This window comes from Pimephales promelas, chromosome 24 (assembly GCF_988280905.1).
Source record: "Pimephales promelas chromosome 24, fPimPro1.hap1.1, whole genome shotgun sequence".
Taxonomy (NCBI): domain Eukaryota; kingdom Metazoa; phylum Chordata; class Actinopteri; order Cypriniformes; family Leuciscidae; genus Pimephales; species Pimephales promelas.
Window position 1 is genome coordinate 6,665,723 of NC_142792.1, and position 288,358 is coordinate 6,954,080.

Consider the following 288,358-nt stretch of genomic DNA (forward strand, 5'->3'; position numbering starts at 1 on the left):
CTCAGCTCAGGTGGATTCTGATCAGTTCTCAATGTTTTTATCATTCGTCAAGTGGAACATAAAAAAAAACTGAACAAAAAATCATTCTGAAACTGATTCCAAATATATTGTTCATCTGTGCTGTCATTGTTATGGTTGTGTGGACTTCCCTAATCACATACAATTGGAACATTTTTGTTTAGTTATTTTTCTTAAGACAAATGAACAATGTTGGACAAGTTATACTTCTGAAAAATTAGCTAAGCAAAACTAAAGAGAACAAACTGTAGCTAGTCAAGTTACAAGCTACAAAAGTATATTAAAGTAAGTACATTGAATGTATAATATGAATATATGAAATATTAAGCTGTAATTGATCTAATGGCCTAAAAAAATCCCTTTTACAGGAACTGGTTGGTCAAAAATCATGTTTACCAGTCACATTTGAGATTCCCAGGGTCTTATTCTCAGAAGAACAATCTAAAAAGCAAGAGATTTCAGCCAGTGTTTATTGAGTTTTCATAATCTCACTGCTATCTAAACAACTGAAACATTAAAGAAATTTGGCCGAAATACCACACTTTTTGGATTCTGCAAAAACCATGAGGGTTATGCACATTAGTAATATAAGGCCACATTACGGGAACCATCGGAAACTTTTATTGGACTCTGAATGGTCGCCTCAGTGTCCTACATAAAGCTCCATCTGGCTGTGCAACAGAAGTGTGGAGAAGAAATCTGTTGGGTGACACACTCCTACACACAATTCTAATTGATTTAAAGCATTGAGTTGTAAGTGTTCTGAATATAGAATAGATTAAACAATTTACAAGTGTTATAAATTGAATGCTGTGCATTTTGCCATAATGATTATTTTTGAGATATTGGACACTAGCAGAGAGAATGAAATCTAGGAAAATGTCCTACATTAGCAAAATTGTTGTTTTTTTATCATGCAAAAATATACTGTCTAGACAAACTAAACACACATCCACAAAACCAATAAAAGTGAGGACAAATGCAGGCATGCACAGGATGTTTTTTAGCATGTATGTAACAAAATGAAGAGCAAAGCATGTGCATTGGATGCAGAGGTAATGCTCCATCTGTGTTTTACCCAGAGTTCCGCAGTATCAGAGAATAGGAACTGTTGTTTGTCTCACAAGCCTCATAAAACTTGCAAACTGAGAAGCATTTTTTTGCAAGAGTGAGTTTCCTTGTGGTACCTTTTGGTTTCATATGTGTCCACTCATCGTATAAATAGTCATTCCAATGTTGCTTGAAGGGCTGATCATGTGATCTCAATATGGCCGCCACCATGAGAAGTAGCCAAACTCAACAACTTTTCCTAGGCCTCTGATATACTGGAGTCTTCTTCTCATGTGAGTGTACATTATTTGTCTTGTTTTCACTGTTTCTTAACCCTTTGAAGTCCGCACCAAGAAAAAAGAAATGGAAAAAAAAAATCTTCTTATGTCGCTAGTAACCACACTCAATGTATTTTTTTTTCAACACATCCCATAATGTTTAAAATATCGGCCTCTAACAAATGATTGAGATGACCGGAATTCATACACATACTTTGCCATACTTTTTCATTGCCCATCATAATTTATGACCAAAACCCTTTCTAGTCTTGACAAAACACATTGTCACAAAGGTCTGAGTCTCAAGGGTCCATATTTTGTGACAAAAGTGATATTTGGACAGAAATGTATTAATTTGCTACAGCAGAATGCATACAATTAAATTCAATGAATGTTAAGTCATTTTTGGTATTACGCCTAAACAAAATCTCATGAGAACTTCAATTTTTGTGATATCAACTTCAAGTTTTTAACACAACTTGGTTAGATATATGGCTTTGATTTTCTAGAAGAAATTTTTTTTGTAATATATATATTTTATATAAAATATTTAGTTTATTTCATACTTTTATTGTTTGAAGTGCCTTGAAGGTCTTTATTCCAAAGCATACTTGAATTACAACCAAGTTTTAATAGTCCATTGTAATGTACAAATTTAAAAAAAAAAAAAAAAAAAAAAAACAAATGAACCGTTTGGTTGAGCATGTTTTTAAAAAATAATTATTAAAAATATACTTAAGTTTTTTCATAGCACCAAGTAACATCATTTTGTAAAGTTAAGGCTCTTACAGTGTAATATGTAAAAAAAAAAAAAAAAAAATTATGCTTAGCTTGCAAAATTTCACCAAAAACAGTTCACATGGCTGGGGTGATTTATTTGTTTCTGACATCCATGTTAGAAGAAGTGTTGTGACAAGTGCTGTTGATTGACACTATGACATCTAGTGGATTTTTCTTGACATAATAAACCTCAACCAGATGATAGAGATGGCTCAATCAGTTTGAGTTAAGTTAGGTACTCCTCTCAATAAAATATTGTGACTCAAAATGTGTTCAACCGTTTGCTTGAGAAGTCAGTTCAGTTGTACAGTTATTTTAAATGAAAAAAAAAATGCAACCTTATATTGCACAAATTATTATGACCACATTTTTTAGGTTTCTAATGCTTTTTATCTTACCCGTACGTCATGGTTTTTGAGAACATTTAGCACTCACATGTATAGCTAAAGAAGCTAACACGCACACACACACCTGTCTTTACGGTAGCCTGGTCTAATTCTCCACTCCCTGTGCCCGGGTGCCAGCTATGACATAGATGCAGGATTTCCTACCAGCACCAGGGACATGCCATATGCCACAGGACAGCAGCATATGTGAACCTCAGAGTTATTGGAACAGTCCCACACATGTTGCTTGCAAACCATACCTGTCAGTTCAGTCTGCATTGCTTCTGCTGAGCACTTCATTTCAACCGGATGCAAAATTTTGTTGAAATGTGTAATTTCTGAAAGTAAAATTATGCAAATGATATTTTAAAAAAGGGTGGAGTTTGTGGTGCATTTGGATGCAGTTTTCATTGTGGCTATAATGTGGCTTGGTTTTTTGGCATTTTCGAACTGTAATCGTGTATTTATTTGATGACAATTTCGACTGTCTATTGAAAATGATCCTAAATTATAATGAAGAATGAATATGGCTACATTTGCTGTGCGTTTTGCAGACCTCTGGTGCTTTGAGTGGTATTGTACAGGAGTGTGTGCGTGTTTGAGTGCTTTAGTGAGTATATAAACAGATGGTGTTGGTGACCGTAGAGGCCGGAAGTATCAACGGGTGGGCTGATCTGTTCCCTCGTGTCCCGCCTCTGCCCACCTCACCTTGGGCCAATTGTGTTTGTCTGCCCGGTCATGACAGGTGATGTCACCACAATACGATATCAAGCAGAGTGTGAGGTATCTTTTCCTCTGTCTATTCCTATTCATTTTTCTTTCTGTCTATTCCTTATTTGTTTTTTTCCTTTTCCTTCCCCACTGCGATCCATCAGTTGTACAAAAACACAAGATGATTCATTCTGGAAATTCATTGCACAGAAATGTTGTTGTTTTGGGAGAAATTAGCATAAACGGCAGTGACAAGTGCTTACACAGTTGAAGAAAAAGTCTGTTTATTGTCTGATGTTGTAATCTGAAATAAACTGTTTTAGATGTGTATTTTCTGTATCTGAGAATAGCCAAGAATATTTTCTATTTTTTTGCAAGAATGCATCACAAACAGATTAAACTTAAAAACATTGTTTTCATGATACATTTATACATTCCTTAACCAATTAAGAAATCCTGTATTATTGAACATTGAAATGTTCCTGAATGTTTAAAATTGCATCAAACATAAGTATGCGATCTGAAATCATCAGAACAAATATGGTAATGTTAACATAAATGCTTTTGATGTAGCAAGGAAAGAACACATTATGCAACCTTGTGATCCTTTTAACATGATTTTCATCATGAGTGAACGTTTAGGGTGGAAATAGACAGAAAATGGATGGGAAAAGGTGTGGGGGGGGGGGGGGGACAACATGAAGTTAAACTTCAAAGATGCTAGAGGAGAGGAGGAGGACACATGTCAAACATTGACAAAGAGAAGCTTTGGCACATTAGGGCACTCATAGCAGAATCTCTGGAGCCCAAAGCCTTAGTGTGCGCGTGTGTACGAGCTCTCTGTAGTTGATTGGCATGGCCGAGGTTATTTTGGGCGGCTCTAGGATGCAGCTGTCTTTAGCTGAGGAAAGTTGAAAGGTTTTAGATGGAGATATAACTCTGTACTCTGCTATACACACACACACACACACCCATCATGCAACGGTCAATAAATTGAATCATACCTCACGTCTATTCCTGTCTCACATCAAGGTGAAATTTATCAGATTAAAGGAAGGGGACACAAACAGAGCTTTATGTAGGACGGGCAACGCTGAATGACAATCAAATCCAGTTTGAGATGTGTGCGTGTGTGTGTGTGTGTTGTCGATAGCCAATGTAAGCGTTCAGGGTGGAGGGAGAGTCGTGCAGATGGCCATAAGGTTTGCTGGGAGTACTGATCCTCCTCTCTTATGCGGGCTGTAATTGCATGTTGTGCGCTGCATCTGTCCTATCGCTGATGAATGGAAGGAAGAGGAGATGCGGTTGGGAATATGAATGTCTTTTCTCTGGCTCACATACGCACTCAACCCACCCTCCTCTGTTTGCCGCACACACACTTACTTCGGAAGTCTAGACACTTCAAAAGAGCACAGCAAATGATAGTGGGGGGGAGGTTTTCAGTGCTTTAAACCCAACAATAATATATTTGTAGATATATATTGAGATTCGTATGTCTCAAATTGGGAAATGACAAAATTCGTATATCGCAAAACTGTATTTCTCCCAATTCTAACTTCTCACAATGTGGCTTTAAGGGGATAGTTCACTTTGAAATTAATTTTTGATATGTTTTTGCTTACCTCAAGGGCATCCAAGATGTAGGTGTCTTTGTTTCCACAGTATTTTTAATTTTGATATTTTTAGGTCAAATCGTTCTTGTCTGTCAATCATATAATTGAGGTATATGGGGTCCACCTCAAAGAGCATGCACAGAGAAGTCCAAATTAAACACGATTTAATGACTTAAGTACACATTGATGGCCTAAGACACGAAACGAGCGGTTTGTGTGAGAAAAATAACAGTATTTATATCATTTTTACCTCTTGTAATCACAGTCACGTCCAAGTACTCTGAGGGCGAGTGTGCTTCTGTCTGCGCAAGCGCCGGAAAGCCCCGGAAGTGATCTTGATAATGATATTGATATTTTAATCTGTGCCTAAAAATACTTTTTGTGGCCATTGTAGATCATTTTCTCAATAATTATGTTTTATTAATAAAGTTCGGGAGGAGCACGTTCAAATAATTGATCCAATTATCACATCATTCCAACCAGCTGTCGACAATCAGTAATCAACATGTCTATTTAATCAGCTTGAGGGGGTTGCTCAGGGTTCGACCTCGGTGCCCTCTCCCCGAACAGCACGCCAAAAATGCACACCATTTATTCGAACTTATTTGTAAGTGTGAACTAGTGAAACTAGAGAGTAAAAGGTTATTTTTGGAAGTGAAAAAAGCTTTCTGATGGCCTCAGGCTGTGAAATCCCTATTTGGTTTAATGGGAACCCTTAGTTAGAAAGAAATCACATGGATCGGTCTGAGTGGGTGAAATCTTCTGCCTATTCAAAGTTGTGATAGAAAACAGGTCTTAATGATTTGTTGTGTGTTTCTATCAAGCTAGCACAGGTCCAGACTATAATTTGCGTTTTGATTACTCTTGAAGAGAAGTATCACGATTTATTTGGTTTTTAATGTGCTTTCTCTCCCTCATTCCTCCCTTTCTTTGTTCCTACTTTCCCCCTCACTTTACTGTGTTTCAATGACTTTTAAGAAGGCGCATGCATTAAATTGGATGGAACGGTAATTACGGAGTTCTCCGACTTACATTTGCTCAAGCTGTTTTGACATAAGTTATGATGTGCCGCCAACACGTTTTAACACGAACAAAGCACCATTTACTCAATCTGTCAGTTGTTTGCAATTTTTCATAATGTGTTGTGATGAGAAATTAATTGTTAATCAGCTTCACAAAATGCAATGTACCTTAGCAGTCTCTTCTCCGCCTGAGAAACTGAAGGATGAGGGTCTGGAAGAGTCGCATGCTGAACTTCTCGTGTTTTGCATTGGCTGGCCAACCATTCGAGCCCATTTGAAGTACGATTCTAGGGTTTTCTTCGTCAACCTCCATCCTAATGCCAATTTGGGCAAACCTTGAGGTATGGGCCCTGTCCATGGGTTCCATGTTGAACATTGTGGAACACTGAACCCATGGATAAACCAATGTAGGGTCCATACATCCTCAATGGTTTTGTTGGGGGTCTGAGAGACCCTAACCCAGCTGACATTGCCAATGTAGGATATGGGCTTGATGTATGGGCCCTCTCAATGGGTTCCATGTTGAAAATTGTGGAACACTGAACCCATGGATAAACCAATGTAGGGTCCATACACCAATGTGGGGTCCATACATCCTCAATGGTTTTGTTGGGGGTCTGGGAGACCCTAACCCAGCTGACATTGCCAATGTAGGATATGGGCTTGATGTATGGGCCCTGTCCATGGGTTCCATGTTGAACATTGTGGAACACTGAACCAATGGATAAACCAATGTAGGGTCCATACACCAATGTAGGGTCCATACATCCTCAGTGGTTTTGTTGGGGGTCTGGGAGACCATAACCCAGCTGACATTGCCAATGTAGGATATGGGCTTGATGTATGGGCCCTGTCCATGGGTTCCATGTTGAACATTGTGGAACACTGAACCCATGGATACACCAATGTGGGGTCCATACATCCTCAATGGTTTTGTTGGGGGTCTGGGAGACCCTAACCCAGCTGACATTGCCAATGTAGGATATGGGCTTGATGTATGGGCCCTGTCCATGGGTTCCATGTTGAACATTGTGGAACACTGAACCAATGGATAAACCAATGTAGGGTCCATACACCAATGTAGGGTCCATACATCCTCAGTGGTTTTGTTGGGGGTCTGGGAGACCCTAACCCAGCTGACATTGCCAATGTAGGATATGGGCTTGATGTATGGGCCCTCTCAATGGGTTCCATGTTGAACATTGTGGAACACTGAACCCATGGATAAACCAATGTAGGGTCCATACACCAATGTGGGGTCCATACATCCTCAGTGGTTTTGTTGGAGGTCTGAGAGACCATAACCCAGTTGACATTGCCAGTGTAGGATATGGGCTTGATGTATGGGCCCTGTCAATTGGTTCCATGTTGAACATTGTGGAACACTGAACCCATGGATAAACCAATGCATCAAGCCCATATCTTACAATGGCAATGTCAGCTGGGTTAGGGTTTCTCAGGCCCCCAAAACCTTTAGGGATTCTTAAATTGTCTTAAAAGTTCATTCAGTTCAGCTTTGTTCCCTGTTGTTTTAAGAAAATAAATGATTCATTCCCTACACCGTCAACACGAATGCCAAACCTGAGTCAGCCCTTACTCTTACCTCTTCATTTCCCACAAATCGTTCCCTGCCAAGTGCTGTGTTCTTTATGACCTCCTTCAACACGACTAATGTGGGTCCCATTAAATTATCATCCACCTTTTAATAAACCTCCCAATGAACTTTCATGTGCTCTGATTCTCTATAGATGCTGTGTAAGGCCTTCAAATCGGTGCCGACTCCATTCTCTTGAAACCTTGCTGCATGAATTATTCACAGTATTTCCTCCGTTTCTATGATGGGTCATCTCCATATGGGTTTTTTTTTTCCAGCTCCAGTGTTTGCCACATTTCGACACCTTTAAATATGCGCAGACAAAATATTTATTCATTTTAGAGACCGAGCAGAAAAACGGAAAGATGTTATTATCCAGATCAGCGAAGGCTACGAACAGGCACTCGTGAGAGAGATGTTCAACTGGGCTTTTCTTTCTTTCTCTCTGGGTTTGACTTTAATGAATGCCTCAAGGACCTGTCTGAAGACTGTTTTGGCCCCTTTGCTTGCCCAGGACAAGCCTTCTAAATTGGGCTGTAGCTCATCAGTCCGACTCCTGGCTCCCAGGTAAAAGCACAGAGAAAAGGATAATAAAGCAACACAAGCTCCATTGAGAGTGTCTATAACTCACTTTTATCATTCCGAGGGATAACAACATTTAATAAACACTGATTTCGAAGTCATTCTTTAACCTGGCAGCTGAAATCGTTCTTTTGCATAATAAAACAATGGCGCAAAGAGTAAAAACCGAGCTTCACTTCTGTCTCTGAAGACTCTTTGACTCGGGCTCCCATTCAGTTCACGGATCAGATCCTAATCCTGTTAGGCAAGTCCCCAAACACAGCGGATTTGATATTGCAGCTGAACTCAGTTCAGTTGTACAGGAAGATGTCAGTCTTCATATCTTCCTGAAGACAAACAAAAATCATGTTCTGCTTTTGTAGAACGTTTTCAACGGCAAATCTGTTTATTCGGAAATTGATGAAGCGGCTTATTAGCGAGAAAACACGAACCACCATGTCTGACAGATACCGATATTATGAATATTTCATACTGATTCTGCATTAAAATTTACCAGCACTGTTTTAATCATGCAGGGAGCCTCTGAAATGAGCATCATGAGCTGTTTGTCTACATCTCAAACCTTGTGGCTTCAGCAGAAAGCCCTCGGTCCAGTCTAGACGGGGTGATGAACGACCGGTGTGGCGTGCTCACTCTGAGCGGCATTGTCAAGTATGAAAAATTAAATTATTACAGTTGCACTGTTACCATGGATCCTGTCAAAGGGGTTGAAAAACACCACCGGCGTTCATGATATTGTGTCACTCACAGCTTGGCTTGTATATGCGTGAAGCTTGATGGAAAAACCAGACAGAATCTAGAGTTTTCTCTCTCTCCTTCTGGATTAAGATTTATGGATGTTATTTTTGCGTAATTTTATGCGTGTTCAAAACGGTTATGCAGGATTGCATTCGCCCTGATGCTGAATGACTGATTCATGGGAGTTTTAGTACATATTTAATCTAGTTTTGCAAGTGAGAGTTGTATTATACTCCTCTACATTTTATATGTATGATTAATGGTCAAGGCAATGAAGCAGGTGTTATTTTGTTCAACACTGTCTGGAGTACTGCAGAGATAATGAGTGCTTCAGATCGCTCACCTTCACCACACAAAGGCGCACATAATACACCAATGAAAGAAAGATACAGTCCGCTTTCTCATTCTTTTAAGTATGAAAATAGGAGGCTTTTGTTACAATCGCAATCACAGATACCATCTATTCGCCATTACAGTTGTCTTTTCTAATACTTGGATTTAAACTTATGTTATAATGATACTTGTTTACTAGGCTTTTTCTTCATTTTACGCTCTAATTCATACCAAACAAAGTAATTTCAAGCATTTAAGTGGATAGCTTAAACTTTAGAGGTACACTTCAGTTCACTAAAACTTGTAATTTACAAGTAGGACTTTGTAGGACTTTGGTGAATGTGATTTCAACATGTGGAACTGGAACAATATTCTAATCAACCAATCATATTTGAGGGACAAGTTTAGAGATGATGTCATATTTAGGCTTACAACCAGGGTTAGGTGCTTCTACACCCGTGTTATTCACCTCTCATTTCCCTCTGACTTTAAGGATACATTTTCATTTTATTCCTGGATCAACAAAATATGCTTTACTTGGCAAAATCACGGTGACAGAAGGAGTTTTTTGGAGAATGTTCTTGTCCATATAATGAAAGTTAATGGGGTCTAGAATGACATGAGGGAGAGTAAATGATGACAGCATCTTCATTAATGATTCATATGAAGAAACATATATTTAGTCAGGTGTGTCCTGCCCACAGACCCAAATCAAGACCTTTCAATCATTCATTTTGATTCAATACAACATTCCTGAAGGCATAACATGAGCAGTGAAATAATGTTTGGCCTGAGAGAGAAGTTGAACATAATAAATGTTGAAAAGCTCCACATCGACGTGCAGAATATCAAATACACTGACATTATCAGGCAGTCATTTAAAGTCATATCCAACTCCCGTGCATGCTGAAACAGCCCTTCTGATGTCCTCGTAGTTCAGTCTCCAATGATAAGGATCATTTCTAATAAGCATGTCTCTGTGGTTTGACCTACCGCGTAAAGAGTTTGAATAAAGATGTTCCTTTTCTGTACAGATTTATAAATATATCTTCAGCAGTGGCCTGACACTTATACCGGCCGCACATCTAACCCGAGCTCAAAGGTCCGTCGCTGATTCAGAGTGCTATCCCAGTGGTAAAGTTAGATGTTCTATAGATTTCAACCGAGGCGTGAGTTTTGTCACGCTAGCGCGATGAACTGCAGGGGTGAAGATTCTCCAGGGTGGCGTGCAAACGCATGCATCAACACTGTCAGTTTTGGCTCACGGGACTGAAATAGATGTGACTGGTAACCATGGTTACATCAGCGCCTGTCATATTTTGGCGCCATTTCTCTAACAACCCGAGGCAGGGAGATGCTCTGAACAAAAGTCACTTAATTGACTACGATGGGGCAGAACACTACTATTCTGGTTCATTCAGTTTAAAACATAGTGCGTGGTCATGGTACAGAATGCTCCAATGAGAGAATCCTGTTAGCTTTGGAAATTAATTAAGTTTGCCATGGTGTGGTTTTGTGCAAAGGCGAGTGTGGGTTGCCCGTGAAATTCATAAAGTAGATTTGCTTTTCTTGAAGGAAATAAATGTGTTCGCAAGGAAGAAAGAGAAAAGTTCTGTTTAATTAAAATACTGAATCAAAGGCATTTTGATGATCTGAAGGTCAATGTTATTTTTTTTTCTGTTCATTCTGTTCATGGGATTCACGTATCAGGTTTTTAAACACTGTTTGTGGACAGGATTTAAATGTGGCGTACACTCTTAGAAGAAAAGGTTCTATATAGGTTCTATCAGCGATTTGGAACCCCTAAAAGGTTAAGGGTTCAATAATAAGAACACTTTAGGGTTCTTTGTAACCAGGAAAAAGGTTCTTTATGGAATCTTTTGGGTCTGTTCATTATCATTTGTTTTGTCCTTTCCGGATTAAATATTTCATATTATTGACAAACATCAAGACCCTAAAATGTATTTATGAATGCATGTGAATGATCACAAAATTCAAGATATGGGGGTTAGAAAATGTATATATTTATATCATTTTAATATGTAGTTAATCGATATCACACGAAGAGTGCCATTTCAGTTTTTCTCTTCCAAAAATCAGCATGATTAATATTAAGTTACTACAACAGTTTAATAAACAATAATTTAATTACAACTACAAAATGTTGCAGATTAATGTAATATATGAATGAATAATAGCCTATAAAGAACCTCTGTGCCAAAAGGGTTCTTTCTTGTCATTACAGAACCTTTTTAGCATAAAAGGTTCTTTGGAGTTGAGTAAAGAACCCTATGCTCCATATATAGAACCCCAATGAACCCTTTTTCTAAGAGTGTAAAGTAATTTTCACTTGTTTGTGACCAAATGTTAGTGATAATCTGTAATTTGTGTGTGTGTGTGTGTGTGTGTGTGTGTGTGTGTGTGTGTGTGTGTATATATATATATATATATATATATTATTATTATTATTTTTTTTTTTATTATTATTTTTTTTTTTACTTTTAATCACCAAGTATAAAGGTTGAGAAATGTGGGACAGTTTAAGGAAAATAAATGAATATTCAAAGAAATAAAAAAACAGGCACAAATTAATTTGCAAATATTACAATTATTCTGATTGGGGAGATTTTCTTCTTAATTTATTTTACATTGAAAATGCTATAACTTGGTGAACAGAATGTGCATTATGTTGTTTGTGCTGAATTGCACAAAAAGTGTGTAGAGAATATTTAAGTGTTGTCGACGCAGATCTGCATTTATAAAGGGGAAAGAGAGAAAGGATAAAACCCTAAAGATAATCGGAAATTGGCTACAAGCACTCCAATCGCGTTAGCAATAATCAATAAGGCGGCAGTGCAACTGGTCGCTGTCCACGGTGCTGAAGGAAACCCAGTCGCTGTCCATGGTTCTGAACGAAGCCCATTCCCAGCAAGCCTTTGAGATCAAAAACCTCTCCGTTTCTCTCGCATCATTTAATGTGTGATGCGTCTACGTGACTAATTTGGAAGGCAATGGAGAGGAGGCGAGGCCCTGTGCCAGGAAATTCATCACGGGGGCGCGCAGACAAACACGCATGGCTCTGAGCTGCCGCAGCTGTTTTGGTTTACTATCTAAAATCAGTTTTTGGCAAAGTCGATTTTGTCAGAAGCTGCGCTGAATGAGATATTATTACCTCAGAAATCACAGCCCTGTGGGATACATATTTAAAATGTTTGTCTAAATCTATTGTGTTTCTTATTTCAGTGTAAGATAACTGAAAAACGTTTCTCCAGTGTGAATTAATATTTCCCAAATATATTTTCTTATATTTGATTGAATTTGTTTTGGTAATGCCCCAGTCGACGCAGTTCCACGCAAAATCTCACGGCTACAATATAATAAACTTGCCACAGCATTTTCTCCCTTTATCGTCTCAAGCATCCTTATTTGTCGCTGACTGTATTGAGAGCTGAAACGTAGATCATTTTGAGATTGTGTTTGTCACAGCAAGAGACCTTCGCATAACTCGAATCAATTCGCTCTCACAGGTCTCTCACCTCTGAAAACTGTCTCCATCTAGCGGCTTCCCCCTCTGCACATCTAGCAGCGCTGGATGTGTGAATCAATAACCTGAGACGTGAAAAAAAAAAAAAATATCCGCAGCGCTTTGCCCCAGTCTCTGAGCTCGTCATTCAACACTTCACTGTATTCCAGCGAAACTCTGTTTAATAATAATTCAAAGAAAGCCATTGGATAACTTTACACAATGCGCAATATAGGGTTCATAAGAGAATCAAATGCTATAAATAAGCATTTAAACGTAACACTACTCATGGCACATTATGCACCATTCACACAGGCTGTGCTACATTCATTTGTGTTAACCGATGCCCGTAGCACGTGACACGCCTCCAATGCGCCGTGAGCAGAAGCAACTTGGGCTCCACCGCAGACTCACAGATCTTCCTCGGTAGCGGATGAAGCAACTTCCAGCGAATCATTTGTTGCGGGTTCACTTTTTGTTCGGGTTACAGGCAGACCCTGCGAAACAGTTCTCGGCTCATTGGATTACATTTAAGAGAATCGGATAGGAAAGTGACATTCTCTTCTTTTGAAACACCGAACGCGCACTCGCCAGGGTGGTCTTCTCTTCCCATGAAAGGACCACTGTGGCAGGTTTCTTCAAAAGCGTCAGTGTGAAACACAGAGGCTTTGACCGGTAAAAAGGATGTCCTTGGACAACGTGAATCATCTACCTGACTTCTAAACTTGTTGCATTTTCTCTAGAACAGATCCGATAGCGCGTTTCGGATACTTTGTGCGTAACGGCAGAACAGCGATTCAAAGTGGACTATAACTGATGATCTGTGTGTAAAAACCTGCACTTTTGCAACAAAATATATTTATGAGGAGGTAAGTTGTTTCTCTTGCTTGTGCGCAATAGGTTACACAGTAAAAAAAAGGTCAATTCAAAAAGTATTTGTCCGAAAAGGCGGTCTTTTCATGCACACACACCATCATTCCATTGTGCGCTCACAGTAATTCCATTCCACCTTGCCATTCGAATGGTTTGATCTTCATAAATATTATGGCTCACTGTGCAGTGTTCTGAAATAGTCTTCCTTGAACTTTGCATCAAGTAACAGCGCATTGTGACTTTCCAGATGTCCTTTCTGTTTGTGGCGGATCTGTGAGCGCGAAACCTGCTTCAGTCTCACCGGGTCGCGCACATTGGGTCAGCATGGCAGCCGGAGTCGCCGCGTGGCTACCGTTTGCGCGCGCCGCGGCCATAGGATGGATGCCCGTGGCGAGCACCCCGATGCCGCCGCCTCCACGGGAAAAGAGGCGAGGTCAGGACGGCCTGATTATCTTAAACGTCAGCGGCACTAGGTTTCAAACTTGGCGGAATACTTTGGAGAGGTACCCTGACACCTTACTAGGGAGCACGGAGCGCGACTTCTTCTTCCACGAGGAGTCCAACGAGTACTTTTTCGACCGCGACCCGGACATCTTCAGGCACATCCTCAACTTCTACCGAACCGGGAAGCTGCACTACCCTCGCCACGAGTGCATCTCCGCCTATGACGAGGAGCTGGCCTTCTTCGGCATCATTCCTGAGATAATAGGGGACTGCTGTTATGAGGAGTACAAAGATCGCAGGAGGGAGAACACGGAGAGGATCCAAGACGATGAGGAGAACGAAAACAGCAAGGACATGGTGCCGCCGGATATGTCGTTCCGCGAGACCATGTGGCGCGCGTTCGAGAACCCGCACACGAGCACCATGGCGCTGGTGTTCTATTACGTCACGGGATTTTTCATCGCCGTCTCCGTGATGGCCAACGTGGTGGAGACGGTCCCGTGCCGCAGCGAGCAAAACCGGGCGAAGGAGGTGTCTTGCGGGGAGCGCTACGCCGTCGCGTTCTTCTGTCTGGATACGGCCTGCGTCATGATCTTCACTGTTGAGTACCTGCTGCGTCTGATCGCCGCGCCCAGCAGGTACAAGTTCGTCAAGAGTGTCATGAGCATCATTGACGTGGTGGCCATCATGCCTTACTATATAGGCCTGGTCATGGCAGACAACGAGGACGTAAGCGGGGCCTTCGTCACCCTCAGGGTCTTCAGGGTCTTTCGGATTTTCAAATTTTCGCGGCACTCCGCGGGACTGCGCATCCTGGGGTACACGCTCAAGAGCTGCGCGTCCGAGCTGGGCTTCCTGCTCTTCTCGCTCACCATGGCCATCATCATCTTTGCCACCGTCATGTTCTACGCAGAGAAGGGCTCCACCTCCAGCAAGTTCACCAGCATACCGGCGGCTTTCTGGTACACCATCGTCACCATGACAACGCTCGGGTGAGTCGATGTTGTTGTGATGCGCAAACTTGCTATAGGGAATGAGCTTCTTCTGTCATGACTGCTTCAAAGCAGCCCTTTTACACCAACGCGTCAGAGAGGTTGAGCTGGAGATAGAATACATCAAGGGCAGGGGGAGATCAATAAAAGTGAAATAAATCAAAGAAATAGACTCCCTCTCTAGACTGTCTCTCTCCTTTCTCAATCTGGCCAGTGAGACAGAGGCCATCCTTTACTGCCTCATTGCTGGAAAAGACAAGACCTATAAAGCTATTTGATTTTTTCTGCAATATTTTGTGCCATATGCACACACATCACAGGCAATTTAAAGACTTTTATGTAGTTTGTATACTTTTCTATTGCTGCTTTAATAATTAATATAAATAAAATAAAATTATATGTTAAACTAAATATTTTATAATGTATTTTACAAAAAAAAAAATATATATTGTATTAATATAAAATATGAAATATATCAAAACTTTCAGCAAGATTTTAATGAACATTAAACATGCAAGGAAAACCGCAATGCTGTGCAGACAATGAATACACATGGTGATAAGAACTTAAATTGGCATCAGTTTGCCTGTGACAACTGTGTCATGTAAAACCAGTAACAGTTTCTGACAGTCTAGGGAATTACATTTTAGAGTTTTTAATAGTATTTATCTCCGAAGGCGTCATATTTGTCGCCAGTGTCAGACTGAGCACAGGCTTTTCCTTCCTTAATTGTTTATAACCAACCATCTCTATGTGCCTTTGGCAGAATGTTGTAATTTCCACACAGTCAATGAACACATAGAGAGACATGGCTGATTCATGTGACTTTAAGCACTAAAGGCGATAACAATAATGCATTCCCTATTGATGTGTTATTTATTCATTAATCTCATCACTCGACACCTCAGCGTGGCTTCTCTGAGCCTCCCTCCTGTGCTGAGCGGGTGCTATCCATGGTGCTGAATATGCCCTTCCCATGGCTGCACTCTGCTGCTCGGGAGACGACCAATTCTTTGCTGGCGGGCCGACACGGTCCCGAGTCACACTCGAGGGGATTAATCAAACCACATGCCCCAGTACACATCCCGTGCTTTGATCGGCACGCCTTTGAAGAGCATTAATGTGTGTTTCATAACGTGTATTGCGAGCGTCAATCTGACGCCTGCATCTGGCTGATATGATGCAGCCTTCAAACGTAAATATGATCGGAATCTTTTGGTTTTGAGGTTTTAGTTTTGAAATAGGTGCTTGGGACTTGTTTTATACTGTCTGCTTCTCTTTACATATGACTAATGTTGTCTTTGAAGTCAGAAGTTCCTCCTTTAGAAACCACAAACCTTCAGTAATAAGAAAATAAGGTTGTTAGAGGATGTGCATGTCCTTGTAATACATAAAGAGTTATGGATCACAGACTCCCCCTCTGCTTTACTGTCAGGTCTACATTGCCCTAAGAAAATGGTTTGGAGATGAGTGAAGGGGGGAAAAGAGATCCAGTATGAGTGAGAGAAAGAGAAAATCACATTGTGTGCAATTTGTGTCCTGCAGTTTTTTGCCTGTCAAATCGGATGACATCAATGATAAAATGAAATTACGCGCTGACTCTCAGCACTGTCTTAATGTTAGGAACGCAGTGTGTGTGTGTGTGTGTGTGTGTTTGGGAGAGATGATGATGACTTGTTGGAGCCAGCTGGTTATGAACTGTCTTCCAAACAGACCCACAGCTGCAGGGCTTCAGTGATGCGGCCCATACACTCATCTCCTCTCTCTGCAGGCAGGCATGCTGTTCCTCATTTCAGATTTTATTGCATTGCCTCAGTGAGCCTATCAAGAGGAGCACGCAGGGGGGCTGTCGCTACAGCAGAGATCTGACCTGGCAAAGTCAACTTCATCCTGTGATGAGCAATAGCCAAATCTTGGGATGTCAAACCGGGCTATGTCTTGAGACTATTTCATGTTTGAGTGGCTACAGCTTTATCTGGAAAAAAAACAAAACAAGTTTCACGTTATAGATTGTTGCCTCTTAGGTTCGAGATCTCATCCTCTCTTTGTCTTGCTTGTTGAGTTCATCCAGTACCCCTTTGTCATGTCTGAAATCTCATTCCCTTCCCATTTCTCTTTAAACACACACTTGAGTGAGAGCCCAGTCCAGGCATTGCTAAACGACTTTACCTGCACTGATTGAACAAGAGCCTGGCTCTCTAAATGTATGCATCACTTTTTAATGCCTCATTTCCCAGACTGGAAGACAGGGATGGATCTGTGGCTCAGAGAGCAAGGGAAGTGATTTACAAGAGACGGCTGATTTAAATTGCGTGAACCTGGTTTTGGGTTTGGATTACTAGTAATGAAGCCATGTGATGGTCCTTTACCCAAGTGCAATTGGAGTCTGAGACCATTTCGACTTTCACCGAGGTTTTCACACTTGCTGGCTCAGGCTTCTTCAATCTGTCTGCATGAGAATGATTGAGAATTTTAATTATCCATTAAGATAGCCTCTATCGTGCAGGACTGATACCTGAATGCCTCAACCAGATTTAGCCCAAGTTTTGGGTATATGCACCAGGGACTGCAGCTCATTTCGGTCTCATTTTGATATAGATAAAGTTACTTCTTTTATCTCTGGCTTTGCTTAAACTTAAAGTATGCATAGAGCTTTACCGCCTGGTAATGTAAGACATGCCGGTTATCTCTCAATTGGCGTAATATTATGATGGTGAGAACAGAACCCGCATTGATATAATATCTCTGAAGTGCCAGAGATATTTATTCAACAATGTCATAATATTCACCTACAGTAAGTGCAGTCCTGACCGTGACATACCTTTAGTCCAGGGTTGTCCAATTCTGCATCTGAAGGGACACTTTCCATTTCCATTTATTCATTTAGCTGACGCTTTTATCCAAAGCGACTTACAATGGGCTTTATGCCCAGCTGCACTACTTCCTGAACTTCAGCCAGCTTCTTGTTTCCTGTCTGCCATTATTGGCCAAATTGATTAATTCAGGTGTGTCTGATTATTGTTGCCATGACAACTGAGGTCAGGCACACCTGGATTAATCAATTTGGCCAATAACTGCAGACAGGAAACAAGGAGCTGGCTGAAGTTCAGGAAGTAGTGCAGCTGGGCATAAAGCCCATTGCAGGTCACACCCCTCTGGAGCAACTTGGGGTTAGGTGTCTTGCTCATTGGTGCACATTGGGTCTCTCACACCAAAGGCATGTGTCTTGTCCACTGCACCATCACCACCCCCTTAACTTTCCCCGCAACTTAAGCTCCAACACACCTGCCTGTACGTTTTTAGAGGTCCTAGATACCTCGATTATCTGGTTCAGGTGTGAGCTAAACTCCGCTGGACTATGGCGCTCCCGGAGTAGGAATGGATACCCCTGATTCGGACTCATTTGGTGAAGAGACCGAACAAATCCATTAATTATCTCTAATTTGCCTGTGATCTGGCATCAACGTTCAGTCCTCGCAGAGTTCTGCTCTTCCTGGAGCCGAGAGGGAGGAGACGAGGGACGGGATGCGACTTTGGTTCACAGTACGGATGGCCTCCGCTTCACTGGCCCCTATCGCCTCTTTAATGGACTCATTTTCTGGCATAGGCTGATTTTGCCCAGCTCAATTAAATCAGCAGCATTTTAATTGGCTTATGCACCGTCAAACGGGATCTATTAAGTGAGCAGCTGTCAGAGCTGAAGACATGCAGATATGAGTGCGAGGGAGAGTGAGAACGCTGAACGGGGGTAAATACATCAGCTTTAAAGCACTCGGGTACAATGATAATGTCTTGTAAATGAAATGCCCCCATGATCCTCCGCACAACCCATCATTCTTTTCAGTGAAATGCACTTCACTTGGTTCATTCTCCCATCTTCCAATCCTCTCACCCCCCTCTTCCTTCGGGGTTATGAAGGCACATAAAGAGTCCTACGGAGAGGTTGTAAAGTGATTGATGGAGTAGCATGGAGAGTCTATTAAACTCTCTGAAGTCACCCTGCATCAGGTCAATTAGGGCCAGAGGCTTCAACGCCCACCGGCTATGGATCCCCTCCCCAGGATATGTCACACAGAACAGGGTGGATTAATCTCCCATGTTCATCGTGGTCACCGTGGGTTAAGCAATAGGCTTAATTTCTTCTACGGGAAAAGATCGTAAGTTCATAGTGCATGAAAGAAGAGGCTTTCGACACTCTGTTCAAAGCGAAAGATTGAATCTTTGAGCAGGGTTGTGGTAAGGTCAGGCCATGATACAACATGTGAAAGGGACTCATTATTGTGTCTGAAAGAGCATGCCGGTGTGGGGTTACCCTGATTAGCACACCTTGAGCAGGCATCACGCAGAGAGAGGACTGCCCCAGAGAAATGCAATGGCGCAGGTGTATTATTGATGATCCCGGGCCACTCAAGTGCGTCCACCTAATACACAACTGGATGCCTGCAAAGGTGTAACCTACAGTATAGTGCATTGGAAATTATCAACATGACACAGATTACCATTTACTATTGTATTTTGTTTAAAGAAAAGCATGAACCAAAACAGAATATATTGGCCCCCGGGACTCTTTGCACGAATGCTGGGCTTTGGGGAACCCTAAACATGGGTCTAGAAGAAATATACACCCTAACCTCATTGAACCTCATTAGTTTATCCTAAAATTCTGTCATCATTTACCCACACATGTTTTTCCAAACCTGACAATGAACAAAAGGAAAGGAAGTTATACTGGTTTTGAATTACATGAGGATGGTGAGAAAATGTTTTCTTTTCGGGTGTACTATCCCTTTAAACACTTTGAGAAACACTCTTTGAGGTTGTGCAATTGGCCACAACGAACTTCCTCTGGCCTGTTCAGCAGACGTCCAGTTCATGATCGCTGCTTTCCCCCAATGTAATAAGTATTTCATATAATGGTTGCCGAGAAGAAGAAAAATGAGTGTTTTGACCAGCATTTTTTGTTTCACAGATGTGCATGACATGTTTCATGGCTCAAATATGGTGCACAAGAGAAACGCTGTATTTGAAAGATTTACACAGTGGCACAGCCACGGGGAAATAAAGAGCCCAGAATGAGGTAATTAAAGGCTCTTTGTCATGTGGAATAACCCCTGTGGTGTTGCTGTAGAGGCGCTAACTCTATTCATCCATCCATTTCATACTCGCACTATTACTCCACACCGAGAGGCTAATTGGAGGACTACCGTCTCTCTCCTTAACTCTCGTTCTGTCTCCCTCTTTCTCTACTATATTTTTCCTTCCTCATTCCACATTTTTATTTGCTTTATCTCTCTGTTTTGTTCTGGATATATCCGCCTTCTCTGAGATAGTTCAAAAAACACCATAAAAACGTTTTGAAAGTGGGACATGCTCTCCTCAGATGGCTGCCTTTAATCACTTAAATGTAACGGACAGAGTGATTTCTTCCTCCTCCTCTTTCAATTAAGTATAGTTTTTTTCATTTGGGTTTTTTTAATTACTTGGCCTGTCTAGAAGGGAAAAAAAAAAACAGTGGTAGCAGTAATGGTACTGGCATTAGACGTTTTAAGCGCTTTAAATCACTCACACACATCTTGGCACACATCAAAAGATTGGAAATCAAAATACAGTACGCCCTTGTTCAGTGTTTGCTTGAGACAGATATTGTGAGAGTAAGTGGAATGTAAAACTTCAAAATTATAGACTTTATTCCCCCATGATGATTAATGTTCGCTTGAATGAGATCCAGGATTGAAATCCTGGAATCAGATCAGCTCTATGTTTAGACAAATTCACATCCAGGTACAGAGGATTTAGTGACACTACGTTTTGAAGTTTCATTTTTTGTTCCCAATCCCTTCTATTTTTTTTTTTATTTTTTTTTTGAGGTACAATGTTAGAAAACCAAATTGAACCCTTCACTAATGTCATATATATATATATATATATATATATATATATATATATATATATATATATATATATATATATATATATATATATATATATATATATATATATATAATTCTTAATAATACCCTGTTCCATATTTTAGACTTTTCATACTGATGAATAGACACCGTATATCATTGGCACCACAAGGTTTTACTTTTGTCAGCAAAAAAGGGGGGAAATGTAACCACACACATACAGATCATTCTTCCACTCAAGTCCATACAGGCACAGCCTTGATCCTCCATTATTTGCTAGATCCAACCTCCTTTTATTAATCTGTCTATCAGAAGCACAATCATAAGCATGTTCCACTGCTCTTCTCCTCTCTTTCTACTGTACGTGTCTGTTATCTTCTCCAGCTCATGACTGATTCGATTTGTATGCAATTAAGATTGTGGACTCTTGCTATTTCCTATTATGTTGCTATGTGTGTGTGTGTGTGTGTGTTTCCTGTGCAGTGCTCTGGCCTGCACTGGACTAATTGAATGAACGAATTCTGTGTATAATCTGTAATATAATCTAGTCCGTGTATCGCTTTCTTTTCCCTGTCTCGTTCTTGTGCGCGTTCATTCTCTTTTATTTTTTTCACCCTAAAGCATGAGTAATTCTTTTTAATAAAATAGTTAAAAAAATTCATGACACCTTGAGAAGTCATGCATGAATATGCTGGAAACGAGTGAGCGAGAGAGAGTGTGTATTTTGGGTGAAAATAATAATGAATTGGCTGATATTCAATAGGGAGCTGGAGTGTTTTGCTAAAGCCTGCTAATACCGTACAAGAGGCTCATAAATAGCAGAAACCGAGTGAAGTGGGATAGTGAATACAAATTTGGCCTTTCATATGGAGATCTCCTGTGATAGATGGACGTGTCTACATTACAGCCCTACTGAATAGTGTTTAAAGACAGCAGGAAAGACGGCATCAGTCTAGAGTTGGCTTTTTGTCAGTGTGCATTGATTATGCCTCACTAGGTACAGACGAGATGACCTGCTGAAACTGATCTAAAAGCAGTTTTTAACAGCTTGCAAACATGCTCGCAGCATGCAGCAAGACAAGAGAAAGACAAACTGAGAATCAATGAGCCTGCGGTATCCTGCAAATGTGTGTGTGTGTGTTTCTGAACTCCCTTTAGACCTTTTACCTTGACCCATTTTCGCAAATTCTTTTCATGCAATGCCACAGACGTTAACTTTGCTGGATGATATATTGTAAATAACTAGATTTTCAAAGTTCAAGGCTGTTGTAGGAGGTAGCCAGGTATTTAAAAATATATCAAGACTACAAGTAATTAATGTCAACCTCATCTGTGTTCGCCAGCTAGAATGCCTCTAGTACGAACAGTGCAGGATGAGCTATTAATATTACACTTGAGATAAAGTAATAGAGACGGTTGCCTTAAACAATTTTCAGTTTTACCCGTTGATCTTAAATTCGTATGTGTCATTTAAAAACATATTTCTTTCTTAACTGACCTTTGGATGGTGACTTGACCTTTTTCTTGAACTCATGTGAATATAGGCTAGAACAGTTGCTTGTCTGTTTGGAGTTTGTGTTTCGTTCATTGTGTTACGGGCAGTTAAGATCTTCCGGTAGAGAGATGCTGTACAGTCCACTCTAAACAGATCCCTTGCATTACATTTTCCCCTTTCAGTGTGAATCTGAAGAAAGCCGGCAGGAAGGCCATTTGTTGGTCTTGTGGTTTGGACTCAAATGGAGTGAATCGGTGGGAAGACGCCATGTAACTGCTGCAAGTCAGGCAGAAAACTAGGGAGACACTGGTTTTATGGTTTGTGATACAAACACTTGAATAGACCATTACACACCTTATAACACACCTGTCTCTCTTTTCCTTATTTTCGCCTTATATCCCCCCATTTTTCTTCTGTTGTTGGTTTCTTTGCTTTAAGGCATTATACATTTCTTCAAATTGGAGCACCCACAGACTGAAAAGTCATAAATCTCGAACATTTCCCAATTTAGATTTACTCGCCGGCTTTAAAGCAATGTTCAATGCTACAATTGGACACTGAATCTGTGAAAACTGTGTTGACAGTAATGCAATGGACCATTCCTGGAGTTTAGATTGTTTACATTTTTTTTTCCAATTAAAAATGTGTGACTTGAGCTTTAAAGTTTCTAAAGCTGTGCCATTGTAGTTCTTGCGTTAACAATGTAATTCCTGTGGGTGTTTTTACAATGATAACTGTCCAGTGAAGACTTCATATGCCAAGATGTCATAACAAAGACATCTTAAGCAATGTCATATTTGCATTCAAACTTAATGACAGTTGTCATAAACATGCATAAACCTTAATTCATATTCAAGGCATATGTCATGTCATGGTTATGAAGGTGTCACGTCAGTCTTACCTCAAGATAACTTTAGTACTGGGGATGCGCACACAGGAATACTTCTCAGGTGACTGGGTTCAGAGAAACACAAGCTCTATTGGATAAATTAACAGGTCTCATTACATTATGGCTCGGTGTCCTGAACTTTAAACACACGCTTCTCATCTTCTTTGACATTCAAACGTGACGCACATATCTAATATGTCCTCTGAATCTGAACAAATACATTTTCTTTTTACATGCTTTTTATTATCGAATTAGAATCGTATGATTTTAAGTGGATTTCTTTGATATAAAACCATAAAGATGTAGTCTTTACATTTCATATGCTCTATTTTGACAGATTGACAGAAGACTGCTGGTGTGAAATTGACATTTCTGACAAATCACAGGCAGCCTTAGAATGATGCATCAGAACAGCCAATTGGATCAAGTGTGTTTCTAGAAATGCTGTTAGCAAAGCATTTGATACGTCAGGTATTATTATTTTGAAAGTGCGACGTCGTCAGATTGCTTCTGGAATTGCTTATTTAGGTCCAGTCGAGCGGTGAATGTAATTTATTTAGCGCTGATACAATCTGCTGTACACTGTCACCTGAAAATCAAGCCAAAATTTAATCCGGTGTTTTAGTGTATATTGAGAAATTACCGAGTAGAAGGATATCTAGGTCGGTGAATTTGACGCTCTTGTTAACTGTTTCGGGTGTCCTGTACTGTAGATATAGTGTCGTCGCTCCAGTGAAGTTAAACCAGTGAAGATGGACAGCTGAGGTCAATGTGGACAGAACGACGGTAATAGGAGAGCGACAGAGAGGGAGGGAGGAGGGTGGCGTTTAGAGTGTTACATGTCACCGTGACACATCATTGGAAAACACAGAAACTATTTACCATTGACTGTCCTCACTCTGCTTCTGTTGTTTCCCCCGACAAGCCGTAATCACTGCACGTAATCATCTGATGCTGTGTTCAAACACACTTGCGTTTGCAAGAAATGCGCAGTAATGAACTGCCAGTCAGGAAGATAGAGTGTGCGGTTGTCTTGAAGGCAGTGGTGGTCAAACCCTAAATTACGGGATGTGTACTGTATGTGCTGAATGCTCGCGGCTCCCTGCGGACAAGCGCTTTCTAAATATGTGAGGACAGGTTGTGCTCTTTAATCCAAAATTGGTGAGATGGAAGATGGCGAGAGTGAACAGCGAGTGCGGACTGCTGTGGTTGCCTCATGTTTTAAACATCGCACCCTATTCACCGCCTGACATTCAGCAAACACTCCGTCTGTCCGGCCTTGATAGTGTCTCCCGCCAGGACGATCACTCCTGTAAACTAATTATCATCCGCACACATGCATGAATCACCTTCAGAGGATTTCTTTTTTTGCAAACTTTCACACACACACAGTGCTCCATTTTATTCGTTCTGGCTCGTGAGGCGAAGGGGCCAAAGAAATGTTTTTCTCAAGAAATACTGGTATTCACGAGAGTGCAGTAATTAAACTGCACGTGTGCGAGGATGTAGACAAGTAAACACTGCGTCATTAGAAAGTTTGATGTTTTCAAAGAGAAAATCTTTGTTTTGGTTTGCATCAGTCTTGATAATAAATGACATGCTGCACAGGGAAGCGATGTCTGTACGTGCTTCACTTGAAATGAAATATGCATTACGCTTGGTTGCTGCCCTCAGCACTCATTTTTTATAAGTAATATGATTTCATATTGATGTAAATAGCAAGTGTTGTTTCAAATAGTCTGATTGTGAGTATGATAATGCTTTTATATAAAGATTCAGTAAGTTAATAGTGGGTAACTTACAGTACATTTTAGACATAATATTGCCTGTTACTTTGCCTGTTTTTGATCCACCAAGCCACATTAGAACCGTTGAACATCTCGAGCATCAAACATTAGTGGTGTTGCTGAATAAAAAACAAGGTTATTGAACAAATTATTTGAATTAATGATTCAATAGGTGCGTTCCATTCGACAGGGTCCCTATGCAGTGTTCACTGCTCCCTACTCCCTGAACATGGTATATCAGTTGAAGTGGACTTCACTGACTTCCTGTGAAGTGATGTATCGATGTTCCCTTATTCCCTATGCCGTTCGCAGTGCCCTTCGAACTGAACATGTTCGTTCCCTTCGAATTGGAATCTCACTTAAGATGGTGAAATACCCTGTGAAGTCCACTTCGCAGTCCACTTACGGTCGAATGGAACGCACCTAAAAACTCACTCATTAAGGCACTAATTTGTGAATGAATCAGCATTTTCAAACGAATCGATGGCAGTGAATGATTCAATGACTCTCAAAAAAGTTTACTTGTTTCGTTCTTGAATGAATCATAGTTTTCTAACGTATAATTCTGACCTATCGATGTGACCACAGAAAGAGTTACGTAGAGACTGATTCATCAATATTAAAACATTTTAAAGTGTCATTGTTACATCCTGTTATACTTACTAACTATAAATTGTGCATTTAACTAACCCTAAACCAAACGAAATCATAACACTAACTCTATTGTAGGTACATGTAGTTACTTAAGATTACTCAGTACTTAAATTTATAATGTGTATGTACAGTGACAAAGACACCTTATAAAATGTAACCCATTTTTGACCGAAATAAAAACAGTTAATTAAATGAATGTTACCAAATAAAGCACATATTTTTATAGACAAGATTTTTAGATGATTGTTTACGCCCTGATGTGCCCTTCATTGCCTGTTTTGGAGCTCAAATTGACTCTCTTATATGTTTAATTGTAGCAAGAACTGTGATTAATGCGTATTGAAGGTTCTGACTGGTTTCCACACTCTTACACTTGATTCCGATTGGCTGGTTGTGGATGGTTGTAGCTTTGTATTGGCTCTCTCTTTGTGCCATTGTGTGAATATGTGTGTGTGTGAGTAAGTATCTGTACTTCAGTGCTTTAGCCCACACAGCGCCTTTGTGACGACTCAGCCAAAACGGGCTCAACACAATTTAGCTGAATCCTCGATACGCCTTTTAGATACAAGAAATGAAATAATAGCAAGACTGCCAGGGATCATTGATCCACAGCTGGCTGTGAATATCAATGAAGTACCATTACACAAAGATAAATACGCTTTCAGAGTGTTGTGGCGCACCCCTCGCACACATAAACGCACTCCAGCTTTTTTAAAAAACAGCAGACTGAATCGTGGGGTGACATGAAAGCATTCACGGGAGACGGGTGGGAATCTACGAGCTGCTAGAAATCAGCAGAAAGTGACATGGAGAATCGAGTTTCTTACAGGTGAAACCTACAGATGAAAACCATGATGGCTGCAATTTTTAATTAGAAGAAATGTCTTTACCCAGAATTGCTGCCTATTTGTTTAAATGCCCTGGATCTGATTTTATTAGAGCTTAACTGTTGGCTTCCAGAAATAAAAATCCCCTTTATTTTGCCCATAGAAATCACTTTTTTAATGGTACTTTGAAACCTTTCATGAAATAGCTATTACGTGCTAAGAGTTTGTTAATCGGTGTTAAATGCTTCTGTTGAAGACATCTGTCAGCATTAATTCCCAAAAATAGCCCAATTCGAATGATGAGATAATAAATCTGGGGCAGAAAACTCAGCAGTTGCCATTGTGTCCCATGAAGCCTTGCAGACAACGTGTACAATCGCAAGACAAATGTAATACTAACGCAATATAAAATATGTATATACACTGTAAAAAATGATATGATCAATAAGTTGACAACGTATGTTTTTACATTGCTTTAACTCATCAAAATAAGTGAAGTTAAGCAATTTTCAAAATTTTTTAAGTTATACAAGATTTAATTATATTTTTTTTTAAGTCAGTTTAATGTAATTTACATTGAAATTACTTAAACATCCAAGTTTATTGTACTCAATAAAAAAGTAAGCTGCCTTAAAATTTTAAGTGTGTATATATATATATATGCAAATAATAATAATCTCATGCAAATAATAAAATGCTATAAACAATTCAATCATGCATAGTTAGGTTAGCAAGTATATAAATAAATGAGCTTATCATAAAAGGTTCTCTCTGAAAAACATTTAAGGAATTATTCATACCCAGTCCCTCTTGTATGATTCTCAGTATTCCCTAATTGGTCATGTTCGTGATTATCTAATTTACTAATTAGCTGTTTTACATGTGCACTCTGAGGGAGTTGATAGGAAGGATATAAAAGTTGTATCTCTCTTTATGTGCAGTCACTGCAGGATCCGTTTCTGAACAAACTTCTGAGGCCTGAAATGAAATGAAAAGTTTAAATTTGCATGAATCTAACTAGATAACAGTATGGTGATTTTCAGTGTGAATGTCTGTGTGCTGCATGGCAGAGGTGTCAAAAGAAGTGAGGAAACATTCATAGACGCGCGCGTGTGTGTGTGTGTGTCGTCCGGAGAGGTTGATGTAATGGTTTTATAATGGATTTAGAGCGGTCACGGTGATCAGCACAGGATGACTTATTTAAATGTCGTGCACTCTTCTCATCCTTTGCTGGAGATGAGGCATAGAAACGGATGAGGGGAGAGAGCTAACGGATATTTCACCACTGTCACTCGCCGTTTCTCCTGCAAAGCTTAGACTGGATTTACGGTTCTCTGAGAGAGCTAGATCTTCATTCAAGTCTAATTTCAAGTCGTTACTGTTACATGACAGAGAGGGCCAAGGCAAATATCACCTGAAACGAATGGAAGGGAAAAAGAGCAGAAGGGAGTGATAGAGAGGCTGGCAGAAGGTATCATTTGGGGCTGGCTGTGAGTTTATACACTCTGAAATATGAAATGCTTTTCAACTTCAACTTAAAAACTTCAGTTCTGTTGCTTTTAAGGAAAAGAGTGGCCACTAAGAGGCCTCCGCAAAGTTGTGTGGATGAATTAATAAGATTAAAAGTCAATTAAAATGATTAAAAATAAAACAAAACAAGCATTAAAGTGTGTGTTTAATATATATATATATATATATATATATATATGAAAAGTATAAAACATGTATTAAAAAAGTTAAATATATATTTAATATTTTTATGTATTTAATATATTTTTTATATCCTCTTTCATTTACAAATTTATTTTTACTTTTTTATACATTTGCCATAACAATGAAAAAGTCAACCTTTTTGCCATTTTCCTCTTTTATAACTAGTTTATGCCTCTGGCAAAAATAAATTGAAGTGTACTATTTTTGAACATTAAATATTTACTTTTACATTATGCATTTGATCAAATTTACAGTAAAAATACATTTGATATTTGTACATTTAGCATACTTTTATTTAATTCTGGACAATGGAGGGCTGTGAAGTCAAAAGTTGAAAACTATTGTCTTAAAAACTTTTTTAGTTTCCATGATGTCATAAAAAAAACAGTCTAATCTAGACTCTAAAAAATGCTGGGTTGTTTCAACCCAAATTTGGGTGAAATGTGGACAAACTACACATTTCTAATGTTGGGTTAAAAATGCAACTAAAAAATGTACAGTTTTGGTTGGGTTACAATTTGAAATTACATTTTTAACCCAACATTTGAGTTTGTCCATAATTTACCCAAATCTGGGTTCAAACAACCCACCATTGTTTAGAGTGTAAGGAACTTATATCGCATCCAATTCAATTATTATTTTTTTAATTCCCCTAGGAACCATCTAACCAACTGAAGAATGGTTCTTGATTTGAAGAGGGTCCTACCACTTCCAATTACATATTAATAATGCTAACACATGCTGTGCATGTTTGTGAACGCGTGCGTCCCTGCTGTTCCACTGGTTGGCGTCCTATGAGCTGAAAATAAGAGAAGTGAAAATATGAAATACAGCCAGCCATCTCTGTAAATCATATGACTAAGATGGAAATGAGGAGATAAGAGAGAAAGAGGGAGAGAGCGGGTCCTTAGAGACAGGTAGATGATGACGCTATACTCTTGATCAGTATTTATGATCACGGTCACAGCATAGCGATCTCAAATATAACCCATTCAACACACACAGGCACACCGCGCTGAAGTGCTGACGACAAGTAAACAGCCCGTTGCTGTATGCAAAGATGTGAGTAATGAGTTCTAAAGGACAGGAGGAGCGGAAATGGGCCAGCCCGCCGTTTGATGACTGGGGTAATGTGGCACAGGAAGTGATGAATATATCGGTGGGCACCATTTGGCACGACTCAGCGCTTTTCTCCTGACGCTGGTCTTTAAGACAGCCAGATTAATGAATCTCTCTGAAATTAGATTAAAGAATTATAGCCCTCGTTTCTCTCCGGAAGCAGACACGACGTCTTCTGAAATGTACACATGCAGATAAACGACAGATGCGTCATGGGTATTACTCATGTTTTTGCTCTTTATCTGATATGTCACTCCAGATGCATCAATGATTTGTCTTGAATTTAAAAATTTTTTTTCATACAGGACAAAATTATTTGTGGGAAAACTCCATTTACAGGCTCTATTAGTCACTAACAGGAGGGAAATTGGCTTCTGCTGTTCTCAAAAGTGCGGTGTGTTAAATTTGAAGTTCATGTATTCATGGTGCATGCCACAGTATGCAAATGAAATCATACGTGAATAGGACACAGCCGATTGGGATTGAATTTCGGCCCTTCTTTTGTACTTAATTTCTTATTTCATTTACATATCTACTTTTTTAACTTTGATTCAACAAGGTGCTGAAAGCATTCTTTAGAAATGTTATCCCATATTGATAGGATAGCATCTTGCAATTGATGGAGATTTGTAGGATTCACATCCAGTTCCACCACATCCCAAAGATACTTTATTGGTAAAATTTACATTTGATAAATTTATTCATTCAGCATAAAAATATTCTTTATTACTTTTTTCATTTAAATTTAGCATTTTTTATGCTTTTTACAAATCTCTTACATTTTTTTTAATTTATTCAAAAAAAAAAAAATTAATTATGTATCAGTCTTGTTTTTCTTCCATCTGTATGCTGTATCAGATGCATGAATGTTTTGTTCTGAATGTTACAGTACATTTCTGAACAGTCAAAACAATATGAGTGTGTAAAACTCCATTTAAAAAGACTCTATTAGTCAGTAACAGGAGGTGAAATTGGCTTGGGTTGTTCTCGAAAGTGTGGCGTGTGTCAAATTTGAGCATGATGAATCCGATGTACAGGTCCATTTATTCGTGGCACACGTTGCAGGTAAGCACCTGAAGGCTTGTACGAGGTCATACGTGAATTAAATACAGCACAGCGGGATTGAATCTCGCCCCAAAACGCTTCTCATTTGAATGCAGCAAACTGCCACATCTGCACACACACACACACTCGAGATGAGCTTTCACAAGTGAGCAGACAGTTGAGGTGTTTAGTGAGCAACTCTGAAGGAGTGTGTGACCTTTAGCTTGCGTCACGTTTTTTTGTGTGCGTCTGAAGAGCGAGGTGGAGAGGAGCTTGGATGGGAGGACCACTGGGATATGACATTTCTCATTCTTTCAGTTTGGACACAGCAAGATTCTGGCAGAAAGCGTGTGAAGAGGGGGGTGGGATTCTGGAAAGATGCCCGCAGATGTTAACCCTCGCCCTGGGACTGGAAAAACACCCCTGGGGGGCTTTCTGGACGAGGTCCGATTGCTTTTCAGACCTCAGTCACTACTAAACCACTTACGTTCTGTATTACATACACTCCAGCCCACTCTCTCTGTCTCCACACCCTGAGACCAAACAACACTAGAATGTGTAGCATCCTCTGAACTTAAAGGGATAGATCCCCATAAAACTTTTTATGCTAGTCATTGTTCACAATAGTTTCAGTTTTATATTATATTTTCCCATTAGAGAAGTTGGATTCATATGTTTTTTTTTTATGCATTTGTCATTAAAAGGAGTTCAATTTGCACATTACATTTATATGGTAAGAGTCTTTTTGTGAAATTTTGCATTTGGCATAAAAATGAAAACAGCATGTTTTGCATTAAAGCGAAAAGGTTTTTTTGTGCATTTGGCATAATGAAAAACTACAATTTACACAAGTACGTTTTTATGCATTTTTATTTGAACTAAAGTGCAACATTTGTTTTCTCCCTGTCCAGACATTTTGAGGTTGTGGTTCCCTCTGTGCCAGCGACGGCTCACTCTCTCACTTTCTATTTGCACTTCCTGTCCGATATTTTACAGCACTCCTCTTTTTACAAGTGCCTCTGGAAATAGTGATTTTCCAGCTCTGGGCTGGACCTGGCCTGTTCAAATCAATGCTGCACAGAGCTTTTCCAACAAAATCACATTACTTATGTTGATCCTTGAGCTCCATCTTTTCAATGTGCCCCGTTCCGCCAGTGAACGGCACCTCGTGGTGCCATCCCAAAGAGGCACAAAATCACTTTCATGGACCTTTACCTTAACTGTTCCAAGCTGGTGGAATGACCGGCCTAACTCAACTCAAGCTGCTGAGTCTTTAGCCATTTTCAAGAACATATTTTTCTTCAACACTTGACCCGTTAATAGCACTTACTAATCTATATATCTATATATTTTTTAAATCTATGCTACTGTACGTGTACTGTGCTAGACTAACTGGGACTAGTCACAGCACTTGCATATTGTTGCCCTATTGTTGGTTTGATTGCTTCTATTGCTCGCCTTATTTGTAATTCGCTTTGGATAAAAGCGTCTGCTGAATTATTAAATGTAAATACAATGTGTTTTTAAAGGCGAGCAAGACGCGGCAGGTAGAATCTACTGCAGTTGTTTCGATATGAGCTTTCCAACAGCGCTGACTCATCACTTGGCGTGACAATCTTTTTTAATGAAGATTTTGAAAAGGCATTCATGGTGAGTATTGTGTTGTTGTTGACATTTTGTCTCCATTTAACAACCAGAATTACCACCAGAACAGCTCCAAAACCCCATCGTTGCGTAGGATATTGAGCTGACACACTCGTCAGCAGTTGTGAGTGTGTTATGCGTGTGTGTGCATGTACACTAAAGCATTACAAGCACGGTTTATTTAGCAGACGTGCTCCTCTCTGCATGATCTATCATCATCATCATAATAACCACATTGTTTATGGTGATGCTCTCAGCGTTCATATATTCAGGCCAAGCGCTGGATGATGCATCTCCCAAACTTCACTCTTCACTGGGCAATTACAGTCCGATCTGCTAAGCATAACTCACCGCAAAAGGAGCCACTGAAAGGCTCTTCATTTGCACTTGATTTGGAGAGAGAGTGAGATTAGAATAGGGAATCTGGGGTTGGTTGGCACAATTTTCATTTTTTGTTGAATATCTGTGGTAGAGCAAACATTAAAAAAAGCTAAAAATGGCTGTAGGTTGAAGGGAGAAAGCAATCCAAAGTGTTATTTTACTATTATTTCTATACTGTTTAGTATGAATTAATGTTTTAATGAGCTTTTAATCTTTTTAGTTTTATTTAAATTTTAGTTAGTAATGTGGTATCTGCTTTATGAACTGGTTATCTGCCATTTTTATTAGTTTTTTAGATTTCTATTTTTATTTATTTTTTAGTTTTATTTGTATTCATTTTAAAACTTAATTTGTTTTATTTCAGTTACTTGCCAAGACTGAACATTTCGTAAAACATTTTCATATTTTTTTATTTCAGTTTTTATTTCAATGAAAATGATTTAGTTGTTTTATTTAGTTAACTATATATATATATATATATATATATATATATATATATATATGTATATATATATATATATATATATATATATATATATATATATATATATATATTAATGATTGAAATAGGGCTGAAACGATTAATTGCGATTAATCATATCCAAAATAAAAGTTTTTGTTTACATAATATATGTGTGTGTGGTGTGTATAATTATTTTGTATATATAAATAAATACACACATATGCATGTATATATTTAAGAAAAAATGTGTTACTAATATATCAAATATTTTTATTTATGTATAATATTAATTTTGTATAAATATGTATAAAGTATATACATGCAAATATTCTTAAATATTAAATATATACTTTATATATATTTATTAAAAAAAGCTTAAATATATACATGCATGTGTGTGTATTTATATATACAAAATAATTATACACACTACACACACATATATTATGTAAACACAAACTTTTATTTTGGATGTGATTAATCGCGATTAATCATTTCACAGCCCTAGATTGAAAATCAATGAAGAAACTTAAGATATTAATATTTTTACATTTTGATTTATATTTTGATATGTTTATATATCACACACAAATCTTTTACGACACACCCTACACTATACACATTATACCATTTTTAATCTTAAGGTATGTTGGCAATTTATTTTTTTTTTTATTTGGCAAGTTGCCCTCGTGTTGACGTGTTTTGACTATTTATTATCTCTATGGATGCAATGTGCGTCAAGAGGGCAAACAATCAACTGTTACATGTTTGGTGAAGCTTCCAATTATAAATCGCAAATGAGAAATGAACCATGTAGTCAACCGACCCCAGCCTCCTCTAACCAGTCAAAGAGAGTCTTTAATCAGAGCTCTCCGCCCGGCTGCAGCGTGGCAGGCGCATCTCTAAGGAAAGCAATAAGACACAAACACAAACTCTCTCTCATCGGCCTTTATCTTACCCAAGACAGCAGGGGGATTTAAAAGAGCCGCAGTCATTTAAATTCGTTCAGCTGTGCGCTCACACACATGCAGGTATGCTCTGGTTTTTCTTGGTACTGAACTTTCAACCAGGTCCACTTTAACATGTGGAGACCGTTTATCTCTGGTGCCTTCAGTTACCCTGGCAACAGCATTTCCCTAATAATCCCCACCTTCCATCACGAGAGAAAGAGAGAGAGAGGGAGAGTGGGAGAAGCTCTGTGATAAAGGGGGAACAATGCACATTCTTTCATTCAGACAGCAGACACCCATTTGTATTTTTCTAGTGAAAGCGAATGCCTACGCAATCTCTCTAATAAGGGTTTATGAGACCGAGAGAAAGAAAGAAAGCAAGAAAGATGACTCCTGTAGAGGTTCAGGGTGGAGATGGTCTCCTACGACCCATAGATTCTACTGTATCTGTAATAAAATCACATAAATTGCATTGTATAATGGAGCTAGTGAACATTGTAAATAATCTAGCACCAGCCTAGCATTAGCATAGCAATGCACTAAAAAACACCCAACACTTTGCTAACTGCATAGCAACACTGTCAACACTTGCTGTGTAACCTGCTTCTTTAGCAATGTACTAGAAATACTGCATAGTAACACCCTAGCAACCTCACACAACACCCAAGAATCATGGTTGTGACTTTAGTACACTTTTGTGAAAATGTATACATTTAGTTTCTCCTGTACAGGTATGTGTAGATACTGTCCTTTTGCTGTAACCAGCTTCTTTAGCAATGCACTAGAAATACTGCATAGCAACACCCTAGCAACCTCCCACAACACCCAAGAATCATGGTTGTGACTATAGCACACTTTTGTGAAAATGTATAAATTTAGTTTCTCATGTACAGGTATGTGTAGATACTGTCTTTTTGCTGTAACCAGCTTCTTTGGTAATGCACTAGAAATACTGCATAGCAACACCCTAGCAACCTCCCACAACACCCAAGAATAATGGTTGTAACTTTAGTACACTTTTGTGAAAATGTATAAATGTAGTTCTTGCTGTAACCAGCTTCTTTAGCAATGCACTGAAAAACACTGCATAGCAACACCCTAGCAACCAGCCACTACAACCTAGAATCATGCAGGTGTAAATGTCTAAATTCAGTTTCTCTTGTATAGCAAGTGTAGATATCAGTCCCTCCAGAAAAACGCGATTATGCGATCGCTGAATTCAATGCAAAATCAGCCAAAGTCCGCATATTTATGCGGGGGCCGCATTTTTTCAAATACGCCGCACTTTCGCCGCATAAATTGCCGATTTCCGTGCAAAATATGCGGGGTTTGCATAATTTCATAATCCTCGCATTTTCGTTGCAAAAAAAGTCATGTATCTTAGCAGAAAGTTGAAAAATGTTGTGTTTGCTTCACACAAGAGCAGCCATTTCCCCCTGTTTCCATGGGAACGTTAGGAAGTGACGCAATTACGCGACGCCGGACAGACTCACGGAGGCGATTGACATCTCACAAATCAAACTCGTATAACTGTCTGTCGCACGTTCTACCGTCACATCGTTACTTAATAAACAACATAAGATAAAAGAAGTAGCATCAAACAGAAATTACCCGCACACATGGGGTGTTTGAGGCGCACGTATCACTGCAGGGAGCGCGCAGCTCTTAAAGGGGCCACACCTTATTTACACTCATTACAGTCTGAAATTAAACAAGATGAGAAATTAAATATTCCCAGCACTTTCTATGATGTAGTATGCTTGCTTATCAAAGGAAGTAATAAGAAATGACTCTTACAATAGCCTAGTGAGAACAGGGGGGGAATCACTTTTTTTCTCTTTTTCATCAAACCGCAATTTTTGCAAGTTCCCTCAATTTGTGCAAATTCCTGCAATTTCATCGCATAAAATTGCATAAATATCCCACATATTCCATCGCATTTTTAAAGAAAACGGGCCACGTAATCAATTTTTGCCCGCAAAAAAAAAAAAAAAAAAAAAAAAAAAAAAAAAACTCTGCGGTTTTCTGGAAGGACTGAATACTATTATGGTAAATGTTATATATAAATCGCAAATTTTTTCACAAATTTTTGGAAATTACCACCACAAAATCAGTCATTTTGATCGCAAAAATCACAAAAAAAAATCGTGAAATCCTGGAGGGACTGAGATATCGTCTTTTTGCAGTAACCAGCTTCTTCAACCCAAGCTCAGACAGCAAACATATCGGATTTAACCACACATGCCCCGTGATCATCTAACAAACGCTACTATGTTACTGAGAAGTATCGGGTGTTGAACAATAACCTACAGCAAGCATTACTGCAACGCTTCTCAAACATTCCCACATACGTAATCCACAGATAACTGTTACGTGATACTGGCCTTCGCCAACGTGCTCGAAGTGATGGGATTTGATGCAGGAAGAGCGCACCCGAAAACATTCGTATGCATGATTAAACACACATACGTGATCACACTCACGAGCGGAAACGGCCTGATGCTTACACGTGGGCACAGTTCCCATTTGATGTTTTATTTGATGTTTTACGGCATACTGTCACATCAAAACAAAAACATGACATGTAAACAAATAAATGTGCTATAAAACGTGCATATACATGAGCTTGTATAAAGCGTAATGCATTTTTATAGTTCCACTAACACAGTCTTTATGAACATTTGCCATGGTTTTATAAGGTGTTATTTATTTGTTTATTTATTCACTTATTAATAAAAGACAGGCTGAATGCTGACTGATTTCCCAGCTAAAATCACTCGGCCATTGGTGGATGCGGCATTGGCTGTGCTCAGCTCCACTTCAACAGCTGTCAGAGTATTTTTAGCAGGCATTGTGTATCTGGCCTGTGTTAAGCCAGTGATAAACATCTATAGAGAGAGAATTACTGTATGTGTGGCACCGAGCCAAACCGGCTCATGTTAGTCAGAAACATGTAGTGTGTGATTATATGTGTCGTTGTTGATACTTCCCAAATTTAATGAGGAGCATCCAACCATATAACACCAGATCACTTCCTTAAGGGTGTCAGGTGAACCCTGGGTAAAATGATCACTCCCAAGACAGATGATTTAATGAGGATCACAGCTCTCTCGTCATGTGTGTGTGTGTGTGGGTGCATGAATGTTTAATGTTGTACAGATGCTCCAGATAATGCCGCCAGTGTTATACACTTAAATAAGTTGATCTAATTGTGCCACATGCCATAAAAAGGCATTCAAGTACTCTGTGGATGGCTCATCCAGAAAAGTAAATTGGATTTTTGATTGCGGAAAGTTAATAGTTTGCTCAGTAAGCTCTCTTTCTCTTTAGCACACAAACACACACTCTAACGCACCTGTGAGTGAACAAGAGGGAAAAGTAGGACAGATAAAGACTTGAGAGCCCAAGGCACAGGACTGACTCTAACACACACACACACACACAAACCCACACTCGCAATCACAAAAATACCGTTCGGCCACCAGCAACACTTTCTCACAGACTATTTAACACAGATTGCACAAACTGCCAAAGAGTAACATATCTCGCGTCAGGCATGTGCCATGGCTGCAAGTCAAGAGCTGTGAAACTCGGTTTCACTTAAAGCCTGCCTGTAACCGCTCATCCGAAGACTCCAAACTGTTGTAGATTGGGAGGGTCGAACTGTAACCATAGTAACATTACCTTAAGGGTGAATTTGTAATTGCTGGGCCCTGAGGGTGTGCATAATAATGAACATGTTTGGATAAAAAAAACATCAGGATTTCATTGTGATATCATTCTGAAAGAGAAACCCTTATTTTGTTACGAACCCATATGACTTTATTCAGCTCACTGAAAGTCAAAAACAATGAGGTTAATGGGGTCAAAAACAACCCCTTTGGACCCCATTGACTTTCATTATATGAACAAAATAACAATTTTCAAAGTATCTTCTTTAGTGTTCTGCTGTCATGCAGGTTTGGAATGACATTGGAGTAGATATTGCCCTGTCCCTAGACGTTTATTCAGCAAGGATTCATTTTCAGGGATTCATCAAAGAATCCTGACAACAAAATCAACATTGATAATAAGAAAGGCACCAAAATCTGCATTTTGGAATACTTTCTGAAGTATCATGTGACACTGAAACTAGAGAAATGATGCAGGAAATTCAGCTTCTGGTGTGTTTGACAAAAAAAAAAGAAAAAAAAAGAAAAGAAAGATTTGGCTAAACTGTAGCAATAAATTACATTTTAAAATATACTGAAAGCAGTCATTTTAAATTATAATAACATTCATTATTATATTATAATATAATAATATATTACTGAGTAAATGAGTAAATATTACTGTATTTTAGATCAATTCTTTTTAGAAATCATACAGACCACAAACTTTTCAACATGTATTCACCATAGTGTAGAACATGGCCTGGCCATGTTGCTCCTGCTAATGTGATCAGATATAATTAATTATTGATGGTGTTCAATGTGTAATTAGCTGCAGTTGTGATCCGGGGTGTACTTTACGCAAACAATGAGTGCAGAGAGACACTTACAGAGAGTCATTGGCATATTCAACCTAAGGGATACATTTACCTGAGCAGGTGTGAAACACAGCGCTGTCCACACAGAGCAGGAAGCGCATATCCGCGGGCAAGGACAAAGCACACGCTGCTTTGATTGTGAACAGGCATTAACAATTAAAATGAAACTGGGATTAAAGACTGGATCTTTGAAGTGGCTGTACGAAAGTGTTTCTAAATGCAGACTTAGTTGGGAAAGATTGCTGCCGTTTCCCAATAGCCCGTGCAGGTTGAGCTACTGAGCCCTCGATCGCTCGGAGAGAGAAAACAGCACTGAGAGAGAGAGACGTACTGGGGAAAGAGATGAACGAAAAGGTCAGACGGGTGTCTGCCAAAGAGTACAGAAAGGCACAGCCTCTTGGGAATTATTCAAAAGACCTTGGTGTGCACAGTTTCACACATACACACTCTCCTCTCTCTTTCTTTCTCAAGGCTGTCTAGTGATGAATGGGCCTTGACTTAATGGTAAATGAAAAAAATGTAGCCGATCCAAGTACAAGGATACCTCCATTACATCCCACTATACAATCACAAAATCAGCATAAAATCTAGTAAACCCTGCTAGCAGTGAAAAGCAAAACTCGTCAACGCAACTCGATCATTTTTACAATCAAACAACCCCTGTACCAATTTGGCTTTAGTTGTTCTTTAAATCATTATTTTACCATTAAAATCAAAGCAAATGCTAATGCTAACATTAGCTTTAACACAACAGTGTAACTTGTAAACAAACGTACTAGAACTTTGTCCTAACAACACGCAACACAATGTTTTGACATTTTTGTCCACAATTTAAATGCGGTTACCACAATGCAACAATTTACATTCTAATCAGAAAATGTAATGTTTAATCAACAGTAATTTGGAGTGAATTCTAAAAAAATGTGATGTCACTCTTGGCGGGGCAAGATAGCAAAACACAACAGAAAAAAAATTGTCTACCCGCTCTTGTTAGTAATCAGTCATCTTTTATTGTTTTTTTCTTGGTTATTAGCATTAGCATTAAAAGCTAACTAACAAAAGAGATAATTTAGCATTTATGCCATGTCATAATTATGAGATGACAGCACATGACATTCAAAGTCAGAGCTCTCAGAAAATTCAGAGTTTACAAGTTGTAATTACGAGTTCTCTGAGGGCATGAACCCTTTTTACAAGTTGGAATCTCATAATTATGGTGTTGGGAAAGTTCACTTTCTACATGCACACACATTTTAAAATGAAATAGTTCAGTTCATAGTTCATACTTCAAAAAAATGAACTAGTTCATAGTTCTTTTTTTCCATATGTTGCAAGCTTCTTTTTTATTTAATTATTATTATTATTATTGCCACAGCCCATACAACCACAGACAACAATTATTTTATCGACGGGCAAAGTTTGCACAGAAATGTAAGATTTTTCCCATCAAAAAACCCGTTTAAATGATCATACGACGCCTTCTCGCTCGCTGCTTTGTCGACGGCGGCCGCGGTGCGACTCTGGTGGCTGATGTTGCCAGATTTGGTGTTTTTTCGCTACATATTAAGGCCTGTTTACGGTATGTTTATCCAGCGCAGTCTCATCCCAAGACGTCATACAACTGATGCTTTTGACCATACGTCAACATCCGCCTTTTTAGGGTACCCTTAAACGTCGGTTAGATGACGTTATCTAATCCTAACCTAAACCTACCCCGTCACCTAACTGACGTTAAAGGTAAAGCGTCAATTGGATGATGGTTTTTCACATGGTTTTCACATGGAAGGCTCTTCCAAAATCTGGCACCGTATTGTACAAAGTTAAACTGAGAGAGCGTGCGTTCACGGTAATGTTCATCAGGCAGCAATACAGTGTGTTCAGTTCACGTTCGCTCAAAATATGAACGCGTTTTGGCACACTGGTAATTCCGATATGGTGTGAACCTTAACTTTATGAATAACATTGCTCTGTGCACATGTAAAGTTATTGTTCGTACACTGAAGCTAACCACTGTGAAATAGCAACCTGTATCGTATTATAAAACACAGCTTTTTAGTCTCCAAACACACTCAGATAACCTCTATAAAAAAAATAAAGCAAACACAATATTATCTCATTAACACAGGGCTTCACTTGTTCAGCGTGATCTAAACCCCATGCGCTCAAGTTCGCTCTCCCAGCAGGGCCATGTACGTGATTTCAATAAGCACTAGTGATATTTTGGCACGCAAAGCCAGCGGGAATCACCTGCTATTTTTATCCACTGCAATAATGCCATCCAATAACACGACTCTCTACCATCATCATGCCAACCGCAACAAATGCAGCGATGCCGGGAGAACAAAAGAGGCCTGGTGTGCATTCTTGCCACATGCCATGAGACACTGAGTCTGAAAACGAACATCGATGTATGTCATCAGACGTATTGGTCGTGATTAAAGGGCTTTACAGACATCTGTTGAGAAGTCAGTATTAATTTGCATATCTGAAACGATTTTGATAGCGTTTCTAAGTGTTGATGTTTTGATAATGATGATAATGATTTTGTCTGCCCTTGTTATGTGAACAATTTGTCATATTTCTCCGTCGAGTTCTGCATTGCCTGTGTGTGTTATGAAGATATGAAGATATCCATGCAGACCAAGAGCAAATGGAGGGAATTTCATACGTGTTTTGTCTGTCATTAGAACGGTCATCTGAGGCAATAAGTGCATTGCATTAAGTTGTTATCAACTAAGTTTATTGTGGCGTTTTTGCTCAGTTTTTTGATACCAAAATTCCATGTTATTAAAGATGAAGTGTTATAACAGTATTGCCTATGAGTCAGCGACGAATGCTAGACTAGGAAAACGCTGTACTGATTTCAACATGTAGTTCTTTATTATTAACCATTGCATTTCAAACAAGCAGAGACAGCTCAAACTGCGTGCGACATTTCATTCACGATAGAGGTGGGTGGAGCTATGAGCTTTGACAGTTTGAGGATCCAACTGTGGTGGTGTGTGTGTGTTTTTGACATTCTTGCCCAGAGCATGATAATTACTCAATAGAGCCATATTGTCCAGACCTCTCACATTGCCCTCTGCTCATATGGTCAAGTGCAGGGTGTTTTATGCAAAGCGACTCAGCATTTGTCCACACAGCCGAGACCTTCCAGTCAGCCTTTATCCTGAACAGGACAACATTTCCTCACTTTATTCCAATCGGAAGAGAAGCGTATTCACCCAGAGGCATGAATAATGGTGATTCAGACTCCAGACTAATGCCTCATTTATTTCAATTTGAGAAGAAACTGCATTTCTCGAAATCTTCAAGTCATTTCTTATTCGTTTATTTTTTAATGTCATGGTCAAAACAGGCTGTAAAAGAGCCTATGTGGCTTAAATTCGTCTTTAATTTATGAAGTCGTAATTTGGAAGTGTCGGATCATGAATACCAAGAGTGTGTGAAGTTCAGCAGAGCCATTCCAGACACAGTTTTTAGTGGAACTAATGATGATTTACAGTAGGAAACAAATTCATATGGAAAATTGATTCATTCGGATTCAGACCGAGCAACTGAACCTGGTGTTAAAACAACCTAGTTTTATATTCATCTCATCCTTCTGTGTTTATCCAACACATCTTTCTGTTTTTAAAGGCAGATGACCTGTGTTTGTCTGGACATAGTGTGTGTGTAATGTTATTCCAGCGACACTGTGCCGTTTTGACAGATTACCACACAGCAAGTGACTCATCGTTTTCACCTCGAGTGTGTTTTGTGCAAATGTTTGTTTGGGTGTCCGTGACTGATTTGTTCATCAAAACCCCATGATAATTTGTTGGAATTGTCAAGGATGAAGGGAAATTTGCAAGTATAGCGCTGTCAGCTTTTTCACTGTATGTGTATATGTACTGTAAGATGTTTATGAGAATTTAAAGGGCTGTCAGAAGAATCACAAAGACCTTTGTCACTGGAGATTAAAATGTCAAAGGAAGAATGGCAAGAAACTTTCTCACATCGCTCTTCTCCCTTTTTATCTTCTTTTCTTTTCTCTGCTCTTCTCGTCTTATCTCTTACAGTAAACTTTACCGCACGTTAGGTTGATTCAATCTAAATTCAATCTTTTTAGTCATATTTTCAATTAACCACTTCATAAAAACAGTCTGAGTGTTTCATTCATGAATCGACTTGACTTTCATTATACTTTACTGCATTTACCAATTTCATTAGGTATGTCCTGTTCTTTTGAGTCAGACATTGTCAATTAATTGCTTTAACCCGGCTAATAAAATCAGTCTGAACCCGTCTATTGTTCTTATTCTAATTTGCGAATGATTTGTTCTTTCGGGTCAGAACTTGTTAATAAATTGGTTGAAACGAACGTTCTTTCGATTTTAATCTTTTTGGGGATCCTTTAAACCAGTTTACAAACTAGTCTGAATGTTTCATTGATGAATAGAATCAACCCCTTCCACATTATGTTGAACTTATGAATGATTCATTCTTGTCTGTAAATCATTTATCTATTTTTCATTGCCATGTCTTGTAGATTTCTTTGCAGATACAAATTGCATTTTAATTGTTCGATTTATGAATGATTCAAGAGTTGAATCTTTTCAGGGAATCATCTGAACCAGATCATAGAACTAGTCTGAATGTTTTATTCACGAATTGGATCGGCCCCTTTCCAGGACTACATAGTTACGCTCAATTTGTGAATCATTCATTTTTGTCTGAAACATTCAGAGCAGTTTTGTGAACCGCTTCAAATGATTCATTCATAAATTGGATCAACCACATTTTCAGTCATGTTTGATTTGGGAATGATTGGTTCTTTTGAATCAGATTCTTTTCAATTAATACTTTGAATTAATTTATATATTATGAATGTTATTCATATATCTTCCCTCCAGCTGAATAACACATTTACCATTATGTTTAGTAAATCAACTGAACTAGTTCACAAAACTGATCTTTATGTTTCATTTATAAATTGAATCCCTTCAACTAGTTCACTGCAGATACACTACGTTTCAGTCACGTTTGATTTGTGAATGATTGGTTCTTTTGAGTTGAGTTTGAACTAGATTCATTTATATATGTTCATATATTATGAATGTTATTCATATATCTTCCCCCTCCAGCTGAATAACACATTTGCCATCTCATACACAGGACAGCTGTAATGGACCAAATGGACTGGCACTTGTATTGGCTTGAAATATTTCACCGTGACACTGGCAAGCTCGCTTAAGGCAGTTTGGATGATTTGTAGTAATTTCTTTGGTGCTTTGTACTTCCAGTGCTTTGTATTTTCAGAAGAATAAATATTTCATCATCCAACATCTTGCTGGTTAAACAAATACAGCATAAATAGTTTTTTGTAGTGCAATTATCTGAATTATGTAAAGCTTCTATTGTTTTGTACAGGCGGGGTTGGGATTGCAGATGTAGTTGTATGTGCCAGTGGGAGAAGCAACATTTCTTTTAACATTCTCCCTCTGTATTACATTGCACATTGAAGGCGTTACTATGAAAGGGCTGACTGAGCGGCCTGTAGACAAATCCTGTTTATCATTAATCAAACAGGACATAGCCTGTCAGATAAAAGATGTAATTCAATTTGCGGATTGACTTTCTCTTTTAACGCCATCAATATCACCTCCTCTTAACGTGCCAATCATTCCCTCATCGTCTCTTTCATTTTCTTTCGCAGTCCAATTTACACCCTGTCATCTAGTGGGGAGTGTGATGTCATAAATAATAAGAGCTTCCTCATACTGATCAGCCAATCACAGAACAGGTGTCACAGATTATTCATGCAGTTCTGTTCATGTTCCTCTGCATTGCAACATTCAGGAACAGATATATGGATTATCAATGTGATCGTGGACTTTTGGTCGCCACTATATTACAGTATATTGCATATGTAAGCAATGCATAAATGCAACATTCAGACATCTTCCAATGCCACTAAATCTACATGCAGCTGACATGTCTGCACAAATGTATGCTCTTTATTATGGGCCATTAGTGAGGCGAAGAGCACGAGAGAGCTGTCATTATTCATAATACATATGTTCGGCATCATGAATGGGCTATATATAGTGGTTGTATCCATGGTGAGTGCATCTGCCCATGTTCTGATATTTCATTCATGATTCAAATCTCTACCAAATCCTGCTAGTCTTTTTTTATTTAGATGTAAATGCACCATCTGTCAAAAGTTTGGTCAAACGTATGTTTGGTCAGAAGAAGTTAGAATGTTATTTTATCACTGTAAAAAAATTAATAAATTACATATATTACATTTATTGTAAAACAAAACTGGCAGCCATGCTTTCACTGTAAAAAATATTGTGACAATATTTCCAGTTTTACAGGATGCCTGTATATTGTAACCAGTGTTGTGGAAGTTACTTTTAAAAAGTAGTGTATCTCGTTACTTACTTCTTAAAAAAAGTAATCCGTTACTTCACTTAGTTACCCCATATGGAAAGTAACTTTTTACATTAATCATTACTTTTATGTTGCTTGACTTTGGGCAGATCCCAATATCTGTTCCTAAATGAGTAGGCCTACGTAAAGTTCTACTATGCATAATACCATATACAATGACATAAATGCATAATGCATTTATCAAAATCTGTCAAATCTGTCAAATGGCGGAGATAGCTGTCAAATCTTTCCCTGGAAAAAGAAACATTGCGCCGAATTGATAAAGGAACTATGTTTCATTACCAAATTTTCAGAAGTAACGCGTTACACTACTTTTACACACATTTATTTCACACGTCTATTTCATTAAGTGATGTTAATGTACTTACGTTAACTACGAAAATCTGCATACGTATTGGGGGTAATTTTTTTTCTCCCATGAGGACAACAGCAGATAAAAAAAAAAAAAAATTTCTCAGAAAATGTAAAAATGTAGAACATTTTGTGTGATGGATAGGTTTAGGGGCAGTTTAGTGTAAGGGGAGAGAATATACAGTTTGTACAGTGTAAAAATCATTATGTCTATAATGCGTGTGAGTGTGTGTGTGTAGTGGTTAAAGTAGGATTTGGCAGGTGGGGGAACCCTCAAATTTTGTGTAGTTGCAACAGAGAAAAACTTGGCACTGTGGCAACAAGTGTCACTTATTTACTTATTCACTTATTTAGTATTTTAATGTTTTTATTTTGGTCCATCTAATGGGCCCATCTGATATGATAACATTTCTATGTTTAAATTGCTTTACACTGGGACAAAAATTGAGCTTGGCACTGTAGCCTGGCCAGTCCACATGCTCCCCCGAGAAAAATTTGATTTATCTGACCTACATGTGCAATTTCAGGCTTTTGAAGGCCTAAAAAAGATAATAATAATAGCTTTAAAACCATGTCAGTGGGCATTAGATCATTTTGTACAATAAAATGGTTACAATGTTATTACAATACAACGTGGTTACAATTATACAATGGTTACATAATGTTAAAACCAATCCTGCTATTGATCTCTTTGTAAGACCCTATAGAACAGTGGCTAGGGAAAACAAATGTCAGGCGAAATATATCAAACCTAAAACTAAGTTTACCGTGCTCAACCACCATGATGCATTTCACGCATTTGTAATCGCTCGCTTTCAGCGGGGAAGAAGGATAGGTTGGTCCGTTGGTAGCGAGATTCGTTGAGATTAGTGAATCTATTTATTTATTAATTTATCTGAGGTGCCAACACAGTTCCGGACCGTTCCGGCCCACTTTAACCCCTCTCTCTCTGTGTGTGTGTGTGTGTGTGTGTGTGTGTTTCCCATGAACTAGTGAAAACAATACTTCAGGTATTTAAAAGGCAAAAAAATAGGTTGTGTAAAATAAAATAATAAAAAAGTGAAAGACTAGGTGAGATGTCACTCTTAAAGGTAAAATGTATAGACTTGAGGATGCAGTATAAAAAGTTAGACCAGTTTCTGACGATATTAAATATAACAGTTTGTGTCTGTATTAATAATAATAATAATTTTGTCAAGAAATAAATAACCACAAGGTATGTAAGGAGCATGAATGCAGCTTTCATAATTGTAAAATAACACATTATTCCATTCTGCTTGTTTTTTGTTTGTGAATTTGATATTTTTCTTGCTTGGTTGGTGGTATTTTGGTAATTTCATAGGCTGATGGTTTCTTTTATTAGTTATATTGCCTAGTTTTCTTGGGTATTTGTGTGTGTGTCTACACATATGGCTGCCTCCATTAGGGAGTAATAGTTGCATAATCCTGATGTGGATGCCTCCAGGAAAGTGGCTAGATTCCCGGTGACACAAAATTATAACAAATGAGAATGTTCTTTTCTCTCCCACATCTCCTCCCCCTACACTCATTTTTCTTTTCTGTTTCTGCTTCCTTCCTTCCAGGAGGTCTGTCACATTTCCATCCCTTTTGTGTTTTTAAATGTGTAATGATTGTGTTCAAACTGGCACCTCTGACTGTTTTAATGCGTTTTCCCATCTCATTCAAATTATTCTGGTTTATATGACATGTCAGATTTTTCTCTGTGTTGGAGTCAACGAAGATTTTGAACAATTGTGTGTATGTGTGTGTTTATTATATCTTTTAGTATTTTTTAAATACATATATTTAGAAATGGTATAACGTAACCTTCACAAATGAAAGGTACTTTATCTTGTGTGATTATTTTGTTCTTGGAAGCAGACCAAAAAATAAGATTATTCATGACATTTGGCAGCAGTACAAAAACATATTTTAAATTATGTAACACCTGATTAGACAACAAAAGATTCAAAATAGTTACACGGTTTCCATTTTGATTGGATAAGCCACATTTGACATTTTTGTAAGACATAGCCGATGCACATGTTGTGATATAAAGTTGTACCTCATCTCATCTGATGATTGACAGGATATTTCTACCTGCTGAGTGTTGAGTAGCGATGCTGTAGCATGTGTTATCTGGTTACCTGTGGATGTACTGTTCGTGTAATCTCTTTACATAACTGAGTGTGTCTTCTTTGTCTTGTCTTGTGATTACTATAGTCTCCATTATTGTGTGTGTGCCAGAAATACCTAGTAATCTCTTAAATGTTGTCAAATATTCAGCTTTCATATCATCTATTTCAGCAGAGTGAATGGAAAAATATTGATGTATGTACTAGGATGTATGGATGCATTTTTGGAGGAAATTTAGAGTTGAAATATTTCATATTTATTTACAGACTAAAAACTGTAAATAAAATTCAATAACATGAATGTTATTCACAAGGAGAAATCGGAGCTGTATTATTAAAACTATTTTAAAAGCTGCTGCAGAAAATCCTGCTGTATAAAGCGACATCTGTTCGGATGTTTTGCTACAGTGATCATTCGAAGGCAAGTCGCACAATAGCTATTTAGGGGATGATTTATAGAGATCACACCTGCATCGTATGCTCACTAAATACACCAGTGTGTTGAGAACGACTCACATTCAGAGTAAAATATCTGGCATGTTTTTCAGAGAAACAAGTATTTGAATTTACTAGCATGTTTCATAAATCTTTATGCTTTAGTATAAAGAAACAATTTACATACTGCACTTTTAAGCAGTGATCTTTAGTAATAGTAACAGTTCTTATACAGATGTTATGCACTATTAAAAAATTTCCATGGCTCACGAGCAGTCTCATAGTGTTTTGTATTGAAATAATCTTATTTCTGGCTACAATCGAATCAAATCATTATTGCAACATGACCGTGGGCTGGTGGAATTTGTTTCCATGTCTTTCATTTGATTTTGCCATTAACCAGCAGCATGAACTCTGGGCCTGGAGCAGCACTGGTGTTCAGTGGCTTGCTAATGGTCTCAGTGTTGATGGCTCATGGCTCGCTTCTTGTGAGTAATGAACCAGCAACTTTCCAGTTACCAGCCCTGAGCCTTAAACACCACACCAAAAAGTTGCATCATACGTCTTGCACTGAAACCGCAAGATGTTACTCAAGGCCAAGAGACAATAAATGGAAGAAAGAATTCTGTACCTAGCAAATCCTATAGTGAACATTACCACTATTGGGGTAAGATGACCACCACCGGGCATTGCCATCTAATTTTATCATTCAATGTAAAATAGCAATGCTGAGTGCACCTTTAAAGTTGTTTTGAGTGACATCTTACACACGGTAGCGTCTGACCTCACCTTTTAATTTTGTTTCCAGTTCCCTCCCCTCCATTTAGCTCTTGTATGCATACAGCATCACTGAAGTTGGCTGAAGAGAGAAGTTAATGAGGAGAAGAGGTGATCGACTCTTAGATAATCTCAGTGAAGCCCAGAGAGAGGGAGAGGGAGAGGTGGAACACTTATGGCTCTTAATTCTCCACTTGGGTTTGAAAGAAGAGCTCCCAAAGACTTTCTTATCGCTTTGACAGCCCTTTGTTCTGGAGCGAGGGAGGTGACAGAGGAGAGGAGAGATCAAAACGAGAGAGAGAGAGAGAGAGAGGAGATGAGATAGACGTACTCGGAGAAAACCGAACTATACTGAACTGCAGTATACTGAAAGAACAAGGGTTTATGTCACCCAAACGCTTATCTTCTCCTCTCACTTATCCAATTGGTTAAAACGGCTAAAGATATGGGCTATGAAATATAATCCTTATCCTTACTCCTTTTCCAAACTCTCATCTTCTCATTCACAGTTTGCTTTGGCACTGCAAGCACAGAATATTTAGTGTCTGCTGTCTCCGTTTAATAATCATTTTCTCTCACTGTCTAACATGTGGTGAAACTGTATTTCCCTTGCGTGCCTACTGAACCAGAAAACCCATCTTATTTAGTTTCGGTAGCCTGTTTATGTCGTGATTATGTCATCCTCCTGCCCTCTGCCTCTTCACGTAACTCAATGTCATTTTCTACTTCCCTCTTGTTCTTTTCTGAACACAATTTAACTGCCACTCGGGGTGAAACGGATTTGCCTGACCTGTGGCTGTATGGATTAGTGATAATACAGTGAGTGTGAATGAGGATGTATATTGAAGTGTTGATATATATATATGAAGAGTTCAGATGCAAAAGCCTCTAAATGCCATTTGAAATTTTCTTCTAGAACTTCTAGAAAGTTCAGTAATTTCACTTAAATGGCAATTAATAGGTAATCTCCATTGCCATTTAAGTGAAATTACTGAACTTAAATATACAAGCTTGATAAAAATGATCATTTTAGAAGAAAATTTCAAATGGCACTTAGAGGCTTTTGCATCTGAACTCTTTATATATATATATATATACTGTATATATATATATATATATATATATATATATATATATATATGATTCATTTATACTATGTTATTCTTCAAGAAGAAAAAATATGTTTTAGTATTGCAAGATATTCAATATTATTTTCAAATAAAGAGGAATTCATGTTGGGAAAACGCATTTGCTCGCACATCTTTACTGATTAGCTTGCAGTAAGTGATGGCGATGATATTAGTATCGGTTATCTATAAGAGCCTTCCCACTATAGATTATCAATAGAGCAGCGTGTTATATTAATTAAGCGACCTGAAGGCTGAGCACTCATTGGGGAGTTAGCCGTTAAACTGCATCATAACCAGTGTCGCATCGACCAATCAAGCGGCCACAGCGCACTTAACGTGCGTGTCAGCAAACTGAGCCGTGATCGATCGAGCGCTAATCGATATCTTTAGGGTTTTCTCTCTCTCTCTCTTTTCCATCATCTCAACATCACCATCTATCTGTGTCTTCCTCGGAACGTCTGGCTGGATTTCTCCATTGCTTAATCTCGTCTGCTTTCAAAGGAACGGTCGCCTACCATAAACTGCCTGAATCGTCACTATGGCCTTGGCAATGACATCTTTTGGAAACCTTAAGCGCAGGGGTTGGGTGATTTTCACCTAGATAGGGCTTCACCGGTGGTGTGAGTTATGATGCTGTTGCTCGAGTGTGTAAATCTGAGCTCTGAGCTTTGCCGTAGAGCTGCTTTCTCTGCAAGTCCAATAGCCTCTGAGAAAAGAAAGATGTAAATAAGCTCTGTTAATTAGCCCTCGCTATCAGCTCCCTCTGGGCTCCGGAACACAACTCGTGCTCAAATAAGGTCTTTATCAGTCCGACGGCTCCTCAACACTGCAACACTTAACAATTGTGCTACCTTATGCAGATATGCAAAGTAAAGCTGGTGTGTTTCAGGATGGTTTGAGTTGGTTTTAGATGTATAACTTTAGGATATATATACGATTGTGTGTTTATGTATATTTATATATATATATATGTATATATGTATGCATGGATGTATGCATCTATTTATCCATCCAACGCGTTCTCATCCTGGTGCATCATATAGTAACGCTTTTGAAATTTCGTCTAAATCCAACGCACATGGCGCCCTTTAGCGTCAATATAACACGCACAGAGCTGCATTCGATTATGGGTAGGTTTAGGTCTGGGGTAGTGTTAGGGTTAGACCACTAGCAGGCGCCTTCTGGCCCATGTCTGCGTCTCATATTGACGTTAAAGGGTGCCTTGGGATGAGAACGGGCTGATCCATCCATCTGCTATAGAGTGCACAGAGCCTAGAGGAAATAAAAAAGGGAACTTTACGAGTTTGAGTCAAGTATCGGCTGGGTCATCACAGTGTTAACAGATTTTAGTTCGATTTCCTATTTACAATGTTTTCCAAGTTTTTAGCGGACAAACAAAATGAGGCTGTGAGGAATAGAAATGTAGTTTGTTTATCAATGATACACTCAATGAGACATCAATGTGTCAGACAATACAGTGGGTGGAAAATGAGACGTCATCTTGGATCGAAAAAGACACTATGCGTCATAGTATAGTTTTCGCTTGCGTCAAACGGAATGTGGTCTTCTCTGACTCTGTGTTATAGAAGGCGAGGGTGTGTTTCCGAGTTTGTACGTTCACATGCGTCAACTAAAGAGCTTCTTTTCCAAACACCGTAACAGAGTCTCTGTCCCAGGTGATCTTCTGTCTGCAGTGATATCAGGTTTTGATTTTCTTTGTCTCTCTCTCTCTCTCTCACTGTTTGGTAACACGTGTTAAATATTCATGCGCTGTTTTGTGTTGTAAGTAGAACTTTTATCGGCGTCGCTCTCTCTCCTGTTTGTGCACCTGTCTCTGAGGGAGACGCTCTGTGAAGACAGATGATGAAAAGAGACTTTGTGGTTTTTTGTCTGAGTGCTTTTTACAGAGTTCACATTTAGCTGTTAAACACTTTGAGCTGATGCCTCAAGGTTGGTTCTTGGGGTCATGGGAGCAGAGATTTTATGCCTTAGGCACATTAGATGTCTCAAAAAGCATGACCAATCTTGTCTGTGGAAAAAGGGGGATCTATCTATCTATCTATCTATCTATCTATCTATCTATCTATCTATCTATCTATCTATCTATCTATCTATCTATCTATCTATCTATCGATCTATCTATCGATCTATCTATAGATAGATTCTCATCCTAGGGCGCCATATAGTGACACTTTTGAAATTTCGTCTAAATCCAACGCACAAATCCAATATACACACACAGAACTTCGTTTGGTTATGGGTAGGTTTAGTTCTGGGGTAGTTTTAGGGTTAGACCACTAGGAGGCGCCTTCTGCCCCATATAAATCTACGTCTCATATTGACGCTAAAGGGTGCCATGTGCATTGGATGTAGACTAATGTCAAAAGTGTCGGTATATGACGCCTTGGGATGAGAACAGGCTGGTCTATCTATTCTACTCATCTATTTGTTCATCCATCCAACCATCCATCCATGATTTCATTTTAAATTGGCCACTGTAAGTTTTGTCATTCATCCACGTTTCTCTCACTGTATTACTTTAGTCGTACTGTACACATTTGTGAGAGCTTTTAACATCCACATGCTTTGTTTTTAGGTATGTGGTCACGTCTGTCAGATGTGTAAATGTTAAAGACAGCAGGAGATGGATGGGAGAGAGAAGAGTTGGATGTTTTCCCAGACATTGGGTTTGTTGTGCGGTCCGAAGATAGATGCGTTTGGCACGGTGACGACTCAGTGAGGAATTGTCTGTTGCGGGGCGGTAGGGACACATTCAACAGTCGTAATCACCACAGAGATCACTCCTGATCCATCAGCAAAACAAAACAAACTGCCCAGCTTCTTAGGATCAGCATTCTCTTTGACGTGTTTTCTGACATGTCACTCGAGGAGATTGCTGCTGGACATGTTCCAGCGGGATATACCTCACACATATGCCACTAACCCTGGGATTTGGAAAGATAGGAGTGCTTTCACTCTGTCCTCTCTTGCTTTCTCTATTACTATGACATTCAAAGTCAAACTGCCATAAAAGTTGACTCTACTTTGTGTACTTTAATACATGTCTTAGTCTTATTGTGAACAGTTCACATTATTACAGAGAGGTTTGTCTTCATCAAAATGTAATAACCTACTCTGACTCTAAAACGACTTTGCCTTTTCACTTTTTCTCGTTGAATATTCCGTCTAACTCATAAGTCTTATTATGAATCTAAAATGGAGTGAGAATGTCATTTCATGTTGATATTTCTTTAATACCTGTACCATAAAGATATTTATCATTTAATGTTCAGACCCTTCCGAGTTCAGGAAACAGGAAATTGCTGCACTTGTACTTCAAGTGCACCTAATTTAATGATTGCCTCTCATTTTCGTCACAATTTTTTTCCTTGAAATCTGTTTTCATTACCGTTTAACTACTTTCAAAGAAACCTTGATTCATGAACCCAATTCATTTTAAAAAGTTCTCTGCTTAGTTGTCCGGTTAGGGAGGATCTTTACCCAGAATGCATCCGGTGCATCAGTTCTCGAGATGCAATGCAGTGATCTGCAGTGATCTGCAGTCTAGCAAATTACAACTAGCCGGTGGGGTTTAGAGCGAAAGTGTGTGCGGAGGAGGGAAGGGCGCAGTGTGTTGGATCGGTACAGTGGTGTTTCCACAGGCCCTCGGCAGCCCATGAGCCCACTGTGGTTATTACCAGACCAATACAATCAGCCTTCACTCAGTCTGCTCAAATGAGGCTGCAAATGCAATTACAACGCAACTAGCGAGGGAGAGGGTGTCGGGGAGGGTAGCCCTGGCCTTGGCAGACAAGGAATTTAATTAAAATGGGACAGATTTGACTCTCTCTCTCACTCCGTCTAATTTTATTTCTCAAGGACTTTTCAGCTCAGATCCAACGAAGAGATGAAGTCAGGCAAGCAGAACTCAGAAACCTTGGGTCATTCCTTTCTCTTTCTCTTTCCCTCCTTCATTCAGTCACATGATTTCTTTGGTTTGTAAATTACCAGGGTCATTTCACAAATTTTATTACAAAGCCCTTTTTTTTTAAGTTTTATTATAAAAAGGCCCAGATCTGCTCTCTGATCATTTGGAAGAACACCATATGTCAAACCGATGACCTTTACAGCACATGATGCATCGTCCTGGTGTCAGCACTGATGTCTTACAAACACACCTTGACATTCAACTGATTTCTGGACTGCACAGCTACACCTCATGGGTACAGATTCATTCTCTCAGACTGATAGTTCGACTACTCTTTACGGCCTCAGAACAGTGTTGTTCTTGTGTTTGCTGTGCACAATCCCACTGTGATGTTGTCTATATGTATCGTTCTGTCTATCTGTCTAACATTCTCTCTGTCTGTCTATCTGTCTAACGCTTACTGTCTGTCTTTCTATTTATCTAACGTTTACTGCCTGTCTTTCTATCTAATGTTTCTATCTGTCGGTCAGTCTATCTGTCTAACATTATGTCTGTTGTTCTGTCTAATGTTTTCTGTCTGTCTTTCTATTTATCTAACATTTACTGCCTGTCTTTCTATCTAATGTTTCTATCTGTCATTCTGTCTGTCGGTCAGTCTATCTGTCTAACATTATGTCTGTTGTTCTAATGTTTACTGTCTATCTTTCTATTTATCTAATTTTCTGTCTGTCTGTCTGTATGTATGTCTATTGTTCTGTCTGTCTTTCTATCTATCTTTCTATGTGTCTGTCTTTCTGTCTAACGTTTTCTGTCTTTCTAACCATCTGTCACTTTATCCGTCTGTCTTATCTGTCCAACATGCTGTCTATCTCTCTTTCTGTCTGTATGTCTGTCATTGTGTCTGTCTAGCATTCTGCATATCTCTCTGTCTGTCTGTCATTGTGTCTGTCTAGTTTTCTGCCTATCTCTCTGTCTGTCTGTCTGTCTGTCTGTCTGTCTGTCGTTGTATCTGTCTAATGTTCTGTCTGTCTGTCATTGTGTCTGTCTAGTATTCTACCTATCTCTCTGTCTGTCGTTGTATCTGTCTAACATTATGTCTGTCTGTCATTGTGTCTGTCTAGTGTTCTACCTATCTCTCTGTCTGTCTGTCTGTCCGTCTATCTGTCGTTGTGTCTGTCTAGCGTTCTGCCTATCTCTCTGGCTGTCTCTCTCTCTGTCTGTCATTGTGTCTGTCTAGCGTTCTGCCTATCTCTCTGTCTGTCTGTCTGTCTGTCTGTCTGTCTGTCGTTGTGTCTGTTTGTCGTTGTGCCTATCTCTCTGTCTGTCTCTCTCTCTGTCTGTCGTTGTGTCTGTCTAGCGTTCTGCCTATCTCTCTGTCTGTCTGTCTGTCGTTGTATCTGTCTAACGTTCTGTCTGTCTGTCATTGTGTCTGTCTAGTGTTCTACCTATCGCTCTGTCTGTCCGTCTATCTATCGTTGTGTCTGTCTAGCGTTCTGCCTATTTCTCTGTCTGTCTGTCTGTCATTGTATCTGTCTAATGTTCTGTCTGTCTGTCTGTCTGTCTGTCTGTCTGTCGTTGTATCTGTCTGACGTTCTGTCTGTCGTTGTATCTGTCTAGCGTTCTGCCTGTTTACTGTCTGTCTACTGTTCTTGCCATTGCATAGGCAAGTACTACTGCTGTTTTTCATTCTCAGACACATGCACACATGAAGACTGACAGTAAGATTTGCATCAAATCCTTTATTGCAGGTGTGCTGCTGGTGTGCCTTTGTATTTGTATTCTCTGTGGAGATTTACATGAGCAAACTATCTTTCACACAGTCACAGAGGAGCCGTTGAGAGGATGATACAGCACAACGGTGTGGGTTTGTGTATCTTTGCGTGTGATAAAGACAGCTTGTAATTCATTTTGTTTATTGGCTCACCTTGCCCACGTCTAGATGTAGAGCAAACTAATCTGTTTTTATAGCACCAGGCAGTGAAAACGCACTCAAACAGAAACATAAGCACACACACAGTCTCTCTCACACACACATTTTCAGAGATTATCCTTTCAAAAGTTTATAGGCACAGCACAGTAAGGTCTGGGACAGCAGCAAACCGCAAGACTCAGTTAAAATCAAACAGGAACACAATGCATTTATACGTTAACACAATATCTGGCAAGTGGAGCAAAGCTAGTGAGTAAAGAATAGAAAAGTTAAAAACCAAACTATAGTTGAAAAAAAAGAGGATAGCAGTATTTCTGTGTAGGTGACCCTTTTCACACCTTGTCACAGCCACACATCTCAAGCATCCTCTAAAAATTTCATCCACTCTAACCTATTGCACCACATGCAGTCTCTTTTGGCTTGTCGCATTCTGTTCTTCACTTTTTGTCACTACTTGCTATTTTTTTAGTAGGCAGACGTGGTATAAATTTTGTAATAGTGTAGCTATAAAAATGTATATTGGAAAACAAAGACTATAGGGTGAAATTGGGATAAAGATACAGATTTGTATTAAGCAATATGTATAAAGTTTAGTGATGTGCGTTTACTTTTGTTGTCTTTATTGTTTGTTTACTTGTTAATTGTTAATATTGGGCCCAACAGTCCCTATGGAAACAGATTAATAAGCATTCTAAATATGATAAATTAAATGCTAATGAAAATGTAAAAGTGAATGTCCATTCATTGAGGATTATGGGATATAAATGCATCATTAGCTTAGTAGAAAAAAAACCTAAATAATAGAAGTCTCCCACCATGATAGAAAAACAATTTTTTATGTGTGTGATCTGCTTAGATCCTCCAAGTTTTATTATTCTGTGAAAGTGGTTTATGAGCCGTCAGTCTTCTGTAAGCAATTATTCATGGACTGTGATTCCCTTTAAGCCAAGTGCAACAGCCCATATACTGCAGATGTAGCTTGTACAGTGTCGTTTATAGGGTGAAGGACCTTTTTTCTCTGAATGCTGCTAATGGATTTTTAACACACAAGCTTCTGTCCACACATAAACTTACATACACACACACACACACACAGCTGCTGTTGCTCAGAAACCATCTGCAATGTCTACTGTACGCTGAGCAGCAGGTGAATTAGGTTCCTCCGCCCCAACTGTACCCTAAGTCTTTCATCATAGACAGAGAAAGAGACAGAAACAGGTCTTAATATCACTATAAAGCTGACCCTCCTTTACTGTGGCTTTATTTGTAACGAATGTATCCATCTGCTCTCTCTCTCTCTGTATCTGCCTCTGTGTTGTGAGAGCTAATTTGTCCTTCATCTTCATCTCTAATAGGAAATCATTTGGGCCACATAAGGATTCATTATCCTAACAAGTCTTAGAACAGATGGGCTCACATTACCAGGCTAGAGCATTCACCTTGTGAAAGAAAATACATTTTGCAAAGTGGGATACCAAATAACAGACACAACTGTTAGAATATTATGCTGAAAGGAAGGGAGACAACAAGAATTTGGCTAGAAATGTGTTGAACATAATGTGTGATCTTGCAATGTTGTGGTCGTGTGGCTCTTTTTTGATTGACTTCTCTAAGGGTGCTTGGGGGCGTATTTTAAATAAGGAGGAAGTCTACCACTGTAGCGCCTCTTGTGGTAACATGTACTGGTATTGCTTAACGGCACACAAAATCAAGTATGGTTCATGGGCTAAAGAAGTCTTATGAAAGTGAAAGTGGGAGGAGAAAGGGTCGAAAGAGAAAACCAGACCCTGAGAGGAAAGGTGAGATGCAGCAGGGAGGTAAAACATGAAAGAAAGAAGTGTAGATCTTTTTCAGGCCTGTATTGACTCTCCACTCGCATAGCGGATCGATTGCTCTGGCTCTAAGAGGTGCTTTGTGATTGAGGCTTATGGTTTGAATGAGGCTTAGCACGGGCTAGAAGCTACACTACAGTGAGAGAGCACTATTAAGAGAATCCCAAATCCCTGCTGTCCAATAACTCTTCAGGGTCACAGGTCAAAATTAGATTTTATTAGCATTAGCATTAGCATTGTGCTGACACTGCCTTTGGTGCACTCGACAATAAAAGGGATTGGTTATTTTATTGGTTTCCACTCGAAAGAATAAGGGTTTTTAATTCAACAATGTTTGGTTCCTTCAAGTCACCCTTTAGGAGAAAAAAATAAATATATTAAACTATATATAAAACATTTGTTGCTACAAAAGGTGTTAAACATTTTTTATAGTCTATATTTATACTGTTCATTTTTTTTTTTTTTTTAATATTTAAAAATGTATTATACATTATTGGAAATGCCCCTTTGAATTACATTTTGTAATACATTTTGCCATTTGAGATATTACCAGTTTTTCCCCCCTAGTGTGAAATGTTAAAATGACTGGATTTACCAAATAAACACTCAAAGTATCAACGGACAATTCTGGATTTTGCAGGAGTGCTGACTTTCTCAGTTGAGGGAGTTCATTAAAGAATTGTGGGTTAAACAAATTGGTATTGATCAAAAGCTTTTAAAGCACCTCATGAATGTTGGATATAACAATTTAGACTGCATGTGCTGTGTGCACCAGTGTTGTAGTACTCGAGACTCGGACTCGTCTCGGACTCGGTCTCGAGACCATATTTTAATGGTCTTGGTCTTGTCATGGACCCGTGTCCATTTGGACTCGGAATTGACTCGTACTCGAACATTTTTTTTTTTTTAGGACTCGGAATTATTCCCGAGTCCACTCGAGTTCAATTAAAAATATTTTTCATGATTATTAATGTATGTTAATAAAATATTTCTTTAAATTGATTGACACGCCCAGTGATTGGTGATTTTCTAGCGCGCAACTGCGCATGACAAATTGTAATAAAATTACTTTTAACACCACCTACTATGTGGCCTTTTTACCCTAAACTGATCATATTTTTTAAACTCTAAGTAAATTCAGTAAAAAAAAAAAAAAAAAGGATTTCTCTAAGTAAATAAAAGTAAATTGAGTAATCAACCCTCACTGGTCTCGGTCTCGACTCGGACTCGACCGTCTCTGGTCTCGGACTCGACTCGGACTCGACTCTCTATGGACTCGGTCTTGACTCGGACTCGACTCTCTCTGGTCTCGATGTCGACTCGGACTCGAGTGAGGTGGTCTCGACTACAACACTGGTGTGCACTGTTGATGAAAAATAGCAATAAAGTTTTGAAAGGAGGCGACAGGCTTGCGTGAAGAAACATTCTCTGTGGCTGCGTGTGAACTATAAAACACATCAAGTCAACTTCAATTACACATTGCATGCTTTGCAGTGTTTTTTTCTTGTATTACATTCTGCTTTTGTTAGAAAGTTAAAGAGAGAAACAATCTGATAGCCCAATGAGTCAATTTAATTCCAAACGCATTATGATTTCCAAAGTCTGAAGGTAACGCTAGTACTGTATAGCAATTTACCACTTTAGCATCAAGGTTCTGACTGGAGATTTACATGTTCGCCCGATAAATGTGTGATGTGCCCATAAACATGAGTAGTGTAAGCCTGACGCATAGCATGATGAATAGCTGGCAGTCAGCACGACTCTTTTGTCATTTGGGTTTGTGTCAATAAAATGGCCTCTGCGTCAATTCACCAGCTAATCAATCAACGTCTATAAACCATATTGTCACTTTACTAGTTTACTCTCTTGCCCTGTTTCTCTCTCTCTCTTTTATGTCTTCTCTCTGCATAAATCAAACTTAACGGCCTATAATAATCACAACAAAATGCTTACATGCGCCGTTCTCTTCCTCTACATTTGTAAACATGGCAAAGCTAGCGTAAATGCTAATGCTTGTGCGATAAGATTCCTCCCTTGTTTTGAGGAAAACAAATAACAACGGCAGAGTATATGTAGTCATCATCGGGCTGATTTATTCTTATACCGAAACATGAAATGGGAGATAAAAACGGAATGGGATAAGGGTGTCAAGGACAGTTGGGAAATCTGAGTCAGCCTCTGTGGCTATGATAGCAAGTCTTATTTTCCACCACTCAAGGGTTATTTAGCTATAGTCAAGTTTTGGATTTATTCCATGAGCTCATCTTTCTTTCCCATCCTAGGAGGATCTGAAGTGTTTTGCCGAGAGCGGCACCTGGTTTGCGTAACCATAGCAGCGGTGGCTGAGGGGATATTCCTCAAAGGGTTTGAGAAATGAGGTCTGAGTCATTTATGTGTAATCTTTTGTTAACGTGCATGCTTAATGGCCGATGGAAGGCCTGCCATCTCTTTTTAAAGGGGAACATAGAGAATTGTATGAGCGGCAAACGGCCCACGGCCCACTTCGCTCTTTGCTGGTTCTGTATTGTATGATCTTTTGCTACTGAGAGCACACACTGATGGGCCCACAGAAAAGGGAGCTCTTCAACCCTTGTGTTATCTATCAGGATTTGTGTATAAACCAGTATTGGGGAACAACTAAAAGTCGCAACACAACGTTTTTGGCATTTAGAACAATTTTAAGTGGCATATAGAGTGTATTTTTATAATTTTATAATCATTTATTGTTATTAATTTAGTCAGAGAACCATTTGTCTGATAATTACATCATCAGATGTAAACATACACGCAAATATATATATGAATGAAAGTGTGTATGAGACTTAAGAGATCAGCGTAGAATTTGGCTTGAGAAGAGGTTTGTGGTTCATAAATGCACACATAAATTTAAGACCACCATGCTGAAAGCGTCTGTCTGTGCATGTGTGTGTGTGTGTGTGTGTGTGTGTGTGTGTGTGTTTGAAACTAGCTGCTGGGCAATTTGTCTAGCCGTGTGTGTCCCCTGGAGTGGAGGGAGAAGTGAGTGCAGAGAGAAGAGAGATCTGTTCAGATCTCCCGCCGAGTCAAGCGACCTCCAGTGCACATTCACACTCTTATACCTCAACACAAACACAATTCAATCTATGGAAATAAATAGAGAGGGATCAAGAAGGCAGAGAATAAAAGAACAGTGAGGAATTCAGTCTAAAAGAGATGAGGAACAGCGTCTTCACTACTTTGATGTCTCGCACCACTGTGGTTCCTCACCTCGTGAATATTGATTAAAAAAGGGTTGCTTCTTCTTCGCCATAGGTGCATTTCTCTTCTTTTCTCCGGGCTCCACCCCATCAGATCTCTTTATGTAGAACTGATAAAAGGCAGAAAGGATTGTCTTTTGGGAAAGATTTGCCATCGTGTTCCCTTCACAGCAAAGAGAAAAAGTGAAGTCCCTTTCACATGACCTTTTCAAGTTTAGTCATTTTTATTGAATGATGGTTAAAGTTGAATTAGTTTGAACTTTGATTGTTTGACGCTTCAGTTGTTAGAAATATTGAAAGGGCTTTAAAGTCGTGATAAAAAAAAGTAGTGTCAGATATTTTCTTCAAGTATGATCTACATCCAAGTGTAATGGGAAAAAAAGGACAGGGACAGGGACATGGCTCTATGCATTGATTGTTCACTGGATTTTTGAGATTTGTTGTTTGAACCAGAAGTTTCACAAGGTCAAAATGAAAATAAAATTAACCATATGCATGGATAAACAGTTCATAATAAGATATGTAACATATGGAGCCCCTCATAGAACATGGAGATGGTAAAAAAAAAAAATAAAAAAAAAAATGTGATGGGCGTTCCCCTGAGAAACTTTGGTCGCTCACAAAACCTTTGTGATGGAAATAATGAAATGGAAATAAAGGGGTGTGAGAAAAATATATGTTTGTAGTGTTTTTGCAACGGACCCAAAGGTTCCCAGAGGAACGCAAAGGTTCACAATGTCCCCTTAATAACATGCATTCAGAATACAGGTAAAATTTCATTTCATTCAGATGAAAAACTGAAAAGAATTTACTTTAAACAGCAAAGGGACGAAACGGGACGTTTTTTTTATTTTGTTCTGCAAGAACTTCCTGCCTCTTCTTTTCCTCCGACGGGCGTTGGTGTTATTGCGGGACCCCGTGACGCTGCAGGCTTTGGAACAGCTGTGTTGTTGGCAGGCTTTTTAGGTTTAGTCCTGCTACTGTTTCGAGAAAACTGCATCAGACAGTGTGTAGGCGTTCCAGTCTACTCTCCTCGTCTCTTCTCTAACTCTTCTTAGCTATTCTCTTTCTATTCCTAAAGAGGACCAGATGCAAAGAAACAAGCCAGCTTTCATCTTAGGCTCTCAAAAAAAGCCTTTCATCCTGGTAGGACTGTGTGCGCGTGTTTCAGAGAGAGAAACATACTAGATGTTTCTGAGCCATTTCCATCAAGATTTCAATTGTTATCATCAACGCTGCTACATACGGAACATTCTGGATGAGAGAAACACCAGACGAGCACCTACAATCATCTCTTACATTTCAGAAGGGCAATTTTCATTATCCTGAGAGTACATACTGTCTTCGCACACACACACCTATACACACATCTGCAATCTAGAACTACTCAGAACCCTTCATGTTGCCACAAAAGACCTGCTTTGCCTAAAAGCATTGCGGGTAATTTCTGTTATTGTCTCTCACTTGCTATTTCTCGCTTTCTGTCTCTTTCCTTGTTTATCTCTCTGTTCTTGTTTTTTCGTGAGCGCAGACAGCTTGTTGAGATTGCGGGAGTATATGTCTGCTGAAGCAGAGATGAAGGGTGATCAGTGCACTGGAGCGTCACCGGTAAAATAACGGCAGATAAAAGGGTTCTGATGAAAGTTTCTGGACCGGGTCCCCACTGTCTTTGGTGTAGAGTGCCGTCAGGGTCTCTGAGGGTCTACACTTTGGGTTTTATCGCCATGCTGGAGAGTGGAAAATGCAGGAAGAAGTATCTCGCTCCAGAAGGAATGCATGTGCAAATGAAACAAATTCATCTAGAATGAGTTGACGTTGATTTACATAAATGAGGAGAAAGTAGGCTCTGGGATATCGTGCCGTTTGTAATTGGGCTTTTTGTATATTTTTGTCTCGGAATATTGGGAGGGTTTTTTTTCCTGATGTTAATTGTATTTCTGTAATTGCAGAATATATTTTGGCTTTGCAGCACTGTGCCAAATGTTTCCAAATGGACCTGAAATCACCTCCTTGGGGCTTATAACCTCTGCCCAGAGCACCCTAAGCCACGTTGCAAAACTACTTCTCTTGTTGTTTTGTATAATATCTATAGTTTTGGTTAGAGAGCCCTGTGTTATTGATTTCTTTACCCGTTTTCCGTCTTGGCATTGGGGACCTATGTAATAATTTTATGATTTTATGTCTATTCTGATAATCCGAAGAGAATAGTAAAACCTGAAAATCACACTTGGGCTTATGTCTTGGGCTTGGAAAGTCCCACTCTGGAATAATTGAAAACTGCATAGCAATAGAATGTCTAAAAGAAAAAAAAAAATCAGGATGCATTTGACCAACACCAAGATTTTTCTATTAATTTTATTGAGAAAAAGTCAAATCTAGTTCTCTCCTGTTGCAATAGCTATAGGTTCAGTTAGAGAGCCTCTGTCATCGCTTCTTTTGCCTGTTCACCATTGGGACCTTGGGAGCCCATGTAAGACAAAAGGGAATGAATTATATCCTGACGTCTCTGTCTTTCTCCTCTCTCTTGATGCTAGAAGAAAGCATAAAGTTTGAGTTGTGGAGGATTCTATGATGGTGCTCTGGAGAGCTGAGCTGGCCTGATTCAGACACGCCACCCAGGGATCATAAATCTGCTCCTCGCGTCAGTGCAGCGATCGGCTCTTAGGCTCCTTCAGTCTCTCTCACTGTGTCGATGTGCTGGAAGTAGAGATGGAGAGCAGGTTTATTGCCTGCCTTATGGAGATTAGCTCCATCCCAAATGAGTCACTTATCCTATGCCTGACACTTTACTGAAGATAAGCAGTCTGTCTAGGGGACAGCGGCATTTGCACACTTTGATTTCATGGTAGCATTGCAGAGAAAAACAATCACAAATTCTTAAAAGTGTTTACAGACTCCTCAGTGAAAGCCGCCATTGTTGTGGAATGTTCATTAATTGTCACACTTTTTGACTAATTGATTGATCAGTGCAAGTTATTCTTGTATTTTTTGTAGTTTTGTATTTTATATATATATATATATATATATATATATATATATATATATATATATATATATATATATTATATATATTTATACTGTATATAGATATTATGGTGGCTGAGAGAGCTCAACACTCTGCAACTAAAGAAAACATGCAAATAGAAAAAAACAGCATATTAAGAAAACATCTTTATCAGTTTGACAATACATGTGCTGCAAATGCTCACAATGCAACTAATAAAGAAAACACGCTGCAAAAACTCGCAAGGCAACCAAATTCAGAAATAAGCTGCAAATACTCACAGCGCAAAACAAATACAGGAACATGCCGCAAATACTCACAACTCAACCAAATACAAAAACTCACGGCAAATACTCACAACTCAACCAAATACAAAACACACTGCAAATACTCACAACACAACTAAATACACACTGCAAATACTCACAACTCAACCAAATACAAAAACTCACGGCAAATACTCACAACTCAACCAAATACAAAACACACTGCAAATACTCACAACACAACTAAATACACACTGCAAATACTCACAACTCAACCAAATACAAAAACTCACAGCAAATAATCATAACTCATCCAAATTCAAAAACGCACTGCAAATACTCACAATGCAACCAAATACAGAAATACGCTGCAAATTCACAATGCAACCAAATATAGAAATGGCTGCAAATAATGACAGTGCAGCCAAATACAAACATGCTGAAAATACTCAGACCGCAGCCAAATACAGACATGCTGCAAATACTCACAACACAACCAAATATAAACATTCTGCAAATACTCACAACACAACTAAATGTAAACATGCTGCAAATACTCACAACTCAACCAAATACAGAGACGTGCTGCAAATACTCGCATTGCTACTAAATACAGAACTGTGCTGCAAATAATCACTACTGTTTCAATTTTAATTATGTATGTAAAGCAGGTTCCACACATTTTATGTTGACTGTAAATGCATACTCATGTAGTGCCGTTTCCAGTTACCGCTCAGTCTGTTTAGGAAAAGGTGTAAACAAACAGACTCTGTAAACAGCTGGGTAAATAGTAACACTGCAGTTATCTCTTGTATTGCCAATTGAAAAAGTTACCCACTCTTGGGAAATGAAACGCATTGGCACACTTGGGTGGAAAATCCAAACCCTTCGCTTCCCCCAAGAACCCAACCCTACCCCAGTTTTCTCCGAGCCTCTCTGTAAATGAAAAGACCCTTTCTCTCTGCTCAGCACTGATGGAGAGATACACTTGTCGCTTCAGACCAGGATATAAACTGGCAAACCTTCCTCGTGCTCATCACTTTAAAACCTATGAAAATGGAGGATCAGAGCTAATCTCCTCCACCCACTAATAGCGCCGCGTTTGATTGGATAATCTGTCAAGCGGCAGATAAGCTCAGCTCTTTCTCTGACTGAGGGAAGAGGATGTGAGACAGCTCATAATTCTGACCCGGAGCAAAAAAAGTCACTCTCTCCTCAACTCTTCCAATCTATGCTGGCTTATTTCCCTTGGTGTGATGGGTTATGGCTTACAGATCCATAAAATTAGCATATTTGACTTTGTTTTTGTCTCTTAGGCTTTTTAAAGGGTTTGTGTAAACCTATGAATTGCAGAAACCAAATGGCATTTTTAAAGCCCAACATTTCACAAAAATAAGTTTTGATGCTCTTTGAAAGTTATTTACTCACCCAATTTTGAAAAATAAGATATTTTGAAGAATATTTCAGCTGTTTTGCCTGTACAACCCATTTGATTTATGTACGTATGTGGCGCATGTGCATTCTTTTTTATATATTTAAAAAAAAATTTTTTATCTTAGCCGCTTTTCCAATCTTGTCAGGTTGGCCTCGTTAGTCTCTCTGAGCAATCAGAGCTTATTGTTGGAACTGACTGAATGTGAGCACCTGCTTTTAACCTGGCTGGAATATAAATGAGGGATTAACATAGCTGCTCAAGTGGCTTCTGTTCTCCTGATATCCCCAGTTGTGTGTTTCGAGAAAGGCCCAGCCCGCTCTCGCGTGAGGAGTGAAACCCACCTGCTCGCTGTCTGCTCTGGTGTTTGGCTCCTGGCCAGTCAGTCATGTTGGGAGAACTGGAGATGTTCTAACGTTTCGCTGACAGATCCTTCCACAGAAGCTCATTTGGGGTTTGCTCACGCAGAAGGAGGACAGTCAGGAAGTGTTGGAGAAAAGAAAGATGGAAGAGACGGAGAAAGAATGTTGCGGAAAAAAGGGACATGAATGAACAAACAAATAAAAAAATGAACAAACAAATGACAATGAACGATTCAGTGGAAGAGAACAAATGTGAAATATATATTATCTATTTGAAATATTTTATAATAATAGTATAACAATAAAGGAACATAATTATATATATTTTGTATTTTATTATATGTATTTGTCATTATATTTATTATATTATATTACATAATTGAAAACTTTAATATTATTATTGGTGTTTTTTTTTAACCCCTTAACTGTCACCGCCCCGGTACCGGGGCGCCTAACTTTATTTCACTATATTTCTATTGAATCCTAATCTAATTATGACTAATTATATGTCGTTGGAAAGGTCTAAGACTTCTAAATAGATATTCTACCCCTGTTTTGTGTTACAAATTATGTAGGAAGAGTAATTGATGAATTTATGACAAGAGTGCACCTCAAAAAAATCTGCATCTTAACAGGAGGTCTGACCTTTGTCACAAAAAGTCGATGCACCCACTTTTAATCATTCAAACTTATGTTTTTATGCTAAAAGTTCATAATAAAACATATAATCTAAAAAAAATAAAATGATAGTATAATATTATCCTCTAAAAATTATAATATATATTTATATATATGTATATATACAGTATATATCCTCTAAAATACAATATTATTTTTTATCGCCTTTTTATTATATCACATATTTTAGTAGTTATCATAAATTAGGTATCATTTGAAAGCTTATAAACTCAGAATTAATCCTGTGGAAACCGTTTTATAATTGAATGTTGTGTTACCATAGAAACGGTACTTATTTTAGTTTGAATAGTGTGTTTTAACCCCCATTCTCTGCAAAGGATCTTTCTTTGCATCTCTCTGTGTGTTTTTTTTTTTTTTTTTTGGCGTTAAATTAATGTTTGACTTTTTATTAAAGTAATGTTCCTGCAGACTTTTATTGGAGCCACTGAACAAGCGATGTCATTGAACGCAGAAGAGGAGGGATAAATGTAGCATGTTAATCCAAATGATAAAATGACATCCCCCAACTCTAACTGACCCTCGGATCATATCTGTCATCGTGCTGATCAAAGTCATAACGGCACAGTGTTCATAGTTAGATCGCTAATTGGGCTGGATAAATTATCTGTCATAATTCCATCCCTTTAAATTTGTATTAACATGAAGAGCACATTTGTTCGGTGACCCTGCACTTGTCCTATCGTTCTCCTCACTGCCCTGCTCTTGTTCTAATTTTTGTTCCAGTAGACCTTAGTCAGAGTTGACGCCATATAATTTGACATGAATGAAAATGAGGCAATGAGAGATAGAAGTGCAGACTGATTTCACTGTGTTTTATTCTCTTGGGTAACGTTTCATTTTCATAACTTTTTTTTTTTTTGCCACCTGAAAAATGTACATAAAATAAAAAATCCTGTTTACTCTGAGATCATATTTGAAAATATTTAGTGTTATAATTCTGTACTCAGACTTAACACCCCTGCTTTGATTATAAACAGACAAATTCTTACGCAAATGCTGACTTGCATTTCTGTCTGTGCCGTATCTTCTGTTGTGTACTTGTGTGGGAGTTTAAAGGTGTCAACAAGCTATCATGCGCTCTGCTTTAGCAACCTCAATCAGATGCTTCACCAGTCATATCTTTGAAGTCTCCATCTCTCAGTGTGTTTAGCTGTCCAGCACGCTAAATTTCACATTTGATCCAAGTTGATGCAACAATTATCTGTAATCTCTCTTTCGCTCAGGCCAGAAAGCACTTATCTCAGTTGAAGTCTGTTTCGGTTCAATTGTCTGCATTAGAGTGCAGAAAACAGTATTGAACTCTTGACTGCATTACGCTTGATCTAGATAAGTGCCAAGCATGAAACAAAATGACACCCACAGTCTTTATCAGCCTGGGATGAGGCAGGTGGTAAAGGGACCAGTGGAGACCAATGGAAAAACACATTAGCTTAGTATCTGATTGTTTACAATGAGTGTAAAAGAAGCATGAGATAAACATTGACTGTATTCCTTTATGTAATAAATGTCTGTGGTCTTGTTGTGCATGGTTCATCAGTGTACGTTTTTACAAAGAAAATCACAAACAAATAGAAGTATAATTGACTGCTGTCCTTCGAACCAGTTTCGTTTGTTACACTTTCATTCATTGAAATAAAATGGAATAAAATATATCATTAATTCAGCTTAAAGGAGTAGTTCACTTTTAAAAAAAACGTTTGCTGATAATTTACTCTCCCCCATGTCATCCGAGATATCCACGTCTTTCTTTCTTCAGTCGAAAAGAAATTAAGGATTTTTCTCCATATTATGGACTTCATTGGAAACCAAACGATAAATCAAATAAAATGATAAAGTAAAATAAATTAAAAACAATCAATTGAAATTAAATCAAAATCCTGAGATAAAATACTTTCTGTGCTTCGATAATCAAGAAAAGCTACAATATATGGCCAGTATGTGCTGTATAAACATTAATTTTAATTTAATTCGTTTAATTCTCTAGAATGTCATATAATGTATGCCGAAGCATTAAGATTTAGTCTTCCCTGGATTTAAGGATCCTACTCAAACACTTTAATTAGAAGGAAGTGTCCATATACTTTTGGGACTGCAGAGTATCTCATAGTCATAATAAATCATATCCTGACCGACGGTGTCCTTCACTCACAATTATCATGTGATCTCTGGCGGACTTGTAAATTATTCAACGCTTCATGTACTTAGGCGCACTTGTTTACTTTTGATAATAGCATGCAGTGAAAACAGTTTTCTCAGCTTTCTGTGTGTGTGTGTGTATGCATGCTTTATATTTTATGCATAGTCCTTTCGCTACTCAGCCGTAATGAACATTTAGGTCTTTATAAATGTTAAACAAGCCCTTTCCCCTGCGTCTTTTAATATGTCGTTTACAGAGCAAAAATATCAGTGTATGTGCACAATGTGTATGTTAGTGCGCATTTGCCTTTGTGTTATTATTCACATTCATCTTCTGCACTAATCTGTTTCGCTGAAAACCCTCTATATTAAGTTTTCCGTGCCCAGCGGGCTGTTTAAAACGGGGAAAGGGAAAATAAAGAGGTAGTGTTTAATATTAGTCTGCTTGAACAGTATATGCTTGACATGTTTACTTGAAGAACAACAAAAAATAAAAATAAAAATCAGAGGAAACGCTATTCCAGTGCAACCCAGTCAGCCAATTACAAGCGAAATTCCCTAGAGAAAGAGCAGTTAGCTTGAATTTACCTTCTTTCCGCTTGATTGCGCCATCTAGATATGTGAAATTATGTCTCTCCAGAGCTGCTCGGGGATAAAGATAAATTGTATATTCTCAGTTAGAGGAACAGAGGGAGAGAGTGAGAATAAGATTTATATATTCCTGCAAATGGGAGAAGGGTTTTTTCATGCATTGATCCTCAGCACTGAGAGATTCAAAACAACAGTTGGCACTGAATTCATATCATCCCTCTTCAGTTTGAGATGTAATGACCAAATTAGAATTATAGTGAACTAAGACGCCAACATAATATCAATTCATGTACATTGTGTAATGTGTTCCCTTTGATGGTGTGTGAACGGATTAGCATTGAGAGGACAGAGTCATCACTCAAAAGTGTTCACAAAACACGCTCTCTCTGAAGGCCTCAGAAGACGACCATTTTACCATTACATATTTAGTTAAATACTGTTGTTTATCATGTAGCTGTCAAATGAGATTTCATGTCATTTCAAACCAGTATGCTGTTATTTTTTTTCTATGGAATTTTCCGATGAATTATTTTCTAGGCAAGGCAAGGCAAGGCAAGTTTATTTATATAGCACATTTCATACACAATGGCAATTCAAAGTGCTTTACTTAGAAGAAATTAAAATAATCAAAAGAAATCAGAATAATTAAAACAGTTTAGAATAAAAAATAAGAAATAATGAAAAATAAAAATTATGATAAAAATAATATCATGAATTCTATGAATTCTATGAAAAATTCTATGAATTTTCTTCACAAAATTCTATTTTTTTATTTTTTATTAACATTTGTTTTTATTAACATTTACTTACAAGATGTTAATAGAGTGTACAAAGGATCTACAGTTTGATACATTACTTACATCTTAAGTACAATGAATTTGCATTTTCAAATTTTGAACATCAGACAGAAAATAAATAAAAAGTAACAAAATTCAAGATTTTATAAGTATTGTTGTGCCACATAATAAGATTGTATTCAGCCTGTTCTCATCCCAAGGCGTCATCTAACTAACGCTTTTGACCATGCGTCAACATCCGAAGCTTTAGGCACCCTTTAGCGTCAGTTAGAAGACGCTATCCTAGTGGTCTGTATACCATAGTGTTGTATAAACCAATTATAATGCTTTGGTGTTTTTGACAAATAAATGGCAGAATTTGTATTGTGGTTGAAGAGCTAACTAGTCTTGTGTCGAGTTGAGTTATTTGCAAACACTTTGTGAATCAATGAAAGAACTTGCCAAATCTAGCATCACTAGAATTGATGAGAATTTAGCCGTAATCACTGTGGTGTGTGTGTACGTGTGTTTGCATTCCCCCTGATGTCTTTAGATTCCAGTTCATTCCATCAGCGAGTCCTTAGTGTTTAATTAGCCAGCTTATGGAAGGCCCTCCGGATTTCCACAAACTGGCCCTTCATCTCCCAAACACACCATCTACACACACACACACACACCCTGGAGACATTCACTAACCCCCATATACACCAGCCGATATTAGTATGCAACAGTGTTTGTGGAAGAGAATGTTCCCATGGCTAGGAGGAAACTTTAGAAACATAAGCTCAGTTTAACCAGCCATGAAACCTGGGTGAGGGCAAAAATGGTTGCCTTCAGCTATACACAGCCTGGGGAAAAAAATGGCACGGGAAGCATGGGTGTGAAAAATGGAGGACGAGGAAGATTACGTGGTGTTAAGAAGAGTGAGATTTTAATATTAGCGTATTTTTCAGATTTAAATTTGACTTCGGCTGTCCAGACTTCCAGTCCAGCGGCGTGATAGAAAACATGAATGAAAGAAAAGCAAAGAAAAAGGCATCAGTCGGCCGTGTATGGGCGCAGAAAGGCGGATCGAATGAGCTGGGGATCTTTCTTTTGAATGAACTGAAAGAGGGATGTCATAGAGGAAGAAAAGGCATAAAAGGAGTTAGAAAGCTCACCGCTGAGAGAAATAAAACATACACAAATAGAGTCCCGCTCTGTTCGTCCCACCCTTGGCATCAGTGTGTTTGTGAGAACATACTGTGTCAATGTGCTTGTTTCATCAAAAGGGATTGGTGCTGCTTATGTGGGCATAGGAGATTAGTTTTGGACATTTTGCTTTGTGTTTCCAAGTATTACAAGAAACACATGTTGGAAGCCCATGTAATCTGTCTTTATTTTTTGAGCTTAAAAAACACAGTTCAAAAATCATAATGAAACAGTTCTATAGTCGGTCAAGTATTTTATAATGTTGTCTTGTCTATATTGAGTGAGATATATTTAGAAGCGGTCTCGTGTAACCAGACGTTTGACTCTTTATTATTTTTCCGCCAACTAAAACAGGAAGAGATGTTCAAAGCGTCAAATAAAACGACTTCTTACAGTTTCTACTTCAGTTGCCATTGGTAATACCAGACTCTGCTACTTCACTTTGCTTCGTAGACAGAGTCTGGAATGGCATAATAGAGAAGTGTTTTCTCTCTCACTAGGGGGCGCTTGTCTGAAGTTTAAAATCATTGGTTACCCATAAGCCAGTCAGATAAGTTTATTAATGACGTATGTTATGCGCCGACACAGCCGCATCGAACCACAGACATCATGCGTCGAACTCAAATCTTTGATCGAACTTCCACTGTAAACACTTGATCATGTGAGCGAAATCCCGGAGTGAACATGGCTGTAAACGACTTTTGCCGATTATGCGAAGTTAATCTACGCATCCACGGTACAATCACGCTTAATAGTGAAACAAGAAAATATTTGTAGCTAACTCTCAAACCTAGGATTAGATCTTTTAAACACAGCTCTTTGTTCCTCTACCCTGGTAATACCAGACTCTACTTCACTTTGCTTCGTAGACAGATGTAACTAACTGTAACAATTGATTAATTCAACTTTTCCCAAAACTAGTCGGGAGTAGGGCCACAACATCACCTCCATTTAAACCCCCAAAATGTTCTCCATAACAGAGCGAATTGCATCCAGTGTCTCGTTTCCCATTCGATTTCTCTAACCTACAATATAAAACTCAGCGCTTAGTGTCTACGTCACGGCTCTCAGCTCGCCCTCTGTTCGTTGATTGGCCGGCCGTCCGAAGGCCACTGGAAAACTGAAAGATAGGCTGTTATCTCAGACTGACTGCAAGAGTGAAATGAAATTAGCGGAAGTAGGAAGTCTGACGTAGTGAAGCTAATTTTAACCCTTCCACCAATTTTTTTTTAAATCGGCACAGTCAAAGTGACCAATTGAAGCCATTTGAAAGTAAGCAGAAAGGATTGAAATATAGGAGATAGATACACACATAGATAGATACATGTATGGTTTATATATTTTGTCATATTTAGTCATTTTTCGGGAATTAATTAGTTTTCAGGTTTCAGACACAGCCAAAGTCTCCCTAAATCCCACCAGCCATCACTTTCTCCTGTAGGAATACCCAATGTGTGTTTGGGATTATATGGGATTCAGGTACTTATGGCCCTCTGATGAGGATCTTCTTTTATGCGGGACAGATTGATGTGTGGCTCTTGGTCCCCAGTGTTTAGCATCCGTCTGCATCAGAGTATTAGCCTGGTTCAACCAGACTCTAGTACATTTCATTTGTACATAGAGTCTGGCCTCTCTCCATTGAGATACGTTTACTTCCTTGTAGGCGGGTTCACTATTAAAGTTCAAAACCATTGGATCTGCCGTGTAAGTAAATTTCAATCAGTGAATCAGTAAATTTACTGTTGGGAATATGAGCTACTGACATGACTCCTGAGCGGATCTTCAACAATAGTTTAGCAGCCAGGACTCGGGGCTTCCGAACACCAGGCTAAACCGTCCGTCCAAAATGTCACGGTCATCGTGCACGCCGAGCAAACTTCCAACCTTTCTGACTCCTTCACTTGGTCCTCCGTTGTGCAACAAGAGGTGAGACGACAACAATCCGGCTCTAAATTCTGTATATTCGGCAGTTTCTTTTCCAACAACGTACCGAATAGCTTTTCTCACGTCTTTCTCCGCTGTCGTTACTGAACTCAAACTGACGCGCTACATCAACGTCATCGTTCTCAGCCACTCCCTCTATTCGCTGATTGGTCCTACACAAAATTGATTTCTGGGAACCTAATGATACACAGCAGTCCCAGACGTAGTACTGAAGGAAAATGAAATTGAGCGGAAGTGCGTAGGAGGGCGCAGCCAGGCTATCAGAGTATAGGTCTGCTCCATAAACTGCTGTTTGATAGAAGCAAGGGTATAAAACGAAAATGCTTTCTCTCTCGCTTGTTCTCCGTCTCAGTTATATTCCTCTATAAACTACACGGCTTGTAGAAAGAGGTCCTTATTACTCCGATGATGAACTAAAAACCATGATTAGGGTTCATTTTCACGGCCCCAAAGGAGCCACTGCTTGTAAAGACGTCTGAGTTCCATTTTGTTTTATGGCATGTCGTCTGCTAGGTTTACAGTTTGAAGCCCCAAGAGCATAATAATCCTTTCTTCAAAGGTATGATGCCAACAGGAAGTGAAGAAAAGGTGGTTATTCCTGTCCTGCATTCCTCTTGTTTATGTGGTTTAGTTTGACTTGAAAATGCAGGTGTGCTTCAACTCCTTTGAGTTATGTTTTGTCTTGGTACATCTGTTGGATATTTCTGTCTGGATTCATTCTTTATTACCTAAGTGTGGTAAACCGCCACTTTTTTATAAGGTGTTATAAAGTTTTAAGCATGATCCCAAACTATGATATTTTTTTTAAGCCGCAAATGATACTTTCTAATGTTCATAAAGTCGAGAATCAGATTTGGTTTTCAGATTTGGATGTGCCTAAATCAAAATTGAATCATTAAGTGCTTAAAGATTCTCATGTTTCTTTGACTAAATGAATCCTCTCCCATCTCTTAAGTGCATTGATATTTGAATCTTTAAACATCTTTATTTAGAGTTGAGGTCTGCAAGCTCCTTATTACAAATCTCAGTCACTCTTGGACTAAAAAAAGAGAGAATACGAGAGAGACTGAAGCTAAACGCCCACAAGGCCTTGTTGGACAAGAAATATACGAGTGAATGTGTCAGACAACTAAACGACAGATCCTGATATCTCTCTTTTCTCTTTCTCCCTTAGTAAATGACACCATATTCCCCTGATTCAAGTTAGAGACACAGGTTCAAGCTTTTAAGGAAGTTCTTCGCCTTAATCTTGTCACACATCACCTTCTATTATAAATGAATGAAAGACACTCAAACCTAATAAAGGCACCTTGTAATTCAATTTGACTCACAAATATATTTTTAAAGTATGCTTTAAGTTAAGTGTAAATTAATATTATATATAACATTATACTAATATTTATGTTAATTTATTATAATCAAATTGACTTATTCAGTGAAAACAGACAGTTAATACCATCAAATTATGCCATATGATTCTTCCCTTTCACCATTGCTCTTAAATCTCATTTTCTATATATTCAAGCATGATCAGCCTACGATATACATGTGAATAAATGGCATTTGGTTTTGTCAAACATGACATAATGAGTCCTTACAGTCGAGTTAGATACGGTATGCTCATATTCGGTTGATTCTGGAACAACATTCCTGTCCGAAAATGTATCCTAACCATTCTAAACCTGACCCTACCCATAACTTATCTCTAAAATCAGAGGGAAATGATATGTGAATAATTTTGAAGCATCTAACCCTGGTTGTATCTCCTAAACTTGACATAAACTGTAAACGTGTCTCTCAAATCTGATTGATTGATTGATTGATTGATATGTTGTTCCTGGGTCAAAAAGATGTTGATCCAGGAATTGCATTTCTTGAAATCTGGTACTTGCCAAGTTAGAAAATGCAAAGGAAATTCGAAAGCAGCTTTGGTTTTATAGACTTTATAAAATGCAGTGCAGAAGTGAAATGGCTTTTATGGTTCCCTGTCTTTTTTGAAGCTCGACAGCCCCTGGTCACTGAATGCTTTCATTGTATGGAAAAGAGCAGCTCTAGATGTTCATTAACAATTTCTCGAAATCCAGGGTTTTCAACAAGATATATAAGACAGTGAAAGTTTTTACAATTTATAACTTTGAATTAATTCCTGCTTTCAAGCTAATTGTTATGCTTACTGCTTGAAAATTATTGTAAAATGTTAATATATTAGCACTCACTCCCTATTTAAAACCCCTTTAAAAGTGCAGAAAACAGTAAGAAAAGTTCAGAGGGCAAGATGGCAGAATTACACCAATACCGCACTTTGGTACAGAACACATGCAGATTTCAGTTCAGTTTATTTGAAAACCACCTTTTACACAAGTTATTCCAAAGCAGCTTCATAGACAAAATAAAAATAACGAAGATAAAAGGAAAATAATAAAAAAAATATGTCTCATTTCATTTCATCCTGATTATGCCAACAGATTGCAGAGTGTCTGAAAGATGAAAGTTGGACTGTCACTTTAGTGTTTGTCTGGTCGATTCCTCAGATCTGATTCTCGGGAGAGCTTGAAAAAACAACAGGATCAGGTTTGGTAAAATGTCACAGACAGAGCAAATAACCTATCAAAAATTGTGACATTTACATGTCCCAGTCGTTTGCTGAATACTCCGGGCTGTTCGGATGCCACAGCAAGTAGAATTACTGCCTTTGTGATGTAAATTAGCAGAATGAAAATGAACACAGTCATCTGTGTTAAGTCATTATCGGCAAATGAGAGCGCTTCAGAAAAAAGACGGATAATTAGGAATATTGTTTATCATGCGAAGTGTGTGTGAGTGTCTCTGCAGGTCAGTCAGTGACAGATTCAGACCCTTGTTGCGCCACTGCCGTCATTTGGTTCACATTACGCTGATGGACGCAACAGGACGTGCATTGCATTTCAATGTGTCGACCACTGTGGTTGGGGCAGGAATCAAATTCAGGTCTAATTATGAGTGCCGTGAGGGTGTGTGTGTTTGCGCGTGTCAGTCAGACAGCATCAGTCGTGATGGGAAGTGTGTCTCGTGTTGCCCTGGGTGACAGCCAAAGATGTTGGCAGAGCATGCAGTGTGTAAGCCACTGACAGCTCCAGGAGGAACAGAAGTGTGTGTGTGTGTGTGTGTCCATGTGTGAGGGAGTGTGGTTATGCACTTTAGCATGCATACCAAAATTGAATAGTAACAAACAGGTAATTTGATTATATAACAAGATTAAAAAACGTACCTGTAATTTGGTCAGGCTGCAATAAGAAGAAGTGTAATTTAATTATAGTTGTATTCACAGAGATGGATTTGTGTAATTACGTTCTTGAGGAAATACTGCAGTCCTGAACAGTGCAATCAAATACTTCTTTTTGTGGGATAAAAGGAGGATTTTCTCAATGTGTGTTTAAAGTCGGCATTAAATGGAAATTGCGTTCTTTTCTTCCATATTGTAATAGTGCAATGGATTCTTGAACAAGAAAAAATGTAGGGCAGGACTTGGTTTTGTCCATTGGGAATTGTTTGAATAGTTGTGGTTTGCTATTGGTCGATCTCATGTAAGTGACAGGTTGCCCCGTCCTATTGATTAAAGATTATGAGGGCACGTGAATTTTAAAAATTGTGCATGGATAAATTATTCACATAAAATACTGCAATATTCCATAAAAAAAAAAAAAAAAAAAAAAGAATTGTCCATTTTGGTGACTTTAATTCCGTGAGTTAAGTCAAGCTGGGCTGGGAGCTGATCCCAAAAAGAATAGACTCTTTAATTTCGAGGTGGGAACCAAAGGTAGGACTCAAATCCGCTCATGTTTTTTGGTGCGATCATATTCCTTATGTTAATTTCTAAGCTATACATGTCCCAAGAGAGAATTTGGAGCTTGTAGAGAAGAGTTTTATTCATTCCATTGTCTTGAGCTTTTTTATTCAGTTCACCAAAAAGGCTCATCGAGATTTGTTCACTGATTTGCTGTACGCTGTGACTCTTTCTGTAGTTTGCATTGTTACACCAGTAGCGATGAGTCAAGTTCGAGTAAAGTATTATGAGTGATTCTTTCAATGGTTTGCTAAACAGATTAAAGGGATAGTTCACCCAAAACATGTGAATGAAAATACAGAAATATTTAATGCATTCTCATCCTGAGTTGCTATTTTTCCAAAGGAAGTTTGTACAGTACAACGGTCATATAATTATTTGCAATTAAATGCAAAGTCATGTCAAGTGAAACACATTTAAATTAGTGATATTTTTGTTGTTGCTGTTTGCTTATTCATTTCATTTTTAATATTATTATTAATTATTCAGTGGACATGCACTGGGAATACATAGTCATTTTTCGAAAACAGTTTCAAGAGTTTACATTTCTTATTTTGATAAACACTATTAGTTTATGAATACTGAATTTCAGCCATATTCAGAATAAATGAATAAAGCTATGAATATATTACCCAATTTTCTTATGTAACGATCTGTGCCTCTAATCAGGAAGACTGACGTCTGGTTTATATTCTGTGACAGATTACATTTTGTGTAATCATGCAATGTGCGTTGCACGTTTGTGTATGTGTAGTCGATGCATTTGTTTACAAATGCAGCCTTGGAAATATTCCTACTCATAATGCAATTGCATGCTTGGCCATACACTGTGTCTATGTGATTTGAAGGCCAGCATTCACAACTCTGTACTTTGCAGATTAACGAACCCTGACCGTATGTTTGTGTGTGTACGGGGGGAAGCTTGGCATCTGTGGGCGGTAAATGAGGATTGCTGTAATTGGATTATACCTTATGAATGTTCTTATGGCTGACTGGGAATTATTAGGGCTGAGCAGCATGGCCAGATTAATTTAAAGCACATAGACTGTGTGTAAGGTGTGTGAGTGTGTTTGTTGTGGATGTTGGAGTTTAAGGCTTAGTGGAATGTCCTCTCTCCCTCGGGTCTTTCCATTTCGCATGGAGATAAACGGCTTGAGGTAGATATTCTCATGCCATTTCAGTCTACAGTACACACATATTAATCCAATCAAATAAACACTTCTCCCTTCAGCACTGCACATAGAAACATAATTAATATTATGCGGTTGCCAACATTTTGACGTGCATTTTGAGTTACAACATACATTCGGACTTGTGTAAAACACTCATGCTAGCACGTAGCAAACAAACATTGAAAGATCAGTGATGATCTTAGGCATGTTATATCGCATGCACAACCATTGAAAACTTTAGTTTATGGCTGTTATCAAATGTATTTACTCAGAAATCATTGTATTCTGCGCCAAGCTGTGGGTTGCTCATGTGAACTGTGTAAAACAGGTACTTTATGTTGTCTTAAAGTCTACCAGTGTGTATTTCCAGCGCAGTGGGCTGTTTTGGGGCCATCCTGTGTGTCTAAGTCTGTGGAAACAGGGGTATGTATAGATTCAATTAGGACGCAGCCATTACATCGTGCCAGATTAAAACATGCCGTGTTCCATCATCGCGGTTACATAAACACAGCTTAGCACCAAATCCTGGCCGCAGGCCACCGCTGCCAAGAGTGGAGACAGCGAGATCTGTGACTGGCATTTTAATGACGGCTACATGGTGGCAAAAGCTATTGGGAGTTAGAGCTCTGTCTTTGGGGAAAAACAATACGTGTGTGAATGCACAATCAGTTTTATAAAAACAAAATGTCTAAAAAAGGGGGGAAAGGCAAGCCCAAGCAGCACTGCTTTTCAGATATTTTAATAATACTTTGTGTGTTTGTAAGTTTGGCTTGTGGGTTGGTGTTGAATACATTTGATGTCTTCTTCACATTAAATGTCATTAAGGTGCTATGCTATTATTAATATTATTACAGTGTACGTGTCTTTCTACAGTGTTTTTATCTGAAAGGGTTAATTTCGGTAACAATTTTATATTTTTATTCATCTGATGTTATTTTATTATTGTGAGGGTGTATGATATGTGCATGAGACAGTCTGCTTGAATGGCCATGCTTCTATTGCGTTTTGTTCACATCTACATCTAATGCAGCCAGTGAAGCATGAAATCTCACCCGAGTTAGAAATGTAGGACACATATGCACATTTAATGCATGCCATATACTTACATACACATTTGCTTTCAAAATCATACATTTAACATACATTCATAAACAACTCTAACACTACATGATAATGATGATGAACTTTTTATGATGTTGCCCCATTTAACTTGTGCCAGTGTGGTGCTTTCCATACTTTGTAATACATTTTTTGTTCCTGCAGCCCACTTTTGTTAGTCAGGTTGTGACAGTTGTTTATGCCTGTGTATGGCTGTGATTGCCGAGTCTTAGGATGTTGTTGTGAATGCGGTCGGGTGCGTTGGGGAACGCTAATGGGGTGCATGACTAATCTTGTGCATTGTGTGTTCAACACTGATATGGCTTTGGATGAAGTACAAGAGATTTCACATCCCAGAAACCATCTTCAGCGACCGGCTAATCTCTGCGTCCCGTCCCTCTCGTCTCCAGAACTCCCACGGAAAATGTTATAATCCTTCTGTTTATTTTGAAAACACACAAAACCATTTTTTTTTTTAAAAAGTTGCAGTTGGCAAATTGGCGATTTAATCAGAAATATTTCAGGTGTTCTTTCCATTTTGTAAATAATTATGTCTTAACAAAGGATGTCTGAAAGGAATATATATTAAAAGCCAATATAGAAATACCTCTGTATAGAACTACATCATCAGCAGTAGCAATCTGCAAATGAATGTGTAAGGTCGTTTAAGGTAATCGTTCACATGTGGACTGAGAATTGCACGGATACAAGTTTCCTGGGAAAGCCGCAAAGTTATGTAAGCGTGTGTCTTCTGTTATCCGAGAAGGGATCTCCTATTACCTATGTTTCCTTGCCTTATGGTCTCTATACTTCTCTCTGTCTCTTAATCAACCTCTCTCGGGCTACTCGTCTTACCTGCTGGATTAGCCCTTTGTTTCCACATGCCTCGCTCGGCCTGTGTCCACTTGTTGTCTTAGGGTTTCACCTGTGCATGTCAGCCTTGCTCAGGTACACTCTAAAAAATGCTGGGTTGTTTTAACCCAATTTTGGGTCAAATATGGACAAACCTGAAATGTTGGGTTAAAAATGTAATGTAAAAATTTAACCCAACGGCTGGGTTAGTCCATATTTGACCCAAAGTTGGGTTAAAACAACCCAGCATTTTTTAGAGTGTAGGACTTACACTGTACTTAACTTGTGACACCCAATAAAAAACCTTCTAGCTAGTACGTCGCTTCTTTTCAGTAATTTAAAGGGTTAGTTCACCCAAAATTGAAAATTCTGTCAGTATTTACTCACCCTCGTGTTGTTCCAAAACTCTATGTGTTTATTTGTTCTGCTATACACAAAGGAAGATATTTGGAAGAATGTTTTAATGAAACAGATCTCAGTATGTATTTTTTCCTATGGTAGTCAATGGGGAATGAGATCTGTTTCATTAAAACATTCTTCCAAATATCTTCCTTTGTGTTCAGCAGAACAAATAAACACATAGAGGTTTGGAACAACATGAGGGTGAGTAAATACTGACAGAATTTTCATTTTTGGGTAAACTAACCCTTTAACTATTTTAGTTTTAACGGATGTTGCCATGTACTTCACAATTCTAAAAAACTGGCGATTTATTCAAAATAAATTGCAGGTGTTTCTACATTTTCTCTTTTTGCAATCAAATTATTTCAAACAAGACATTTTTAAGGCATAATGTTGTAATTGCTCTCTTTCCCCCATCTTTTTCACGCCAAATCACCAATATCATTTAGGCATTTAGTGTTCTGTAATTTGGGACACACTAATTCTAATCTTGCATACTGACTCACACTCACAGCGTCAAACTCACGTATTGATACGCTATAATGTTTTCACTCATCCATGTGTTTGTTCATTTGCAGCTCTTATATTTCATTCGTTTAAAGACATTTGACGACTTATCCGATCATGCTGCGACTGAAGAAACCACTCGGATGAATAAAAAAGAGAGAGAACGTCAAAACTACACCTAGACATTTCATTAACTATCACTGAAAAGTAAATAAAGAACAGTCCACGTCAGAAAGTAAGATCTGTAACTTTTTTAATAACTCCTATTTTTCTTATAATCTTTGTTGCTTTTTGAGAAACATGCAAAGCTGCCTTTGTTTGCACTTTGCGCATGAATAAAATATATAGCTTGAAGCTAATGCACAGAGTAGCAGTGGCAGGACTGATTAAAGTTTCACTGTGCATTTTGTGAGAAACATCAGGCAATTCTATGAGCCTCTCTGCATCCATCATTTCTGTTTATATCTCCCGCTTTGCCTCTGTGGACTCTCCAACGTGCCGTTTAGCTAGACTCCGTCAGAAATCGATGACGCCCAATAGAAACCCGGCTGAGATCTATCTCCTTGCTCCACATGCTGAGTTTTCTCTTTATCCTCTCTGCCTGCCGTCTCTTTTTTTCCCCCCACACTTATCCCATCCGGCTCTCTGAGGACGGGTCCAAGGCTCCTTCTCACATCTTGCCTTGAGCAACAGGCCCCAAATCCCCTGTTGTGTGCCATCCTGGTCATGCAGCTTTCTTCATTTCCTGTAAATCTCCCACATAAGGCACACACAAACATGTGGTCCCCTATCTCACTTCTGTCATAGCACAAGAGGACGCGTTCCCCAGGGGTCTGTCCTGGGTAATCTGCTGATCTCAGCAGGTGTGTGTTTCTGGGGGTTGCTTCTGTTAGGGTTTTTTCCATGAAGGATTGCATTGTCAGGTCTCTGTTATCGCTAGATGCTATCACAACTGTAACACCATCCCTCTAGCCAGCGTGTCTGGTCCTCTACTCTTTTGTGTCTTCTGAGCTATAGATGTATCCCTATACCTCCAGCGAATTATCAGATGTCTCTGTCTATTTGTGTGTGCACATGATGGGTTTGACAGTGGGAGATGGAACATGTGTGGTGTCTGTCTCAACCTCCGCTTGTTTGTCATGCATTCATTGTGCGTCCCATTCTTTTCTGCTTTAACAACATACTTAATTTATATGATAGACTACCTAGGCTAGCATGAGACATCAATACTGTTTATCAAGTCATTTTCTTTTAAAACAACACAAAATAGCACATTTACCTCATTTGACTTGGAATGAAATGCTTATTAAATGAGAAAAAGTAGGACTGGGATAGATTGCTGTAAATAATTGTAAATTTCGTTAATGTCAATGACTTTGTAGCATCAATTTGTCACACAAAAAAATTGCAATTGAATAAAAAAATAATGTTGGCCTGAGCTTTTTTATTAATTGAATATTGATTGTTTGGTGAAAAGTGGTCTCCTTGACAGGTGGTTGGAGGGGAGGGGCTGAAAAATGAGGGGGCTTGGTGATGTCAGCCAAAAAGGATAGTCGTTTAAGAGGCGGAGCAAGTTGATTACTTTTTGATGAAAGACTCCAAATAACATGCACTGATGAATAGTTGAAAAATATATATTCAGAAAACATATTTTATGCTGACTTTAATGCGCCAACAGTGACTAAATACAATTGTAAATCTAGTTTACAAACAAGTCCACTTCAACACTATGGAAAAGTTTTTCCTTCAGGAAAAATCTCTTCAGGAAGTGAGCCTTTTGGAAAAAGCGTTTCAACATCGAACATATTACACACCCGCGAACCGTGTCCATTTGTAAGTGAACTCTCCTAATGTGTATTGTCTGTAGCACTTATTTGCAGCATTAAGTGGGTCAGATGCGCAAACACGCCGCGAGTCAACCTAGATGAGCGTTGGTCCGAATGAGGCTGTCAATCAAAGAGAAGGACACCCTTCCCATCATACAATAATGCATCTCAATTTAGCACCCCCACATCTCTTTCTCTCATTCCCCCCCTTCAAACCTCTCTCCATCCCCAGTCATTCGGCCCAGATCTCCTCCTCACAGTGATGGATGGATAAGGTACAAACAAAGGAGAGAACAATTCTTTTCATCTAATACTACCTCTCTCTCTCACTGCGAAATCTAATTTAAACACAACACCTCTCACCTCCCCGGCTCGGCCGTCAATATTATTTATCGATCAGCACCCGCGCATGCATGCGCTATTTCGCACAAACCAAGGCATCCCTTCCTGTCGTATGTGGGCCGCCACGTGCCAGCTTCTCTGGGGACGGGGAGAGAGATGGTGTATCTAACAGCTACTGACCTGTAAGGGAAAGCTAATTAGCTGAGAAAGCGCCGCTAATGCTGGAGCGTTCCACCCGCAGGTCTGGGCGGGGGTCACCCTTGATTAACCCCAGAACGGATCACTCCAACTCCAAGGAGCAAGTTAAACTGTCTGCAAGATATATGTACATGAGCAGGAGTGAAAGGTGGGAAAGAGCAAGAGGTTTGAGAGGAATTTTGGTGCAAAACGACGTAGACCACGTACTACATGCAGCAACAGAATGTTTGTCATTCCTGTAATTGAGTCCTTAATATGATTACATTCAAACACAGTCATTTACGAGAGTGACGACCACATTCTATAACCTAATGCCTGGTTCAGATTATTTTTTTGTCTGTTACGATAGTCACTGTGTCAGCGATTTAGACTCCGAAAATCTTGTCGTGTCGTGGACAAGAAACATTTTAGACTACACGTTGCTTCCTGACCAGTCATCGCGTGTCGTCTTTAACAGCGCACGTGATGTCATCGAGAAGGCGAAACTAGTAGTGAGTGACTTCCGGAAACGAATGTAAACAAACAATAGATAAAGTAGTGAGTGTTGTATTGGCTGTCCTGTGTTTAGAAAAATGTAAAAAAAGAAAGAAAACCCGACAATGGACACGTTCCTGGATTGCTCGAAGAGGACAATATGGGCTGTCAATCCTTCAAAGAGAACTTGAGGTTAATATTGTTGTTTTTTTTTTACTTTTAACGTTAGCACCATCGTCTCTCTTTCGTTTCGCCATTTTTGAAAGCTGTGTACGGAAAAGCTTCTGTGCTCCTATTGGTCAACCTCATACATGTGACGGAACCCGTCGTGAACGACCGTTAAAAAAATTAAACATGCTAGTCTTTTTGTCGTGATGTCGTGAAGCATATAGGTTGTCGCCCACTATGACACACGATACGAGATGATACGATCGAATCTTGCGTCCCGACGCCCGTTGTCGTTTACGAATCCCCACGACACCCTACGTCAAATGGATCGTGCCAAAATCGGGCTAAAATCGTGTAATCTGAACCAGGCATAACTCACACCTTAGTTTTTAGGATACTTTGGTCAATGTTGAATACTGGCGTGACTCCTGTTGAACGTTCAGACAGTATTCGAGACGCTACTGTAAGTTGCTGTTTGAATGGGTCAAAATAATAATTGTTTGTTAATCCCAAAAACTGACAGTGTGAATGTAGCCATATTTTTTTAAAACTGACAACCTTACTTTCCAAAAAATAGGTTGCACATGACTATAAGTCGGACTGGGTCAAAATTTGCACACAAAAAAAATTTTAAAAAAAGAGAGAGAGAGAAAACAGATAAAGTGCATCTGTGTCAGCAAATAATATAAGATATCGTTAAATAAAACAAAACGTTTTAAAAAATTATAAACACTATAGATGTGTTTTAGTTCCTCTCACTCCACAGCAAATCCTTTTTTTATCCCTGCTCTTTCTCCATCCAGCTCTCCAAGGAGCAACAGCTCCAAAATCTCCTCTTGCCTTGAGCAACAGGCCCCAATTTCCCTGTTGTTCCCTAAATCCCTTTGGAATTGGATTAACTTTGTAAAATTGTTCACAGCCCATTTTAGATCATGAAAAATGTGTATTTCGGAAAAAAATACGATAGTCAGTCGGTAATTAACTCATCTTAAAAGGAGAGTTTAAAAATTCTGTCTTTATTTACTCCCTGCCATGTCCTTTCAAACTGGTTTAGCTTGTTTTCCTCTGTTGAACACAAAATCTGTCTATTCTATGAAATTCATTGGTGTCCAATGGGGTTGTTTTAGAGCCCATTGACTTTCATTGCACGGACAAAACAGTTTTTGTGGAAAAATGAAAGCCACATGAGTTTGGAATGATGTGAATATAATGAGGGGGCATGAGTAACTTAACGTTCCTTTAAGCCACAAGTTGGCTTAAAAGGAAGGATGGCTTTGGTTTACCTGACCACAATTTAAAATATTTCTTGGAGAGTTTACAAAAAATACATTTAAAACCAGCTAGATTCTGAATGGATCATAAACACTTTTGTAGCATGAATAGTCAACGATCATAATCCATCTCTTTGGTGATGGATGCATGACTGATGGCTAAAAATAAAAGCAATTGTAAAGTAATCAATAAGGGTTTCAAGGTTCAGACATGTCTAGATTTTCCTCGTTTGTGAATTGTGTATAATAAATCATACAGTTTTCTGTAGTTTATGACCGCTCAAATTGTATACAAGCAGTATTACATCATGTCATTAATTTAAACCAAACACCCCTATCACTTTTTCTGATGTACTCGCCAAACATCTTTTTTGACACATTGGCATGGAAACCATTCTAGGCTGTGTTGACTCAGTCTGTAGATGCAGCTTTCATGCCTTTGTCAGCTTTTTTGGTTGTGCTTCAGACTTAGATTGGACATTAGGTAGCCAACACAGCACGGTAAATATAAATGTCCTTAAAATCAAACATTGAAGCCAAGCAACAGATGAATTCATCAATTCAGACATCAATTCATCATCAGATTTTTCCCCTTTTTACACAACCCTACCAGTTGGGTGCTAACTCATTGGGTCCAGCTGATCATGTTAGCATATAGTCATTGTCCATGTATGTGTATTATAACCCTGTTTCTTAATGACTCGTAGCCTCACTCAAGCATGGTTTGGTCACGACGTGGCCTGCATGTAACTTCTCCTCATATTATATATGTGGGCCCTCTATCATAGCTGTCAGCTCCTCCATTATTCATGCCGTAGTGTTAGCCTAGCAAGAGCACCGCTGATTTATACAGGCCATTCATCTCTCCTAACAACGTCCTGACAATGTTTGCACAATGTTTAGCAGACGAAAACAGCTTGTATCTAGCAACATGTCCACCATAGGTTGCCGTGGGTGTCAATCAGGGTTATCACAGCAGATGTTTGATTAAGAAATGAAGAAAATCGAGTCGGTCGGATCAGTAATTGGTTTAATTTTGCCTTCTCTGGTGTCTGGTGGTGTTGATGAAGCACTCAGGTTTGCTCTGGTCGATGGATCAATACATAGTTAGCTCGGCTGAATTCTGATGGCAGCCTATTGATTTGCAAACAACGGGTTGCTTTCCTTGCATCACTTTGAGATGTTAGCTTGACCATTGAGGGGATATTCAGTCATGATTGGAAATTACTTGTATATGAGGTTTGAGGTTTGCATCGTGTAACTTTGGATGCTGAAGTGTTGTGTGTGAATGGTGTTATTCAAATCAATGGCAATTAAAAAGTGCCCATGATAAATAAAATCAATGCTCGTTTTAAAATCTAGTTTAAAACACCCATGCTAAGTTCTTAGAAATGTCTCAGAAATGCTTCTGCTTGTTGGGAACTGTCTAGGGGTGTAACAATATATAGTGCCACAATATATCGCAATACAAAACTGCAACAATACGTGCCCCCATACACTAGCGTATACGCTAAACAGTTTTTAGAGATAAAACTCTTTACATTCGATTATCATGAAAACCAATGTGTACCAATGTGTAATTAGACCAAAGGTTCATTTTGCGTCGGAGTTCTCCTTTAAGAAGCCTGTGATTTCAGATTTAATCAAAAAATATCTTAATTTGTGTTCCGAAGATGAGCGAAAGTATTATGGGGTTGGAACAACATGAGGGTGAGTAATTACTGACAGAATTTTCAATTTGGGGTTCACTAACCCTTTAATAGTAATCAGGAACAAGCTGACAGGCATGGAAAACACACATAAACACGACCAAGATCGGTCAAGGACTGATAAAGAAAGGTGCATTTTAAATAGCAAACAGAAATAAGATAATTAATCATACACAGCTGGGACAAATGGACTTAATGATAGGAACCATATAGAACTGAAGGAGAGGCGGGAAAAGAACAAAGGAAAGCAGGAACCAATCAAAACACAAATTGAAAGTCCAAACATGCATTGACACGTGACAGTAAAAGCACAAGGACTTTTGTTGTTGTTGTTGTCTATTTGTATATGTCAAATTAATAATGTATTTATTTTTGATATACATCTACAATATACAGATAAAAAATGTTAAATCAATAGGTCTTTTTTTCCTTTTAACTTTTTTTTTTTGGTGTCTTCTCTGCACGTCATGTCTTTTGTCCACCCTGCACTCTGAGTTATTTTGTATTCTTTTGAGCAAAAACACTCAGTGTAGCTTTGGCAGCGGCATAAGTGGTACTATACCTTTTTTTATGAACACATTTCCCAGTTTTGCAGGAATGCTCTCACCAAACATTCTGAATCCTGTTCCTTATCAACAACCTACTTTTCCCACTCTTACTTTGTCATCCATAAACCTCTACTTTCCTTGGATGACGAAAGATAGGATGAGTTCCGGAAGAGTTTGCGAAAAGAAAGAAGCGCGAACAAACTGGATTGTCTTACTTCCGCAAAATATATGTATCTCTTTTCCGCAGACACTTTCTTAGCCTATTTTCTCATATCTCCCTAACGCCTAAGTCCTGATGAACTCGCAGGAAACCCCTGCAGCATGAGCTGAAGGACAGAGGAGGATTGGAGGAGAGAAGGGATCGGAGGGATGCCGATTTTAAGCAGTTTTCATCCTTTAATATTTCAAGAGTTCTCCCCAATCTCTACAGTGTGGATTTAAATAAGTCGTCTGTGCTAAAATTGTAAAGTGTATTTTTAGATGCATCATTTCATTTAGGTTTTTATATGATGTAATTACAGGACATTAATTGCAGCAGATGAGTAGCATTGAGTTGTGTGAATCTACAGTATACTGAGCCTAATTTACATAAAATGGAAGCAAGCTTGTGCTTGAATAATAATAGTGACTTAAATATTTTAAACGTATTGCTAATTCAGCACATTTAGTGTCTTGTTGAGGTGAACTATACAACTGGTTAGGGACTAAAATGCAGTTTTTTTGTGAAATACCATGAGCAACATGAGTTTTGTGTGTGTGTTTGTGTGCTAGTCCTCATTCAGCAGTGTTTTGTGATAGTCCTCACCCATCAATGTTTGTGTGTTAGTCCTCACCCATCAGTGTGTGTGTGTTAGTCCTCAACCAGCAGTGTCTGTGTGTTCCTCAACCAGCAGGTTTTGTATGCTGTGCTAATCCTCAACCAGCAGTGTTTTGCATAATGAAGCTCACATTAATGACATCTCACAGCAAAACAATTAGCATCAAATGCTTTTGGTGCCCATTTATCTTCGGTGGCACTTTTCACGGGTTTTATTTAGCTGTGTGTGCTTGTGTGGGGATAGTCTTAGTGTATTAACTTGAGTCACCATTAGCAGTAGTTGACTGAAGTGGGAGTAGGAGGTTGACAAGTAATATCCTGATAATTGGAGTGTGCTTTATAAGTGTGAAGGGAAGAACGGATGCAGTCATTCTGTCTGACTGTGCTACTTTTAAAACACTAAAATACCAAGATAGACTTTAAGAACCTGTTCACTCATTCAGATGAGTCTAAGAAGGCTATACATTATAATATTACACATACATATTTATTTATTGGTATTTATTCTGAAGCTTGACAGCCCATTCACTTTCATTGAATGGAAACCATGAGCCTCCATCTCTTTGTCCAATCGCCTGATTTATCTCCCATTGTAAAGTACCCATTGTCACTAAGAGTTCACAAGCATAATCATCATATCTTGCACAGATTATATTTATCCTATCAGTTGTTAATTAGAAGGTTCAAATTGATTTTATCAATAATATGTCATCTCTCAAAACTTTTTGCATTCAATTTTCTCGCTCACACCCGCACTGTCATTTCAAGGTCAGATTTAATTGAAAAGTGCATCTAAACTGCTCTGTGCCTCATTACGGGCCAGATGGCTTTGCAGAAATTAATAGCGAAAAAATGAAAGGAGGTATATAATTTAATGGCGGTTTCCCATCAATGTTATCTGCTAATGAAGGGCTTTCTCTGTTGCATTATGAGGGGAATCTGTGTTTTCAATAAGCCCGTTATTAACCTGAATCAGTGAAAGGAGATTAAATGAGAGGATGTTCCAGCGCTTTTGTTTATGAAGCATAATGCCAGATAGATATTAGAAAACAATTAGCGCTTGCGATGGAGGCCACGGCTTTCAGGCTTCACCATCAGCAGAGGTGTTTGCTATGCTAATGCTCAGAAAATAACATAAGCTGTATATTTAAAATCTTTAAGATTGAAGATATAGATTAATCCATGAGAGACTGTGCTACTGCAAATTTGCCACAGTTAAGCCTTGTAAAATCAATGAGATACGATACAATCTTTCAGTTTTCAATAAAAGTTGCAATCTAATTCTAACAATTTTCCCTCAAGATGAAAAAATGTATCCAGTGTATCCAGATTTATTAATAATAATCAAAGTGAACAAATCCCCAACCAGTAATAGAATTAGCCCAAACATTGTGTCCTAACTAACTAAATTATCAAAATGTTTCATTTTCTCCCTAATTTTTTTTTTTTAATTTAATTAAATATGAGGCACGGAGAGAGAAGAGTTTAAAATGGATAAATGGAAAATATAATGTAAAAAAGTATAATCTTAGAACCAGATACAGAATAATCTGCCATGTTTCATACATTTTAAATATTATTATATTATATTATATTATATTATATTATATTATATTATATTATATTATATTATATTATATTATATTATATTATATTATTTTATATTATATTATTTTATTTTATATTATATTATATTATATTATATTATATTATATTATATTATATTTATTATATTATATTATATTATATTATATTATATTATATTATATTATATTATATTATATTATATTATTCACATTTTGTTTATGACTGACAGGCAATGCAGTAATCAAATCTTGCATTTTATTTTTATATTATATACGTCACATTATATTATATATAATGTTCTCATGTTGTTGTTTCAGTTTATTATGTTTATTCTGTTATGATTCATCTCTTTTACAACGGTTCCCGTGACTCATTCTGTCTGTTTTATAATGATGAGACACATACACACACAAGGTTAAGTGGGTTGAGGGCATGAAATCTCACACATACCCACACACACACACACACACACACAGCAGGACGGACAGGCACATAGGCCAACCTCTGCGCTCCACCCGCAGTTCACTAACAGAGCAAGCTGTCGCTAACGCAAACACACACACACATGCACCTGCTATGGCTCTTCCACAGGTACAAAACCTGAGACACACACACCTGCTGCTTGATCCTAGTTGTAGGGGGGGATAAGGCAGAGAAAAAGAGATGGATGGCTATTTTCAGAAACCTATGTCTTTTTTTTCTCTACTAAGTGTGTACTCACCGTTTCTTATTTACACCTTTCCATCTGTGCAATCACACCTTCAAAGTGTGCACCCTGCTGAGTGATGACAGAGCGAGTGAACGGAGGAAGAGAAATAGTCGTGAAAGTAGAGAGGGAGGAAGGGATGCAGAGACTCCACTGTGTGAGGAAGAACGGTCTGTCTGAAGACATTTATAACAGGCTTAATGAGACAACCTGTTTGTCAGACATGCAGAGATCTGCGCGTCCTTCAGGAGGGACCGTGATGCCTGCGCGGTGGTGTTAAACAAGCAGCTGTACGCAGAGATTTTTTAGAAACAGGTCTTACTGGAATACCTCGGAGGAAAAGAGTTTGAGCTAAGCAGAGTGCGAACCGCAGGATGTCGAAAAGACCCGAGGACATGCTTGATTAATAGGCAACTTCCGCGAGCACAGAGAGGAAGAGTCTGACTGTGGCCATTTTTAGTGACTTCGGGCCATCAGAGATCAGGGTTTCATTTGTATATATAGACAGTGCTCAGAAAACAAGATGACAGATCTGAGTCTGGCACTTTATGCAGAAGACTGATGTGATTTATCTCAAAAGAGGCTCGGATGAGAGGTTAGCACAACGGATGCATAATTCCACTGGGGCAGACGCACTGTAATCGCTCAGAGCAAATTTGTGGAAGTGATAAATTACTCTCGGGGTTCACATTTTCCTGTATAGCGTGTCACAGTTAAAAGGGACAGTACACCCATAAATGACAGTTAATGGATTTTGATGCTTTTAATAAAATGATTTTTTTTTTTTGAAATTGCTTTGTTTCTAACACAAAAGACTTTAGTCAGTCTAGAGTTGAAAGAAGTTAATTGCCTACTTTTATTCAGAAAAAAGATCCATTAAATTGAGACAATATTATAAGACAATAATAATGTTACAAAAGATTTCCATTTCAAATAAATGTTTTTTTTTTTAATCTCTCTGTTCATCAAAGAATCCTGAGCAAAATATGTTATCGTGATTTAAGCTGTTTTCAAGAATGATAAGAAGAATAAATGTTTCTTTAGCACCAAATTAGCATATTATAATGATTTCTAAAGGATCTTGTGACACTGATGATGACTGACTATGATGCTGAAAATTCAGCTTTGCATCACAGGAATTAAATATATTTTAAAATATTTAAAAATAGATATTTTTTATATTAATATATATGTCTTTGCTTTATTATTATTATTATTATTATTATTATTATTAAATATATATATAAATCTTACAGACTGCAAACTTTGTAATGGTGTTGGAACTCACTTTACTTGAAGGGCTGTGCATAAGACTAACATTCATAACCATGACATGACATGTTATGAATAGGGTTTGTGCATGTTTATGACAACTGTCATTAATTGTCTTTCGCACAATAATGATATTTTTAATGCAGATATGACATTGTTTAAGATGTCTTTGTTATGACACCTTGACATAAACCATAACATCATAACCTGTCAGAGTCTTTGTCATGACAACATGATATAAAATTAAGTTAAACTGTCATGTGGTTGGCTTTAACATTGGCTGTCATGAGGCATTATAACTGTGTCAATATTTTTGTGACCTCAACTACATTGGTACACATTGAATTTGTCATTAAAATGTTATAATGGCTTCATGACAGCCAATGTCAAAACCAACCACCTGACAGTTTAATAATGTAATCAATAAAGCTAGGTGGCTTAAGTTTGATAACATGTTTATGACAGGTTGTGTTGTCTTAGTAATGTCAAGTTGTCATGACAAAGACACTGACAGGTTATGATGTATTGGTTTATGTGAAGGTGTAACAAAGACATCTGAAACAATGTCATATTTGCATTAAAAATGTCATAACTGAGCGAATGACACTTAATGACAGTTTTCACAAACATCCATAAAACATCCTTCATGTTCATAACATACGTCATGTCATGATTATGAAGGGGTCATATTAGTCTTATGCACACCCCTTCAATTAAAGTGTTACCCTCACTTTCATGTCCTTCAAAATTCAGCTTAAAAACTCATAATTTGTGTTTATAAAAAGAAAAAAAAGAAGAAACTTGAGTGTCCAAATTAATCTTGAGCTCCAACACAGCAAAATAAAAGTATAATAACTCAAAATTATTCATTCTTCTGAAATCATAGAAGAGCTTTGTGTGAAATTCGGCCCGAAATTTGTTCTCAGACCTGCAAACCTGGCACAACATGTCATTTTTGAGTGAGATTTGAGTCAAATTCCAGCTGTATAATTATAGGCTTTTACTGAGATGCATGGGATCAGGAATGTTGCTGGCCAGATTTGAATGTGTCATTTGAACGAGCACCAATGACTCACCAATGATATGTGCAATCACTAAGCAGATCCAGCTCTCTGATGTCCGCCACATCTGAAGTCAGCAGTCACGTCGTCCCAATATTTTGTATTCCGTGTGACTCTGACGATGATTGACTGTGCAGAGTCCGCCTTAACACCACCCTCATTAATCTACATCTGTTGTCATGGTTTGATATGAAAGAGAATAAATTAACAGCCAACAAATCTTCTCTTCTGGCTGTGTGTGCCCCCTGTTGGCTGGGAGCAGATGGTGTACGGGAGGGGGGAGAGTTCTGGACTGGTTTCAGTGGCTCAGATTGCTTTGGGGATTACAGTTTAGTTTAGGTTAGTTCAGTTTGGTTTGGACATGCTGTGCGCACTACCTCTGAGTGTCACCAAGGTTGTGCCAAGGAGCTGCATTGCATTTGAGCGCCCCCTAGTGGTGCCTTATTGTGCTCTGGCTCTCACACACACACACAATCACTTCAATACACTCTTAAACACACATTCCTGCAAATAGATGCAAACAATAGAGTAGCGTGTATCAAAGAAGAACTATTCTCTGAGCATGAAACACCGCGGATCAAAGCGGATCTCAAACGCTCTTCACAGCGGTAGATCTGCGTTCTCACCTCGCTCTGTAAATCAGCTTGCTTAAGAAGCGAGAGGCTTTGATTCGAAGTAATGACGTGTGAAGCGGCGTTGTTTACTTATAAACACATGCTCCTTTTATTCGGCGAGTACAGTGTGAGAAATTCTGGGTACGTTTGGTGTTTTGCTGTTTCCGTGTAAGTGTGTAACTGTAGAGTAATCACATTTATTGGCGCTGAATGTGATTACATGCTCAACGGGGAGGCTCATTGTCTGACTGTATTTAGCTCATCAAACCCTGAGCAGAGCCAATATGATATGTCAGGTGATAATCACTCAAACACTTCAAGAAAAGCTCAATTTGCACATTAACGCATTGATAAACACAGCATGTGTGTTTTTGTGTTGCAAATTAGTGCATCAAAATGGTTTCTGCTGCGCCTTAATGGCCCCTTTCTAGGCTACCTGCTTTTTTATAATAAAATTTAGATGTAAATGCACTCGAGACACTGTGAATAGATCGCCACATCCAGAGCTGGGCAGATTGTGACCACAATTGGTTTAAACTAGAATAGGTTGTAAATTGTTCCATCATTTTTTTCCATTTATTAATAACAGTATAAATAAGATTCGTTTTTATTTTTATTTGAAAAAAAAAATATATATATATATATATATTTAAATCGCTGGTGTTTCTGACGTCACAAACTACCTTGCAACCAATCAGGTCAGCGTGTGATCTTTAACGGGTTTATCTCTGAGCTGCTGCGTGTGAGTGGAGGTGGGGCTAATTTGCATATTCATAGAACTGTGTATACTTAAGCCATGGTGGTTATATACCTATACATTGTTTTATATATATATATATATATATATATATATATATTAAATTAGGTATTTTTGTACAAATATCATGAATTATTCATTTATCTTTAAATGTTCTTTTATCTGTATACTCAGAGGCATACTAACTTTTTTAAAACGCATGAAACCATTATGAATAAAAAAGTACATTTCTCAGAACTCATTTAGTTTTTTTTTTCTTCAAAATACTTTTTCCCCCTTTTCTTTATTCATGGACACTTACTGTTATTGACATGTCTCAGTAAGTGTTACTGTTATTGACATATCTCAGTAAGTATACCGCTTTACGCAGGAAAATGTTATAAACTAGACATCTATCTGACAAAAGAAAGCAGCATCAATTTTTTTTAGATTAAGTCGAAGATAGAACATCATCAGGGAAGAATCCTTTGTAAGTTTAGTATGTAAGTGCTAAGTAGAGATACATTGTGATGCCGCAAAATGCAATCCAGCCACACACAAACAATCCAGATACTAATCACGAAACGCAGTGTAAAGTCGACCTGTGTGTGTGTCTTTGTGATCTGGATGTGATAGTGTGATGGATCAGTGTGCGAATGAGGGATTGCGTGGTTGCCAGGGGTACCACCTCTCTTCACCCCTTCTCCAAAAAGAGATGGATGACATGGCCCGCAGCACCAATTTGGCGGATGACAAGTTCAAAAGCAGACGGATGAGTGAAGCAGCCCAGGTGGGCTATTTATAGTTTGCCCGCCTTTCATCCCTCTCCATCCTTGGCTCAGTTTTCCCTCTCATTTTTTATTCCGTGAATTATGGCGGCTCTACCGGAGACACTCTTTCAGAGGGAACAGGACTAGTTTATCCGTCACGGACTCCGTAAAGAGTCAGGTGTGTGTGATGATCTTATGATGAAAGATCGTGATGATCAGGATTTAACACTTCTTCTGCTTTCACAATGCTCTCATAACCAGTTTCACGGTGCAAGAAAACCCCAGCTCTAATATTTAGAGCTCATTTCCGTCGAATGAGTTTAAACATAGTCAATTTGTTCAATGGAGCTGCAAATACAAGACTCTTAATTGTAGATGAAAGCATTAGCCAAAATTACCCAAGATTAATAAAAGCTGTGAAAGCTCTTCTTTGTTAGTTCATGATACCTAATGCATTAATTAATGTTTATGCATTGAACTTTAATGAAAAATGTTATTGAAATTCTTTTCAAATAGTTCTGATTATCACTGTTTAATTTCCACATACTTAAAATTAAAAATAATTGTTTTGGTCATTAGTCATCATGTTCTGGCATACAGTGTAAAATCCAATCACTGAATCAGTGGTGTTTCTGACAAAGTTGGACAGCAATATCTGCTAATAAAACTTCTATTTCTGAACTCGTCATTCATTTCCAGTATAAGCACACTGAAGCCAGTGGAGACAGTGTTACTGGATTAGAGAAAAATATGGCATCTGCATCTGTCTTGCCCAAGGCCTGGTTGACTAATTGTCCTCTGTGCTCAGGTATGTAGGTGGAACGAAGTGTCAAACTGGAGCTTGTCTCTGAAAGTGTGTGTGTGTGCGTGCATAATTTAGTGAGATTGTGTGTGTGTGTTTGGCTCTGAGCTGAAAAGGTATCCAATAAATCTTTCATTTCACAATTATTTGCATTTCTTTCCTCCTCTTGTGAGTTTGTGTTTGGCCTTTCCTCGAGGACTACACAGACTATCAATGGAACTGACTGAGACTGAGTCAGATCTGTATTCAGACAAATGCTTTTCTTTTTCTTTTCTTTTTTTTTTCCCTGACAGCTTTCAGAAGAAACATTCAGTGCGTGGGTGTATAAATGACACATTTTCAGCTTCTATATGTTTGTGCATAATGGGTGAATCTCACAAAAACTCTCAAATACAGGTCCTTGTCATGATTGTATGGTTTACAATAGGAAGGGGTGAGAAGCGTCCTTGCGTTGGCAGTTATGATCGGTTCTTCTAGTATAGACGTGCTTGCAGGGACCCCAAGGCTTGTTGGAGCCAAAGGCAATCCACTGTATCATCTATAGGACGGGCCGACTCTATGCAATAATGAGAATCATCGGGAATAATGGGAACTGTACGGCAAAAAAAAAAAAAAAAGATACATTACAATAATGAGAGTTTTTGATGGGAAATATAACAAAGTAATTGCAGATTTTTATGGTTATAATTTTGGCATAATGTTTCTGAATTGTAACCTTTTCACTATAATAGCAATTTTAAATTACTCAATGTGACTTAATGTCTAAGTTTGACTTTACAATTGCAACTTGATTATAGTTGTACAATTTGATTACAACTCGAGAACTTTATTTCTCTAATTTGGACCCAACACAATTGTATTATTTTAGTGTTAATATGTAGGATTAGTTCATATTTTAATTTGCTTTTATTTTTATTCTTCAGTTGTCATTTAAGTTGTCATTTTAGATTTAGTGATTTCATTGGTTTTGTCAATTTGATTTGTTTTATAAATATTTCAATTTAGTTTTTTATTAATTTTAGTACTTTGGCCTAAACCTATTTATTTCAGTTAGTTGCCAAGGCAGCAAAAATACAAAATATTTATTTATTTAGGGCTGTCAAACGATTAATCGAGATTAATCGCATCCAAAATAAAAGTTTGTGTATGCATAATATATGTGGGTGCACTGTGTAATTATTTTGTATATATATAAATACACAAACATGCATGTATATTTAAGAAAAAAAAAGTATTTATATATATAACATATTTATATTTATATATAAGAAAAATTATATATAAATCTATATACATGAAAATATTTCTTAAATATATAAGTGTGTGTGTATTTATATACATATAAAATTATTAAAATTAATTATACACAGTGCACCCACATATATTATGTAAACACAAACTTTTATTTTGGATGCGATTAATCGCGGTTAATCATTTGACAGCCCTATATATATATTCCATTATGTGGACTAAAGCTAAAACATTCTTTAAAAATATCATGTGTTTTACAGGAAAAAAATCATGTCATTCAGGTTTGCAATGACATGAAAGTGGAAAAATGGACGGGATTGAACTATCCCTTTGATAGTCTTAAAAATAGACTTCCTTTATGCATCTTTTGGGGGGTGAAATGAAACTTGGACATATGTTCTCAGCACGTTTTTGTGAAACCCACATACTGTAAGAACAGCGGTTGTGCATGTGTATGTGTGTATTGGTGTGTCAGGTTGACAGACAGCTAGAGATGTTCTGTCTTGAGAAGGTCAGTCCCATATTGAAGCATCTTCACCCTCACTGCTGGAGCCGGTGTCAGACAAACATCTAAACATTCCCTCAATGTTCCGTGGACAATTTCCGAAACATTATTGCAGCATAATGCCGCTTGACATGAGCGCCACACTGTGACCTCTGCTATTGCCTCAATGATGTTATATCTATTCATGTTCTGCCCTCATACCTGCTTTCTTTCTCCTACACAGTGTTATTGCACATTGGCCTTTGACATTTGATGTGGAGTTTTCCTTTGTGATAATGTCAGGGACAGCTCATTGATTTGACCTCGCTCGCTTGCCATATGCCCAAATAGCTTCTCTCGGAAATAGAGGAATGAAAAAATGAAGCCATTTCTCACATTCAGTGGCTCGCTTATGTGCCTTTCCGTAACTGCCCTGTTATGACAGTCTGAAGGTTAAATAATACGGATATATTATATGATGGATTATAGATACAAAATCAAGAGGCAGATGAAAAGATGACCTCTGAATCAAGTGTGCATGGGTGAATCATTAATGTTTCACAGAAGCATAACTGTAGTGGAATGGATTGTTAATTATGGCCTGTCGGTGGACATGTGTTAATGTACTCTTCTGCTCACACACGACCACACAAGCACCTGCTGCAGGAACTTTGCGGCACAAATGTCATCTCAACTTGATTATGTTCTCTGATCATTAGCGTTGGTGCTAGCAATGGCATTGTTTGCTCATCCAAATCTCAGCCCCAGCCATTAATTTTGAACTCTGAGACACGCAGAGTGTTCTGCCACACTAATCAGACCCATTCTGTTTGCTTTGCATCCTGTTCTTCCTTGTTTCTGAAGTAGTGTGCATATTAGCATTTATTAACCTCTTGGTAGCTCTAAAGAAAATCAATTTAGCCGCATATGTTAGCATTTTACTTTCAACAACATTAGCAATTCAAATGAGAAAAAAAGAAACAAACATACAAAAATGAATTTCTGAACGAGTGTTATTTGCATTCTGCCAAAATCTGTGAAGGATTCGTCCTTGAGTTTTAGTTCTGCTCCTGGAGCATCTGTTGCTTATGCACAATACTGAAGTTATACGGTGAGAAAAGGCTGAAGTTTTTTTTTCTCCCTGTCCTCTGTCTACTGCGAGAGGCAGGGGAGGCTCCCTCAGTTTGACCAGGTGGGTCATTAACATCCACACATAATAGTAGTTATGTGATCATAATTATGCTGATTAGCACTTAGTCATGACATAAGTCCTGCTGGACCGAAAGCAGAAAAATAATTACGTAAACACATTAAAATCTCTTTAGGAAACAATTAAATCACATAAAACACACTTCCAGAGCTTCAATTATGGCTGGAAATAGTGCAATTATTATAATATGTAATGTTTTTTTTTTGTTTTTTTTTTGTTTTTTTTTCACTGCAAAATATAACTGAGAATGTTCTAGCGATGTCCTATAATAAAAGCCCAAAACTAGCACTTAAATAAAGGTCGATTTGTGCATTGTGGCATTTCAAAAATATGTTGAAAACAATTCAATTTAAGTAATCTTGCCATGCTAAAGTTAAAGCTTGTTTAAACTTATACGCACCTAACAAATGATATCATACACTGTATGTCCATTAACCATGTAACCCCCCAGATAGCAAACTGACATTGAATCAACGTGGAAATATGACATAGAAACAATGTTGATCTGACATTGTTTTGCTCATCGAATTAACGTTGAACCAACGTCAGACGCGTCATTCTTTCAAAACTAACGGAAAATCAACTTGAAATCAACGCGTTGTTTCAACGTTATGAAAGCAAACCAATTTTCGATTTTCATTTAGCTTTGAAGAATGCCGCGTCTGACGTTGGTTCAACGTTAATTCGATGAGCAAAATCAACGTTGTTTCAATGTCATGAGAGACGTCGTTTCCACGTTGATTCAATGTCAGTTTGCTGTCTGGGCACTCTGTCATGCATTAAAAAAATGCTAATTTTAATGCAATACAAGTTATGTGCAATACAAGTTATGTGCAATACAAGTTACGCTGTTACCCGTTTTCTCTTTCAGGTCAACTATGGTGTGCAACAGTTTAAAGTAAAAAATGCAATGCTAGTTAGTTAAAGTTAGCTTAAACTGCTTGTGTAGCTGCTTAGCAAACATTTAACATCACCTACCGTTTTTTCTTTAAACATGTTTTGTAGCTACCTAGCGAAACATTACCATCACTTTTGTTTTTTCTGGTCAAGCATACTGTCTTGTACACATGCAGCAACTAGTTAGCAGTTGTGTCATAGCGACAGTTAGAACACAATCTTGCCATGCTAATTAGTTCAGTTTTAGCAGCTTAGCAGACATTAGTGTAAACTGCCATCTATTTTCTGCCATAGTGAAACAACCGTTTGAAGAAAATCTCCTCAAGCTATTTAAAAAAAAAAAAAGAAAAAAAGTTAGTTTAAACTAGTGCTGGAGCTATTACCCAAATAACAGCTTTTTGCCACCATATCTAGCACAATATCAATCATCAAGTGTGATTAAAAAAAAAAGGATCATGTGCTTGATGTGTCTCTGCTTAACAATTTCCATACTCACATCTGTCCAAAAACTAGTTTTGAGCAGAGAAGATTTTAGTGTTGTTTAGCCTCTTAGCATACATTAGCATCTCAACATCTTTTCTTCATTATTCACTATAAGCGGGAAATGAGATTGCTCTATTGATTGGGTTGTGAGTGCATCATGTTTGCCCATAAAAGCTCATTCACCTTCCTCTATTTCAATGTCAGCGTATCCCAACTTACCCCAGTTCCACATTTTTGCCATCAGCGATGACCTCGCGCTGTTCCTTCTCCATATCTCGTCACTTTTCACACGCTGTTCCCCGAGCCGTGACACCAATGGCATAACCAGTCACGGCGCCCAGCTGTGTAAAAATGGACGATCTGTCCATATAATGGTCATTAAGTGTAATCTTCTCTGGAAATTGAACACCTTGAACTTCACGCCCATTGTGCGGGGAGAGTATTTATTTTTTTTTTTCTTGGGCACAAAAGTGAACTCAGAGCTTTATCTCTGATTGATCTGCTGTGAGTAAGTGGAGCAGGAGACCAATCTGTTGGTTTGTAAGAAAAGATAAAAGACCCTTATCTTCTCTCTCTCCCTCTCTTTTATGCATCAACGAGAAGTTGCGTTTGAAAGCCAGGAGATCATCTTTCATTATCAGGTCAAGGACTTTGTACCTGCTTGTGTGAAGAGCTCGTGAGAAGAAAGCATTGGTTGATGCGATAAACTCCATGTGTCTGCCTCACCTCTAGCCTTGCTCAAACAGGTGACATCTCTTATATGAGTCTGAATGACTGTCTGTCCACAAATGTGATGGAGGCAAAGGGAGTGAAAAGATGTAGGAAGGTAAGATAGGATAAAACAGATTGTTGAGCATTCATGGGAGGGATAAGGAAAGCATAGACAGAATTATTTATGAGGGAGGGAGGGGGTCTCATGTGAAGCTTCCAACTGCCTCTCCATAAAGCATTCACAAAAGCCTTTCATGAAACCCTCAGTTGTGAGATTTCACCTAGAGTGCTGTGCCCAGCCGAAGGAGAGGAGAATCAGAACTGCATGACATACACATCCCGCGTGTTTTGCTTCCTTCGCTTAGATGAGTTGCGGAACAGTGTTAGTCCTTCTTGAGTTGGACAAATCTCAGCATCTGTCCACCAAAAAATGTAATCTCATGTAATTGCATCTATTAGTGCTTATTTTCAAGGTCTTTATTTACTGACAGCAAGCCAAACTACTTAATGCTAATGTTTGTGATGCATGAATGATTCCCCCAATAATATGGCATAATGAAGATTTGGATTTTCCAAATGATCAGAATTTTTGCCTAGTGGTCACAGGTGAAGATTACAATATCATATTTATTACACAGTAAAAAAAAAAAAAAAAAAAAAAAAAATGTAATTCTTGAAATTAAGTGTTTAAGTCATTTCAACTTAAACTACATTACACTAGCTTTAAAAATGTCCTATTCAAATCAATGTGATAAATTAGGTCAAAAGTACTCTAAAAGTGATCAAAAAGTAGTAATGTGTAATGTAATGGATTATGTTACTGACTAATCTGACGAATCGGTAACCATCTAAAGTTTAATCTATACCCAGCACTGCTCCTTAGCATCGTGACAGTGAATTGTTCATGGATGGCGCATGCTATTATTTTTCAAGCGAAGCTGTTTTCTCATAGCAGACAAAAAGGGCCAAAATAAACAACATTGTTTCAACCGTTACGAACACCTTAGCAAATGCTGTGCAAGTTTGCGGTTTGTTTAGTTTAGATTACTTTTTTTTTATATTTGCATAATGTGAGTATGTGAACACTTTGAATGCAATTATTCTGTGCTTTAAAAACAGTCACAGTATGCACATTACTGGACAATAAAACAAGGAGAGTGACATTTCCCATGTGTGACTGTGAATGAGAGTTAGAAGCCCAGACGGGCTTAGTTAAATGGAACGCTCTAGTCATTAACTCGGGCTCTTAATATTCTAATGAGTTCTGAATTCGTTAGACTTGATAAGCATATTTCATCTCCAATCAGTCCAGAGCTTCATGAAGCAAAAGTTATTAAGTCAGTGAGCTCTGCGTTTTTTTTAATCTCACTGTCTCTTTATGTCCATCTACCCTTCTCTCATTTCAAATAATGCTGGAGCCGAAGACAAGAGCGAAGATATGGACTCATAAAGTGTGGGAAAAATAGTGCTTTCCTAGTCACGTCAGCAGTCGGATTTCATCCTCCCCCTGTAATCTGCAGGACTGTGTTTGGGTTTATGTGCTCTTACAGCTGTTTACTTTGAGACTGTGGGTGTCTTTGATGACCTGTTTTCTCTGCCGGCTGATTGGATCGTAATTGCTCTGCGTCCATCAAGGTGCACTCAAAGTTTCTTGCAGAAGAAGTGTGAGTTTAGTTAAGTTTGAGGACAAAGCTGTCCTCAGAAGTTGGACACAACCTTTGCTTTGGGGATATCATTGTAAATATTAAAATGATTGTGAGAAAGTTTAAAATTAGTGCGGCTGTCAAACGATTAATCGTGATTAATCGCATCCAAAATGAAAGTTTGTGTTTACATATATGTGGGTGCATTGTATATAATTATTTTATATATATAAATACACACACATGCATGTATATTTAAGAAAAAAATATTATCTATATCTGAAATATTTATATTTATATACTGTATAATATAAATTATATATAATAATAATTATATCGTAATTATTTATATATATATAATACAAATTATATATAAATCTATATACAGTATATGCATGAAAATATTTCTTAAATATATACGAGCATGTGTGTGTATTTATATTTATAAAATAATTATACACATTGCACCCACATATATTATGTAAACACAAACTTTTATTTTGGATGCGATTAATCGCGATTAATCGTTTGATAGCCCTATTTAAGTCAGATTGTAAGAGATATAGCGTCACAATCACGAGAAACAAAGTCACAGATGTTAGATATAAATTTGGAATCGTGAGAAAAGGCCAAAACTGTGAACTACAAAGTCATTGTGAGATGTAAAGTCGCCTTTGTGAGTTTTCGAAAATGACAACAGAGTTGCAACTGTGAGATTTAAAGTTACTTTATTGAGAGATAGTCACAATTGTAATAAAAATGTAACAACTCAAAGAAATAAAGTTCTCTTTACAAGACATTTTTGCATTTATGTGATGTGAATTTGCAATTACAAGAAATTACGTTACAGTTACGAGAATCAAAGTTGTGAGATATGAAGTTGTGAAAGTCACAATTACAAGATATAAATCACAATTGAAAGATAAAGGCCTGGTTTCACAGACATGGCTTAGATTAAGTCAGGATTAGGCCTTAGTTCAATTATAAACGTGCCTTAAAGAAACATTACTAGTGTGCATATTGAGACAAAACTATGGCACTGACATATTTTTTAAGATATATCAGTACGAGTTGCTTTCGATTAAGACAGCTAAAACATGCATTTTAGTCTGGGAATATCTTAAGACTTGTCTGTGAATCCGGGGGATGAAGTCTCTATCTCTAGAAGATTATCTTCCTGACTTGTGTATACCAATAACATTAAACAAGATGTAAGTATTTTTGTGATTGCTTTTATATGTTTTGTGCTGCAGGGAAGTGTGTGTGCTGTTCTAAACTTGAATCATTTCCTCGGTTTCTCTTGAGTGGCCAGTGCGGGTCGGCTGGGTTAATTGGGATGCTGTCATACGTAACAGTACTGGACAGTGAGCAGCAAGGAAATGACAAACGCAGAGCGCAAATTAGAGTCCTTGCCGTCCCCTCTAGTTCCCTTCACACACACACAAACACACCTGACTGACACAGTGCAAGGTCAATATCTTTTATTACGATCAGGCTGGCCGTGGAGGATCAAAATGCGACGCGCACACACTTTGCGAATAACAGCTTAGTGTGCGGATTTGGATTAACAGCTAGTGGCCGACATATTCATCATGTACACAAATCTAATTATGAGGGTAATTGCCTACAAGGGACTTTATTGGTCCCTTATAATAAGTCTATTGTCTGTCGGTGCAGGGGATCACAAAGCTCTCTATTGATCAGTCATGAATACCGCTATAGCTCATGCGACCATTAATATGGATATTTTTCAGGGCTCTGAATGACTGGGTCAGTGTCGTCGATAATGTCGGCCACGGTACAGAGCAGAAACGAGAGCCTCTTAACTCTTTCCGTGTCTTGTCTTTCTCTCTTACTCTCTTGCTGGCATATTTAATTACAGGCGTTTAATTGGAGAAGTCGACTCTGTGCCGGCCGTAATTATGGCTCAGTCTTTGGAGGCTTTGTCGCATCGGGCCCCTTGAGCTCATATTCTCTTCGCCGTAATTCAATTAGATCCTTCACTTAGAGCACGGAAGCCTCTCAGCACCCATACGACATGCTATGCACTGCTTTCAGTATCTCACAATGCTAATTTATTTATCTTTTTAATTCTTTTAAATCATAGCATACAGTGTGTCATTTGAGAGGAGACGAGTACCAGAAAAAGCTCTGTTGTTCATTTCAGAAAGAGTATATGGAGCCTTGAAGCACATGCACATTGCCACGACGTTTATGCAATACATGAATATTCATCTTAAAGTGACAGGGATGTTTTAAATAATGTTTCAACTGTTATATCAGCTCATTCTCAGCATTTTGACCATGCTTCAATATCAGACGCTTTAGGCACCGTTTAGTATTGCGTCTAACCCTAAACCTACCCGGGTAATCTAACTGACGCTAAAGGTAAAGCGTCAATTAGATGACGCCCTAGGATCACGTCATGTAACTGACGCTAAAGGGTGCCTAAAGCGTGATATTGAAGCATGGTCAAAATTGTCAGTTAGATGACGCCTTGGGATGAGAATGCGTTGGTTATATCCATAAAAGTCAATGGGGTCCAAAACAAACCTATTGGACCCCATTGACTTTCAGTGTTGAAATTACAGTAATACAGATTTGTGATGGGTAAACATGTCCTATACACGACCATACCGTATGTATATCTCACAATTGCGGTTTCTCATAACTGAGACTTTATCTTTCCTAGACTTTATTTCTTGTAACTGTGCTTTAATCACTATCAATCTAACAATTTAAGTCACAATTTTGTATTTGTTTCTCATAAATGCAGCTTTCTTGCAAATGCGACTATTTATCGTAATATTTCCCGTAAATGCAACTTTATTGTTTAGAACTGTGACTACCCAATTGATATTATCTCTCACAAATTACCCTCATATCTCAAAATTTTGACTTTCTTGGATCTCATAATTGCAACTTTTTTGTAAAAAAATGAATTTTTCTCTATATTTTACAATACTTGTTTGTAGCTTGCAATTTTGTCTCTCGTAATTGCCAAACGTTTTATCGAAACGAAATGAGAGTTTGTACATTTATTTTTGAGTTGTCCTGAATTTATCATGAATGGAAGATGGAGGTATTGGCTCAGGTCTTGACCCCTGAAACATATTGTATATCACTTCAGTGGTCATAGCAAAGTAATTGAGATGAAAAATTATTGAGGGCATATAGGCCTACCATGGTGCCGAATGATTGCAATATTTATACTTGCTGGCGATGTTCTTTATTTGTTAGCCACAAGTAATATATGTAAATGTGGCTATGGCTTTACCATGGTACAAATACGTTTTGTACAAGAGCAAATAGTAAACATCAAAATCCTAAAGTGGCGCTGCTGGAATGACAGCTTGGATACTGATGAGATGAACCATCATTCTGTTGACAAATGGGATGTCAGTGACGGAGTTGGTTTGTCATGCGTTGGCCTGCTTTAAAAAGATGAAGCGGAGGTGGTACAACAGAAGGGGTGTGTGTGTTTGTTTGAACAAGAATGAAATTGTGCCAGTACTGTGTGTTCTCAAGACAGCATGTTCACATGAATGCCATTTTAGGACGAGATTGTGTGGAATATGAGCGTTTTTGGATCTCTGTAATGGTTATTATTTTAATGTCATTTTTAATTGAGAGTTGGGAAGTAGGTCAGAGAACTTGATCTCAGCATGAAACTCAGCCCCCACACACATGTATCTTCATGCAAACAGTCATTTTTTAACATTGACTTAAAAGTTTGAGGATGTTAAGGCTTTATGAGGAAAAAAGCCTCCGGTCAAATATATTTATAAAAAGATTTTCACACAAAATTGTGGAAAGAACCTTTGCCCCATTCTGTATGGTTCTCTAGTGCCCCCTAGTGCTGTCATCCGTTTCTTTTTACCAGATGAAATCACCTGAGCTTGTGGAAATGAAGCAATAATTAAAAACCAGCTTGTGAAGGTCTAAAATATTTCTGCCATTTCAGGGTCAATGACGTGAGTGAATTCATTTAGCTTTTATCTAAAGCGGCTAATGTTTTGGCCGGATCTATTCAGAAAAACATGACTTGAATAGCCTACACCTATTTAAGATTGTAATGCAGAAAAAGTCCTATTGAAAGCCTGAAATTCTTGAAGAAAAATAAAACTTGAAAATATATTTAAAGCCATGTCCTTGTGCATAAAACGAGAAAATATCACAGATTAAACCAATGTAGACTATTCATCTGATTTCTTTTCTAAAGATTTCTGCTTTTTATCATGATATTTTTGTGTTGCCACGACCCATATCAATGTTGTGACTCTCTCCATTTCTGTGTTACAGATATGGAGACATGGTTCCTAAGACCATCATGGGGAAGATCTTTGGCTCTATTTGTTCTTTGAGTGGCGTTTTGGTGATCGCCCTTCCCGTTCCTGTCATCGTGTCCAATTTCAGTCGGATCTACCATCAGAGTCAACGTGCAGAGAAGCGGCGTGCCCAAAAGGTACCCTACACCAGCACGGTCCACCACCTCTGACCTCACAGCGCTAAACGGAGCTGGGCTCAAATGTAGATGTTCTCTTGAAATACAAGCTGGTCTGGCTGTGGCAAAGAGATTAGTCCCTGACAGGACCATGAACACACAAACACAGAAAAATGACACTGGGATAGTATTTAATACAACTTGGCACAATGAGCTTGTGACCCAGATGTCTGCACGCTGAGTGGTGTGTGTGTCTCTGTGGTATGTTAACTGCAGGTCTCTGTGGACCCATCATTTCTAGTGCATGGCCAGATCTCATCCCGTACTTCAACACAGCAGACAGAAACACAAACACACAGAAACAAGACAGACAAGCAGAGAGAGACTTTGAAAATGGCAGATATAAAGAAATGATGAGAGAATATAACGGCCATATACACACTGCAAAGTTTAAAAGCACAAGCATATAGAGGCTTGTTTCCAACGTGAGTTGAATATTTAAAAAGTCATTGAGACATTTTATCCCACAATTCGAGCTCAATTCTGATTTCATATCTCAAAATTCAGATTTTTTCTCCCGCGCAGTACAAACTCTCAATTGCAAGGGGAAAGTCAGAATTTTGACATAGAAAGTCGCAATTACCTTTTTTATTTTATTATATGATGGAAAAAGCTCAAAATGGCAGGTTATAAACTCAAAACTGCGAGTCTATATCTATCAATTCTGACACTTTCTGTCAGAATTGTAAGATATAAAATCACAACTAAGTTGTGAATGTTATCTATACGTAAACTTGCAATTCTTAAAAAAAAAATAAAGTCACAATTGTGAGATAAAGAACTCGCGATTGCGAGAAAAAAGCCAAAATTGCGAGTTTATGTCTCTCAATTCTGACCTTTTCTCAGAATTGTGAATTATAAAGTTGAATTGCGAGAAAAAAAAAAGCTACAATTACCCATTTTCATATTTTTTTTTTTTCATGGCAGAAACAAGCTTCCATACAAGTTAATCTCCTAAATACTCAAATTTCTTAAATAATTTTCTGTTATCTCAAACTTTAGTAACACTTTATTTAAATTATGCATAATTACAAGAAACTAACCCTAAACCAAACTCTAACCCTAACCGTGACTCTATAGTAAGTACATGTAGTTGATTAATATTACTCAGTACTTTTTTGAGTAAATTCAATGTAAAATAAAGTGTAACCCCAACTTTAGTTGTGGCGGCAAGTGCCGTGATGATGGAATTTGCATATCCTGATGCTTCAGGATTATTTCAAAAGAAGCGATTCAATTAATTCCCAAACCTCAATTAATCTGATTACTTTTGCAATTAAATTTAAATACAAGTTTTACAGCCCATCTGCACAGCGACTGCCACGCACACGCACTATATTTATAGTCAATGCATTAGCCAGACGTTTGAATTTATTATGACACGAGCCTTGTGAGCTGTCATTACTTTTTGTGATTATCCTTCCTAACGTAAATCATCATTTCATGTGCGTACAGAAAACAGGAGTCACTTCTGAACATGCAATGATTGACATAGTGGTTTAAACCTTTTCTTTAGCAACATCTGTCAGCATTTATTAAACCGAATTCTATTGTTCATGCCATTTGGTCATCGTCAAACTTCTAACTGACAGAACTCTGTGTACAAGAGTCACAACCGTATTTAGCTGCAGTGTGTACTTGGCCAATGAGACCAGGCAAGGAACAGATGCTGTGTTCTGTATCATGCTCTCCTTTGGGGGTGATCAGAATACAGATGTAGTGATCTCACATCATGTCTCATTAGATGAGTGTCTTCTCTTAATTTAGCTGTTCTTCTGCAGCCACAAATAGTTCAGATATCCATCTGCCCCTCTGCGCATGGATAAACTGTACAAGCAGTCCACCCAAGAACAACAGTCTGTTTATCCAGTTAACTAGGAACTGAGAGCGAGAATAGAAGAGGGAGAAATGAGACAGGAAGTCAAGTTTGTAACAATACCAACATTTCAGTAGTCGATTTACCCTTATCATTTTACAATACTGAAACATAGACAAAAATGAACTCCTTTTTTAGGATGTTAATACTTTCATGAATAAAATATTTATAGCACTCTGAAATTTTGACACAAATTGCAGGTTTTTGTTCTGGCAATCTATCTGGAGATGTAAAGAAAAAAGCCTGAAAAGCCTGAAATTCCTCGAGGAAAAATGGTCAAATAAGTAGTTTGACATAATTTTATAAATACAATTCTTATATCTATCTATATCTATCTATATCTATATCTATCAATATCTATCTATCTGTCTATCTATCTGTCTATCTATCTATCTATCTATCTATCTATCTATCTATCTATCTATCTATCTATCTATCTATCTATCTATCTATCTATCTATCTATCTATCTATCTATCTATCTATCTATCTATCTATCTATTATCTCTTATCCTCACCAAGGTTAAATTTATTTGATCAAAATTACAGTATAAACAGTAATTTTGTGAAATTTTATTTCAGTTTATGTTTCCTATTTTAATATATATTTAAAATGGAATTTATTCCTGAGTTGATGTTATTAATGTTCTAAACATTTCTTAATATTATCAGTTGATCAGTTAATGATACTTAATACTTCTGTGGAAACCATGATACAATTTTTTTTAGGATTTTTTTGATGAATGAAAGGTGTTTCATTCTCACTATTTATTTGAATTAGAAATCATTTGTAATATTACAAATGTCTTTACTGTGACTTTTGATCAATTTAATGCATCCTTGCAGACTAAAAGTATTCATTTCTTGAAAATAAATCTTACTGATGCCAAACTTTTAAACAATTTATATATAATCATTATTTCTATATGACTGTATATTTATATATATATATTTATTATTTTATATATGGTGTCAAAATATTCACTCCTCGCAATGTACATTTAGCCACACATACAGAAAGACTGGTATTGTTACAATTTTGTATTTAATCAAAGTACTTTCAAACGGAGAACATACGACACATTGCCATTCTTCATGTCAGACATGAGCATGCAAACCTCCAGTCACATTCACAGCCACATTAATCACGAGAGGAGGCCGTGTTAGGCTAAACGCACGTGTGTTTGTCCACCTGAACAGAAAACCAGGCTTGCTAGAATTCACGCAGCGAAGAGCGGTGGTGCTAACGCTTATTTGCAGTACAAACGCAATGGAATGCTGTCGGACGCAGAGGAGGAGGTAACGGTGGAAAGCAATTCGCCGGGGTCTTTCTTAATGGAACGTGACATGATGGGCTGGTGCTGGTGCATGTGGACCCCTCCTCCCCCCTGGCCGTTCACCTCTCCGGCAGGGGGCCGGGGTCCAGCAGGGCTGTCCCCATCAACGCTTCCGTGGTGTTCCTCTAACTTTTCTTTCTTTCTCACCCTCTTTCGCTCTTTCTAACGCCTAGACCGGGTACGCCGGAACCTCTTACTGGTGTCTGGTCATGAGACCATCAACAATCGTGTGTCCTCTTTTCCTGGCAGTGCGGTGCATGCGGCTTGGCCTTGCGGGGGCCACTCCCATCCACTCCAGTTCCAACGGGGCCCCCTGTTTTTTACTGCAACCCTTTTCTCCATCTACTCTTTATTACTTTTTTTGTATCCTGTCTACTTGCTTTTTTTCCAACAACTACTACTCATGCATTTTTGAGTGAATTTCTCTCCGGACTAGTTTCTGCTCGCTCACTCTCTCTCTCTCTCGTCATGACATCATCAAAACTCATCACATGGAGGAATGAAACTGTCTGAGTTGCATGTCATTGATTGGCCAGCATCTAAACGGAAGGCGGGGTTTAATGTGAGGCAGAGACCACGAGGTGTGTTGATCGAGTGCCTGCAGATCATATGCAGGTTCTCGAAGAGCAGCACCCTAGTCCACAGGTGTCCAGTCCTGTTCCTGAAGGGCCTCTATCCTGCACAATTTAGCTCTTATACTAATTAAACACACCTAAACTGGCTAATTTGGCTGCATCCTAAATTGCATACGTCCCTATAGCGAAAAGAATAATATGTCCAAATTCACAGTATTTCATAACGGTAGTCGAAAAGTTCCCAGATGTCCTACTACTACTGGCGAGATTCTGAAATGCACATCTAATGGACACTTTATCCCTTTCCCAGAGGGAAGGCCAATTCCCTCTGGTACTTGCATTGCGAAGTACCCGAGGGAATACGATTTCGGATGCGGCCTTGAGAATTGGATTGGTGTTGGGGTAGGTTGGAGCTACAATCTGCAGGACACTGGCCCACCAGGAGCAGGATTGGACACCCCTGCTCTAGTCAACTGGTCACTGCATCATGGTGATTCATTAAGGCTGTAGTGAATTTGGGTACAGTGGCCGTCATGGTTCAAATACAGCAGACACTCATTTAGACAATGCTTATTTTTTCAAATAATTACTATACACAAATTCAATAGACATTTACAGACATACTCTTGTTCCTGTTGTCCACTGTTTTTGAACCTCGAGCTGTCCGTCAATGTGGTGATGTTGAGAGAACAGGACGGGGCAGTGACGTAATGCCTACCATTGTCACAATGAAGTGGTTAAACATTCCTCAGCATTGTCTCGACGTTTGCTGGTCATTGTGAGAATTCAGGCCTTGCTGTCATTGGTCTAGTCTTTTCTCTTAGCTTCTTTCTGCTCTGATAGGTTGATAAGCAGTGTTTTCTGTTTCTCCAAAAGGCATCGAAACAGGCGGGTCAAGCTTTGGTATGTAAGACCAACCCCACTTTTGAGACCCAGCATCACCATCTCCTGCACTGCTTGGAGAAAACCACGGTAAGAAACCATATGGATAAAGCTTTACACTTACAGTAACTGGAAGCTTTTCTCAGCAATTCAGCGTTGCCATTATTTGATCCTTTTGACCTTATAGAAGGCTCAATAGCTACTGGACAGGTGTTGACTGTATTTAAAGTGGAAATGAAAATTATGTGATCATTTATTCCACTTCACATTGTTTCAATCCTGTATGACTTTCTTTCCTCATAGGATCACAAAAGGAGAAGTTTGGCATATTATCCCAGGTGCAAGAACAGACACTGTAGAGTTACAAAAAATGCTTAAAAGTATTGTGTAAAGTATTGATTACAACATATTTCCCAAGAACAAGTGCTGTTTTCCAGGTTTTTCGTAAAAAGGCCAAGTTTTCTAAAAAATAACATTGTGTTAACAAACTGAAATCTGAGTTGTTATTAGCTGACGTGATCGGTTATAAGCAAAGCTTTTTGGCTTGATTGACATTAAACGTGGCACGATGCTTTTTCATATAAAATATTTGAATAAAACATGATTTCAGAGCACTGACAGAGGGAAAAAATGAGGCTGAGAGTGGACAGAAGTTTCATTTTCATAACCTTTACCAACCAGTGCCTGACTTCGTCTGCACCCTTGTGGGTTTGCCACAAGCAAGTGCAGTTTTGCTCTCAAGCGAAATCATTAGTCAGGCACTGGCAATGAAAATGACAGCCACTGTTGTCCCCTGCCAGCTAGAGTCATGACAGTCTAGAGAACATACTGTGACCAATTCTTGCTTTCCTAGGGCACTAGATTTGAGACATTTGAAAGGAAAATTCCAGTGTCCTGCTGAGGATGCTGAACTGTTTGAGAAACAGCCAAAACAGTAAATCTGGATTCAAGGACACCCTCTGATCAATGTTTTGACTGGCTCATATTATTAAATGCTTGTGCAATATTTGTTTTAAAGACAAAGAGATTTGAAATTATATCATACCATTATTCTTTAAGTTCCTGTCAGCAATTATTGAAACTAACGTGAACTCAATTTAGACAAAGCACTAGAAAAAACTAATTGTGCACAAATGCAAGCAGAAAAAATGAATTATTCCATTTATTAATGAAATATTTCCAGAGGTGTAAAGAATATCTGAAAACCATACTTAAGTAGAATTACGGCTACCTTACAGTGAAAATGGTAGTTACAAGTCACCAATTACAACCACTTGAGTAAACGTCTTAGAGTATCTGATTTTAACTAAACTTACTGAATGTAGGCTCAAAGATGCACTAGTCCTCATCACCTCAGAGATATGTCAGCGAATAACAAAATTGCAATAAATCAAGGTCGACATAACAGCCACTTATATACCTACAAACACCTAAGTCTCAATTAAGCTCAAGTGCTCGAAAAGGGCATAAGTAAACCAATATGGTTCTTCAAAATTAAAGAGTCAAAGCCTATGTGCACTGGACGTGCTGGTTTCGGCCTCATCACTGACTGCAATCATGTCCTCATCTCATTTATGAAACTCCTGCGATTCACAACTACCCTCTAATGCACTTGCAGTCGCATAAAGTAGCCTTGTTGACAAGTTTGGGTGAGTAAGGGATATTGTACCTTCAATGCCCTGTAGATGGCGATACAACTTATTTTGTAGCAGAAATAAACTGCCGCAGAAAAACTTAGGTGCCATGCAAAATGTCATGAGTAATTTCACTACTCATCACAAATGTATTGGAGTAAAGAGTAGGCTTACATATACTTAAAGTTGCTAATATCTTTGATACTATAGTCTAATAATCATTACCCACAATAAAATAATAATCAAATACCAAAATCAATCCTTAAAGTGATAAATACTTCCTGTTTTGTTTTCTCTTTCAGAATCATGAGTTTGTGGATGAGCAAACCTATGAGACGAGCTGTATGGAGGTTTCTCTAGCGAAGGCGTCAATGTCGCGTTCTTCCTCGATGTCTTCATCTTCGCACGGTTTGTCTTCCTGCTGCACACGCAGAAACAAGCGCAAGAGCTTCAACGTCCCCAATTCCAACATGGTCGCCGGCCGCAGGGGCAGCATACAGGAGCTCAGCACCATCCAGATCCGAGAGAGACCGGTTAACAACAGGTGCTCTCACAGCACACTTACACACACACAAGAAGGAAAAGGCCGTGGTCTGAATATTATACAATGCGTAATACATAATGTGCAATATAATAGTAATCCATAGAATTTACTATGCAAATGTTAAATTAAAGGAGTAGTTCACTTTTAAAAAAAACTTTTGCTGATAATTTACTCACCCACGTGTCATCCAAGATGTCCACGTCTTTCTTTCTTCAGTCAAAAAATGGCTTTAAATGACACCAGACAATATCTAGGACCCTTCGAGTCATGACTCGAAAAAAGATTTGTTCATTTTGATGAACGAGTTCGAACAGGAGAGTCACGAACACTCATCACAGAACAGAGCAAGGCGAGCATTTGTGCTTATAAAACTTAAACTTGTTTATTTATTTTTGAAATGACCGATCATTTCGCTAGATAAGATCCTTATTCATCGTCTGGTGTCGTTTAAAGCCCTTGAAACTCTCATTTGGACCTTGAACCGTTTGGTTCCCATTGAAGTCCATTATATGGAGAAAATCCTGGAATTTTTGGAATTTTAGTATGCAGCGTTCAAAGTGTTTAGTTGCTGTGTATATTGCATATAACTTAGTATACATAAGAAGCAAAACATAGCATCTATTGCATATAGAATGCAGTGTGTAGCTCATTGGTTTAGCATGCACAATAAGTTTACGCATAGTATATAATGTGTAGTGTATAATATGCAGATTCTGGAAATGTGAAATTGTTCCCATAGTGATTCACGCTGCTGGAATCCTGTAAAGCTCCGGTTGTGACACTCCCCATATGCCAGGAAACTCTGGGAACGCTATCATGATTCCCTCCAACAGCTGGGGGAATTTGCCCATCAGCTGGATTGTATTCTCACCCTCCCTCTCTTCCTCTCTCTCCCAATGCAGCCGCTCCAGTCTCAATGCCAAGTTCGAGGAGACGGTACCCCTGAACTCGGAAGAGCAGTCCTACATCACTGCCGCTGTCATCAGCATGCCTACCCCGCCCGTGACCACTCCCGAGAGTGGAGACCTGGGCAACTGTCCCGACTTCTTGCAAAGCAACATCGTCCGAGTGTCAGCGTTATAGACCATGAGCACTATCCTTTCTTTTTCTTTTTCGGCAAGGGGACGCTGCAGCGTAAAGGATTGATGGAGCCCCCTAGCGTAGTGGAGGAGGCATTGCCGCAGGATGAGCCGTAGCTGGACATTTTTTTTAATCAGCTCCCGTCCAGTGAGCTCCATCAGCTCAACCTCTAGGCCCATACGTCACGTGAGGAAAATTAGAGGAAAACGATGACCATTATGGTTGTTACCACTTCTATGATTTTTCAGTATTGTGTGTCTTTGAATTCGTTGTCTTCAATTTGATGGAATTGCGAGATATTTAAGACGAATAAGGAGTGTACCAGCAGGGGCGGGATTTTACACACACTTTTGATACTAAAAAAAGTAAAGCTGGGCTCTACTCGGGTGTGCGGTCGGATGCTTTTGTGCGCGTGTGATCGAGGCCGATCTCTTGCATGATTTGCGTAAGTCTTTGTCTTTTTCCAATTCGGCATGAGCAATAAGGTTTGGCTCTCTCTGTCAGAATGTGCGTTTTACTTGTCAATAATTTGCCTCGTTATGTTGTATTGATCTTTGGAACCCAACGAGTGTGTGAAAACCCAATGAGAGATTGGCCTGTTGATACAGGTGACAAACGGAGACAATCCGCTCTCTCACACATGTCTGTCCCACCCATGTTGTGTTCACTCCTTGCCTGGCCTGATGGGATGTTTGTTATACTTCTCTTTTTGAGGATGGGCACAAAGCAAAGCTAAATGGAAAGGGAAATGCCTTTTGTGTTTCAATAGATTTGACTTTCTCACACTGACAGTGGAGGCTTTTGGACTTGAGCTCAAATACTAGCCATTCCGTTTTATACTCCAAATTTTGCGAGTAAACTGTGAAAAAAAAAAAATTATAACGTGCTTATTTATTATCTTTGTTAAAATTTATTGTGCATGTTGTCGTGGACATGAAAAACGGGCCAGCCCGGACCAGAGCATAGCCCGCCCAGAACTTTTTTTTTTTCCTTCCCTTCTTTGCCTTCCCTTTAAAGTGATGTACTTTTATCAGCAAACATCCTCACCAAGTCCTGCTATCATTTCTGATGAGACTTTGAGAATCATCCAATCAGATTCTTAGCGCTGTTTTAGGGCTGATCACCCAAACACACCCAGCGATCCAGAATCTCACAAAATCATGTTCAGGTATGTTTCACTCAAAAATCAAAAGAAAATAAATTATATTTTGCATACAATTGTGTTAAAAAATAATATAAAAACATTTTAATGACAGTCAAGCACACTTTACACATTCTCATGTATTTCTCATTCTCAGTGAGGATATTTGTTACCGTAATACTTTTAAAGCTACTACAACAAATGTGAAATGCTTCATAATAACGATTGTAAACAAATACTTCAAAATCTAAATGATATCATTACGGTTATAATTCTAAAATATTTTGCACTACAATAATGACAGATTTGGGAGTGTAAGGTGCTTAATTGTCATTAAAATAATGCACAAAATTGTGCTGAATATTATCTGTGAGATTTATCCAAATTGTATTATTATTGATTATAGTATTTAAAAAAGAAAATTGTGCACCTGAAATACGAATGATCTCTTCTCTGCCATTTAATGTCTGGAGTTAGCGAGAAATTAGTCTATAATGTTGATTATTTTTATACCAATGTCAATGCAATTGGTTGAGTTGAGGAGCTCTTAATGCACCTTGCTCAATACACACATATACACACACCACTGCCCTCCTGCTCAATGCCTGAACCCATTCTTGCTTTACCATGTAACTTATGCAACAAGATTCCTTTTGTAAAGATATGCTTTGTATTAAAGGGGTTACTTGGGGAATAGAATCTCACAAATGCATATTTTTAAAACTCAAATGGTGTTGATTATATATTATAAATGTATTTCAGTTGTAAAATACACAAAAAAGAAAAGAAAAAAGACGAAAACAGAAAACTACGAGAGTGTTGCTAGTGCACCTGTGTTGTAAATTTGTTCTTCGGTGTAGTGAAATTTATTACAGTTTCTTAATTTCTCCTAATTTCCATGGACAGAAAATTTGATGTCTCACAGTTTGCTTTCAGGATCGATGACGACAAAGGCTGGACCATCTGTTTAGGTTTGAAGAGTTTATTTTTTCCTGTTTGGAGGGCAGAATTTACGGAGTGCATGTGCTCACAGACTCACAGACTCACTTTTTTTTTTTCTTCTTCTTCTTCTTTTTTCAAGATCCACAGGGGACTTTTAAAACAGACTTCCTGTTTGTGATATAATGTACATTTAAATGACTACCAGGTGACGATGGTCCTTTGGAATTTGTTACAGCTTGTGTTATGGACATTAAAATATGACATATTGAAAAGCAATGGAAAAAAATACAAATCAGTTATTTAGTCCGGTGCAGTGTCTATGAATAAATAGAATTAACTAATTGTCCTATTAAAATACAGATACAAAATTACAATGGTGTTTTGATTATTTTATTAATCTTAGTTCATCATGGAATCCATCTTATGATATAACTTCATTGCAACTGTATTGTCTGGTTTCAGACTGGGCTTAGATAAAGCTCTTTAGGATTAGGCCTTAGTTCAATTTATGTAGCTTTTAGAAACGTGACTTAGAGAAAAAAAAACATCTTGACACTAAATAATGGCAGTGACATATTTTAAGACAAGAACAAGAAACTCTAGTCATAATTCTGAGTGATAGTAAAAACAAGTTAGCAAGGCTTCACTCGCTTCTATTCTGAGATGAGTGACTATTTTCTTTTAAGTTTCCATTTTGCCGATTTCACGCGTTTCTCAGGCGGTACGTAAAGGGGCCTGCTTTAATACGGGCAACCGAAGCGGTCTCACATTCCAGCTACTTAGCGTGATTACGTTACACATTAACTTTCTAAATGCGATGACCACTCAGCCTTTCTTTTATACTCAGGAATCAAAGGGATGAGTAGACCCGGAAGGCGAGGGATTGCACCTATTTTCCGAGTTCACTCAGAACAAGCGCAGCGCAGGGCTGTGGTGAGCTCCCAGCAACGATACTGCGCATTAGCATATTTCCCATCACACCGAGGGTAATTGAGACGTTTGAAGTCGGTTGTAGGAAGAGACCGTATCTGAGAGACGCAGAAGGAGGGGGACCTCGCCACACACCGGGGGGATATTGAAGTCAGACTTTATACAGACTGCAGCTGTCTGTTTGTGACCTCGCTATTTTTGCTGAGAGGTGAAAGGTTAATGGTTTTATTTCCCCGCTGACTAGTTTTACTGTACTTGAAGAAAGGAAAGAGGGATGGAAGCTGTCTATATGATAGTACCGTCTGTGTGAAACTCTCTGTACATCTGAACCGATGCTAAATGGTGGATGACACAGTCACCAATCTCAATTGGTGTCTTTTGCTGAAAAGTAATACATTTTGACAGTGATTTACCACAGTGAACATGCTAGAGGATGGAAGAGTAAATTATAAATCCAGATTTTATTTCACTTTCTGCACTGGGCCGTAACCAAAAAGTTGCAATTTTAGGATGATCTTCCTCAGTGGTTGTCAATGTCAAAAATGTTTGAGAATGATGAAGGAGGGCTTTACTTTTTGTATAGAAGCTGAGGCCGAGCATGAATTCCAGAGTAAGTAGCTAAACATGAAATATTTGGAAACTACTCAACTTTTAGTCAAATTTAGAATGAAAAATATAGGCATTTACGTAATCATTTACGTGGTTTAAATGTAACGGAGGCCAGCTAGTAGTTGCTGTGCGAGTAAACCTCACTCCTCTGATCTCAATAGGCGCTCTAGCAACAGACGCTCTGGGCTGCAATCTTTAGCCTCCTTGTTAGAGTGCCCGACTCTCATGCCTGAGACCAGGGTTCGAGGTTGAGTGGGACCCGAGTGGAGGGGTTACATATGCAATTAATAATTGTCTGTGATGACAAGAAATATTAATGGAACCATTTTTAGTGCATTAGAAACATGATGACCAGTGAGTGTATAAATGGATTACAATAAATTATTATTCATATACGGCTTTTCTTTTTATTTATCCCTTCAGGGTATATTTACATGACAACGATGAAAAACTGAAAGATTTTCACGTACCAATGACAACATTGTCAAAACGAACCCGGTTCACAAGGATCTGTAAACACAACTAAACACGCTGTGTTATTCATGCCAGGCCAGTAGTTGGCAAAAGTAGTCTCTTTGTAACGAAACACTAAGTGCCTGTAGACTGAACACGTTATATGCATGATATCTCCGTTTTAACAAATTTGCCTTTTTGTCGTTTACGTTAGAGACGCTTACGTATCGTTTTCATAAACTTGATTTCAAAAGTTTGCGTTTTCAGGCCGGCAAAACACCATTGCTGTGTAACTAAACGGCCAAAACGCATAAAAAGTTCTTCGTATTTAGTTGAAAATGGTGTTGTGTAACCCCCAAGTCTCTTTAAATACTTTAATTCCTTTAAATAAAAAGATTCCCCATAAATGAATTTGGTCCCTGTCTGTCTCTATCTCTCAGGAGATGAATAGAAAGCAACAAGAGAGGAAACAGTATGTCTATTGTAAGCTTGTATGACGGCAATCCTGTGTGCTCCTCTCTGTTTCATAAATCAGATCCTGAACTTGCAATGAGCGGTGGGGGAAAGATGAAGCATTTCTAGCTCTCCACAAGTTATGTGGATCAGCATACTAGTATACTGTTCATGCTATTTCTGCAGTAAACTCTGTGAATGATGTTTTCTGTATACTTGGATGACTTACTATTTGCCAGAATGTCCAATGTGCAACAGTGAAGTCCTTACTGGAAACAAGGAAGTTTGTTTAGTGGCTAACGCTAATGCTATTTTATAGAATGTCTCAAATTTGCCAAGATTAATGCTTCCCTCGAGTACACCTATGAAACTGGTACTTCAGAGTCGGGTGTTTGTTACGTCACGCATTCAAGTCGTAAACGTAACACAAAATCAGCCTAAACCGTGCAAAATGATTATATTGTGAATTATAAACCTAACTCACTGTTGAAAAATATTAATTTCTGTCTCTTTATACATGGTTAAGTGAAGCAGACACAGTTATAGCAAACGACAACGATTCAATCAATTCCCAATGAAAAAAAAAAATCAAGTCCTGCCCTTCCATTTTTGTCTTGTTTGAGAGGCGTTTCACTCAGATTTCCATCGCAACACGAAAAAAACCAAAACGAACTTCTGTTTCATGCCAACTTTAACACAATTTTCTACAACTTTATTCCAGCCACTTATCTCAGATTATACACATCTGTAATATATATATCAGTGTTTCCAAATTGACACGCCTCTGACAAAGCCGTAACATGCACCATTGAGAAGTTGAAGGTCACTTGAAGGGCACATTAGCATGCTTCTGTTTGAAATGTTTAGTGTTTTATAGCCTATATTCTGTTTAAAAGAATGAGTAGGAAGGATATAGTGTGAAACACAGAAATTGTAGTGTTCCATTCAGACATAGCTTTTGTCATTTCCATGTGTCTACTTCCTCACTCTTTCTGTGTACTCTCCATTGAGATGTTTTATTCATTGCTTTTTTACATCTGTTAAAATTCATGAAGCAGGACAAGGCTAAATCCCTGCGCTTCTCCTCAGCCAAGGATGTCTTCCATCAAGTGCAGAGAGGGGCCAAAAATTCCACCTGTGTTTCCACCCAGTAGCACTTAAGCGTGACACCTCTGGAATGCACAAACTCGCAAACAAGTCGCTCTGCAGAAAATCAGCCTGATTCGCCGGAAGTAACTGCATGGTAAGAAACCACACTTGCATGCTTCAATTGTTTAAAATGAAGCGTAATGGTTGTTACTAAGCATGAAATTGGTGAATCATGTGTCTGTCAGATACATATTGAAATATACTGGACCTTGTGGTGTTATGACAAAAGTTTGGCCACTCATATTAAATTTGATGCCTTGGCTTTAATATTTTACAGTTTAGCCCAATATAATGGGTATTTGAAAGCGTTATAAAACATGAAATCACAATTGACCGATTTGACATGAGTGAATTATTAGTAGACATTATTTTAAACAAGTTTTAAAAATATATTATTTTGAAAAATACTTTTAAATATGTTTATAAATGTAAATATTTGTCATATTTCTGTGGTTACTTAAACATTTAACAATGTTTTTACAATTTATTGAATTTCTGTTTAACTTAGCCCCCCCTAAAATGTTATTGTGGAAAAAAAATAAACCCTTTGGAAGGGTTTAAGGACATCCGTAAATTGCTCATTTGAGTCACTCATAATAAATAATGGCTGAGATGTTGTGAACAAACACACTGGCTTCAAATAACATCATATCTTCTGTGTTTAATGCACTGTGATTCACATGCAAGTTTCATAACGGGTTTCTCAAACCTTCAACAAAATGTAGCCCTCTTATAAGCTGTGTGTGCAGACTATTTCTCCATAGAAAATGAATACTACTTTTGAGATCCAAAACACTCTAGTGCACCAGTCCATGTGAATCATATCACGGCGCTGTTAAATTAAGACATGAAAATCCGCACAAATGTATCTTCACGATGAGCAAAGTTTTCATTCAATCTGAAAAATCTCATTAAGACTCGAGCTTCTGTCCATGTGTGTGTGTATGTGTGTTGAGTGTGAGAGAGTGGAAAACAGTGACCTAGCTTGGGTTTTTGTGTACAAGCCAAGGCAGGCAGTTTTTGTTTTGTCCTTTCCTTTAAATACATTTGAATGCTCAAATACCAATGTTAAATAGTACCACACACAAACCTTTGCGCTTGTAAAGAAAAATAAAGTTGGTGTCTAAATGTCATAGCTTGAATGAAAGAAGGAATTTGTGAATTTTTCTGACCAAACATGAGGTAAAATGAGAATACCACATTTTGACAAGATTGCAGATTCTCTTAAAAAATGACTCACGATTCCTGATTCTTGTCTGAATAGTGGCTAAAATCGTAATGTGTGTACTTGATTCAGTGGTTCGCAACTAGGTCAGTGTAAGTGGCCCGTTCTATGGAGAGGAAGGAAGATTTATGCAAAAAACGGTTCATTCCAGAAACCTCCCTCTGGAGAATTCAAGTCTGTAGAGACAGAGGCAATGGCTTTATTTTGGAAGAACCCAGTAAATCCTCTTCTTCTTTCCATGTAATGACCACAAAATCCGCTTTATCCACAGGTAAATTAAGTTATCTATAAAACCACTCATCTAAATGTTGTCACCTAGACTCCCACATAAGGTCCATTTTCTGGTCCAGTTCTGCTGTCCGATCCGTTTAGTGTCAGTAGAGGACAGGAACATCATCTTTAGTGTCTCCACAGTGTCGAAGCAGCTGATGGGTCACCACCATCAAAGCTGCTCCATCTCAAACTGGGTGTGTCCGTTTGCGGGCGCATTGGCCCAGGCCTCAGGCGCTCGTGGGTGTGAGTGGCTGGGCTTCAGGGGGTCTTCTGTGGGGCTGTGCGTGTGGATTAAAGAATCCGGGGACGCTGGGTCGGGCGGTCTGTGGTCGTAATACAGAGCCCATAGTAGTGTCACAGTCAACGTCATGGCTAAGATCTGGGCCACTCCGATCGACACACCCAAGAACCTCAACACCTGCAACTGCTTGGTGCCCCGGATAAAACTGTAGATCTTGGGACCACAACCCTGTTGAAAACAAATGTAGTGTAGTTAAGTCAATATAAAATCAAAATCGACTATATATATATATATATATATATATATATTATGTGTGTGTGTGTGTGTGTGACTATTAATATGCATGTTTCTGGGTTGGAATATTCAAACTAAAGGTTGGGAAATTGGGTGTCATTGACTTTAATCTGTAATTGGTGGAAGTTTTATCAACTTTTTCAATAGTTTTTAGTTTTTAACAATCAACAGTTGTTTTTTTTAGTTTTTATGTATTTATTATTTTATTTCTAATTTTATTTATTTTATTTTACTTATTCTTTAATTAGCTTCCTATCTTGGCCTATACATTTTTAATCATTTTTTTCCTGGTTTAATGCAGCTCTAATAACATAATTCTAAATAAAATTTTGAAAATACTTTCTTGCCTGATATCATCTGATAATTCTTACTTTACCAATAGCCAGGTGGCTAAAAATTATTTTAGCAAATTAGCATTAGCTACCTTATGACATCATGGCCACTTTTCACAATCCAAACAATTCCTAATATATAAAATCAAGTGTCCATTTACATTTTTCTTGCCATTTTTCTTGTTTCAATATTCAGAATTCCAGTCAAAAAAACAATGTGGAAAAAAGCCTTCTAATAGATCACTGTTGTCTCTTCACATTAACTGTGATGTGAGAAAGTAACAGAAACAAAATCACACTTCTGCTTTAACAGTTTGTTTTCATGTAAAAACAGCTGCCACACTAATATGTGAGCAATGCGACCCGTTCATCCGCTCGCGTGTGAGTCTGCCTGTTTTGGGGTATTTCCAATGCTAAAGTGTGGAAGAGCAGGTAAACTATTTCCTGTTAGTGAGGGATTTATACTGTGTGGAGTTATTCCTCTGTCATCCACTCAGAAAGAGAGACAGGAAGTGTGTGAGGATCAGACTCGCTCCACACCCTCAGTCTTTCACTCCTAACTCTCCCAATACAGTAATCAATGTTCCCATCTTATTAAACAAAGCCCTGCTTTCACTCTCTGCTGTGGGACCTGTTTGAAAGGCTGGGCTCTGCTGGCTGTTTTACCACAAACAATGTCATGTGTCTATAATGTCCGTCATTCTGTCTATAACTCTATTGTTTTATCTTTTGCTCTCTCTATATATCGTTCTACCTACCTCTATCTATCTATCTATTTATCTATCTGCCAGCCAGCCAGCCATCTATTATTATATCTATCTCTGTCTATAAGAATAAAAACGTACTTTATCCTATAAACCTACAAAGATTTTTAAACATTTATCAAAACCTTAAAAGACTTATCAGTTGTGTGGGAAAGGAGTGTCACAGGAAGGGCATCTGAGAAGCAGGGTGCTGGATGAGACACTGTGTTGTGTTTGTCCTCGAGCTTTTGTTTTAGGACTCCACACACAGGTGTGTGTCTGAGCTACGTGACTGATTTTAATTGCACTGCTGGAGTCGCTCATAACACTCACTGGCAATACAGCTTGATTAAACTCACGCTCAGCGGGAAAGTGAATCTCTCCGCTGTCTCGCCTCATTTTTACATAGTCACGTTTTAATTAGGGCTGTCAATCAATTTACTTCTTTAATCAAATTAATCGCATGCTATTCCACATATCAATATTTGCTAAGCCCCCAAATTAAAATGAGATTACACTATTGTGACAGATGAGTAAATCATTGAATAGGCATCACAAAAAGTGGCTTTTAGAAGTCAATATTGCATTCTTTTTGTTTTCATATTAAGTTATCAATCCAGGTTAGACATGACAATATTTTTAAATTGTTTGTCTATGTACAAATGCAGACGAACATCTTCAGCTGTTGCATCATAGCTTGAGACATGCCATGACATGCCATTGGACTACTTGTAAGAAGACCCGTCTTGTGAGTATGTTTATAATTTCCAGATGTTGAATCAATATCAAAAATAAGCTCACCTCCTGGTAAAGGTCACTGAGGTCATGGTAGTGGGCGTTTCGGGCGCACCCTGGATATTGATTTGAGCAGCAGGAGTCAGGTGGCCACTCCATCTCTGTCATTTCCAGCCAGTCAGTGAAGTAGATCACTCCACAACACTTCAACTGTAAGGCAGGTGTGAAAGTTAGCACATTTTCATGCTACGCTCAGTGAAAGGAACTATTTTTGATGTATACATACGTATATTGACCTGTGTATTCCATGCATATAGGTTTTCATTTTATATTTTTTCTCATATTTTACATCATTGCTGCACCTCTCCTCCCTTAGTTCTGGTCTCTATGAAGTCCCTCCCGCAACTTTTCAACAAACTACAAATGCAACTCAACTAGGCCTTATCCCATTTTTTTTTTTTTTTTTTTGTGTGTGTATGCCTTGGGCGAGAATTATTTAAATGGGAAGAAAAGGTAGTTCAGAAACATCCTTAGAGAATAACTTTGCAAACCTTTTTCACGTTCAAACAGCAATTACACTCTAAAGAAAGTTGAAAAAGTAAAAAATTAAATAAAAACATAACAGGACCGCTTTAAACATCAAATGTGGTCTGATTGACTGCTTGGGTTCACTCAGCATTTTTGCTTTCAGTGACACCAATACAATTATTTGACACCAACTTGTCGGTTACATGCAGTAGGTGTTGGATGAGGTGTAATACTGGTGATGATTTTGACCTCTCACCTCAGTCTGTAAAGAGTTCCAGGCATGCGTGAGCCACTGGTAGCGCTGCAGGCCAAAGTGAGGCATGCGTGACTTTAGACTTATCATATCAGACCTCTGTACCATTGGCTGAAGAAAGAGAGAGAGGGGGAGTTATGGAGAAATGTTCATGAAGCCCCTGTGATTTTGTAATCACATAATATAATTTCCCTACACTGTTATTAAAGACGTTTTCTAAATAACAAAAACCTTTTCCAGGCAGTTTAAAGGACCATCCACACGCCCACACATCCAATTTTAGGCTCTCTTGTGACCAATTTATTGGCTAGCTATGAAATACCCTATTTACAAGTGCATGCATCTGTTGTTTATATAGTAGTTGGCATTTTGCAATTTAGTCCTCATGAGACTTCTCTGTCTAATTTGATGGGGAAATGATAAGTACCCACAATGGCCGGAGGTTAGGATTGTCATCTCTTATTTAACTTGCTAAAGCAGGATAAATAGAAGTCAACATGAAATGACTATACGAATACTAAAAAGAGACTAAAAATACTGTTTTGTGCATAAACTTGCATAGATATATAAAATTTAAGGATGAATGAATGGATGGGTGCCATTGGGGTGGCCACTTTTCACAATCCAATTCTAATTTATAAAATTGAGTTGGTTTTTTTTTTTCTCAATAACCAGTTTCACTCTGAAATACACATTTTGGAAATAAATTGGGTTGCGAATGCTATTTCATGTTGACTTTAAGCTGAAGAAAGTTGGAGTGGCTGCACTGTTGATACAACTGATAACATGTAACCAGGCCAGGTGCAGCAGAATAAACAGACTCATTGCCCTTACGCCCACAGGGGTCCCATTAGGCCACAACAGCACAATAGGACCATCAAACCCAGCAAAGGTTTTGGGGTTTGTGATAAGAGCATATCCTGAAGCAGAAGCTGTGTATGTCTGAGTGAGAGAAGCTAGATTAAGGCCAGGTGTGAGCGATATCTTCCCCTTCGAGGTGCGCCTTATCTTTCGTATCCTTGGGCTAACAGAAGCAGATGCTACCTGCAATCCCTTTCCCCTTGCTGATCAAATCTTTTAGTCTGCACAGATCCAGGACAGGTTTCTGTAAAGCCTGATGCTAATCTGGCTTCAAGAGCCAACTAGAGCATTTACATAGGCGACTCCATCCTCAACCCGCACACGAAAACACTCTGCTTATTAACTCCCCAGAAGGAAGTCTGCTTGAGTCGGCCTTTTGAAGTCATAATAGTTAAGATTAGACCGTAAGCAGGCGGTTCAGAAATCAGATCCTCATTCCTTTTTCTCCTGGGAACGGCCATGTGGCGGCCGTGTTGTTGACGTGAGAGAGGGAAGAGAGTTGGCATTTCTGTTTATTCATAGCACCACGCACCTCATCATACGTCCACACTCCGCTGGCCAGCTCTACGCAGAATATCACCATCAGACTGCCAAAATACTGGGAATGCACACACACACACACACACACACACAAAAAGAAAAGGTTTGGTTAAAAATATCTTCTGAAACAATAGGCCAGAAGGAAGGTGTTGATAATCAGACATAGAGAAATGAGGGCAAAGTGTGTGTGCTTGTTCATGAATGTTCGGATCTGGATTCTGAGGTCTGTTTTGTCTCTCAGGTCTTCTCTCGGGAGTTTCGAGCAATTGTGACAGGCTGCGTTGTGAATAGCATAGTAGTCATGCTATTTTTTGCAGTATGCAGGATGTATACTATGCAAAATATGAAAATTTAAGAGAGCCATTATACAATCCACCCAATTGCAAGTGAAATCCAATTATCAACTTTGAAAAAAAATAAAATAAATGTGTGTATATATGTACACACATTTTTTTTTTTAAGTTGATAATTGGATGTCTGACTTATATATGAAACATAACGATAACATGCGATTACAATGTAGCATAATACTAGTTGAATTGTTTATTTATTAATGTCTCCAATATTAAAATAGTAGTATGCAGTATGCTCAATATGCTAGGGTGGATGGAAGAAAAGATAATATTTCAAAGTTCCCAAGTTTTTTGCATTCGCACAAGCACAGATTTTTGTATTTAGGGCAAACTAACACATCCATCTCATCTCCTCCCTTCCTGAAGACAAAGACACTCTGTCTTTCTCAAAATCTATTTAACGTACATAGTTCCCCTCGGTTGAACACACACTTTGAGAGAGATAATCAAGACGAATGACAGTGTTAGGAGCCACATTCAGAGCAGACCCCGTCTGACAGCTTGTTTATTTGGGAGAATCTAAATATTTGTGACAATTCTATGCCTGTGTTAGCATTTCAGCTAGTTTGTTAGACGCTTACCACAAAAAAAAAAAAAAAAACGCAACCGTCTTTTTCTCTACACAGCCTTCCCTGCTAATATCTGCCCTTCAAATATGTCCATTGTGAACTTGTAACCCCTGGAAGTTCCCAACAAGCTGGCTCATCTGCAAACATACACATTTTTCTCAGGGTAAGAGAGGTTCTCAGGGTTACATTCTCTCAGCGACCTCTCGGTTTATTGATTTGTTGAGAGTTTTACTCTTCCTCTTTCACACTCACACATTTTTGGCAAGTACTGTTACAGAAAACAGGACACTGTGAAATGGATGGATTTCCTTTTGACCGGAACGATTAACACCCCCTTTTTTACTTAGTCATGCAAACAGAATGAGAGTTAGATGCATCTAGAGTCTAGTATTAAGTCGTATCATATATGTTTTGACAGATGGCTAGTGTTAATGTCATTAAACTGGTGCTTTTGGGTATAGTTAGAAATTTGAACAAACAATGCTATGGACACGATGGATGTCTCAAATTGTGTGTCTTATCGAGGAAAGATATGCTATTCGTTTTTTTTTAAGTGATTAGGGATTCATAGTAGCCTGACGTCGTCATACTCAGATTCTAGTCAGAATGAGAGTCTGTTATGGATGCTATTACGATGTCACTTTGTAGGCCAAAAAGCGGAAGTGAGTTAGCATTTTAGCACTTCCGGTTCCCTTGCCCTAAAGTCAATGGGTTTTTTCAATGGGTTTTTGCTAAATCTCCTGAAATAAGGTCTGTGGTGAACAAAGCCTCTAAATATTTTCACATTTTGATCTCTTTTAAAATAAATTTCTGTCTACATCTTCTATAACAGACGTGATGGCTGAATCTACACATTTAAATTCTCCAGCATTCAAATTCATCCCAAGTGCTATTATTATTTGGTAGCATTAAAACCAATAGTAATGTTATAACACATACATTTTATTATACCATGGTCTGTCTGAATACTCCATTCTGATTGGCTGGACTATAAGCATTCATTTCATATGCCATTGAATGGAAGAGAGTCTCTCAGTAGATCTTTTTTGATTTTCACATAAAGAGTTCATCACATTAAAAATGTCAACAGACACATTTCCAATTAAAAAGCAATGGGCTCTATGCACGGCGGTATTTCCGGTGAAGCATTAGGGATGCTAGATAACTTCCGCCGATCGTAGAGTCCAATGCAATACCGAGAATTTATATTGAATTTTATACTCCATGGTTATACTAATGAAACGTTAGTCACAAAAACAGATAAAACAGACACCCCTCGTTGTGTTTATGCTTCTTTTTTAAAATTATATTAAATAAATATAACTATATATAAAATTACATCTAAACGTATGTACGTTTCATTTCAAAGACTGGAGGACAGTAAATTTTGAAGACTCTGCCATAATCCCGTTTTCCTCGGTTTTCCTCCGCTTTAATCTCCACAACCGGAAATGGACGAGCATCCTTGCGTCAAATGCGGAATTTATGCGTGCATATAGCCCATTCATTCATGAAAATTCTTAGAAATTTTTAATCAATTTCACCGTTCAATATGAACTCCTATCTGCTCTCCTGATCTCTATTGCTGCCTCCTCTCTTTTGCTCTGACAGGACAAAGAGTGTGTGAGAGTGTGAGAGTTAATGTGCATGTGTGTGTCCGGCCAGGTCGCAGCACTCAGTGAGAGGGCGGCTGGTGAATAGGGCGACCACGTAACCCAAGTGCCTCTCCTCTCTTCATGTCTTCCCACTCTCCTCCTGGATTGGTTTACCTATTGTATCACAGCCAGATAATATTGTTTGTCGCTGAGCCTCTGGGTAACACAAGCCCACTGGGGCAGAGAGGAGAGGAGAAAGGCTCCTCAGGAGATGAATGGAGACCCAGAGAGAGGAGGAGGAGGGGGAGAGATGGGCAAAGGAGTCCCAGAAAACAAGTCCTCAGTCTGGGTCAGCAGACGGGACCCCACCCTCTCGCCCGCCGCCGCACACCTGGGACTGTAAGCCACAAAACAGCCCTCTGCTTACTCTCTCCTCCCCCCTTCATGCTGGGATTTTGTCAATTCATCATCATAAAATAGATTTGCTGACCTTTTAAATGTTACACAATGAGAGCCTTTCAAAGGGGCGATTGCATAGAAAACAGAATTATCCTCGCTCTTTTGAAATCAAACAGTCCAACATGTTCATAGAAGCTGGAAAATGGTCGCTTAGAAATAACAAACATGAATGTTTCTTATTTACCGTCAAGATTTCAGATTAAAATTGCAGAGGGGTTGAAAAAGTCTAAGACCTCAAGTGAAAAATGTTTTCAGTATGTTATATTTTGGTTTAGATTTGATAGATTTTTTTTTTTTATTAAATATTATTAATATTATTAGTTAAATGTTTTTATTTTAAAACAAATTAAAAATACATTTAATTCACTGCATGAGCAGTAAGCATCTTGAACATTGTCAAAATGTCTTTTTTTCATCAATATTTCTTCTTTAATATATATATATATATATATATATATATATATATATATATATTAAATTAAACAATTAAATTGCATAAATGTTACTGTCACTGAAGGGAAAAGGAACAGTCTGGATACTTTGTTAAATATCTTTCTTTGCGTTTCGACATCAAATGTTTTTGCAACAACACAGTTTTTTTTATTTTTGGGTGGACTGTGTCTTTAAAGTAGAAAAAGTAATTCTGAGGGTCAGATAGAGGGTGGATTTTCCTTCCTCCCCAAATCATGTTATATGTGCTAACAGCCTGTCAAGATCTTGCCATTTCAGAAGTCACAATGTCACGAACACATCTGTCTAAAAAACACAAAAATCTCTCACAATGGATATAACTATGTGGCCTTTATTTGGCCCTCCTTGACAGTCTGTCATGCTGAGAGAAGTGCAGTGCTCATACATTACTCCTGTCTAACTCTTTGTACCAGAGTCGCAAGAGCTTTACGACCTCCATAACCTATAGAGCGAGTTTCTACCAGTGTCAGAGGAGGTTATTATCATCTGAAACACACGTTCTGATGATACGGATAGCTAGACACAGGGTGCACCATGACATCTAATATAAAGATATTGCCTTCTAGTATCCCAGTGTAGTTATGAGGTAAGAATTGACTTCCTGTGGCTATAATGTGCCATGCTAGATTTGAACACAAATATCTGTAGCTGAGAGTCAAAAACAACATGAAACTCCATTCACAATGCATATAACTTCTATAGACCATTTTGCAAGATGTAAACAACACTGGTCCAGAAGCACTTCCTGTTTCAGTTTGTAACTGTTTTCTTTATTTCACATGTAAAGAAAACATCTTATGTTTGTATAACTTTTTGATTCAGTTTTATATGTTCTGTTGGTTGTATTTTATCCCAGCTTTTATTAAAAAACTGAAACAGGAAGTGCTTCTGGACCAGTGTTGTTTACATCTTGCAAAATGGTCTATAATAAAACATACTTCCAAGTGAAAAACAATATTGGTTGGGACTTACTGTGAGGGCATTCATCAGTATTTGATTAGATGTTATGCTGTGATGTTATTTGTTAACGTGACATTTTCTGCCTGCAGGGATTTTGCTACATCATAAAAGATCATGGCAAACTGACGTTAGTTTTTGATTTTTTGCTTATTATCATCCTCAATGCATGTTGATCAGCTTATTGTGGATGAATACCCATTGGATAACACTTTACTTGAAGGGGTGTGCATAAGACCTTCATAACCATGACATGACACATGTCTTGAATATGAATACATTTGTTCGTGACTGTTAAAAAAGTATGTTTAAAGTACTACATCCGCCATATTATCACTGTCATGTGACCTTCGGCATCATCTCTTCGCCTCTATTACTAATCCTCTTCCGTGGACTCGTGGGATAGTAAAGTGTCCATCAAATGCACACTTCAAATTCTCGCCAGAAGTATTAGGTCATCCGTGTACTTTCCGCCAGTTTCATGAATACTATGAATTCAGACATATTACTTGGCCCAAATCTTGTTCGACTACTTAATCAAGTAGTAGGCAGATGGAAATGCATCGCATTACAGAAGTAAAATGGGTTCAGGGTGGCTGAGGATGTGATATCTCTCTCTACTCCCCTCTAGTGTGTGAAGTGAAGACACAGTGGTCTCTGCGGAGATGTGTGGATAAAGAAAGCAAGACTTGTTTGTATCTGGTTCGAGGGTGTTTGGGGTCAGCAACGTCAGTGCCAGCTAAACTTAAAATATTCTCGGTACACAAAACCACACACATTCCAAACCACACAATGTTCCTGCTGTGCTGGTCTTTTGTTTTGTTCCCTTCCCAGTTCTACTTACCCAGGACAGTAGGAGCAGACTGCACTTGAGCGTGCCGCAGTAGCCCACCATGGCCACGATGATGAGAAAACAGCACACGGCGATGACGACAGGATGGACGACGGGGGAGTATGTGAGAACGGCTGCCTCCTCCAGTCTTGAGGAGAAGAGAGAGAGGAAGAGTCATTTCTTGGCAGGCTTTTTGTTTATTTATCCATCCATCCTGCTCACTTGCCTCTTCCTTCTCTCATAGGGCAGCATATATGAGTAATACACCAGTTGCAAATAAACAGTGATTATACTCTGTAGGAATGCAAACTCTCTTGCTCTTCCTGTCTCTACTTCTGTTTGGCTCTCTTTTGCACCAGTTTTCTGAGATGCAACAATGTTTTCACTAAAAAAGGCATGGACAAGCTACAGAATATTCCAGATTCTGAATACTTTAAGCTCAGCTTTTGTAAACATTAAAATACTATTTCAATAATATAGCCACAAGTTGCATGTAAACATGATTTTAGGGGCTGTTTACATGACACCATTTTCAACTAAAAATTCTGACTTTATATCTCACAATTCTGACTTCATATCTCGCAATTGTGAGATAAAAAGTCGCAATTATTATGATTTTTTTTTTTATCCAGTGGCGGAAACAAGCTTCCATACCCCATAACCTATTTTTGCTTTAATGAAAATTAACGTAATTAAAATTATGCTAAGGCTCTTGATTAAGCTGAACATGTCCTGAGGTAAATATCTAACTAAAGATCACACACAAATGCGTACAAGTCTGAAACGTTCTATTCTAGTTGATATGCCATTAAGTTTCGATCTGCAGAGATGAGATTTTTACCACCATCATAGGAGGGCCGACTCAGCATGTTACTGCAACGCATCTCTGGTAAACCTATTTGTTGTGTACAATCAGGTTTTAACAATTTTCTCTCTGTTGATTCCCATTCATGTCATGATGTGGCCCACAGAGGGCTCAGTAATTATAATACACATCTTGGTGATAAATTGCTTTTTGTCAACCCTAATTACGAATCACTCGCCTCCAGGATAATATTGCTTCTTATGGGATTTTTCATGCAGTTTTCCTTTAATGCTTGATATGATTTAAAAAAAAAAACATTCACATACACAAATGAATGGTTCTCAACCCAGTTTCTGTCTCCACTGATAACTTAATGCATTTATCTGATTTCATCTCCAGAACTGCACACCTCATTCATGCTTGTAATTACTATATAAGCTTGAGGCAATTTGATCCAGACCGGCTGAAAAGTTGGAAAACAGTAAATTAGACCTTTACATGGACCGCTGCCCCAAATGAAAGGATTTTACGGCTCACACCTGTCCATCCGCTGCCTCTCACCTGGTGTCTGCGGTTAAGGTGAGTACATTGTTCAGGTGATCCCTGAGGCAGGCGGACACTCCCAGCACACACAGGGCCATAAGCTTGGAAAAATTAGAAGAAAACACAGGACTTAAGCCACACTTAAACATGCATTTTTGAAGATATCATTTACAGCAGTTTGTAGTCAAAGCCTATATGAAAATTGACATCCTTTATCTAAATATTATTTAAAAAGTGTTAACGATAGTGTAAGCATATTGCGCAGGTGTGCTTGAAGTAAATTGTTTTTATTTGTGATAATGCAATGAAACATGCCAAATTGTGCAGATAAAAGTTTTTGGCTAGGCTGTCGGACAAAGAAATGATAACGCATGCAAAATCAAGAGAGCACTAACAAAATATTAATTAATAACTGATTATGTTGTATAAAATAAAACATGTAGCTGTTATTTGCCTTTTTGCCAGATAAATAAATACCTTAAAATGTATGGTTTGATAAAAACAAACCACTTTTGGTAAAATGATTTATTATATGTTTATTTCTACGGTATATATATATATATATATATATATATATATATATATATATATATATATATACTGTATATATACTTTATTATTTAATATTTTCAGATTTTTTTTTATATTCTTAGAATAAAAAGTATTTAGACACTTTCTGGTTGCCAAATGTTAGTGGGACACCATGATCTACACTGACTGGATATACAGCCTTTGGGTCAGCTGGTAATCATAAAATTGGCTCAAAAAAAGTGAAATTGTAGTTCTGAGAGACAGTCTGGCACAATTTTCTTACAGATGCCACTTGGTTTGATTATGCAATGCAGTAAAATTCATCCATTTTAGTTGTCTTTGGGGTATGTTTGTGTCCATGGTTGGCTTGGAAACCTATTTAGGTACCGTGCTATGTTTGACGTGCAGCAATATTAGTGACATGGGTTTAGTTTGCCCTACGCAGGCATTCTTGGTCTAAAAACACACCCTGGTGCTTATCACATTTAATTCCCTAAAAATAGCGGCCGCAGCAGAATGTGAGCTGTGTGCCATTGGAGCATAGCTGGGATTCAGGCTGTCCTCTACATAAAGATAACATAGGATGGGGAGGGAGGGAACACAGATTGCGCGTGTGTTGGCGTCTTGGAGAGCGCACAGCAGCACTGTGCCATGTAACGTGAGCGCTCGCTCGGCCACCTGCTCCGACTTGGACTCGTCTTACCCAGAAGAGAAAGTTGAGCGCGTAGAGCAGACAGCGCAGACATTTCACCGAATCCTCCCGGGCCATTCTAAGCACACCAACTGCTCGCCAAAAGACCTCATTTTAACTTCTGCCACCAAGGCACCATAACCACTGAGGAGAAAACAACAATTAACAGTCACATACAGCTTACTTGAGATGATAAGATGAACATATGCTGCAGAAACCACTCTAAGTTGGTTGCTGGTCTTTGTTGGTCTCATGGGCTCGTGGTTGGTTGAGAATGGGTTTGGGCCTCCTCATCAACCTGATTTGAGTTTGATCATACTGGGAGACCGTCTCAAACCACCTAAGGCCACTAGCCACCCAAGGCCAGCTGGCCAGGTGGGGAGACCACCTACCACTAAATAAAAGTTTCTTCCCCCAGGCAATCTACAGCACAAACAGTTAAAAGTTATCCCCACTGTGCAAGGATAACTAAATGCAATATCCCTTATATTTATTTGACAATATTTGACCACTTTTTATTCCATTCCTTGTTAATTACACTCTATTTTATCTGTATATGGCACACCTGCACATACAGATTTGTCTATTGTATGTCTTATCCACATATCTTCATTTTTTTTATTATTATTATTATTATCTGTGCACTGTGTTGTCTCTGTTTACTGGAAGCTTATCCAGTCAAGAAACAAATTCTTTATATATGCAAACATACTTGACAATAAAACTTTTTCTGATTCTGAAGACCACTTTGGACAGGCTGGGGAACCAGTAAATAATCTTAGTCCATTTAAAGTGTTTTTATGGTTTTTGAAATCCTACCATGTCATAAGTCCTTGTGCGTGTTCAGTGCGCATCCAGAATGTCTTGATATAATGTTGTAAATATCCGTGCGAGGTTTAAAAAGCAACTTGTGATTTTCAAAAGACCTGCAGGTTGCAACTTTCTCTTCTTGGATGGTGTTTAAATTAACTTTTCCACAACAAAAATAAAAAAAAGAAAGAAAAAGTTTCCAAAAGAGAACAAGAAAAAGAAGTTTGAAAAGTATTGCACTGACAACCCCTTTATATTCTGTCCAGCATGAAGTTGTAGGAAACTCCTCAAACTTAGTTGCGCCTGCAATGTAAAGTCATCTTGATATCGGAGCTGCGCGCAACAGTCGGGCGTGTTCGCTGCGATCCATTCACTGTCACTGTCATTCCAGGCGTTGTATGCTCCATTCAGGACCAGCTGTGTGCACCTCTTCTTTCCACAAGTGTTTAACTTCTGCATGTTAAGAGACTTTCACTCCAAACGCGCTGAGTGTCATCCGGAGCATTGGTGCCTCCGGGTCCTAAAGACAAACTCTGGGTTATTCCGATTATGGCAAGCCTATTTAACATTTTTTATTTCTTTATTTAAATGGTATACAGAATTATAGCAGTAGTAAATTCAACTTGTTTGCCACGAATTCTATGTTGTTCAGATATCTTTATTTTTTTACCTCAGACTTCCAGTTGTTGCTTCAAGAAGCTATTCAAGTAACTATTGAACATGATAATCAGCTATTTATTTCCCAGTTAAGTAGAAACAACTAGGCTAAGTATAAGAAAAAAATAATAATTAATTGATCTCATAGTTATGCCATTTCAAATAAATAAATCTTTTGTTCTTTGTGGTGATCAGACAGAGTATCTGAGAAGGAAACAAATCCCTGCATGTCTTTGTCTTATATTGGAGACACTTGTACATGTACAAGTATATGTATATACGTCGTATCTGACCAGTTTTAGGGTCAACTTCCGTGCCCACTCATTTTCATATTATTAGCCATCGCTACCTGCTTAACCAGTTTCTGTGGTCATTACATGCTTCCCAATCGCATGCATCAACAGTGCTTGGCATGCATCCAGATCCCCGCCCCTGAGATATCGTATGCCCGGGTGAAGAGGTCACATGTGATGGGCGTATTATTGTCTTGAGAGAGACTCAATCTGCTGTTATGGGAATGTGTGTTGATTAATTTTACTGTGCTGCAGCTGTCCTGGTCATAAAGGCTACAAGTATGTTACACAGGCAAATATTAATTTACAAAAGCAGTTGAGTTGTGAGTTGTTGTTCAGAATTAAAGTGATTCCTTGAAGTCGTTTTGCTTGCAGAAATAAAAGACTCCCTCATTTAATTCTCTTACATAAGAGCAGTCTGTTCTAACACTTATTTTAAATATGTATTTTGTTAGTTGGGTTTTTAAATATATTTATTGTTCAGCACTAAAAGACTAGAATTAGTCATTAAATAAAAAAATAAAAAATAATATATATATATATATATATATATATTAGAAACTTCTCAGAAAAATACATACTGTAGGTAACTATATGCAAAACTAACATTCTATACGCAAATCCAATATTGCATTGTTTTATTTTGAGCATCCTGACTGTTTACTGACTGATATTATTTGATATTCTGTGCAAATATAGCACCAGGGAACTCGGATGAACTATAAAAAGACAACTAGCTTTCAAACGGCCACAAATGGATGGCACAGTCATCAGAAAAGCCACATTTCCTGTTTATGATCTTAGGTATATTTTTATTTGATCCAAATTGAGAGCTGAGGTGCAGTGTCACTTTGCAGAACATTTCATGTCTACAGCTGTGAGGTAATTTTGTCTTGGAAATAAAATATTTTAATGGGATGTTTTATAAAAGCCTCTTCCACCACAACTGCACCTAATCATAACTGTCTACAATAAAAGTGGGGTCAAGCTGAGGTTTCTTCCTCTCAAGAGACAGCTGGGTAGTTACATAGTCTTCCACTGGCAAATGTCTAGCGATATGTTTTACAAAAGCCTCTTACACACAGACAGTAGCCTACCAAAATTGCAACTGTCTCAAGAGCAAACGTCTGAATGGTCAAATTTGTCATCCCACATTACGGTCAGTGCTGCCCTCCAAAGGCCAAAACGGCATAAAACCTGCATGTCTACTAAAAGACACAATGCTTGTTTCTCTCGCATAACCAAGATGATGTCAAATTTAAAGGAGCAAATTATCATTTTTATACTGTTTTTCATTTCAAGTTTTATTATATAGTATTAAAGAGAAAATACTAGAAATTAAAGAGATTTTTTTCAAAACAACGCTACTGTAAAATGCTCTGAAACTTTATAGAAAAAACTTCACAGATCAGATTATTATTATTATTTTTAATTAAACTGAAGAAAAAAATGTAATAGTCGATACATTTATGTTGTCATAAACATATACATATATATGTATAACATATATATGTATATATGTATAATGTAGCCATATATAGATTTTTTTTTTTTAGGGCAGAATTCACAAAAATATTAGCTTGACATTATCATAAACACTTCCAAAGAAAACACTCTTTTGTGTAAATGGACATTTGCACATTGTCCATAATGTACCATGTGAATCCATAATTAAATAACTACAAATCCCAGGAGAGCAAAGGCAAAAAGTCAGCTTCCGCGCAACTCCATCAGCGTCCAATCAAATGCCACGTTTTTCACGTAAGCCCCTCCCCTATCAACTTGTGTTTTTTCCTCCCCTTCAGTTCTCCGCTGTCTCCGACGCCATATTGACGAGAAACACCCTTTCTCTAAAACGCCTGAAACACTCTCTCCGCCAGAATGTTGTACCTTGAGGACTACCTCGAGAGTGAGTATATTAATTATTTTAACGGTTCACGTTGGAATTAAAGTGTTAGAGTGTCTGGGAGGTCTGTTTTGGACGTGTGAAAGCGTCGCAGCCTTTAGCTTGTAACGCGTTTCTGTTCTTCTCCCCGGCAGTGATCGAGCAGCTACCCATGGATCTCCGCGACAGGTTTACGGAAATGAGAGAGATGGACCTGCAAGTGCAGAGTACGAATACAGTTTAAATTCACTCTTCTCCCGTAAAACATCACATCTGACCTTGACTAATGCAGAAAATCCTTCTTAACATTGGGGATTTGTTTGGTTATTTTGCATGCTTAATGTGCATGTATGTGTCTTATGTTATGATGTTGCATACTGATGTGAAGTCCATAAAATCATGTGGAAGTTAAGCAACATGAGTGTTAACTCGCATTCGGAAAAAAACTTTTTATTAGCAATAGCATTCATTATTCATTTTAATGCTTTTTTTATGTTTTACCCTTCACAAACTGTGATATAAATATTCTTCATCACTCTGATCATGTGCAAGGGTTATAGTACATGCATGTATTTGTTTACCATTATAGGTTTTGCATGGAACATAAACCATAATTTGACATAACTAGTAGTAGTAACTAATTTTATTTAGTAATTTGAACTACTTATTTAGCCATGTTTACAGTAGAACGACCGTAATACGAGGTTAGAGAAATATGTCCTGGTCGTATTTCACACCAAAATCAAAAGAAAACCTTTTAATTTCATCTTCATCATTTCTAAAGTAAAGTAAACCTAATTAACAATGGTGCAGTTTTTTTATTTTATTTTTTTTAATCGTTATAATTTTTATTGTTTGGATGTAAACACTGATGTAATGGCCAAAATAGAGTAAATCACTCAATTTGAAAGTAGCTTTAAAAGCGAGTCATTTTATTTATTCAAACTGATTAATATATATATATATATATTAAATTAAATTGAATCAATGTTTTAAATACATTTCAGAAATTAACATTTTGTTTGAACCTCTAGTAAATTACTCATTGTTTTGTTTAGAGGTCTATTCAGAATTGTAGGAGAATTATGATTCTGTTTTAAACGACAAAAAAAAAATTAAATAAATAAAAAATCATCATTCTCAATTTATCCAGAATTGTGCAGTTCTATTTTGAGGTGAATGTGACCAGAACATTTTTTTTCTTCGTTCAAATGCCTTGCCCTCAAATAGGATGGTTCATGGATCTCCCTTTGTGGGGGTTGAACCTACAACCTTTTAATGATCTTACCCAAATCATTGACCACTAGGCTACACCACATCCATCAAAAGATTTATTTTAGTGATCTGACCATAGACTTCCACAGTAGCCAATCAGTGTGATTGTGAACTGAGTGCTCTTGACTTACTCCTGCCTCTGTTCCTTTGTTCAGATGCGATGGATCAGCTAGAGCAGCGGGTTAATGAGTTCTTTATTAACGCCAAGAAGAACAAGCCTGAATGGAGGGAAGAACAGATGGAAATCATTAAAAAGGTAAAGAACAGATGTTATGCACCTCAGTTGATCCAAGTAATACAAAATGTATTCTGGATAATATTGATACTGACTGGTCTTTTTGTCCTAGTAGGAACTCCAAATGTGAAAACCTTCAGTAGTTTAAACAAGCGAGATATAATGAAAGTAAAAAGACACTAAATTAGCATTTGTTTTACCATGATAACAGAGATATCAAGATAAGATCGGACAAAAGTATTTCTTACTCACTGAATTTGTCACAAAATTCAATTTACGCTTGCACCAAGATAAACAATTGTATCAATTATGTATCTTTGGTGATGAGCATCAAAGATGTCTATCATATAGATGGTCATATTACCAAAGATGAACACATATTTTTAATATTATCATGTAATTTGGCAGCAGGTATATTAAGCTTCTGTCACTTTAAGACCTGAAGCATAGGTCTTAAAAAAAACCTTTTTCATATTATCATATCATATTTTTTAATAATTAATGGATAAGTTGGGGGATCATATGCACAGTTTAAAAAAAACAAAACAATTTCTTTCTCTTTATTAGGACTACTATAAGGCGTTGGAAGACGCAGATGAAAAGGTCCAATTAGCCAATCAAATTTATGATCTGGTGAGTACCATTATTGAATGAGATGTGATGGCTATGTGTCAAGACTTCATGTTTCCAGTAGGTGGCAGCACATAATGAATGTGCAGTGACTCTCAGGGCTGCCGTTTACTCCTGTTTCATTGATCAACACTGATGCCTTTTCATGTGCTTTAATTCAAGTCTGTTTTGATTTACCCTGGAGAGGGTTAATGGGAAACCTGCTGCGGCTTGAAGTTTTTGTGACGTTTGGGTCTCTATGTAGGTTGATAGACACTTGCGGAAGTTGGATCAGGAGTTGGCGAAGTTCAAAATGGAGTTGGAGGCAGATAATGCTGGTATCACAGAGATCCTGGAGAGACGTGGGTGGCACCTATCAATCACCTTCTATGTAGTTTTGATTAAACGGCTGAAAATGTCTGGACACACTTAAGTAATCTGATCGTGTTGTGGCTTTGAGCTGATTTGAAATAGTTTGTAAAGTTAGTTTTACCTGTTCTAGGGTCGCTGGAGATGGACAGTCCCTCCCAACCTGTTAATAACCACCATGTACATTCACACACCACTGTGGAGAGTAAGCCTGTTTCAAGAGACTTTCCAATTCCCATTTTTCTGTTCCAGTCTTCTGACCCGCTTTATTTGTTTTTTGACAGAGAGGAAGTACAGTGCACCAGTCCATCACACTACTGAACACGTACCAGAAAAGAAGTTTAAGTCAGAGGCCCTGCTCTCCACACTCACGTCAGACGCTTCTAAAGAAAACACACCAGGTAAAACACACATTCATTTCACACTCCTCTTGAGTCGCCCTATAAAAACATGTCAGGCACAAACAACCACAATCATTCATCATGTTGATTTGGTGCTCAAGATACATTTCTTATTATAATTAATGGTGAAAACTGTTTATACAATTTATACAAAGTTTTTTGTTGTTGTTGAAACTGAAATAAATAATTTTAGCGTTCTTTGACGAATAAAAAGTTTAAAAGAACAGCATTTATTTTATATAGATATCTTTTGTAACATTATGTGTATTTATTGTCACTCAATTAAATACATCCTTACTATTTAAAAAAAAAATTGTAATGACTCCAAACCTATGAATGTTAGTGTGTTTGGTTTTAAATTACTTAAAAGGTTGATTTATTATTTTATAAATTTTTCCTCTCAGAGGAACCATCATTAAAGCTGAAAAGCCATTGTTTCCAAAATCATATTCAATATTATTTATGTAAGAACTAAAACAATCTAAAAAATTGTAACAAATTATTTGGTATTGTTGTTTTTTCAATAACAATTTTTGTTAATGTTTTGACAATGTTTAGGAAACATAATGGCTAAATAAAAAGTGTTAAAGTCACTAATTGCTAAGCTTCAGTATAACTGCAGCCCTAATCCTATTGACAGTGTCAAGGGAAATAAACAACAATTATGATTTGTCATAATCATGCCACCCTACAGGCACATATATCTGTGATAACGTATGAATGGTTCAGAAGAAATATCTTTTATGATGTAATGAGATAACTTATCATTCATATTGTACTGTTCCTCACAAGTGTTTCTGGTTATAAACTAAATGTGATTTTTGTGTGTGTTTCAGGCTGCAGAGTGAACAGCACGTCCACCTCTAACAGCATGTATAACGTAAACTCCTCCCAATCGCTTTCCTCATACAACCTGAGCCCACTTCCTGCCGGGCCGGCTGCAGGGGCGGGAGCTATATCCATGGCAGCAGCACAGGCAGTGCAAGCCACCGCACAGGTAAAAACACCATCCTCCCTCTAATTCTGGAGTCCCCCATCCTCCTCCCTTCACTTCCTGTTTCAACTATTTTTGGCCTCTTAGGGGTCTTTCTCAAACTTTTCTTTCCCTTTCTGTTATTATTTTTGTGTAAGATTTTGTTATCCTGGCACTCAGCCCTTGATAATTGCAGCGTTCACTACACAGAGGCACTTTGATATTGTTCTTCAAGGGAAAACACGTCGCCACACCCTGTCCTGTAATTTGGGGATTTTCATTAAGCCTTTTGTTTCTTATTTAGGTGCAGTGAAACTACATCAGTTATTTTTATTATATATATATATATATATATATATATATATATATATATATATACACAAATATATTTTTTGTTTGTTTGTTTTTTCTGATCAGGTCACAATTCTGAGAGAAAAAAAGTCTTCAATTTTTTTCTCACAATTGTGACTTTATATATCGCATTTCAGTCTTTTTTTCTGAGAATTGTAAGATATAAACCCAGAAATTGTGAGTTCTGAAGTTGAAATTGTGTGTGTTTTTCAGATGAAAGAGGGCAGGAGAACATCCAGTCTTAAGGCCAGTTATGAAGCTGTCAAGAACAACGATTTCTTGGGACGGGAGTTTGCTCTGAGCCGCGACTCCAGCGCTTACTCTTCTTCTGCGCTGGCTAACACGCTCACACAGCCCCTCACGTCCAGCAACAGCTCCGACTCCCGCACAGGGCGCAAGACCAAGTAAGCATCACACTTGTTTCCATACTCTCCTTATTGGTTCCTGAATGAACCCACTAGAGATATGTTTGTTGCTTTTGTCGATTGTACCTCTGCTATAAGCACAAAATCGCTTCCCAATTTATATAGATCTGATTTTTTTTTTTAACTGCTTGCTTGCTGTTTGTCTTTTCTTTTTTTTTTTCAGAGGGAACACTAAGTCTTCCAACCACCAGTCCTCTTCATCCTCCTCTTCCTCTTCACTGTCATCCTGCTCGTCGTCGTCAGCATTAGCTCATGAGCTGGTGCAGACCACAGTCACAGAAACTGACACCAGCAGTCAGGTGGACTGGACCTACGACCCCAACGAACCCAGATACTGCATCTGCAACCAGGTGTGTTCACGTCACATGATTCTTGTGTCGGTACTATTCCTAATGATTCTATTATTGGATTGATCTACCTTTACATTGATTGGCTCGCACTAATTAATTGGTACCACTATCTGCAAATTTCAAAGCTTTGGTACGGCAGTAAAGATCCACACATTAAAGCTATCGTGTGTCGAGACGAGTGACGATTTCTAATATCTTTCTCCTATTCCATTGTCACTGTTTCTAATTCTTGGAAAAAGCCTAAAAATAAAATAAACACATATTTATAATTGGGGGAAAAAATGATTACACTGATTAAAATACATATATTGTTAAAAAAAAAAAAAATCCTATTCCACCAATTTTTTTTTTTCTTCAGTTGTTGTATTTATTTTCATTTATTATTATTCATGTAATTTATCAGTTTAGTCCTTAAATTTTAATCTTTTTTTTTTTTTTTTTTGAAGAGAGACCAGACCAAAATTGTAACATAGAATCTTACGCAATAGACCGTTTGGGTTTTTATGCACAGTGATGATGTTTTTGTGGGCGGAGCCTACCAGGTAGCTGTAAATTACAGTAAATTCTTCTCACAATTCTGAAAAGAAAAGTCAGAAATTCAAGTTTATATCCCACATTGCTGACCTTTTATAGGTTTAGATATTTGTTGACGTCTGTTCCCAAATGGTCTATAAAACAAGCATTACAAAATTGACAAATATGACAGAACAAGGAAAAACATCTCTTTTGAACTATTTTTAATCATTGCCACAAGAGCAAAATCACACAGGAAAGTCAAAGATCTTGACTGGGAGGTGAGGTGTGTGACTCCAATAACGGTTTGCAGAAGGATTGTGTGTTTGTGTGTGTTTTTAGGTTATGTATGAGTGCAAAAGAATTGTCTCCCCCTGAATGCATTTGTTTTATGGCCTCAGTAATATTGCCTTTGTCAGAGTATATCAAAAATAGAAATGTGTGTGTGCATGTCTCTGAATAGACATCAAAGACCAAACTTGCACATTCTTTGTTCGCAGGTGCACGCCTTGGTGACGCTCGGCTGCAGGTGTGCGTGTGCGCGTTTGTCCCTAATGCTCTGTGTCTCATTCTCTCTCTGTCTTTGTGCAGGTGTCATACGGAGAGATGGTCGGCTGTGATAACCAAGATGTAAGTCAACCCTTCATCTCCAGAGGCATAGACACACATATCCTCTTCAAACGACACACTCTATCTGTGCTCTGACAGCTATTGTGACCCTTGGGTAGAGATGATGGCAAACAATAATCAGTATTATTGTTTCAGGGACCTGCGATACACTATTGATATCAGAGTTGTATCATGATGATTAAATAATGTATTGTAATGTAAATTTGTTATATATATTTTTTATTTCATATATCTGCTGGTTGTTTTTATGAGGTTTTGAATGATGCTCAGTTGGAGAAATTGTTCATTTGACCCTTGTCTCTTCCCGCAGTGTCCAATCGAGTGGTTCCACTACGGCTGTGTGGGTTTGACCGAGGCACCCAAAGGGAAGTGGTATTGCCCACAGTGTACAGCAGCCATGAAGAGGAGGGGAAGCCGGCACAAATAAATGCCAAATCACCTGGGCCAACCTCTCTAAAATGACTGTCCCCCTCGACTGAGAGTGTACTTGTTACATCACCATGATCGTGATCGGGGTGTGTAGATGCGAGAGAGAGATCTTTGCCTGAAAGATGGTGTGGCTGCTTTGTGTGTGTGTTTGTGTAAATCAAAACCAAGTTGGGTGTTTTTAGCTGGTGAATCGAAGCACACACTGCCCTCAACTTTTCCTTTTTTATGTTTTTCTCTTCATCTCCATTAATCTTTATGGAGGCGGATGGGCAAGATGATTGGAATGCCCATTTATTTTATCATTCAAGACATTCCTCGGCTTGCCATGCGTGATGACACTTCGCATCTGGCAGCTCCTGCTAATCCATATCGGCATAGTATGGATTGACATGATGCAGACTGGGAATTGTAGTGCTGAACTGTTTGATGAACTACAAGTTCAGCTAATACTACACATTCAGCTCTATTTAAAAAAAAATCTTAAAGGATCCTGATATGAACAGATTACAACGGTAACAGTGACGCCCCATCGCTTGACCAGTGAAAATGTTGTTTTGCTGGATTATTTGTATGTAATGGATAGATGATATATTGTGCTCCGCTTAAAGGACATGACTTTTTTTTTATTTTAGGGAGGAGCTCTTAAGGTATATAATAGAACAAATGAACAACTGTGACCTGTGTGTATGTTTGTGTGTCTGTGTTTCTAGCCTGTACTGCACTGATGTGGTGATACATTTTGAGAGATGGGGGTGGGGGGAAACAATAAAATGATCAAGAACTTTTGGTACACACTGTCTTAAAGTGCACTGACTGTCGATGATCGAATACATTTTACAGGTTCTTTTCCAAAGTAAGATCTTGTTGGATCAATGACCTTTCAGTCCTGGAACTACACTCCTATCAACCAATCAGTTCCCTTTGGTTTTAGTTAGGGTGAGGGAAAAGATGCTGTTCTCTTCATATGACCCAATTTAATTTGTGGCCAACATTCTTATTCTTAACATTTTTTGTATGGCAAGTGTAAATTATATATAATATTTAAGAGACCTTTTTAATTAATTTTATATCAGTAAAATTGCTGTCTCATAAATGATGACCACAATACATGAAATCATGTACTATGGTCACTACTAATTTTTTTGTAAATGGAAATTGGAGTGTTGCTCATTTAAATAAAGTAAAAATCAACGTTTCTATTTGCACACAACTGAGATGTGTGTGTGTGTGTATATATATATATATATATATATATATATATATATATATATATATATATATCTGAAAAGCAATGTATTCTGTTTCATTGGGCAATTCAAAGAGAAGACTTCTCTGGGAAAATGTTGGGAATAAATGGCTTAACGCAAACCAGGTGCGCACTTAACAAATCAAAAGGAAAACCCCAAATACACTCTTTTTCGCTGGATTTAACTAATCTACCGTTGTTCCATTTCAACTGTTAGACAAAAAGCTGACGAGACGCGTTTTTAAAAGTTAGGGTGATTTAACTATTTTTTAAAACCGTAGGCTTTGCACGCGAGACCTAAAAATAGTGAGGAGCGACGCAACGGTCATTGATGTCAGGAAGATCTTCCCTCGTCTACACTTAACAACTAGGGCCTATTTAAAAATAAATAGGAAAATGACCGCTAACACACGTTCAGGAACGGACAGGCCTTTTTCAGTTCAATATGTTTGAGACACAGTCGAATTCATAAGTTTACAGCGGTTTGGTAAAGGAAGGCAGGCGCGCGCTCAGCGTGAAGGAGGCGTATCATTACTCTCAGTCATGAGGTTCCGCTGCTCGGGAGTGTTTTTAATCAACCGTGGGGTTACGCAGCTTTGAGAAGAAAAAAAAGAAGACTTCAGAGAAACTTTTCACGGCTTGGACACCCGGACCGTTGAAACCAGACTTTACCATCAGCTCTGACGCGCGTCGAATTAGTTCAAGATTTTCCATGATCATGTCAGTCAGCGTCTTCAGATGTGCGCTTCGGATTCCTGAACTGCTTGTTTGAGCGCTTGTCGTTTGACAGCGCACCGTTATCCTTGGGGATGATGTGGGGACCAAACGCACATTCCCAATGGTAGCCTATGTCTCTTGACTCTATCCAGGGACGTTTGTGCAGAAGTGGGAATGCTTTTCCGTGGGTTCTGGACGCTCCGCCGGAGGTTCTGCACGGGTCCCTTTCTGCTGTTGGGGATAGCGGTTGGGCTGTTTTACCACACTGTGACCATGGACCGGGACAGATCCGAGTTCAAGTCTAGTCAACGGGACCAAAGGAACAAATCATCGGTGTTTGAGTATAAACTACTACTCAAGAACCCGGAGAGACTCATATCTCTACTAGAACCTTCACAGACTGATGGTTTTGTAAGTAAACCAAAAGTTCATTATTTCATCATTGCCTATAATAATAGCAACAACAACAATATTATCAGTATTATTATTATGTGATTAATATTACAAAATATATAATTCTTAATAATACTGACAATATTTGCATCATTTAGTACTACTCTTTTTAAATGTTTTGTATTATTCATGTATTTATTTATTTATTGTAATCATTAGTCATTTATAATACTGAAAAAAAATACTCATAACAGCATTAATACTTTTAAATTTAATTCAGCCTTTTTTCGGATGCATTTAGTTTGATATATAGGCAGCCTATAATAAACTTGTATTTGCAGTGGTGTATAATGAATGTCACTGGACTTCAGCAGTGTTACAAATGTTGTCCAAATCAAAAACTGTACTTCAATGATCTCCTCACTGTTGCTTTGGGATACTTATCTTCCCCCCTTTAGCATGACACCCTTAGTTAAAAATAATCAGTGGGTATTGTTTATTTATGATGGGTGTCTTTGGTGGTGGTATTTAGAAACTCAAGGCTGGACATTCATTGGTTTAAGAGAGCTCATGAAGGAGGGGTTATTTATGAGTGCATGCTTTTGTCCAAGGCAAGGGATGATTGACTTATGCGGGGAAGTGTTATGTCAGTATGGTAGAAAGATCTGAGAAGAGATGTAGGAATAAAGAACATCTGTCATGTAGGATGCCCAGCCAATTTATTTAAGACTTTTGTATTATGAGGAGGAGGGTGGAGCATTTGTGCATGAGAGAGAGAAAGAATGCGCAAAACATGGAAAAGTGTGTGTGCGAGAGAGAAAATAGGCTCAGTGAGGCAGAAGATGAGGGCAGGAAAGCAATGAGAGGTGAGAGAGGTTTAGTTTTAAGCCATGGATGCGGGAGTATGCCTTCCGATAATCCCACACTAACTAACTCCGAGCAGGAAGTATACACTGAGAACCATGACAGCTGTCCTCAATGTGTGTGTGTCTTCAATCGGATAGAGTTATCAGTCTGTGTGACCCTCAGTGGCTCTCTGATGTGTTTGGAGACCAGAAGGTGCCCTGTAGTGTCTGGTGCTGACATATTAATCGTCATAAACACGAGGTAACAGAGTTGTGCCGAAACTGAAGAATTACCTAGTGCAATTGTGGGCATCATTACTTGTTATTGCAAATATTATATTGAGCATGTGGGATTTTGTCTTGTCGAATTAAGGATTCTGGGCATGTGTTTTGTGTTTAGAAGTTTTACACCTCACAACAAAAAGAATAAGCAACACTATAATGTTTGTATGAATGACCATAATGTCATATTACTTTTTTCATTATGATCATTTGAATAAAGTGCCTATTCCCATGGTTGCTGTGCATACTGTGAAAAGTGAAAAATTCCCATCCCATAAATCATTGCTGTCTCGTCGCCCCTAGAAACTAATGGAGGACGGACATTCACTTTAACGAAGTCACTTCTTTCTGTGCTTTTGGACTGGAGTCCGTCTGGTTGTGATCCAGAGTCGCACAATTGCTTTCACTCTCAGCAGATTAACTCCTAGTGTTTACACACACACACACACACACACATACAGAGTGAATGTGAATAACTGCTTTGACTGCTGCCATATGTCAGGCTAATATGAACCACACTATGTAGTGTTTAGACATCACACTTTAGCAGCCAGTTGGACGTTGTAATCGCATACTAATCTCACAGAATCTACTTTATTTTTTTCCATGTTATATAATATAATAATAACAGGCATATAATATAATATAGCCTAATACAATAAAAATACTACACTGTAAAAAAAAAAAATATTGTTGGTGTAAATTAAAAAAAATAAGTAACCCGGTTGCCTTCAAATTTTAAGTTCATTGAAATGGAAAAATTGAGTTAATACAATGAAGGGGATTGATTTAATCACCAGAAACTCAAAATATTATGTTATCTGAACTACATAAATTATTTAAGTTAATTTGACAAAAGATAAAATGTTGTGATTACAAATCATGAAAATATATTTTTACAATGAAATATTATTTGAAATGGAATGCATTATTAAAATATGTAATACTGAAAAATATTACAATATTAGAATATTTAATACTTATAATTTGATGGTGTTAATGCATATAAATTGATTGAATTAATAATATATTATTCCTGAATGCAGTATAAAAGACTTTGCTGTGACTTTGCTGTCAGGAGACAGTGTAACCTACTGTCTAGCACATGCTATTCGTGTTATAGTCTATATTAGGCCTGTGGTTTGCACGAACAACTGCACTCCATCTCTGTTGGTCTTTACGCTCCCCAAAGAGAGCGTGTAAGTGCGCATTCAAGTATGCTGAGAGTTTATTGTCTGCCTTTCTGACTGTGTGGGGAGAGGACAAATACAGGAGGTCAGCAAGTAGCATGCACTTCTCTTCTCCGCCATGCGTTGCATTGTTTTGGAGGGTCTAGATCTGGCATAGAGGCGTGTTTGGTATGTTATGTGTTTGATGTGGTTTGCGTTCGAATACGTCTCTAGGAGAGAGAGTAAAAAAGGGTTATTTTTATATATAGGGGCCTCTCGACAGCCATGATTAACCTCTGAACCTTATCCACAGAGCCAGTGGTAACAGAAACCCTCATCCAGAGTGGCACAGAGAGAGAGAGGTATTTGTGGAGGGGGAGGAAAAAATGAGGAAAGCACAGAAAAACAGGGAGAAATAGCCTAGTTTGTGGTGGGGGTAAGCTTGAATAAAAATGTTGAGCCAATGCCAAATGTTTAGCCAAGTAAACCATTCACTTTGCATGGACAAGCAGAGATTGAGGTCTCCTTTGAATACTAACAGAACCCACATTTTGTTTTCTCTCTCTCCTTTCCACATCTCAAGCGGTCTCCTGAAGTCTACACATTACCCCCAACCCAGCTGCGCTTCGCACTGTTTTTCAAATATTGAATTGGATTACAGGGGCTTTTTCTCTGCAGAAAGTTTGGTTACACATTATTTTGATAGTCACTTTAGACATTCTACTAAATATAAGTAACTTTTCAACTACATGTCAATTAACTCTCATTGGAGTTTTAGTATATTATAGTAGACTGTCAGTAGATCGTTAGGTTATGGTTAGGTGTTAGGCTTTGGGTTAGGAGAATAAGTCTACTTGTAGTCGCCAAGTTACTTATTGTCAGTTGAATTTCAGTTGGGGGACCAACAAAATAAAGTGTTGGCAGATATTAAGCTGACAGTCTACTAATACTCTTTTGACAGTTAGTTGACATTAGGGTTGGGTATCGTTTGAATTTGAACGATTCTGATTCCGATTCCGATTCCGATTCCGATTCCGATTCCTTGTTTCGATTCCGGTTCCTAACGATTCTCGATTTCGATTCTTTTCAGAGGCAGGGTCAAAAAAGTTTAGCTAACCTTGCTAACCAACGGTCTTTCTGAAGGAAATACTCCTACTGTCACAAATACTTGTCACAAATTTTGCATTTTGCCGAGATTTCGTTAATTTTTAGAAAAGTGTAGCCACACTTTGGACCGCCGATGTAAGGTACTCATGTTCGACTCGCGTGGTTATGCCAACACTTCCGGTAGACGCTTCTTCGTTGGTGTTGTTCAGCGGTTTATTCTTCCGCTCGGTGGACTGTGAATATCGAAACTAGGAATTGAAATTTTAACTTTTGAACGATTCCGGGAAAAACGAAAAGTTAGTCCCGGTTCCAATCGATACTCGATTCTCGATACCCAACCCTAGTTGACATGTTGTTGAAAAGTTACTTATACTGTAGTTAGTAGAATGTCTAAAGTGGACTATCGAAATAAATTGTTACCGAAAGTTTTTAAGAAGAATAAAAGTAACACTGACACTAATAATGTAACACTTTATTTCGTCCACTTTAGACATTCTACTGACTATAAGTAACTTTGCAACTACATCAACTAGCAGTCATTAGAGTAGACACTTTTTGATGCTCCTCGGCAGACATTCTTCTGACTATAAGTAACTACATGTCAACTTATTCTACTAACATGAACCCTAAACAGTCTAGTAGAATCCAAATGTGACATCCAATCGGATTTGTGTAGGCATGATTGCTTTGAATTCACAGATCAGCAAATGTTTACATACAGTTTTTTGTGAGAAAACCTTGCCTGTGTTAACTGTTTGTGTGAGCACATTTTTTAAATGCCATTGCTCTGATGCATGTGAGCACTTTAATAATGATAAAATGGAAATTTTGTTTAGCTTACCTTTCCACATTGAGTATAAGGAAACAGATCAAAGTTTGAGATGATAATGGCGTTTTGGCAACTCCCAAAGTGTTATCTTGACCGCTCAAACACTTTTGGGTGATTTACTCTGGCTTGAGTAGAGCACTGAATGTTTTGGTTGTCTTTGCAACAAAAATTGTAGCATATGATACCGTCAGTAGTACCAGCACACTTTCTTCTTAGGGTCATCTGTTGGATTTCTGCATAGGATCTATCAGGGTGGTCTGTTCTTTATCATGTTTATTGTGTCAGGGGGCATGTGCGGATTGAGTTGTTTGAATTTGAGTACAGATGTTTCTTTGTATTGCAGCACTTGTGACCCTTTTGTCGTATGAACATATATGTGATTTGTCTCAGCATTGCATGTGTGCCATACAAGTCATGACCCTTTGGAGACAGTAGGATGGCCTCTAAAGATGCATTATTTTTAGTCCAAACACTTTTGGAGTTTAGTTGCACATACTAAAAACACCATCAACTCTGTCTCTCTCATACCCACTTATGATATCCCTTAAAAAATAAAACCTCTCAAACATATTCATTCAAGATTTTGTGGACTACTCTGGTTCCTGTTTAAAAGGACCTCTGCTTGTTCATCATCTCCAAGTTAGCAAGCAAAAGCGAATGCTTTCCCCTGAAAGAGCAATTTCAGCGGTGACTGTTTTCACAGATCCCTGCACCAGAGGACTAAATTAATATTTATGTGTATATTCATCTCCTGTTTTTATGTGGTGGGAATTAAAGCAAGATTTCCCTGAGAGGATTTAATGTTTTGTGTATAGCTGATTTAATTTCAGATCTTATTAAAGTTAATGTATCATTTTGCTCTCTCAGCTCTTTGGGTTTATATATATATTCATCTCCCTCCCAACTTCCTTTTTATTTCCCTCTTTCTTCATGAGACGTTTCTTATTGGTTGTTATTACTTCCTTTGAGCGCTGGGCTGTTTTAGGGAGAGCTTTAATGAAGTAATGATGTTTGTGTCTTGGGTCGCAGACACGGAGGGTGAAATGAATGCAGTCCAGTAATTGCATGTTTTAGATTAGCGTCTGAAGCCTGAGGTCTCACAGAGGGGGAAGAGAGAGGGAGCAGATTGGAGGAGGAGAGACAGACTGGGAGATGTGGGGAAGAAAGACTGGGAAACTAAGTATGAATGGAAATGAGATTCCTCTTGTTTCTTTTAAGTTAATGATGAAGTTGGTTTTCAAGTGAGTGAAAAGAAAAAGAAAATAGATTTTTAGTGGTGTCACCCCTTGCAAAACTCACCATCACAATGCTAGGGAGTTGCTATGGTGCTAGAGAGTTGGCAGGGTGTTTTTTTTTTAGATGGTTACTTAATGGTCAAAGTCTCTAGATATGGCATAGTGTAAATATGGCATTTTTTTCACTAGTTTTGTGAGTCTTAATTGCTTTAAAAAATAATACACATCGCCTCAAAAAAAATATTACCCAAAATTATATTAAATAAAATAATATATGAAAGGGGAAAATAAAATAAAATAATGAATTTATATGCAAATAAAATACTTAAATCATATATATATATATATATATATATATATATATATATATATATATATATATATATATTATATTATATATATATATATATATATAATTATTATTAGTAGTAATATTGTTGAAATAAAAGGGTTAGTTATATATTTCTTGTTATCAGTATAATGAAAATAAATATAAGCATTATATTTACAAATAATAATAGTAAAATAATAGCGTTGCTGTTATTATTGTTACTATGATTATATGTCAATATAATTCCTAAATTAAATTAGAAAATATTTAAATATTACTTGATGCATAACAAACTCTTTATATTGCTATCATTATTATTATTATACACAATATTCTCTTATAATGATTTGTCAAAGTCGTTTAGGGTTTTTTATTCTTATGAGCAATAATAAAGAGTCTCTTTTGAGAACTAAATGAGCAAATAATGGGGTGCAGGGGTTGACTTGGCCATTTACGACCCTTTCATTAATGTGGCTGAGCTCCCAGATGGAAACAGTTACAAGCAGAGGAGGAGTGGACCACTGAAAGAGAGCGAGAAAGATCAGCACAGCACGACTGCAGAAAAAGATGGACACATACAGAGAGCAAAGAAAAGGAATCGATATCATCCATGCTGAAGGAGAGGAAACGCTCCCCTCCCTTCCTCGGTCACACGCTCTGCCCAAATAACGCTGTGTTCCTTTGAATCTGTTATGCAACATGGAACTGGATGATCGTGTGCTATGTTTAATGACATTTAATAAGACTCATGCTGTCAAACTTTTGCTCTGATGCTAAACTAAACCATATGCCACAGTACTCCTGTGCAGTTACCGTCACCTGAAATCTGTGCTTCACATGTCCAGGCATCTAAAGTCTACTCTGATCTAATCCTGCTCTCACAGAAAACAGGGTTCAGCCCTCCCCCTACCTGACGGCCCACAGAGGTCATTACCACGCTACACTGCATTATGGTACTTTTGAAATGCTCAGCTGCCTTTCTGATTACCCCCTGGTGTTGTGATCCTCACATGTGACAAATCCAGAGTATTGTTTGAGACCTGCTATATGGAGTCAAATCCATGTCACAAAGATTTGCGAAACAAAGTTTTGCAAAAGAAAAAGAAAAGATATAATTAATTGCAAAAATCAATGATGGCTATAAAAGAAGCTTAAGAACTTGGTTCCAATTTTATCTCTACAACAGATTTTTAGCAGCAATGATTTTAAAGCCTTGAATTTAGTGATCTAAAAGAACGCGAATGATTGTAGGGCGATAGAAGGTCCATTAAATACACAGGAGCTAAACCATTTAGGGCTTTATAGGTCAGTAGTCGTAGTTTGTAATTGATATGGAACTAAAAAGGTAACCAGAGTAGAGATGATAAAATTGGTGTTATATGATCATATTTTCTTATGTAATGTAAAAGTGTAGTTGCTAATCCGTTCCTCTTTTCTTTCTCTCCCAGGTACAACATTCTAAACACAGCTGTGCGGGAAAAGCCATTATTCTGACAGGCCAACATGTTCCGACGGACACCGAGGTCCAGTTGTACCAGAGAGTCCTCCAGCAGCAGGGTTATCGAGTGGATCAGGCCCGTTATGCAGAGACCAGCGCCTCTCTCAGACAGGACAGAAGAGGTGAGCGAAAGACATCCTGCCCTTTTGTTTGTAAATCCAGGTTATATTACCTAGCATATTTACTGCACAGTAAACAGTTCACTGAATGCTGCCTAGTTTTGCCTTCTAGTGCAACAGTGAACACCTCAAGCTGTAGCAATTTACACGGTTGTCACATGACCTCATTTAGCTAGTAACATCTATTCATCATCTCTAATGTGCTGTTTTGTAAATATGTAAAGTAGCATTTTTAATTCAATTGTGTGTTAAATCATGGCTGCAAGTACTTTTTTTTTGCTGACCTGAAAATGTAAACTCAAGAAATTGCATTGCATTATGGGATATAGAATTCTATTGAGTGTATTGCCACTGCACATTTATGTAACAGCATAGTTAATAATGCATACTGAACAGTTTGTGCACAGAATACATAATACATACTTAAAATTATAAGAGTAATTGTTAATATGCTGTTCAGAACATAGCTCACATACAGTATCTCACAAAAGTGAGTACACGCCTCACATTTCAGCTTCTCAAGGGACAATACTATAGAAATTAAACTTGGATAGATTTTAGAGCAGCCAATGTGTTGCTTGTATAGAAATATGTATTTAATGTCCTCTGAAAATAACTCCATTATTGTCAAAATAGCTGGCAACAAAAGTGAGTACACCCTAAGTGAACATGTCAAAAATATGTTTTCTGTAGTCGTCAGAAAACTGTAGTCGTTCCAGAACTTCCTTCTGGGACGAGATGACTGCCATGCAAACCGACTTGTTGCAGTGTACGGCGTATGGTCTGAACACTGACAAGCTGACCTTCCTTCCTCTTCTGCAACCTCTAAAGCAATGCTGGCAGCCCTCATGCTTCTGTTTTTTGAAGCCAGCTTGTGCACCTGACGCACAGCACGAGGACTCAACTTGATTGACCATTGCAAGGCCTGTTCCATGTGGAGCCCATCTTGGAAAACCTCTGTATGACCCTAGCCTGTACTGTAACTCAGTTTCAGGGAACTTTGTGGAGAGGAACAATTCTAATTCTCAAATCCCTTTTCTTTGCCATGAGGTGCCATTGAACAAGCAGTGGTCATTATGAGTGAATTTTACTCAAAGCGGAAATTTTAACTGCTCTAATACAAGATACACAAATTTGTATAAGCTGACAAAAACATGAAAATGATGAATAGGACATGTGGCTTTGCATGGTTAAACGACGTACAGCTATTAGGGTGCTCACTTTTGTTGCCAGGTATAATGGCTGTATGTTGAGATATTTTCAGAGGACAGTAAATACTGCTATACAAGCAGCACATTGACTACTTTGAAATATATCCAAGTTTCATTTCTACGGTATTGTCCCTTAAGAAGACATACTAAAATGTTTGCTGAAATATGAGGGATGTTCTCACTTTTGTGAGATGTGCATGCATAAACTGTATGGGCTCAGGACAGATTGGGTATGTTTGGACTGGCATGCTACCAACCTCTATTTTTGAACTTCATGTCACAGTATGCAAATTTTCTGGATGCATGGAATGTCTGCAGTGAACTACTACATTCACAAATATGTGTCGTATACAACCAAAGCACGGTGCAAATGCAATGCACTTGACTTTTTTCCATTTCTAATGTGAAGAATGGACTGGAATTAATGTAATTGTACATTTTCAAGATTGGCACTTGTCATGTGACTACAATGTAGCATGCTACTGTTTATTTTTGAATACTGCATAGTGTTTCACTTTTTTTTTTTAGTACGCAGTACACATCACATATTATATAGTTCGTAGCATGCGAGTATTCCTTCCAACCTAGCCAACCGTCACTTGACTGCTGTGAGTGTGTCTTCATGTTCTGTGTTTGTGTTGAGGGATCATTTTGATTGGCAGGGACACAGTCAAATATAGTGAAGTGGTCATTATAGAAAAATATTTGACTGCAGAATGCTGCAATTGACCAATCAGAATCAAGAATTCCAAAGACTCATGTGATAAACTGCACTGGTGTGTGCTGGTAGCTCATGATCTCAGAGGTCTGTTCTTCCCATCCACCATCATCAGGTGTTTCAGGGGTTAATTTGGTCTCTTTACGTTCCCAGCTGGGGTCCTAAAACCCTCCTCCCCATCTCCTCTAGGTCGTGGCTGTACACAGAGAGGTGATTGAGATGGAGTCCTCTCTAGCGAACTGTGCCGTTTCATTTCTGTAAATGTCTTTCACGTACATAGCGTCGACCATTGATACTTGGTTATGTCATAATTCATCCTGATATTTATATTGACGCATAAACCTATGATTATGCCACTTTATTACCACAAATTGGCTTTATGCACAGCTTCACTACTTCCTAATTTCAGCCAGCTCCCTGTTTCCTGTCTGCCATTATTGGACATATTGATTAATTCAGGTGTGCTTGACCTCAGTAGTCACGGCAACAATAATCAGACACACCGGAATTAATCAATTTTGCCCAATAATGGCATACAGGAAACAAGGAGCTGGCTGAAGTCCAGGAAGTAGTGCAGCTGTGCATAAAGCCCATTGAGGTAGTTCAATGGGTTTTCGAGCACTGATCAAACATGCACTCATTTTAATGTCAGGAATGATGGAGGCATCAGTGTGCTTTCCAGTCCTATTCAATTACTGGCACATTAAACAAGATAGTGTTTGTGTGTAATGTGTTTGATCGTAGATTTACATGTGGTGACAGTTAGTAAGTACAGTTATACAGTCAGTACAGACTAACAGAGATGCTTATTTAACTAAAGTCTGTTTAATATGCAGTAGCCACAGGCTGTTGTCTAGGCTTTGGCCTGGAACTCCACTTGAAACCATGGGAAAGTCGTTAAGCGGAAGAATTAAAATGCATGGAATTGATTAGAAATAGTGTGCTGTTAACAGCGTTATTTATATAGAATGAGCTGCAATTATCATGATCATATCAGGAGGGACATGGGAGCTGATTTCCCATGATTCCCTTTGGCTATAAACAGTACTTCCTGTTGTTTGGGCTGGGACGGCACTCAGGCACAAAATGTTTGGACTTTATGCCAAATACACACCAGCCCATTTCCTGGAGCACTGCTGACTACCACAATAACTACCAGATGTGCTTGTTTCCAGTCTCTCTCTCAAAGAATTTAAAAACTTGATTTAACCAAGTTGAACGTTCCTGGATCAACATTTTTTTTAGACTTGGAACAACATTCCTATTAATCGGTCCTATCTCTATAATTGTTCGTAATCCTAACATTATTACAAACAACAATAATAATTGTATATGTATGGTCAATTAATTAAGCTGTAATGTAATGAAGCTCAGGATATGATATGACCCATTATGTGGCTTAATACTGTATATCATGTTTCAAGTAGGCTGACCTTGTGCTTGCTATGGCTAATGGGACATCTGAACCTCTGGTCTAGCATTTGGTGAATTAAAAACACCACTCATAAATTATGTTTGCTTGCAGAGAGATTGCGTACGCCTTATGTTATGGGGGCTACATGTCATGATCGAAACCATGAGCGTCCCTCTTTTAATTCAAAACTGTACAAAAAAAAATAAAAAGTTAAAAGAATGTCAAGTATACATGAAGGCAATCTTTTTCCAAATGGAAAATTGGCTAATTTTCTTCCTGACTGCGCTCAGTGTTGCCACAGCATTATGTAATCCACTTTTGTCCTCATTTTTAGGACTGCAAAAAGACTTCACAACTATTGGCCGTCTTTATTATTAGAATGAAGATTTTTCCAAGCCTTAAGCTTTCTTCCTTATCTTCATATTATGAAAATACAGACAGCTTCACTTAAGTTTTTGTGTTCTTTTTCAGTGTTTACTCAGCTATACTTTGGGGACCATTGTCCCTAAGTGAGCTAAATATGACAAAACCTCTCTTTGGGGACATTCAGGAATGTTATCTTTCGTCAACATTTACTGTTGAAACAGAAATGTATATATTGGGCCACCTTTAAATTGAATTCCTTTGAATTATAATAAAAAGTTATTTAAGAATAGGGTTTGGATTCATCTACAGTAGTACTAAATAATAATATTGAACTTTATTTTTTTTTTTAAAAAACAATAGAAATGTACGTCCTTATTAAGATTTAGCCGAAAAAAAGTGTGTGCTGAACTGCCTTATTCATCTCTTTTTTGGCAAACCGTCATCAGCATAAAGTCAGTGCTGATCTTATACCATCTTTTTATTATTCTCTCTTGACCACAGATGGAAGAGACTGGTCTGTCTTGATTTGCCTAAAGGGCTCTGAAAAAAGTTGCCTGCGAAAAATCAACTTTGCCCATCCGCAACACCACCAGATGGTAAGACCACCCACTCCCTAGCTGACCGAAATCACATCCAGTGCTCTTGAAGAGGTTCCTGTTTATGATCAAATGTAATGTTATAGATCTGAAACTGAAAAGGAAAATAAAACACAAAAGCCTAGTGTTTATGTCAAATGCTTTTTGTTTGAAATTCATGTGAAATAAGATCTGATCGAGAGGTTCAAAGGGAATGTTTATGGAAACCAGGACGCAGTAAAACATTCCAGTGTCCTCTGCGACTCTGAGCTCACTCTCTAAATGCAGAAAATATATAAGAGCTTGAGCCATTCTTGTATTTTACTTACAATTTAGTAATGCTAATATAATGATCAGATTTGCTTAAATATCCCAGCTGTTGCGAGTTTCTTGGGTCAGTTATAGTTCTGGAATTGATCCAAGAACAACTGCTACTTACTGTCAGTTATTAAATCTCTCTCGCTCGTATAGCCGTTAGTCATCTCACAGGATCGTAAGGCATTACTGAAAGACTGTTTAAAATGTTTTAAAACTATCCACCAGGGTGGTCATGGTTAAACTCTGACCTCTTCACACAGGTTAACATAATTCCAGCCTTTGCTGGAGCATTTCTGGACATGGGCGGAGTCTGCCGGTTTTTGACGGACAGCCAGTTGTCAGGTGAGTTCCAGGCATTTTGTTTTTAAATATATTTATAAAATGGTTAGTTCCAATCCTTGATTCTGATTGGTCAATAGCTGTGCTTTATTCATGATAAAACACGGCTATGACCACTTCACCCAACGGTTATCACTTATATTTATCACTGCGCAACACTGCAGTTCCTTTGTTGTTTTTGTTTGAGCTTTCCTGCATATTACACACTGGAGCGATGTTGCTGTTCATGGTCAGGGACTATTTTTTTCTAGCGGAAGAAAGGCTTTTTGTGATTTTACTTCATGAACGTTGCACTAATACATTTTTTTTTTTTTTTTTTTACTTTAATATTTTTATTGTGCGGTAACTGCTTTATAAAAGCAATTTATATATATATATATATACATATATATATAATAAAAAAATTAAAGAGTTTAAACCATTTTTTCCATCTAATGAAAGTCAGTATTAATTATACTATTATTGAATTTATTTATATTTTTAATTATTTATTTTTAATATTTTCAGTTTTAATTTTAATTAAAGTTTTAGTAATTGTATATGCTTTTGTTATTTTTATACGTTTTTGTACTATTTATTTTTACATTTTAATTTAGTACTTCATCATAAACTTTTCAGTTAGTTACCAAAGCAACATTTCAAAAAAATTATATATATATATATATATATATATATATATATATTATGTCATATTTTCTTATTTTATTTTATTTCAGCTTTATTTAAATTGCCAAAGTCAACAAAACAGCACTGGGTCAAAAACAACTCATTTGGAGCCCTTTGGCTTTCATTAAAATTCCAAATTCCTTGATGATAAAGCTTCATCATTTAAATTGGATGGAAAAACCATTCTCAATTTATCTGACGGCTTTGACAGTGGTGTGTGTGTGTGTGTGTGAGAGAGAGAGAGAGAGAGAAAGAGAGGCATTTCTGTCAGCAGTGTGTTGTAGTGTTTTAAGGTTTTCTCTGTAATTGCTCATAGAAGTCAGTGTCAAGGGTGATATGAATACATATTAAAAGTTAAGTGCATAATAAATGCCATTTAATTTCAGCACTAGTGAGTTTTCTTAAATGTCAGAGGAATGCCATATTCACAAAGCTCTTTGAACTTGATCATGCTTAATTTGACTACTTTAAACCAATTATGGGCATCACCACTGAAAGACCTCAAAGAAGGAGGATAACAGTGCCTATGTTTTGTGACAATAATGACCGATTTTTCACCCTCTGCCCCTGTGGCATCAGGACCGCCCAGCATCAGAAAAGGAGGCTTTGTCTCCAGCTCTGAAACAATATTGTCCTTCCTGTTGGCCCGTCGCCCACAGAAACAAGAACGATTGAGTCCTGGTGTTTGGGGTTTGGCTAGGCAAGGTTGTGTCCTCTTCATAATCATATCTGAAGGCAGGCGTACAGTAGGGTGCTCAAATATACACATGACATGGACGGGTCAGTCACAAAGTTAAATGAGAACTCAGTATAGCTCACACACTTGGGTTGGGAGTGACCAAGACTTTGGCAGAAGCCCGAGTTATAGAGATCCTGATGTTTTTCCAAGTGTTTCTTTAGGGTTTGGGGTTTTAAACGTGGCCCAAGGCTGGTGTGGTGTGTGTTAACTGAACAAGGTTTGGAGATATGTAATGTAGAGATGTTTGAGTGTCTTAAGCATTGCTTCAGATGTGTGGTGTGGCGACATCCTTTCTCACGTGTGTTTTTCTGATTAAATGGTGACACGAGGACTGGAATCAGTGAAGGAATTTACATTTGCACAGCATGCAGTGTCAGATCACGCTCTCACTCAGAAATGTTGAGCTGTGCATGTGTTGATGTGAAGCCTATAAACACACATTTGCACACTGCCCACACTTTGACTTCTATTGGTTTTTAATTAAGTTAGTTATAATTGCAATCAAAAGATCCTATATGGCCTCACAGGACCTAGCAATGGAGCCTTGTGCACCACCACAGAAATACGGGCTGAAGAGGCTGACAAAATGAACTGAGACTCATCACTTGTTGTGAATGTGGCTGCTTTGAAGAGGAAGCTTTCATCGCTATAGTTGTTTTATCGTGTCACGTCTGGCACATGTCACTCTAAAATGCAACTTCTGGCGGTTTCAGAAGTGAATGAAGATATGTTGTCTCTTTGTTAACAATGTTTCCATTGAGAATGTGTCCATATTGCACTGTAAAAGAGTATTGTTGGTTTAACTTAAAAAATTAAAGTGACCTGGTTGCCTTAATTTTAAGTTCATTGAAATGGAAAAATTAAGTTAATACAATGGAGATTGATTTAATCATCAGAAATTCAAAATATTATGTTGTCTGAACTACATAATCATATTTTTTAGTGTTTTCAACATATTTTAGATAAAATGCTTTACTTTTGAACTTTTTATTCATCAAAGATTAGAATCATGAAATTCCACACACCTTTTCATGGAGAAAGGAATGCATTGTGACATTGAAAGTCATTCTAACATTAGCGAGGAAAACGTTAATTACTTTTAACTTTTTCAAATTAACTTTTTTACCTAATATTTGTGTGCAGTGAAATTGAATGACTAGCTTGCAGTTAGCTTAGCACCATGCTAATGTCAAATTCAGTTTAAATAATCTGAGATTAAAGTCTCATCATGATTGTTTAGCACTTCTGCCTATGTAGTACGTCCAAAATCAATCACTTATGAGGCTGCTTGTGTTGACTGTTAGCAATAAGGCAGGCAGCTCAATCTGTTATGGAGCAGATCTTCAGTTTATTTCTCGCAGAAGCTAAACCTGCATGTGGGAAACGTGGTGAGACTTAACGTGGGATCTCTAGACAGATGTCTGGAGGTCTTTGTGGAAAGAATTGAAGTAGTTTTGGCTTTCATGTCGATGCATGTGCTATGTGTCTTCCTCTGACTCTATCCTCCTTCTGCCTTCTGTTTTTCTTTTCTTAGGAGTGACATTACCCATACACCCTTCAGCCTGTGCTTTTTCCACATCTCCACAAGAGGGAACCCTAAACACTGCTGAAGATCAACAGTAAGTCATGCCACATCTGAGAGAAATGGCCAACCAAACATCAGAGTTTTTCTTCAGAGTTGTTGTGATTGTATCCTACAGGAGGCAGTCAATTTCACGCTCAGACAATCAGGGCCTGAATGCCACTGTAAGTGTATACGTCCTGGTTACCTCTGCAACACCGCTGACCGCTTTCATCCACCGCACGGCCTTGGTCAAAACCCACCTGGATAAAACTAGTTATGCTATTGAGGTAAGGAAAAATGTTCCTTAGAGTGAGCAAAGCTCCAAAGCCGTAAAACAATTACAGTTTAAATAAAACAATATCAAATGAGCTTAGAAATCATTATTAGGTGTCTTTTGGCTATTTTGATTTATATTTTTAAATCAGATCAGATGAGATTTCTCTAGTCTTAATATTGCAGTTTGTATCCCTGTGCTGCAGTTTACTGATGATCAAGGCTTGGCTAAGCATTTATTCCCCATGTGATGTTTATTAGGCCTGCATGCAGCTGTGAAACTCTCATTTGTTTATGTGTGTGTGTGTGTGTGTGTAATGCCAGATTACTGTAACTGAAGAGGCTTCAGTCAGAATCTTGTAAACAGCTGGAGGGCACATTGAGATCTAATATGAGACAGATCATGTTTACTGAGATTCAGTGGTTGATAAAAGAGTCCTGACAAACAGGCAGATCACTATAAAGCCTTCCTAAAGGTCTGCTCGTTCCCCTCTGGTCCTGGGTGTGTGTCTGTACCATGTGATATAGATCACAATCTTATGCAAAACTGAACATTTGTGTGCAAATGTGTCCTTGTGACAAAATTTCCCCTTAGTGTCATCTTCATTAAAAATAATTTTAGGGTTGTTATGTTTATGGTAGCTTCTAATTAAGATGGTTTAGTACACATTTTGTGTGGTTTAGTAATGTTATTTCACAAGCATAAACAATTGTTCTTCTGCCCTCTAACTGTACTGCTCTGTCATTACTCTTCAGCTGGTTTCATCCATCTGTTGTACTGCTGTGTACAGTGGAATGGTTTCTCCCATGTGATGATACTGTGTACACATTTCAAATACACATTTCATATGTTACTGTTCACAAAGATGTTCTTAAAAACACTGGGATTTATTCAACTTAATTTTAAAGGGGTGGTTCACCCAAAAATACTCACCCTCAAGTTGTTCCAAACCTGCATGAAGTTCTTTATGTTCATTATATTTTGTTGAATATAAAGGAAGATATTTTGAATAATATTGGGAAATTGGCACTCTGGTCCCCATTGACTTCCATAGTGTTTTATACTATGGAAGTCAGTGGGGACCAGAATATTTGGTTACCCACATTCTTCAGAATATTTAAATGAATATAGTTTTGGAACAACTTGAGGGTGAGTAAATGATGTCAGAACTTTAATTTGTGGGTGAACTATCCCTTTAACTGTATAGGCTAAACAGTATGCAACATTATAAAAAAATGACACAAGCTGAATAGGAAATCTAACTAATTATTTTATAGCTTTGTAATTGGTTCACCCAGAAAAAAAATGAATTTGTACCGTAAATATTCTTTTGACAGTTAAAGTCTGTTCTCTACATGGGGGAGTTTTTGTCTTAGTTGCTGTGGCAGGATGCATGTCACTGTTAAATCAGTATTGATGAACAAGTTTTGTAGTGTAGCAATTGCAGTCTTCTGCTTAATTTGTTTAGAGAGACTGAACGGATGCTGAATGTTGGAGTGATGAGATCTCTCTGTTATTGATGCTCTTCATCTTTGAGTTTATGTACTGTTTCAGACCTCTCTCTCTCTTTCAGTTACAGGTATTCTTTAGAGAAAGACTGGGTCTTTTGCTCTCACATCAAGCAATTGATCACATGAATCAAGTTATCAGCGACATCCTGAAAGCTGCCCTATTATCCACAAAGGAGAGCAGCTCTTCACCAAGGTCATAAACACAATCATCCAGAAAGTGCCTACATACATTAATATTAATATTACAGAAAAGTGAATGTTTTGTTGTTATATAACAACTTATTAAAAAAATACTGGTTACACTTTATAGTTATAAAACAAAATCATACATGGGAAATATATGTGTTATCAGTGTTGAGGAACATTACATTTAAAAGTAATTCATTAAGTAACTAATTGCATTATAGTTTGTTTGTTTTTTAATGGAAGGTAATGTTGTGTTACTGTTGCATTACTTTTTCCTGATCTGGGCTGGACATTCTTGTTTGTTTTAAAATAATAATACAATTATAATAAAAGCCTCAGGTTGAAGGAAATGTAAATTCACACCTGTACAGTAGAGGGCGCAGCTCAAACAAACCTGGATTGCAGAAGAATAGGACGAATAGTAATGTTGACCTTATTTTAAAGTGTTACCAAAATATTAAAGCTCATAAATGTTTTCCAATGCATTACTAAAACTGTGTTTGTCCTATATTTAACTTAAAATCCATTGATTTAATAATGTGTTTATTAATAATACTTTTGGCTATACTGTATATATATAATTTATAATATGTTGATCAGCTCAATGTATGCAATGTTGGTTATTTTTTGTTGTTTTTTTCTTATAGGTGTAAGCTGTGTTTTCAGTTAATGACCTTCTCATTGCACTATAACACTTCTCTGCGTCCAGTGGTGGTGAAGGTAAGAATGAACAGACAGTCGTGATCTCCCATGCAAGCTCTCAATATGACCACTAGAGAGCAGCATATCAACACACACTCTTTCTGTCTCAGCTTCAGACTGATCTACACTTCGATGGAATGAAGGACCCTCACTTTGACGGACAGATAGCCAAAGAGTATATGCTGGAGGATGTGCTGAAACTGCTTTTCCCAGTATGCAACAGTGAGCCCAGTTCACCTCTTAACACCCAGGAAGAGACACAAAAGGTAAAACGGACGTCTGCGTGTCCTTATGTTACGCAAGTTAATTAATTAACACAGTTCTTTTTTTTATGTGTCCCGACTCCTTTTGGAGTGGAGAAATAAAGTGTCCAATAACAGGTTTTACCAAGATTAAATTAGTATTTGGCCATTGTTATGATCTTGACACATTTTCCCCCATGAGGCAAATTGGTCCATGTAAAATAAAACCGCCACTTAGTTTGTGTGATTTTAAACATATGTAAATTTAAAAGGACATTTATGAAACACTAGTGGAACCAAATTTATGAACCCATTCTTTATATAATCAAAGCAGTCAATTCAGTCCAAAATATGTTTTTTTCCGCTTGTGTTTTAGAAACGAGGCCCATTTAATAAAAAGTGAATTAAAATGTCAAATAAGTGATTTCCCATGCTTTACAAACAGCACATTTTTTATTTATTCGGCTCAATTTCCTTGTCTTCTTTGTTGCGTTGTAAAATAGTCATTTTTTCCCCATGCACATCAATAGTTTTTATCATTGTGGCCTGATTATTTGAACTCGTGCTGCAGTACGGTGACTGTGAGGGGCCAAACGGTCTGTGTCTGCCTCCAGATGAGATGCATTTACTGCGGCAGTTTAATCAGCATCTCAAAAGACCAGGACCCTTCCAGCTGGTAAAGACACATTTAATGCACTTTTAAAGATGCTCATATTAGCTATGTTTTTTAATATGGAATAACAGACATACATTTTGTTGAATTTGACATTCAAATTTGACATACATGTTTGAAGGATCTTTCCATGTAAACTTATCGCATAATAAACCTGTATGTCCCTGTTTTGCATTTTTGTCTGTTAAATAAATTGTGTGTGTGTGTGTGTGTGTGTGTGTGTGTGTGTGTGTGTGTGTGTGTGTGTGTGTTGGCAGCTGTACCCTATATCTCCTCCTCCTGATGAGCTCCGCAATGATCTAATCCAGGGAGAGTCCCTCAGCGCACAGGATTGTAGATGGAGACCAGCTCTCATGGCCCTGCTCCAAGAACTCAGCCTTTACTACATGAGAAGACATCAGACTGAAAGGTTGCACACACTTACAAACACATACTTGCACATGATGACACATTTGCAGATTCCCCGGGTCATATCATCAAGCCTTATTCTTTCTTCAACGATGAGATGAGTTATGCTGCAGGCGTGCAACAATTCTGTTAGGGTCCGGAGATAATTTCAAACAAATTGTTTTGTACTCAATCATTCTTAGTGATGTCCTGGTGTGTCCTGGTTTAAGCCTGTGGTGCTTTGGGTCATCTGCAGTCCAGTCAAAACATTTGTTTTTACAATATTTCTCACACAATATCTCCCAAACCTCCTGATGTCTTACTTTTATATATTCCTTTCCAAAACCCTATTGAGTGAATTATTTTATGTAATGGCAATAATACGTTCAAAATGGTTTACAATTAAAAAAAAATACAGTTTTTATACACTTTTGTGTAAAAATGGTTAAAGTCTTTGAGCATCTTACTACCTCAAGAAATAATTACAGCAAGGCTTGTTATCATGTCAAGTCATTCAAACAAATGAAGACACCTTTTCAATCCAACATTGATAGTTTTTATATGTTAAAATGAGGAGGGGAAAGTCATAAAATGCTTGCTTTTATTATTCCTGGAAAACAATCTGCTAACATTCCATTCTTCCAACCACCTGCATTAATAAAGCATTTTCGAGCACGTGTTGTTTTCTTCTAAAAATCGCTGTACTTTCTATAATCCCAACAGCTTGGATGAGCCAAAGAGCCCAGAGGCATCAGATTCACTGTCAAGAAAAGGCAAGTACCATATGGTAACATATTAATCTGACTATAAGAATTACAAATAAACATTTGTTTTTATAAAGCACCTGCTGTTTTCCTTTAAGTAAGCAGAACTGGCAGATTTTAATTTTCTACTCTTATCTTTTAGCTCTTAACTTGAAATATTTAAGTAAGCTAATTCATACATTTAACTTATAATTATCGTGTCTCAACTTAAATATTTTTAGTAGTGGCAGTCTGGCTCCCTTTAACTATTATTTAGTAAATTCTAACTTTCTAATTGGTACCACAATGCTTTGATAGTATTAGCATGGCATAGCTAGACATAGAACATTATCATATTTCTGTTCTCAAACTAAGTTCTTGTTCAAACTCGTCAACATGATGGTAACCCCCCCCCCCCCCCAAAAAAAAAAAAAAACACATAACAGAAACTCTTCTAAATTAGCATAGCAAAACAAACACTACTAAATCTCCCATTTAACATTATTCTTGCACAAAAAGCATTATATAACACATTTAATTTTAGCATTTATTCTCCCTTTCGCGTGTCATGGCAAAGCATGCCAGGAAATAGAAATCCCTGCCCAATTTCTGTCTAATTTAACTGTCTAAATTAAAAGAAACAATTAATGTGTTATAATGTGTTAGTTTTGTGTACTCAAAAGAAAAAGAAAGTCCTAAATAATTATAAAGTTTGTCTGTAACTAAGTAATTAATTTTATGTAATTTATTTAGGATGTTAGGAAACATCAATTTATGAAATTAATGTGTTTTAAAAAAAAAAAAATCAAAATGTGAATTTGTATATATATCTAGTTTGTATCTTTTAGAGTCTGGAATAGAGGATTGTGTAATCCTATACCAGAAATCCTTTCAATAAACTTCAATAAACTAAATCCTCCATAAAAGTTCATTTGATTGAACTTCTCAATCCAATGGATTATATATTTTTTTTTACAGGAAATCAGTATAAAACCATTAAATGTGCCTTACTTCTGTTTTAAGGGAGGTGTGTTGATCCCCACCTGAGGCAGTTGTACACAGACCCTCCGATGGCCCTGATGCCGACATTTAACGCATGGATGAAGGAATATCGAGCCGAGGTTCCGTTTGATGTGATGGCCATTCATATCCGTCCAGAACCAGTCAGCCCACACTGTCATATTCACCTGGATGAACATCGTGGACCCAGGTAGGCCAAACACTTATGGCATAACCACAAACTCAATGGACAGAATGTAGAATTAATTATTGTGGCATTCAAATGTACATTTAGGAGAATAATTTTATGTGCATAAAATCACAGAAACTTCACTGTGTGGACTGAGTAGCCATGCAGTCAGTGTTGTAAAACACAGCAGCTTGAGCTGGGAAACAATGAACAAAGGGTCTGCGGTACGGTAGTGCCGTCGCTGCTTTTTTCTTGGTAATCAGATCTAGCTTCTTATGTGTCAGCTCAAACTCACTTCACCGTTTGATTGATTTATCAGATTAATTTCTGAATTTGCTTTCCCATGCATGGCGAGTCATACACACACACACACACATTTAAAATCCCTGATTACTGTCTACTAGACTCCATTACAGTCTGTAATCTCTAATACCCACAGAGGGGAAAAAGCGTTTTACACGTTTAAAGCTGACCCTGACCCAAGATTATAATAAGAAGCTATTGGGCTTTTAATTTGTGTTTAATAAAGAAATGCTTAATGATAATAATAAAATAAAACAGCCAACAAATAACATGGATATGAATGCTTTTATTATGTTCAATAATGAATATTTTAATAATAATATTTATGTAATTATTTTGTACAGTAGTCAACGTTTTAAGTGGATCAAAACCTTTCATCAAAGTAATGAATTTTGAACAATACCCGTTCTTGTCTTAGGATCAACTTTGATGAAATTTTTTTGATCCACTTTGATCCACTCACTACATTAGATTATGTCAAAGAAAGTAATTTGTATTGGTTAGATTACATATAAATCAATCCTTAATAAAACAACTGCAAGTTCCAATTTTTTACAGGGAAGCCTTTCGGAGAAAGACTCAATTTTATGGTTATTAGTTCTACTCATAGAAAGCAAAGGGTTGATGGATTCGTCTGAAAGCAGTCTGGGCTGTCTCTTTTTTCCACGAGTCACCTGTTGACTGGGACCCAGTTTTAATCCACAGTAATCCTCCTGCCCTGTCACAGTGTCACAGTTAGAATAACCCCCAAAAGTGAAGTGTGTGTGTGTGTGTGTGTGCATAAGCGATTGGGTACACTGAGTTCCTCAGAACTTCTGTTTCTTTCAGAATGGCAAACTATCCAGTTGGCCTGGGCAACAGCAGAATCAACATTCTGGTGATGGACGAATCAGAGGCCGAGCCTGTCGTCATGACGATATACACTCTGCACATATACCGTGAAAGCAGGCCCAGTCTGCCAATGTTTGATGAGTATGTGATGTGCAGCTTTGTGCAGGTACGCGGGACAAACACACACACTCTCACCAACTCCTGCCCTAAACTCAGCAGCAGACACCAATACACACATCTGTCTAAGAAGAATTTGTCGGCTTACATTCCTACACTCTCAGAAAAAAAGGTACAAAAGCTGTCACTGGGGTGGTACCCTTTCAAAAGTTACACCTTTGTTCCTTATTTACCCCATATTAGTATCTTAAAGGTACACATTCAAATAGTACATATCACCCCAGTGACAGATTTTTTCTTGAATCTTTAGAACTGGTTTTAAACCAAGAAACTCTCAATTTGAGGATTTTTACTTCCATCTTGGATTCAGTCCATCCAACACTTCTTTCTTGTTGATGTTCAGGTTTCAGTGCAAGCTGATAGCTCTGATCGTAGACTCATAGTTATACTGGATCACAGCAGGTTTTTGTCACACAGTTTTGACTCATGCTTGTGTGTGTGTGTGTGTGTGTGTCACTGATCTATATAATGATTCTATATAGATCAGTGGTGTGTGTGTGTGTGTGTGTGTGATTTGGGGGTGGGTGGGGTGCAAATGAATCATTGAATCTATTTAAAGGGACCAACAATAAAACACTATTTTTGTTACTTATGTTTTAAATATTATTCAAAAATGTTTTTTTTAAAACTTAGTTTCTCTGTATGTCATGCTTCTCTGGATCAAAGTGATGCAACAGAATGGGGGGAAACGGCTAATGGGTGAACATGAAAAAGAGAGAGTAACAGTGTTTGTGACTCTGTGGATCTCTAGCTCATTATGAAAGTGTTTTATGGCTGTGTATGTCTAGTGATAATGAGCCGATGACAGTGTAATCCTTAGGGATTCCTGTTCGGTTGGAGCTTCATGAGGATCCACTTTCGGATTTATAAGTTGGGCGTTACTGAAGTGTTCTCTGAAAAGATTTAGAGCTTAAAGCTGTGAGTTTTCTTAATTGGTCAGTCTCATTTTCTAGCTGTGTTTTGGTAAAATGAACACACTTTGGAGATTAAACAAATTCCTCCGTTTGTGTCTTAATTGTTCAGTTCTGTTCTATTGAACTATTGAACACCAGAGACTTGATGTTAACATGCACAAAGCATGTTAAACTGTCTGGGCTGACCACTTGTGATCGGATCAGCCAAGACAAATATTATTGTCAGGTGGAAACAGAGCTTTTGATTGAATTTTGGGGATAGTTGTTACCAATTGGACCAATTGGTAAGACTGTGTCCTGTGTTGGAGGTCTTATTTTGGTCTCCGATCTTCAATGTGAATGAGGATTGCTACAGCTTCTTTCTTACATATGACATTCCTTCATTTATCCCTTGATCCCTGGAGGGGAGAATGGGCTGGAAATCGAGCATTTTATCACGTTTCCCCTTCAAAGACAAATGAAAAGGTTCTCTGAGGCTTGATTTACAGCGAGGCAAACATATTCATAACTCTTCTTTCTGTGTGTCAGGGACACAATCCTAAAACCATAAGCTACATCAGAATTTACTGACTATCGTTCACATGGGTATATTCAGAAAGCAACATTCTGTTGATGGAGTGACCAAAAGATATCCAAATGTGTCAAAAAATAATTCTCCATGTGCACCTCATTAATACACACAGGACTTCCCGACCTCATCCAGCATATAAAGACGAGCTCTAAGCTTGATGAATGAATTGTCCACTGTTTTATATCCAGCTGGAAAAGTTTTGTTTGCAACACATCATCTCCTTTATTCATTCACTTTATTCAAACATTACCCAACATCCCTGATGATGACGTCAGTTTTGTCTGTTTTAGTGAATTTGTGTAGTTTTCATTTAAATGAACAATAGTTGTTTATTTGTATGTGCGTGCATGTGTGTGTGTTCCTCTGTTTTATAAGATTTGCATTTAGAATATGTATTTATAAGATTTGAAAATACAAACATAACCTTGTGTGGTTTGTAAAATATTTCAGACATTACTTTCTTCAGCACAAATTAAAAACTAAAGATCGTTATTTACTCTCCTTATCATTCCAAAACGATGGCTTTCTTTTGTTGAACAGAAAGAAACTGTTTCAACTGTTTTTGTCTCTGTTTATCTCTGTCTCTGTTTCTCTCATCATTAGTCTAAACCGATATAAAGGAGATGATGACAGAGTTTCTTTTTGTTTGTTTTTCACTGAGGCATCCTTATAACTGACTGGTTGGCTCTAAAGCTCATTTTTAAATGAAAGTGAGTGCTGTTTTCTGACTTTCAGGAAACGTTCTCCACATATCTGTGTTGATATGGCTTGTCATTGAATGGGTTCTGACTAGGAAGCATTTTTTTTTTTTTTTTTTTTTTTTTTTTTGAGCAGAAGCCACAATGTGGTTTTGTAAATCTGGAGATGTTCTCATGCATATGATGGGTGTTTTTCAAGCTTCGAGGTGACATTCAGACATAGTGGAGAAATTGTTGGCTTGTTGGCGTCTGTTCTGTTGATTTACATAGATCTTTTTATTTATGAACTTAATGTTGGCAGAGTCTAAAGTCAACTCTTTTCGTTTTCCTTTTTTTTTTGAATTTGTATCTCACGCCAAGAAGACACATCGGGTGGTCTTGAGGGAAAACAATGCAAGAGACTTTAATTCTTTCCAACTGCATATGCGCATCTTTTTACACCACAATCCTTCCAAGGAGCGGTTCACACAAGCGTTATGGACAGCAGTGGAACAGAACGCATGGGTCTCGTTTTAACTTGACACGCCGTCATATAAACATGCCGCAAGATGTTACACAACTGCAAAGACATTCGTATTCAGACACTCAGAGCGTCTCTTTGTCCTGCTTTAAGTGGATTACTGTGGAAAACATTAGTGGGGAAGGGACAGGGGAGGCAAGGTGGCAGCTCAGAGGAATTCTTTTGAAGCTACAGCATGTCGACATCCACGTCCACCATCTGCCCTCCCTCTCCTCTTCTCAACGCTCTCTCTGTTTGTCATTACAACCCTCTTCATCCATCAAAGTTCTGCGGTGGCAAAAAATCACCCCTTTTTGACTCTAATGCTAAAGCAATTAGTTTAGCATAGATTGGACTTGCAAAGGAAAATTTCACTCAAAAAACGGAAATCATTTACTAATCCTCTTGTCTTTAAAACTCAAGCCCAAAGTCTTTTGTTGTTTTTGTCGTTCATATAATGAAAGTCAATCGGCTCCAAAGTTTTTTGACTTCAAGAAATCATCTTTTGTGTTCTGAAGCAGAAAGAAAGAGTCATATAGGTATGGATCAATAAGGTTGAGTAACTAAATGATGCCACAATTTTTATTTTTGGGTGATATACCCCATTAAATCATTGACTCTATATTCCAAATCCATTACAAGTGGACGACCTTTATGGTGTTTTAAAAACCATATTTGAATCTTGAAACCTGAAGATCTTTTCTCTGAAACATGAACCTCGGCTTTTTCGATATGGTGGATTGTTACTTCTCTCCATTCTGAGGCAGTTAAAGTGAGTTTGTCTATCTCTGGTTCCTTCGTCTGGTGTTGTCGTTAGTCAACCGACCCCTGCTTCCTAAAGCCCACTCCAGCTGAGAAGTGTACCACAGTGTGTTTGGCAGACTGGTGTGTGAATGGAGTCTTCTGGGTTTATGGAGTCGGTAATTAGGAGAAAGGACATATTTTGTGTCGCCCTGGCACTGTAAATAATACAGATGAGGTCTTTTTAAAATAGTGTGACCTTTTCAATGCTGTATGGCTTGTAAAACGAATGAAGTGCTAAAGAATGTAATGGTCTGTTAGGAGTGAGATTCTTTCTGTAGGAAACTGGCATGTGTTTGGACAATCTAATGAATGTGTTTTTTTTTTTTTATCAATGATTTGTCTGACTTCAACTTAAGGATGAAGAGAAAACCAGTAAAAATGTGTTTATAGTTTCAATTTTCAGTAGGGATGCCGAGTTAGTATGTTCAATTACGAAATTATCTTTTTTGCACATATGTGTTAAAGATTTAGGTTTGAACATACAATCATGTATTTGAATTTCTCTCGTCAGTATAAGATGTTGGAATTTAATCAAATTCAAAATCAAAATAAAATTCAATTCAGCTTTTAATGTAAATCATTTGCGGTCTTTTTATGGAGGAATGTACTGATTATTATGGTTCACCTATTCATACCTGGTGATTTAGGATTCATACCTGGTAATTTAGGAAACAAAAACACTCATCTATGTACCTACCTATGTTTTATTTTATTTTAGATTTTACCTGTTTTTACTTTTCCTTAAAGGGACTCTGTGTAGGAAATACCCCCATCTAGTGGTTAAATAGTATTTTGCATTCAAACGAATTTTGCTCTCCAGCGCCTCGCTTTTTCAAGTGCGTATTGCATCTACGGTTGCCGTTATGTACCAAAAATGCTATGACAGGATGTCTTGTAGTAACACTTCATCGAGTTTTTCTCCGGGTGAACAGGTTTGTAACTTAAAAAAAAAAACAGCAACTTATGTGTTAACTTATGTGTACAATTTATGTGTCTAGCTGTATAATTTAATTTTAATTCTCTGTACAATCTTATCCACATAGCAAAATCACAATTTTAGCTAATTGATCATTTATATATAAAAAGCTATAGAAAATCTTACAGAGAGCAATATTTTCTTCAATATTTTCTTACAATCATTATCTCTATATTCTTACTGAATTTATAGGTTATAAAGAATTAACTTACAAACCTTGTTTTTAGCACCTTCCTTCACAATAGCTGCGAGTAAAGTAGTCAATAGCTGCTATTCATCAAAGACCTTGTTTAACTTTTTTACCTATAAATGTTATACTGTCTATATAATAAAGTACACAACCAAGCAATGACAAAAAAAATTTAAGTCAGACTGTAACATTGACTAACCTGTCGAGGAGAAAGCAGGCAACTTCAGCGTCTCTTCTGAAATCTTTCTGCTGCATTAGCTATTTCCACGGTTGAAAACGCTATCCCGATATTTAAGGCCATTGCACACTGAGCACGAAATATTCGTATGCGTATTTTCCTGTACGTCAGCCTAAAAATTCGTCACGCATAGAAACCTTGCACACCGAGTCCGTTGCGTATTTATTAAACCTTTGCGGGAAAAAACGCAAAAATACCAAATGGATTCGTCAAGCAGTGAGGATGATTTTTGCCCTCTCTCATATTGAAAAGAGAAGAAATAGAAAATATCCATCCAATCCTGAAATTGCGCCGAGAGGAAGGAGTTCATTATCAAGAAGTTGCGAATTTATCCTGAGCGATTCAAAATTTACCTCAGAATGTCAGCGGGACAGTTTGATGCTTTGCTAGCGATTCTGGAGCCACATATTAAAAACAAGACCACCAATTTCCGTGAACCAATCGATTCTGAACGGAGACTGGCAGTGTGTCTGGTATGGACCAGGTATGGACACACACAAACACACACACACCCGCGCGCGGCCCTGTGGAAGCGCTGGGCAGACAGAACAGCTAGGCTGTTATTGTGTATGTATTGTGTATATTGTGCCCAAATAATACATTAGTTATCGAATAGGCTGCTCAATCACACTTTATTCGATCCTAAATTTCAATCTGATTGAAAGAGGATCGAGGTTTATTAATTTCATAATCCAATATAGAGAAGAGAACATAAACACTTGATCGAATTGAAAACCGAAACTGAAAGCACGGCGCATAATGTTCAATGATTTGAGGACGAGCTCCCCCGGCCCTGAATTGTCAAAAGACCTCTCAAAATGCTGGCTGCGAAAAACGCAGAAAATCGAACCATATCCGATTAATTTTATGACGGAAAAATGAATGGTCTTGTTTTTTGCAATCTCCGGTCACGTTTCCTTTTTCGTTCAAGTCTGGCCTTTTTTTGCGAGGAGGATGCATTCTCCTGTGACTCGGCATATGGTCCGCAATTACAAATAATAGAGTAAAAGAGCAATCAGCAATCATAGGAGTGCAATGCAGCCGTTTAAACTTGCAGGGAATGCGCCTCTCAATGTGACGTGACGATGGCTCTGAGTCTGAGCGAAAACGCGTTTGGCTTGTGGTACTTTTTGACCCTCTGTGCTATTATAGTTTTCAAGATGGCGGAACGGACATGGAAGCCTCCGTGAACCTACCCGTCCCATGTACATAAAGATAATAAATTCTTCATTTACGAGGATAAGTCAGATAATTTGCAGAGGTATTTGTACACCATTGAGGACATATTTATGAATAAAAATATTGATTTCAGATAATAAAATACCTAAAAATCTACACAGAGTCCCTTTAAAGGAGTAGTTCACTTTTAACAAATTTTTTTTTAAAAATGAGAAAAAAAAATGCTGATAATTTACTCACCCCCATGTCATCCAAGATGTCCATGTCTTTCTTTCTTCAGTCGAAAAGAAATTAAGGTTTTTGATTTTTTTCTCCATGTAATGGACTTCATTGGGAACCAAACGGTTCAAGGTCCAAATGAGAGTTTCAGTGCAGCTTCAAAGGGCTTTAAACGACACCAGACAATGAATAAGGGTCTCATCTAGGACCCTTCGAGTCATGACTCGAAAAAAAAAAAAATTATTTTGATGAACGAGCAGGAGAGTCACGAACGCTCATCACAGAACAGAGCAAGGCGAGCATTTGTGCCTATAAAGATTAAACTTTTTTATTTATTTTTTAAATGACAGATCGTTTCGCTTGATAAGACCCTTATTCATCGTCTGGTGTCGTTTAAAGCCCTTTGAAGCTGCACTGAAACTGCACTGGACATCTTGGATGACATGGGGGTGAGTACATTAGCAAAAGTTTTTTTAAAAGTGAACTACTCCTTTAAAGAAAGTCTGGAAACTGGATTTCCAGTGTGTAAATGTTGCTTCAGTCCATTTAACTAACTCCCAAAAACCACCTGGACTCTTTTCCTCTACCAAGTGCTCTCTCATCTGTTCTCTTTTCATGTTTTTCTCTCATTTCTTCCCCCTTCACCTCAATGGGTCAGCGAGAGTACCATGATGGTCATAGCTGGATGTCTGTAAAATGGGCGGGGGGTTTGAGGACCACCAGCACCCCCTACCAAACACAAGCTCCATTCACCCCGCTGGGCTTTGAAGTCCTCTCGAGTGTCCCTGGCCACTGTATTGTCAGGCTAATGCAGAATGTTGCCCGATTGTTGGGGCAATTTGATTTTTAATTAGTTGAGGATGACACAGGCAGGATGGCAGGTATGCAAACAGTTATTACTCCCACCCACAATGGGTTGCATCAATGTATCGACTCCCATACACACATCTCAGGCTTCCTTTATTTCTGTGTGAACACCTGCTTTCTTCCTGTAGTGAAAACAAACACACCAAAGACAGTTATGAAGCATATTGTAATGGTGCCAGTGAACATGAACATGGACGTTTTATTCTCAAAACCCAAAGGAGCCAAAGTTTAGTCTGTCTTGTTAATCTTTCTCCTTTTGTTTTATTTAGTGTTTTGTTCAAATACTTGGAGAATCCTGCAGTAATACCAAAGGAGCTGTAGCCTAGCGGTTAATGCATGTGTCCCAGTCGTGTTGAGCTGTATGTAGATAGGGTTCTCTCACCTTTTTTATCGTCCACTAGGGGATTATATGTGAACGTGCCAAAAAGCAGTTTTAAAAGTTTAAAACCCAGGTTAGCACATGCACTACTAATAAAATGTGGTAACGTGTTCTCAGCTACCTTTGACCTAAGTGCGAGTCATTTTAAGCCGCATTTAAACCAGTCTTTAGCGCTGTCCACTTATAAACCGATCATCCGAAACTGATCTTAATACCAGCTGTAAAGAGACTCAAGGAACAGTTAATGAGGCATGGATGATTTCCCAGGCTCCTTTGTAAGGTAGTATTTTTATACTTGACCGTCTTGTTTCTCACAGATTGTGTCTGACCGCCAGTTCACCCGCTAATGTGATGCTGCCCTTCTCACTTTAAAACTCAAAAGAGACTATAATCATTCCACGTACTTTGACGGTTGGTATGGTTATATAGAGTGATGTGCTTATATCTTCACATTGTCATGAACTCTCAATCCTGTTTTGATGTGCATAAGCTTGGAGGATCCTCCACCGGGAGCCTCAATCCTATGTTGTATAGAGAAAACTGCCTGTTTGCCCATAGAGAGCTTATTGGCTTGCTTACAATCAAATCACACACATCTGGACCGGCTATCTCACCACAGAGAGCGAATGACCACAATGACAGACTTCACTGGCCTTATTAGTGCTGGACTGAGTTAGCACCAGCCAGGGGAAATGCCAATTTGACACAGTGTGCCACATTCACACAATCTTAATAAGATACAGCTGTTTTCTTGCTGATCTGATTTTGGAAAGACGTTTTCTATTTTTGTCTCAGGGTCACAAACAGCTGTTGGTCATATGCAACTTAGCTAAATTTAAGTGATGTTGTTTTACTTTTTATTTACCAAGCTAGCTATGGTATCAGCCAATTGCATTAAAATGGCAAAGATTTACGTTAGCAATATTTATAACATTGTTGTTTTAATGTAGTGACATTAAAAACTTTTATTTTTTGCCTGAAGCTTATGTGGTAAATGTTTTAAGGGCTAAAATGTGTCCTAATTCAATACTCGATATTCTAAAGACAAAAATAGTTAGAAGTCCTAATTTTATTTGTTTTTGTTTTTTTTAAGCTTTAATCTTTTCATTACTTATTTTTATTTTATATTATATTTGGACTTTTTTGTGTTCTATTTTTACAATTTATTTTCTTTGAATATCCTGTTGGTGTTTTTTATTTTTATTTCAAAAGCAGATTTTGGAACCATTTTTATATCTAGTCATTCTCGGTCGTGTATTCATAAAGGCTATTTATCATTATTTTTTATTTTATATATTTTTTTTTTATACTTGCAGAATCCTGAGCTGTGGCCTAGCTGTTGGTGTGCATGATCCATATTTTTTTATTTTATTTTAAGGATTCTCACTATTCTGTTTCATAAAAGTAAAACTCTTGCTATGTCTTTCTAATCTTACTCTCCAAGAACAAACTTGCTCTTATTTTGCTAATCCTTGATCCTTCAGTTTTTCTTCTCCATTATTGGTCTTGAGTTTCAATCAGGTGATGACAGAAGGGTTTGATTGGGATGATTGATGGAGGTGGATGTATGGAGAGAGACAGGAGAGACCTCTTGAACCCACACACCAACACCCACACCTTTCATCTCTCTCTTTCCCTCTCACGCTCTAAAACCTCTTCTTTTTTAACTCTCTCCAGCTCAGGCTCTCAGAGTGGGTCTTGAGGCCTTTAGTTGGCCCATCAGGATCTGTGGTTGAATCCAAGCGATTATGTAGCGGCCCACATGCGCGTGATCGGGAGCTCTGCTTTTGAAGTCTGTCAAATTAGACTCGCACACGGATTAAGCTCTTACAGGACCGTCTGGGTCAGAGCATCATGCATGCATGGTCTCCCACCGGTGCACTTCTCCAAAATGTCGGTGTTGTAATGTGTGTTGTGTGTTACTTCTTACTTCTGTGTGTGTGTATGAAAAATAGCTGGAGTTTGGGCCAGGGATAAATCAGAAAACAAGCCTCCTCTCTGTTTGGTAATTTTTACATCTGGCCAAAATTTGTTCGTGTAAAAACGTCAAACTATGTTTAAGTGTTTAGTATCTTTTCTTTGCAGATGCCTCTTGGATTAATGTTTTATTTTCTAATGCCATGGCATTCAGACATGTTTAAGTGTGACTTAAGTGTTCAAATACAGTCTGTTGTGCGCAGTATAAGACTGGTAACAGAAACAAGCAAGATGGGGAAACTGGTCTATGGTCTGTGACAGATTCCCCATGCATTCTACATTATAACAGCAATATGAAGCCATGTGGTAACTTTATGACCTGACTGCTGGTTTTCATTGAGCATTTCTGCGGTCTGGCCATAGCCATAACTTTTTGCTTTGTACCTAATCAGCTCACTTGTACCAGAGAATTGAGTAAATGTATCCGTTCTGTTCTTAATCAGTCCCTGTTAAAGAAGGGATCGAGCTAAAAGCTGTTTGCCGGTCTCACTCAGAAGCTGAGTGCTTCCTGCTCCGCCTTGTGCTTTTGTGGTCCAGCGGCACAATTATTTCACAATAACAAACCGCTGGTGGTCCACTATTAGCGGTCAGGCTTCGCTATATGCTTCAGTCAGTTTGTGTGCTGCGTCATGGATTATACAGTGTTTTTTCCACTTTAGACATTTAACTATTCACAACTACATGTCAACTAATTGTCATTGCATTTGACCGTTAGGTTAGAGTTCAGCTTAGTAAGAATAAGTTGGCATGTAGTTGCAAAGTTACTTTGTTCTAGAATGTCTGAAGTGTTACTATCGAAATAAAGTGTTACAAAAAATTAATTCATTAAATTGACAGTACATGCATTTGTAATGTTACTAAAGATTTCTATTTCAAACAAATGCTGTTGTTTTGAACTTTGTATTGATCAAATTATTACCGTTTCCTCAAAAATTTAAAGCAACCGTTTTCAACATTGATCATATTTTTTTTTTCTTGATCATGTTCTGCAGCAAATCAGAATGATTTCTGAAGGATCATGTGACGTTGAAGACTAGAGAAATGATGCTGAAAATTAAGCTTTGCTAACACAGGAAAAAGATTACTTGTTAAAATATATTAAATCAGAAATTCTTATACAAAATTTTTATAAAATTTCACTATTTTACAGTTTTTACTTTATTCTTGATCAAATAAATGTAGCCTTGGTGAGCATAAAAATATTTTTTTTTTTAAAAACAAACAAAAAAAACGTTTGAATGGTAGCGTATGTGCATAATTGTTATATTTACATTCATAAAAAGCATGCATGGATGAATGAGAATGCTGACAGACAGACCTTCTTGCCTCAGCCAGTTAAAGAAAGATCTGCTTTGGCGGTGATTCGTTCTGGCCAAAGTAAAGATGCAACATTTTTGACCTCAGTCCAATTTGTCTTCAAGGACTGGAAATTTACCGCTGTTAAATCTCACACTTACGTTCCTGAATAACTCAGGCCTGTTTTCTTTCTTCAGGTCTCCTATGGAGAGGCCGATCAGTGAAGTAAGAGCAGCTGTGAATGTGTGTCTGGGTCCAACTGACTCTTTTAGCCTCTGCTTCTAACAGGAAGATCACTTGATTAAAGCCAAGCTGTGTGCTTCTGACTTTCTTTTATGCCCATGAGTGTGTTTGGTGGGGAAACGAGGACCATGAGTGTGTATCACAGGTGGTACAGGGCTGTATCGTATTACAGAGGAAGTTAGTGTGCGTGTTCTGAAAAGATGAGACTGGCAGCTTTGACTTCTGCTCATTTCCTCACTGTAATTAGTAAATGCTTATCTGATGGCACTTTTTGCCTGGGAAAGAGAAAAACGAGGTAAGAGTGCAACAGATCAGAAGGGAGACATGCGGCAAATGCATTGACTGGGGCAACAATTATAACACTGCATTTCAGTAATATACATTCATATATACAGTAATATTTTGTTCAATATTTTATAAAATTTTTATATATAAAAAAAATAAATAAAACTTTTAATAAATTCCAAAAACTATATTACACATGAATGTTTAATTGATGTTTCATAAATATATTTTTGAGCTTTCTATTATATATATATATATATATATATATAGTATGTCTTAACATGTGAATGTTTTTTTATACATATATTTAACATGTGAAATATATGTATAAAAAAATCACATGTTAAAAGACATACAAATTTGCCTTTCCAACCCATGCTTTTTAACACTGTGTAGCCAGTAGGTTTGTATTAGTTAGTACAAGAAAAATGTTACAAAATGCTTAATTTGCTCCCAATCCAAGACTCGTCATGCCGTCAGTTATGACTGACACAAAAAGGAAAGGAAGAGATACAGAATTTCACTGTCTTCTCATTGTATCCTTATGTTGTATTTTCTCGATGATGGATATTTTGATTGCTCAGATCCTTTAATAGAGCTTGACTAGACACCGGATTCCATCTGCCATCTTCCATTACAACTCAAATTTGTCTGAACCGCAGCTGTCATACACCACTTCAGTATGACTCAGAAGAAAACCAAACCGGCGATGTCAGTGTTCAAACACGTGATCTCCAAGCCATGTGAGCTTTGATCTGACCCCCACAACAGATGATGCTATCAGAGGTCATGAACCCCTGAACCCTTCAAAGCATGAACATATCAAATGAGTATTCGGAATATCGTTACAGATATCAGTGATTAGATATACTGTATGATTGTGTGTGTGTGTACTCGTGTGGTTTGTACTAGCGGAGTCCTCTGATCTCATGTCAGATTATACAGACTTACTCACCAGTAGCTTTGGATCTTAGACCAATGTGAAATGGTTCAACAGAGGTTTGCAGGAAAAAGCCATGGCTGTTTGCAAATAGAACACCAGTTTATTACTAATTTTGTACTTTAAATGATCGTAAATCATTTTTTATTTGCTCTTAATTATTGTATTATGCCTATTATTAATTTTCCAATTTTGTTTAAAAGTTAGGATGTATTAATGTTCGCACAGACAAGTGCTGAACTGTTGTATGAGAAAAATGTGCATACTCTGCTCTTTATAGTACAATACTGAAATAGTATGTTTAGGGTTAGTATAGTGTCATGCCACTATACCAGCATTCACTATTTTTATGAACTGAATGCAAAGAGAAGGACATGAGCAGGCTTACGTCTGTGGATTTGAGTAACATCCTCCTGCCTTTTTATGTCTTATGCCTCCGATTTATCTGCTCAAGTGTGTGTGTTTGTTGCGTGTTTAGTGTAAAGCTGGCAGTAGCTCTGCATTCAGCTCTAATAGAGATCTACTGTATGAAAACAGAGAACAGATGTGGCGTAAAGCTCCTCTTCAGATAACCTGGCCATATAAGTGCAAGTCTATAACTTTTTTCCCAAAAGCTTATATGAGCTTTTTGGCTTTGACCTGCTACAGTTAATTGTGTCCATGTGTTTGTTCGTGTATGTTGTGTAATTATGTTTGGAGACAAAGAACTTCAGAACAGAGACAGCGACAAACAATCATACACTATTAATATATTAAGTATGTCAAATTGCTTCTTGATTCAGCTTCTTGGTAAATGATTACGTGACTTGGTCTGTTCATCTATGCCTTGGAGACACATTCCGAGGGAACCATGCGGTTTTATTTGATCGTTTTTTTTTTTTCTATTTCTTTTTTTTTTTTTTTTCGTGTTGTTCGTTTGGTTTAGTTTCATTTCATTTCGTTTTGCATCTCACTGTATTCAGGTTGATTCAGTCATATGAAATTATTTTATTTGAATTTAATTATATATATATATATATATATATATAGGCTATACACTCTAAACAACGCAGGGTTGTTTGAACCCAAAGTTGGGTAAAATATGGACTAACCGAAATGTTGGGTTAAAAATGTAATTTCAAATTTGAACCCAACTTAAAACTTTGACTTTCAGCTGTACATTTTTTTAATTGCATTTTTAACCCAACATTTGGGTTTGTCCATATTTTACCCAAATTTGGATTCAAACATCCCAGCATTTATATATATATATATATATATATATATATATATATATATATATTACTCTCCCTCGCAGTCTGTGATCTTTCACTTGCTAAATGCAAATGCTAGAATTACTCCAACTAAAACCTCTCTTTCGGATTGGCCAATTAAAGGATTCAGTCAGAATACCTCTTTTATATTCTTTCAAATCAAACTTTTTGATGTCTGCTGCATATGCTACTTCTGTTTTCACCACCCTAATTGAAAAAGACACCCAATAGCCTGCCTTAGTGTGAGGGATTGTCTGACAGCATGACAGTTCTATATAGGATTACAATCCACAATCCACAGGATTACATTAAACACTCTCAGTAAAGCCACTTCAGGCTTTCATAACAAAGGCCGTATTTCATTGAGCAGATGGGACATCTGTACGGCACATCTCACAATGCACCCAGTTTAATTACACTTTCGTTTTTGCATTGATCAGTGTCGAAGAAAGCATGGCACAAAATGCATCAGCTTATCTGCCACTTCTAAGTCTCTTTGTTGGTTGGACACTCATGACCTGTAATACAACATCTGTCCAAGTACTCCTCTGACAAAATATGTTATTTTCAGGCTAAGAGCCTTGAGAAGAGCCTTTAAAGGTGGACAGTTTGCCCAGAAATAAATGTTTTTTTTTAAAAGATTCTATGCTACTAATATGTAATGAATAAAATGGCCTGAAAAAAAGTTGTTTAAAATATCCAAAATGGTTAGATAAACAGTCTATCTTTCTGTAAAAGTTTCATTCTGATTGTCAACTTCTTTAGTTTCATCCAACATAGACCGAGACTTGATCCCGCTGGAATGGTTTTACATGTTTGATCCTCTGCAGAAAGCTGCTAATCTCCTGCTTGTAAATTTCGATGTCTTTTAGTGCACCACAGCTGAGGGCTTTGTCTCCAATGTCGGCTTATTAAAGCATGTGTCCTTCCTCTCAGAGGGCTTAAGACTCTCACTTGAAACAAACTTTTAATGATAGAAGCTAAGCAGTGAGTTCTTGTGGACTCTGAAAGGGTGTGTGAGAGCTGGTGAGGCAGAGACTCGACCGTGTTGGTCGCTGAGAGTATGATCTGATGTACGGCAATAATCCCGGCTTTTCTATCAGCGCGGGTTATTCACTTTGATCCGTGGAAATTACATTGCCGTTTGTTACCAACACACGAGGCTCAGTAAAGCATAAATGTTCACACAAGCCCTGCATGGCAAAATTATATAGCAATACCACTTAAATTTGAAGGATAATTCATATCTGTAACATAAATGGTGCACACAAACTTTAATTCAAAGAGTTACAAATCTCTAAAAAGGAAATCTCATCAAAGAGTTTCATAGAACCTGCAAGATGACTTAAGAGAATGAATAAATGCGGTCACATTCGCTGATTTTTTATGCTACTCCGCAGTTCCGCATGTTCCTCTCATTCATACTGGTTTTGTGAAATCCTCATCAGCCAGATGTTCTTGATTCATTATTCTCTGGTGTAATGAAGGCAGAAGGATGCATCATCAAGCACTGATCTCAAGTTCTTCCACTGACTCCCCTGCATCACTGTAAAAACCTGAGAGTACCTGACCTTGGAAGAAACTCTTTATTCCATCATTTTCTTCTCCAGGGAATGGAAAAATGACAGATGAGAGAGATAAAATGAAGGGTTTTTGTTCTTTCAAGTTTTCTTTGCCCTCGGAATGTGAATTAATTACACGCATTTTCCTTTCCGGAGGGATGCTAACTTTTCTCCGGCTCTGGTGCATAAAGCGCTAGATGGTTTCCGCCAGGCTCGGATGAGCCTTCTGATTTATGCCGGGCTGCTCAGAATCAAAAGCCCGCTCGTGTTTGCACGCACACACTGTGTGCAGGTACGAACAAGAAAATCCCTGTTAAGTTGTCTTGTGGCACTTTGTCGAGAACAGCGGCAGGAACTTGGGGAATGTTACGTGGCCTCGAGAAGCCCCTGTGCAAAGTGTTAAGGAAGGGGGCAAGCGAAAGAGTCAACGGAGAGCCGGTCTTCTGAAGTGGAGCCAGACCCGATGGCTCCCGTGAGGGACTTCAGGGGTCGGCGGAGCAGGCTCACTGCTGTCATTTTGCCTGTTTGGTTTGTTTGACCCTTGACCCATAACAAGGGGCAAGGCCGCAGGGCAGGCGTCAGGCGGCGCGCCTGCTTTAATTTGTCCATGAGGAACCTTGTGTATCCAGACACATGAAAGCGAAGGGGAAAGCTATGGAAACTTTAAAAGAACTCAATCTTTATCCATCAAAGGGCCATTTTATTGTCTTGGGTGCTTATTTTTAACACAGGAGTGCAACCAGCACCTCAGGCTCAAAACTCACCTGTTTCTCTTTCTTTTTCCACTGTATTTCTGCAGGACTGTGGCCTGGTGGTCAGACCAGATCAGCCCTGCGGTTTGGAGCCCATCCCAGGGTCGAGATCTTCAGGAGAGGCCCAGGTCTCGCCTCGGCCTTGCCTCTCAGGAGATGAACCTGGTAGGTTTCTTCCAAGTTTTGATCATGGGTAGTAAAGAATCTGAAATTTGAATCAGAAACTTGCTGTAAGATTTACAATCCTGTTTTTTATATGTAAGGTAGTAACTCAAAAAGTCATTCCGGTCGCAGATTCCCTGTTTTGTGGACAGATGATTCATTTTCCAACTATTTTTCTTCTGGATGACAGTGTTGGGCCTAAAACCAAATTTCAGTTGCAAAGTAGTTAATCGTGTGTCTGGCTATATTAGCACGATATTCACAGTTTATAAGCCGCTCCACTAGAGGATGGGAAAGTTTTGCTATGAACTCAGAGTTTGGTAATTTATGTCTGCTTTTACAGTGTGATAATGTACTGATTCATCGCTTGAGTTGAATCATTGCTCAATACAATTATAAGGTTAGGGCCTCAGTGCTCACTTTATGGGGAAAATAATCATTTCATACAGGTTTTTTGAGTGAGCTGTCCTTCTGCAGGTTTCGCTTCAGTGTTCAGTGGGTGTATGTTCAGCTGCTAGGCCTTTTAGATGTAAAGCCACCAGGTTAGAGTTCAGAGGAGGTTTTCAGAGAGTGCTATAAAAGTAAAAAGACCGTCTTCAGCAGGGTAGTGCATCAAAGACAGTGGGGAACTACTTTAACTAACTGTTCGAGATGAGTTATAAACTTTGTTTGTGCGTGAGAACCCATCTAATTACATTTCCTTCTGAAACTCAAAAATCTGAATTGTTAACGTTTTCAAATCTCTTTTTTTTTTTCGGAAATGGTGTATTTATCAAATGCACAACAATACAGAATGCAACCGTAATCTCCAAATAAATGACAATGAAATTATGTGAGCTAAATGCATTTTATGGATATGCATTTAGGTCCAATGAAAAAGAGCAATTAAAGAGAAAAATATGTGATTTATATAACCGGCACAATGTCTAGCTGCAATGTTTCCCATCTGATTCAGCATTTTATGGTCAATTTTTGATATACAGCTAGAAGACTTTAAAACTTCACTGTAGAAGACTGTAGAAGACTTTAAAACTTCACATAGATTCTCTCCACTGTGAATCAAATGTGAATACTGTAATTTGAGTAGATCGTGTCATAGAAATTTAGTGCACTATAAAGAATATTTTACATCTCTGTCAGGTCGTTGGGTCGTCCCTTGCCTGAGCTGCTCAGATAACAGGACTTGTGATTGGAGAGAGGTTGCCTGGCAACCCGACAGATGTTATCACCCCTTGCTGGACCAACCTCAGTTGCAAACCTGCATGATGGACCGAAAGGTGAGGAACCAGGAACGTATGTGTGTGTTTGAAAGAAGTCTCTTGATAATTTACTCATCCTTTTTCATCCAAGATATCCATATCTTTCTTTTTTCAGTTGAAAAGAAATGAAGGTTTTTGATGAAAACATTCCAGGATTTTTCTCCATATAATGCACTTTACTGGTAACCAAATGGTTCAAGGGCCAAAAGACAGTTTCAGTGCAAACTGTTCAAAGGATTCCAGACGATGAATAAGGGTCTTATCAAGCATAATTATATATTCATATAATAAATAAATAACAAAGTTTAAGTTTTATAAGCTCAAATGCTCGCCTTGCTCTGTTCTGTGATGCACGTTCGTGACTCTGCTCTTCGAACTCGTTTATCAAAATAAACGAATGTTTTTTTCATGTCATTTGGTTTATTCAACGAACGAAATGAACAAATTGACTCGGGAAAAGATTCATTCATTTTGATGCTTATTTGAGCTTATAAAACTTAAACTCAGGTTTTTTTTTTTTTAATTGAGCGATCTTTTCGCTTGATAAGACCCTTATTCATCGTCTGGTGTCATTTAAAGCCCTTTGAACAGTGTGCAGTTTGCACTGAAACAGTCTTTTGAACCTTGAACCGTTTGGTTACCAGTAAAGTCCATTATATGGAGAAAAATCCTGGAATGTTTTCATCAAAAACCTTAATTTCTTTTCGACTGAAGAAAGAAAGACATGGACATCTTGGATGACATGGGGGTGAGTAAATTATCAAAAAAAGTTTTTTTTAAAAAGTGAACTACTTTAATATAACTGTTTTAATATACTGACAAAATATAGACAAGCATGCGCTTGGATGTTAATATATTATTGTTATAGTTGGTGTAAACTGGACAAAATTTGAATGACTCGTTGATGGAAATTATTCTAAAGTTTAAATCATCTGTTTGAAATTGCTCTCTTCCCTGCAGTTGATGTTAAAATACATTTCACTGGTTCTTCTGCATCTGACAGCTTTGCCATATGTGTGTACATACAGTACTGAAGAGTAAATTAATGTGGAAGTCAGGCAGCTCGAATAGCATTGAAGTTCCATTGGCAGAGAGCAGCTGTTTATCAGAGAGAGCAACAGCAGGTGCTGAGCTCACATCAGCCGCATGATTCAATTACACTGCTGCTTTTAAAGTATGCTGTAAATTCCTCAGAAAGAAGAGGGAAAATAATTCTGGGAAAGAAAACCATACTCTCTTGTGTTTGCAGCTACATTTTATTTTTATTTTTTATTTTATTTTTTAGCCTAATGTGATCTGCACACCTCCCTGTGTTTTGGGTTGTTTTTAAATGATTGCCTAAAGCCCAGCCGGGCTTTTCAGAGCCCTGTGCCAAACCTACAGTCTGTTCCCCCTTGAAACACTCCCTCAGCACTCATCTTCACAGCATAAATCTTTCACTTTTCTCGATTTAAGATTCACAAAATCAGATCTGACACAAACAAATAGCCACATTACACAAAGGCCCAAGCTCTCGCTATACAGACAGGCCACAACATTCTGACTGCGAGCCCATCCAAGAAGAAAACAGTGACTCTTCAGGAAAGATTGTTTCAAATAAAAGAGCTTTAGATTGTCAAGGACTAGAGTTATACTCATGAATTTGTTTCATCTTTAATGCATTTCTGCAGTCTCAAGGCACCCATGTGCTTCGTTTTGAGTTCACAGTGTAATTTCATATTTGTATGCTATTATTTTTCTTGTACAAAATACATTTAATAAAAATAGTAGTATAGCTATTGCCATATATATACTGTATATATATATACATTTTTTTCTACCGTCTCTGGACACTGTATGGACTGTTGTTGGGAAAAAAAAAATACAGGTTTGGAACAACATGAGTGCAACTTCTTACTTCTTGCTGAAAGTATTTGTCCTTAATCTTGTAAGTATGTCTCTAATGCCTGCTCCCTGAGATCTTGTGATTTAGACTGGCATTCCTGCCAACTTCACTTTAAAAGCACACACACAGACGAACATCCAAGCTTATGAGACTCTTGTGAAGTGCTTTGTGGCGACTGTGATCTCAGCAGAGCATATTGTAAATTTAACTTAAATGTAGTGGGTGTAATTAATTACTGTAATTTAATGCAATACTTTTTAGAAAGACTAGTAACACAGTAATCTAATTGCATTGTTGAATATGTAATTAGTAGCTAGTAATTAATTACCTTTTTTTTTTTTTGAGTATCTTACCCAAACACTGGGTGGACCCCTCTTGGAGGCAGCCATGTTGAGATCACATGACCAGCAGAATAATAATTTGGTAACCCCGCTGTTATGTTGTTTGGAAAGATATGTGGTAAAAGAAGCCGCATAGTAAAACACCTGAAGACGTGCCTTTTAAATGGAGGATTGTGTGTTTGTGCTGTGTATTTTTTTTTTTTTTTTTTGACTTGACTTGACTTGACTTGACTTGACAAGATCTGTGTTTAAGAAGTCAGTCCATGTCTTACAACATCTGACCTATGTGCATGTTTTCACCCAGGTCCTGTTTATCGGTGACTCCACCAATCGAGGGATGATGTACTACCTGATGGAAAGGGTGAACACCACGCTGGAGGACTGGGACAAGGCCCACGACACCATCATCTACCACAACCTGAACCAGGGCCGAACTATCGCCAGCTACTCCTACTACCCACAATTCTGGCTGCCAAAGTCCCAGAGACCCACCTTCCAAAGAGCTCTGCAGCAACTTCTAGAAAGGTGTGTGTGTATGTATGTGTACGAGCTCTGGAGGACGTTCGTCTCCGTGTGGCTGTGGATTACACCCATTAAGCTGTGAATGTGAGGGTTTGGGATGGTGGTAAAGGCCTTGTTAACACACTGAATGACTTTGGCAGTGTGTTTGATGGTGGGATGTGGGCTGTATGTGGTTGGGAGTCTGTGTGTCAGACTAGAGTATCTCAGCAGGGACGGTAACCGCTGCTGGCTCAGCGCGCTGTTGATCTCACACAGCTACTGATGTGGGCAGAAGGGTGGGATATGAAGCACAGATGTGATTGTGTTTGTGTTTGAGTGTGCTTTTAGTGTGCATCTGTTAGGGACATGTGTTTTGGGGCTGCTTGAATGATCTGACACTTTTTTTTTGCAAAATGAAATTAATAAGCAGGATTTCGATTTGTTTTAGTGGTAGAAAACGAAACAGTTTGCAGTTTGAATACATTTTTAATACATTCTTGACATCAGTGGCATGGATCGTTGGTTATGTTTTCTGGATGTGTTGTTGATCCTTAACCTCTTCCACCGGGACAGGTCACGACCCCTGAAGAACTCACCTCAGACAGTGCTGGTCGCTGGAGGGGTGCAGTGGCTGAACCTGAACCATTTGAGAACCATTCAACAGGTTTTACAGAGGTAAATGCCCAGCCTGTTCATTATTAGCTTGAGTTGACCACATTTTAATCAACAAAATTCCAATGGCAAATACTTTTCTTCCTTTTTTAAGGTCGCTGGTTTTGCTTTGTGTGGTTTAATACCAATCTGACTGTGTGGCCTTTAATACTTTAACAGCATATCTCTAATTTTTCTCCAAGGGAGGGTCTTGAGAACATCATGGTGGTGGTGAAGTCTTTAGGAATGGGTTTCCATCTGCCTGTGGATGGTATTCGCTCCCTTCCACTGGTAAGGACCACTGGAGACCCTTGGATCTGGTCTGTATTCATTCATGTATTGACAGTCTTTATCATCTCCATGCATTGTTTCTAGAATGGAGTGCAAGAACTCTATAATGCGAACAAGAATATTCTGGAATGCGCCAAGCATCTTGGATTTGAGGTCATTGACACTCTCAGCATCACCATGGGTCGGTATAAGGAGTTCCTGCAGGGACGATGTGCCTGCCATTTTCATGAGGTAAAAGAAAAGAGATTTACACTACCATTCAAAGGTCTGGGGTAAAAATGTATATTTTTGTAAAGCGAGAAGTCATTATAAAATAATGCAGCACTTCAAAAAGTTTTGAGGTGCTGTTCTTTCTATTCATCAAGAATCTTTTCAAGAATCAATGGACACTGAAGACTGGCGTAATGTTATTTTAAATTATAATATTTATTTATTCCAATATTACTGTTTTACTGTATTTTTTATGAAACAAATGCAGCCTTGTTGAGCATAAGAGGCTTCTTTCAAAAACATTACACAGTCTTACAGGCCCCAGACTGTTCAATAGTAATTCTGAACTACAGTAAAAAAGTGTTATTCAATTATTTAAAATGAATGAAAGTCCAGTTATGCTGATTAAAGGCCTGTCTCGCATAGACACTTCAATGCAAAAAGAACATAACTTATTCTAATAACTCTGTTGTTAAACCAGGATGTGCTAATTCTGTAAATGTGTAGTTATATTATTATGGATATAATTTACTGCACAGAAGGCACAACTAATTGACATTGTATTTTTAGATCCACACATACATGTGTGTGAATGAAACAGTTCCACCAATCACACTCCTATAGATCCCGCTTTTCCAGCCTTCCAGTCCCATAAATCTTTTACAAGAGAAACCATTCCTTTTTTTACTTCACCCTAAATGTGATTTGCGGATCAGTTAATGAGTAATTAGCAATTAGGCAGGTTTTTATTAGCCAATAAAGAGCAGGTTGGGAACAGATGTATTAGCTCACTGAGTGTGTGAAGTGGTGGTAGAAACACCAAACCTGCTCACATATGGGACTGATATCACCGTGGAGCGACCACATCTGACAACAGACCAGCAGATTTAGACCAGACAAACTTAACGACAAGTAACATCAGGGTCTTTTGCTTAAGTTTTAAAGGAGCTTTTGTTTAGTCTTTGACTTTTTTGTTATTTAGTGCTCAGAGGAAACAAGTTCTTAACCGTTAAGTATTTTGTAAAGCAGGGAGCTAATAAGAATTGGCCATTTAAAGTGGATATAAAACGCAAATGGGATAAAAATGGGATTCCTAATTTTAAAAATGTGTCCCGTGTCAGAGAACGGAGCCACACACAGAGGTTATTTGCTTACATGATCAACATCTCTCATTCCCTGTGTACTGAGTGCAACAGTTGGGTTCTGGAAGTAAAAACTGTTTATTTACTCCATTAGGAAATTGATTTTTAACAATAACTTATGAACCATAAAGACAAACCTAATGTGAGCTTCAAAGTGGGTTAACTAATGGTTTATGCTTTTTTTGAACCCGCATTGATTTGTGACAAGCTATTTTTTCTATATTCAACAACTTTGAATAAATACTTTTTTTCTCCATTTTTAATTTGCTTGTTGTTCGCAATGATTCATGGGATTGTAGTTTTTTTTAATGAAAACCTACCCCTTGTACCTTATACCTTTTTTTTTTTTGTCCAATTTTCAAATAGTTTTTTGCTTCAAATAAACTTCCCATTGTTGTGATTTTGTGATTCACCTCGTGGCTGGTTGGCTTGGTTCATGACTTCGATCGTTTCATCGCGTATAGGGCGACAACCTACGTCTGTGGTTTTTGGTTGTCGTTGTCGACAACCTACGACAACCAACCTGTCTGTGATGCTTCACGACATCCCAACAAAAAAGACTGCCATGTTTGATTTTTTTTATTGGTCGTCCACGACGGTTCCGTCACATGTATGAGGTTGACCAATAGGAGCACAGAAGCTTTTCCGTACACAACTTTCAAAAGTGGTGAAACGAAAGAGAGACGATGGTGCTAACGTTAAAACGAAAAGCAAAAATATATAAGAAAACAACATTTTACCTCAAGTTCTCTTTGGAGGATTGACAGCTGTCCTCTTCGACCAATCCAGGAACCGGAACGTGTCCCTGGTTTTCTTTCTTTTTCACAGGACAGCCAATACAACACGTTAAAGACGGCACACGATGACTGGTCAGGAAGCAACGTATAGTCTGACGTGTCTTGTCCACGACACGACAAGATTTTAGGAGTCAAAAACGCACACAGTGACTATTGTAACAGGCAAAAAAAAATTGTGTAATCTGAACCAGGCATTTCACACCTTATTCAACTCCTCACTTAATTAGTGAAGACTGCAAGACCTGAATTGGGTGTAGATAAGGAAGACGTACAAAATGTGCAGTGCTCCGGAGATGGATTTGAAATCCCCTGGCATAGATCATCGATTAGCCAAGATGATTCTTTGATGATCATTTTATTTTGTTTACAGGTCTATAAGCTTCCCTTTCCGACTGCTGCTTCCCAAAGACATTTGAAGATCTTGAAGCTTGGTGGAGAAAGCGGGAACCCAGCCAATGAGCAAACAGGACTTCAGAAGCACGAGGATCCATCGTCTCCACCTGACGTGTCCTACCACGTAAAGGGACCAGTGAACGCAGTGTACTCTGAGATCCTCCTCAGCAGGATATGTGAGAATCACGCCGTCAATCGGACCATTCGCCAACAGTGACAAAAAGACATTTAGCGGCTGGTGACGCTAACCTGTGCTTGTTGTTCAGGTGTGTTTGTGTGTGTCTGTATGAGCTGTGAATATATATTTGTGTGTGTGTGTGTGCGTGCGTGTGCTCAATATTGAGAAAGGGCTAAACTGCACACCGATTGGTCTAAATCTACTATATGCTGTATCAAAGGGGTAAATTGGATGGCGAGTTAGGTGTCTGTTTGTGCATGTGTGTTTCTGTGTAGAGCGATCCAGATGGAAAAGGGGTGTGGAGGGTTCAATGAGACCCCCTGAAGCCCTGTCAAAATGACTTTGGCAGCTGTGGCTTAAGGTGCAGGCAGTGATGAAAAAACTGTGAGACTGTCTTGCAGCCCCTTCAAACAGCCTTTCAAAAACGTTTCTACAACGCTCATGCAACATTCCCACAATTGTGCTACTGCTGAACCATTGGCTGAAATGTTCCCAATATGTTTTGGGAACATTTTGCAGCTGCTATGGAGTGCCTTTGATGTCACCCTGCTTCACATTTACACTTTTATGGAAGCTCGGGCAATGTTTTGAAGTCCAGCTTTACACCCCCTTTCCTTCACATGCCAGGTTCATCAAGTATTTATAAAGTATGTTCAATGCCAAAGGTCTTATGAAGTATATTTTATGTTGTAGTATTACTGTCTTATGTTCCTCACATATATTTCTACATTTATTTTTCTACCACTGTGTTTTCTAGTGCCTTTAATAATAATCTGCGTAAAATGTTCTAAATGCTGTTTACAAAAAAGAGTTTATTTATACTTTTTTGATAGTAAGAATTTTGATATTGTTGCTGGATTTACTCTTAATTGCTGGAATGCATGATGTTTCAGTTGTCCATAATTTATGTTAAACAGGAAGTGGTTTGTGGAGAGAAAAATTAGCAGGATTTATTTGAAATGTCTCATAAAACAACTTATCTTCCCATCAGTTACTTGAAGTAAAATAAATGAACCCATGAACCCGCATGAGTTGACACGTAAAGATTCCACAGCGCGTGATTACTCTCTTATTGACATGAGTTTTAGGGTCAATTTATATATGTTTTGAATGGCTGTGCCAATGTATCTGTCTGGTTGTAGCCTACATGAAATATGTGATTCCAACAATCAACATGAAATGTAACTTAACATCACAAACAATTAAAAATGTATTTTTTCATAATTTAAAAAATTGGTCCTTAAATTTATAATTTTTTTATGTATATTTAATTTGATTCTACCATTTAGGTCATAGGCTGTTTTAGCAGAAAAAATATTTGACGTGTAGTGTAGTCCATGCAAACTTTGTTGCTGAAAAATTAGAGCTTTATTGTCATTGTCAACAACCAGATTACAAAAAGTCACCATGCTCTGCTCTATTCTTGATCTATTAAAAAATATATATATATTGTTAAAAAAGAACCTTTTCTATTGAAATGTATTTAAAAAGCCTTTTTATAGCATTTTCATAGGCCTATTTATGACCATATAATTACATTTGTATCAACTTTTTACTTTAGACTAATCTTTTATTTTTATTGTTAATGATCTAATGCTTTTCTTTTGTTGTGCCTTCATAGTAAGACGCAAGTCCCCCTTAATCGAATCCGGAATATGGTGGTTTCGACTAGGCTATCTTTATGAAAAATCATTAAAGTATCAATAACTAGCCTATGGGTGAAAACAAAATAGCACGTCAAAATAACAAATAGCCTACTCTGTGCTCGTTCGCGTTTTATAAACATTTCTTTTATTCTCTTAATTGGAAAGTTTAATTAATAACATTTAGGCTAGTGGTTTTAGTTATTTCTGTTTTATTAGCAAAATCGAAATCCTTCCGAAATTAGCCTACATGACATAATTCTCTAACTTTCCAATTATGTCAAAATAAATAAATATAGGCTATAAATATTCACTCAATAACAAGTTAGATTTAAATGATTAATTTATGGAAGTTATGTTATAATAGTCGATCTTTTGAAAGTCATTGCATAATTTGAAGACTGTGGGTAGTTATAGAATCTCAACATTTTTAATTTTAAATGGTTTTACCCTGTCTAAGCGTCAGAGTTTCTGTTCTTCTACCTTTTATGTCAAGCTTGTTTTTTAAATATATGTTAAATATGCTCAGTTAAATACTTAAGTCCTATTTATTCCTAACACAGTCCTTTCAATCTCACAAAAACCCGAGTGTCCTTGATTCTTTCTCGCTTTGCTCTCTCACCGATCTTCAAGCCAACATCGCTTGGTCCAATCCGTGTTAACAACGGTCGTACCTTCTGAATATTAATGAGCCTGTCCAACCAATCACGATATGGGAGCGCTGCACATGAGAGCGTTTAGTTGCGCGCTTTCCAACAGCAGTATATAACTGTTTGTGTCTATTTGAGTTCGCAGTGATGGTGAATGTGAGTGACTTCTTGGTGTTTGGATGTTTTTTTTTTCTAACATGCGACTTAATGGATACATGCAAGGACTTGTGAATTTAAAAGCACCGTTTGTGGATTACATACGCTAGATATTAGATGTAGTGGACCGGTATGAGTTGTCGTTGTTGTCCTAACGTTCAGTTCGGGACTAGTTAAATGAAGTGGACATGGATAATACCGGTTGTGGAATACATGCAATTTTTCATTTATTCATTATATGGCTCTCAGTGTGCCCTTTGTGCTCTCAGGGAACTTGGATGTAAGTATATAAGTGCTGTGCGGTCTTTACTGTCAAATAATGTTTGAATGAAAAGTTTGAAAATTGTCTCCTTTTCCTCGGGCCTGGTTATGGCATTTCAATCCAGGCCGACAGGAGAGGAGAACCGCTTCTGATCTTTGTGTCACACTCCGCATCACAGGTGGTTGGGCATCACATCTGTAGGAGTGCCCGAGAAGTTGGGTTGCGCGCATTTGCCCCTGTCGCACAAGCAGAAGGAGCTGTGCGCGCGCAAACCGCACCTTCTACCGAGCGTTAAAGAGGGCGCGCGCCTGGGCATCACCGAGTGCCAAACGCAGTTCAAACACGAACGCTGGAACTGCTCGACCCGACGGGACCCGAACGTGTTCGGCTACGAGCTCACCAGTGGTATGCATGTCACATCGAAATAGATTTATTTGAATGTCCATATTTGAATGTTTTTTTTTAAACTATGCAGTTAGCCTAACTTTATTTATACAAGTAAATAATATAAAGTTTGACCAGCACATCTTAAAGAAATCTTGATACAATCGGCCTACTAAAACTTGGGGGGACAGAGAGGATTTTTTTTTAACATTTTAAAAAAAGTGGGAATGAATTGATACATTGAAAAAGGTAGAAAAATCGTCAAACTTTAAATGTTTGATGATCACTGTATTGCTAGTAAATTATTTCTTTCAATAATATTATTCACTTTCAGATGTCAATAAAATTGTCTAAAAGCAGAAAAAAAATTCAAAATATGTAATGCATATGGTTACTGGACAGACACTTCAACTAAATATAATCAATATCTTCAATTGTCATGAGAAAAACAAGTTTCTGTTGTATAATGAGAGATCACCACTTTTGTAATTGTTTAAAGCATCTGAATGTTTTTAATTGACTGTCAATCCTCTGTTTTTGAAATGCTGATTCATGTGTTGGATATTTTATTCATGGAACAACTGAACCCACAGCTGTTTTAGGTTAACCTCTCTACTAAATTTACTATGGTCTTCAGCTGGCCCTGAATTGCATACAGGATTAGAATGATTACAAAACAAAGATTCGATCTGACATGCGAGAACATGTTTCTTGATTTTTGTGAATTCAAATAAGATTTACCCCAAGTTTCTGTCACAGAGCGGTTCAAATCCAAGCTCGAGTCAGGGAGAAACTGAATCTCGTGTTGTATACATTTCCTGCTGCCACAACCGGGGTTTAGGGTTTAGAATTAGGCATGTCTACAAATATGCACTACAAATACAACAGTGTATTGTCTATTCTATTCTAATTTAATTATATTTCTATTGTAAATTTATTCCAGTTATTTAAACTTCTTGCTCTGTTAAGCTTATCTCCCTTGGAAGTAATAGAAAAAGATCATAGCAAATATTTTCTAGTAATTAAGACAAAGCCTACTTTGCTATCTTAAAGCAAATTCTTTTAGCAAATTTCTTCAGAAATTGTGGTATAAATATATATTTATGTTAGCTATTTATATTTCAAAATTAGCAAGAACTGCACACATGATTTTATGAATAAAAACATAGGCATGAAGTGATTTTTAATAAAAACTGAACTGAAAATAGATCTAAAATGATATTTACTGTGAATATTTTAACACAATCCATCCATGAAATGCATATCAGAGATATTTATTTAATATGCAAAATAGTGACTTTTCTTTTTCAAAAGGCTGAATTTGGTTACACTTTATTTTAGTGTCCTTGTTAAACATGTAGTTAACTGTAAGTTTTGCATAATTGCATGCAGCTAACCCTAAATGTGTAATTGCATTCTAACAAGGACACCTTAAATAAAGTGTAACCCAGATTTTTTATAGCACCATCTGTTCTCACCATAAAAATAAATACATAAATAAATAAATAAAAACTTCAGCCAAACATTTCTATAGTCTGTCTGAATGCCAGTGACATTCCCAGACTCCTCTGCTGCACTGTGAGACCCTTTTATCTTACATTCCCATATTTCCCAGTTTCAACATTTGTAAGTGCTGGATCGGCATCTTGCTTACATTCTCTTTTTTGTTTTTTAAGGGACAAAAGAGACAGCATTTATCTACTCTATAATGGCTGCCGGGCTGGTTCATGCAGTCACTCGCTCTTGCAGTGCAGGAAATATGACGGAGTGTTCGTGTGACACGAGCCTGTTGGGCAGCGGTTCGTCTACAGAGGGCTGGCACTGGGGTGGGTGCTCCGATGACATCGCCTTCGGGACACTGTTCAGCCGCCGCTTCATCGAAAATGCGGTAAAGAACACATCGGCCCGTGGTGAGGACGCCCTGCTCACTATGAACCAGCATAACAGCGAGGCTGGGAGACAGGTGGGTGACAGAACTGACCTTCCTATTGTGCATTGTTAGTTATGAAAATGAGTGACTGCTCGCTTATTTTTTCCCTTAATATTCTCCTTAGAGATCTCAAAAAAGGCTTTACTAAGAAGTCATGGACTTAAACCAACCAACCCTGAGAGCAATAATAACATTCTAAACTTTATTTGGAACAAAAAAGTATTTTAGTGTAACAAATAGACAAAGGTACAAGTCTTTGTACTTAACGTCTTTTATGAAGGCATAAAGTAAAATCCCAAAAGTATGGCAAATGATGTACCGATAATCAATTCACTATGCTTCATGGAAGTATGTGTCGTTGCTGAGCTCTTTTGCCATCATTTCGGTTTCCATTGGTTCTCTTTTAAGATTTTTAAGTTGAAATCACACTGACTTGCAGCTTTTACAGAAGCATATGCCATTGCTTTATATACAGTAGTTATCATCAAATGATGGAGTAAATGGGATTTTTAATTCGGCATCGTGGTGGTTGCCCTTCATTGACGCACTGAGAGAATTTTTTGCCTTTCCATTTACATTTTGAGTGACATATGTCAAGTTGAAGCATCAATTGGCATGTGATTTTGCTTGCCTGCTTCAAAAAGAAAGCAACAGAACTAGTGAGCTCTCTTAGTTCAGGGCTATGTTTCCCTATATAGATGCCAATTCACTCTAATTGGAGAAAATATGAAAGGTGTGATAGTCTCCGTTTATAAACAGCCTTGTATCATCACTAAAGTTCAATATTGATGGTCCAACACAAGGTTTCCTCAATCACCTCGAGGTTTTATGCGAGACGACGAACTTGCATACTCTGTATTGTTTTTGACATTTAAAATATGAGTTTTCTCCAGCATAAATCTTTGACTTGTTCTAACTGACAACAGAAACTATTTCAAAACAACCAAATAAGAACAGAAATAGTAATGGGCTGCTTCAGCTCTAGCAATTTGTCATTCATATGAGTTACATCTCCCCACATGCTCTTGATTAATCTAAAAAGCTGATGATTTGCACCGAATTCCACAGCCTTGACTGAAGAACACTTGTAAGTGTTTGGAGACCCTAAACCACAGCTCTGGTTGGAAACCACCAAGGAGTGTTTAAGCTCGACAAAATTCCCCTCAAGTCAGCGAAGGGCCTCCGTAATCCTTCACCCAAACGAATGCTCCTATTTTATGATAGTCGTCTGCTCACAAAATACCCCTTCGACTTACATGGTGCAGGAAAGGAAGGACATCAAATCTCCATCCTTAAAAATTATATAGTCCTTGGAAATGTGGTTTATAGTCAACCCGGGTTAACTCTCCCAGAGATTTACATTAGTTCCGCATTTTTGCTTGAAGTCCAGGAAGTCTCAAAATAAATTGCGAAAATGTTGGAAGGCTGAAATTGAATCAGTTCACATGTCTGCATGCTTACATAGAAAAACAAGCTGCTCTCCTGATCACAGTTTCTTTCTGTTGTCAATCATTTATAATGCTCTCCGTATCCAATTCCTCGGCAGGCGGTGGCCAAAACGATGTTGACAGACTGCCGCTGTCACGGCGTGTCGGGTTCGTGTGCGGTGAAGACGTGTTGGCGCACAATGGCCCCGTTTGAACGTGTGGGTGCCTACCTGAAGGAGCGCTACGAGACCAGCGTTCAGGTGGTGGAGCGCTCCAAGCGCAAGGTGCGACGTAAGGACAAAGATCAACGCCACATGGCTATCGAGAAAGAGGAGTTAATATTCCTCAACAAATCGCCAAATTACTGCTTGGAGGACCGACGGTTGGGCGTGACGGGGACCAGGGGCCGCAGGTGTAACAGAACTTCAGTCGGGCCGGACGGCTGCAACCTGCTGTGCTGTGGCCGGGGCTACAACACACACGTGGTACGACACGTGGAGCGCTGCGAGTGTAAGTTCGTCTGGTGCTGTTACGTTCGGTGTCGGCGCTGTGAGACGATGAACGACATGCACACTTGCAAGTAGAGCAACTACTTGGGGAGGGTTGGAAAGACAAGACCTCGTGAGAGGAAGTGGACCTTCTTTGCGCCGTTGGCCCTATCAAACAAGTACTGTATGTTGACAAAATATCCATGGCAACCAGAAATCCACAGCAAAAACCTGGGAGAAACGGTATAATCCCCTTTAAGTACACATGCGTAACTCTTCCCATGGGCTTCAAATGGGAATCAAGCCATTTTGTATATAATGACTGTGGAATATAACTGGAGCATAAAGGGAACTTAAACACTGAACTGCAGAGAAAAGTCTAAATAGATGAGTTTGGGGGGGGGGGGGGGGGGTTATATTGAGGGCTCCTTCAGTTAAAGGGATAGTTCACTTTGAAATAAATATTTGATATGTTTTAGCTTACCTCAAGGGCCGCAGTTTCCAAGTTTCCACAGTATTTTCAATTTTGATATTTTTAGGTCAAACCGTTCTTGTCTATCAGTCATATAATGGAGGTCTATGGGGGTCTATAAATTAAACATTATTTAGTGACTCTTAAATGTAAGTACACATTGATTGCCTAAGACGCAAGTGATCTGAGGGTGAGGGCGCTTCGGTCTGCGCAAGCACGCTGGCAAGAGATCACTTGTCCCTGTGCCTTCAGATCACTTGGACGTGGCTGTGAATACAAGAGGTGAAAACGATATAAATATTGTTCGTTTTCTCAAGCAAAGCACTCGTTTCGTGTCTTAGGCCATCAATGTGTACTTACATTTAATAGTCATTCAATCATGTTTAATTTGGACTTCTCTGTGCATGCTCTTTGAGGTGGACCCCATAGACCTCCATTATATGACTGGCAGACAAGAACGGTTTGACCTAAAAATATCAAAATTGAAAATACTGCAGAAACAAAGACACCTACATCTTGGATGCCCTTGAGGTAAGCTAAACATATCAAAAAATTATTTCAAAATGAACTATCCCTTTAATGATGAATTTTAATGGGAATTATGTAGATAAATGCAAGGATATTTTTGATATGTAGGTTCCAAATGAGAATCCCTTATATAAATAATTCCCAAAGGATGTATTCTGCAGTTTTAGCTTTGTTTTATGCATTTAAATGTATATATTAAATTATGAACAATCAACATTATGCGATTACAATTACACCTCGTTTTGAGTTTGAAAAACTTAAATAAAATTAGTTTTTTAGAGACCATGAACATTCCTTTTGCTTTTGACTGTTAATGTTTCTCTGTCTGGTCCTTCCATCCTGAATAAATAAACGCAAATAATTCCCGAAAGTGTAGAGAACGGGGGTGTTTTATAGATTTACAATTTAAAGGAATATTCCAAATTACAAATCATGGTTGTTGTCTTTCTAGTTCTTATTTCTTGTGACTGATGTTTGTGTCTCATTCGTATCCTCTTAAGCTGTAATCCCACACACACATCTCTGAAAAAGTAGTGCTTTGCTAGAAGTAACGGAGTTGTGCCAAATACCATGGTTGCATTCTCTTAAAAGGCTCTTAAATGCTAATGGCCCTTTTATGTAGACACATTCCAAGCCACGGGACGGTGACAATTTACGGCAACAGACGCAGAACATATCAGAGATCTTCTGTCCGGTGACACAAGGAAAAAATCCTGTGAGTTCTTGCACATGCTGGCAAATCTATTAAAGTCGGTGGAAAATCTCACTCACGTTGCATTTCGTGATTTCACTCTGAATGCCTTCTTGTTCATCTCATGTGGTTGTATTTACCGCCGAGTGGAAGTTGCATCAAGCTTTCTTAAAAACCTTTTTTTTTTTTCTGTGTAAAATCACTTAAGACTATTCTCTACAGTGATTCTCACAAAGACTCTTAACCCAATCCCTATTGGAAATGTTGCCTTTCCACACATTGTTTTAACATATTTCTTGGTATCTGTAAAAATCTCAGTATTCTTCTTTCCAAGAAAAAACATTGTTCTTTGTAAATTCTAGTTACGAATCTTGTAGGCCAAATCAAATCCATTGAAATCTTGCATTAATCACTGCAACTCTCCAGGTACATTTTCAGGAGCAGCGCTGAGACCTTCAGCCCTGGAAACTTGGTGGCAACCCATTCTTGAGAGAGACATCAAGCAGGCGAAAGGAGTCCACGTGTACGCATCTGTTCTCTCTGATGCTGCCAACAACTCAGGTGGCTGCCAGACTGGCTGTGCCTTCTTTCACCCCTCTCGTTCTTTTTAGTATGTGTTTAATGGTTAAATCATGATTTGTCAAATTAAATCTGCTGTTCTTCAATATTGCCTTTTCAGGTTTTGTTCTGCCGTTGCTAATGAGCTGAAACTGTTTCTTAATGTTCTGGCTGGAAGTGTAGTTTGGTGAGGAAAAAACAGCTCCACAACTGTTAAAACAAAGACAAATATTTATGCTGATGAAATTCAGTAATAACCAGTAATTGAATAATGTCCGTATACTTGAATATAATTATCCAGCCTTTTTTACTCTTTGCCGAGTCCCAGAGGTTTTTTGAGGCATGTCCGTGCAATATTTTACTTTTTTGTTTTTTAATGTGAGATGAATGTAATTATTTTTTCTGAAAATGTTTGTGCTGTTGAGTAGAGACTGAAAGCAACACCGTGGGTGGTGCGACCACATGCACACACGCACAAAATTTTTTGGATGTGAGTTTGATCCACGCTACCCTGTGGAGACCGGGGCCATTGCTCTTTTCCTGATCATCGTTCATCTTTTGTCTCATATGTGAATGATCAGTTATGTCCATCCAAGCTTAGCATTACATCCGAAGCCAAGAGTCACGCTTTTTCCACTGGCCCATTCCTGCACGCTCTACGGGTGGTGCCATGGTCTATACGCCTTCCCAGAAGTCTGTAGGGGCTCGTGGCTGTGTCTGGTTGTGTTGGTTAAGGCCTGAGGGGTTTTGGATTGGCGGCACCGTTTTCTTGCCAATAACTGTTGCTTGAATGTCGAAAATTCCCACAACAACTGCTGAACTCAATGTTAAGATTCTACACACGTCCTTTAGTTCTTGCTCTGCCTTAATTCATTCTGTATGTTTTCTTTGTTTCTTTTTGTCTTACTATCTGACCATACTGCTATGAAGTGATAGCTTAAAGCAATTAATCAGTCATTTTGATCATAATATGAAATGGGTTAACTTTTCTTGTATATATATATATGGGGGGGATATGAACAGAATGGATCTATCCATCAGTGACATTATGGTATCTGCCTCCATCTGGTGGATCACATAGTCTTGCCAGAGAAGACCAGAAGATCTTAGAGGGAGATGAAGATCGTCTTGTGGTCTTTTTTTTTATTTTTTTTTTTTATCTTTTTGTTATAATCAAATTCATTTAACTTTGTTTTGAATTTGTCCTGAATACTGTCTTAAATAGATGAGGCATACAAAAAAATACAAAAAATACAAAACACACGTAGGCTATAGGCTAATACAAAACACACGTACGTAAAACAATTATAACGAGCATTTTTCTTTTGTATTATTAAAATCATGGAAAGGAGCTACACATATGACGTTAGTTAGTAGCTCAAACGACGTTGCTCTATATATGACATTTTTTTTTTTACATTAAAATTCATTAAAAAAAATGTAGCCTTTTACATTTTGCTTATATTTTTTAGCAGGCGATTAATCACACGCAGATGACGCTTATGTTTTTCCGATTTTATTTACAAACTGCATAAGATATCTCCGGGGTATTTTAATTTCCCAAAATATTCTCAGAAAACTGACTTCAAGTGCTCATACATGCGGTTTGTTTGCACAATTGGGTTCTGAAGTCGAGTGAAAAAAAAAGAGATAGAGCCGCAATTTACAGAATAGGCCTATTAATACCTATTTACGGGGGTAGGCCTACAGGGCTGTACAGTCAATGCTTGAAAACAGGGCTGGACTGGGACAAAAAATCAGCCCTGGACACTTCATCCAGACCGGCCCACTATGCACACACACACACATCTATACGTGCATTAATCTGCATGTAAAATTACTGATTAGATTTTATTTACTAGGCTATCAGAACCAAGAAAAAAATATTAAAATAATAAACAAATAAAATGGTCTTAATACTGGTCTTAATTTATGTGCCGCTTATTATTCTAATAGAATATTCTTAGGCTATACTATATAAACTATATTTCATGAGGTGCAACATCACTGCCAGGACCTGTGTAGGTCCTGGCAGTGATGTTTCACCTCATGAAAAATATATATATATATATATATATATATATATATATAATAGAAGATATATATATATAAATCATTGTTAAAGCTATTAGTCAAGAGCAGTGAGTTATTTATCTTTGTCTTTTGTTCACATTTAACCTATGACACATAAGGCTTCTGCCAGGCACTTTCAGGGATACAAATTGAAAAAATATATATATGTGCATATTTATATGCAAAATACTCCTTTCTATAGCTATTTGAAAGGTATGCAAGTATGCAAAATACTCCTTTCTATAGCTATTTTTCAAGTCAACTATGTGCTATTGTCATTAAATGGCTTTCCTGAGGTAACTGTAACGTTCTGTGACATAATTGTTCTCCTGCTGTTTTATTAATCTCTTTCCGTTGTTGAAAAGCACTGATTGATATTATTTATGAGGCATATACCGTTTGATAAGTTGTAGGCTATTGTATCTTATCTTTAAATAAAAAGTAACAGATGATCGGTTTACTTGAACTGAGGCGCTAAAGCGACCTGTCACGTTATTTTCTAGCGGCAAAACGGTATTGTCTGAATTTCGTAATAAAATGGACAGAACCAGAGAGCTGAGAATTTTAAATGTCATTTATATCGATCAGTGAGTGGAGGCCTATTACAGCTGGAATATCGTAACATGCTTAAACAAAACAATGCAGAAGGCTACGTGTAGCCTATCATTCTAAATGTCTCACCTCAGCAGTCAGGCGCGCCCTGCTGACATCTTCACTAAAGTCCAGCAAATAATTCATTTATTTTAACACATTTGGTGGCATCTGCCTCAAGTTATTGTCGTTGTCTTGTCGTTTTTTCTCTCTCGACTTCTCGGTCCCCCTTTACGTTTAGAGATGTTACTCTTTTGACATGAATTTCATTGCACATCATCACATCGCATCACTGCAGTTGTTGTAAAGCGGCCGCTTTTCAAGTCTAGATTTGAACTTGATTCCGATTGGCCATCAGACCTGTTAGTCTCGCAGCTCGCGTCAGCTTCATGCGGCTTCATGAGAGAGACACATGCCCGGAATTGGACAATATAACAATATACTTACGATAGAATAGGCTATATTTACAATTAATAATGATTTAAAAACAAAATACATAACGCGCCGGGCCGCCGGCCCAACCAGACCGCGGCCCACCGGGAATGTCCCGGTAGTCCCGATGGCCAGTACATGCCTGCTTGAAAATGATTGGTGGTCGGTGTTTTGATGGTTGCAATTATATAAAAAATATTTTACACGTTCAAACTAAGGAAACACGTTGAAAATTACCGCGTTTGACACAACCTCAGACGTCAGACACATCACGCGTTTGTGTTACAAATACTGTTCCCATTCGCTTCTCGAATGAGTATTTTTTTTCCACTAAATACAACACAAGGGATTTGGAAACAACAACAACAAATAATAATGGTTTCAGAAGGTCCCTGCGTTTGTATGGTAACGTATATATCTTAATACCCAAATTTAGCTTTCTAATAAACCTGACATTGTGTGCACTCTCATTGGCGCGTTGGCAAATTGCTAAATTGCTTTTGTCCCTCTATTTGTAAGCGTCTTTCTGAACAGTAAAGTGACTTGGTCGAAAGTTACGCCTAGCCTATAGGTTCATTGATGCCATATTGTAACACTGTGGTTTGGGTGTCAAATACAGTTTAAATGGGATAAAACCGTGTTAGATTTTTTTTACAGCTGGTTGGGAGTCAGTCCATTTAGTTTCCAGAGAACCATTTAAAATATCTTTTGGATGGTAACGTGGCTTAGAAGACAATTGAGTGGGTGGTCATGAAAGTTTTAATTTGTTTTCACTTAAAAAACAACAAGCTCATGAACAAATTGAAAGCATTGTGCACATTCACACCATTATAAAACATATATACTGCATAAACCTAAATATATGCAGTGCACACTCATGTAATTCCAATGAAAGTTCTGGAACTATAAAGAAAATTCATGATGCAGCAGTACATGCAGGAAGTGTGTGTGTGTGACAGGGTATCTTCACCTGACCACTTGGCTTATTTATGAGTGAGGACATCCTGTGATTCTTCTGCCTTCTGCTTTATTTGTTCAGTTCATAAACACACGTTTTTCAATGCTTTTGGGAATTGACCAGCTTCTTCCCAGCCTTCATGTGTTCAACTGAACAATTAACCATAAATTATTCAGCAAAAAGTTGTCATTTTGTATTCAGAATGAATCGTAATTGTTTTGCACCAATGCCAAAATCATGGTGCTTCTCTCTTCTTTATGAGATCAAGATTTCATGCTGCAAAAATCATGTTTGTTTCTGGCATTTTCTGGGTTTCCAGTAAAAATATGTAGACATCTTTCAAATTAATTCATTTACTTCAAAGTTATGAATGTGCATTTCTTGAACTAATTTTATTTTTATTTCCTAAATGTTTTTTCCTCTCTTTTTTTAATCATACGCCTCACTATATATTTAGCTAGATTATGTTAAAAAAAGTATTCTTAAAACAAGAATAAAATACTTATGACAAACATTAAACCATTCAAAATAAACTTAAGTATATATTAAGTCCAACACATCCTCAAAGAACTGCATAAATAGGCTATTGATGCAGATGCTTTGTAACCTAGAAATTAGGAGAGTATAAAGATTAAGAATGAGTAGATAATCGTTCTGAAAAAATAAATAAATAGGATTATCTTTTCTTTTATTCTTCATCTGCAGTGCATTTGTCATCTCAATGTCTGTTTAGTGTCTTTCTCTGATCTACATGTGAATGAAAGAGTGACAGATTTATGTGTAATGTGAAATTATGTGTCCGAATTTTTAGGGGAAGGTGTCGCCCCCTGACTCTCATGATGTTGTGGTACAGGAAAGAGAGAGGGAGGGATTGTTGAAAAGGCAGAAGGCCAGCAAGTGTGACCACAGTCTGGTGAAGGACCTCAGAGAGCCAGAAAGAAAGAGTGAGTGAGACAGAAGTTATTGTTATTATTAACATGAAGTTAAACTCAATCTGTGGAGGTCTGATCCTACTGTTGGGGTCTGAGATACTCTGGGTGGCTGGTGCAACATCACAGGTGAGATTCACACACATTCTCGTGCAACATACATTTAATATGTGATTTCTTGTACAAATCTTAGTGTAATGTAACATTTTTAACAAATAGTTTGTGTTATGTTGTTTGCTTTGGACTACTTCCTTTTGGACAATTTGTACTTATACATATGCTTTCCAGGGATAATCAGTAATCTGTCTCGTTAGGGATTATCAGCTCGCTCTACTTCCATTTCCTGTTTACATATAGTAGATACCAGGCAGTCTATAAGCTGGCAGAACAACATAAACATGCAGTTTGCTTTGATATTAATGTTCATACCCGTTTCCAGGGAAACTTTCTCTATATTTAGTAACAGAATGTTTACATTTCTGTGGTTGCAGTTGAAAAATGTAGTACATGTACTACTGCTTTAAGATGCATGAACTGTATAAGCAAATCCTCAGTTAGAAATTCCCTGATTTGACATGTTTTTTGACAATGTCCCGTGGAATGTTGGGTAAAATAATCCTGAGAATGTCATTGGCCAGCTGTAAAGTCATGAACGAATCAGGTAAATCTCCTTGGAAAATCAGTGACAGGTGTTAAGATCCAGCATGTTCTCCAGCTTTACTGATTAAAAAACAATATATACCATATGAAAAAGAAATTTTTTTTTGTGTGTGTGTGTCAGAACCGTTGTGATAAGAACATCCAGGTGGTGACTAAATCGACCTGTCATTCCTGCTCGATAACGCTTTTGGTGAAATGTCCCAGTGGCTACACCAAGAAACCACCAGGGAAAAGCACTAAAGACTGCAGGTACTGTATATATGTTTCAATCATGACAACTCATTGAGTGAGTTATGTATCTGCTGAGCAAATACAAGAATATGTTCAGCCTATTTAAAATAACATACAAAGGTCATGCTGCTGTACCTTTGGGAATTTTTTTTTTTGGGAAAGTGGCGCTTGGGAGAAGGAGATGTAAACAGTGCAGCAGAGCAATCGCAGGCTGGGGCACAAAATATACGGTTATGTGGATTGATTAAGATGTATGTCTTGATGGTGATGATAGGGGAACCAATCAGCGCTCATGACTGAACTCATGACATAACTATTTATTTGTGTGTGTCTATCTGGTATTGCTACATTTTGGGAACCATATGTGTCCACAGGGACAGTAAAACCTGAAATCAGCTACATTGTGGGGACCAACCAGTCAATATGAGGAAAAAGACACAATAATAACTAAATAATATCATTATCTCATTTATAGAGCTTATGGAAAGTTCTGACTTGTAAGTCGACATGAAACAGAAGTGACGATAGTCTTTTCTTCCCTAATATAACGTATATCTGAGTGAAACAGCTTGTAATGTAAAATGTACTACTAAAATGTAGGGCGGGTCTTCATTTTGTCCTTTGGGAATTGATTGGATCACTGGATCGTAAAGTAAAAAGTCTCATTTGTGATTTTAAAGATTTTGAATGCAAGTCTTAAATAAAAAATACTGTAAAAAAAGGTAATATTGTGAAATATTATTATCATTTTAATATATATAAAAAAAAATATTGCCACCAGAGATCCAGACAAATAATATTCTGTAATTTGTTTTCTATTTAAATTATCCTGAATTAAATACGATACTTTAATATCAGACCAAAAAAAAAAAGCTTTCATGACAAGATTAGGTGTTTCCCTTGTGCATGAACAAATGTATATAGTATGAATACAAAGGCAATAATGACATAATAATCTCTCTATTTGTATCTAGGTATGGAATCACACCTAATTTGTCTGTGGCGGGCTGTTCGTATGAGTGTTACAAAGACACGGTGGAACCCCAGTGCTGTCCAGGTTACTGGGGCAATGACTGCATTGGTGAGTTTCAGGTCATTGTAGAGGACTTCTGTTTTGTGTTGAATTGTGTTTTCGAATTCTGTTTCATAGAAGACCTATGATGTCAAAAATCTCTTAAACCAGATAAATACGTCCCAAAAGTGATTGTTGTGTTCTTATCTGATTATCTAACACATTTGAAATGGCATTTGTCATTTCCGTCATTCTGTGAGGGAAGATGCACTGAGGGAATATTTTGAACGGATGAGTTTGACAGGAACTATCTTTGTGACTGTAATGGAAGAAAGGGGAAGCATGGCTCCTCTTGGAGAAAGAAGTGGAAAAATATAACTTTAATATTATCATTCCTACTTCAAAAAATCCTAAAGGAATGCTAATAAACTGATTTTGACGATGATTCATCATAATTATGTCAAAATCAATCCCAATGGGTTGTTATGAGATAAAAATTACTATTAAAAGCGACCATCCTCTAAAAATAAAATATGATCCCATTGGATTAACTGAACTTCCAGAAGAAATAAACTAGAGAGTAGGAATTTTAGTTAATCCAGCAGGATCCCAATAAAACCCTTTAGGATTGCTTCCAAATTATGATAGGAATTCTATTAGCATTATTTTTGGAAATTTTTGACTAGGGATATAAATCCTATATGCATGAATGTAACCTTTCACAGTTGTTGATATTTTGGAATCACACTTTATCCATTTTTAACATTTTATGTGGTTATGAGACCATGACGGTCTTGTTTCTCACAGTTGTTTTTCCTGTGGGAGCTGTACAGTCAATAAGTAGAAACTGTCATATGACATATATTGTGAGAGGAAGTTTTGAGCCACTGTGGAACAAGGGATTTGTGTACTTCCTTCCCTCTGAGAGGGATATGGCAGATCTTCGCCTTCGACCACTGGAATGTGCTGACCAACAAGCTGTGGAAGTCTCATTTCCAGTATTTCCTTTGCCTGTCAGCACTCAAACAGATCCCACAATGAGTTCGCTGAGTCAAGCGTTGTCTTCGTTTCTTTGGTCTCTTATCAGCAGAACTTCCTGCATTGTTCTTTGAGAGTAAAATGATTTGACCTTTTGCGTCTATGAGACGGGTCAGCATTATGAAAGCTTGGTGAAGCATTATGAGAGGAAATTCATTTTTCCCTGTTTCTGATTTCACATTTAAAAAATCCAGAACTAGATTCATCTGGATGGCAGAAAGCAAAACTTTTTTGTTCGATCTTCTACTCCCCAGTGGTTTACGGGTGAGTTTTGGGGAGGACCTTCATGCTTATATTTTGCTAAAAATTATGCATTTTCATATGATTCACATTGTATGAATTCATACAAAATCACCACCTTGTACATTTTCCAGTGAGAATGCATTGGATCCTCCCACAATTCCTCAAAATTTAACAAATGGGACCTTATTGAACAGAAAATGTGGTGAAAGTGGGCCTGCTCATGAGGAACTGTCTGCATATGCCGCTAGTGTGATTTTCCTATTTGTGTTGACACGTCTGTGCATGGTGTGTCAATGAGTGTGATTTGCCGGGAAGGATCTGATCCGATGAAGGGATTTTGTCCGGCCTAAGTGGTCAAACTTACAATGGCGGGAAGGAAAGGAAGAGTGAGGGTCAGTGGAAGAGACGAGGGGCTGTTTGAAGAACAGAGGAACTCCGCTAACTCATATCCTCTTGTAAAGACCCTACCACCCCAAACCCACTGACCCCAAATCAGTCCTAGAAAACAGAATGATCTCAAATCCGTCACACTCAAACTGAACGCAGAGCAGTCATGGCAAACATTTGCCCTCAAATCAGGTTCACGCAAACTCGCTGATCTCAAATCAGCCTCAACAAAGCTCAAAACTAAGAGGAACCGTATTAGATAAATACTACTTCTACAGCATGTATTAATCTTAATTAATGTTAAGTTCTACATTTACTAATACATTTTGTTAAATGAAAAGTATGTTAACACTAATGCACTAATCAGTAAATGAAGAATTGTTTACAATAACTATCGTTAATAATTGCCATTTTGTTCCCTTTGATTCCCTGTGAATCAAATCCATGATCTATGAGTTGTTAATGCCATGCTCAACTGATAAATGTGTGATTGACATCTCCAAATTGGACATTTTATGTGATTGAAACAGTATTTTAAAGAGATGTCTTCACTTAAACGTCATGAAATCTAATCCTATATTCTTTTCAATAGAGTGTCCAGGATCAGCGGCGAATCCATGCAGCAATAATGGAGTCTGCTCTGATGGTATAGGGGGCAATGGGACATGCACATGTGCAGTAAGTTTAATTTCCTTCTCTTGCTCTATCTGAATCAAGCGCATAGTTATTGAGCACCCATTGAGACTTTTGGGGTGTTTTTTCAGCCAGGGTTTAAAGGAACAGCTTGCGAAGAGTGTAAAGAGAACTTGTATGGACCTACATGCAACAATGGTAAGAAGCCCGCCCCCTTTTATTCTGCAGAAGGATTAATTGATTTTTTTTTTTTTTTTTTTTTTTGTGTTGATACCATGCTCTGACTGCCTCATATGCTATAGTGTGTAGCTGCAAGAATGGCGTATGTGACGGTGGAATGAAAGGTACAGGAGGGTGCACATGTCTGTCTGGGTACACTGGCATAGACTGCGACCGACGTAAGGCTTTGGATTATTATTCTGGGTGGTGTATACATGTGACATTGGATATTAAAGCACCATGAGTGAATGTTTTTTTTTTTTCTCTCTTCAGCGCTCCCAGCATGTGCTGCTTTGCAGTGTGGGCCTGATTCTCGTTGTGTTGAGGACATGTCCACAGGGCAGCTTATGTGCAGATGCAAACCTGGTTATCAAGGTGATGGAGTCCAATGTACATGTAAGTACTGCACCAGCAAACAAAGGTTTTTAAAGCTAAGCTTGATTGATGATTGGATTAGATGTGACATTCGAGAATTAATTTGAAACACCATTTAAAATTAGTCAATATGATCTTTATAAAGTTTCAAAAGTTTTGGTCAGAAAAGATTTTTATCATGTTTTCAAAAGTCTCTTATGCTTACCAAGGCTGCATTTATTAGATCAAAAATAAAGTTAAATAGTAACATTTTGAAATACTTTATCAATATCATTTTAATATATTTCAAAATGTCATTTATTCTTGTGATGGCAAAGCTGAATTTTCCAATTACCCCAATTTCTCATATATATATATATATATATATATATATATATATATACTGTATATATATATATATATATATATATACTGTATATACATATATATATATATATATATATATATATATATATATATATATAATTGTAATATGCTGATTTGGTACTCAAGAAACATTTCTAATTATGATCAATGTTGAAAACGGCTGTGCTGCATAATATTTTTTATGGAAACCATGATGCATGTTTTCAATGGTCTTTTGATGAAAAGAATGTTCAAAAGAACAGCATTCATTTAAAATAGAAGTTATTTGTAACAATTTAAAAGTCTTCACCTTTTAATTTGAACACACACACATTCAAGTTTATTTTGTCAACATGTAATGGCTTGGACCAAGCTCAAATACGTTGCACTAAACCAGCAATAAACACTATAAACCATCTCAATCACGTATAGAAATGTACTGGTTAATCTGTTCATTTCAGCAGAGGAGGCCTTGTGATCTCACAAAATCTATTGTTTTCCTTTGTTTCATTGTCTATGCAGCAATTAACCCCTGCTTGAGAGGTGTGTGCCATGCAAACGCAGTGTGTGCGCATACTGGGCCTAACAAGCATGTCTGCACATGTACAGAAGGCTACAGTGGAGACGGCCGTGTCTGCGTGCCCATCGACCCCTGCCAGACGAACCTGGGCAACTGCACGTCTGGTTCTACTCGCTGTGTGTATGACGGCCCTGGAAAGGTGTGTTTGTGTGTGTGTGTGTAAACATTGTAACAGACTTTGAACTTATCTGAGCCACTTAAATGTACCGATAGCTTTCATTATGGTTTGCCATCTTCACAATACCGAAGTTTTCCACAGGCTCACTGTGAATGTTTGGAGGGGTTTGAGAAGTTTGTTGAAGGGGTGGGTTGCAGCATAAAAGATATGTGCAAACCAGACTCCTGTCATAAATATGCCACTTGTGCCACAGTGGAATCAGGAACAGTCGAGTAAGTGAAAAATTTCATTTGTTTTATTTTTGTATGGATTTTGTTCACAGTCTTTCTCACATATTCAAAACCACTGCTTCAACTCCAAACATTTTAGATGTAAGTGCCGTGAAGGTTACCTTGGCAATGGAAATATATGCTTTGGCAACATACTTCAGCAGTTGCAAGACTTGAATTCAAAGCCAGGAGGGGATTGGACGGGTCAGCTCTCCAGTGCCATCACACTGTTCAGTGAGTTTCGTATTGGGTTTTCACAATTTTTTAAAGATATTAGGTGTGTTCGAATTCATGCAGCATTGCACAGAACAACTTGACTTGCACTGACTCCTAGAGTATCAACATTATCTGAGATGTTCCTTGGGATACATACAAATACTGTAGACACAAATGAGTTAGACATAGTGCTAATTTTATTTCTGCTGTTTCAGATAAAGTCATGCCGTGGCCCCTGACCTCCCTTGGACCATTTACTGTGTTTGTGCCAGTGAACAAGGCTTTTAAAGGCTCATCTGTGAGTTAGACAACAAAAACACACTCACATATGATACCTCCATCTAATACAAATGCTCAAATCATGCTTTTGTTCCAGGTGAGAACCCTGTTGGCTAACGAGACGAGAGCTCGCTATCTTGCTAAGCTGCACATGGTTGCAGGAGAGCTGAACTCTGACTCTCTGAAGAAGGGAATCCTCTTCTATACTCTGACCGGGATGGCTGCCGAATCAATGACAGATGTAGGTGATTGAACCCAGCTTGTGTGTGCGTGTCCCAGTTGATTTCAAGGATGTGCAAATGCAGGATACAAGAGTAGAATCATCATATCCCGTTTCTTTCCTAATCTCTTTCCTGCTTGTATCTGTTTATGTTTCACTATGTGTGTGTGTGTGTGTAATGATGACAGAGAATCATTAGATTCTCAAACTTTTATTATAAAGGCAGAGCAGGTAAAAATCCGTCTCCATGGTAGCCGTAAGAAAGGAACGCTTGTGGAGCCAGACATCTTTGCCTCAAATGGAATAATTCATTTGGTTGATAAGCTGATGGATGCAGTTCCTTCTACTGTGATTAGTGACAAAGAGGTTGGTGAATCTGAAGGATTTCTTGGACATTTGCACTATATAAATGTCATACACTAAACAAAAACAACTCCAATTTGCATGTTTTGTCGATGTTGTTTTTGTTTGTAAAGCGTGCCAATTTGTTTATATCTTATTTTCAGGAAAACTTGTTGCAGATTCTCTCAGAAAATGGAAAGTTCTCTCAGTTTAAGTCTCTGCTTGAGGTAACAAAGTTTTAAAGACAATTAAACCCTAAATTCATGCACTTTAAGACATTTGACTTGCTATAGAAATTATGTATTTTTATTGCCTTTTATTATAGGGCAAATATTTGCTTACAAGATTATTGTTATGTTTTTTAAAGAGGTCACTTAAACTCTTAAAGGTTGCATTTATTTGATCATCATGAATACAGTAAAAACAGTAATGTTGTGAAATATTATTACAATCTAAAATAAGTGTTTTCTATTTGAATATATTTTAAAATGCTATTCATTCCTTTGATAGCAAAGCTGAATTTTTAGAATCCATTACTCCAGTCTTCAGTCACATGATCCTTATCCATTTTCAGTGTTGAAAACCATTGTACTGCTTAATGTTTTTGTGAGAACTGTTTTTTTTTCTGGATTCTTTGTTGTTCAATTTATTTATTTTTATTGCTGACCCCTTTGATATTTCTGTTTATCAGAAAACCAATATGGCAAACGTTTTAGAAGAAGAAGGACCTTATACTGTATTCGCTCCAACAAATATAGCCTTTACCTTCCTAAAGCCTGGCTATTTAGACTTTCTTACTTCTGAGGAGGTACAGTGTAAATATATCATTTAATTATGTTCTGTCCAGTCACAAGACCCATCACTTTACATTTTCTTTTCATTTCTCCCAATTTAGGGTAAGACAAAATTACTCGAACTGATGCGCAATCACATAGTGTCCACTTCTCAGGTTTGTGTGTGGATGTGTGTGAATATATGTGTTCAAATCCATTTCTAGATCATCATTGATTAGGTACTGTCTGTTGTATTGTGTACAGCTTGATGCCAGCTTCATTGTGTCGAACTCTCGTGCTGTTTCCATGGCGGACCAGGTCCTGAAATTTAATGTGACGACTGCTGTGAGTAATAATCAGTCATTGAATATAGAAAATATTTGTGCAATGCTTGGACATACTCCTAAATCTACATCCACATGGCTTTAGTTGCAAAATAAAATTGAACTGTACTATTACCAAAGGTAACTCAGAAATGTTACCTAGTTTTATACATTCTAGTGGTCAAACATTAATTGTTAATGTTTATACTACTTGTTGTTTGATGAACTACACCTGTGGTTACTCCACTTAGACACCTGTGTGAATTTGAGAGTAAATGACACTACAAAAAAAAAACATGTTTGAAAACAATGCAATGAAATTCAGACATTTGAATTGTGATTTAGGGGTCAAAATGCTTGTATTATAAAACCACTTATTTTGCCACAAACAGGGGCAAATCCTGGTCAATGGGGAATCTGTGCTGGAACTGGACGTTGAAGCAAAGAATGGCCGTCTTCATTCACTGGAGGGGCTGCTGATCCCTCCATCAATAGAGCCCATCCTACCTCACAGGTGTGACACCAAAGAAACCAATATTTATAAGGTAAGCCGTATTTCCACTTGTGTTTGACCAAACATAGCTGTAACAGACACACATTTCTGTCTTAAAGATATTTCTTTGTCCCAGTTTACAAAGTTAACTACAAATAAGCCATTCAAAGGATGATTTGCTGTAAACACTGTTGTGCCAATTGAACAATTCCAGAGGGGGATAGTGTTCAAAAAACTGTTAGGAAACAACACAAATGACAAAAATTGTCTATAAAGTTGTTGTTTTCACTTTTAGATAAAAAAAAATTGATAAGCCTTTCGTTGAAGTTATTGGCGGCATCCGAAATCACCTACTTTCTACACCTACTATATAGTAGGCAATGTAGACATTAAGACATTATGTGACAAGAGTAGAGTGTCCAAATTCTCTGGTCTCACAAAAGAGTTGGCAAAAAGTACCCAGATGACCCACTTCTGAAGTGTGAATATAATCGACACTTTACTATCCTTTTAGGCCACGGTAGAGTTCGTGAATGGCAGTGAAGTGACGTAACTGACACTGGTCGGTCACATGATATTGACAACATAGTGAATGTAGTATGTCATTCATACTACACACATTCATACTATATAGAACTATATACTTTTTTAATGGTCGCATAGTAATGACTTATTCAAAATAAGTACCTACTCGAGAGTATTGAATTTCGGACGCAGCCCTAGTTACCATACTGACACGAGAGTGTGTGTCTTCTCTTCTCTTTTTTCTCAACAGGGTTCATGCGTTAGCTGTAGACTTGTCACCAAATCTAAATGTCCAACTGGTGAATCACTGGTAACTTGTTTAATTTAATACTATTAGTGCATGCTATAATTTAATACAGTAAAGTTAAAAAAATGTAACCTTGCTAACTTTTAGTCTCAATAGGGCTTTGTATCAGGCTGGTGTTAAATTGGTGTGAAATTGTACCCTGATTTTGCTTCTCATAATCAGGAAATATTCTCCAGAGGCTGTGTGTTTGCAAACAGTGCTTTTGGCATGGACATACCCACCGATGGCTGTGCCCTCTTCTGCAATGAAACAAAGACTGTGAGTATTTGTTTCGCTATATTTAATGCATTCAAACCACATCTAGTTTTACCGGCCAACCAAATTAGCCATTATCTGTCTTCAACAGACCCCTCGCTGCTGTAAAGGTTTTTTTGGACCAGACTGTACCCAATGCCCCGGTGGTTTCACCGCCCCCTGTTCCTCTCATGGGAAGGTAAACCGCACGCACACAATGCTCATTCTTTACAGGTCAGCATTTCTCAGTTGCTATAACTGTATTTCTTTTGTTGTAGTGCTCAGAAGGCATAGATGGAAATGGCACGTGCCAGTGTGAGCCAAATTTCAAAGGATCACGCTGCCAATACTGTGCCGACTCCAACAAATATGGCCCGTTTTGTGACAAAAGTATGAATTTATTTTACAGCACAATGTTTGGGAATAATTCAGATGTTTAATAACAATATTTACTTTGCCTCCCTCCCTTATACCAGCGTGTAGATGCATCCACGGAGTGTGTGATAACCGTCCAGAGGCCAGCGGTAAATGTAAGCAGGGCTCCTGTAAAGACGGTTATGCCGGAGAGTTCTGTGAGCAGCAGACCCAGTCGTGTGGACCCAACCAGCCCTGCCATGCCCACGCCAACTGTGTGTCCAATAGGGAAGCGTTCATGTGAGTGTTCTACGTCCTTCCATGTTTTAGAGGGTGACAGAGACAGAAATAAAGCTTCATTTATTTATTACATTTCAAATTGGTGTTTGGAAACCCCAAATGTAAAGAAAATGCTTTAAAATGTTATTTATTGTAAAAAAATAAAAATAAAAAGGTGATATACAAATAAATAAATAAATAGCAACACATACATTTTCTAACACATTGAGTTTTTCAAATAAAAAAATATAAAAAAGGAAAAAGACCAACATTTATTGTGAAAAGTTCTATACAAATAAATGGCTTGTTCTTGTTACATTGTTTTATTTTAGGTGTGTATGTAAGCCTGGTTACCAAGGGGATGGATACATGTGCATTGAAAGTGATCCTTGCGCTTTACCACAACGCGGAAGCTGCAGCGTCAATGTAAGTCAAATGCATCTGTGTGCTTGTGTTTTATGTAAGCAAGCATGTCATAATAACATCATGACTTATTCTCGCTTACTCTTAGGCCAAATGCATAAAGACCGGTCCAGGCACACACACATGCCAGTGTCTGAGTGGTTGGAGGGAGGATGGAGATGAGTGCCAGGCCATCAATAACTGTCTGGATCCATCCAGAGGAGGGTGTCACCCCAATGCCACCTGTATCTATGTGGGCCCAGGACAGGTGAGGGGGTCGTTGAGATTCCCAAACCCCGTCTTCCTAGACTCAATGAAGTCAAGTAACATTTGTATATAGTGATACAGATTGTCTCAAAGCAGCTTTCGAGTGATAACTGGAATACATTTATGCATTGTTGATTCCAGTCCGTTGTAAAGATCAACAATAATTAAATTAGTTCATTTCATCTTTAAAGCAGTTCTGCAAAAAATGATGTCATCATCCAGCTCAGTTCAGTTCTCATACAACAGCATCAGTTCAGTCAGATGTCATCATCCAGCTCAGTTCAGTTCTCATACAACAGCATCAGTTCAGTCAGATCAATAATATTATTCTAAGCAAGAACCCAAACTAAAAAATGGCCTACAAATGAACACAGAGTGATTATGATTCAGGCTGCATCAAATTATTTACAGTATTTTGAATTATTGATATTCTCCCTTAGAGTGATTGTGCTTGCAAAAGTGGTTACAATGGGAATGGGAATCAATGTGAACCTGTCAATCAGTGTGTGGATCAGAAGGGTGGATGCCATTTCCTGGTCAGTGTTCGAACAAGTCATCACACCTGTACAGATCTTTACATACAATGTCTGCACATCAGCTGCTTCCTTTCATTTTGCCGTTCTCTCATAGGGTTCATGCAAGTTCCTGACCCCAGGTGGATGGCAATGTGTCTGTGAGGACGGCTACGATGGTGATGGAAAAATTTGTTATGGTACCATAGCACAGGTATCGTATAAGACTGTATGTTATATGAAAAAATTAAGTGATTTTTGAACTGCTAATACTTCAAGCTGTATTTGTATAACTTATTTACTTGTTATTTGTAGAATCTATTTGTACTGATTTGTATAATCATAACTATTCTTAAAATTGTTTAATTTTGTTTTCGTAGGAGGTGGCAACAAACCCAAATCTTCAAGAATTCAGCCTCTGGATTGCTGTAAGTTACAAATTTCAGTGGTCTAAAAGTATTTATGCAACAGCTGGTTGGACTTTAATTGATCAAGCAGAGACAGCTGAAATTTAGTCCTCTGATATTTTGATATTTTTTTGCTTACTTTTCACTGTTTGTATCACTCCACTTGTGTTTGCACATTCCTGACAGACTGTTACATTTAGTGATGGCGAGTTTTTCTGCAGGTTACATCATACACCAGCAGATGGCGACAATTGACGCTTTATTAGTGACTTAATGAATCATTCACTGACTCACTGGGAGTTGTTCAAAAACACTTCTGAAATCGCATACTCTCTAGAGTAGGTGGTTATTAAAAAAAATACTTACTTCACTAGTGCCAAAAAGTATGTTATATATAGTGTGAATGTAATCCAGACTTAAAACATTTGCCACGTCCTCATTGTTAGTTGTTCCTTCACTGCTATTCACTAATCCTCTCCCATGGCCTTATGGGATTGTAAAGTGTCCACCATATGCACACTTCAGTTTGTTCAGACAAAAAAAAAAAAAATCTGATCATTTAGTAATGTCACTACTCTAAAATGTGCAACATTTACAAAACTGTGGCTTCGTTTTGGAGCAAAAATAGAGCAAAAATATATACAGTAAATGTTGTTTGAGTTCCTAATAAGTTCTGGAATATCCCATAGCGAGCGGATCTTTCTCAGCTACTGTCAGAGGCAGACAATTTCACGCTCTTCGTGCCATCGGCTCAAGCCACAGAGAAACTAAATAAAGAAGACAAGGACTTCTGGATGACCCGCAGTAATCTTCCTAGTCTTGTAAAGTAAGCTAATTTGTCATTTTGTCAATATTTTTGGTAGCCTAACAATTAATGCTTATTATGCTTAATGCTTAATGTTTCAACTTCTTTACTTTAATACAATTTGCTGTGTTTTTTTCTCTCACAGAAATCACATAGTTTCTGGGATATTTTCTCTAAACGATATTTCTACCTCCCCATCCCCACGACTGATTTCCCTTTTGAAAAGAACACTTCCTGTTTACACAACCATTAATGTGAGGGCGAAACATCTTATGTTTACCATTAGTCCCAGTGCAATTTTGTCTGTCTTTGAACTTTGCTATGAGATTTTGTTTATCATTCTCTCTTTTTATCCAGACAACCAATGTTGCAGGAGGAATTATAACTTTTGGAGATATGGCAGCAAAGAATGGAGTTATACATCTTATTGACACAGTAAGCCTAGACTCTTTCAATTTTGTTCTCAAATAAAAACATGTACAACTTTGGTTGTCATTTATTTCCTATTATGCAAAAGGTGTGTGGTTTCACATTTTTATCCTAAATTTAAAATAATGGACTTATTGATGTGATGATTTTGTGTGAATATGCACACGCAAATGCAGAATAAATACATATGCAGAGATTGAAGAAATGTGCCACTGTTGTCCTCTCCAGGTGTTGATTCCTGAGCGACAGATGAGTGAAGGTTTACTGGAGGTGTTGAGTCAGAGGTCTGATCTCTCTCTCTACCGCAGCGCTCTCTTGGTGAGTGTCCAGTCTTGTAGGCCTGCCGCACCTCAAATGACAATAACCGTACTCTGCATATAGCTTGGACTGTTGTGAATTGTTTGTTTTTTTGCCAGAAACACAACCTGACTAACGAAATGGAGGAGTCTACGGGCTATACTGTGTTTGCTCCGACAGACAGTGCAATCCAAGAATACCTCAGAAAAACGGGCAAGGAGTCACTGGTATCATATAACCACCAAGGCTTTGTATATTCGTGTGTTTGTATTACAAATATAGTATCTCATTCTTGTGTGTGTATGTGTGTGTTTATTCCCAGGGGTTAAACTTGACCCAGTATCACATTATACTGAATGAGACTCTAAAAGATGGAGATTTGGTGGATGGACTGTATAAAGATAGTATGCTTGGCTTCTCGTACCAACTGGGATTTTTCCGGCAAGATAAGAAAGTAAGTAATGGGTAAATTAATACAAGTTAAAAGATGGAGATTTGGTGGATGGACTGTATAAAGATACTATGCTTGGCTTCTCGTACCAACTGGGAATTTTCCGGCAAGATAAGAAAGTAAGTAATGGGTAAATTATTTTAAGTCAACCTGGTACAGTATATTAAATGCTCAGTCATAGATATATAATGGATTTCTCTGTCATAGTTGCTTGTAAATGAGGCTGAGGTGAACGTGACCGATATAGAGACCAGTAAAGGGGTAATCCACACAGTGTCTGCTGTCCTGAACATCCCCAACAACCGCTGTGACAGAGCTACCTCCAAAATATTCATGGTGCAATATATCTCTTTAGCCTGGTCATTTTCTTCTTTAGCCTTTAAATATCCATTTTAAATATGTATATTGTGTCTGTAGGGACGCTGCATGGACTGTTTCCACCCAACTGAGAACCCTTGCCCTTCAGGAACAAAAAGACTGGTGTGTGCACACATAAAGTGGTCTCAAAAATGTTTGTCAAGATTTCATTTTAAGATATGGTTATTTTCACGATTTTACTCCAAAAATATATATAAAATCTGTTATTTTTCAAAAATGCATTTATATTGTCTGATATCAATTTAATTGGCTGAGACATTCATACAAATTGGTACAGTTCTTCACTAATAAATTAATTGAATCTGATTTTATTTGATCGATTGTAATCTTTATGTGAAATATTGATATTTTAAAAATGAAAATTACTTTCAAGTAACTTCTCTTTTATAGATTTAGCAAAGCGGGGTTGGGTAAAAATAATGTTTCCTATTAATTGTTTATCCTCAGATGAGGCCAAAGAGAAGATGCATGTACACTCGAGTATATCATGAAGAGACACTGCTGACCATTGGATGTAAAGTTTTTTGTGAGAACGTCAACATTGTATGTACATTATACATTCTCTTTTCACATTTATTCTTGCATTATTCATAAGCGGCAGGAGGTTTATGGAGTTTCAGAATGGAAGAAATGTAGTAGGGTTTCAGTATGATATCACTGTTTCTCTCTGTTTGCAGGAAAGGAAGTGTTGTGAAGGGTATTATGGTATCAACTGCGAGAAGTGTCCAGGCTCAGAAGGTCAGCCCTGCTTTGGCAATGGTGTGTGTGTAGACGGGATCAACGGCACAGGGGTCTGTCAGTGCAACCAGGGTTTTAACGGCACTGCATGCGAATCTTGCCAAGCTGGCAAATATGGAATTCACTGTGATCAAGGTATCAGAGATTTAAAAGCTTATACTGCATACTCTGTGAACAGTTATCTCATACAATATGCACTATCTTTCTGTTTAGAGTGTAAGTGTGTCAACGGACGCTGCAAAGACAATGTGGATGGAGACGGCAGCTGTGACTGTGATCTGGGCTGGAGAGGAATAAACTGTGCCACTGGTATGATTCTCACCTGTTGCAGTATTCACTGGCTCAACGTATTTGGATGCCTCACCATAGTATATAAATATATTGCAAATAAAAATTAAGACATGTTAACTATTTTCCAGCCATTACATCGGATATGTGCGCAGGAAAGTGCCACAGCAGTGCAAAGTAAGTTTGCTTTCAAAATACCCACTACCAAACAGGAAGCATGTTGAAACCATATTATTAGTTTGAAGTACTTTGGAATAACATGTACATACCATAGTGTATACCATCTGTATCAAAAGCATTCTTGGGTAAATCTCATGAAGTCTATGGATAACATGTCATATCAAAACTGGATATTTGACAATTGAAAACATTTGACGTATCAAAAAAATTCTCAAAAAATGTGTTAGTCTTAAAGAGATACTCCACTTTTTTTGGAAATAGGCTTATTTTACAACTCCCTCAGAGTTAAACAGTTGAGGTTTACTGTTTTCGAATCCATTCAGCCGATTTTCTGACATTTAGAAGACTGTCAGTAACCAGACAGTATCTGGTCTCATTGACTACCATACTATATATTTTTTCCTACGGTTTTTTTTTTTTTTTTTCAACTCTCTGGGAGAGTTGTAAAATGAGCCTATTTCCAAAAAAAGTGGAGTATCCCTTTAAAAATAAGCATTATTGTGAAATAACTTTTCTGTTTGATTATCTTTTAAATTGTAATTTATTCATGTGATATCAAAGTTGAATTTACTTCCAATCATGATAATTTCAGAAATCTTTCAAATATGCTAATATTTATCACATATTATTTGTTTGGAATGGGAATCTTTGAACATTGCAACAATGTTTAAGTCTTTGTTAAGTCTGTCACCAGACTTTTGCAATTTGGGGTGAAATGTGACCACTTTGACAAAACAAAAACAATATTCACTCTGCAGACATAAACTTGAGCTTTTTTCCTTTTAAAATTGTTTCAGCCAACTTTGAGGAATCTTTACAATTAGCAACAAGTGCACCCTCTAATTGAGGGAGTGGTTTGAAATTAGTCAAATTGGTATTTGAAAAACTTGTTTTTCTAGACCTGTTTCAGAAGAGGTGTGCACCTGTTGCCAATTTTCCTCATCTACAGTTGAGCACTTTTTAATGGTTTGTGAAATGTCCCCCCCACGTTTTGACCAATACATTCAATGGTCTTTAAATATTGTATTTACATTCAGCTTGAATTGACTTGTGTTTGATGCATGTTGTAGCTGCTTGCTGAACGTAGTGGACAACACACATTACTGTAGTTGTGCTGCAGGATTTCAGGGCAATGGCACATATTGTACAGGTAAACATCTCAAGAACCCTTCAAACACTTAACTGTCATAGCCAATGATTTAAAATGTTGATATAATATATGGTGTTATTTCCAACAAGCGGTGGATGCATGTGCAGACAAAAATGGTGGTTGTTCTGTCCATGCCGTGTGCAAGCGTACTGTCCCAGGACTGAGAACGTGTCTGTGCCACCCTGGTTATGCAGGCGATGGAAAAGTATGCGTTTGTAAGTGTGTGTTTAATACTCAATTTTTAGACTAATGTACTCACAACAGCACTGTCCTAGCTTTAGATGTCCAGGAAACAAAATATATTGTGAAAGTACTGTTGTGCATTTCAGCAGAAAAGGTAAACAATTGTATTTGTGTGTGTGTCTGAAGCTATCAATCCATGTCTGGATGGTAATAATGGGGGATGCCATGCAGATGGTGACTGCGTACATACAGGCCCTAATAAGGTAGGCTAAGATACAAGTCCACTTAAGCTAGCAAACAAACAATCAAATACAATTGTATAAATGAATCTCACAAACCCATGTCTACAACCAATTTCACTCAAATACAAAAAAAAAATCCTGCCCCTTGGAGGCCACAAATGTTGAATAGTTGAGCATTCACAGTCATACCTGCAATTTAAATGTCTTGATTAAAGCCAGCACAACATATATACTACCATACTGTATAAACGTTATACATAAAAATCCCTTTAAGAGACAGAAAATTAACAGTAGCATCACATCTGTGGAAGACAAGATGACTGAAATATCAGGGGGGTTTGTATGTATACAATAGAAGTCAATGTGCACAAGTGTTTGGTTTCCCACACTTCTAAATATCTTGTGTTCCAGGTTTGAGGAGTAAATGAGAAAAAGTTAATGTTTGGGTGAAGATTCAATGGTTTGACTTAATTCAGCTTAAAGTAATGGCTTCCATAACGTATATACAATACATTTTCATCAGTTTATTGCATTAGTGAAGAGAACTGGACAAAGTCTGCATTAATATAAAAGAGGCAAAAAAGCAAATGTATGACAAGACATTAAACAAATTTGATTTTGGAACATAGAATGGCCTGGATATGATTGACAGACTAACCCTTAGAATAACTTTGAATTGATGCAGAGATTATTTCTTTCCCCCCCCCTCTTCCAGTCAGCATGCTACTGCAAACTTGGCTTTTCAGGGAATGGAAAGCAATGTGAAGCCATCGACGTCTGTAAAGAGGTACATATGACTATATTAGTTCTCAACTGGTTTCACTGCACAACCTTAAACGTCAATCATCTTTTAAATCAAATGATTTAATCTATCATTGGTTACTAAAGGTTTAGGTATGTCAATGGTTTGACTAGAACAGGCCCACTTCTACATTAATTTCAGAGTCAGAACCCACCAGTTGACAACCACTGTATTACATAAACTTGACATTGTGGCAGCTTAGCATGAATAACAATGGCAGAATAGAATGACAATTACTTGTTTTGTCAGAAAAATGGAGGATGCCACAAGTATGCCGACTGTACCATGACAGGACCCCTGGAGAGGAACTGCACTTGTAGGCTTGGCTTTATTGGCGATGGAGAGAGTTGCAAAGGGACCCTGCAGAAGGTTAGAAGTACAGAAAATAAACAGGCACACAAGTGAAAATACCTTAACAGTCAGTGCAACTAATTTTTCTTTTTAGGAAATCCGAAACAGAAATTTAGGAGAATTTTACATGGGATTGGTGGTAAGTTGAATTTAAGTTTACACAATCTTGTTTTTTACCCTGAGATTGTGATCGGACAGGATTCTTTTTATTTTATTTTTTACAGAGGAATAATGTACCTGAACTCGGAAGTCGTGGCCCTTTCACAGTCTTTGTACCCAATTCAGAAGCTTACGCTTTACCACAGGTAAGACTGAGTGCTGCAATATAATGGCAAGAAAGTTAGTGAACCCTGTGAAAGTCTGATTTCTGCATTGATCACTCAAATGTGGTCTGATTCCAGTAAGTTCAAGACAAACACAATCTCACTTAACTTGCGCATAAACAGTACTCTAAAGACGTTGACAGGCTGGAAAGTGTTACTTCACCAAAAGCTAAGTGGATTCAATTAACCCTTCAAGGTCTTAAGGGTTTTAAGTCCACCTGGCACTATGTTGATATTTTGGCTTCTGGGATGGTATATTTTCATAGCAGAGTAAGTAAAGACACATATTTCTGGATTCTATTGAGTCTCATCTACAATGTGGATGCATTGACAATACACTTTTTGAGACAATTATGTGTGTTATGCGATACATCACCAAGAAATACAAAATCAGAATTTTTTTTGTTTTATTATATGTACACTGCTCAAAATATAGTATAATATAGCATAACAATTTACTATGGGTCTGGCAACTTAACCAAGTGGCTTAAATATAGCTTATTTAATTAGGGGATAGTTGAACAGATGATAATTTAACGAATTTCAGTAACCAGATAGTCATCAGCCGTTTTGACACCATTGACTTCCATAGTTGGAAAAAAATACTATGGAAGTCAGTGGGTGTCATCAACTGTCTGGTTACCACAATTAGTCAAAATATCAACAGAAAAACTCATAGGTTTGAAAACTTAGTTTTTAATGACAAAGTTTGTAAGTAATGACAATTTTTATTTTTGGGTGAACTATCCCTTTAGTTTAAAGGGATAGTTCACACCTTCCAAAAATATTTCAATAATTTACTCACCCTTGTGCCAATCCAAACCTGTATCTGTATGACTTCTGCGAAGCACAAAATATATTTTTAAAGCACACTTAGAACCAAACATCATTGGAGCCATCACTGGGGAAAAGTAAAGCAAAAACATGTCAATCTTTTGTCTCACAAAGGAAAAAAACTGCAATAGTTTTGGAACCAGCTATGAGTCTGAGCCACTATTATATGACATTAAAAAGGCCAAAGCTTACCATTAGCAAATGCAGGATATCACAAGCTAAAAGGGATGACAAATTACCTCCTTGAAACAAAAACAGGGGGGAAAAATGGATTCAAACCTTTTAAAATAGAGAGGAAAAAAAATGGATTCAACCTTTTAAACACACTGCCGTGAACCATTTTACAGTAAATGCCTGAAGCTTGTTATTTAAATAGTAGCAGTATCAGGTGCATGCGTGCTCATTGGCTGAAAAATCAAACGCCTTTTAGCTAGTTTGCACAGGATGCAAGCTCATTGGCTGACAATTGACATGCCTATTAGCTCATTTGCAAAGAATGCAAGCTGATAGGCTGGCAGATGACCTATCAGCTTGTACCATGACTGCCTGGAAGATTATACGTCATCAAGTGCAATGTGATTCAACATTCATAAAGTTTTATGGAAACAAATGCTCCAAAGAATATGTCTAGAAAAATCAAATGAGATTGTCACTGAGACAAACTCAAGAAGAGAAAAAAAAAATATATGGTTAATTGTCATTTAAAAAAAAAAAAGTCCCAATTCTCTTAAAATTCCTTTGGAATTTAAACTTCAATTTGACCTGGTCATGGACAGGTTCTATGTGATTTACTTAAATGGCCGTTGACTGTACATGATATCTGTCTCTTAATAATTGTCAAGAATAGTAAGATGATATTGTGATTTGATAGTGGGTTTCTAACGTTACTGATTAGTCCTGCTTTTATTTAGATGATAGATATTGGAAAGAGGACACGCTCTGAAAACTCCAAAATCCTGAGGTACCACATAGTGGCCTGCCGTGCCCTCCTGCCAGAAGACCTCATGCAGCCTCGTAACCTGACCACACTTACTGGTGACATCCTCACCATTACGTACTCAGAGGTACAGTTTACCTGATGCACACTCAGTATGATGACTGCATAAGATATATATTGAATTCATTATTTGTATCCAGGATACGATTTACATTAATAACAAAGCCAAGGTGGTGTTCAGTGATCTCGAGAGTAGCAACGGGATTTTCCATGAGATTGATAGTGTCCTAGTGCCTCCCAGTTTCCAGATTCAGAAAGACAGGGATCAAGACAGCTCACCGGTATGTCCCCACATGAATAACTCTGACAATATTCATAATTCATTTTATGATTCATGCCAGTGGTAATAAAGCAAGCATAAAATAATGAAATAACAATGATAGATTTTTATTGTCATTTTCCTTTTTTTTTCCTGAAAGCGTAACCTCTCAGAAGTGGTCAATATCCATGGCTTCAAGACATTTTACAAGCTTCTCGAGGTAAAATAAGCACAAATATTTGTAACTTTTACCTTTTAATAACATTTTCTAATAACTATTCTAAAGGCTATCCAGTCTACACAAAATTTGGCTAAAGTTCTTATCATTTGCATGCCTTTTTTGGAATATTATATTACACGAATTGTTATTTTTTTAGAAGAACCCTATTTTCTAATGAAATCCACCAACGTTTTATATAAAGCTTTGTTTGTTTAAAGGACACAGATACATTGAAGTTGGTGATGGACCCAATGCATCAGCCTGTCACCCTGTTCATGCCCACGGACACCGTAATGGCCGCCCTGGCCCAAGAGCAGAAAGATTTCCTGTATGCGATGCATAACCGTGATCAACTTGCTGAGTATCTTAGATACCACATCCTGCATGACACCAAGGTTGGTCTCCAGTGTATTTAATTTTTTTGGCAAGAATAACTCAACATTACAGGAAATTCAGTGTTGACTCACTAATGCATAAATGTATTCCAATGTATTGTGTGTCCACTAGCTCCTGCCTGCACAACTCATCTATGCCAGCTCTTTAAAAACACTACAGGGCTCAGATCTGTCAGTGGCCTGCATGGGGGAAGAGCATATCGTGAGTACCTTTTGAGATAAAAAGATTTGTCTTGGGTATTCACATATCTATTTCAGTTTATTTATTTTAACCATGCATCATGTTATGCATATTTATCATTCAGGGGGAGCTTTATGTGAATGATAAAAGCTGTCGGATTGTAAAGAGAAACCTTGATTTCAACGGAGGCATGATTTATGGCATTAACTGTCTGCTGAACCCTCCAAGCCTTGGGGGGCGCTGTGATTATAAGCACACACTTGATTTCACTGTGAGTCCTAAGTTCTAATATTTACTGTTTACATTGAACAACATCGGCTGCATTTAACTCCACTTTTAGACATGCACTTGCAAACATACAGAGCCCGGAGATGCATGAAGATATGTTTGCAGCCGACACTGATTTAGAAAACACTAGTTTATTAATAAACAATTAAAGAGCCTAGACACATTTATTATCATTAGCCTAATTTTTTCTGGTGCTTTGCAGATAGATTTGTGCATGCTTGAATAGGCTTTATTCCTCCATGCACCCAGTATTTATTTCATATAGGCTAACTTAGTAAACTAATTGCTTAAATAAATGACTACTAGTCAACTAGAAAAATCTTTAGCCTATGGCAACTCTAATCAATACATTTAGTTGACATTATTTACTTATTATTTATTCGATATTAGTAATTAGTATCCAGCTCTTTACATTTAATTTGAGTTTACATTATAGGTTAACAAATAAAATAATAAAATAAAGATTAAATTAAGATGATAACCAAATATTTCTAGCATTGCTTGTTGCTACACACAAAGAACTGTTTTTAAGGTGAGAATCCTTTATACATGTGAAGATTGTACTGTGTATCGGCTCCATAGCGGATTCCAAGTGATAAAGGGCATTAAGGCGTTACATTAAACACATTGCTAGAGTTCCGCCAGTAGTGGTCACTCTTGCATCGTGAGCAATGACATAAATGAGTGATCGAGATGTAGGAAAGTTAACAAGGGAGAGCATAACCGGACTTAAACGCAGCCATCGTAGTGCATTGTATGATTTTCATAATATGTACTGTGCTATTAGTATCAATGCTAAAGTGATCAATTCAAATCAATCTACCTTTCTTCTTTTTGGTTTCTTGAAAAACATTGTGCATTTTTTTTTAGTTGGCTTGCAGGTATTGTGGTCGCCAAGTGTCGGATTGCCCGCTTGGAAGCAAGCCAAAGGTAATTTTCATCTTCATCTGAAGCTAGTATTTTAGTATATAGTAGTATATAGTATATTAATATATAGTATATTATTATTAGCTTCATCTGAAGCTAATATTAAGAATTTGTTTACCATAATGGTAAACCATAATTTACCATATACAGTATCTAGTCAGCTCTTATTAGTTGTCTTGAATTTATTGTAAAACTCTACTAAAATAGGGTTAAAGAGCATTTTTTTCTCCATTGATATATTTCCTATTTAGGAAGTTAGAGCTATCCCACATATTTAAGGGCTAGTCCCTTGTTTTTTGTTTTTTTTTAATAGCCAAGTTTTGTCACAAGTTTTGTACTGTATGATCTATGATTTTCTACTATCGGACACAGGTGGAATTGGGGGACGGAAAATATATATATATATATATATATATATATATATATATATATATATATATATATATATTTTTTTTTTTACACAATGTTTACAATGTTACAAAATATTTCTGCATCAAATAAATGCTGATATTTTGGACTGTCTATTAATCATTAAACATTACCCATTTCAATTGTGCTTTCAATCTAGGGAGAACAAAAGTGTGTCCTTCCAGATTTGATGTCCAGGTATCCAGGATGTCAGTCAAGGTGTAGTATAGTCGTATGGAAGCCTAAATGCTGTTCAGGGTACTACGGCAGAGACTGTCTTGGTAAGCAGTGTCTCGCTGTACTATTCACCGCAAACTGTTGTCATTTATCAAGTTCAAACTATTGATAAAAAAACACTTAGAAAAACAGTTATTTTGCCAGTTGATGAGTTGATTATCCTGTTCTCCAGCATGTCCTGGGGGTCCAGGATCCCCTTGCAGTAACCATGGCAAGTGTGACGAGGATCATTTAGGCAATGGCACCTGCACTTGCGATGCTGGATTTATTGGTGTAGCCTGTGAACTTTGTGTGGATGGCCATTTTGGACCAGATTGCAAAGGTAATCTTTTTCAAAATAATTGTATATGTGTGTATGCATGTATGTATAGTTGGTTTATTTCCTCTCTTCCTTAGCCTGCAACTGCACAGAACATGGGTCATGTGATGAGGGTCCTAAAGGTACCGGTTCATGTTTTTGTGAAGAGGGCTGGACTGGTCCCCAGTGCGAGAACAAATTAGGTACGGACCTTCTCATTACTCTTTTTATATTTATAACTGACTACAGAAAGACAAGCATTACTTTATACTGGTAAGTCCAGTTCACACTGTATGTATTTCTGATGTTACAGCTGATGGTCCTGTTTGCAATCCGGCTTGCCATGAGAAGGGCGTCTGCATGGAGAATAATACCTGTATCTGTAAACCCTTCTATGAAGGAGATGGTATCACCTGTACAGGTACATACACGACGATCTCAATAGCAATAGTAATAGTGATGATAAAACAAGAGTAGAAACTGTCCACTAACTTCTATCTGTTCTGCAGCGGCCGATATGTGCAAATACTGGAACGGCGGCTGTTCCAAGGATGCTAAGTGCAGTCAGAAGGGGGAGAAGGTCAGCTGCACGTGTTTCAAAGGTTACTCCGGCGATGGGTTTGTGTGCACACCCGTCGACCCCTGTGCGGATGGGGAAAATGGCGGGTGTCACGAACACGCTATCTGCACCATGACCGGAGCTGTAAGCAGAACTTTCTCTTTCATTGTAGAATGTGGTCTTTATAAGTGGGGTCCAATCATCCATAAGCATATCTAATGCGTGTTGGTCACTAGGGCAAGAGGAAATGTGAGTGCAAACAAAACTACATCGGCGATGGGACTGATTGCGAAGCAAAGGTGTTACCAGTCAATCGTTGTCTGCAAGATAACGGACAGTGCAATTCAAATGCTCAGTGCACGGACCTGCACTATGAAGGTGTGTATAACTCCCACTTTTATAAAAGTTCCTTTATTTTTCCTTTAAAAAAAATATTTCTATTGTAATATATTTAAAAAAGTAATTAATTAATGTGATGTCAAAGCTTAATTTTCAGCATCATTGCTCCAGTCTTCAGTGTCACATGACCCCTTAGGAATCATTCTACTATGCTGATTTGGTTATATTAGTATTAATAATATCATTTTTGCTGCTTGATATTTCTGTGGAACCTGTGATTCACTACCATTCACAAGTGAAATGGCGTGTGTATGACACGCCAATTTGTATTTCCATTTTTGGCGTGCTATCAACACGCACAATCGCTTTTCAGCGTGTTTATGAACGCCGTTGACTATGTTACATTACTGTATATAATTACTGTATATATAAATATATGACCTACCCCGTCCTTAAACCTACCCGTCACTGGGGTTAATGCCATTTATGAGTCTTCCCCCACCATCCTTGGAAAAAAAATATCGCTTCCTAGATGTAGATCTATATTTTGCTTCGTTTCGCTCGGACATTTAATGGCGTGTACACACGCGGAATCACTCTGACATTTAACGGCGTAGACATACACGCATACACGCGGATAGCTCAAAATGCGTATAGATAACAGGCCACTTGACTTGAAAGTGACGTGTATGTTTACGCAAAAGTCATGTTGCGGTAAGTGTTTTTTTTTTTTGTTTGTTTTAAAGAAATTAAAGCTGGAGTCTGCAAGATTTTTTTTTTATTATATTCACTGAAACCGACTCTATGCTCCAACAGAAGAACAATCAAATAAAAATCAATATCAAATAAATGCTGTTCTTTTGAACTTTCTATTAATCAAAGATCTTGAAAAAAATGATCATGGTTTGTACAAAATATTAAGCAGCAAAAACGTTTCAACATTGACAATAACAATCATTATTAATAACTTAATCAATGAATTAATTTATTTAATCAATTAAACATAATCATTACTTGAAATTAAATGTAAAAAAAATCTATTTTACATTTAAAAATAGTTATTTTTAATAAAAGCTTTTTCAATACTGAATTAAATATTTATAATTAACATTTCTCTCAACCTTTATACCATATTCTCGACAAAGAATACATGCAGTGGTGTCTTTGAAATTAGCCTAAACATAGTAACTTATGTTTGTGGACCGTCTAGGTAGGCAGCTCACTAGGTTTTGAAACAAAGTTAACAATTATTTCCTTTGTTTAGATAAAACATTAGGGGTTTTCCATTACCGTTCCTCAAAGGGAACATACAAACTCAACTACACAATGGCGCAGGAGGCCTGCAAAGAGGCAGGAGGAACTATCGCGACCTACACACAGCTGTCATATGCCCAGCAGGTGGCGCTCCCAAAGAAACACAATCATTTTAGGCTGTTAGGGCCCATTATATGAATGTTAAAGTGTGTCTTTTCTCTTATGCTTGTCCTGCAGGCAGGTTATAACTTGTGCGCCGCAGGCTGGCTTGACAAAGCGAGGGTAGCATATCCCATGAGCTTCTCAAATCCAAAATGTGGCTTTGGACATGTGGGTATTGTGGACTATGGCATTCGCAATAACCTGAGTGAGACGTGGGACGTGTTCTGCTATAGAGTGAGAGGTAAAAGTCCTCATGTGAAGCTGTTCTATCACTGTATACAGGCTTGGGTTCAGACGGATTGTGTGTGTTTCAGATGTGAAGTGTGAGTGTAAAACTGGCTACATTGGGGACGGATACTCTTGTACTGGAAACTTGCTGCAGGTTCTCTCAACCAGACCAACCCTGTCTAACTTCCTTTCTGTGAGTAGAGCTTCAGCTATTGACAGAATGACCGGTAATCATTTTGACTCATCAATCACTGTGTAAAAAAGAAGCACTAATTTTTGCTGTAACAATGTCGATGGGGCAAAGCTTTCCCGAGGGTTAAAAAGCTGAAATGTGAAGCTTGTTTTTTTAGTAAATCCTAGAAATGAATTATTTCTGGGCATGGTGAATATTGGATGATCTGACTGCTCTGTCTTTTTCAGCAAATCCTGAATTATTCAACTTCTGCGTCAGGGAAAGAATTTGTGAATCGTCTAAGTAATATTACTATCCAGTCCACTCTGTTTGTACCTGAAAATGATGGCCTCTATAACAACCAGGTGACTCGCACATCACCTATTTTACTTTTAATTTTTGTTGTCATTCGTTCTAAATTTAAAGTTAAATGTAGAATAAACTTTGGACTAAAAATGTAATGTGAATGTAAAAATGTTTGTTAACGTCACTTATGTGTTCAACAGACTTTGAGCGGCAGAGACATAGAGCACCATCTACTGGATGGGAGGGCTTTGGTACTGCAGGCACTTATTAACATCACTCATGTCCGAACACGACTGGGACAAAGCCTGACCATCACCAGCATCCTGGATCTCCGGAACCCTCAAGTAATGGTGAGGTTACTTCATTACTTAATTTGAGTTATATGGACACACTCTTTGATCTGCTTGTCATCACACTCTTGCCTTCTTTAGACCTCCTCAGGATACATCAATGACCGTTATGTCATAGACTCCGACATTTTTGCATCCAATGGGGTCATCCATGTTATTCAGGGCCCATTAAAAGCACCTCCCCCTCCACCTCCATCCATCCACCCGGCTCATAAGGCTGGGATGGGCATCGGCGTCCTGGGGCTCATCATCCTCATCGTAGCAACTGGATTTGTGGGATACAATTTCTACACACATAAAACAAAGCCATTCCAGTTCCACTACTTCAAGGCAATCATTGTTTATGCATCTTGTTTGTGTTCATGTCTAGATATGAAGGCTGTCAAAGTAATAAATCAGGTTTAACAAAATTATTCAACTGAACATTATCCACACAAATGATTTTGGGTATTAAATTAATTGCGATTAAAAATTGTAATTGATTCACAGCCCTATTACTTATACATATTTTTTGTTTATATGTGGTGTGTTTATGTATAATTATTTTGTATTATTATAATATTAGGAGGATGAAGGGGAAGATGTGAACCCATCAGAATCCAGTCCAAACATCAGTAATCCTCTATATGACTCTGTAGCTGCCACAAAAGAACAAACTCCGACAGTCAGTGAATCAAATGTAAGTAAAGCAGCCTTTTAACCAGAATTAAAGAAACAGAACGTTCCCCTAACGTTTTTTTTGTTGTTGTTGTTTGTTTCTTTGTTTGTTTCTTTGTTTTTTTGTAATATCTTAAAATTAACCTATACATAACTTTCTATAATGGTTTTTAGGTTTTATTTTTATGACCATAAACTAACCTCCCCAGAACTTTGCAGGGAGTATACCGGTATACAGAACATTCTGTACTTGTTATTTATCTATACTTGGTTTTTGTTTTGTTTTTTAAAGAACACAAAACGTTCTCTAGTGGTTATGTCCCCAGAACGTTTTTGGGAACCAAAAAATGTTAGCTGGCTATAAGTTTATGGTTGGTTAAATGCTGGTAATTTGTATCATGTCTTAAAAGAATATACTCTTTCCTTGAATAAATGTGTTGACAGATGTTCATTAAAAATAGATCTGTTTCATCTTTTGCAAAAGGGTGAAGACAAGCATCAAGTGATTTCCAGTGGATCCTATGACCTTCTCCAGAACAGCTGAAATCGCAAAGCCAAGCATATGCTATGTAATTATTTAAATTTCCAGCAACAAAGCAGTCGGACATTCCTGGTGCAGTTCTCTTTGAGAATATGAGAGGACACTGTGAACTCCTCGTCATGGGACAGTCAAGTGCTAATGTAGACAATCTGAATACTGAGGTTGTGTGTGTTTACTTTTGGATGAGCGAGAGTAATTGAATGTGTAAATGTTTTACTGGCAGTCTCTAAATTCTTTTATACTGCAGGCATTAATAATGTCCAAGACACAATGTTTTAAATAAAAAGCACAAAAAAGAGAGAATATTTTGGAAATCAAACTAAAACTGTGAAGGTTCTATTTGAAAAAGTCTTTTGGGGTTACAATCTTCTCTGACACATGCTTAATTATCCAAAGCATCTAAAGTACATACACCTTACTGTTAAGTGAAATACCTATGTGAAAAGTTTGTGCGATTTGAACTCTTGACAAAGGTTGTAAACTTTTAAAATAAAAAGTGTATATTACAATAAAAAAAAAAAATTAAAATATGATTGCCTTTTGGAATTTTAACCAGAAGCCTTGGAAGAAGGTAATGCTTTAGGAATTGTGTGAAAATTGTCTATTATACATGATTTGGGGAGCAACTAATGTATTTTTACCTTTCTTTTTATGATGCCAGCCTCTCTAACGTTACTCAAAACTTTGCTCTCTGCTCTTTCTCAAAGTCCTAAGGGATAAAAAAAAAAAAAAAAAAAAAAAAAAAATTCAAGTTTGGGCATGTGAACACATCCGAGATGGTATATGTCTTTTACCCTATGGTCTTACTCCATCATTTGCGAGCTGACAACAACCCAACCGGTTTGTCGTTTCATTTATTGATGATGATAATTGACCACAAGAGCAGGTTCAAGCTGGCGCACCTGTTGCTATGACAGCAAGTCCAGGATGAGCGTCGAAGAACCAAATGATCCAAGATCATGCCAAATCGCCAACAATCAAATCCAGCTAACTGAGTTAGCGAGGTACGAAGAACGAGCCCCAGCTGATAAACAGTCGCAACAGCCCATTAAGATCGTTTTGACAGCTGCAGTGATAGACTCATATCACTAAACAGTGCATATTCCTGCCCATCTGCTAAAACAACCGTGACACACTGCGAGACTCACCTGTAAGTCACTGTTACTTAAGTCTATTCATAAAATAATTAACAATAGCACTTTTAATCTGTGGATGTTTGTGCAATGTACCACTACAAGATGTAAACAACACTGGTCCAGAACGCAACTTCCTGTTTCAGTTTGTAACTGTTTTCTTTATTTCACATGTAAAGAAAACATCTTAAAGATGTTTGTTTAACTTTTTGATTCAGTTTTAATGTTCTGTTGGTTGTATTTTATCCCAGCTTTTGTATTTTATCCCAGCTTTTAACATGTCGTGTTAAAAAACTGAAACAGGAAGTGCTTCTGGACCAGTGTTGTTTACATCTTGTGAAATGGTCTTGTTGGATGCTTTGCTCTGATGTTCTCCTGCTTCTTCGTGGCACGTTTATAACCCTAGTTTCCCAGCGAGTATGATCTGGGGTGGTCTCAAGTGCAACATACTGAAATAAATGAGAAATAAAACATAGGCTGTATATTTCCAATGTTTTTGAAACTCTACGTGAAAGTGAATGAAAAGAGAAATATTTGAAACAAATTGACTTATTATTTAAGGGCTCCAAACTACTCGGTATCTTCGAATCGGTAATTGTTTATCTTTATTTCAACCGGTTGTTTTGCGCGTGTTCGTTCCCTTACTGCAGCAGCCAATCGCGTTTCTGACAACAGCAGCAGCCAATCCTGTAGCTGACAATCGTGTTTCTGATAACAGCAGCAATCTATCACGTTTGTGATTTATAGACCACTCAGTCTATTCAGCTGTACTTCAACGTCAATGTAAATACTAGGTGCACTTTTATGATGGACAGGTGCACTTTTATGATGCATATGCACTTTTATGATGGATAGATGCACATTTATGATGGATAGATGCACATTTATGATGGATAGATGCACTTTTATGATGATAGGTGCACTTTTATGATGCATAGATGCACTTTTATGATGGATAGATGCACTTTTATGATGATAGGTGCACTTTTATGTTGGATAGATGCACTTTTATGATGGATAGATGCACTTTTATGATGGACAGGTGCACTTTTATGACACATAGATGCACTTTTATGATGGATAGGTGCACTTTTATGATGTATAGATGCACTTTTATGATGGATAGATGCACTTTTATGATGGATAGATGCACTTTTATGATGTATAGATAGTTATTTCAGGTGGGGATCATCAACATTTGCTTCTTAGACATCCTAAAGACTGTAAAAGTACAAAAGTTAGAAACCATATATCAATAGGGTCCTAAGGGCAGGAGTTCCAGTGATCCATATGTCACAATTTATTTTTTACATTTTTTGGTGCTCATTTGAGTGTTTATGCACTATACATCATCTAATCATGACTTGATGATGAATTTAGGGTCTCAGGTATATCAACCATAAGAGAGCGGGTCTTGTTCCACTCGTAGAGTGGGAGCATTCGTGGAATTTCCAGAAAGTTGGGGGCATCAAATTCAGGTTTCACCTCCTGTATCATGATCCCACCGGTCCAGTTCACCACATTTGAGCCATGAATGTGTGTTGTTATTTTGTTCAGATTGTCCCACTCAAGATGAAACACATTCTCTCACCAGTAGTAGTAATAATAATGAAAGTATAATTAATTAATTATTAAGCAATGAACAATTTTTTTTTATTTTTTCAACTTAACAGAAACCTGGAGAGACCAATATCTGCCAGTTAATGTGGGCTTCCATAATGCTAAATGCTCTTCACCAAGAAAGATCTTTCTAATTGTATGTTGGTGCATCATGTAGGCTATGTATTTGTGTAGTTAGTTTAAAAATATATGTTAAATAAACCTCACATCACCAGTGAATCCTAATTACATGATGTGATTTTTAATTAATGCATATTTTTGAACACTTTGTATCTTAAAATGTATTATTTAATTAAATTATCTACGTTATATTTTTAATGTGCAACAATTGACGTTGGAAACAAGCTCAACATGTGCTCAACAATAATTTATATAGCCAGTTATGAAAAATGGAGGAGATCTATCAAATCGGAAACTAAAGGAGAAAAACAGACTGCCTATAAATGTGCTTTTTTGCTTTTTTGGATATCCAGGGTGGCAACCAATATAGCCAGAAAATACATACATGTGACAATATTTCAGGTGGGGATCATCAACATTTGCTTCTTAGACATCCTAAAGACTGTAAAAATACAAAAGTTAGAAAACATATATCAGAGGGGTCTATAGGGAAGGAGTTCCAGTGATCCAATGTCACCATTTTTTGACATTTTTTGGTGTTTATTTGAGTTTTTATGCACTATACATAATCTAATCAAGACAATCCTCATATCTATCAATTCCTCATGCAAAGACGAAGAGAAAATGGGGTAGATTGTGTCTGTAGGATGTATTGTTCAGATTCTATGTAGATTTAAAGTTTTCATTTTCCGCAGCCAAAAATCAAGCCCGGACACAAAAGATGATACAAAAAATCACATATGGGACAAAAATTTGCGCGGGGAACATCAAAATTCCTTTTCTAGACATTACAAAAAACTAGGTTAAAAAAAAATATATCTTTCGGGTGCAGGTGAACCCCCCCTTCCTACCCTACTATACAGCCAGTAGACATTTATTATTTTTTTTATTAATGTATTTGTTTTTCAAAGTGTGTGCTTTTTCTTCTGTTGAGGTTAATACGTTGTTAGACACGTTCCATTTCTGATTTAAATCAGATAATCATGATATTAAGTTTTTTTTTAAATTATTTTTATTTCTCAAAATGTGAGGATTTGCTTTTCCTTTAAAACAAAAAAAAAGTAAAATTCCTTTGAAATTCTAATTTTTTAGATGCAGAAAATGAAATAATGTCTATTTTTTTACAGAAGGAATGTGTTTGGACCGTTACATCCAGTCAACAGAAGCCAAGCTCTGGGCCGTTTGGATGGACATTCACCGTATGATGGACTTCAGCTCAGTCACAGGTAATGCTTTTGACATGTTGGTGTGTAAATGTGTAGGTTAGCATCATTTTCTTTTTGAAGGGCCAGTCCTTTGAAAAGCAAATGATGGGAACCTAAGTAGGTGGGGAAGGGATGGCGGATGAATTTTTTTATTGCCATTTTCATTTTTTCCAGTCAAAAGCATAACCCCCTGCTGGACATCATGCAGGAGCTCAGGGGGGACCCAATGATCCCCCACACCTTCTCACTCGCACCACAGCATTCACTCATATCGCGGAGATCTGGCTGGACTTGAACCAGCAACCTCTGAAACCATGAGGCAGCACTCTTACCCGTGAGCCACAGATCTCTTGTCTGAACATGTGAAGGAACTTATGTTTCACTATGTATGTGAGCTGGGATTTTACAATAAACCAGTTAAAGGACACATCTCTAACTCATTGAGCTATGGGGTTTGAACCCATGACTCTGCCACAACCTTGTCTCCCAGTAACGTGTGTATCACCACTACACCACCGTGGCTTTCACACTGAGAGCTGCCGTTTGAGGCAGTTTGTTGGATATAATGCAATACATGGTCTTTAACATAAGCAATAGCAGGATTTGAACTCCGGACTCCTGCATCACAAACCACCGCTTTGTATCATGAGACACTGAAACCTGTGAGTTGATAGTGTGTTTGGACTGGTTTTATGGAGAGCTTTGTGTTATATGATTGAAAAAGGTTTTCACTTGTGAGTTTCAAACCCATACTACTTCATCTGCAAGTGACGTGTGTTTAACCACTGCACCATCGTGGCTTTTACAATATCATCTGTTGTTTGGTGCACTTTGTTGGATATGCATTTTACAACAGATGATATTTTACTATGTATGTGCGCTGGGATTTTACAATAAACCAGTTAAATGACACATCACTAACTCACTGAGCTATGGGGTTTGAACCCATGACTCTGCCACAACCTTGTGTCCCAGTAACGTGTGTTTCACCACTACACCACCGTGGCTTTCACGCTGAGAGTTGCCGTTTGAGGCACTTTGGTCTTTCGGGAACTTGGCGCCCTCAGGTTCCAGCATCATTAGTGCATAGACATATGCAGCATAGATATATACTGTGCTATATCTATGCTGCATATGTCTATGCACTAATGACACTGGAACCAGCGTCATTAGCGCATAGATGTATGCAGCATAGATATATACACATCTGTGCTATATCTATGTTGCATATGTCTATGCACTAATGACACTGGAACCAGCGTAACCAACACATATATGCAGCATAGATATAGCAAAGCTGTGCTATATCTATGTTGCATATATCTATGCACTAATCATTAGTGAATAGACATATGCAGCATAGATATATACACAGCTTTGCTATATCTATGCTGCATATATCTATGCTGCATATGTCTATGCATTAATGACGCTGGAACCTGGGGGGGTCAAGTCCCCGAAAGACCAATTTATTGCATTATATCCAACAAACTGCCTCAAATGGCAGCTCTCAGCGTGAAAGCCACGGTGGTGTAGTGGTGAAACACACGTTACTGGGAAACAAGGTTGTGTCAGAGTCATGGGTTCAAACCCTATAGCCCAGTGAGTTAGAGATGTGTCATTTAACTGGTTTATTGTAAAATCCCAGCTCACATACATAGTAAAATATCATCTGTTGTAAAATGCATATCCAACAAACTGCACCAAACAACAGATGATATTGTGAAAGCCACGGTGGTGTAGTGGTTAAACACACGTAATTGGGAGACAAGGAAGCGTGGGTTTGAAACTCACAACTAAGTACCTTTTTCATCAAATAACACAAAGCTCTCCATAAAACCAGTCCAAACACACCGTCAGCTCACGGCTTTCAGTGGCTCAAGATACAAAGCGTTGGATTGTGATGCAGGAGTCCTGAGTTCAAATCCTGCGATTGCTTATGTTAAAGACCATGTATTGCATTATATCCAACAAACTGCCTCGAACGGCAGTTCTCAGTGTGAAAGCCTCGGTGTTGCAGTGGTGAAACACATGTAACTGGGAGACAAGGTAGCACGGGTTCGAAACTCCAACTGAATACCCTTTTCCATCATATAACAAAAAGCTCTCCATAAAACCAGTCCAAACACACCATTGACTCACAGGTTTCAGTGTCTCAAGATACAAAGCGTTGGTTTGTGATCCAGGAGTCCTGAGTTCAAATCCTGCTATTGCTTATGTTAAAGACCATGTATTGCATTATATCCAACAAACTGCCTCAAACGGCAGCTCTCTGTGTGAAACCCACAGTGGTGTAGTGGACTTAATTTTTCGCCCGAAAAAAAAAAAACGTAAGGGGTACCACTGTCGTTTTTTCTTTGGGCCGAATTTTTGAGTTTCGATATCTCAGCTCTGGAAGGGGCCAGAGCCTCCATTTTTGCACTCAGGTCTAAGTCTCACGGCCCTCTATCAGAATCCAGAGTTTTGGGAAGATTGGAGAAACTTAATTTTTCGCCCGAAAAAAAAAACCGTAAGGGGTACCACTGTCGTTTTTTTTTCGGGCCGAATTTTTGAGTTTCCATATCTCAGCTCTGGAAGGGGCTAGAGCCTCAATTTTTGCACTCAGGTCTAAGTCTCATGGCCCTCTATCAGAATCCAGAGTTTTGGGAAGATTGGAGAAACTTAATTTTTCGCCCAAAAAAAAAACGTAAGGGGTACCACTGTCGTTTTTTTTTCGGGCCGAATTTTTGAGTTTCCATATCTCAGCTCTGGAAGGGGCTAGAGCCTCCATTTTTGCACTCAGGTCTAAGTCTCATGGCCCTCTATCAGAATCCAGAGTTTTGGGAAGATTAGAGAAACTTAATTTTTCGCCCCCCAAAAAAAAACGTAAGGGGTACCACTGTCGTTTTTTTTTCGGGCCGAATTTTTGAGTTTCGATATCTCAGCTCTGGAAGGGGCTAGAGCCTCCATTTTTGCACTCAGGTCTAAGTCTCATGGCCCTCTATCAAAATTTGGGAAGATTGGAGAAACTTAATTTTTCGCCCAAAAAAAAAACGTAAGGGGTACCACTGTCGTTTTTTTTTTTCGGGCCGAATTTTTGAGTTTCGATATCTCAGCTCTGGAAGGGGCTAGAGCCTCCATTTTTGCACTCAGGTCTAAGTCTCATGGCCCTCTATCAGAATTTGGGAAGATTGGAGAAACTTAATTTTTCGCCCAAAAAAAAACCGTAAGGGGTACCACTGTCGTTTTTTTTTTTCGGGCCGAATTTTTGAGTTTCGATATCTCAGCTCTGGAAGGGGCTAGAGCCTCCATTTTTGCACTCAGGTCTAAGTCTCATGGCCCTCTATCAAAATTTGGGAAGATTGGAGAAACTTAATTTTTCGCCCCAAAAAAAAACGTAAGGGGTACCACTGTCGTTTTTTTTTTCGGGCCGAATTTTTGAGTTTCGATATCTCAGCTCTGGAAGGGGCTAGAGCCTCCATTTTTGCACTCAGGTCTAAGTCTCATTGCCCTCTATCAGAATTTGGGAAGATTGGAGAAACTTAATTTTTCGCCCAAAAAAAAAACGTAAGGGGTACCACTGTCGTTTTTTTTTTCGGGCCGAATTTTTGAGTTTCCATATCTCAGCTCTGGAAGGGGCTAGAGCCTCCATTTTTGCACTCAGGTCTAAGTCTCATGGCCCTCTATCAGAATCCAGAGTTTTGGGAAGATTAGAGAAACCTAATTTTTCGCCCCCCAAAAAAAAACGTAAGGGGTACCACTGTCGTTTTTTTTTCGGGCCGAATTTTTGAGTTTCGATATCTCAGCTCTGGAAGGGGCTAGAGCCTCCATTTTTGCACTCAGGTCTAAGTCTCATGGCCCTCTATCAAAATTTGGGAAGATTGGAGAAACTTAATTTTTCGCCCAAAAAAAAAACGTAAGGGGTACCACTGTCGTTTTTTTTTTTCGGGCCGAATTTTTGAGTTTCGATATCTCAGCTCTGGAAGGGGCTAGAGCCTCCATTTTTGCACTCAGGTCTAAGTCTCATGGCCCTCTATCAGAATTTGGGAAGATTGGAGAAACTTAATTTTTCGCCCAAAAAAAAAACCGTAAGGGGTACCACTGTCGTTTTTTTTTTTCGGGCCGGATTTTTGAGTTTCGATATCTCAGCTCTGGAAGGGGCTAGAGCCTCCATTTTTGCACTCAGGTCTAAGTCTTATTGCCCTCTATCAGAATTTGGGAAGATTGGAGAAACTTAATTTTTTGCCCAAAAAAAAAACGTAAGGGGTACCACTGTCGTTTTTTTTTCGGGCCAAATTTTTGAGTTTCGATATCTCAGCTCTGGAAGGGGCTAGAGCCTCCATTTTTGCACTCAGGTCTAAGTCTCATGGCCCTCTATCAAAATTTGGGAAGATTGGAGAAACTTAATTTTTCGCCCAAAAAAAAAAACGTAAGGGGTACCACTGTCGTTTTTTTTTTCGGGCCGAATTTTTGAGTTTCGATATCTCAGCTCTGGAAGGGGCTAGAGCCTCCATTTTTGCACTCAGGTCTAAGTCTCATGGCCCTCTATCAGAATTTGGGAAGATTGGAGAAACTTAATTTTTCGCCCCAAAAAAAAAAACGTAAGGGGTACCACTGTCGTTTTTTTTTCGGGCCGAATTTTTGAGTTTCGATATCTCAGCTCTGGAAGGGGCTAGAGCCTCCATTTTTGCACTCAGGTCTAAGTCTCATGGCCCTCTACCAGAATTTGGGAAGATTGGAGAAACTTAATTTTTCGCCCAAAAAAAAAACGTAAGGGGTACCACTGTCGGTTTTTTTTTCGGGCCGAATTTTTGAGTTTCGATATCTCAGCTCTGGAAGGGGCTAGAGCCTCCATTTTTGCACTCAGGTCTAAGTCTCATGGCCCTCTATCAGAATTTGGGAAGATTGGAGAAACTTAATTTTTCGCCCAAAAAAAAAACCGTAAGGGGTACCACTGTCGTTTTTTTTTTCGGGCCGAATTTTTGAGTTTCGATATCTCAGCTCTGGAAGGGGCTAGAGCCTCCATTTTTGCACTCAGGTCTAAGTCTCATGGCCCTCTATCAGAATTTGGGAAGATTGGAGAAACTTAATTTTTCGCCCAAAAAAAAAAACGTAAGGGGTACCACTGTCGTTTTTTTTTCGGGCCGAATTTTTGAGTTTCGATATCTCAGCTCTGGAAGGGGCTAGAGCCTCCATTTTTGCACTCAGGTCTAAGTCTCATGGCCCTCTATCAGAATTTGGGAAGATTGGAGAAACTTAATTTTTCGCCCCCCAAAAAAAAAAAACGTAAGGGGTACCACTGTCGTTTTTTTTTCGGGCCGAATTTTTGAGTTTCGATATCTCAGCTCTGGAAGGGGCTAGAGCCTCCATTTTTGCACTCAGGTCTAAGTCTCATGGCCCTCTATCAGAATTTGGGAAGATTGGAGAAACTTAATTTTTCGCCCAAAAAAAAAAAAACGTAAGGGGTACCACTGTCGTTTTTTTTTCGGGCCGAATTTTTGAGTTTCGATATCTCAGCTCTGGAAGGGGCTAGAGCCTCCATTTTTGCACTCAGGTCTAAGTCTCATGGCCCTCTATCAGAATTTGGGAAGATTGGAGAAACTTAATTTTTCGCCCAAAAAAAAAACGTAAGGGGTACCACTGTCGTTTTTTTTTTTCGGGCCGAATTTTTGAGTTTCGATATCTCAGCTCTGGAAGGGGCTAGAGCCTCCATTTTTGCACTCAGGTCTAAGTCTCATGGCCCTCTATCAGAATTTGGGAAGATTGGAGAAACTTAATTTTTCGCCCAAAAAAAAACCGTAAGGGGTACCACTGTCGTTTTTTTTTTTCGGGCCGAATTTTTGAGTTTCGATATCTCAGCTCTGGAAGGGGCTAGAGCCTCCATTTTTGCACTCAGGTCTAAGTCTCATGGCCCTCTATCAAAATTTGGGAAGATTGGAGAAACTTAATTTTTCGCCCCAAAAAAAAACGTAAGGGGTACCACTGTCGTTTTTTTTTTCGGGCCGAATTTTTGAGTTTCGATATCTCAGCTCTGGAAGGGGCTAGAGCCTCCATTTTTGCACTCAGGTCTAAGTCTCATTGCCCTCTATCAGAATTTGGGAAGATTGGAGAAACTTAATTTTTCGCCCAAAAAAAAAACGTAAGGGGTACCACTGTCGTTTTTTTTTCGGGCCGAATTTTTGAGTTTCCATATCTCAGCTCTGGAAGGGGCTAGAGCCTCCATTTTTGCACTCAGGTCTAAGTCTCATGGCCCTCTATCAGAATCCAGAGTTTTGGGAAGATTAGAGAAACCTAATTTTTCGCCCCCCAAAAAAAAACGTAAGGGGTACCACTGTCGTTTTTTTTTCGGGCCGAATTTTTGAGTTTCGATATCTCAGCTCTGGAAGGGGCTAGAGCCTCCATTTTTGCACTCAGGTCTAAGTCTCATGGCCCTCTATCAAAATTTGGGAAGATTGGAGAAACTTAATTTTTCGCCCAAAAAAAAAACGTAAGGGGTACCACTGTCGTTTTTTTTTTTCGGGCCGAATTTTTGAGTTTCGATATCTCAGCTCTGGAAGGGGCTAGAGCCTCCATTTTTGCACTCAGGTCTAAGTCTCATGGCCCTCTATCAGAATTTGGGAAGATTGGAGAAACTTAATTTTTCGCCCAAAAAAAAACCGTAAGGGGTACCACTGTCGTTTTTTTTTTCGGGCCGGATTTTTGAGTTTCGATATCTCAGCTCTGGAAGGGGCTAGAGCCTCCATTTTTGCACTCAGGTCTAAGTCTTATTGCCCTCTATCAGAATTTGGGAAGATTGGAGAAACTTAATTTTTCGCCCAAAAAAAAAACGTAAGGGGTACCACTGTCGTTTTTTTTTCGGGCCAAATTTTTGAGTTTCGATATCTCAGCTCTGGAAGGGGCTAGAGCCTCCATTTTTGCACTCAGGTCTAAGTCTCATGGCCCTCTATCAAAATTTGGGAAGATTGGAGAAACTTAATTTTTCGCCCAAAAAAAAAAACGTAAGGGGTACCACTGTCGTTTTTTTTTTCGGGCCGAATTTTTGAGTTTCGATATCTCAGCTCTGGAAGGGGCTAGAGCCTCCATTTTTGCACTCAGGTCTAAGTCTCATGGCCCTCTATCAGAATTTGGGAAGATTGGAGAAACTTAATTTTTCGCCCCAAAAAAAAAAACGTAAGGGGTACCACTGTCGTTTTTTTTTCGGGCCGAATTTTTGAGTTTCGATATCTCAGCTCTGGAAGGGGCTAGAGCCTCCATTTTTGCACTCAGGTCTAAGTCTCATGGCCCTCTATCAGAATTTGGGAAGATTGGAGAAACTTAATTTTTCGCCCAAAAAAAAAACCGTAAGGGGTACCACTGTCGTTTTTTTTTTCGGGCCGAATTTTTGAGTTTCGATATCTCAGCTCTGGAAGGGGCTAGAGCCTCCATTTTTGCACTCAGGTCTAAGTCTCATGGCCCTCTATCAGAATTTGGGAAGATTGGAGAAACTTAATTTTTCGCCCAAAAAAAAAAACGTAAGGGGTACCACTGTCGTTTTTTTTTCGGGCCGAATTTTTGAGTTTCGATATCTCAGCTCTGGAAGGGGCTAGAGCCTCCATTTTTGCACTCAGGTCTAAGTCTCATGGCCCTCTATCAGAATTTGGGAAGATTGGAGAAACTTAATTTTTCGCCCCCCAAAAAAAAAAAACGTAAGGGGTACCACTGTCGTTTTTTTTTCGGGCCGAATTTTTGAGTTTCGATATCTCAGCTCTGGAAGGGGCTAGAGCCTCCATTTTTGCACTCAGGTCTAAGTCTCATGGCCCTCTATCAGAATTTGGGAAGATTGGAGAAACTTAATTTTTCGCCCAAAAAAAAAAAACGTAAGGGGTACCACTGTCGTTTTTTTTTCGGGCCGAATTTTTGAGTTTCGATATCTCAGCTCTGGAAGGGGCTAGAGCCTCCATTTTTGCACTCAGGTCTAAGTCTCGTGGCCCTCTATCAGAATTTGGGAAGATTGGAGAAACTTAATTTTTCGCCCAAAAAAAACGTAAGGGGTACCACTGTCGTTTTTTTTTTTTCGGGCCGAATTTTTGAGTTTCGATATCTCAGCTCTGGAAGGGGCTAGAGCCTCCATTTTTGCACTCAGGTCTAAGTCTCATGGCCCTCTATCAGAATTTGGGAAGATTGGAGAAACTTAATTTTTCGCCCCAAAAAAAAAAACGTAAGGGGTACCACTGTCGTTTTTTTTTTCGGGCCGAATTTTTGAGTTTCGATATCTCAGCTCTGGAAGGGGCTAGAGCCTCCATTTTTGCACTCAGGTCTAAGTCTCATGGCCCTCTATCAGAATTTGGGAAGATTGGAGAAACTTAATTTTTCGCCCAAAAAAAAAAAACGTAAGGGGTACCACTGTCGTTTTTTTTTCGGGCCGAATTTTTGAGTTTCGATATCTCAGCTCTGGAAGGGGCTAGAGCCTCCATTTTTGCACTCAGGTCTAAGTCTCGTGGCCCTCTATCAGAATTTGGGAAGATTGGAGAAACTTAATTTTTCGCCCAAAAAAAACGTAAGGGGTACCACTGTCGTTTTTTTTTTTTCGGGCCGAATTTTTGAGTTTCGATATCTCAGCTCTGGAAGGGGCTAGAGCCTCCATTTTTGCACTCAGGTCTAAGTCTCATGGCCCTCTATCAGAATTTGGGAAGATTGGAGAAACTTAATTTTTCGCCCCAAAAAAAAAAACGTAAGGGGTACCACTGTCGTTTTTTTTTTCGGGCCGAATTTTTGAGTTTCGATATCTCAGCTCTGGAAGGGGCTAGAGCCTCCATTTTTGCACTCAGGTCTAAGTCTCATGGCCCTCTACCAGAATTTGGGAAGATTGGAGAAACTTAATTTTTCGCCCAAAAAAAACGTAAGGGGTACCACTGTCGTTTTTTTTTTTTCGGGCCGAATTTTTGAGTTTCGATATCTCAGCTCTGGAAGGGGCTAGAGCCTCCATTTTTGCACTCAGGTCTAAGTCTCATGGCCCTCTATCAGAATTTGGGAAGATTGGAGAAACTTAATTTTTCGCCCCAAAAAAAAAAACGTAAGGGGTACCACTGTCGTTTTTTTTTTCGGGCCGAATTTTTGAGTTTCGATATCTCAGCTCTGGAAGGGGCTAGAGCCTCCATTTTTGCACTCAGGTCTAAGTCTCATGGCCCTCTACCAGAATTTGGGAAGATTGGAGAAACTTAATTTTTCGCCCAAAAAAAAAAACGTAAGGGGTACCACTGTCGGTTTTTTTTTCGGGCCGAATTTTTGAGTTTCGATATCTCAGCTCTGGAAGGGGCTAGAGCCTCCATTTTTGCACTCAGGTCTAAGTCTCATGTCCCTCTACCAGAATTTGGGAAGATTGGAGAAACTTAATTTTTCGCCCAAAAAAAAAACGTAAGGGGTACCACTGTCGTTTTTTTTTCGGGCCGAATTTTTGAGTTTCGATATCTCAGCTCTGGAAGGGGCTAGAGCCTCCATTTTTGCACTCAGGTCTAAGTCTCATGGCCCTCTATCAGAATTTGGGAAGATTGGAGAAACTTAATTTTTCGCCCCAAAAAAAAAAACGTAAGGGGTACCACTGTCGTTTTTTTTTTCGGGCCGAATTTTTGAGTTTCGATATCTCAGCTCTGGAAGGGGCTAGAGCCTCCATTTTTGCACTCAGGTCTAAGTCTCATGGCCCTCTATCAGAATTTGGGAAGATTGGAGAAACTTAATTTTTCGCCCAAAAAAAAAAACGTAAGGGGTACCACTGTCGTTTTTTTTTTTCGGGCCGAATTTTTGAGTTTCGATATCTCAGCTCTGGAAGGGGCTAGAGCCTCCATTTTTGCACTCAGGTCTAAGTCTCATGGCCCTCTATCAGAATTTGGGAATATTGGAGAAACTTAATTTTTCGCCCAAAAAAAAACCGTAAGGGGTACCACTGTCGTTTTTTTTTTCGGGCCGAATTTTTGAGTTTCGATATCTCAGCTCTGGAAGGGGCTAGAGCCTCCATTTTTGCACTCAGGTCTAAGTCTCATGGCCCTCTATCAGAATTTGGGAAGATTGGAGAAACTTAATTTTTCGCCCAAAAAAAAAAAACGTAAGGGGTACCACTGTCGTTTTTTTTTTCGGGCCGAATTTTTGAGTTTTGATATCTCAGCTCTGGAAGGGGCTAGAGCCTCCATTTTTGCACTCAGGTCTAAGTCTCATGGCCCTCTATCAGAATTTGGGAAGATTGGAGAAACTTAATTTTTCGCCCAAAAAAAAAAACGTAAGGGGTACCACTGTCGTTTTTTTTTCGGGCCGAATTTTTGAGTTTCAATATCTCAGCTCTGGAAGGGGCTAGAGCCTCCATTTTTGCACTCAGGTCTAAGTCTCATGGCCCTCTATCAGAATTTGGGAAGATTGGAGAAACTTAATTTTTCGCCCAAAAAAAAAACCCGTAAGGGGTACCACTGTCGTTTTTTTTTCGGGCCGAATTTTTGAGTTTCGATATCTCAGCTCTGGAAGGGGCTAGAGCCTCCATTTTTGCACTCAGGTCTAAGTCTCATGGCCCTCTATCAGAATTTGGGAAGATTGGAGAAACTTAATTTTTCGCCAAAAAAAAAAACGTAAGGGGTACCACTGTCGTTTTTTTTTTCGGGCCGAATTTTTGAGTTTCGATATCTCAGCTCTGGAAGGGGCTAGAGCCTCCATTTTTGCACTCAGGTCTAAGTCTCATGGCCCTCTATCAGAATTTGGGAAGATTGGAGAAACTTAATTTTTCGCCCAAAAAAAAAACGTAAGGGGTACCACTGTCGTTTTTTTTTTCGGGCCGAATTTTTGAGTTTCGATATCTCAGCTCTGGAAGGGGCTAGAGCCTCCATTTTTGCACTCAGGTCTAAGTCTCATGGCCCTCTATCAGAATTTGGGAAGATTGGAGAAACTTAATTTTTCGCCCAAAAAAAAAACGTAAGGGGTACCACTGTCGTTTTTTTTTTCGGGCCGAATTTTTGAGTTTCGATATCTCAGCTCTGGAAGGGGCTAGAGCCTCCATTTTTGCACTCAGGTCTAAGTCTCATGGCCCTCTATCAGAATTTGGGAAGATTGGAGAAACTTAATTTTTCGCCCAAAAAAAAAAAACGTAAGGGGTACCACTGTCGTTTTTTTTTCGGGCCGAATTTTTGAGTTTCAATATCTCAGCTCTGGAAGGGGCTAGAGCCTCCATTTTTGCACTCAGGTCTAAGTCTCGTGGCCCTCTATCAGAATTTGGGAAGATTGGAGAAACTTAATTTTTCGCCCAAAAAAAACGTAAGGGGTACCACTGTCGTTTTTTTTTTTTCGGGCCGAATTTTTGAGTTTCGATATCTCAGCTCTGGAAGGGGCTAGAGCCTCCATTTTTGCACTCAGGTCTAAGTCTCATGGCCCTCTACCAGAATTTGGGAAGATTGGAGAAACTTAATTTTTCGCCCAAAAAAAAACGTAAGGGGTACCACTGTCGTTTTTTTTTTTTCGGGCCGAATTTTTGAGTTTCGATATCTCAGCTCTGGAAGGGGCTAGAGCCTCCATTTTTGCACTCAGGTCTAAGTCTCATGGCCCTCTATCAGAATTTGGGAAGATTGGAGAAACTTAATTTTTCGCCCAAAAAAAAAACGTAAGGGGTACCACTGTCGTTTTTTTTCGGGCCGAATTTTTGAGTTTCGATATCTCAGCTCTGGAAGGGGCTAGAGCCTCCATTTTTGCACTCAGGTCTAAGTCTCATGGCCCTCTATCAGAATTTGGGAAGATTGGAGAAACTTAATTTTTCGCCCCCAAAAAAAAAAACGTAAGGGGTACCACTGTCGTTTTTTTTTCGGGCCGAATTTTTAAATATTTCGATATCTCAGCTCTGGAAGGGGCTAGAGCCTCCATTTTTGCACTCAGGTCTAAGTCTCATGGCCCTCTATCAGAATTTGGGAAGATTGGAGAAACTTAATTTTTGGCCCAAAAAAAAAAAACGTAAAGGGTACCACTGTCGTTTTTTTTTCGGGCCGAATTTTTGAGTTTTGATATCTCAGCTCTGGAAGGGGCTAGAGCCTCCATTTTTGCACTCAGGTCTAAGTCTCATGGCCCTCTATCAGAATTTGGGAAGATTGGAGAAACTTAATTTTTCGCCCAAAAAAAAAAAAACGTAAGGGGTACCACTGTCGTTTTTTTTTTCGGGCCGAATTTTTGAGTTTCAATATCTCAGCTCTGGAAGGGGCTAGAGCCTCCATTTTTGCACTCAGGTCTAAGTCTCATGGCCCTCTATCAGAATTTGGGAAGATTGGAGAAACTTAATTTTTCGCCCAAAAAAAAAAAACGTAAGGGGTACCACTGTCGTTTTTTTTTCGGGCCGAATTTTTGAGTTTCAATATCTCAGCTCTGGAAGGGGCTAGAGCCTCCATTTTTGCACTCAGGTCTAAGTCTCGTGGCCCTCTATCAGACTTTGGGAAGATTGGAGAAACTTAATTTTTCGCCCAAAAAAAACGTAAGGGGTACCACTGTCGTTTTTTTTTTTTCGGGCCGAATTTTTGAGTTTCGATATCTCAGCTCTGGAAGGGGCTAGAGCCTCCATTTTTGCACTCAGGTCTAAGTCTCATGGCCCTCTATCAGAATTTGGGAAGATTGGAGAAACTTAATTTTTCGCCCCAAAAAAAAAAAACGTAAGGGGTACCACTGTCGTTTTTTTTTTCGGGCCGAATTTTTGAGTTTCGATATCTCAGCTCTGGAAGGGGTTAGAGCCTCCATTTTTGCACTCAGGTCTAAGTCTCATGGCCCTCTACCAGAATTTGGGAAGATTGGAGAAACTTAATTTTTCGCCCAAAAAAAAAACGTAAGGGGTACCACTGTCGTTTTTTTTTTTTCGGGCCGAATTTTTGAGTTTCGATATCTCAGCTCTGGAAGGGGCTAGAGCCTCCATTTTTGCACTCAGGTCTAAGTCTCATGGCCCTCTATCAGAATTTGGGAAGATTGGAGAAACTTACTTTTTCGCCCAAAAAAAAACCCGTAAGGGGTACCACTGTCGTTTTTTTTTTCGGGCCGAATTTTTGAGTTTCGATATCTCAGCTCTGGAAGGGGCTAGAGCCTCCATTTTTGCACTCAGGTCTAAGTCTCATGGCCCTCTATCAGAATTTGGGAATATTGGAGAAACTTAATTTTTCGCCCAAAAAAAAACCGTAAGGGGTACCACTGTCGTTTTTTTTTTCGGGCCGAATTTTTGAGTTTCGATATCTCAGCTCTGGAAGGGGCTAGAGCCTCCATTTTTGCACTCAGGTCTAAGTCTCATGGCCCTCTATCAGAATTTGGGAAGATTGGAGAAACTTAATTTTTCGCCCAAAAAAAAAAAACGTAAGGGGTACCACTGTCGTTTTTTTTTTCGGGCCGAATTTTTGAGTTTTGATATCTCAGCTCTGGAAGGGGCTAGAGCCTCCATTTTTGCACTCAGGTCTAAGTCTCATGGCCCTCTATCAGAATTTGGGAAGATTGGAGAAACTTAATTTTTCGCCCAAAAAAAAAAACGTAAGGGGTACCACTGTCGTTTTTTTTTCGGGCCGAATTTTTGAGTTTCAATATCTCAGCTCTGGAAGGGGCTAGAGCCTCCATTTTTGCACTCAGGTCTAAGTCTCATGGCCCTCTATCAGAATTTGGGAAGATTGGAGAAACTTAATTTTTCGCCCAAAAAAAAAACCCGTAAGGGGTACCACTGTCGTTTTTTTTTCGGGCCGAATTTTTGAGTTTCGATATCTCAGCTCTGGAAGGGGCTAGAGCCTCCATTTTTGCACTCAGGTCTAAGTCTCATGGCCCTCTATCAGAATTTGGGAAGATTGGAGAAACTTAATTTTTCGCCAAAAAAAAAAACGTAAGGGGTACCACTGTCGTTTTTTTTTTCGGGCCGAATTTTTGAGTTTCGATATCTCAGCTCTGGAAGGGGCTAGAGCCTCCATTTTTGCACTCAGGTCTAAGTCTCATGGCCCTCTATCAGAATTTGGGAAGATTGGAGAAACTTAATTTTTCGCCCAAAAAAAAAACGTAAGGGGTACCACTGTCGTTTTTTTTTTCGGGCCGAATTTTTGAGTTTCGATATCTCAGCTCTGGAAGGGGCTAGAGCCTCCATTTTTGCACTCAGGTCTAAGTCTCATGGCCCTCTATCAGAATTTGGGAAGATTGGAGAAACTTAATTTTTCGCCCAAAAAAAAAACGTAAGGGGTACCACTGTCGTTTTTTTTTTCGGGCCGAATTTTTGAGTTTCGATATCTCAGCTCTGGAAGGGGCTAGAGCCTCCATTTTTGCACTCAGGTCTAAGTCTCATGGCCCTCTATCAGAATTTGGGAAGATTGGAGAAACTTAATTTTTCGCCCAAAAAAAAAAAACGTAAGGGGTACCACTGTCGTTTTTTTTTCGGGCCGAATTTTTGAGTTTCAATATCTCAGCTCTGGAAGGGGCTAGAGCCTCCATTTTTGCACTCAGGTCTAAGTCTCGTGGCCCTCTATCAGAATTTGGGAAGATTGGAGAAACTTAATTTTTCGCCCAAAAAAAACGTAAGGGGTACCACTGTCGTTTTTTTTTTTTCGGGCCGAATTTTTGAGTTTCGATATCTCAGCTCTGGAAGGGGCTAGAGCCTCCATTTTTGCACTCAGGTCTAAGTCTCATGGCCCTCTATCAGAATTTGGGAAGATTGGAGAAACTTAATTTTTCGCCCCAAAAAAAAAAAACGTAAGGGGTACCACTGTCGTTTTTTTTTTTCGGGCCGAATTTTTGAGTTTCGATATCTCAGCTCTGGAAGGGGCTAGAGCCTCCATTTTTGCACTCAGGTCTAAGTCTCATGGCCCTCTACCAGAATTTGGGAAGATTGGAGAAACTTAATTTTTCGCCCAAAAAAAAACGTAAGGGGTACCACTGTCGTTTTTTTTTTTTCGGGCCGAATTTTTGAGTTTCGATATCTCAGCTCTGGAAGGGGCTAGAGCCTCCATTTTTGCACTCAGGTCTAAGTCTCATGGCCCTCTATCAGAATTTGGGAAGATTGGAGAAACTTAATTTTTCGCCCAAAAAAAAAACGTAAGGGGTACCACTGTCGTTTTTTTTCGGGCCGAATTTTTGAGTTTCGATATCTCAGCTCTGGAAGGGGCTAGAGCCTCCATTTTTGCACTCAGGTCTAAGTCTCATGGCCCTCTATCAGAATTTGGGAAGATTGGAGAAACTTAATTTTTCGCCCCCCAAAAAAAAAACGTAAGGGGTACCACTGTCGTTTTTTTTTTCGGGCCGAATTTTTAAATATTTCGATATCTCAGCTCTGGAAGGGGCTAGAGCCTCCATTTTTGCACTCAGGTCTAAGTCTCATGGCCCTCTATCAGAATTTGGGAAGATTGGAGAAACTTAATTTTTCGCCCAAAAAAAAAAAACGTAAGGGGTACCACTGTCGTTTTTTTTTCGGGCCGAATTTTTGAGTTTTGATATCTCAGCTCTGGAAGGGGCTAGAGCCTCCATTTTTGCACTCAGGTCTAAGTCTCATGGCCCTCTATCAGAATTTGGGAAGATTGGAGAAACTTAATTTTTCGCCCAAAAAAAAAAAACGTAAGGGGTACCACTGTCGTTTTTTTTTCGGGCCGAATTTTTGAGTTTTGATATCTCAGCTCTGGAAGGGGCTAGAGCCTCCATTTTTGCACTCAGGTCTAAGTCTCATGGCCCTCTATCAGAATTTGGGAAGATTGGAGAAACTTAATTTTTCGCCCAAAAAAAAAAAACGTAAGGGGTACCACTGTCGTTTTTTTTTCGGGCCGAATTTTTGAGTTTCAATATCTCAGCTCTGGAAGGGGCTAGAGCCTCCATTTTTGCACTCAGGTCTAAGTCTCGTGGCCCTCTATCAGACTTTGGGAAGATTGGAGAAACTTAATTTTTCGCCCAAAAAAAACGTAAGGGGTACCACTGTCGTTTTTTTTTTTTCGGGCCGAATTTTTGAGTTTCGATATCTCAGCTCTGGAAGGGGCTAGAGCCTCCATTTTTGCACTCAGGTCTAAGTCTCATGGCCCTCTATCAGAATTTGGGAAGATTGGAGAAACTTAATTTTTCGCCCCAAAAAAAAAAAACGTAAGGGGTACCACTGTCGTTTTTTTTTTCGGGCCGAATTTTTGAGTTTCGATATCTCAGCTCTGGAAGGGGCTAGAGCCTCCATTTTTGCACTCAGGTCTAAGTCTCATGGCCCTCTACCAGAATTTGGGAAGATTGGAGAAACTTAATTTTTCGCCCAAAAAAAAAACGTAAGGGGTACCACTGTCGTTTTTTTTTTTTCGGGCCGAATTTTTGAGTTTCGATATCTCAGCTCTGGAAGGGGCTAGAGCCTCCATTTTTGCACTCAGGTCTAAGTCTCATGGCCCTCTATCAGAATTTGGGAAGATTGGAGAAACTTAATTTTTCGCCCAAAAAAAAACCCGTAAGGGGTACCACTGTCGTTTTTTTTTTCGGGCCGAATTTTTGAGTTTCGATATCTCAGCTCTGGAAGGGGCTAGAGCCTCCATTTTTGCACTCAGGTCTAAGTCTCATGGCCCTCTATCAGAATTTGGGAAGGTTGGAGAAACTTAATTTTTTGCCCAAAAAAAAAAACGTAAGGGGTACCACTGTCGTTTTTTTTTTCGGGCCGAATTTTTGAGTTTCGATATCTCAGCTCTGGAAGGGGCTAGAGCCTCCATTTTTGCACTCAGGTCTAAGTCTCATGGCCCTCTATCAGAATTTGGGAAGATTGGAGAAACTTAATTTTTTCGCCCAAAAAAAAAAACGTAAGGGGTACCACTGTCGTTTTTTTTTCGGGCCGAATTTTTGAGTTTCGATATCTCAGCTCTGGAAGGGGCTAGAGCCTCCATTTTTGCACTCAGGTCTAAGTCTCATGGCCCTCTATCAGAATTTGGGAAGATTGGAGAAACTTAATTTTTCGCCCAAAAAAAAAACGTAAGGGGTACCACTGTCGTTTTTTTTCGGGCCGAATTTTTGAGTTTCGATATCTCAGCTCTGGAAGGGGCTAGAGCCTCCATTTTTGCACTCAGGTCTAAGTCTCATGGCCCTCTATCAGAATTTGGGAAGATTGGAGAAACTTAATTTTTCGCCCCCCCAAAAAAAAACGTAAGGGGTACCACTGTCGTTTTTTTTTCGGGCCGAATTTTTGAGTTTCGATATCTCAGCTCTGGAAGGGGCTAGAGCCTCCATTTTTGCACTCAGGTCTAAGTCTCATGGCCCTCTATCAGAATTTGGGAAGATTGGAGAAACTTAATTTTTTCGCCCAAAAAAAAAAACGTAAGGGGTACCACTGTCGTTTTTTTTTTCGGGCCGAATTTTTGAGTTTCGATATCTCAGCTCTGGAAGGGGCTAGAGCCTCCATTTTTGCACTCAGGTCTAAGTCTCATGGCCCTCTATCAGAATTTGGGAAGATTGGAGAAACTTAATTTTTCGCCCAAAAAAAAAACGTAAGGGGTACCACTGTCGTTTTTTTTCGGGCCGAATTTTTGAGTTTCGATATCTCAGCTCTGGAAGGGGCTAGAGCCTCCATTTTTGCACTCAGGTCTAAGTCTCATGGCCCTCTATCAGAATTTGGGAAGATTGGAGAAACTTAATTTTTCGCCCCCAAAAAAAAAAACGTAAGGGGTACCACTGTCGTTTTTTTTTCGGGCCGAATTTTTGAGTTTCGATATCTCAGCTCTGGAAGGGGCTAGAGCCTCCATTTTTGCACTCAGGTCTAAGTCTCATGGCCCTCTATCAGAATTTGGGAAGTGTAATGACTCACGGAACACAGAAGAATCCATTTGCAGTTTTATTAAACAGAGTCGTACAGGCAGGGTCAAAACGAGGCAGACAGAGCAATGCAGACAGAGCTAAAGGATAATCCAGATAACAGGCAGAGTTCGGGGCAGGCAGCAATAATCACAATCCAAAGACAGTCCAAGATCAGGCCAGGCAGAAATCACTCGTAGAATAATCAAACAGTCCAAAGTCAAAAACCAGAAAACCAGAAACAGGGAATAACGCTCAGAAATGATCACCGGGGCAAATCAAGACTTCGCAACAGTGTGTGTGTGAAGGTGGCTTTTATGTGTGTGTGCTAATGCGGTGCAGGTGTGTGACGCAATCAGTCCCAGGTAAGAGGTATGATGGGAATTTGAGTTTATGTCCAATGATCAATACTCCGGTGAAGGCTCCCTCTGGTGGCGGAGAGGAAGCGGAGCGGGAGCCTCCACTGTAACAGAGCCCCCCCCCTGCGAGCGGCTCCTGACGCGAGGAGGCAATTGTCGTCGGGGTCTACCACGGGGTCGAGGGGCCGGTTTCTCCGGGTAAGTCCTATGGAACTCTTCCGTGAGAGTGGGGTCCAGGATATCTCTTGAACTGACCCAGGACTGCTCCTCCGGACCGTACCCCTCCCAGTCGACCAGATACTGGAGATTGTTACCCCGACGCCTGGAGTCCAGTAACTTATGTACCCGGTACGCCTCCTCGCCATCGACCAGAATGGGTGGAGGGCTCTGAGAAGCGGTCCCTCCCTCCGCTTCTCCCCTCGGACCACCAGCAGGTTTCAGCAGAGAAACATGAAAAGTAGGGGAAATACGGTAGTTAGCGGGCAGGTCTAATCGGAATGAAACTGGTGAAATCTGTCTAATAATTTGGAAGGGACCAACATACCTGGGACTGAGTTTGCGACATGGAAGTCTGAGTCTTAGGTCTCTGGTGGACAGCCAAACCCATTGGCCGATCTGGTATTCTGGAGCGGGGCGACGGTGACGATTGGCCTGATGTTCTTGACGTCTGACGGCGTGCCTTAGGTGAGTATGTGCCTGATCCCAGACCTCTTCGCTCTTGTGTAGCCATTCTGTGACAGATGGAAGTTCTGTGGGTTCGCCGGACCAGGGGAAGAGAGGAGGTTGGAAACCGAGGATGCATTTGAAGGGTGTGATGCCAGTTGCGGGTTTAATCAGAGAATTTTGAGCATATTCCGCCCAGAACAGGTATCTGCTCCAATCTTGTTGATGTTGTTGACAGTAGGTTCGTAGGAAGCGGATGACATCCTGGTTTAAGCGCTCCGTTTGTCCGTTGGACTGTGGATGATACCCGGAGGTAAGACTGACGTTTACATTAAGATTTTTGAAGAAAGCGGTCCAAACTCGAGACGTGAACTGTGGTCCCCTATCGGACACGATGTCTTCGGGTAATCCATAGAATCTGAATACTTGATTGCATAGGAGTTCTGCAGTTTCGAAGGCTGTGGGAAGTTTCGTGAGAGGAACCAATCGACAAGCTTTCGAGAATCGATCCACTATGGTGAGAATTGTGGTGTAACCTTGAGAATTGGGGAGATCGGTGATGAAGTCTACGGCGATGTGGGACCAGGGTCGTTGTGGAGTTGGAAGAGGACATAACAAACCAGCAGGTAGTTTTCGTGGTGATTTCGAGGTCTGACAATGAGAGCAGTTGTGGATGTGGTTGATGGTATCCGGGGTGAGTGTGGGCCACCAGAAACGATTTTGCAGTAGTTGGACAGTGGCAGTAATACCTGGATGACCAGAGCTGGGATTTGAATGAACCTGATCTAGGAGACGGGATCGTAAAGTTTCTGGTACATAGAGGAGGTTGGCTGGACATTCTGCAGGAATGGAGGTTTGTAGATTGGTTTGCTGGATCTCAGTTATGATATCCCACTGGACAGGGGCCACTAGCAATTTCTCACCTAGTATGTTTTCGGGGTTGAGGTTCTGGGTTGTTTCTTCAGATTGACGAGAGAGAGCATCAGCTTTGGTATTCTTGGTTCCCGGGCGATATGTAACGGTGAAATTGAATCTGGTGAAGAACAGGGCCCATCTGGCTTGACGTGGATTGAGGCGTTTGGCCGAACGGAGGTATTCCAGGTTCTTGTGGTCTGTGAGAATGATGAATGGTTCTGCTGCTCCCTCCAACCAATGACGCCACTCTTCCAAGGCTAACTTCATGGCTAACAGTTCACGGTTTCCCACATCATAATTACGTTCAGCTGGCGAGAGTTTGCGAGAGAAGAACGCACATGGGTACATCTTGGCTGGGTCTCCCTGGCGTTGTGATAGTATAGCCCCCACCCCTGTATTTGAAGCATCGACTTCAACAATGAATTGTTGTTCAGGATCCGGATGATGTAGAATGGGTGCAGTGGTGAAGCGTGTCTTCAGGTCGTGAAAGGCTTGTTGTGCTTCGGGGTTCCAGGATATGCGATGGCTGTGACGTTTGGTTAGGGCTGTTAAAGGGGCGGCTATGAGGCTGAAGTTTCTGATGAATCTCCGGTAGAAATTTGCAAATCCCAGGAATCTTTGTAGTTCTTTTATGGTTTGCGGTAATGGCCAGTCTACTACACCTTTCACTTTCTTTTCATCCATGGCGACTCCTTCTTGACTGATGATGTATCCGAGGAAAGAGATGCTGGTTTGGTGGAATTCACACTTCTCCATTTTGGCATAGAGATGAAACTGAATTAGACGTTGGAGTACAAAACGGACATGTTGAATATGCTCTTCTAGTGAATTAGAGTAGATCAGGATGTCGTCAATGTATACAATCACCCACTTGTCCAGCATATCACGGAACACATCATTCATGAAGGCCTGGAAGACAGAAGGACTGTTGGACAATCCGAAAGGCATGACGAGATATTCATAGTGCCCACTAGTGGTGGAAAAGGCAGTCTTCCACTCATCACCCTCTCGTATGCGAATCAGGTTGTATGCGTTGCGTAGATCAAGTTTGGTGTAATATTTGGCCTGACGAAGTTGTTCTAAGGCGGCTGGAACCAGAGGTAAGGGATAGCGGTATTTGACGGTGATATCATTTAAGCCTCGGTAATCGATGCAGGGTCTGAGTCCCCCGTCCTTCTTCTTTACGAAGAAAAACCCTGCGGCTGCTGGTGATGTAGAGGGTCGAATGAAGCCTTTTGCGAGTTCTTCATCTATATATTTCTTCATAGCGTCAGATTCTGGCTTTGACAATGGAAAAATTCTACCTCTGGGAGGCGTGGCACCGGGAATTAACTCTATGGCACAATCCGTTGGTCTGTGTTCGGGGAGTTGTGCAGCTTTTTCCTTGCTGAAGGCTTCACTCAAATCCACATAAACAGAAGGTAAATTCTCCGGTTCGGGCACAGAAGTATCAGATTCTGGTTCGGGACTGCATACTCGGGTGACTTTGGATAGACAACGGTTATTACATGCTTCACCCCAGCGAAGAATTTGACCCTCTTTCCAAGAGATGTGAGGATTGTGAGTTTGTAACCAGGGATGTCCCAGAATGATGGAGTGATGTGGAGCGTGAATGACGTAAAACTGAATATTTTCTGAATGAAGAGATCCGACGTGCAATTGAACCCTCTCCGTGATGCGTTGAATTTTTCCCTCTCCGATGGGATGTCCATCTAGCGCCTCCACTGTCAATGAAGAAGGACACGGATTGAGTTGGATGTTGTGTTGTTCAGCAAATGTTTGAGATATGAAATTTCCCGCAGCTCCAGAGTCAATGAAAGCAGAAGTGTCAATGGATTGATTATGAATGGTTAGGCGGACTGGAATTTTGAAACTGGTAGCAGGATTATGGGGATTCTCTCGGGTACTCACTGACTGGTTACGGTTGGAGGGTCGAACAGGGCAGGAGAGCTTCATGTGTCCAGATTGACCGCAGTACATACATAGCCGATGTTGAAATCTACGTTCACGTTCCTCTGGCGAGATATGAGTGAGTCCCAGTTGCATGGGTTCGGGATGGTTAGTGGTTACGAGTGAGGACTGAACTGGTACCCGCGGTTTACGTCTAGATCGTATCAGATTGTCGACTTGAATAACCAGAGTGATATATTCATTCAGAGTTTTCCCATCATCTCGACAGGCTAATTCGGATTGCAGCTCATTGGTAAGTCCTCTCCTGAAAAGGGTTTTCAAAGTATCCTCCACCCAGTTTGTTTGTGCAGCCAGCGTGCGAAATGTGAGGGCATAATCAGCAGCAGTTTCTTTTCCCTGAGTGAGATTTAAGAGTTGGTCGCCAGCATCACCTTTCTCCGTGGTATGTTCAAATACTTGACGAAACTGTTGAATAAACTCTTCGAATGTAGCAAAAGTATTACCCTCTGGTCTCCAGACAGCCGTAGCCCACTCTAATGCTCTGCCGGTGAGGAGTGAACAAAGGAAAGCGATGCGACTCCCATGACTGGCGTATAGTGCTGGTTGTTGCTCCACGAAGAGTGTACATTGTAACAGGAACCCCTTGCATTTGGTTGGGGTACCGTCAAATTTATCAGGAAAAGCGAGTCTGGGATTGACTGCCGTACTCACAGTATCAGGAGGCACACTCGGTGGAGGTGGTGTAGCAGGCGTGCTAGGTATGCTACCAGCAGCGGTGCGAAGCTCCTGAAATGCCTGTACGAGCTGCTCAGTGAGGGTAGTCAGGTGGCTGAGCTGTTGCTGGTGTAGATCTAAGCGTGAAGCTTGGGACGTGAGTTCGGTGGTCAATTGCATGACGGCTGCTGGATTAGTTGATGGCGAAGTCTTCTGTAATGACTCACGGAACACAGAAGAATCCATTTGCAGTTTTATTAAACAGAGTCGTACAGGCAGGGTCAAAACGAGGCAGACAGAGCAATGCAGACAGAGCTAAAGGATAATCCAGATAACAGGCAGAGTTCGGGGCAGGCAGCAATAATCACAATCCAAAGACAGTCCAAGATCAGGCCAGGCAGAAATCACTCGTAGAATAATCAAACAGTCCAAAGTCAAAAACCAGAAAACCAGAAACAGGGAATAACGCTCAGAAATGATCACCGGGGCAAATCAAGACTTCGCAACAGTGTGTGTGTGAAGGTGGCTTTTATGTGTGTGTGCTAATGCGGTGCAGGTGTGTGACGCAATCAGTCCCAGGTAAGAGGTATGATGGGAATTTGAGTTTATGTCCAATGATCAATACTCCGGTGAAGGCTCCCTCTGGTGGCGGAGAGGAAGCGGAGCGGGAGCCTCCACTGTAACAGGGAAGATTGGAGAAACTTAATTTTTCGCCCAAAAAAAAAAAACGTAAGGGGTACCACTGTCGTTTTTTTTTCGGGCCGAATTTTGGAGTTTTGATATCTCAGCTCTGGAAGGGGCTAGAGCCTCCATTTTTGCACTCAGGTCTAAGTCTCATGGCCCTCTATCAGAATTTGGGAAGATTGGAGAAACTTAATTTTTCGCCCAAAAAAAAAAAAACGTAAGGGGTACCACTGTCGTTTTTTTTTCGGGCCGAATTTTTGAGTTTCAATATCTCAGCTCTGGAAGGGGCTAGAGCCTCCATTTTTGCACTCAGGTCTAAGTCTCGTGGCCCTCTATCAGAATTTGGGAAGATTGGAGAAACTTAATTTTTCGCCCAAAAAAAACGTAAGGGGTACCACTGTCGTTTTTTTTTTTTCGGGCCGAATTTTTGAGTTTCGATATCTCAGCTCTGGAAGGGGCTAGAGCCTCCATTTTTGCACTCAGGTCTAAGTCTCATGGCCCTCTATCAGAATTTGGGAAGATTGGAGAAACTTAATTTTTCGCCCCAAAAAAAAAAAACGTAAGGGGTACCACTGTCGTTTTTTTTTTCGGGCCGAATTTTTGAGTTTCGATATCTCAGCTCTGGAAGGGGCTAGAGCCTCCATTTTTGCACTCAGGTCTAAGTCTCATGGCCCTCTACCAGAATTTGGGAAGATTGGAGAAACTTAATTTTTCGCCCAAAAAAAAACGTAAGGGGTACCACTGTCGTTTTTTTTTTTTCGGGCCGAATTTTTGAGTTTCGATATCTCAGCTCTGGAAGGGGCTAGAGCCTCCATTTTTGCACTCAGGTCTAAGTCTCATGGCCCTCTATCAGAATTTGGGAAGATTGGAGAAACTTAATTTTTCGCCCAAAAAAAAACCCGTAAGGGGTACCACTGTCGTTTTTTTTTTCGGGCCGAATTTTTGAGTTTCGATATCTCAGCTCTGGAAGGGGCTAGAGCCTCCATTTTTGCACTCAGGTCTAAGTCTCATGGCCCTCTATCAGAATTTGGGAAGATTGGAGAAACTTAATTTTTTGCCCAAAAAAAAAAACGTAAGGGGTACCACTGTCGTTTTTTTTTTCGGGCCGAATTTTTGAGTTTCGATATCTCAGCTCTGGAAGGGGCTAGAGCCTCCATTTTTGCACTCAGGTCTAAGTCTCATGGCCCTCTATCAGAATTTGGGAAGATTGGAGAAACTTAATTTTTTCGCCCAAAAAAAAAAAACGTAAGGGGTACCACTGTCGTTTTTTTTTCGGGCCGAATTTTTGAGTTTCGATATCTCAGCTCTGGAAGGGGCTAGAGCCTCCATTTTTGCACTCAGGTCTAAGTCTCATGGCCCTCTATCAGAATTTGGGAAGATTGGAGAAACTTAATTTTTCGCCCAAAAAAAAAACGTAAGGGGTACCACTGTCGTTTTTTTTCGGGCCGAATTTTTGAGTTTCGATATCTCAGCTCTGGAAGGGGCTAGAGCCTCCATTTTTGCACTCAGGTCTAAGTCTCATGGCCCTCTATCAGAATTTGGGAAGATTGGAGAAACTTAATTTTTCGCCCCCCAAAAAAAAAACGTAAGGGGTACCACTGTCGTTTTTTTTTCGGGCCGAATTTTTGAGTTTCGATATCTCAGCTCTGGAAGGGGCTAGAGCCTCCATTTTTGCACTCAGGTCTAAGTCTCATGGCCCTCTATCAGAATTTGGGAAGATTGGAGAAACTTAATTTTTCGCCCAAAAAAAAAAAAACGTAAGGGGTACCACTGTCGTTTTTTTTTCGGGCCGAATTTTTGAGTTTTGATATCTAAGCTCTGGAAGGGGCTAGAGCCTCCATTTTTGCACTCAGGTCTAAGTCTCATGGCCCTCTATCAGAATTTGGGAAGATTGGAGAAACTTAATTTTTCGCCCAAAAAAAAAAAACGTAAGGGGTACCACTGTCGTTTTTTTTTCGGGCCGAATTTTTGAGTTTCAATATCTCAGCTCTGGAAGGGGCTAGAGCCTCCATTTTTGCACTCAGGTCTAAGTCTCATGGCCCTCTATCAGAATTTGGGAAGATTGGAGAAACTTAATTTTTCGCCCAAAAAAAAAAAACGTAAGGGGTACCACTGTCGTTTTTTTTTCGGGCCGAATTTTTGAGTTTCAATATCTCAGCTCTGGAAGGGGCTAGAGCCTCCATTTTTGCACTCAGGTCTAAGTCTCGTGGCCCTCTATCAGAATTTGGGAAGATTGGAGAAACTTAATTTTTCGCCCAAAAAAAACGTAAGGGGTACCACTGTCGTTTTTTTTTTTTCGGGCCGAATTTTTGAGTTTCGATATCTCAGCTCTGGAAGGGGCTAGAGCCTCCATTTTTGCACTCAGGTCTAAGTCTCATGGCCCTCTATCAGAATTTGGGAAGATTGGAGAAACTTAATTTTTCGCCCCAAAAAAAAAAAACGTAAGGGGTACCACTGTCGTTTTTTTTTTCGGGCCGAATTTTTGAGTTTCGATATCTCAGCTCTGGAAGGGGCTAGAGCCTCCATTTTTGCACTCAGGTCTAAGTCTCATGGCCCTCTACCAGAATTTGGGAAGATTGGAGAAACTTAATTTTTCGCCCAAAAAAAAACGTAAGGGGTACCACTGTCGTTTTTTTTTTTCGGGCCGAATTTTTGAGTTTCGATATCTCAGCTCTGGAAGGGGCTAGAGCCTCCATTTTTGCACTCAGGTCTAAGTCTCATGGCCCTCTATCAGAATTTGGGAAGATTGGAGAAACTTAATTTTTCGCCCAAAAAAAAAACCGTAAGGGGTACCACTGTCGTTTTTTTTTTCGGGCCGAATTTTTGAGTTTCGATATCTCAGCTCTGGAAGGGGCTAGAGCCTCCATTTTTGCACTCAGGTCTAAGTCTCATGGCCCTCTATCAGAATTTGGGAAGATTGGAGAAACTTAATTTTTTGCCCAAAAAAAAAAACGTAAGGGGTACCACTGTCGTTTTTTTTTTCGGGCCGAATTTTTGAGTTTCGATATCTCAGCTCTGGAAGGGGCTAGAGCCTCCATTTTTGCACTCAGGTCTAAGTCTCATGGCCCTCTATCAGAATTTGGGAAGATTGGAGAAACTTAATTTTTTCGCCCAAAAAAAAAACGTAAGGGGTACCACTGTCGTTTTTTTTTCGGGCCGAATTTTTGAGTTTCGATATCTCAGCTCTGGAAGGGGCTAGAGCCTCCATTTTTGCACTCAGGTCTAAGTCTCATGGCCCTCTATCAGAATTTGGGAAGATTGGAGAAACTTAATTTTTCGCCCAAAAAAAAAACGTAAGGGGTACCACTGTCGTTTTTTTTCGGGCCGAATTTTTGAGTTTCGATATCTCAGCTCTGGAAGGGGCTAGAGCCTCCATTTTTGCACTCAGGTCTAAGTCTTATGGCCCTCTATCAGAATTTGGGAAGATTGGAGAAACTTAATTTTTCGCCCCCAAAAAAAAAAACGTAAGGGGTACCACTGTCGTTTTTTTTTCGGGCCGAATTTTTGAGTTTCGATATCTCAGCTCTGGAAGGGGCTAGAGCCTCCATTTTTGCACTCAGGTCTAAGTCTCATGGCCCTCTATCAGAATTTGGGAAGATTGGAGAAACTTAATTTTTCGCCCAAAAAAAAAAAACGTAAGGGGTACCACTGTCGTTTTTTTTTCGGGCCGAATTTTTGAGTTTTGATATCTCAGCTCTGGAAGGGGCTAGAGCCTCCATTTTTGCACTCAGGTCTAAGTCTCATGGCCCTCTATCAGAATTTGGGAAGATTGGAGAAACTTAATTTTTCGCCCAAAAAAAAAAAAAACGTAAGGGGTACCACTGTCGTTTTTTTTTCGGGCCGAATTTTTGAGTTTCAATATCTCAGCTCTGGAAGGGGCTAGAGCCTCCATTTTTGCACTCAGGTCTAAGTCTCATGGCCCTCTATCAGAATTTGGGAAGATTGGAGAAACTTAATTTTTCGCCCAAAAAAAAAAAACGTAAGGGGTACCACTGTCGTTTTTTTTTCGGGCCGAATTTTTGAGTTTCAATATCTCAGCTCTGGAAGGGGCTAGAGCCTCCATTTTTGCACTCAGGTCTAAGTCTCGTGGCCCTCTATCAGAATTTGGGAAGATTGGAGAAACTTAATTTTTCGCCCAAAAAAAACGTAAGGGGTACCACTGTCGTTTTTTTTTTCGGGCCGAATTTTTGAGTTTCGATATCTCAGCTCTGGAAGGGGCTAGAGCCTCCATTTTTGCACTCAGGTCTAAGTCTCATGGCCCTCTATCAGAATTTGGGAAGATTGGAGAAACTTAATTTTTCGCCCCAAAAAAAAAAAAACGTAAGGGGTACCACTGTCGTTTTTTTTTTCGGGCCGAATTTTTGAGTTTCGATATCTCGGCTCTGGAAGGGGCTAGAGCCTCCATTTTTGCACTCAGGTCTAAGTCTCATGGCCCTCTACCAGAATTTGGGAAGATTGGAGAAACTTAATTTTTCGCCCAAAAAAAAACGTAAGGGGTACCACTGTCGTTTTTTTTTCGGGCCGAATTTTTGAGTTTCGATATCTCAGCTCTGGAAGGGGCTAGAGCCTCCATTTTTGCACTCAGGTCTAAGTCTCATGGCCCTCTACCAGAATTTGGGAAGATTGGAGAAACTTAATTTTTCGCCCAAAAAAAAAACGTAAGGGGTACCACTGTCGTTTTTTTTTCGGGCCGAATTTTTGAGTTTCGATATCTCAGCTCTGGAAGGGGCTAGAGCCTCCATTTTTGCACTCAGGTCTAAGTCTCATGGCCCTCTATCAGAATTTGGGAAGATTGGAGAAACTTAATTTTTCGCCCAAAAAAAAAAACGTAAGGGGTACCACTGTCGTTTTTTTTTTCGGGCCGAATTTTTGAGTTTCGATATCTCAGCTCTGGAAGGGGCTAGAGCCTCCATTTTTGCACTCAGGTCTAAGTCTCATGGCCCTCTATCAGAATTTGGGAAGATTGGAGAAACTTAATTTTTCGCCCAAAAAAAAAACGTAAGGGGTACCACTGTCGTTTTTTTTTCGGGCCGAATTTTTGAGTTTCGATATCTCAGCTCTGGAAGGGGCTAGAGCCTCCATTTTTGCACTCAGGTCTAAGTCTCATGGCCCTCTATCAGAATTTGGGAATATTGGAGAAACTTAATTTTTCGCCCAAAAAAAAAACGTAAGGGGTACCACTGTCGTTTTTTTTTTCGGGCCGAATTTTTGAGTTTCGATATCTCAGCTCTGGAAGGGGCTAGAGCCTCCATTTTTGCACTCAGGTCAAAAATTCGGCCCGAAAAAAAAACGACAGTGGTACCCCTTACGTTTTTTTTTTGGGCGAAAAATTAAGTTTCTCCAATCTTTCCAAATTCTGATAGAGGGCCATGAGACTTAGACCTGAGTGCAAAAATGGAGGCTCTAGTCCCTTCCAGAGCTGAGATATCGAAACTCAAAAATTCGGCCCGAAAAAAAAACGACAGTGGTACCCCTTACGTTTTTTTTTTGGGCGAAAAATTAAGTTTCTCCAATCTTCCCAAATTCTGATAGAGGGCCATGAGACTTAGACCTGAGTGCAAAAATGGAGGCTCTAGCCCCTTCCAGAGCTGAGATATCGAAACTCAAAAATTCGGCCCGAAAAAAAAACGACAGTGGTACCCCTTACATTTTTTTTTGGGCGAAAAATTAAGTTTCTCCAATCTTCCCAAATTCTGATAGAGGGCCATGAGACTTAGACCTGAGTGCAAAAATGGAGGCTCTAGTCCCTTCCAGAGCTGAGATATCGAAACTCAAAAATTCGGCCCGAAAAAAAAACGACAGTGGTACCCCTTACGTTTTTTTTTTTTGGGCGAAAAATTAAGTTTCTCCAATCTTCCCAAATTCTGATAGAGGGCCATGAGACTTAGACCTGAGTGCAAAAATGGAGGCTCTAGCCCCTTCCAGAGCTGAGATATCGAAACTCAAAAATTCGGCCCGAAAAAAAAACCGACAGTGGTACCCCTTACGTTTTTTTTTTTTGGGCGAAAAATTAAGTTTCTCCAATCTTCACAAATTCTGATAGAGGGCCATGAGACTTAGACCTGAGTGCAAAAATGGAGGCTCTAGTCCCTTCCAGAGCTGAGATATCGAAACTCAAAAATTCGGCCCGAAAAAAAAACGACAGTGGTACCCCTTACGTTTTTTTTTTTTGGGCGAAAAATTAAGTTTCTCCAATCTTCCCAAATTCTGATAGAGGGCCACGAGACTTAGACCTGAGTGCAAAAATGGAGGCTCTAGCCCCTTCCAGAGCTGAGATATCGAAACTCAAAAATTCGGCCCGAAAAAAAACGACAGTGGTACCCCTTACGTTTTTTTTTTTTGGGCGAAAAATTAAGTTTCTCCAATCTTCCCAAATTCTGATAGAGGGCCATGAGACTTAGACCTGAGTGCAAAAATGGAGGCTCTAGCCCCTTCCAGAGCTGAGATATCGAAACTCAAAAATTCGGCCCGAAAAAAAAAACGACAGTGGTACCCCTTACGTTTTTTTTTTTTGGGCGAAAAATTAAGTTTCTCCAATCTTCCCAAATTCTGATAGAGGGCCACGAGACTTAGACCTGAGTGCAAAAATGGAGGCTCTAGCCCCTTCCAGAGCTGAGATATCGAAACTCAAAAATTCGGCCCGAAAAAAAAACGACAGTGGTACCCCTTACGTTTTTTTTTTTTGGGCGAAAAATTAAGTTTCTCCAATCTTCCCAAATTCTGATAGAGGGCCATGAGACTTAGACCTGAGTGCAAAAATGGAGGCTCTAGCCCCTTTCAGAGCTGAGATATCGAAACTCAAAAATTCGGCCCGAAAAAAAAAACGACAGTGGTACCCCTTACAGTTTTTTTTTGGGCGAAAAATTAAGTTTCTCCAATCTTCCCAAATTCTGATAGAGGGCCACGAGACTTAGACCTGAGTGCAAAAATGGAGGCTCTAGCCCCTTCCAGAGCTGAGATATCGAAACTCAAAAATTCGGCCCGAAAAAAAAACGACAGTGGTACCCCTTACGTTTTTTTTTGGGCGAAAAATTAAGTTTCTCCAATCTTCCCAAATTCTGATAGAGGGCCATGAGACTTAGACCTGAGTGCAAAAATGGAGGCTCTAGTCCCTTCCAGAGCTGAGATATCGAAACTCAAAAATTCGGCCCGAAAAAAAAACGACAGTGGTACCCCTTACGTTTTTTTTTTTGGGCGAAAAATTAAGTTTCTCCAATCTTCCCAAATTCTGATAGAGGGCCATGAGACTTAGACCTGAGTGCAAAAATGGAGGCTCTAGCCCCTTCCAGAGCTGAGATATCGAAACTCAAAAATTCGGCCCGAAAAAAAAAACGACAGTGGTACCCCTTACGTTTTTTTTTTTTGGGCGAAAAATTAAGTTTCTCCAATCTTCCCAAATTCTGATAGAGGGCCATGAGACTTAGACCTGAGTGCAAAAATGGAGGCTCTAGCCCCTTCCAGAGCTGAGATATCGAAACTCAAAAATTCGGCCCGAAAAAAAAACGACAGTGGTACCCCTTACGTTTTTTTTTTTTGGGCGAAAAATTAAGTTTCTCCAATCTTCCCAAATTCTGATAGAGGGCCACGAGACTTAGACCTGAGTGCAAAAATGGAGGCTCTAGCCCCTTCCAGAGCTGAGATATCGAAACTCAAAAATTCGGCCCGAAAAAAAAACGACAGTGGTACCCCTTACGTTTTTTTTTTTGGGCGAAAAATTAAGTTTCTCCAATCTTCCCAAATTCTGATAGAGGGCCATGAGACTTAGACCTGAGTGCAAAAATGGAGGCTCTAGCCCCTTTCAGAGCTGAGATATCGAAACTCAAAAAATCGGCCCGAAAAAAAAACGACAGTGGTACCCCTTACGTTTTTTTTTTGGGGCGAAAAATTAAGTTTCTCCAATCTTCCCAAATTCTGATAGAAGGCCATGAGACTTAGACCTGAGTGCAAAAATGGAGGCTCTAGCCCCTTCCAGAGCTGAGATATCGAAACTCAAAAATTGGGCCCGAAAAAAAAACGACAGTGGTACCCCTTACGTTTTTTTTTTGGGCGAAAAATTAAGTTTCTCCAATCTTCCCAAATTCTGATAGAGGGCCACGAGACTTAGACCTGAGTGCAAAAATGGAGGCTCTAGCCCCTTCCAGAGCTGAGATATCGAAACTCAAAAATTCGGCCCGAAAAAAAAAACGACAGTGGTACCCCTTACGGTTTTTTTTTTGGGCGAAAAATTAAGTTTCTCCAATCTTCCCAAATTCTGATAGAGGGCCATGAGACTTAGACCTGAGTGCAAAAATGGAGGCTCTAGCCCCTTCCAGAGCTGAGATATCGAAACTCAAAAATTCGGCCCGAAAAAAAAAACGACAGTGGAACCCCTTACGTTTTTTTTTTTGGGCGAAAAATTAAGTTTCTCCAATCTTCCCAAAACTCTGGATTCTGATAGAGGGCCATGAGACTTAGACCTGAGTGCAAAAATGGAGGCTCTAGCCCCTTCCAGAGCTGAGATATCGAAACTCAAAAATTCGGCCCGAAAAAAAAAACGACAGTGGTACCCCTTACGTTTTTTTTTTTTTGGGCGAAAAATTAAGTTTCTCCAATCTTCCCAAAACTCTGGATTCTGATAGAGGGCCATGAGACTTAGACCTGAGTGCAAAAATGGAGGCTCTAGCCCCTTCCAGAGCTGAGATATCGAAACTCAAAAATTCGGCCCGAAAAAAAAACGACAGTGGTACCCCTTACGGTTTTTTTTTTGGGCGAAAAATTAAGTTTCTCCAATCTTCCCAAAACTCTGGATTCTGATAGAGGGCCATGAGACTTAGACCTGAGTGCAAAAATGAAGGCTCTAGCCCCTTCCAGAGCTGAGATATCGAAACTCAAAAATTCGGCCCGAAAAAAAAACGACAGTGGTACCCCTTACGTTTTTTTTTTTGGGCGAAAAATTAAGTTTCTCCAATATTCCCAAATTCTGATAGAGGGCAATGAGACTTAGACCTGAGTGCAAAAATGGAGGCTCTAGCCCCTTCCAGAGCTGAGATATCGAAACTCAAAAATTCGGCCCGAAAAAAAAACGACAGTGGTACCCCTTACGTTTTTTTTTTGGGCGAAAAATTAAGTTTCTCCAATCTTCCCAAATTCTGATAGAGGGCCACGAGACTTAGACCTGAGTGCAAAAATGGAGGCTCTAGCCCCTTCCAGAGCTGAGATATCGAAACTCAAAAATTCGGCCCGAAAAAAAAAACGACAGTGGTACCCCTTACGGTTTTTTTTTTGGGCGAAAAATTAAGTTTCTCCAATCTTCCCAAATTCTGATAGAGGGCCATGAGACTTAGACCTGAGTGCAAAAATGGAGGCTCTAGCCCCTTCCAGAGCTGAGATATCGAAACTCAAAAATTCGGCCCGAAAAAAAAACGACAGTGGTACCCCTTACGTTTTTTTTTTTTGGGCGAAAAATTAAGTTTCTCCAATCTTCCCAAAACTCTGGATTCTGATAGAGGGCCATGAGACTTAGACCTGAGTGCAAAAATGGAGGCTCTAGCCCCTTCCAGAGCTGAGATATCGAAACTCAAAAATTCGGCCCGAAAAAAAAAACGACAGTGGTACCCCTTACGTTTTTTTTTTTTTGGGCGAAAAATTAAGTTTCTCCAATCTTCCCAAAACTCTGGATTCTGATAGAGGGCCATGAGACTTAGACCTGAGTGCAAAAATGGAGGCTCTAGCCCCTTCCAGAGCTGAGATATCGAAACTCAAAAATTCGGCCCGAAAAAAAAACGACAGTGGTACCCCTTACGGTTTTTTTTTTTGGGCGAAAAATTAAGTTTCTCCAATCTTCCCAAAACTCTGGATTCTGATAGAGGGCCATGAGACTTAGACCTGAGTGCAAAAATGGAGGCTCTAGCCCCTTCCAGAGCTGAGATATCGAAACTCAAAAATTCGGCCCGAAAAAAAAACGACAGTGGTACCCCTTACGTTTTTTTTTTTGGGCGAAAAATTAAGTTTCTCCAATATTCCCAAATTCTGATAGAGGGCAATGAGACTTAGACCTGAGTGCAAAAATGGAGGCTCTAGCCCCTTCCAGAGCTGAGATATCGAAACTCAAAAATTCGGCCCGAAAAAAAAACGACAGTGGTACCCCTTACGTTTTTTTTTTTTGGGCGAAAAATTAAGTTTCTCCAATCTTCCCAAATTCTGATAGAGGGCCATGAGACTTAGACCTGAGTGCAAAAATGGAGGCTCTAGCCCCTTCCAGAGCTGAGATATCGAAACTCAAAAATTCGGCCCGAAAAAAAAAACGACAGTGGTACCCCTTACGTTTTTTTTTTTGGGCGAAAAATTAAGTTTCTCCAATCTTCCCAAATTCTGATAGAGGGCCATGAGACTTAGACCTGAGTGCAAAAATGGAGGCTCTAGCCCCTTCCAGAGCTGAGATATCGAAACTCAAAAATTCGGCCCGAAAAAAAAACGACAGTGGTACCCCTTACGTTTTTTTTTTTGGGCGAAAAAAATTAAGTTTCTCCAATCTTCCCAAAACTCTGGATTCTGATAGAGGGCCATGAGACTTAGACCTGAGTGCAAAAATGGAGGCTCTAGCCCCTTCCAGAGCTGATATCGAAACTCAAAAATTCGGCCCGAAAAAAAAAACGACAGTGGTACCCCTTACGTTTTTTTTTTTTGGGCGAAAAATTAAGTTTCTCCAATCTTCCCAAAACTCTGGATTCTGATAGAGGGCCATGAGACTTAGACCTGAGTGCAAAAATGGAGGCTCTAGCCCCTTCCAGAGCTGAGATATCGAAACTCAAAAATTCGGCCCGAAAAAAAACGACAGTGGTACCCCTTACAGTTTTTTTTTTTGGGCGAAAAATTAAGTTTCTCCAATCTTCCCAAAACTCTGGATTCTGATAGAGGGCCATGAGACTTAGACCTGAGTGCAAAAATGGAGGCTCTAGCCCCTTCCAGAGCTGAGATATCGAAACTCAAAAATTCGGCCCGAAAAAAAAACGACAGTGGTACCCCTTACGTTTTTTTTTTTTGGGCGAAAAATTAAGTTTCTCCAATATTCCCAAATTCTGATAGAGGGCAATGAGACTTAGACCTGAGTGCAAAAATGGAGGCTCTAGCCCCTTCCAGAGCTGAGATATCGAAACTCAAAAATTCGGCCCGAAAAAAAAACGACAGTGGTACCCCTTACGTTTTTTTTTTTGGGCGAAAAATTAAGTTTCTCCAATCTTCCCAAATTCTGATAGAGGGCCATGAGACTTAGACCTGAGTGCAAAAATGGAGGCTCTAGCCCCTTCCAGAGCTGAGATATCGAAACTCAAAAATTCGGCCCGAAAAAAAAACGACAGTGGTACCCCTTACGTTTTTTTTTGGGCGAAAAATTAAGTTTCTCCAATCTTCCCAAATTCTGATAGAGGGCCATGAGACTTAGACCTGAGTGCAAAAATGGAGGCTCTAGCCCCTTCCAGAGCTGAGATATCGAAACTCAAAAGTCGGCCCGAAAAAAAAACGACAGTGGTACCCCTTACGTTTTTTTTTTTGGGGGGCGAAAAATTAAGTTTCTCCAATCTTCCCAAAACTCTGGATTCTGATAGAGGGCCATGAGACTTAGACCTGAGTGCAAAAATGGAGGCTCTAGCCTCTTCCAGAGCTGAGATATCGAAACTCAAAAATTCGGCCCGAAAAAAAAACGACAGTGGTACCCCTTACGTTTTTTTTTTTGGGCGAAAAATTAAGTTTCTCCAATCTTCCCAAATTCTGATAGAGGGCCATGAGACTTAGACCTGAGTGCAAAAATGGAGGCTCTAGCCCCTTCCAGAGCTGAGATATCGAAACTCAAAAATTCGGCCCGAAAAAAAAAACGACAGTGGTACCCCTTACGTTTTTTTTTTGGGCGAAAAATTAAGTTTCTCCAATCTTCCCAAATTCTGATAGAGGGCCATGAGACTTAGACCTGAGTGCAAAAATGGAGGCTCTAGTCCCTTCCAGAGCTGAGATATCGAAACTCAAAAATTCGGCCCGAAAAAAAAACGACAGTGGTACCCCTTACGGTTTTTTTTTTTGGGCGAAAAATTAAGTTTCTCCAATCTTCCCAAATTCTGATAGAGGGCCATGAGACTTAGACCTGAGTGCAAAAATGGAGGCTCTAGCCCCTTCCAGAGCTGAGATATCGAAACTCAAAAATTCGGCCCGAAAAAAAAAACGACAGTGGTACCCCTTACGTTTTTTTTTTTTTGGGCGAAAAATTAAGTTTCTCCAATCTTCACAAATTCTGATAGAGGGCCATGAGACTTAGACCTGAGTGCAAAAATGGAGGCTCTAGCCCCTTCCAGAGCTGAGATATCGAAACTCAAAAATTCGGCCCGAAAAAAAAAACGACAGTGGTACCCCTTACGTTTTTTTTTTTTGGGCGAAAAATTAAGTTTCTCCAATCTTCCCAAATTCTGATAGAGGGCCACGAGACTTAGACCTGAGTGCAAAAATGGAGGCTCTAGCCCCTTCCAGAGCTGAGATATCGAAACTCAAAAATTCGGCCCGAAAAAAAAACGACAGTGGTACCCCTTACGTTTTTTTTTTTTGGGCGAAAAATTAAGTTTCTCCAATCTTCCCAAATTCTGATAGAGGGCCATGAGACTTAGACCTGAGTGCAAAAATGGAGGCTCTAGCCCCTTCCAGAGCTGAGATATCGAAACTCAAAAATTCGGCCCGAAAAAAAAAACGACAGTGGTACCCCTTACGTTTTTTTTTTTTGGGCGAAAAATTAAGTTTCTCCAATCTTCCCAAATTCTGATAGAGGGCCACGAGACTTAGACCTGAGTGCAAAAATGGAGGCTCTAGCCCCTTCCAGAGCTGAGATATCGAAACTCAAAAATTCGGCCCGAAAAAAAAACGACAGTGGTACCCCTTACGTTTTTTTTTTTTGGGCGAAAAATTAAGTTTCTCCAATCTTCCCAAATTCTGATAGAGGGCCATGAGACTTAGACCTGAGTGCAAAAATGGAGGCTCTAGCCCCTTTCAGAGCTGAGATATCGAAACTCAAAAATTCGGCCCGAAAAAAAAAACGACAGTGGTACCCCTTACGGTTTTTTTTTGGGCGAAAAATTAAGTTTCTCCAATCTTCCCAAATTCTGATAGAGGGCCACGAGACTTAGACCTGAGTGCAAAAATGGAGGCTCTAGCCCCTTCCAGAGCTGAGATATCGAAACTCAAAAATTCGGCCCGAAAAAAAAACGACAGTGGTACCCCTTACGTTTTTTTTTGGGCGAAAAATTAAGTTTCTCCAATCTTCCCAAATTCTGATAGAGGGCCATGAGACTTAGACCTGAGTGCAAAAATGGAGGCTCTAGTCCCTTCCAGAGCTGAGATATCGAAACTCAAAAATTCGGCCCGAAAAAAAAACGACAGTGGTACCCCTTACGTTTTTTTTTTTTGGGCGAAAAATTAAGTTTCTCCAATCTTCCCAAATTCTGATAGAGGGCCATGAGACTTAGACCTGAGTGCAAAAATGGAGGCTCTAGCCCCTTCCAGAGCTGAGATATCGAAACTCAAAAATTCGGCCCGAAAAAAAAAACGACAGTGGTACCCCTTACGTTTTTTTTTTTTGGGCGAAAAATTAAGTTTCTCCAATCTTCCCAAATTCTGATAGAGGGCCATGAGACTTAGACCTGAGTGCAAAAATGGAGGCTCTAGCCCCTTCCAGAGCTGAGATATCGAAACTCAAAAATTCGGCCCGAAAAAAAAACGACAGTGGTACCCCTTACGTTTTTTTTTTTGGGCGAAAAATTAAGTTTCTCCAATCTTCCCAAATTCTGATAGAGGGCCACGAGACTTAGACCTGAGTGCAAAAATGGAGGCTCTAGCCCCTTCCAGAGCTGAGATATCGAAACTCAAAAAATCGGCCCGAAAAAAAAACGACAGTGGTACCCCTTACGTTTTTTTTTTTGGGCGAAAAATTAAGTTTCTCCAATCTTCCCAAATTCTGATAGAGGGCCATGAGACTTAGACCTGAGTGCAAAAATGGAGGCTCTAGCCCCTTTCAGAGCTGAGATATCGAAACTCAAAAAATCGGCCCGAAAAAAAAACGACAGTGGTACCCCTTACGTTTTTTTTTGGGGGCGAAAAATTAAGTTTCTCCAATCTTCCCAAATTCTGATAGAAGGCCATGAGACTTAGACCTGAGTGCAAAAATGGAGGCTCTAGCCCCTTCCAGAGCTGAGATATCGAAACTCAAAAATTGGGCCCGAAAAAAAAACGACAGTGGTACCCCTTACGTTTTTTTTTTGGGCGAAAAATTAAGTTTCTCCAATCTTCCCAAATTCTGATAGAGGGCCACGAGACTTAGACCTGAGTGCAAAAATGGAGGCTCTAGCCCCTTCCAGAGCTGAGATATCGAAACTCAAAAATTCGGCCCGAAAAAAAAAACGACAGTCAAGTCAAGTCAAGTCACATTTATTTATATAGCGCTTTTCACAATACAGATTGTATCAAAGCAGCTTCACAGTGATAACATGTAAGTAGCACAACACAGATCAACAACATTGCTAAACACTAAATAAATAACCCCAACTGAGCAAGCTCAAAGCAAGCCAAAAGCAAGGCGACAGTGGCAAGGAACCAAACTCCATCAGATTGGATGGAGAAAAAACCTTGGGAGAACCCAGGCTCAGTCGGGGGCCAGTTCTCCTCTGGCTTACATTCATATTGTTTAAATATAAATATTAAATATAAATATTGTTTATGAATCAAACGGCGCCATAACATATCGCAGGCGTTGAGTCGTCTCATCACAGGCGTTGAGTCGTCTCATCACAGGCGTTGAGTCGTCTCATCACAGGCGCTGAGTCGTCTCATCACAGGCGTTGGGGCATCCGAAATCCCCGTGAGAGGCTGGACACAAAACTGGACCTGACGAACGCCATTTTTCTCGGGACAAGCGTCCCGAGATAACAGCAGAAAGGCAGATGGGAAATAATTAGCATAGCTGATGTTCATAATAATTTCCGTTATAACTCACAAACTCTCCGTAACCCGAACTCTCCGCAACCCAACCATACGCGCCGACCCGTTTGTCTAAGAGGCTGTCGAGCCCCACTGGTGCGTTAAGCAGTTTCAGTGGCAAACGGTTCCGTATGGCATAACAGAGGAGTAGAAGGTAAGCATTATGTGAATGCTTGACTAAAGAGATGCGTCTTTAATCTAGTTTTAAACTGTGTCAGCGAGTCAGAGGCTCGGACCGTATCGGGAAGGCCATTCCAGAGTTTTGGAGCTAAATGCGAGAACGCCCTCCCTCCTTTACTGGACTTCGATATCCTAGGAATGACCAGAAGCCTTGAATTTAGTGATCTTAAGGAACGCGGTGGATTGTAGGGCGAAAGAAGGTCCGTTAAGTACATAGGTGCTAAACCATTTAGGGCTTTATAGGTCAGTAGTAGTATTTTGTAGTTGATGCGGAACTTAATAGGTAACCAGTGTAGAGATGATAAAATCGGTGTTATATGATCATATTTTCTTGACCTAGTAAGAACTCTAGCAGCTGCATTTTGTACTAACTGTAGCTTGTTTATTGAGGATGCAGGACAACCGGCTAATAAAGCATTACAGTAATCTAGTCTCGAGGTCATGAATGCGTGAACTAATTTTTCTGCATCAGAAATAGATAGCATGTTACGTAGCTTAGCAATGTTTCTAAGGTGGAAAAAGGCTGTTCTTGTAACATATGAAATATGATTTTCGAACGACAAGTTGCGGTCTAGTATAACACCCAGGTCTTTTACTGTTGTGGATAAAGTAACAGGACATCCGTCTATATTAAAGTTGTATTGTGAGAGGTTTTGTGAGTAGTTTTTTGGACCAATAAGTAATACCTCCGTTTTATCTGAATTTAATAGCAGGAAATTACGCGTCATCCAGCATTTTATATCTTTGAGACACTCTGTCATTTTAGATGAGTTAGTGTTTTCATCTGGTCGTGATGAAATATATAATTGAGTGTCGTCAGCGTAACAGTGGAAATTAATTCCATGTTTTCTTATAATATTACCAAGTGGCAGCATATATATTGAGAATAGCAGAGGGCCTAAAACTGATCCTTGCGGTACTCCATAGTCTACTGACGTTATCTTTGATTTTTTCCCATTTAAACAGACAAAATGAGAACGGTCCGATAAGTACGATCTAAACCAGCTTAATGCCTGTCCCTGGACACCGGTGAAGTTTTGTAGTCGATCCAAGAGTATTATATGATCTATAGTGTCGAACGCAGCGCTAAGATCAAGTAGGACTAGTATTGAGATACAGCCTTGGTCAGAAGCTAAAAGTAAATCATTTGTAATTTTAACTAGCGCAGTTTCTGTACTATGATGCGGTCTGAATCCTGACTGGAATTTTTCATAGATATCATTTTCTTGCAAAAAAGAGCACAATTGAGCGGACACTACTTTTTCAAGTATTTTGGACATAAATGGAAGATTTGAAATGGGTCTGTAATTTGCCAAGTTATTTGGATCTAATTGCGGTTTCTTAATGAGCGGTTTTATTACAGCCAGCTTGTATATTTTTGGGACATGACCTAAAGATAAAGACGAGTTAATAATATTGAGGAGAGGCTCTTCCACTACAGGTAATAGTTCTTTCAGTAGTTTAGTGGGTATTGGATCTAATAAACAAGTTGTTGGTTTAGATGCAATGATAAGTTTATTTAGCTCCTCCTGTCCTATCGTTGTAAAGCGGTTTAGTTGTTCTAGAGGGTCCATAATTGAAGCTGAATCATAAGACACCATAGCGGATTGTACATTTATAATTTTGTTTCGGATGCTTTCTATTTTCGCATTGAAGTAATTCATAAAATCATTACTACTAAACTGTAAAGGTATATTTTGCTCTGGTGATGTCTGTTTATTTGTTAGCCTAGCCACGGTGTTAAATAAAAACCTTGGATTATTTTGGTTATTTTCGATTAGTTTGCGGAGATGCTCAGCCCTGGCTGTTTTTAGTGTCTTTTTATAACGTGACATACTGTCTTTCCACGCGATTCTAAAGACCTCTAAATTAGTTTGTTTCCATTTACGCTCTAAGTTGCGAGTTTCTCTCTTGATAGCATGCGTAGCACTGTTGTACCACGGTGCTTTAATTTTCTCTCGAACCTTTTTTAATTTAATTGGCGCAACAATATCTAATGTACTAGTAAGAATGGTGCTTAAACTGCTAGTCATTTCCTCTAATTCATCTGTTTGTTTGGGTTCACTTAGCAGCTTAGATAGATCAGGTAAGCTATTTGAGAATACATCTATAGTGGTTGGAAGGATTGTTCTGCCTGGTCTATAACGTGGCGCAACATGACATATTTCAGCAGTACGTATTATGCAAGTCACCATGTAATGATCAGTGACATCATCGCTTTGCGGTATAATATCTATATCAGTTGGATCGGTTCCATATGATATAATTAAATCTAGTGTATGATTTAGACGATGAGTGGGACCACTAACGTTTTGTTTGACCCCAAAGGAGTTCAATAAGTCTGTAAACGCAGCCCCTAAAGCATCATTTGTATTATCTACGTGTATGTTAAGATCTCCAGCAATCTCCAGACAGTGGTACCCCTTACGGTTTTTTTTTTGGGCGAAAAATTAAGTTTCTCCAATCTTCCCAAATTCTGATAGAGGGCCATGAGACTTAGACCTGAGTGCAAAAATGGAGGCTCTAGCCCCTTCCAGAGCTGAGATATCGAAACTCAAAAATTCGGCCCGAAAAAAAAAACGACAGTGGTACCCCTTACGTTTTTTTTTTTTGGGCGAAAAATTAAGTTTCTCCAATCTTCCCAAAACTCTGGATTCTGATAGAGGGCCATGAGACTTAGACCTGAGTGCAAAAATGGAGGCTCTAGCCCCTTCCAGAGCTGAGATATCGAAACTCAAAAATTCGGCCCGAAAAAAAAAACGACAGTGGTACCCCTTACGTTTTTTTTTTTTGGGCGAAAAATTAAGTTTCTCCAATCTTCCCAAAACTCTGGATTCTGATAGAGGGCCATGAGACTTAGACCTGAGTGCAAAAATGGAGGCTCTAGCCCCTTCCAGAGCTGAGATATCGAAACTCAAAAATTCGGCCCGAAAAAAAAACGACAGTGGTACCCCTTACGGTTTTTTTTTTGGGCGAAAAATTAAGTTTCTCCAATCTTCCCAAAACTCTGGATTCTGATAGAGGGCCATGAGACTTAGACCTGAGTGCAAAAATGAAGGCTCTAGCCCCTTCCAGAGCTGAGATATCGAAACTCAAAAATTCGGCCCGAAAAAAAAACGACAGTGGTACCCCTTACGTTTTTTTTTTTGGGCGAAAAATTAAGTTTCTCCAATATTCCCAAATTCTGATAGAGGGCAATGAGACTTAGACCTGAGTGCAAAAATGGAGGCTCTAGCCCCTTCCAGAGCTGAGATATCGAAACTCAAAAATTCGGCCCGAAAAAAAAACGACAGTGGTACCCCTTACGTTTTTTTTTTGGGCGAAAAATTAAGTTTCTCCAATCTTCCCAAATTCTGATAGAGGGCCACGAGACTTAGACCTGAGTGCAAAAATGGAGGCTCTAGCCCCTTCCAGAGCTGAGATATCGAAACTCAAAAATTCGGCCCGAAAAAAAAAAACGACAGTGGTACCCCTTACGGTTTTTTTTTTGGGCGAAAAATTAAGTTTCTCCAATCTTCCCAAATTCTGATAGAGGGCCATGAGACTTAGACCTGAGTGCAAAAATGGAGGCTCTAGCCCCTTCCAGAGCTGAGATATCGAAACTCAAAAATTCGGCCCGAAAAAAAAACGACAGTGGTACCCCTTACGTTTTTTTTTTTTGGGCGAAAAATTAAGTTTCTCCAATCTTCCCAAAACTCTGGATTCTGATAGAGGGCCATGAGACTTAGACCTGAGTGCAAAAATGGAGGCTCTAGCCCCTTCCAGAGCTGAGATATCGAAACTCAAAAATTCGGCCCGAAAAAAAAAACGACAGTGGTACCCCTTACGTTTTTTTTTTTTGGGCGAAAAATTAAGTTTCTCCAATCTTCCCAAAACTCTGGATTCTGATAGAGGGCCATGAGACTTAGACCTGAGTGCAAAAATGGAGGCTCTAGCCCCTTCCAGAGCTGAGATATCGAAACTCAAAAATTCGGCCCGAAAAAAAAACGACAGTGGTACCCCTTACGTTTTTTTTTTTGGGGCGAAAAATTAAGTTTCTCCAATATTCCCAAATTCTGATAGAGGGCAATGAGACTTAGACCTGAGTGCAAAAATGGAGGCTCTAGCCCCTTCCAGAGCTGAGATATCGAAACTCAAAAATTCGGCCCGAAAAAAAAACGACAGTGGTACCCCTTACGTTTTTTTTTTTTGGGCGAAAAATTAAGTTTCTCCAATCTTCCCAAATTCTGATAGAGGGCCATGAGACTTAGACCTGAGTGCAAAAATGGAGGCTCTAGCCCCTTCCAGAGCTGAGATATCGAAACTCAAAAATTCGGCCCGAAAAAAAAAACGACAGTGGTACCCCTTACGTTTTTTTTTTTGGGCGAAAAATTAAGTTTCTCCAATCTTCCCAAATTCTGATAGAGGGCCATGAGACTTAGACCTGAGTGCAAAAATGGAGGCTCTAGCCCCTTCCAGAGCTGAGATATCGAAACTCAAAAATTCGGCCCGAAAAAAAAACGACAGTGGTACCCCTTACGTTTTTTTTTTTTGGGCGAAAAAAATTAAGTTTCTCCAATCTTCCCAAAACTCTGGATTCTGATAGAGGGCCATGAGACTTAGACCTGAGTGCAAAAATGGAGGCTCTAGCCCCTTCCAGAGCTGAGATATCGAAACTCAAAAATTCGGCCCGAAAAAAAAAACGACAGTGGTACCCCTTACGTTTTTTTTTTTTTGGGCGAAAAATTAAGTTTCTCCAATCTTCCCAAAACTCTGGATTCTGATAGAGGGCCATGAGACTTAGACCTGAGTGCAAAAATGGAGGCTCTAGCCCCTTCCAGAGCTGAGATATCGAAACTCAAAAATTCGGCCCGAAAAAAAAACGACAGTGGTACCCCTTACAGTTTTTTTTTTTGGGCGAAAAATTAAGTTTCTCCAATCTTCCCAAAACTCTGGATTCTGATAGAGGGCCATGAGACTTAGACCTGAGTGCAAAAATGGAGGCTCTAGCCCCTTCCAGAGCTGAGATATCGAAACTCAAAAATTCGGCCCGAAAAAAAAACGACAGTGGTACCCCTTACGTTTTTTTTTTTTGGGCGAAAAATTAAGTTTCTCCAATATTCCCAAATTCTGATAGAGGGCAATGAGACTTAGACCTGAGTGCAAAAATGGAGGCTCTAGCCCCTTCCAGAGCTGAGATATCGAAACTCAAAAATTCGGCCCGAAAAAAAAACGACAGTGGTACCCCTTACGTTTTTTTTTTTGGGCGAAAAATTAAGTTTCTCCAATCTTCCCAAATTCTGATAGAGGGCCATGAGACTTAGACCTGAGTGCAAAAATGGAGGCTCTAGCCCCTTCCAGAGCTGAGATATCGAAACTCAAAAATTCGGCCCGAAAAAAAAACGACAGTGGTACCCCTTACGTTTTTTTTTGGGCGAAAAATTAAGTTTCTCCAATCTTCCCAAATTCTGATAGAGGGCCATGAGACTTAGACCTGAGTGCAAAAATGGAGGCTCTAGCCCCTTCCAGAGCTGAGATATCGAAACTCAAAAGTCGGCCCGAAAAAAAAACGACAGTGGTACCCCTTACGTTTTTTTTTTTGGGCGAAAAATTAAGTTTCTCCAATCTTCCCAAATTCTGATAGAGGGCCATGAGACTTAGACCTGAGTGCAAAAATGGAGGCTCTAGCCCCTTCCAGAGCTGAGATATCGAAACTCAAAAATTCGGCCCGAAAAAAAACCGACAGTGGTACCCCTTACGTTTTTTTTTGGGGGGGGCGAAAAATTAAGTTTCTCCAATCTTCCCAAAACTCTGGATTCTGATAGAGGGCCATGAGACTTAGACCTGAGTGCAAAAATGGAGGCTCTAGCCTCTTCCAGAGCTGAGATATCGAAACTCAAAAATTCGGCCCGAAAAAAAAACGACAGTGGTACCCCTTACGTTTTTTTTTTTGGGCGAAAAATTAAGTTTCTCCAATCTTCCCAAATTCTGATAGAGGGCCATGAGACTTAGACCTGAGTGCAAAAATGGAGGCTCTAGCCCCTTCCAGAGCTGAGATATCGAAACTCAAAAATTCGGCCCGAAAAAAAAAACGACAGTGGTACCCCTTACGTTTTTTTTTTGGGCGAAAAATTAAGTTTCTCCAATCTTCCCAAATTCTGATAGAGGGCCATGAGACTTAGACCTGAGTGCAAAAATGGAGGCTCTAGCCCCTTCCAGAGCTGAGATATCGAAACTCAAAAATTCGGCCCGAAAAAAAAACGACAGTGGTACCCCTTACGTTTTTTTTTTTGGGCGAAAAATTAAGTTTCTCCAATCTTCCCAAATTCTGATAGAGGGCCATGAGACTTAGACCTGAGTGCAAAAATGGAGGCTCTAGCCCCTTCCAGAGCTGAGATATCGAAACTCAAAAATTCGGCCCGAAAAAAAAACGAAAGTGGTACCCCTTACGTTTTTTTTTTTTGGGCGAAAAATTAAGTTTCTCCAATCTTCCCAAATTCTGATAGAGGGCCACGAGACTTAGACCTGAGTGCAAAAATGGAGGCTCTAGCCCCTTCCAGAGCTGAGATATCGAAACTCAAAAATTCGGCCCGAAAAAAAAACGACAGTGGTACCCCTTACGTTTTTTTTTTTGGGCGAAAAATTAAGTTTCTCCAATCTTCCCAAATTCTGATAGAGGGCCATGAGACTTAGACCTGAGTGCAAAAATGGAGGCTCTAGCCCCTTCCAGAGCTGAGATATCGAAACTCAAAAATTCGGCCCGAAAAAAAAAACGACAGTGGTACCCCTTACGTTTTTTTTTTGGGCGAAAAATTAAGTTTCTCCAATCTTCCCAAATTCTGATAGAGGGCCATGAGACTTAGACCTGAGTGCAAAAATGGAGGCTCTAGCCCCTTCCAGAGCTGAGATATCGAAACTCAAAAATTCGGCCCGAAAAAAAAACGACAGTGGTACCCCTTACGTTTTTTTTTTTGGGCGAAAAATTAAGTTTCTCCAATCTTCCCAAATTCTGATAGAGGGCCATGAGACTTAGACCTGAGTGCAAAAATGGAGGCTCTAGCCCCTTCCAGAGCTGAGATATCGAAACTCAAAAATTCGGCCCGAAAAAAAAACGAAAGTGGTACCCCTTACGTTTTTTTTTTTTGGGCGAAAAATTAAGTTTCTCCAATCTTCCCAAATTCTGATAGAGGGCCACGAGACTTAGACCTGAGTGCAAAAATGGAGGCTCTAGCCCCTTCCAGAGCTGAGATATCGAAACTCAAAAATTCGGCCCGAAAAAAAAACGACAGTGGTACCCCTTACGTTTTTTTTTTTGGGCGAAAAATTAAGTTTCTCCAATCTTCCCAAATTCTGATAGAGGGCCATGAGACTTAGACCTGAGTGCAAAAATGGAGGCTCTAGCCCCTTCCAGAGCTGAGATATCGAAACTCAAAAAATCGGCCCGAAAAAAAAACGACAGTGGTACCCCTTACGTTTTTTTTTTGGGGCGAAAAATTAAGTTTCTCCAATCTTCCCAAATTCTGATAGAAGGCCATGAGACTTAGACCTGAGTGCAAAAATGGAGGCTCTAGCCCCTTCCAGAGCTGAGATATCGAAACTCAAAAATTGGGCCCGAAAAAAAAACGACAGTGGTACCCCTTACGTTTTTTTTTTGGGCGAAAAATTAAGTTTCTCCAATCTTCCCAAATTCTGATAGAGGGCCATGAGACTTAGACCTGAGTGCAAAAATGGAGGCTCTAGCCCCTTCCAGAGCTGAGATATCGAAACTCAAAAATTCGGCCCGAAAAAAAAACGACAGTGGTACCCCTTACGTTTTTTTTTTTTGGGCGAAAAATTAAGTTTCTCCAATCTTCCCAAAACTCTGGATTCTGATAGAGGGCCATGAGACTTAGACCTGAGTGCAAAAATGGAGGCTCTAGCCCCTTCCAGAGCTGAGATATCAAAACTCAAAAATTCGGCCCGAAAAAAAAAACGACAGTGGTACCCCTTACGTTTTTTTTTTTTGGGCGAAAAATTAAGTTTCTCCAATCTTCCCAAAACTCTGGATTCTGATAGAGGGCCATGAGACTTAGACCTGAGTGCAAAAATGGAGGCTCTAGCCCCTTCCAGAGCTGAGATATCGAAACTCAAAAATTCGGCCCGAAAAAAAAACGACAGTGGTACCCCTTATGGTTTTTTTTTTGGGCGAAAAATTAAGTTTCTCCAATCTTCCCAAAACTCTGGATTCTGATAGAGGGCCATGAGACTTAGACCTGAGTGCAAAAATGGAGGCTCTAGCCCCTTCCAGAGCTGAGATATCGAAACTCAAAAATTCGGCCCGAAAAAAAAACGACAGTGGTACCCCTTACGTTTTTTTTTTGGGCGAAAAATTAAGTTTCTCCAATCTTCCCAAATTCTGATAGAGGGCCACGAGACTTAGACCTGAGTGCAAAAATGGAGGCTCTAGCCCCTTCCAGAGCTGAGATATCGAAACTCAAAAATTCGGCCCGAAAAAAAAAACGACAGTGGTACCCCTTACGGTTTTTTTTTTGGGCGAAAAATTAAGTTTCTCCAATCTTCCCAAATTCTGATAGAGGGCCATGAGACTTAGACCTGAGTGCAAAAATGGAGGCTCTAGCCCCTTCCAGAGCTGAGATATCGAAACTCAAAAATTCGGCCCGAAAAAAAAACGACAGTGGTACCCCTCACGTTTTTTTTTTTTGGGCGAAAAATTAAGTTTCTCCAATCTTCCCAAAACTCTGGATTCTGATAGAGGGCCATGAGACTTAGACCTGAGTGCAAAAATGGAGGCTCTAGCCCCTTCCAGAGCTGAGATATCGAAACTCAAAAATTCGGCCCGAAAAAAAAACGACAGTGGTACCCCTTACGTTTTTTTTTTTTGGGCGAAAAATTAAGTTTCTCCAATCTTCCCAAAACTCTGGATTCTGATAGAGGGCCATGAGACTTAGACCTGAGTGCAAAAATGGAGGCTCTAGCCCCTTCCAGAGCTGAGATATCGAAACTCAAAAATTCGGCCCGAAAAAAAAAACGACAGTGGTACCCCTTACGTTTTTTTTTTTTTGGGCGAAAAATTAAGTTTCTCCAATCTTCCCAAAACTCTGGATTCTGATAGAGGGCCATGAGACTTAGACCTGAGTGCAAAAATGGAGGCTCTAGCCCCTTCCAGAGCTGAGATATCGAAACTCAAAAATTCGGCCCGAAAAAAAAAACGACAGTGGTACCCCTTACGTTTTTTTTTTTGGGCGAAAAATTAAGTTTCTCCAATATTCCCAAATTCTGATAGAGGGCAATGAGACTTAGACCTGAGTGCAAAAATGGAGGCTCTAGCCCCTTCCAGAGCTGAGATATCGAAACTCAAAAATTCGGCCCGAAAAAAAAACGACAGTGGTACCCCTTACGTTTTTTTTTTTGGGCGAAAAATTAAGTTTCTCCAATCTTCCCAAATTCTGATAGAGGGCCATGAGACTTAGACCTGAGTGCAAAAATGGAGGCTCTAGCCCCTTCCAGAGCTGAGATATCGAAACTCAAAAATTCGGCCCGAAAAAAAAACGACAGTGGTACCCCTTACGTTTTTTTTTGGGCGAAAAATTAAGTTTCTCCAATCTTCCCAAAACTCTGGATTCTGATAGAGGGCCATGAGACTTAGACCTGAGTGCAAAAATGGAGGCTCTAGCCCCTTCCAGAGCTGAGATATCGAAACTCAAAAATTCGGCCCGAAAAAAAAACGACAGTGGTACCCCTTACGTTTTTTTTTTTGGGGCGAAAAATTAAGTTTCTCCAATATTCCCAAATTCTGATAGAGGGCAATGAGACTTAGACCTGAGTGCAAAAATGGAGGCTCTAGCCCCTTCCAGAGCTGAGATATCGAAACTCAAAAATTCGGCCCGAAAAAAAAACGACAGTGGTACCCCTTACGTTTTTTTTTTTTGGGCGAAAAATTAAGTTTCTCCAATCTTCCCAAATTCTGATAGAGGGCCATGAGACTTAGACCTGAGTGCAAAAATGGAGGCTCTAGCCCCTTCCAGAGCTGAGATATCGAAACTCAAAAATTCGGCCCGAAAAAAAAAACGACAGTGGTACCCCTTACGTTTTTTTTTTTGGGCGAAAAATTAAGTTTCTCCAATCTTCCCAAATTCTGATAGAGGGCCATGAGACTTAGACCTGAGTGCAAAAATGGAGGCTCTAGCCCCTTCCAGAGCTGAGATATCGAAACTCAAAAATTCGTCCCGAAAAAAAAACGACAGTGGTACCCCTTACGTTTTTTTTTTTTTGGGCGAAAAAAATTAAGTTTCTCCAATCTTCCCAAAACTCTGGATTCTGATAGAGGGCCATGAGACTTAGACCTGAGTGCAAAAATGGAGGCTCTAGCCCCTTCCAGAGCTGAGATATCGAAACTCAAAAATTCGGCACGAAAAAAAAAACGACAGTGGTACCCCTTACGTTTTTTTTTTTTTGGGCGAAAAATTAAGTTTCTCCAATCTTCCCAAAACTCTGGATTCTGATAGAGGGCCATGAGACTTAGACCTGAGTGCAAAAATGGAGGCTCTAGCCCCTTCCAGAGCTGAGATATCGAAACTCAAAAATTCGGCCCGAAAAAAAAACGACAGTGGTACCCCTTACAGTTTTTTTTTTTGGGCGAAAAATTAAGTTTCTCCAATCTTCCCAAAAC

The 288,358-nt window shown here is 38.7% G+C and overlaps 6 protein-coding genes and 1 long non-coding RNA gene across 8 annotated transcripts; 5 read left to right on the forward strand and 2 right to left on the reverse strand.

Annotated features, from left to right (window-relative positions):
• Window positions 1-12,843: 12,843 nt before the first annotated feature.
• kcnd2 (potassium voltage-gated channel, Shal-related subfamily, member 2) lies at window positions 12,844-117,258 on the forward strand. Of its 2 annotated transcripts, XM_039667969.2 has the most exons (7): window positions 12,844-13,497; window positions 13,749-14,937; window positions 106,673-106,835; window positions 109,950-110,048; window positions 111,538-111,633; window positions 113,480-113,721; window positions 114,624-117,258. In XM_039667969.2, the coding sequence occupies exons 2-7, from the start codon at window positions 13,826-13,828 to the stop codon at window positions 114,802-114,804; spliced, it is 1,893 nt and encodes a 630-aa protein (XP_039523903.1). In that variant the 5' UTR covers window positions 12,844-13,497; window positions 13,749-13,825; the 3' UTR covers window positions 114,805-117,258. The 2 variants fall into 2 exon arrangements, with proteins under 2 accessions (XP_039523903.1, XP_039523904.1); XM_039667970.2 differs by lacking the exon at window positions 109,950-110,048 and having other exon boundaries at window positions 12,849-13,497.
• Window positions 117,259-121,124: 3,866 nt separating this feature from the next.
• tspan12 (tetraspanin 12) lies at window positions 121,125-135,616 on the reverse strand. The gene is made up of 8 exons (XM_039667971.2): window positions 135,129-135,616; window positions 134,322-134,453; window positions 133,106-133,188; window positions 131,752-131,887; window positions 126,496-126,561; window positions 125,106-125,213; window positions 124,388-124,531; window positions 121,125-122,445 (listed from the first exon to the last, which is right to left on the reverse strand). Exons 2-8 carry the CDS (start codon window positions 134,385-134,387, stop codon window positions 122,146-122,148), a joined length of 903 nt encoding a protein of 300 aa, XP_039523905.2. The 5' UTR covers window positions 134,388-134,453; window positions 135,129-135,616; the 3' UTR covers window positions 121,125-122,145.
• A 2,210-nt stretch (window positions 135,617-137,826) lies between these two features.
• On the forward strand, window positions 137,827-145,306 carry ing3 (inhibitor of growth family, member 3). The gene is made up of 12 exons (XM_039667973.2): window positions 137,827-137,978; window positions 138,110-138,181; window positions 139,385-139,485; window positions 140,032-140,097; window positions 140,339-140,435; window positions 140,576-140,647; window positions 140,727-140,843; window positions 141,680-141,840; window positions 142,381-142,571; window positions 142,756-142,942; window positions 144,047-144,085; window positions 144,396-145,306. Exons 1-12 carry the CDS (start codon window positions 137,951-137,953, stop codon window positions 144,510-144,512), a joined length of 1,248 nt encoding a protein of 415 aa, XP_039523907.1. The 5' UTR covers window positions 137,827-137,950; the 3' UTR covers window positions 144,513-145,306.
• Window positions 145,307-146,583: 1,277 nt separating this feature from the next.
• On the forward strand, window positions 146,584-193,989 carry cped1 (cadherin like and PC-esterase domain containing 1). Its single transcript, XM_089126816.1, is given in 22 exon segments — window positions 146,584-146,604; window positions 146,607-146,888; window positions 154,117-154,288; window positions 158,496-158,590; window positions 159,148-159,229; window positions 162,166-162,250; window positions 162,332-162,482; window positions 164,043-164,173; window positions 164,814-164,886; window positions 164,979-165,134; window positions 165,682-165,786; window positions 166,041-166,192; window positions 166,894-166,947; window positions 167,941-168,123; window positions 169,234-169,402; window positions 185,303-185,420; window positions 186,558-186,694; window positions 189,207-189,427; window positions 189,977-190,078; window positions 190,258-190,345; window positions 190,430-190,576; window positions 192,865-193,989. Coding segments are annotated over 22 exon segments (2,949 nt in total). The 5' UTR covers window positions 146,584-146,598; the 3' UTR covers window positions 193,105-193,989.
• Window positions 193,990-195,224: 1,235 nt separating this feature from the next.
• wnt16 (wingless-type MMTV integration site family, member 16) lies at window positions 195,225-200,397 on the forward strand. The gene is made up of 4 exons (XM_039667915.2): window positions 195,225-195,794; window positions 195,955-196,181; window positions 197,837-198,123; window positions 199,637-200,397. Exons 1-4 carry the CDS (start codon window positions 195,703-195,705, stop codon window positions 200,099-200,101), a joined length of 1,071 nt encoding a protein of 356 aa, XP_039523849.2. The 5' UTR covers window positions 195,225-195,702; the 3' UTR covers window positions 200,102-200,397.
• Window positions 200,398-207,208: 6,811 nt separating this feature from the next.
• On the forward strand, window positions 207,209-236,037 carry stab2 (stabilin 2). Its single transcript, XM_039667974.2, has 68 exons — window positions 207,209-207,366; window positions 208,019-208,146; window positions 209,103-209,209; window positions 211,401-211,486; window positions 211,573-211,639; window positions 211,744-211,839; window positions 211,934-212,056; window positions 212,903-213,099; window positions 213,220-213,350; window positions 213,448-213,581; window positions 213,779-213,861; window positions 213,940-214,083; window positions 214,285-214,428; window positions 214,569-214,631; window positions 215,096-215,212; window positions 215,300-215,353; window positions 215,442-215,522; window positions 215,893-216,045; window positions 216,769-216,828; window positions 216,988-217,083; window positions 217,172-217,258; window positions 217,338-217,449; window positions 217,536-217,713; window positions 218,025-218,118; window positions 218,204-218,362; window positions 218,802-218,897; window positions 218,992-219,087; window positions 219,254-219,301; window positions 219,970-220,106; window positions 220,231-220,339; window positions 220,443-220,520; window positions 220,743-220,832; window positions 220,931-221,038; window positions 221,134-221,265; window positions 221,470-221,598; window positions 221,680-221,742; window positions 222,088-222,183; window positions 222,318-222,513; window positions 222,592-222,687; window positions 222,798-222,843; window positions 223,917-223,996; window positions 224,086-224,211; window positions 224,366-224,442; window positions 225,137-225,208; window positions 225,473-225,592; window positions 225,669-225,713; window positions 225,799-225,879; window positions 227,643-227,795; window positions 227,869-228,009; window positions 228,148-228,207; window positions 228,426-228,602; window positions 228,715-228,804; window positions 228,908-229,054; window positions 229,942-230,001; window positions 230,567-230,687; window positions 230,816-230,965; window positions 231,040-231,144; window positions 231,255-231,362; window positions 231,451-231,644; window positions 231,737-231,878; window positions 233,104-233,237; window positions 233,331-233,496; window positions 233,570-233,676; window positions 233,904-234,020; window positions 234,162-234,311; window positions 234,393-234,641; window positions 234,877-234,990; window positions 235,453-236,037. The coding sequence occupies exons 1-68, from the start codon at window positions 207,286-207,288 to the stop codon at window positions 235,510-235,512; spliced, it is 7,641 nt and encodes a 2,546-aa protein (XP_039523908.2). The 5' UTR covers window positions 207,209-207,285; the 3' UTR covers window positions 235,513-236,037.
• LOC120476802 (uncharacterized) lies at window positions 224,926-227,084 on the reverse strand. The gene is made up of 5 exons (XR_005622266.2): window positions 226,924-227,084; window positions 226,703-226,798; window positions 225,812-225,892; window positions 225,461-225,583; window positions 224,926-225,198 (listed from the first exon to the last, which is right to left on the reverse strand). It is a non-coding gene; the product is annotated as an uncharacterized LOC120476802 (long non-coding RNA).
• Window positions 236,038-288,358: the final 52,321 nt, after the last annotated feature.

What these genes read in the sequence shown, in the direction of transcription:
- stab2 (XM_039667974.2), top strand. Translation starts at nt 207,286, where the DNA reads ATGAAGTTAAACTCAATCTGTGGAGGTCTGATCCTACTGTTGGGGTCT. An exon ending in AAAAGCACTAAAGACTGCAG is followed by an intron (nt 208,147 to 209,102) that starts GTACTGTATATA and finishes ATTTGTATCTAG; the next exon opens with GTATGGAATCACACCTAATT. An exon ending in AGGGTGGATGCCATTTCCTG is followed by an intron (nt 218,898 to 218,991) that starts GTCAGTGTTCGA and finishes GTTCTCTCATAG; the next exon opens with GGTTCATGCAAGTTCCTGAC.
- kcnd2 (XM_039667969.2), top strand. Translation starts at nt 13,826, where the DNA reads ATGGCAGCCGGAGTCGCCGCGTGGCTACCGTTTGCGCGCGCCGCGGCC. An exon ending in AGAAGCGGCGTGCCCAAAAG is followed by an intron (nt 106,836 to 109,949) that starts GTACCCTACACC and finishes CCACCTGAACAG; the next exon opens with AAAACCAGGCTTGCTAGAAT. An exon ending in GAGAGACCGGTTAACAACAG is followed by an intron (nt 113,722 to 114,623) that starts GTGCTCTCACAG and finishes CTCCCAATGCAG; the next exon opens with CCGCTCCAGTCTCAATGCCA.
- ing3 (XM_039667973.2), top strand. Translation starts at nt 137,951, where the DNA reads ATGTTGTACCTTGAGGACTACCTCGAGA. An exon ending in CCTTGAGGACTACCTCGAGA is followed by an intron (nt 137,979 to 138,109) that starts GTGAGTATATTA and finishes TCTCCCCGGCAG; the next exon opens with TGATCGAGCAGCTACCCATG. An exon ending in TTCTAAAGAAAACACACCAG is followed by an intron (nt 140,844 to 141,679) that starts GTAAAACACACA and finishes TGTGTGTTTCAG; the next exon opens with GCTGCAGAGTGAACAGCACG.
- wnt16 (XM_039667915.2), top strand. Translation starts at nt 195,703, where the DNA reads ATGGATAATACCGGTTGTGGAATACATGCAATTTTTCATTTATTCATT. An exon ending in TGCTCTCAGGGAACTTGGAT is followed by an intron (nt 195,795 to 195,954) that starts GTAAGTATATAA and finishes TCCGCATCACAG; the next exon opens with GTGGTTGGGCATCACATCTG. An exon ending in ACAGCGAGGCTGGGAGACAG is followed by an intron (nt 198,124 to 199,636) that starts GTGGGTGACAGA and finishes ATTCCTCGGCAG; the next exon opens with GCGGTGGCCAAAACGATGTT.
- tspan12 (XM_039667971.2), bottom strand. Translation starts at nt 134,387, where the DNA reads ATGGCCCGGGAGGATTCGGTGAAATGTCTGCGCTGTCTGCTCTACGCG. An exon ending in ACCTTAACCGCAGACACCAG is followed by an intron (nt 131,888 to 133,105) that starts GTGAGAGGCAGC and finishes CTTCTCCTCAAG; the next exon opens with ACTGGAGGAGGCAGCCGTTC. An exon ending in GAGTGTGGACGTATGATGAG is followed by an intron (nt 125,214 to 126,495) that starts GTGCGTGGTGCT and finishes CTCTTTCTTCAG; the next exon opens with CCAATGGTACAGAGGTCTGA.